Source organism: Pararge aegeria, chromosome 13 (assembly GCF_905163445.1).
Source record: "Pararge aegeria chromosome 13, ilParAegt1.1, whole genome shotgun sequence".
Taxonomy (NCBI): Eukaryota; Metazoa; Arthropoda; class Insecta; order Lepidoptera; family Nymphalidae; genus Pararge; species Pararge aegeria.
Genome location: NC_053192.1, coordinates 2,059,723 through 2,339,825, shown reverse-complemented (window position 1 = coordinate 2,339,825; position 280,103 = coordinate 2,059,723). Strand labels below are relative to the sequence as shown.

The following is a 280,103-nucleotide window of genomic DNA, read 5'->3' as shown; positions in this document are numbered from 1 at the left end:
TGCGAGATTGTTTACTAGGCCTTGTAGAAGGCCAGGGATATAAAGGTATTTTTCCTTTACCTTCCGGTACTTTTGTCAGGACTTGTGTCACTTCCGGTACCATTGACGAAACGGGGTTTTTCATCACCCACAGTAAGATCCCAGAGTTGGCTGGCGCGTGGCGTGCTGCTAATTCAACAAGAGGTGGGTTCGGTGGAGCTCCGTGGTTCTGAAAGAAAGCATTCCTGTGGCTTCACCCTCAGGTGCAGTCAAAGTAAGACTCTGGCATAGAGAATGGGTAAGTATGCAGTGCCAAAAAGTATCGATATATTGACATATGTATCTTTAGAAAATACCTATATTAAAGTCGATAGAAAAAAGCCAAGAAATATCGGTGAAGTTTTCTAAAACATATAATTATTCTTTTTACTTGGCTCTTAATTCCAAAGTGTTAGCCGGATTATAATATCATATTTTATATGTTTTCGATACCTCTGACATATTGAAATCCAAAACTATCGATTTACTGATGTACCTATTTTTTAACCAGCGCGGTACGTCTTGGTAGCCATTATGAATTAAAAACAAATATTTTTATAGAAACTCCAGTAAAAATGACTCACGGACGGATGTAGGTACTAATTATATATATTCGTAGATACTAATGACACATTAAGGTACGTTAAGTAATTCAGCAAACTTCAATTATTAATAAATCTCGTTAAGAACAGGTTTGAGCGACGCAAGTTCTACAATGACAAATAACAAGTTCCCTAACCGCCAAAATTATGAACGTAGACTCAAACAAAGATTTAAATCTTTAGATTGATGCGTTGGTATTTTAGATATGTTATTCTTGATTTGGGAGACCAGAGTTAGTTTTGGGAGAACAGGTAGGCCTACGAATATATAATTTAATTTACTATGTAATTAATTAATTATATATTACTTAATTTATTTATTCTAATTTGAATTTAAGATTTTAAATAATTATTGTTTTTTTTTTATTATTTATTTATTTTTGAAATCTGAGTGTCTTTTATATTTATTTTATGTTAATCTCTCAATTTTGTATAAGGTTTATACCTCCGACGTGAAATAAAATGATTTTATTCATTTATTTATTTAATTAGTGTAGTTTGTGTTAACCGTACTGATTGAATGAAAAATTAATAAATAAAATTAATAATGAGCAAGATGAAAACTATATCTAACGCTCATGTTCCGGCTCCACCCAGTAATCGTTGGCTACTCTACACACAAGATTATATACGAGTATATAATACGTAGGGATAAAATCCAGAAAGGTAGGTCCAAATTGGAGAAAGATGTGAACCGCCGAATCCGCCGGGCAACATTGGGAAAATCTTATCGTCCAACATCCCAGTCAAATGACCAGTCTGCGAAAAGTGCGTTTTTTTATTCCACTACAAGTTTGCCTTTGACTGCGATCTCACTCTGTGATAAGTGATGTTGCAATCTAAGATGATAGCGGGCTAAAGTGTTAGGGAATATGGCAGTTATATTAAGTCTGTAAACGCTAAATCGTTTAGCGGCACGTCGTTGTCGGTAGAGCGGTAACGAGCCAATGCCGAGGCCTCACACCAGACCAGATAAAAGAAAATTCAGAAATTATGAATTCCTAAATAGCCCCTGCTAAGGACCGAACCAGGGGCCTCTCACGGAAATTCGCAGTAATCACCGCTGCACAAGGGAGGACGTCAAAAACCGGCTTTGAAACGTGGTCACTTACTATGGTTACAGGCCTCAGTAGAAGACAATTAGCATGCAATGGATTGAGCGGTGCTAAGATTTACGTAGAAAAGCTAGAGTAACTGACAAAGCTCAATGAGTCGCTAAGCTTAAGTGGCCATAGAAGCGGCACATAGCTTGGAGAACCGATGGATGTTGTGGTCCCAAGGTAATGGACTGGCGCGGGCGTTCCCGCTCCGGTAAACGCAGTGTCGGTCGGCCCCCAACAAGGTGGATCTAGTCAATAAGCGAATCGCTAGGAGCCGCTGGAAACAAGCGGATCGTCGATTTTGGAACTCCTACCAAAAGACTGGCGTCCAGCACTGGACGTCCTTGATGATGATGATTCTGCCAGTCAGATCCAGCCCGAAATATGTTGAATATCGTGTTCAACCGATTTAGTAAAATTGTGTCTATAGAAAAAAATGATAAAGTAATAATTTTCTTAGTTATTCATTAAAATCTTGGGATAAAATAATACAATTAACTACTGAATAGTTACATAACTCTTACCAAGTCATGTCACAATCTTGAATCATGGATTTGAATAGTAATTTAAAAAGAATTCACATTTAGGAGTGGTCAAACATTAACTTGCTTATTCGGCATAAAAGATTAAAATTAGAGCAATATTTGAAATATATAAGTGCCAATCCAAACTCAGCATGGCAGTCATAGTTTTCTTTATATTCGTGTTATGATATTTCATCGGCATAGTAATTGTATATTATATTTGTACAAATGTAAGCAACATATTTACAAAATAGATATTTAGCCGATTTGGTATGTCAGTAGAAAACGAAAAGGGAAAAATCCATATTTATAATCTCATAAATATTTTCATTTGTTCTCAAAGGCGACTACGGCCTATACCCTTATGTGTGAGAGACCCGTGCCCTGCAGTGTGCCGGTAATAGGTTGATACGATGATATATGATGAAATATTTACAAAATTTAATAATAACAGCCTTTATTCTACATAAGCCTTAGATTTATTTAGGTCATTTGCTTATTATTAGCTTCAAGTTAAAGTCCGCCAAACGGAAATAGAGTAGTGTGGTTTTTTTAAAAATAATAATTGTCGGTCCAAGCCGGTAACTGGCAAACCATAGTCTGAACACTATATACCTAAACATTTTGTCCAAATAACATAAAGGGTAAAGTTTATTTTCATACAAAAATGTTTTAATATCAATTAATTTAATAAATAAATAATAAAATATTTTTTATTTTATGATTTATTTATTAAATTGCCTTTATTATTCCTTGATTGAAAATATAAACAAAAAAAAAACATAATAAATATAAAAAAATATAAGAATATAAGCTTTTGCAAATTTGTTACCTTAGATATAAAAAAAATTTTTTTTTGACAAATTCTGTTATGAAACCAAGGACCCCTTGTGGGTAAAGGCCTCCTCCATTTTCTACCACTCAGCTCTGTTTAGCGCTCTTTCAAGCCAGATCAATTAATTTACTTGATATTAACATTTTTGTTTGGATTAATATACTGTGTGTGATTGGAGCTCCCCATATATTTTTTAAATTATTTTCGTCATGTTATTGTTGCTTAGTTATATGAGATATATGTATAGCTCTATTGACTTCTGAATTTAATAAAGTGAATAAAATAAAGCCTATGTTACTAGCTTTCCAATGAATAAATTATGAAATAGTGAAAGGAATTAATGAAATAAGTTTATCGATTACAAACAAACCGACAAATCTTTCTTCTTTATAATGAATGAATGAATACACTTTTATTATACACCAAAGAAAAAAATTCTTACAGAGATATAAACAGAAGAGCAAGAGAGTACAATTTGGTAATATTAGTATGGATATAGATATTTCTACTGGAGAATTGTTATTCGCGTATTTATATAGTAAGTTTTAGGTTTGTGCGGAAGACTTTTCTTAACCATGTACCAAATAAAATTTTAAAAGGATGCAGGAAAAGTTGTAGATAGAAACCTGTCTTTTAATGTTACTCCAATACTGAGCAATACTTATATGAACCTAAATTCCTCAATCTGATAGGCGCGGCGAGCAGGTTAGAGTTGTTACGATTAAATTTGCGCCTTTTTTGCAACATCTAGTTTAGGTGACTGGTGGAAATCTAGAACGATCTATATCCAAGTTCTGATAAGGTTTAGAGTAAAAAAAATCGGCTTAGTTTATAGTGTGCTTCTTCTTAGACCGGAGCGCGTTTGGAATTCCCGTAGCTTTAGTTTTAAGTTTACGAATCAACTCTTTTTTTATTGTAATACGTGACGACCAAACTGATGGCCCACCTGACGGTTAGTGGTAAACCATCGCATATAAACAGAGCAACACTTCAATGTGTACATATATTTTCTTATATACCTATATACATAACTATAACCTAAAATAAAACCTATTTAAAAACTAAATAAAATCTAAAACGTCCTCGAAACCACCGCAGCGAGGCACAGTTCCTAAGATGCTGGCAGCATTTACATATATAAGAAAATATGAAATTACACTTATAAGCTTTTAATAGCTTCTTCATAATCATAAGGCAAAATAATGAGAAATAATGGAAGTTCTATAGTTATTTATTATGAAGCGTACGAAGTAATGTGAAGTAGAACAGACATCATTGCACAGATTCATACAAAAGATTTCAACGCGCACCAGTCCAAGGTTAATTTAGATGCGACTCTTCGTTAAAAATATAACTGTCTATATTATTACTCTGGTAGTAAGCATGATTACAGTAACAAGTAACAGTTAAAAATATTGTATTTATCCGAAGATATAAGATTGAGAAGAAGAAGATATAATTTTTTATGATTCGTGTATTATGAAAATCTTATTTATATTCATATAGAAAATAGATACCAATCTCACTTAGGAAGAGATTGGTATCTATTTTCAAGAAATAAAACTGCAAAATCTATCGATCCGGTGTAACACCTGAAACTCTGAATTCAAAATTATGACGTCACAACTTAAGAAAGTATAATGGTGCTAATTTAGTACAAAAATCTTAAAATGAAAGGATTTTGTATTTTTGGAAACGCAAAAATCAGTATGGAGCTAGTCAGATTATAAAACCTATATCCGTATTCGGTTTTTACGTAGCAACGTACTAAAGCACTACACAGCTTGGTTGGAGATTTGACAGGTGGTAACTGAGCCTAAAATGTGAAAAATGGACAAGGGTGTGGAAAAAATATTCTTAGAATGATCTCTGCTAAAATTACTCTATTTATAAGAATTTTTTACCTGCTTTGGTTTCGAAGCTTTTCAAAACCGTTGTCCTAAGGTCATTATTGAAGGGTCATTTATTCGAAAACAAAATAAAAAAATATATCTCGGAAACCAAAAAAAAACAATATTACATCGACAGGTTACGTAAATCTATGCTTAATTACGAGACACATAACGTAAGGTCGTAGAAAGTGAATCGGCTTGTGTGAACCGTCAAAAAAACCCGCCATCTTGCCAGTCTGTGGCGCGAAGTCTGACCGAAACGACGTTTCCCGCCAAACGAGTCAAACGTCAAAAATTGCCTGTCATACGCAACTTTTTTTATTCGCGAATCTAGTTGCCAGTGTCTTTTACTTATTTTTTTTAATTGGTGACACGATGTTGTGATAGTGAGTTTTGTGCCTAAAATAAACACTTTCGGATTTTTTATGCATGTTCATTTAAAAATGGGGAACTCCGATGGGAGAAAGTATACGCATCTAAAAATGGTAAGAATTTAATTATTTAATTATTTAAGACAAGTTTTGTAGGAAATTGTGATGCAGTCGGCGTTAAATAGAACTCCGTGAGAACCGATTAAATCAAACCTGATTTTATTGCAAGAGCAAATTACTAATCACTTGAAATAGCTAGTTACTATTTCTAATAGTAATTAGGTAAAGTATTTATAGATTAGGTGCTAAAAAAATTAAATAATATTCTTATGAATGCATTTAAAAAATATTATACAACAACGTAATATAAAATTAACATTTCAAAATACTTAATCACGTAACATATGATAATTTGGCACTTTTACTCCACCTCGTAGATGCTTATTAGCATCAAAGCCGAATCAGTTATTCATAGGTATTAGTCATAATTTAACTCTATCAAAGTTTCTCCCCATTAGATGTTGATTTTCCGCTCACTATATATTAAACTAAAACCAATTTAATTGGTAGCTCTCACTTCCAATGTTGCAACATTGAAAATTATCCTTTTCCATTCTATAATTGAACGTTCGAGGAAGAAGTGAATGGTTCCGTTCATGACAGCTATTAATTCCGGGTTTAATTTTAATAAAACCCCATATATCATTGTAGAATACAGATATTAATTATGCTATAAAAGCCGGACATTTATAACTTGTAGCCTTATAATGTTCCAATGGCTAACATGTGTGCCATTTTCTCCACGGGAAAAGGACAAAATGTGTTTATTCTCCCACAGTTTTATCCATTCCCAGAGCTAGGTGAAAATAATATCCAAATAATATGCGTGTAATATAAAATGGGGTCAAACTTCTATATTTTCCTGTTGCCTTGCTTTGACAGGTAAGCAAGTAAATTTAATCCCTTATAACGAAAATATCCATTCTATTAATGGATATTTTCGATGAATAAAATATTTTCTCCTGCCACTGGAATTTTATATCTACATATTATATATCATTCCAGTGTCTCGTTTGTACGGGATGAACTCTGAAACTACTGAACTGATTTCTAACTTAAAAGATACGATAGTTTATATCTACATTTATCTTGCAATATTATTGTATTGCAAATTATTTGTTAAGTATCTAATAGGTAGTTGAACGAAATAGAAGAAAACGTGGACACGTGGCCGGATCTGTAATAAAAGTCACGTCAACCCATTTGACGTGACTTTTATTAATAATACCTTAAAGTCACATCAAGAGCATTATGCAGTCACGTCAACTTTTAATAATAATTTGTTATTAGATGTTAACGTGATAATTTATACTTGACAAAACAGCCAATATAAACAAACTCAGAAATCAACCCGAAAGCCTAACTACTTATCACCTAAAATTGTTCACTGTAAAGTCAACATCACCTGAGAATGCTCCGGTGTCGAAGGGAAACCTGCGTGGAGGTTAAATTGCCGAAGATCTGTTTGGTTGAAGAAATTATAAATACGCGAGTGTATATGATTCGAGTGTATATGAAGTTACCGACATAGCTCAACGAGTCGCGAAGCTTAAGTGGCAATGGGCCGGGCACTTAGTTCGGAGAAAGGATGGACGTTGGGGTCCCAAGGTGCTGGAATGGCAGCCCCGTACTGGTAAGCGCAGCGTTGGTCGACCCCCAACGAGGTGGACAGACGACATTAAGCGCGTCGCAGGTAGCCGCTGGATCCAAGCGGCTCAGAATCGTGGAACTTGGAACTCCCTACAAAAGACCTATGTCCAGCAGTGGACGTCTATCGGTTGATGTGATGATGATGATGATGATGATGATATGATTCGCGTACATATACCATATAGATTCTCTTGCTTTTCATGGAGTATAGCAAATTAAGCTTAATTTTCATGAACCAAAAACCTCTTTATATAAGATAACGACGAAACATGAATTAACTAACAGTAAACGATAACCTGTATATTACCTATATCGAAGTGCTTACAGACTTTTTTTAAGTCAAATCACGCGACGCAACGTAGGCTCGCGTGTCGGTATGACTCTCGGCCATTAAAATCAATTAGGTGAAGGATAGATGTTTAGAAGTATGCTACTTACGCATGTAATGTGTTGATAGCTGAACATACACGGAAAAGAAATCTACTACCTGTCTCTTTCTTTAAATATATATATAATAGAAAAGTCATGAGTCACTCGCTGACTTTCATAAACGTTTTGCCCAAACCCTTCAATTTAAAAAGCTCCTGAATTAGAATATATACCTAAGTTTATGTTGCGCGCGTTTTTTTGCAGTTATATAATTATTACAGTTTTATACAAATCCCGTGGGAACCGTTTGTTGTTAAAATGTACCTATGCTATGCTATGTTAGTTTCCGTCCTTTCAACTAACTCTATGCCAAAAATAAAGTTAAATAAATAAATAAATATACTACGACAATAGACACAAGTTGATTGGTTGCAGTAAGGGCGAGAAGGAAGGACAAATAAACAAACAAACACACTTCTGCATTTATCATAGATATGATAAACAAAGCTGTTTCAGTTTCCTATAATCCCGCTGGAATCCTAATCCAGTGTGCAGGATGCGAACTATCTTTGTTCCAATTTTGTACGAAGCTGTTGAGCCAAACAAACAAATAAACAAAAAGGCATATCTTTATATTATTTCTATGTATATAGACCAGACCAGACCCGAAAATCTAGCGAATTAACACGAATAAGTCAGTAAAATAATATCTGGTACAGTTTTTGTAACTTTAATATTTATGTACATATTATTGTAGGTAAATAAAGGTATTTATTAAAAGGCAATTACACGGGCGATCAGACGCAATCGTGTAAATAAAAAGGTCAATTGTTAAAAAAGGATTGAAACCTTAAAGATAAATAAGAAAACTTTTTGGAATAAATGTAATTTACGCTATAGTTAAATTCATTATGACCTATCAAGGGTAAAGTAGCAACATAACATGTATGTACGTATATAATATGAGCATAAATAAAAATTCAATAATTATTTCTACAATAATTTTAAATCGGTGCCACTTAAAATGTAAAAAATACTAGGTACCTTCCTTGCTTCTATATGTTTAAGCATATCAACCCTTTGCTGCCCACTAAAGGGCACGGGTCTCCTCCTACAACAAGAAGTCCAATACGCTGGCCCAGTGCAGACTTGTGGACTTCACACGCCTTTGGAACTCTCAGGCATGCAAGTTTCCTCACGATGCTTTCCTTCATTGTTAAAGCAAGTTATATTTTAATGAATTCAAACGTAACTTAGAAAAGTTAGGTGCGTGCTGAGATTCGTGCTGGTTCCCCGAAAGTTAAGCCAAAATCCTAACCACTGGGCTATCATAGTTTTAATTATGTATAACAGCGAATGAAATCCGAGTAATTAATTTTTAAAATCGGTTAATAAACGACGGAATTTCGCGGTAAGAAACAAAAAAGAGTTTGCAAAATTTTGAGGAAATCCGAGTAATTTTGATAATAGAACAATAAATGTATAATTAGATACTAATTATTTACAAATTTTTCGTGATTTGTCCGTGATCTTTACGAATTTTGCATAAATTTTCATCAGACATTTTTATTAGTTCTGATCATAGTGATAAAACAGGTGCATTTAATGAATAATTCATTAATGAAGAAGAATATCTAAACATTCTTTTGTCTATAAATGGCACAATAGATTTTCCTCATTTTGACATTCTTTTGTAAGTACCTAATTAAGTTATTTTGACCAAATTAACATAAATAAATTGTAAGCTTTTGGTTTCTGCGTAACGCACTATTATTAATGTTGTATCTAGAATAAATTCGGGCGGTGATTTTCTATTCAAATTCAAATTCAAAATTTCTTTATTCATGTAGGCCTATCACAGGCACTTATGAAGCGTTCATACATAATTGTTTACATAATTGTAACGGGATGGTGATAACTTCGTTCGCCAACTTAAATCTAAAGCTACGAGGGTTCCAAACGCGCCCTGGTCTAAGAAGAGCCCACAACAAACTTAGCCGGGTAAATTTATTTTTTTGTTATCACCATCTTCCAGTAAATTTAAATTAAGCTGTGAAGCTAGAGCAATTCACACCCAAGCTTTTTTATCGTTTAAATAATCCTTAATGTTATAATAGGATTTTTCTGTAAGCTTACGTTTTATATAAACTTTGAACTTATTGAGAGACAACTCAAAGATTTCATTTGGTAATTTGTTATAAAATAAAATAAAATAAAATATATTACATTCCAATATTCACATAAACACGCCACAGAAAACCATGGTCCGAGGGCTTACAACTATAGCTTTTTTTATAGTTATAATTGACAGACAAGGCAGAAAGCGTACCCCATTAGGTACGCTTTCTGCCTTGTCTGTCAATTATATGAGAGGAAAACTATCGTCTATGTTTATAGGTGATAGATCTAGAGCATTACTTCACAGGGCATGCAAGGACGTCCTGCAACATCCCGCCCTGCGTCCATCAATATGAGGCGTAGGTGTTAAGTCTCATGTGCCTGTAATTACACCGGCAACCACGTCCTGCAGACCGGAACACAGCATTGCAACAATGCTGCTTAGCGGCAGTAATAAACGTGGCGATAGTACTTCCCCGGACGAGCTCTGTCACAAAAAGCTCTACTACGTTTAAAGCAGTTTTATCCTGGTGGTTACCAATGCTGGGGGATCTAGACAGCGGCGACACAATAGATCGTAGCCGGTCGACGTGACACCAGGGACCAGGCGAACATGAGCTGCAAGCAGATGAAGAAGAAGAAGCAGTTTTATATTATATACCTTTACGACTCTTAAATAAGGTTTGTGGCAAATTTCGTCAAGATGTGTTCAAGATCGGTGTAGTTCTCGAGTCAAACTTACTTACATAATAAAGAACAAGCCACACTTTCGCATTTATAATATTAGTATGGATGCGCAAGTATGTCTGTCTGTCTATTTTTTTGTAGAAGAACTCCACCGATCTAGACGAAATTTGGCATTATCCTTATTTTAGAAACGTCAAGACATAAGATAATCGTAGCAAACACAACCAATATTACAGACCTCAACCGTAAGATGATAAATGTAACAGTGTTTATATCCTTTATCCTAAATTGAGTGCAGAAACTAATGTAACCAAACATACAAACATGAGAACCACTTCCTTTTTGAAGTCGGTTAAAAAAACATCGAGTATTGGAGACGGTACGGAATGCGCCAGGGAATGTGCGCAGGCGCAGCGTACTCCAAGGCCGAACACTGCCTACAGCCGGTGATACTGGCTACAACTTATTTAAATAATATATGCTTGCCTCGTTGGCCTAGTGGTTACCGCGTTATGCTATTAAACTTTTCAAGCGTTCGATTCCTTAAGAAAAACCCATACATGAAATTACTGTGTTGTTATTCTTGACATCTGATGACCAAATAGCCGGCGCTTATTTAGCCCAAAGGCTAAGTAGCGGCTTAGTAGCAGTAGTATTCCATTGAATAACTACTGCTGCTACTGCTAAGCCGTTACTTAGCCGCCATTGCCCCTACTGCCATTGCAGTAGGGGCAATGGCATCAGCATTTTGAGTACCAACCACCATGCCCATAAGTAAACAGTTAGACGGTTATACTTTTGTAAATATGAACGCTTGTACAAGTACGCTTGTACGTCTTGTGCAAGTTTGTAATTATTTTTACTTTTGTCAAAATATTGTTTATAGAGTGGTATTATAATAAATTCATTATTGTTTCATTTTAAGACGAAACATATCGGCAAAGCTTCTTTTTTTAATTAAACGGCGGTGAAAAAGCGTGTCACAGCTAGTTCATCAATAAGAATAGGTCAAGATAAGGCGTATTTATAACAATGGAATCAGAACTATTGCAGGAAGCTGAGTAAATTGTTAATATCAATAACTGGTCTTTGCCGTCGATGAATCACTCAGTAGGCCTAGGGGAGTTATTAAAATACTTTAAACTATTTATAATCTATACAGTTCTTCACATTATATGGTGGGTAGGTTGTATATGTCATTCTTGATCATATTTCTGACATTTGGTCAGAAATACGGTTGCCCACTTTACATCGTTCAGTAAAATTTCCTCGATAGAACAAAATGTCAAAGTTACCTCTAGCAAATATTACGATAGTAAAGGACAATAGTTCGACTACTTTGCATCAACAATTACAAATAAAAAAGCGAATTAAAAAAAAGCAAGTGAATCAATTTCGAAGTAGTAGAGTTTTTGTTACAAAGTCAAAGTCAAAAATATCTTTATTCAAGTACCCACAGGTGGCACTTTTGATGCGTACATAAGAACCACACGGTAGTGAGATGATGGCGATAACCACATTCGTAAACTTAAAACTAAAGCTACGAGGGTTCCAAACGCGTCCTGGTCTAAGAAGAAGCCCACAACAAACTTAGCCGGGTGTTTTGTTTTTGTTATCACCATCTCACAATATCATTTTAAATTATTAGAAGAGCAACCTGGTTAGAGCAATAATTTACACCCAAGCTTTTTTATCGTTTACGTAGTCCTTTATACTATAATAGGACTTTTCTATAAGCTTACGTTTAATACAAACTTTGAACTTTTTAAGAGACATCTCCAAGATATCAATTGGTAGTTTATTGTAGAATTGTATGCAATTTCCTTTAAACGAATTATGAATTTTATGTAACCTAGTATATTGTAAACTAAAGTAAAGCTCGTCAGAACTAATATTTATAAAAAAATGTTTAAGACACACATTCAGTCTGTATGTCACACCGCGGAAATGCAGTCGACATTCTTATTACAATTTCAGGTGGCCATGATTAATATAATTGTCTGCTTAAAATAGTAGCCATAATTGAACTAATTTAGAAAGTCTGTACTTAAAGTCTTACTAGGTACAGGTAACATGTTAAATACCAAACAATACATATATATGTAGATTATTCATACACAGTCTATTTAACGTCCCACTGCAGGGCACAGGTCTCGTTTCTCAAAGGAGAGAAGGTTTTGGAGCATATACCCACCACGCTGCTCCAATGCGGGTTGGTGGGCTTTAACGACGATTATCACCATTTACGTGCTCTCCAAGGCACGAACACTGACACCACCAACTTCTTAATCCCGGGCTGGTACCGATAATAAAAAATACACACCACCTTACATCATTCTGCCTGACCCGGGATTCGAACTAAGAACCCCGTGATCCGTAGTTGCAATCGCTAACCACTAGACCAACGAGGCAGTTGTAGATTAATACTTATTAAAAGTATGATAATAAAAGCATAGAAACAATACGCTTCTCAAATGTAGTTTGGTGGGCTTACACGTATAGGTATTGTCACATTTTAGGGATGACAAACGAGACCGACTTTTCAGGGAGGGTTCTAAACGCGCCCTGGTCGAAGAAGAGCCCACAACAAACTTAGCCGTTTTTTTTTGTTATCACCATCTCGAAGTTTAGTTAATGTTTAGCTATGAAGTTAGAGCAATTCATACTCAAGTTTTTTATCATATATGTAATCCTTAATATTATAATAGGATTCTCCCGAAAGCTTATGTTGTATAATCAAATTCAAATTCAAATTCAAATTCATTTATTTCAAGTAGGCCTACTTTATAAGCACTTTTGAAACGTCAAGTATGTATGTTTGTGTGACTCTACCACCGGTTCGGAAAGCAGATTCTACCGAGAAGAGCCGGCAAGAAACTCATTAGTTGCTCTTTTCCAACATATATAAACTATACGGCATATTTTGACGGCCGATTGGCGTAGTGGGCAGCGACTTTGCTTTCTGAGACCAAGGCCGTGGGTACGATTCCCAAAACTGGACAGTGTTTATGTGATGAACATACATATGTTGTACGTATTTATGTAGGTAAACTATTCTTATAATTCAACAGTTATCTTAGTACCCATAATACAAGATACTTACTTTGTGACTAGATGGCGGTGGGTGTATTGTCGTAGTATATTTTTTTGTTTATTTATACGTTTTATATATTAAAATATTATATAATGCGAAAAAGCCCTTAGGTACCACATAAAGGAACTCAAAAGAAAGTAAAAAAAATATAATAGAAAAATTAACCGCTCGCAAATGCTTTCACTGACTAATTAACGGCCGCGTTTGTCTAACGTGTTCATTTCCCAAGGCATTTTGTAAAAAAATACTCGCGGCGATTAAAAACAATTTTAAATGAAAGCTTGTAACACAATAGTTGAAGTGAGAGTCGAACGAAATTGTTTGTTTATTTTTTGATTGTTCTGTGTTGCTTGAATATTGGCAATCGAAATACACTAAAATAATATATAGATACAATGGATTAAAGATTAATAAGTTTAATTTTGACTAGCACCATGTGGCGCAGTGGTGAGCATTGTGGTCTTATATGTAAGTGGCCCAGGTTCGATTCCCAGAAATTTATAATTTCAGAATTTTCTCTCGTCCGGTTTATAGGCTTCGGCCGTAGCTAGTTACCACGATACCGACAAAGACATACATGTCCGCTGGGGAACTACCAGAAGAACTACTGAATAATTTGCGTCCCTTTATCTGTAAAACGCAATATTTTGTAAAAGGTGATAAGCAGTTATCATTTGGCTACTATATAACTGAGATAGTTATAACAAACCTACAAACTAAAAAGCGTGAATAAAGAATACCAACATAAAAACGACTTCGAAAATAAATGTATGTTATATATTATACAAAATTCGTACTAACAACTTTTCTCTGTTCCCGAAGGAATAAAATAATTTATAAAAATGGACGATCCGAAATTATTGACGCAATCTACAATCACCTGAGGTAAGCTTATTATAATCATCTGGCTTTTCTTTTAAATGATACTTACGATTTTGAACAGAAAGATTCATTCGAAAGGTGTCATTATGATCGCTCTCAAGGGTGCGGTCAGTCTCAATGCCGACGAGTACGCTATTATCTTGAACGGAATTCACGCCACGAGGCAATCCGGACTGGCTTAATGAATTTTTAAATATCATTTGTCCTACATGCTGAGCCGTGTTGAAGCGTTTTTTGTAGCTTCAAGTCAATTTATCAACTATTTTAAACATTGAAGAAGGCAGGCGTAACTTTGCAGAAATTTTTGTACAATGAACACTATACTTAATTTTCAATAATCCGCCCAAAACCAGGCAAATTTGCACGGTACTATTTATATATTTTTTTAATCTTTACACTTTAAAAATCTAAGAAGATGTTTGCTTGAGCAAGAGTTGGATTGCTCGGATTATAAGAAATTGCCTCGATGAGCCGTCGGTCTCGGTTACTATCACTTAATTGTTGTAATACTTAGTCTTTAAAGCCCACCAATCCGCAATGGAGCAGCGTGTGGTCTCTGCTGCCCGCGTAGTGGGTCTATGCTCTAAAACAGTCTCTCCTTTAAGAGACTAGGGCCGTGCCCAGCAATAAGACGTTAATAGGTTGCGCATAACAAACTAAGCTTAATTTTGATTGATTTAACACCGGGATTCCAAAAGGAAGTTCATTCATCTATGGATTATACGAATTTGGCACTTATGTCAAAGCGCAGAACGGTGAAGAGAGAGAGAGCAGCCGTTTATCAATTCGATGTAATTTTTCATTTTTTTTGGCTTATCGTTTGCAAGAATTGCAAGTGTAATTTAGTCCTGCTCCGGAGTACGAGTGGAACGCATATATAGCAAAATTGACGTATCTATGCGGTGGGGCGTTAGTGCGTTTAAAGAATAAAGAAATATATATTACACCGTGCGGATTTGCCTGGTAGTCGCAGTTTATAGCAAATTAAATTTAATGTTTATTGTTTTTTTTTTATTTCAAGTAATCAATGATTATGTTTCTATATATTATGTTGATATATATCTCAGTGAGTTATAATTTCTGGCATTTCATTGATAACCTCTACATCGTCATTTAAGAAATCAGTGGTATTGCTTCCATATAATAATATAATTAATATATTATATTATATTATATGGGCACATTCCCGAGTATAATGTCTAGCCTTTAACTATCGGAAGATTCTGTATCAAGAATGCTAAGTTGTATGTCATGGCTATAAATCAGTACCGTTTCCATAAAAAGAGTAAATATGCCAGTATTGGCTCATCTGTTAACTCATACACAAACAACGCTTTCTATGCCGAGATCACGCAACTATTTGCTATTTGCACCATTACTTCTTGATGTATGGGGCAACTACCGGACTGGGTATCGGCATTCTTGGAAGTTTGGTAACATCAGTACACCGCATTCATAACGTCTATCCCATGGTGCCATGCAGTCCGCTTGGAGCAATGTTATTTTGAAACTACTGCTTTAAATCGAGTGAGAATTATTTTGTAGTTAACTTGTTGTTTTGTTTCCTAATAATTGATAAAATTAAATTATTCATTGTAATTTATTTATTTTTTTACATAATATCTTTCTAAATTTATCTATTTATTTGTTTTATAAATATAACCTAAAATAAACTATTCAAAACTAAATAAAATCAAAAATGTCCTCGAAACCACCGCAGCGAGGTTCCTAAGATGCTGGCAGCATTGCCCCTTTGGATGGCCAAACTAATTCGTTGGCCAAGGTAACTGCCCGCTCTAGGATCACCGGTATTGTAATTTAGATTAAAAAAAAATTATGTTTATATTTTTAAAGGTTTATGTATATCGCCGCAAAGTAAGCGTAGTTTGTGTTATGGGTACTAAGATGACTGTTGAATATTTTTATGAATAATAGATATATAAATACTTATAATATACAGATAAAAACAAAGTCACTGAAAAACATTCATGTTCATCACACCAACAGATAATTTCTAATATTAATTTTATATGTCATAGATGGTTCTCTTCAGATATATTTTAATTAATTTATAGAGTTTTCGTGACACTGAAGTCCTTGAAAACATCTTGATAATTAATTTCAAGCGTGGAATAAATATTCATTTGGTGGACAATGGACAAAGTAACCTGAAGAGTTTGGTAGGTAAATTAAGATACTTATCAGAAATGGAGAAGTGAAATAGCTTTTTAACAAGGTTGTTCGTCACCCGCAAAACGGAATAATAATTTTAAAACTGCTGATGTTTGAAAAGAGCAACTGCTGAGTTTTTTGCCGAAGTCTTCTCGTAAGAATCTGTCTTCAGAATCGGTGGTAGAGTCACTACAAACAGACAGACTTGACCGTTTAAATGTACTATGAATTACTAAAAATATTTTTTAATAATTCATTCATAAATCGAGATTAGCTCATTTAAGAATTAAAGCGACAGTCATTGACATTTTATGAATGAGTGTGTAGTACATAATAACTTTTCAGTTTTTGTTAAATCTATACCTACTTTATTAAATATGTATATTTAAAATATTTTAGTGTATTCATACCTTACTGTTTACCTTGTCTGCATAATAAGTTACTTATAATCCTTGGCCTTAAAATTATTGAGGTCGATAATAAGTTATGTATGTGGATCAAATTAAGAAAAAGATCAAAGCATTCTAAGAATATCGCCGAATAAAATGGTATTGAAATCGAATGAAGCATCGCATATTTTCAAGGATAGGATGTTGATAATTTTAATATATTTGTTAGATAATAGGATCACAAGATAAGAGATAAGGTTAAGGGCAAAAAGTTTTAACAACAAAGTAGAAGGCTAGTTGGAAATAGGGAAGGTACTAGGAGTCCATATAAATAAAGTATCACTGACGTGTAACGTTTATTTCTATTAAAAAACTAAACTTAAAAAAATAAATCATGTGCGTTTTTCAATTTTATCAAATACCTTAAGCCTGATCCCATAACTAATGACTGAATTAGACTTATATGTAAACACAGCTGATGTTATGACACTGCGTATTTTTTTCTGAAAACGTTGTACAGTGTGTAGTACCTACTCACCCAAGTAAAAAGTAGTAGATCTGAGGTTTTTCGTTATGTATGACCGCCCTAGTGCAGTGGTGTGTTGTGCATAGATTTAACCTGTAGGTTAACGGTGTAGCTGTCGTTTAAGTGGGAGGTACTAGGTTCGATCTATGGCGGGGGTAAATAAATAATAATTTCAAAATTTTCCTTGTCCCGTTCTAGTCTAGGCTTCGGCTACTATAAGCAATTGATTTTTCTCTAGTCAGGTATAGCTTTGCTTTCGCGGTAGTTAGTTACCATCTTACGCACGAAGCCGTGCGTGCCCAAGCCCCCAAGGGATTTAGCGTTCCGGTACGATGCAGCGTAAAAACCAATTAAGGATATAGAATATGGTTTTTATATAACTGCCATACCAATAACATGTCTACCACCATCTTAGACTGCATCATCACTTACCAGGAACACCAAAAGATTAACTTGTAGTAAAAAAAAAAAATTACTACACGCTTTTCGTATTTTCACTCTTCTCTTTTATCCATGGCTACAATCTTTTCTTATTTACACTTTTTTTTTAATAGCCTTGTATATTTTTTTAAGATAAATATTAGAAGATTTTTAGTAACATATCGTTTCATTGTTTGCTAATTGGTCATTGTTTTGGTATAGATACGTACGATAGGCCAGGCTTTCCGGTACAGCATGGGAAACACTAAGTTTATAATGATAGCTATTCTGTAGCAAGGGATATAAGTTACATTGAATTACGCCTGTGGATTTGGAGGTCGCCATGTTTGTTGATTATAAATGTTATATAATTTGTTAATTGATAAAGCATTTGAGTGTTTGTGTATTCTTTGGTTCTTGTTCATTTAATTGCCACTTCAGCTTTGCGACTCGTTGAGCTATGTCAGTAACACTAGTTCTCATCATCACGTAGATACTCCTAACATAGCTCTTTCCGTCGCCGGCTGAGTGACTTTGAGTCTTCTTATGAGGCCCATAGTTGAGGGGCGAAGTTAGTATTAAATAAATAGGTAAGAAAGTAAACTTTTCGGTAATATATTACTAGTTAAGTAATCCATTTCGTCAGCACTCGGCCGGTAATCACGGGAAAATTGCACCATAGGAACAACACAATTGTCATTACAGTAATTACCGTAGCGCTGAAATGTTTTCGTATTATGCCAAATTACGCCGTCGTGAAACATGTATTTTAAATAGATACGATTTGCAAATTGCATTTTAATTAATAAATAAATATTTTTCTAATTTGAGTTAATAGGTTATTTTTGTGGCGATTGCGTGTACAATTTTTTACCTAATTTTTTATTCTTAAGACTGGAACTTAACAATAATTTGACGGCCGATTGGCGCAGTGGGCAGCGACCCTGCTTTCTAAGGGTTTGGGTTCGATTCCCAAAACTGGAAAAGGTTTGTGTGATGAGCATGAATGTTTGTCAGTGTCTGGGTGTTTATCTGTATTTATGTATATCACTAATTAAAATATTCATCAGTCATCTTAGAACCCATAACACAAGCTTCACTTACTTTAGCTAGCCCCAAATGGTGGTGTGTGTATTGTCGTAGTATATTTATTTATTTTTATTTATTAAATATTCATCAGTCATCTTAGTACCCATAACACAAGCTTCGCTTACTTTGAAGCTAGATATCGATGTGTGTATTGTCTTAATATATTTATACAACAATAAAAATAAAACCAGCTCGTCCGGGGAACATGCTACTGCCATTTTAATTTTTTCCGCAAAGCATCATTGCTGTTGACAAGCAGCATCAAGCAGCAAGCAGCGTTTCGGTCTGAACGGCGCGGTTGCCGGTGTAATGAAAGGCAAACAAGATGTCGGACTGATGGGCACAGGGCGGCACTCTGCAGGAATACCTTGAATACCTTCACCCTCGAATACCATGCGCGGTGTTGCTCTGTTTATCATAGGCGATGGGTTTCCAGTCACCATCAGGTGGGACGTCTACTTGGTCCGACGATTATAACTATAAAAAAAGGCTTTTTTATATTTAAGTGTTTACTCATTGAATTCGGGACCAAGTGTTTAAAGTGTTGTCTGAGGTACAGGGATATTTACGCCCATAGTTTATAAGAAAAATAAGAGTTTGTTAAGTTATATTGGTTACTATACAATTGATGAATTTTTTAATGACAAGGTTGCTTGGAAGCATCCGGCTCCGCTTTCAGCTCTCACAAGATAGAAAAATGAATGTTAAAATGCAAAATGTAAATTGTTGATGTTGGAAAAGAGCAACTGCTGAGTTTCTTGCCGGCTTCTTCTCGGTAGAATCTGCCTTCCGAACCGGTGGTAGAATCACTACAAACAGACAGACTTGACGTTTCAAAAGTGCTTATATTAGGCCTACTTGAAATAAATGAATTTTGAATTTTGAATTTTTTGAATTTTTATAAGCTCCAAGATGGGTTATAATACTGTATGTGTATATATACATATATATCTGTGTTACCAACATATAAGAAGCCTGAAAGATGACGGAAAAGCCCATAACCATGGCAATACGTTTTAACATCATACCTACTGGTTTTATTTGCTAATTAAAAGAAAATCTTATCACATATTATCATCCTCATCATATCAACCCACTAGCGGACCCGCGCGACTTCGTCCGCGAATAAGTCTACTTAAAAAAAAACCACGTCAATTATGCCTATCCAAATAAAAATCTCAATCAATCGAAAACTCCGTTGCGCAGAATTTGAAAGACAAATGGGGAGAAAATGCTATCCTGTAGAAGCTGTTTGCTTTTCTGGGATAAAAAGAAGCCTGTGAGCTATGCCAGACTATATTGTAGCTATCTCTGCCAAATTTTAGCCAAATCGGTTCATTCGTTGTGGCGTTAAAGCGTAACAAACATCTATCTATACATACATCCATCCATCCATACATCTATTCTCACAAACTTTCGCATTTATAATATTAGTAGGATGGTACGCATGCATTCGATCGTTGTCCCATATGCCTTGCACCTTGCTGTTATCTGTAAAGAATTATGTCCTTGATCTCTGACAGTATTCATCAGATCTTCATTAAAATTAGACAATACATGTTTGGTAGTACACACTGTCAAATAAAAAAATAATGATTAAAATCGGTGCAAATTTAACGGAGACATGAAGTAAAATTGGTAAAACATTTATCCCATTTCCCGGAGGAAACTTTTTGTTTATGGGGATAAAAAGTAGCCTATATGCAGTGGCGTGCATAGAGGGTACGCACGGGGTATGCAGATGATATTAAATTTAGTTATATTAATAAGGTACGAGTTATAAAAACTTAAGATTTTGCGTTTTATTACTCTTACAATGCGTATTCTTAAGGTGTATATAACTCGTACTGGAGATTTTTATCATTTTATATAATCTGCCTGATAATAATACCCTGTGCATACCCTCTATGCACGCTACTGCATATAGGCTACTTTTTATCCCCATAAACAAAAAGTTTCCTCCAGGAAATGGGATGAATGATTTTACCAATTTTACTTCATGTCTCCGCACCGCTAAATTTGCACCGATTTTAATCATTCTTTTTTATTTGACAGTGTGTACTATGTTGACCCGGAATATTAGCTACCACTATACCAAATTGAATTTAAATCCGTTTAGTAGTTTTCACGTGATGCCCGGACAGACAGACAGACAGACAAAAATTAAATAAAAATCTGTTTTGGACTCTGTATCGATTATAAAGCATCCCTCGGTGAAAATTTTTAAAATATATTAAATGTACAGAAATCTTCCTGTTACAGTTTTATTATAAGTATAGATTATCGGTCCACTACAGGGCACGGTTTTCTCCCACAGTGAGAAGGGGTTAAGGCCGTAGTCCACCACGCTGGCCCAGTGCGCATTAGCGGACTTACCTTTGAGAACATCATGTAGAACTCTTAGGTTTCCTCTTAATGTTTTTCTTCACCGTGGAAGCAAGTGATATTTTAACTGCTTATAAAACACATTTACAAATGCCTATAAGTTATTAACTAAAATGTGGTGTCGTTCTAATCTGTTTAAAAGTATGAAGTAGATTTTGTTAATACCATCGCAAAAAAAACGATCAAGCAAAAAACGGTTTATTGACGAATCGATGATTACAAAAACTATGAGTAGGAAGAGGAAAAATATAGGTTATTAGATTTCACATGAGTCAAGCGGATATTATTTTAAACAAAATACAAAAAGTTTGCGCTTCTAGGTATCTTTAATTTTGTCTTGTTTCAATTTAATTTCTTGAAAGTTCGTGTGATGAACATGAATGTTTCTCAGTGTCTGGGTGTTTATCTGTGTATTATAAGTATTTATAGTTATATACATAAAAATATTAATTTATCTTAGTACCCATAAAACAGGCTACGCTTACTCTGGGGCTAGATGGCATTGTGTGTATTGTCGTAGTATATTTATTTATTTATTATACGACGTAATGCTGCAAAAGTAACTGAAATAGACTAGCCTAGAAGTATCTGTCTGTCATGTGGCGTATCGTCTTTACTGCATAGGAGGTAGAACTAAGTGTATTCGATAAATTTCACGTTGAGTGACCTTTCTATCTTATTTATAGGTACATATCTATTTTTATGTTGTATATTATTCATCATAAAATTATTTCGCTACTTTCCTTTAATACACAAATCGCAACTCATTGTAAGGTTATTTTAAAGGCGTTCAACTGTAGTATTGCAACAGACCGCGATAGCGTACCTGCAGGTCTCAACCGCATTATTACGAGATTGAAATTAGGTGACCGCTGTACCTTGATCGCTACTTGTCTACGAGGAAGTCTGTATGTTTCCCACAAGTACACCGTGTAAGCTTATACGGGTATCTAGCTCCTGCCCATACGTAATTCATTATTATCAAACTAAACGTTACGTTAATATTATACCTGTCATCTTGTATCTGTTCATTATCTTCCAAAAGTAAAAAAAAAAATGATGAATTATATTTTAATCCAATATGATAAAGACTATAAAATATACCCCCAACGTGTGATGTCTACACTAAAAAAAACAAAGAAATGTTGACAAGCATTTAAAACTCAGAGTTAGTATTTTTTGTTTAATTCTATTTTTTTTCCATTTTATGTGTAATTATTTAATTTTTAAAGCATTCTGAAGAAAGACAGAGCTTTCGCTATCCGGTTTGCCAAAAACCCTGTAGTTTTCTAAACTAGGTTAATGATTGTATAATATTAATTTTTCGGTGATAAATTGAAATACAGTCGTCAACAGAATAAATTACATAAATCAGCTGATGAGTATTGATTGACATTTTAATAGCAGAAATGTAGAAATATATGGCCATGTAGTTTTTGTTTCCATATTCATAGATTTAATTGACCCTAATTAAATACGACTTCAGTATAATGATGGGTTCAGAATGCTGTTGGGCTTACCACGTTGTTGTAGTGCATCAGAAATGTTCGTGAGGGCTCATACTGATGACTTTTTTGCCATCAGAAGAAAACGAATAGCATCCTTGATGAAAAGAACGTGGGTAAGCAGTAACAGCATTTTGAAAGCATTCATAAATCGATACGACTCTCCGATTTGCAAGCTGTATATTAAACTTCACGTAGGGCTGCCTGGACACAGAAATTCATGTAAGTTTTTTTTGATTTAGTTAAGTTTTTAATTATTCTGTTAAGTAATAGTGTAGATGGGTCATAGTTACCAAATGAAAATAAAAATAAATAAATTTAAATAGGCTTTTCTAGTTTTACTTCCATACTAATGCTATAAATGCGACGAAAATATCTTAACTAGGAACTAATTTTGGTCAACATAGTCCTAGGTATCGAATGCAATTTCTTGCAAATTGCTTTCGTGATAGTATAGATATCTTCAGCGATAACATACCTAGTGTAAGCTCGACTTAAGAAATAGTTAATTGCTTGGTAATTTTATTTCCACATTTTTTTTTCGTTTTTCTAGCTTAGTATTTTACATATTTTTGTAATTATTTTAAATTTCTTTTTTAGCTGTTTACAGCAGACTTATGTACCCAGCGGATTTGTCACATGCCAAGTGCTGTAGTTCGTTGACAGTTTTGTGAACAGAATAAAAAAAAATATAACTACATAAGATACTGTTTGTGTTTATCTCACAATAAAAATAAAAGGAATTGGACTTCAGAAGATAATTTCACACTCAGTATTATTTTTCTAGACGAAATTCGGCATACAAAATAGAACCGGATATGAGATGCTTTATTCAAATTAAAATTGAAAAGTTCTTTACTCATGTAGGGCTGTCATATGCACTTATAAAGCGTTCATTTGTTTACATAATTGTAAGGGGATGGTGATAACTTCGTTCGCCGACTTAAACCTAAAGCTACGGGTTCCTATCGTGTTATGATCTAAGAAGAGGCCAAAACAAACTAACACGGCAAAAATTTTTATTATCACCATCTCGCCGTACATTAATATTAAGCTATGAAGTTAGAGCAATTCATACTAAAGCTTTTTTATCGTTTAAGTAACCCTTAACAATATAATAGGAATTATCTGTAAGCTGACGGTTTATAAACTTTGAACTTATTGAGAGACATCTCAAAGATTTAACTCTGAACATCCGGTGTCCCCAAGAATCATTTCAAAGGCAGCCTGCGGAGGGCGAACGAAAGAAGTATGAAAGAATGAAAGAAAATATCTTTATTAATTAACTATGCCACCCGTTCCAATTATTAACGTTATGTGCCTTGGTACTAGATGCGACCCGGCGTTCTATTAATTGAAAACTTAATAATATATGTGTAATAATAAACGGGGATAAACTTATCCTATTCCATTAACGGCCGACTGGCGCAGTGGGCAGCGACCCTGCTTTCTGAGTCCAAGGCCGTGGGTTCGATTCCCACAACTGGAAAATATTTGTGTGATGAGCATTAAGTGTTTTTCAGTGTCTGGGTGTTTATATGTATTTTCTAAGTATTTATGTATATATAATTCATAAAAATATTCATCAGTCATCTTAGTACCCATAACACAAGCTACGCTTACTTTGGGGCTAGGTGGCGATGTGTGTATTGTCGTAGTATATTTATTTATTTATTATTTATTTATTTATTTATTAACGTGTCCACCTGCTAAAGCACGTTACGTTGCTTTAGCTGGTGGACACGTTAATTATATCCCCCTGTCAGGGGAATCAAAAATGATATCCCCCGATAATATTAATCGGGGGATATAATTTTAGTTTCCTGCCTGTGCTAGCCCTGCTGGTAAAGAAGAAAACAGCAGATTATTTTTGCTACCACTAAAGTAAAGTTAGAGCAAAAATTACTACTTTTTTTATACTACGATAATACACACCAATATACTATCTATCGCCAAAGTAAGCGTAGCTTGTGTTATGGGTACTAAGTTGACTGATAAATATTTTTATGAATAATATACAGAAATACTTTAATATACAGATAAACACCCTGACATTGAAAAACATTCATGTTCATCTCACAAACGTTTTCCAGTTGTGGAAATCAAACCCACGGCCTTGGACTCAGAAAGCAGGGTATCTGCCCACTGCGCCAATCGGCCGTCTTCAATTCAGTGTTTTTTAAGACATAACAAATGTTCACATCTACGTAAAAAAACGTAGCTCATTCATTTATAAAACACGTAAGTCATAAACCGTGGCGTATTATTACGGCCAACGCATTACCATCTGAAATGAGCCTCGGCGACTTTTGAGAGAAATTCGGGTTACGTAACCTCGTTACGGCCGTCAATTTACGATGATACGGATATTCTTCGTTAGGTAATCGATATTTGGCTTAGGATTCGAGATATATAATCAGATATAACTATTATTGGTATAGAATAACGCCTTTTGTAACACTCTCAGTGAAATTTTTTTTAAACTGACTCAGTCATTTGATATCTCTTCATTGTTCCCAGTACCTCTCTGACTTTCACCTGTAAAAGGTTTTAAGGACGGGTCAAGTTCCACAGATAATAATAATATTGATAATTTTAGTAGTAGAGATTTTTATAAAAGTGCTCGTCTGTGGTTCTTTTGCCATGTTTATTTCTGCCGCCAAGTAGCATTGCTGTGTTCCGCTCTGATCGTGGTTGCCGGTGTAATGACTGGCACATCAGGCAACACCTAAACCTCGGGTTGATGGACAGAGGGGTGGGAATGACATTTTATGATGTAGTGTAAAATTATTGAATCAAACAGCCAATTTATATTTAAAAAATTCCTAAGTATAGTTCAACGGGTACATACCACGATAATATTTTGGATTTGTCGATATTTCGACCCAGTTGCATGGATCGGGGTCACGACGGGACTGCGTAGGCACGAGATGTCAAGTTGGATGTCACGGGCATAATCTGACTACCCGCTTTCGTGTTCTTTTTGTCGGTATTTCACGAACATTTCGACACACTACACTGACAACGTCACTTTTAAATTGAGAAGCTGTACGATGCTTTCTTGGTTTGCATAATTCTACCACTGGGTTCCACACTCTTGCTAATTTAAAACCGTCCTCACGATTGAAATTTTTGTGCTTCCGAATTTCAATCGCTTCACGAATGTATCCGTTGAACTATACTTTAGAATTGTTAATTAACCATGAAAATCTTGTTTAAAATCTTTAATTATATTTAAAAATATTTAAATAAACCTATTCCTGTAAAGTTTTTGTTTTCCCGATTACACCATTTTGCCGGAAAAATCTCAATGTTACCAATGTGAACTTACCTCTCTGGCGATCGCGGATTGAGTGATTTGTCTTAGGAAGCCTTATAACGAAAGACAGATAAAAAGTAAACATGTATTACTTTTTATTACTGTATCTGTGGAATGTGGTCCGTGGATCAATTTTCAAAACATTTGGCGATTGCTGGAGAGGCTATTATCTTGCCAGTATCCAAGTTTATATATGCTATTTATATGACTAGTGGTCCCCCGCGTATGAGGCAACCTTAGATGATAGACGTGTCTTCTTTTAGAAAGTTTTAAGGGTAGTAATATTGTCATACCTAATTTTGCTGCAACTTTAACCGTCTTAGATGTAACAATCGGAAACTCTTAAGGAATATTTATTCGCTCCTATTAGTTGTAGCGCGATATTATATAGTCGTAACCGATAAATGAACTTTTCAATACAAAAGATTTTTCTAATTCGAACCAGTAGTTCTTGAGAACCAATCAAACACTCCAGCTTTAATATACTTAGCATAGATATTTCCTCTAAGATTTTCCTCTACCGATGTTGAAACAGCTAGGCTTGTTTATTTCGCATACTTTCACAGTATTATGTCCTGTGGGATCTTGCTGTGGGGAAAAGTTGCAGATATTGTAAGTATATTTATACTACAGAAAAGAGCCGTACGATCAATATATAAACTTGCATCACGCGAATCGCTTCGTGAACAATTTAAACAAATAGGTATTCTTACAGTAGCTTCGCAATATATTTATAATAATATAGTCTCTGGAGACAAAATATTACTCTTTATAAACAAAAAGCTGAAATGGACAATCGACCAGAAACTGACACAAATTAGTGATATCTGCATATCGTCTGCGAAAGGTGCAGAACTCCTTTGTGGGGTTGAGTAGACGCTTTTACAACATGATTCCTAAGGAAATTCTTGACCTACATATATTTAAAAAATATGTAAAAACACATCTAATACAGCGAGGTTACTGTACGTTTGATGAATTCCTTTATGACAAGGTAGATTGGAAGCAGCCAGCCACGCTCTCATCTCCCGCAAGACAGAAAAATGATTGTAAATGTTGATGTTGGAAAAGAGCAACTACTGAGTTTCTTGCCGGCTCTTCTCGGTAGAATCTGCTTTCCGAACCGGTGGTAGAGTGACTACAAACATATATACGTGACGTTTCAAAAGTGCTTATTAAGTAGGCCTACTTGAAATAAATGAATTTGAATTTGAATTTTAAGAGTAGGTAAAAACCAAAATATTACATTATAAAACACGTAAAAAAATATATGTTTACGAGTCAATAAGTCAGTACGTAGTAACCATTTGACATGTGACCTGAAAACCGTAGGTACGTGTGTCAGACAACCCTGACCCGCGCGCCCAGTGAGAAGCGTGAACACTTCTACTAAACAGCTTTCCATTCACGTCTGGCTATCGATAAGCAATTACTGTAATTATTTATGTATTACAAACTACGCCTGCTACTTCGTCCGAGTTGTCAATTTCTCTCGGGATTAAAATAAGTCTTAATCACTCTGCTATTAATTTATCTAGGCATATACAAAACACACCTTGATACGATGGTGCAAGAGATAAAGTTAAGAAAGCCTTTTACATTCTGTTTGGCTTTAAAAAAATGGACTTAAAAAGACACAAAGTAAAAATAAACATCGTGAGGAAACCTGCCGGAGAGTTCTCCATAATGTTCTTAATGGCGTTTGGAGTCCACCAATCCGCACTGGGCCAGCGTGGTGGACTACGGCCTAAACCCTTCTCATTCGGAGAGGAGACTATGTGCTCTGTATTTGGCCGCTAATGGATCAATATTATGATGATATCTGGTATAAAACTATCTAAAAAAACACACGTCATTGACAGTAAAAGACAGAAAGAAAAGCATTTAAAATCCTTTTGATTGGCTTGCAAATCTGTATGCGGAGAGGCGAGGAGAGGAGAGAAGAGCGGCTGGCGGGTAATGGTTGATGATTATAATGAAAATAGTCTGCTTTCACATTTCCAATTCCAATATAAAATAGCACTACAGGTCTATAAAGTTAAATCAGCTACTTTATATTTCATTGAAAGTAAATGATACATTCATGGAATTTGATAAGCTAGAAATCGCTGTGTTATTTTATAGTGTTGCGAAAATTCTTTTGCCGAAGTGAAAGAATCGATATCGTACGCCGACCACGTTGTACTTTCTCGGATATGCGTTAGTGATGAGCCTGTGATAAAGAATTGTATTAAACATCCGCGATCGGTATTCCGCTTGGGTGATAGTAAAAGTTTTTACAAGAGGTTTGATTTTCGTAAACTTTTGGGTAACAAAGTTGAGGATAGCTTAGTATTACTTTACTTCGATTCTCCTCCGATTTTTTACGACATTATTTACTCTTTTACCCTTTATTAATAAGCTATGCTATAACATAAATTTGAAAATAATTATGATTAATCAGTAATATAAAAAAAAAACAAGAATTTATATTGAAAATAATAAACAGACAGAAGAGATATTGAAAAATATGAAAAGGAAGCAAGTTGACTACAATGTAAAACAGATGCCGGAAATAAGTTTACGGATAGAAATATATATTATATATGTATATATATATTAATAAGTGTCTGTCCAGTCTGACGTCGTAAAATATTAAACGTTAACTGAATGAATGAATTAATATTAAGGAAACAAAACGACTAGTAAACCTAGCTTGAGAATCAATAAATTTGTAGAAATAGGATAAGTATATACAAAATGTACTAAATATCCTTACTAGTTTTACTGTATTTCTCAGTTTTATTTTATAACCTCGAGATTGTTTAAATTCTTCGTACACGCCCGTTCGTTCTTAAGTAACGAAACTGCTCTTGATGTATTTAAGAGTGATTTAAAGGATTTTAGAGATAAAGTTGAAAACTTCGGTCTGCCAGAAGGGGGGACCCAGTTCAATCCATATGGTAAGGTTATAAATAGAAAAAAACAAAAAATAAATATACTACGACAATACAAACATCGCCATCTAGCCCCAAAGTAAGCGTAACATAAATACTTATAATATACAGATAAACACCCAGACACTGAAAAACATCCATGTTCATCACACAAACATTTTCCAGTTGTGGGAATCGAACTCACGACCTTGGACTCAGAAAGCAGGGTCGCTGCCCACTGCGCCACTCGGCCGTCATATAGTCTACCAATCCGCACTTGGCCAGCGTAGTGGACTACGTTTTAACGATAATATGTCTATTACTTGAGTTGACTAAATAGCACTTTATAAATGCGAGTTTAATGCCCGTTTTCACTAATGATAGGAATCGCCTGAATAAAATGCATAATAATTTAGGCGATGTCTATAGAAATAAAACGTTTCACTAACTCTTAAGTGAGCGCTATTAATGAACGTTTGATGTATGCTTGAAGCGGTGATAGCCCAATGGTTAGGAGCTCGACATCATTTTCGGAGGCCGAGTTCGAATCCCAGCACGCACCTCTAACTTTTCAAAGTTATGTGCGTTTGAAAATAAAATATCACTTGCTTCAACGGTGAAGGAAAACATTGCGAGGAAACCTGCATGCCAATGAGTTCTACATCAAAGGTGTGTGAAGTCCATCAATCCGCACTGGGCCAGTGTGGTGGACTACGGCCTTAACCCCTTCTCATTGTGGAAGTGGGCCGGTAATGGGTTGATATGATGATGTCTGCCAAGGAATCTCCTTAAATTTGGCTTTACTTATTAAGGCATTGCCTAGTTTGTCGTTAGTGAAAATGGACATTACTACTTCTCTTAACAAAATGTCGGTGACGGTTAGGCCGACATAGACTTTGAAGTCCAGTGACGCCATGTTCAATTAATGCATGTTACAATTCTTTGTATAGGCTAACCTTCACATTTGGAATCAATTCAAAACCTAAACCATTTTGATCGTTCGCAGTTGAGTCAATTTTGTGTTCTCACGATATTTTACCTCAGAGCAACGGGTCCCTTTCACTGCAGATATTCTAGATGCCGCAAAATTCACGACATATTTTGTAAATAGCTGTTGTAGATAAATATGTCAGATATCGTGTCCAAGTCCACACTTAATATTATAGTTTGCCAAAGGAAAATTATGTATCTAGGAGTACGGTATGCTTTGTGATTTTGCTACAGATTGCATTTTGACATTGCAGTTTGTAGATAATCAAAGGAAAAGAACTAAAATTTTCCAGATTTAATGATAGGTGCGGCCGGTGCCGAGCAGGCCAAGAGGCGTAAATATAAATACCTTGATGGTAGTTTAATTTTTGTGCCTTTTGGATTAGAGAGCCCCCGCGGTACCATGGCTCCAAGCCATGGTACCGCGGGGGCTCGAGCTCTTCTTAAACAATGGTCAAAAAGGGCTAACGAGTCTACCAGTGATCCTAGAGCAAGCCAAAGAATTATTATTCGAAGGGGCAATGCTGCCAACATCTTAGGCACTATTTGTTGGGTCCTTACGATATTTTCGATTTTATTTTCGTAATATGTACCATTATTTTTATCCATTAGTACTATGTTATTTTAGGCTATTTTTGCTTATGATTTGTTTTTAGAATGTAAATTAGGTAAGATAGTTGAAGGTTGATTCTGGCAAAGTCACTCTTTTGGGAAACTACATGTGTTGATACCCTAGCTGCATCACACTTTCAGGCAACCTTATCAATGGTGGATTTGGGTGCTACCAGTGCAGAGCCGGCCGAGAGGCGCAAATATGCAAATTATGATAACAACTTATATTTTGTAACTTTAGGTGTGGAGACTTTGGGGCTTTGAAAACCGAGGCTCGAGTTATTTTATAGTTATTTTATGTTCTAGTCTACGAGTGATTCTAGAGCTGGTAGTTGCTTAAGCCAAAGAATTAGTTTAGCCATTCCAAGAGGCAATGCTGCCAGTGTCTTGAGCCTCGTTGCGGTGGTTTCGCAGACATTTCGTATTTTATTCATTTTTATTTTAGTTCACAGATTATTGATTATTTTTGATCGCAACTCGATTATGCTTTTTACATATATTTACTTTCCTTAATTTTGTTAGCATATTCAATAATTAGGTTAAATATTAAATCGCAACACTGATTTCAAATGTTTTCGTTCTTTAACCCTATTGAATAAATAAGAGATAGTTTTCGTGTAGTATCCAGGCATTCGTAGGTAGGAGTAGGATTCGTAATTCTGGAGAGAAAAACTATTCGCTTTAGTTACGGCTACGATGTCTCATAGAATCATCGAAAGCCAGGTGATAGCAAGATAACGTCATATACATTCGCAAGGATAGGGCGTGAGTGGAATGGGATGTGATCGCCATGAATGCCAAAGTCGTGCCTTGTCCTCTCACCCTTGCCATTACAGCCGGTTGCGCCCGCGCATTCCGTAGTCTATATTCGTCACCTACTCTGAGTCATTGAGGTTTTTTTGCTGAACGGCTATTAAATATTTTGCGCTTATTTTGCGATTACGTTTAGAGCCCACACAACTACTATAGACTGCATGATTAGACGATTGTTTCTACAATGACTATACAAGCACTAACGCGTTATTTGCGTTTTAAGTAATTAAAATATCACTTGCTTCAACGGTGAAGGAAAACATCGTTAGGAAACCTGCATGCCTGAGAGTTCTGCATAATGTTCTCAAGGTGTGTGTGTGAGTCCATCTATCAGCACGTGGCCAGCGTGGTGGACTGCACCCTTAACCCAATATAGATAGATACATAGATATATTTCGACAATACACATATCGCCATCTAGCCCCAAAGTAAGCGTAGCTTGTGTTTTGGGTACTAAGAAAACTGATGAATACTTTTATGAATGAAATACATAAATACTTATAAGATACAGATGAACACCCAGACACTGAAAAACATTCATGTTCATCACATAAACATTTTCCGGTTGTGGGAATCGAACCCACGGCCTTGGACTCAGAAAGCAGGGTCGCTGCCGACTGCGCCAGTTGGCCGTCAATATCATTGTAGTAGGATACCTGTGATATGTAGTGGCCCAGTAATGGGTTGATATGATGATTATGAAGAATTTATGAGTAGTATATAAAACAAATTGAACTGAATGACTCGTTTGACTTGTCTTTAACCATTAGTTATTAGAAGATTAACAATAATGTAGGTACAGCATTCTTATAAGTATAATTTGAAGCCAATCGCATTGGATGATTATCATAACTTGAACAAGTTTTTTGATCGCGACCACAATAGTAATTGCCAATGACATTTTTTATAGTCTGGCAAATAACAATTCGTGTTATTATTGGTCCGGTTCTCGTTGGTGACAAATATATTAAATATTTTGCCTTAGTTATAGCCAGACCTTTGTTAGTATATGCTCAAATAGTAAATTTCATGAGATGCCTTGGCTTTCCAATATTTATATACGGAGCGGAGACCTGGTCACTTAGACTACAGCCGAAAAAATTAAGTTTTAGAGTTGCACTAAAGTTTTCTTGGACTGCATTCCGCACCAGCAATAAAATTTTAAAAGAACTCAATATAAAGGAAAGAGTTTCGTCGACGGTGCCGTTACGAATTTTTAAACCTGCGTGCCTGAGAGTTATCTATAAAGTCCTCAACGGCATGTGAAGTCTATTAATGCGCACTTCGGACATCGTTGTGGAGTAAGCAGGGTACAAAGAGCTAAAAAGGTTTTTACACATCATCATACCGGAACGCTAAATCGCTTATCTGTCGGTATCTACGTCTTTGTCGGTAGGGTGCTACTATTCACGGCCGAAACCACCCACCAGACCAGACCAGAGAAAAAACTGAAGTATTAAATTCCCAAAACTCCCTTGCCAGAATCAAACCCGGAACCTCCAACTTAAAAGCGCTCAACGCTGCGCCATGGAGGTCGACGAATGTGAATGCTGAGAAGTTAAAATAGTTGAAATATTTGTGTGGGGTTAAGACACTGATTGTTTGACACCTTACCTCACAATAGGACATTGGTTAATCATTGCTAATAACACTTTGGCAGCCGTGCAATATTTAACTCATTACCAATACTTATATATAGAGTAAACACCGTGTGTACAAAATTCAATACTACCTGTATATTTATAAGGTTTTGTTTTAAATATTTTGCGATTATGCTAATAGAATGTGGCCTTTGACAAGGTTGTAGAGGGAATTGTAAACGTTAACTTTGACATTAAAAGAACAGGTTGACCGATTGCGGAATAGGATGAGCTGAGTAGAATACGAATGTACATTGCATGTTTAATTAATGATATAACATTAGTTTTTATTCGATGTTAGATAATTTGTTAGCTGCAAACCTATGTAGGATTCGTTTGTTCATATTTATGAAACCTATATTATACTCCAATAACATCAGAGCTTATCCAAAATCGCAGATCAGATCAACGTCTTGAAAATTTTTAATTCGGACACGTTTTACAAGATAATATATTACTAGGCACTTATCTGTATGCAATACAATTCTTAATTTTCGACATACCTAAAATGGAAAATTACAGTCACTTTTAGAACCACAAATAAGTCTGCGCGAGAAAATAATGCTTCTTAAAGCTTATGTTTTAGCATCACTACGTTTTAAAACTCATTAACAGTTGTTCTTATTATTCTATCTTAAGTGCAGATTGCAAACATGCGTCACGACTTTTAAGAAAATGTATCATTTTTCATAGTTATACAGCCTATTTTTTTTTAAATTCTTTATTTAAAGAGCTTTGTCGTTGAAGCCACTAAATTATATTATAACTTACAGCTCCATTATAAAAATCAATACTTATTTTTAATGATTTGGATCATATGTTCCTTAAAACTTTATTTATAACGCCAGTAGATTGGTATATACAATTTGTATTTAAAATGAAACTTCTCATGGACTCATTCCGAACACATTCCATCAAAATATAGAATACCTTAATATCATTTCTGTGGAGTTGGATGTCAGCCTTTGTTTGCCTTGCCATTGGTCTCCAAACTACGGGTCATCCTGTATCGCGAAGACCATCTGTAACCAACGTTACTGACCCAACAGGAATATAAACCGGAATCACTTACTTTTGAGGTTACAATGTCAATTTTGTCAGAAAAATGTTCAAAAACCCGATAAAACTGGACTGGACTGTAGTCGGATATACTAAACACTGGATTAACGATGCAGTAATTATTCATTACATTCGAAGATTGTTCATTGTTCAGCCGAGGTATTTTCTCGGCATTTGAACACAATTAATCATATCTGATACACCTGATTGACCACTTGTTTCCATACAAATTGACGCTATAGAAACTTCATAATAGTCGATAATTGATGATCTTAAATTAAAATAGAGCTTTGTATTTTATTTAGATAGCTAAATTGTTAGGACTTTTGAACCTCTTTATTTTCGGAGTTACGTTTGAAGCAATTGTATATCTTTAAAGGTGAAGGAAGGAATCGTGAGGGAACCTGCATGCCCCAGAGTTCTCCATCCCAAAGTGCTAATTAGATGACTTTACACGTGTAAAGTCATCTAATTAGCACAAGGCTCATTCTGAGAGGAGACCCCGCCCTGTAGTGATTGTATTATCAATATTTTTTTCTGACTGTAAGTAAATATGCAACCTATTTCCTCTGAAAGCACATTGCTACGAGTAACAGGCATTTTGGGATTGAAGTACAATCCCAAGTTAGATACTAGCAATTTCCTATCAGAGCGATTGGTGAGTTCAATTTATGGTCCATATTAAGGTTAGTTGGGATAGCGAAATCTAAGCCGAGACACTTTTCACCATTTACTGCTAACATAATTGGATTACTCGGCTCATTTCCTGCGGTGGTTTACGGTTGGCTACCCCGGTTCAGGGCAACCGATATAAAATCATTTTGTTTTTATAAGATACGAGTTAAATCTGTATGCGAACTCGGAAGTTCTATGGAAGTTTGGATCTTTAGGTACTGGATTTGCGGCTACGATGACAGACGACATTAAGAGGATCACTGGACATGCATATATTCAACGACACTAGACCGTGAAGTGTCGAAATCCATACAAAAGACACTGATCAAACCCCGATGATGATGGTTCATTGTTCAGTAGTAGATTTCTTTTGGTTGAGCTGAACATAAAACTAAAAGACAAAAAATAACTTCCCTTATTTTATGTTGAAGAAAACAAAGTTCTGCAATGCCAATCGGCGACTTATAAACAATCGAAACAAATTCAAAGAGCCTGAAGCAGATTTTCTAAATATTGATGACATTTGTTTGAGAATTACAGTCCTTACTTTAGGGTTGTCAAGATATGTCATTTATAACTGTTTCTAGCAGACTGTTCTTGTTGCCACATTAGGTCAAGGTCATTTTATGAATACCAAGCTCAAAGCCAGCACTATATTGTCAGAGAGCTTAAAATACAATACCGACGAAGTTTCGCTTTTCCGCGAATTTATTCATATATTAAATTAACCAGGGCTCTCTGGAGGAATCCGACGAAAAAAGTCCATCGTGTAAAATTGAAATTTTCAAACTTTCGGAAAGTCAAACTTGTTAAGCTATTGTGACCTCACTTTCCTCCATTGCCTTTGAGAGCAAAATGACCAAAAGGCCTCGTTCTTAATTACTAACCTAACACCTATATATTATGACAGTGACAGCGACAATGTATTAATTGTAATGCTTACAGATGAACTGACACTATTCCACTTTAGGCTACAAGAAGCAATTTGAGCGAGAATTCCTTTAATTCATTAAATAACAACAATCATTGTATATTAGTTTTGCAATCAACTCGCTGATGTCAGAGAGTAAAAACTACTGAGTAAAAACTTTTGTCAACCCTACCAGAACAACAGCAGAGAGCAATAAAAATTACGTAGTTATTAAGTATCTAGCCAAAAATTTCCCAATAAATTGTTTACCTCAATTACACCCAGCAAATGCCTTAGAAATGTTTACCTAACTGAATTTGGTCATAATTATTTAGTTTTTGTTACCAAACAGCTGTTGTATTGTATTCGTAATAAGAAAGTTTATCGTAGTATCGAGTTTTGTGGGTAGCTCAAATCAATGGATAAGCGGTTTGAACTTCGAGTTCAGGTCTCCAACTCAATTAGGTATTATTGGATAGAAGCAGGCTTTACTAATACATAATACATAATCGGTGGAAATCCATAATATATTATGAAAATTAAGCTTAATTTGCTATACATACATTGCATACAGATTCTCCTACTGTTCGCGGACAGCAGCAGAATCTGTATGGTGTAATTTATCATTTCTTCAATCCTTATACTCCATACCAAACAGATCTCCTGAGCATGCTCCGGTTTCGGAGCGAAACGTTCGTGGATGGTACATTGCCGAAGTTCTGTTTGGTGTGGAGTATAAAGATTGAAGAAATTATAAATAACACCACACAGATTCTCCTGCTGTTCGCGGAGTATAGCAAATTAAGCTTAATTATCATAACACTTAAGTATTGCTTACATCCCATATCGGTCTGAAAGGTAAAGAGGAGGCGGATAGACTGGCAAACTTGGCGCACACAAACGGAAAAGATTTGAATATTAAACCTCACTATACCGAAATGTTGCCCAAATACAAGAGTATTTGTTTTGAACATTGGAATGAATATTTTAATGAGAGATCGCTCGATAAAGGTATATGGTACAGGACCATTCAATCTGAGCCTCCTCATATACCCTGGTTTATGAATAGTAATATTAGTAGGAATAATTTAATTCTAGCATTTAGACTTAGATCTGGGCACATGCCTTTAGGCAAGTTCAAATACCTAATGAGGAAAGTTGATTCTCCCAATTGTGATTTATGTGGTGAGGTAGATGATGTTTTACACCTACTAATGGCGTGTGTTTGGAATCACAGCTTGAGAGAAACACTAACCTACGAACTGAATATTAATTTTATGAACATTGGCATTTTTAATTCTATTATTAGCGAACCGTTGAGCACTTCGGCAATGAAACTTTATAGATTCGTTGGTGATTCTCTCAAATTGTTGTAGTTTAAGATTTATGTTTATTTAGAATTCATATTGTGTGTAACGATGGGGCTAACATATAGGTAACCTATAAAAGTCTCTTAAAAAAATAGATTAAAAAACAAAAAAAAAAAAGTATTGCTTATTCAAGTTATTATCGCACTTTCCACCCTTATAGTATACTTGAGTGGGAGTAGACCTGGTTTTTTAATAATTCACGGAAAACACAGATGACTACCTTGGAAACCAAACGTCCATCCTGCAAGCACCGCCCACTGCCACTAAAGCTTCGCAATTCGCTAAGCTATTCTCATATAAATCATAACGCAAGACAGTCATAAATTGGGTATTTGCCATTTTATTACTAAATTCCCACGTCAAAAGCCCGAAACATGTGTACATACGTGCGTGTGTTGTAAACGGATGCGCTTTCTCAGCCGGAGCTCGGAGGTCGTGCGAGGCATCTTAATATTGAGAAAAACCTGCAACGAAAGTGTAGATCGCACTTGGGTCGTTGATCCCACCTTACGATTAACAGATACTTAGTCCTGATGGGTGGCAGCGACATACAATTACCACAAAGTATCTATATAAAGTGGTGCATGCATGAGGGAGAGGGATCACGATCTTTGCAAAGTTGTTACATTCCTACTAATCAGTTTAACGCATATTTCACTTTAGCGGCAGCTTGTTATAACCTACCCACTGCACTGTGAAGAAATCTGTGTTCCTACCTACTTACGCGGGATTAAAGAGATAGCTGATGGACAGGGGGCGTACATTAATAAATTGAGGTTAGATTCGTATTGGCGCCAAATTTAAATACATAAAATACACTACACTAAACATCGCTATCTAGACCCAAAATAAGCGTAGCGTGTGTTATGGGTACTAAGATAACTGATGAATATTTTGATGAATATTATAGATAATTTATAGATAAACACCCGGACACTGAAACACATTTATGTTAGTGCACGCCACTGGTAGTAGCACAGAAGACGCTGTTGCCCGTTTTTCGTAACATTCCCTAAGTAGCCTCCTACAAAACCCGACGGGAAGAGTTCTGTGTGAAAAACTGTATTCTGATTACTGAGTATATTTTACTTCTACTAATAATTAAACAAATGTATGAAACAGCAGGTGTGCAGAAATTATTAATTAGCAGATAATTAACGCTTAATTAGCAGTCCGGTCTCAATGGCACCTGCCGCCATCTTCGGTCAATAGTCACAGTTAACTGTGCAGCCTACTATATGTAATCCGTCAAGCGAAACTAAAGTCTATTGTTTAAGGTATAGGCTGTAAAATTGTTTACATGTTAAAAGATATATTCCTAATATCAATCTGGAATATCTTTTTTTTTTTTCTATATAATAGTTGAAGGACAGAGCAAGAAGAGAAGAGAAGAGAAGCACATTACTTAGCACATGGTCCACCCTTGTCTATAAAAAGAGCAACTAAAGATTATAAACTAAGATTTTGGTGTTTAATAAACTTTTCTTAAATATACGGCGTCGGCGTGGTGGACTACGGCTTTAACACTTTGTTGTAGGAGATCCGTGCCCTGTAGTGGACCGGTAATGGGATGACATTATGATGATGGTATATTTAGCATTTATCACATAATAATATTACCCACGATCGACAAATCCTAGTATCCGTGGATGGTCGTGATTGGCCTAAACCAACGAAGCAATTATCTGTAAAGCGTATGGTTGCGCGTGCGCAGGTGTGGATCCGCCTTGAAGGTTTTTGGTCCTAACTGGTAATCAAACCCAGAAATTCGTGATCCATAGTCAAAAGAACTAACCACTAGATCATCGAAGCAATATATATGATAATATTGACTCATTTTAATATATTTTATTGGTATGAGTAAAATATTACGTATCGCGAAATAATCTCTGCAGCTTACATAACTGCTGTCTATTTTGCAACTAAGACAGCTGCGTTTTATCCAAAGGGAAATAGACTTTGTTTGTATCTAGATAAAATTGAATTCACGTTATCGATTACACGTGTCGCAAACTTAGCTACCGATCCTTATAGGAATGTTACTATATGTGTAAAGTTTCCGTAGATGGAAAGGAATTTGTGGTAAAAAAAGTATTAATTACTGCGGAACCATTTCTTCTGGCCTTATTTGCATGGATCTTGTAATAGTAACTCTCCCGTTGGAACAGTGATTCGCAAGTCCAACTATGGAACGCGGGGTCGTAGGTTCAATGCCCAGGTCGGATCCAAAAAATCGCAGTAAACTCTAGACTGCTAGAGTCAGGAAATTCACATCCCGTGCTTTGGAGAGCATGCTATGCATTCGATTCCGATTAATCTAGTACACAGGTTCCCTCTCTCATCATCAACCCATACCGGCCCACTCCAGGGCACGGGTCTTCTCCCACAATGAGAAGGAGTTAAGGCCGTAGTCCACCACGCTGACCCAGTGCGGATTGGTGGACTCACCACATCTTTGAGAAAATTATGGAGACTCTCAGGCATGCAGGTTTCCTCACGATGTTTTCCTTCACCTTTGAAGCAAGTGATATTTTAATTACTTAAACGCTATGTGCGTTACTTTGAAAAGTTAGAGGTGCGTGTTGGGATTCGAACTCGGCCCCACGAAAGTAAAGTCGACCTCCTTCCCACTGGGCTATTACCACTTTAACTAGAACCCTCTCGCATAATAGACCGGAATTATATTTTAAACCCACAATTGAGCTTCAATGCGGGTTTTGCTTTCACGATGATTATCACAACTCAGTGTTATATCGACCCAGTAACTAAAAATCTGTAGTGGTGTCAAATTTTATTAATTTTAGCACATAAATGTTTGTTTCTTTTAATTAATTAAAATTAATTAAATTAATTTTTTGTTACAGGTATGTTGATACAGCTCAATGATGTCGACGACATTTTTTTGTCTTAACAAGGTAGACAACAATCAGATATAATCTAAAGGAGTGCAGAACGAGGGTTTCAAATTACGATCAAAAATACTTTTTCGACAAATATTGTAGGAGCCAAACATTTAAAGAACTCTTATTTTTGGAAAACTAGCTTTTCGTGAAGTCACTTTGACTGCGTAAATTTATCATCCCCTGATGTGAATTAGTCTATGCCAGTATTTGGCTCTTCAACCAGCTCTACAACACAAAATTGCCCATACTATGGTGACATATACATATACGATGTTCATATGTTGATGGAGTGTGATCGGAACAGCTGCCTCGCCTTCTTAAACATTATTTCAGTGTACCCACACTATTGCACAATGTGCAATAGTTAATTACATAGTCTGACAAAGGAGGCGAGATCGCTCACCAAAGTATGCTTATTCCTATTAAGTGTATGGAATATTTATTCTGATGATACGGGGGTGATATTGTCAATATTATGACCAAACTCCCAGGTTAACTAAATACACATTCCGCTTTTAAAATACCTATTGACTATAGCGAGCTTAAGAACACAATTTATGTTATTGTGTAAGTAGGTACGTTAAACATCACGCTGGCATACATCGATCCAGCGATTGGAAATAGCTGGCGTGTCATATCGTTGTTGAAAACTGTTGTTTTTTTTTATAATAATTGCATTATAATTTGGCAGCATTAAGTAAAAAATCCATTGTTAATATCATAGTACCAGCATAGAAAAGTATAATACCAACTTACTCAACTAAAATAATTGAATTGTTAACCAAAAATCATGTACCCATTGAATCATTTGTTGCGGTTCACTGAAACAGTTTTAGAGGTGTCAAATTTTTTCTTGCAATCTAGGTCTTCATTATCCATAGCCACGAATATACTTTTTAAACAAATATATTCTTTATTCTAATGGGGGGAAGGTGTGCAATTGGTTGTATTGTGCTTATTCTATTTCAAAAGTGCGTGCGAAGTTTGTTGAGAAATACTATGTTGTAATTTATTGTTTTACAATTGTGTATTCATGACGTGTGATTATACTTCTGTTTTGATATACAAGCGAATTTATTATCACTTGTCTATGGTCGTTGGCCTAGCAAATTCAATTTTCTTATATTCGCGTAGGCTTATAACAGGCAACTATTTATTTATTTTTATCAGAACTACCAACGGAACTTCATGTCATCTTCACCATGATATAGACCTATAAACGGCCCAATACGGCACGGCTCTCCTCCCACAGTGAGAAGGGGTTAAGGCCGTAGTCCACCAAGCTGGCCTAGTAGGATTGATGAATGTTAAAATGTAAAATTTTAATTGTTGATGTTGGAAAAGAGCAACTGCTGAGTTTCTTGACGGCTTCTTCGCGGTAGAAACTGCCTTCGGAACCGGTGGTAGAGTCACTTCAAATAGACAGACTTGACGTTTCAAAAACCGATTATATTAGGCCTACTTGAAATAAATGAATTTTGAATTTTTGAATTTGTGGACTCCACATACCTTTGATAAAATTATGTTCACAACTCTCAGGCATGCAAGTTTCCTCACGATGTTTTCCTTCACCGTTAAAAAAGTGATTTTTTAATCAAAACGCCAATTACTTAAAAAAAGTTAGACGATGTTTTCCGTCACAGTCGAAGCAAGTGATATATTTAATTACTTAATAACTTAGAAAAGTTGCGTGCTTGAATTCGAACTCGGCCCTCCGAAAGTAAAGTCGGGCTCCTACCCCCTGCGCTATCACCGCTTCGAACTTAATGTAATATGGATTAAAGGAAATAAAATATCTACGGTTGCTAAAAAACATCATTCCACAGCACGCGTATTGCTTAAAATAATTATAGAAATTAAATGCTAATTTACACTCTTTCGTGGAAATATGGTTTCGTTGTTCCTTAATTATCTCTGGTTAAAAAACGCTTGCTAGCTTATTTTACGTACAAGCAACATACTGAACCATAGAGCCAGAGACAACAAATAGACTCGAATTTTCAGAAGGGTTGCTGGTGTAATTAGAGGAACACTACGCTTTAAGTTAATAAACATAGGACGGAACTTTGTAGGGCGGGCGAGGCGTGGCCAGTTTTTATCCGTAAAATATTCACTCGCAACGCTGACTGATTGAGCAGTAAATGGTAGTAGAAGCGCAGATGTGGCCCTTTATCCTTTATATTCTCCAGTCGTCCAGATCATCAACCCGGAACATATAAAAGAAAAAGAAAGTATAAACTTATTTACAATATCCTTAAAACATTGCTTGCTGGAGAAAGTTTATTATAGAATAAATGACTTCCTAAATGAGAATATTTAATATTTATTATTATTTTTTTTGAAAAATATAATAATTATCTATATGACATTGTAATGGACTTGTAATTGAATAAATAAATAAATAAATCATATCAACCCATTACTGGACACGGAACTCCTCCTACATCGAATTCTCCTGTACTAAATCCACGGGAAGAGATGAAGTTGCTACTGTTTTCTGATCTGCTGTCACACACGGCATAATATATGTGCTATAAACGAAAGAAGTAAATATAAACCCTTGAAATGATCATCTGGCTACGACCTTGATAGGAACTAGGCTAGAGCCACCGACTTGAATGTTACCAACTTACGTGACACCTGCGACCTTGGGGCTGGCCAATTTGGACATGATTCGCATACGACTATTCATTGAATTCCTTAATACATGTAATCAAGGTTATTTACACCGTTAATGTAAAGGATCCGCTGGACAGCAAACGCAAATGTCGCTGCCAATATATGTCCAAAGTATTTTTTTTTTTTAATATTTGATAGACTTGCGCTTGTCAACTATAATGCCTGATGTAAAGCAATGATGCGGTCTAAGTTCGGGCACGCTTGCATAGACAATGCCTATTTATACTTGCCTTGAAGGCATTCAAGTTGTATGAATCAGGAAACACCGAAGCCGGAAGAGCGTTCCAAACTTTAGCAGTCCGTATCAGAAACGTAGATGAAAAGCGCTTCGTGCGTTTTACCTGTATGTCACCACATAAGAATGCCACCGTTCACGGCGTCTCGCTGTTCTGTGGAAAAATGGTGCCGGAGAAACAAAATTATGAAGTTCCTGAACAAAATCGCCAATGTATATCCTGTAAAATCCGCCAGGCAGGCAACATTACGTCGGTGCTGTAAGCTGTGTAGTTCCGCTTGAGAAAGGGATTCGTTGCCGATGGTTCTTCTGGTGCGACGATCCACCGAGTCTAAGGCTTCAGTCTGGTACTTGTCAGAGCCATCCCACAGGTGACTACAGTATGCCATGCTATTTCGGATTCGAGCCTGGTAAAGTGTAAGAAGTTATCCAGGCGTCAAATACCGTTTAACCTTGTTAAGGATACCAAGTTTTAGCAGCAGTTGGATTAATGTGTTAGATTGTTTGAAATTAGAAGCTAAGTTTGGCAGTGAATGGTCTATGCTAATAAAAGTAAAAATCTGAGTCCAGTCAAGTTCTTGCACGCAAGGTTTTTAACACGTCTTGGGTTAGATACTCGTAGCTTGTACGCAACCACCGACGTAGAATATACGTATCGTTAGGCTTGACTGAATATGACCAAAAAGCGGACTAGTTAGAAATAGAATACCTTTAATAAATAAATAAATATATAAATATACTAGGACGATACACACATCGCCATCTAGCCCCAAAGTAAGCGTAGCTTGTGGGGACACTGACGCCATACATTTTGTTTCTTGGTAACAAAAAGGTGGAGTCACTAAAATACATTTCATCATCCGCAGCCTATTAATGTCCCACTGCTGAGCACAGGCCTCGTATTTCTTAGCAGAGGCGGTTTTAGAGCATATACCCACCCCGCTGCTCCTATGTGGGTTGGTGGGCTATTAATAATAGACATTTATATGACCAAACTATCAGGCTATAAGACTGGTTAAGCAAACAGTATGTTTCGTATCTACTCTCGAAGGACACCATCTGACGTCATAAACTAAATATTATCGGTTATAAAAAGGTGGAGACACCTGAGGCTATGTAATCATTTCACTATACACATAACACTTCGGTCATCGCGAACTAAGGAAAGTGAGAGTGCAGCCGGAACCACAGGTGCGGGACCGGTTTAACGAAATCGAGGTTGTACGAAAATACCTAGTTACTTATTATGTACGACTGTGGAGCGGAAGGATTATAGTAGATCGTTAAACGTTAAGGAAATAATGTATTGCATTTTCTTACGTTACGGTCGCCGGGATATATCCCATGCGTAAACGCGGGACTCAAGAGTAACTTTCGAGCGTAGCGAGGGTGTTGCATCTAACCTAACCTAAAACCTGGGTGGTTTTCTGATGCTAGCTATAAGTATTTTTTTTTTGTAAACTTTAAGTAAATAAATAAATAAAATAAATAAATAAAAATCCTGAGTGTAGCGAGGCTTAGGGGCCAAAGATGAAGGCAATATTTACTCTACTTTTCATTCACATAATGCGAGGGAAAAAATCTAGCCTAGTGTAGTAGTATAGTACCAAATCGTTTAACATACTTTGGCATTTTTTTTAATTGTTCATTTCAGGACAGTTGTGGTCGTCACTCGATATTTTAATTCTTTTTGATTTGTAAATAAGTTTTTTTTGTATAAAGTCATGTGCGTCTTAAGCAATTAAAATATCACTTGCTTCGAGGGCGAAGGAAATCATCGTGAGGAAACTTACATGCCTGAGGGATCTAAATAATGTTCTCAAAGATATGCGAAGTCCACCACACCAAACTGGGCCAGCGTGGTGGACTACAGCCTTAACCCCTTCTCATGTTGTGGGAGGAGACCCGTGCCCTGTTGTAGGCCGGTAATGGGTCGATACGATGATAGGACAGTATCGTAAGCGGTAGATATTTTCCCATAGATATTTTAAGTAGGTAAAGTTTTCCATAGGAAAGTAGATAAACTGGCAACTTCTGTAAACGTTGTACCAAACTAAATGATTTATCATACGTTTTGCATATTATTCCATCCCATATTTGGCACTTTACCGAGATTCATATGTTCAGTTCTCATCTGACCCGCTTAACCTAGTCAGTTCTCTCAAAGCCTATAGCAGGCATGGGAATTTCTATTGCAGGTTTAGAATTACCATAAGAAATCTGATGTATGTGATGTTAGCCATAGTATTGACGGCTGAAAGTGATTTCTAGAATACTGAGAGAAAGCAATTTAAACTACTAAAGAAGACGTAGGCGGTTATCTACAGGACCTAGAACACATCTGGATTCAGTTTCGAACATATATTTTCTTTTAATAGAACACGGTTGTGATTAGTACACCTCTTGCCGCAGGTATCATAGGACTAAGGGAGTCAAAGTCAACGTCAAAGTCAAGGTCAAAAATTTCCTTATTCCAATAGATAGATGGCACTTTTGATGCGTGCATTACATTTCAAATATGTACATAGGAGTGAGTAGTGATGGCGATTACTACATTCGTAAACTTAAGTAATAAGTTACAGATTTTAGGGCTGTATCTGATTTCTGACAGAAAATTCAGTGGTCTACTCAAAAACTATTAGGTTTTCGGTTTCACAAATAAGTCTCAGAGACATTAAATAATGTAACTGTAAGCCTGTGAAGTATTATTTCTGTTTTCATTTACACATTGTATGGCACGGTTTAAATCTAACCTGGTCTATGAAGAGCCTAAAACAAACTTAGCCGGGTTAGAAATAAACTTTATTATAGTCTGGTTTCTTTCTATAAATCTAGAGCCAGGTCAACAAGGCCGTGCTGACACGATCTACTTCACAACGCTTTACTGACAGTGATACGCAATCATTACATTGGGCTAGCGTTCCGATTGACTCGAATGTGTTATAACAATATTATAAACACTCGATACGCACGAATGCGTCCGGAATGACGCCAAATTGCAAGTGCGACAATAACATTTTAAATGCTCTTTATCAATAACTTATTAAAAGGCACTGACTTACTAACAGTCAAGCTACCTAATCATTCTAAACTTGATAGAAAGTTTGAATGAGAGTTTATAATTTTTTAAGTTATATCATCATTGAGTGTATTTCGCCTTTGGTTAAATCCATACTAATATTACAAATACAAAAGTGTGTTCGTTTATTATCGTTTCAAATAAAAGGGATTTACTATTAGAATAATGTACAGAGTCGTAGATTTTTTTTAAATTTTTTTTATTATGAAACTAAAACATGAATACACATAATATAATATTTTATAATTTTATTTAATTTGTAGAGATAGCCCCTGGAATCTAGAGATGATTTTTTGAACATTAATATACAATATTATACGTGAAACATTAAACATCGTACCAGTGTTCTTAAAATAGTAACATATTAAATCAATGCATCGCACACTATCAAGAAATAACATGAATCTCTGCCTGTGTGCAAAGAATTTTATTACGTCAAATTCGAAACTTTGACCTTTAGAGTAACCTTTTTCTGAGCTAGACATTGCGAATTGCACTTGCGTAAAATTTGTTTTGATATCTTATTGTGAACAATGATGGAACATAGAAATAGACCACATCAAGATAGCATAATTTCTAACATTAGCCCAACAGAACCTTGCGATACCGTTGATGTCGTCAGTCCAACTGTACGTAATAATAATACCCTGTTTTAAAAACAAAAAAAAAGAATTTTTCTAAAATGTTATAAACAAAATAACTCAAAATCTGCTGAGCAATGGCATTCACAATTTAAAATATTAGATAGAAGCAAGGCGTTATCATCATCATATCAACCCATTACAGGGGCCCACTACAGAGCACGGGTCTCGTCCCACAATGAGAAGGGGTTAAGGCCGTAGTTCACCACGCAGGCCAAGTGCGGATTGGTGGACTCGACACACCTTTGAGAACATAGAACTCTCAGGCATGCAGGTTTCCTCACGATGTTTTCGTTCAAGCAAGTGATATTTTAATTACTTAAAACGCACATAACTTACATAGAAACTGCTAGGCTAGTCTATTTTAGTTACTTTCACAGCATTATGTCATATGGAATTTTACTATGGGGTAATGCTGCTGATATTGGCACTATTTTCGTGCTGCAGAAGAAGGCTGTTCGTGCGATCTATAAAATGGGTCCGAGAGAGTCATTGAAAGATAAATTTAAAGATGTTAAAATAATGACACTCTATAGCCAATACATATTTGAAAATTTAATGTATGTTCACAAAAATATATCAAAATTTAAAGAAAATGTGACTGCAATAATTTGGACGTTAGAAGCAAAAATAAACTTGCTGTGCAGTACACTAGACTATACAAAATAAGCAATTCATTTAAAGGAAATTGTATACAATTTTACAATAAATTACCGGTTGATATCTTGGGGATGTCACTAAAGAAGTTCAAAGTTTGTATTAAGCGAAAGCTTATAGAAAAGTCCTATTATAGTATAAAAGATTACGTAAACGATAAAAAAGCTTGGGTGTAAACAATTGCTCTAACCAGGTTGCTTCTTAAATATTTTCTAATGACAATGTGAGATGGTGATAACAAAAAGAACACCCGGCTAAGTTTGTTGTGGGCTTCTTCTTAGACCAGGGTGCGATTGGAACCCTCGTAGCTTTAGTTTTAAGTTTACGATTGTAGTTATCGCCATCACTACTCACTGCTACGTACACATTTTGTATATAATAACGCATCAAAAGTGCCATCTGGCATGCCAATGCCATGTGCCTATTTGAATAAAGGAATATTTGACTTTGACTTTGACTTAAAAAAGTTAGAGGTGCATGCTGGGATTCGAACTCGGCTCCCCAAAAGTAAAGTCGAGCTCCTACCCAATGAGCTATAACCGCTCGGCAAGGCGTTATTTTAGGGAATTTCATGATATACTCGTACATAATATGAAAATTAAGCTTAATTTCAACAAAACACTTCAACCGGCATTTATAAAAGCCGCTGTTTCCCGCGGCTTCGTCGGGGTTTTTTTTTTCCACAGACCCCGTGGGAATAAATACAAATATATTACGACAATACACACACCGCCATCTAGCCCCAAAGTAAGCGTAGCATGTGTTATGGGTACTAAGATGACTGATGAATAATTTTATAAATAATATACATAAATACTTATAAGATACAGATAAACACCCAGACACTGAAAAACATTCATGTTCATCACATAAACATTTTCCAGTTGGGAACACATTACACATACATTTTTCCGGTAAAAAATGTATTTGTTGTATGTGTATTTGTCCAGGGAAAAATCTATCTCCATTCCAAGTTTCAGTCGAATTGCTTCGGTAGTATTAGCGTGGAAGTGCCAACAATCCATCCATACAAACTTCCGCGTTTATTTTAGTAGGATAGAAGAAGCATGTATTGATAATCCGGCATGTATACACATAAGACGTACTAACACCGGTAGTAAGCTGAGGAATTTCTCGGCGTTAGAAACAGTATGCCCAAGAGCAGAATAAGTAGAGCGCGGTGTCGACACATGATTTGCACATCCGTTGCGCCCGCGCGTGTTGCGTGCACTCGCCCATACATCCCCAGCCGCGGCCGTTGATCTCTGCTAGATCTTTATGATAAATCCTAAACGGGTCGGCCGGTTAAGTTAAGCTACGTAGATTGAGATCCATAAAGTGTATCATCATCACCCTATTTCTGGCGAAGTGCAGGACATGAATTTCCTCTCAGAAGTAGATTCCCTTACGATGTTTTCCTGCACCGTTAAAGCAAGTGATATTTTAATTGCTTGAATTAAAAATGCACATAACTCCAAAAAGTTAAATTGCGTGCCGGGAATCGAACTGTAGAGTGTAAAGTAGTCTCTTGAATAGAACTTCATGTATTCCAGTAAGGCTTCTTATGTTATGTTTAACGTACGAAATTTCTTTCATTATCCTTCACAATATACCCTTACCAACCTCGTCGCTTCCCCCGCCTGCGCCTTATTTGAATGGCTCCTAATCCTATCAAATGAAAAAGTATTTTCCAAATGAGACTGGTAGTTCTCTCTCTCTAGCGATTAGCGCGTTCGAATGTAAAAACAAACTTCGGCTTTGTTATTACTGTAGACATTTTAGACATAAGAACTGGAATCGTAGAGGCAATGCCAATTTTTTAACTCCGGATTAGTAGGTACTCAAAATTCCCATCCCTAACAATTATTCACTCGACCTGAGTATTAAACCCTGAACGTCGTGATATGTAATCAACACGCTAACCACTAGACCAATGAGGCAGTTAAATTACAAGTATCTATAAATGGATTTACTCGTATTTTTCCGGTAGAACTAAGAAGTGGGAAGGAAGCAATTACGTGAGAGAAATTGCTCGACTCGGATGACAATATGTTAATATTAAACAGACAGACAGACATAACTGTCGTACGTAATTACACGTAACTAAGTTTTCTGGTGTAGTGATTTGGTATGCGTAAACTTTCCAGTGCTTTGTGGTTATAACATAATTACAAGTAATGTTAATTACAGGCTTGAATACCAAGCTAGTAGTAGCACTGTATATGAAGCGGTGATAGCCCAGTGGACAGAATTTCGGCTTTACTTCAGGGAGCTGAGTTCGAATCTCAGTACGCACCTCTATCTTTTCAAAGTATTTGCATTTTAAGTAATTATAATGTCTTGCTTCAACGGTGAAGGAAAACATAGTGAGGAAACTTTTTTTTTGTTTTTTTGCGTGGTGGAAAACCTTTATTGCTATCTCCGACCCTTGGGCAGGACGGAGTTTATGTGGGACTCCCCCCTCTAAAGGAGTATACCCAAACTAAAAACCACCACGGCATGCCCCTCTTGTTGGCTTTGTTAGACGCCCGGGGAACCCGTTGTATACCTCCCTGACGTCTACCAACCACCCCAACCGATTGTTGGGGCTCCCGTGCTAACGAGGAGGGGATCAGGACAGCTTGAACCCCCCTGAGATTTCTACATAATGTTCTCAAAGGCGTTTGAAGTCCGCCAATCCGCACTGGGCCAGCGAGGTGGACTACGGCCTGAACCCTATTCATTGTGGGAGGAGACCCGTGCCCTGTAGTGGGCCGGTAATGGGTCGATATGATGATGATTCGAGTTTGAAATGAAATGAAATGAAAATTATATTTGCCCACAAAATCGCTTACAATTGTAATACAAAAATATATGTAACAAAAAGAACGTTGACAAATAGGGTTCCGCTTCAGCTCATACTGCAGTATGAGTGCAAAGTGAGCTGCGGCGCTGGTTTTCAGGGGGATCCTGCGTGCTCACAGACGTGTTTGCGACTGCTTCATCCATGCCAAAACCTTAAGTCTATACATAATAAAAATAGTAGAGTTTTTCTTTAAATAGCCGAATAGTTTGTATATCACGTATGGGTGGTGGCAAGTCATTCTAACACTTAGTAGCAGTGAATTTGAAACTGCCGCGAAAGGCAGCAGTTTTATGTCGTGGCATCGTTTCCCCAGAAATAATCATGTAGAAGATGTTCTCAGTTAGCACACTTTAAAAGATGTTTTCCTTCACCATAACTCGAATAACAAAGTGGATTTTGTATGACCATTCGAGAGCAATGAAATCTCACTTGATGAGTTGGCCGAGCGTTTTTCCGATGAACATAACAAATGCGTTCGCGCGTACGCCACGGAAAGTGAAAACAGCTTTCGTAGTAAGAATGCAACAAACACCATATCCAGGAATCGAACCAGTACAGCTGTTTATGTTACGTAACCACTGGCCTGCGAACCGGTTGGAATCTCGGTTGGCAAATTGTTTAGGAACGGCGAATGTGCTGGATGCCGCGATTACTTTAACTCGTTATTTACCTCAATAGTAAATAAGGTATCATGTTTTTTTATGCAATGCAGTTCTTTCCTTGATTGAATTATCTTTACTACAGTTTACGAACGGTAGAACTTAGTTAGTAAACGCAGCATTGGTAGACCCCACGATGAGGTGGTCAGATGACATCAAAAATTTCGGCCCAATCGGCACAAGTCCGTGGTATTTGGAACTCGATACAAAATACCCATATCCAGCATTGGACGTCCATTGGTTGAAATGATTAATGTAAATTTTGAATTTGATGTGTACCTTTTTTAGTCTAAACTCCGTAAACTGTTTTCGAATCTTAAAAGTGAAGATTTTTTTTGCCGCATTGAACGATATATGGTCGGGGAAGAACAGACAAGTTTGCGTCACCGATGACCTCGACACGTTCGTGACGTATTGCCTTATTGTATTAGACTACCGACGCATAGTATAGCACACTGCGTACATGTATACGCATATATATTTGGATGAGTAAAATCTTGTGATTTTGGGTTGATTTTTTTCGGTTTGTTATCTCAGATCTCCGTAATTTATAAACTGACTAGCTACTGCCCGCGGTTTTTAATATATCCTGTCCGTACCTATACTCTCCGTCCTTTCAAGTAACTCTATGCAAAAAATCAGTTTTATTGGTTGCTGAGTTAGGGCGAAAAGGTAGGGCAAATAAAAACACTTTCGCATTTCGCATTTATAATATTAGTAAGGATTTGAAAAAAATACTTTTATTTTTATTTAAAAGGATATACTTTCAGATAACTGCCATAGAAATGTTATAAAATTCAGTGATTTTCCTTTAAATCGCCTTTTAATGATATACCAATTAAATCCTATTATAATATGTATTTCATTTTACTTTTTGCACGTTTCTACATGTGACAGCAGCGCTAACCGTATCGCACGCGGGCACGAATAGCGGTAGTGGAATAACAGGCGTGACAGCTTGCATTGAGAAATACGTGTGGTGTAATACCGTGGTACCAGTCGCAACGATCGCCAACCGGGTATACGCACTGGCCTCTTTTATTAACACTTATTATATCCCCCAATATCCCCTCACAACGGATGAAATTAACGTTTCCACATGCCAAAGCACGGCAACAGGGAAAAGACTGTTTACCCCTGTCTATTACTGTACGTATATTATTTTGATATTATTTCCACTTGTGCACCCAAAAGTAGTGGGAGAGTATTAAATTTTATCTGGGGCACGAAAAATGTCTCCTGTCTATACTGGCCAAGCTTGAAAGGCTGCTGTCACGTTTGTCTCCAATTGATTGACATTTTTCATTTCATTTTTCGGAAGGATCGTAGCTTATGTTAACTTATCCCTACTAATATTATAAATGTCAATGTAAGTTTGTTTGTTACGCTTTCACGCAAAAACTTCTTAACCGATCCTCAAGAAACTTTGTACACATATTGTTGTAAGTGTTAGAAGTAATATAGGATACTTTTTATCCCGACATTAAGCTCGGTTCCTTTGGGAGAGGGATGAAATTGTTTGACGATTTTACACCGTAACTCCGCCAAATTTGGTCAAACTGAGTAAATCTGATGAATGTAGTTGGAGATAGAGGACAGAACTCCTCAGCGGACAAACCCCTCATTCAAGGCTAACCCCTGATTTAAATTTTTTAAGAACTACAACTAAATTGAATACCACATGAAAAAACAAAATCGAACGCAGACGAAGTCGCGGGAAACAGCTAGTCTTAAATAAAGTAAGTTGACATAATCATTTAAAAGACATAAATCTATTGGTAAATTGGTAATTGATGATCTATACTGTTTAAATATACAGTAATACATAGTGCCGTCATTAACAGGGTATCATAAATAAATTGCACGCAATGGTCTAGAGGTTAGCATATTCGACTGCAGATCACAAGGTCTTGTGTTTGTTCCCCGGGTCGGTCTAAAGATTAGAATTGGGTTGGGGAGATGTCTCTTACGTAAGATTACCGAAAAGTCCTATTATAGATTACGTGACCGATAAAAAAGCTTGGGCGTGAATTATTACTCTAACCAGGTTGCTCGTCTAATAATTTTAAACGTTAATGTGAGATGGTGATAGCAAAAATTAATACCCGGCCTGGTCAGTTTCTTTTTAGAACCGCGTTAGTCTTAGCGTTTGGAACCTTCCGAGCTTTGGTTTTAGGTTTACGCATATGATTATCACTTAGCGCCATCAATAAAGATATTTTTGACTTCTCTATTAAGAAATTCTAAGTAGCAGCCCGGAGTTTGGAAATTGCAGGTAATTGACCCCCGTGCCTCGGAGAGCACGTTAAGCTGACCTTCGGACCTGGAATTCCAATATTCGCAGAGTACCTGCAGTACTCTATAAAAATATCACGTCTTGTACAATGTTTAATATCATCTTTCGCTCATTTATGTTGTAGTTATCAATAAATAAATTCCTACTAATATTATAAATGTAAATGTAAGTTTGTTAGTAACGCTTTCACGCAAAAACTACTTAACCGATCCGCATGAAACTTTGTACACATATTGGAAGTGTTAGAAGTAATATAGGATACTTTTTATCTCGACATTAAGCTCCGTTCCTTTGGGAGAGGGGATGAGTGTTTGACGATTTTACACCATAACTCCGACAAATTATAACCGATTTAAATAACTATTTTTGTACTATAGAGGTTATAATAAATATATATTGGTTATGAAGAAATTAGAAAAGAAAGAATAAATATATACTGGTTATGAAGAAATTAGAAAAGCTCAGACAGAGAATTTAATGAGAGCAAATAAGGAAATACTTACATTTTGCATGTGGCGATAAATTGCACGGCCGAGCTAAATCTCGCGTCATCGATAGTGTTACGAAAGGGAATAGGGACGTATTAATTTCTTCATTTGCGTCCCGCCAATCAGGTCTCGTATGTACATGATACTAACATAAAAAAGTACATAATCAACTTTTTTATCTGAGTATATTTATCACTAACTAGTGCTTTGTTAATTGGATGTTGTATTATAATTAAGGTCATTAAAAAAGCGTTGCTTTGCCATCTTATTCAATGACAAAAATGTAATTTCTTTGCCTTTCTAATAAAAAAAATAAGATAAATTAAGATCTTATACACACCCCTTATGAATAAACGTTCGAATAATTACGAAGTACTTTGTCACGTTCTGACATTTGTGCTTTCAGTTGTAATGTGACAAAACACTGAATACATATTTGTGCGTTACGCCGCATTTGTTAATAAGAGGAATAAATCTTTGTACAATGATATGTTTTGCATATGCTTTAAATATGCTTTGTATAATGAGTTCCAGAAATAAAATAAAGAAAAACAAGAAGAAAACTAACAATTTTCTTTCTTCCATTTATGAATGTTAGATGGAAGGAAAAGTGGAAACTTTCTGTTTTCTGTAGGGATTTTTTGTGGTTATTTTTGTAATGATAGATAAATCATGATAGCACTCGTAGACGCTAGTATGTAACCTATTTATGCATAGATTAATAGCAATTCAAATCAGTTTATTTAAACTCCGCGATAACATGAAAGAAAAAATAAATCGTCCCGATTTTCCGCCATCACTATTTCAATAATAATATATGTAATAGCGGCATTATCTAAGAAGTTATGGAAGCTTGCACCCGTCACGGACGCTTGTGCCGTTAACTTACGTAAAATCGTGGCTCCATTTATGTACGTATTGTAAACAAGAGGTTGGCTTCCATCTAGACTATACAGACTGACCATCAGGTTTGTTACTATTTGAATAAAGAAATTAAAAAAATTAAAATTAAGGCACCGGTTGGCTTAACGTGCCTTATTTTTATTTTTGGAACCCAGGTGCTTTCTACTTTTCGTGGTTAGTTGTGGCACTATCGGAAAAACGTAGTGCTGAATGATTAAGCGTTCCGGTATATTCTGTGTAGAAATCATAAAGAGTTTGGACTTTTAATGCCATACGCCTAAAAGGTAAAACCGCTTGCGTTTTCTTTTCATATTGCATCGTCACTTGCTTGGTTAGATTGCAGTTAAGAGATAACTTGGAATGATAAACAAAATTTAAAGCTAAAGGCCAGCCAATGCAACTCGTAAAAAGTTAAAGGTTTCCCATAGTCGAGCTTATTCGAAGCTAAAATCCCGTAGCAACTCCACAATTCCATAATAAGAAGTAGGTAGGTATGTCGGAAGTGCCCAAAAGGCATAGAGCATTGGCTCCTTTCAAGAGCGTTCCACATTTGATTGTAATTGTAATAAGTCATACATATTCATCGCACGATATGGAGCGGTCAGTTCACCGTCGCCAACTAACTGTAGATACGTTTTAGGACAACGGGCTCTTTTGTGTCGAGCATAGACTATAGAGCCAACGGGATGCGAATTGGGCCTTTAAAACGGGATTTTTTTTAGAAGTAAGATTTAGAAAAGAAAATAACCGAGGTATTTGGTTTTACACAAATCTCCAAACTTCTACAACCCACTTCAGAGCACGAGTTCCGTTTCGAAATAACAAGGCCGTTGTCCACCAAGCTCGCTAAGTGCGGATTGGTTGACTTCCACGCCTTTGAGAACATTATGGAGAACTCACAGGCATAAAGGTTTCCTCACGACGTTTTCCTTTACCCTTAAAGCAAGTGATATTTACTTGCCTAAAACTTACATAACTTAGAAAAGTCAAAGTCAAAAAGCCGGGGTTCGGACTGACTGCTATCTTTTTATCGATATTCTCTGAATAGATTTTCATGTATGGTTATCATTTAAATCTTGAAACATCTCGAGAGACAGTTTATTTATATAATTCAGTTTTGTTTAATTTATGGCGTCATTTTAAAAGTGAAATATATACAAAGGTTGTATGTGAAAAATTACTCTAGTGCAGGGTTTAAAGTATCTGCACACACGCATATATCACACGTACCTTTGGTTCGAGTCCGCTAACGGCTTTGTTCTTAATTACATTACGTGAACGATAGTATAAATGCGCATTAAAATACGTAATGGGACCCCAAAACCTCGTTCTGTTTCGTCATAGCGCCTGTTGTTTATAAGGGGTCATAACGTTTGCTAAATTTGACCCGCTTTGATGAATTTCCTGTCATTCTTAATTTTTTTATGATAATAATAATAATTTTATTACGAGAATCTTATAGGCTAAATTTGTTAGTATTACAACTGACTTCCTATTTTATTATTAAGCTGCTCCACTCCATTCGAAATGGCTCAACAATGACCCATGTACCTGCAGTCTAACCTACTCGTAATCATTTTCAGAATGCTGTTAGTGCTGCTCCGTAAACTTCGCACCCTGTGGGTCCCTACCACTCCTTTTGCGCATAGTGGCGTGAAAGCATTCGATATGCGCTGTCGCAAACATTCCTACAAATTCAAAATTCAATATTTAAAATTCATTTATTTGAAGTAGGCCTAATATAAGCACTTTTGAAACGTCAAGTCTGTCTGTTTGTAGTGACTCTACCACCGGTCCGATAGGCAGATTCTACTGAGAAGGTGCCGGCAAGAAACTCAGCAGGTGCTCTTTTCCAACATCAATAATTAACATTTTTCTTTTCCATCTTGTGAGAGATGAAAGCTGATGCTGCCAAACAACCTTGTCATTAAGAAATTTATAACCTATAATTTGTAACCTCGCTGGAATAAATGTGCTTTAACATATTCTTTAAACTTATGCATTGGAAGGTCCAAAATTACATAAACGACTTGAACTAGTAAAACTTGGGTATTATTTCCTCGTTGAGTCGCCTGTCGCCCGCGTTCTTCGATCGTGTTTATTACGGTTTATTACAAATCCCGTGGGAAACGCTTGTTTTCTTGGGATAAAGAATAACCTATGTTACTCTGCGTACTTTCAAACTAACTCAATGCCAAAAATCAAGTTAATTGATTTCTTGGTTAGGGTGTGAAAGGAAGGAAGGTATTAGTAAAGACGTCAGTTGAATTTTCTTACTCAGTACCATTCGAAGATTATGCTACCTCCCCTAAGCTAAGAGCTACCCCCTTGTCTCCAAATGTACGATTCCGGTTTATAATGATATCATTTTATAGATTGTTAAACTATAAAATAATATTGGAAAAGAGCAAGCTACTGAATTTCTTGCCGGCTCTTTTCGGTAGAATCTGCCTTCCATGGTAGAGTCACTACAAACAGACTGGCTTGACGTTTCATAAACTAATTTAGAATTTTGATAATCCTTATAGCATGGTGGAGAGGTGGAAGATTTTTACTCTATATCCTCCATTGAGGCATCATTTGACGATTCCACTGTCACAGTGGTGAGCGCTGTAGTTATAAGTGGAAGGTCCAGGGTTCGATCGACAGGGACATTTTGGGAATTTATTATATCAGAATTTTCTCTGGTAAGGTCTGGTCTGGGAGTCTTTGGTCGTGGCTAGTTACAACCCTACCGACAAAGACGAGCCGCTAAGTGATTAAAAGTTCCGGGACGATGTCGCGTAGAAACCGATTAGGCTAACCAGTTAGCCCGCTACCAGCAGATGAGCAGGTGAGATGGTAGTCAAGGGCTAACTTGTAGTGCAATAAAAAATATTAGGAAGTATAGAACACCAAATTGTATACGTTGTTTTGTTATACTTTTCTTTTTGTTCTATGTACTTTTTGTGGTGTGCAATAAAAAAATATTCATTCATTCATTCATTCATTCATTCATTCAATAACAATTTTTTTTTTTGTTTACAGGAACATATGACATGGCTGTCGTTAATAGTAGCCCTCGTCACACTGGTCACACCTAGTAAGTTCACACCTAGTCTTTTAATCATTAAAAAATTATAATAACAATCAATATTTAGTATATAATATAAAGGTCAATCAAATTTTTGATGGCCTGAATGTTATTTTATACATTGCCTACACTGGATAAACTCTTGTCTTGTATGTGTAGTTGTAATCTAGTTTAACAATATTTGTTTAAATGCGGTGTTTACCTATAAGCAGCTGAACATTTTGTCTTCATACTGTATAGGTAAGCTAGTTAAATTGTTTTTTTTAATGTTATGCTGTTGGTGAACCAAATAAAAAAGAAGAGTATAAGAGTTCTCAGGTAATTTTCTGCGATACAAACTATTCTATGTCCGTCCGTCTGCATGATGCAAGGTTTATAAATACCAAATGTAATCCAGATAGGTGTACTGGTTTAGTTTAAAATAAACTCTTCCTTCCTAGAGATGGACTAGAGTACATTTTATCCCCAAAAAACCAACGGTTCCCATGTAATTTTAAAACAACTGAAGCAAATGTTGTAAAAGTCGCGGGCGATAGCTTATCTTATAAGGATTCTGCTTTCCAAATGGGAGTTCGAAGCCCTAAACATACTATTAACCTACTTATCTATAGGTTCATCATCACCATGATCATTTCAAGATTTACTTCCACTGCTAGTCATAGGTGTTCTGTAGGGCGTCCCAAAATTCCTGATCCTGGGTCGCTTGCTTCCCAGCGACTCGTTTGATGGTGTCTGTCCACCTCGTTGGGGGTCGACCAACACTGAGTTTACCGTTCCGGGGTCGTTTTTTAAAGATTTTGGTGCCTCTCCAACTTGTGGAGGTTGGCCGTCAGTTTTTTATACTTCGCCTTTTCTCTCGCGAGGCTAAACAGCTGGAGTGCACTCGCAATCCCAATTCACTATCTGATGTTACCAACGCAACCAAGACTTCCTCTTGCGAACTCGCCTCCTAGGCCTCTTCCACTTCGCCCATCATAATCAGTTGCAACTTTTTAGCAACTTTTTTATTTTCGACGGTCTTCCAAAGTTTGTGTCGACAACCAACTCAACGCAAGACTTCCTCATTAGTACCTTTTGAGTCCAGTTGCTTTTTAGCGTGCAAATTCAAATTCAAATTCAAATTCATTTATTTCAAGTAGGCCTACTTTATAAGCACTTTTAAAACGTCAAGTATGTATGTCTGTGTGACTACCACCGGTTCGGAAAGCAGATTCTACCGAGAAGAGCCGGCAAGAAACTCAGTAGTTGCTCTTTTCGTCTCAGTAGTGCGTCGATAGGCCCACATTCATTGATTAGCAGCAACTTATTTATAGATGGAAAAGGTAGGAGCTTACTTTACTAAGCTGGTTTGCCGTTATTAAAGAGAATCTTTAATCTACAACAAAATAGTGCGTTTGTATAGACAGCTATATTATTTCATAACACGCATACAAAAAAGAGATGTTGTTGCAAACTATCAATTGATTTTAAACGCATTGTCTCTGTGAGAGAACTTTGCTCTATTGTTCCAAACAGACACAAAGGGGCAAAATAACGCGGCTGTTCGTGAATCACCATTTACGGAATCTGTTCACGAATGCAGGGAATTGAAGTTGATGTACTGAGCTATATGTAGATACTACCTACTTAACAGTTCAGTGTCGTACGATGGCACACGATGTTTTATTTGATTTTGTACAGAGCATGCTTAGTGTAGAGGCTGAATTTTGAAGCTTTTGTAGGGCCAACGCTCCAAAGATATCACGGAGTTGTATCTCAGAGATGGTAAGAGAAGAAGAAAGACGACCTAAGAGCTACAGCAGGAGTAGGTATGATGCAGAATGAAAAATAATGATGACGAAGCATAGCTGAACTAGATAGGATAGGATAGGATATCCCAGGCCTTTGCTTGAAAGCAAATGAAACTAGCGAAACCAGTGTCTTGATCCTCACATCAACATTTTACCGGCCCACTACAGAGCACGAGTCTCCTCCCACAGTGAGAAGGGACAGAAGGGACAGTGTTAAGGCCCTAGTCCACCACGCTGGTCCAGTACGAATTGGTGGACTCCACACTTTTGAGAACATTATGTAGAGGTCTCAGGCATACAAGTTTCCTCACGATGTTTTCCTTCACCGTTGAAGCAAGTAATATGTTAAATACTTAAAATGGACATAACTTACAATAGTTGCAGGTGCGAACTCCCCCCCCGAAAGTGAAGTCGAGCTTCCACGCAATGCGCTATCCCCGCTTCAGTGTCTTAGTATTTAAATGTTAATATCATTGATTGTTTTAACGGCCATCAATAAGAATTTGAAATTATGTTTTTACAGATATTCGTCCCTACGAATCCTTGATCATTTTAAATGTTGAAGGTTACCACCGTACAAAGGGGATGGCTAGCTAGAGCATATTTATCATTCAACTTCATTACCATCATTTACCATCATTACCATCATTAGGACAAGGCAAATAAAGTCTCAATTATAGCTTAATGGGGTTGACTGGAAACCGAAGATTTCTGAGTTTGAATTTCACCCGATAGAGTTCTGTCTTCGTTTAGTTTATTTATCTTCTTCTATGTAACATGTCTATTATTTCTAATATCAACACAAATTATTTTTTTGTTTGTTTTAAACTACCCACGTTTTTATCTTTATTTCTTGTTATAGAAGAGCGGTGTCTTCTGACACAGGGATAGTAATAATACCCTTAAAAGAAAGAAAGGCTCCAGCCATTAGCGTTTACAGTAATTTTATTTACCCAATTACTTTATTTTTTATACTTCTTATTTCAAGTACACAAATAACTTGCAATATAAGTATTTATTTATTGATGGTTAGGAACTAAATTTTTAGGATTTAGTCTATACTTATAATAATAAAAGTAATAATTAAAGTAGTTGAACAAGAGTTATTGAAACGTGAAATATTATTAAGATTATGTCATATTATTGATATTACTATAATCACAAAGTAGTAGAATTGACTACATCACCATCTTATGACCTCACTAAAGTTAAGAATATCTTACATAATATCCATAATTACTTCTTCTTTAACTTCAGTACTAAGCTCTTATCGGTGTAGCCCTCTCCAACCATCTATATCCATGACCCTCTCTTTCAGCTCTTTAAAAGTCTCCAGCCTTCGTTTTATTTGTCCAACATAATCTAGTCTCTGTCGTCTTCTGCCCCTCTTTCCTCTACTTTTCTCTTGTCTTAGGCGAGTAAACATTTTCCCTCTTCTGATTTCCGTAAATTTAATCATATTTCTCGATTCACCTACTTTTGTTGCTACAACTTTAATTCATTCCTCATAATTTAATTCCTAACCATCAAAAAATAAGCAGTTAAATAGCAAGTTATTTATGTACTTGAATTGAGTAGTATGTTTATAATAAAATTGATAGTATTGTTTTATAGTTGTTTTGTAGTAGATTGATACAATTGTCACCTGACCTCTGTCCCCGTCGAGGTCGACACATAACTTGTGAGCAACTGGCTACTCTATGATACAAGTTATCTGCGCACAATCAAAGGCCAACGATCCAGTGGGCGCTCACAACTTACAATGCCCCATTGTAAGATTCACTTGTACAAAACATAGAGCCTTCGTCTTTGCTAAAATTAGTCATATAAATGAAAGTTAATAAGTATCCGGTTTTTTTCAAAGATATTTTGAACCTATTTGTATCTATATTATTGTACTATCTAGTGGTACTGTTACTCTCTATCTTCGTCAAAACCAAAACTGATATTTTTGAAGTGAAAACTTCTTTAGGCGTACTGAGGACATGTAGGTGGAATAAAAAAATAATGGAACTCGCGTCATCGACACCGAAAGCTTTCATCTAATGAGCTTTAACTATACTGAGTATATAATATATATGTATATCGATTAAGGATTCACTTCTATTGACGGGGCAGTCCACAAGGGCTGCCCCGCATGTTTTTTTTATGATAATATTCCAATAAATCTTATACCTAAACTAATTGATGATAAGGATGCCCGCGTGGAATGGTGCCAAGAATGCTGGCTGCATTTCCTTGCTCAACAGTCAGGCTGATTCTGAAAAATGGGCCAGCCATTCTGTCACCAGACTTGGCAATTTTAATTTTTCACTCTTTTTTGCACACCAAACAAAAATATGGTTTACAGCGGACTTAATGCTAAACATTTCCTATCAGCCAAAATTCGGACATGCGAGTTAAAACGAATGTGAGGTGTGGCAAAAACAAAACTTATGATATTATAAAGTAATACATGAAATATATAGAGACATTGTTAGAAGATAAATAATACAAATTTGCAAATAATCTTAGTCATGTCCATGGCATTTTTTTAATTAGGGAGACCTTGTATCCCGAAGACAAATATAGGATTATTCATAACCTGGAAAGTAAATGGTTAAAATGGTTGAACCAATTCATGTCATAATAAAAATGATTATTGAAATAATGGCAGATTTGTATTTTATTCAGAAAGAATACAGTTACTACTTTGAAATGAAATATTTGATTTGATTTGATTTGAATAGGTTTTTGTGATGTTCGGATCGGATGTTTTGCAGCTTTATATTAAGAGTTAAATACTTAGTAATATTTATAAAACTTTTTAAATCTAACATAATCTGAATGTCACTTTGACGAATTATTGGTTTTTCCTTATGTATAGGTACCTATTGATGGGTGAAACCAGTGAAGCTCGGCGGATGGGATAAAAACTAGTCACAAAAAAGCTAACTCTGATAGTGTGCATTCTTTTTCATTTTTATTTTATTATCTTTGGTGAATTTCTGTGGTTTTTATCCCATTTTCATTGCGTGTTATTTTAAAGATTTCTTTTAAAATAACATTTTCTATGAAAATGCAGATGAAGCTTCAGTTTTTTTAGACGATAGGGCGATATTACTTTAAATCTAAAGCAAGCATGGAAAAAAAATAGATATCTCCCAAAACAATGGCAAATTGCGTAATGTGTTTTAAGCATACCTATAGTAGGTATGCTAGCGAACGGTATACTAAGTACTCAGTAACTTTTACGTCAATTTGTATAGATTTGCCTAATGAAAAAAAAACGTGTGTGTACACGCGTATGTACAGCCGTTGGAAGTTATAAATCTTTGGCGTAACAAGATCAAAAAAATATTTTACGCCTTATTCTACGTTTGTAGAGAAAACGACTCTAAACATTGAAAAAAGGTATTTAAAGCATTATAACGCAGTATCTAGTTATCTCATTATCGGACCACCTAGTTTCACTGAACATTAAAATATGAGAATTTTGTACAATTGAATTAATTAAATCACCGGAATTAGCCCCAGACTTTGACAATGGAAAGTGTACACTGTCAAACCTTATAGCCTCAGGTTAACTGCCGGTTTTTTACGCGACGGTGTACGCGCGCATCTTAAAAAGTGAGCACGATGTATTCCCCTCTCACTCGGTTTCGCAACTACCTTCATCCTGTTAAAATCTTACAACGATGTGCGCAAACAATGTGCGCAAACATTGTGCGCGCGCATGTCGTTACATCGTATAATTTCACTCCCAAGATTTTTTCCTAAAGCCGCTAAAGAATTATAACTTGAAAAAGTGGCATATTTTATATATATTTTTCTTTTTTCCAGCCTTATCGAGTTCTCCGCGCGTCGTGTGCTATTACACGAACTGGTCGGTGTACCGGCCGGGCACAGCGAAGTTCAACCCACAGAATATAAACCCCTACCTCTGCACCCATCTCGTGTACGCCTTCGGAGGTTTCACTAAGGACAACACGCTCAAGCCCTTCGATAAATATCAGGATATAGAAAAAGGTGAGGTCTTACAGATTTAGTTTAAAATTTATCCCCCGATTATACCCACTGCCATGGAGTTAAAAATTACGTTTCCAAAAGGACCACTACAAGTTAGCCCTTGACTGCAATCTCAGACAAGGGCTAACGTGTAGTGCAAATCTCTCGACCATCTTAGACTACATAATCTCTGGTTAGTGATGATGTAGTCTACGATGGTCGCGGGCTAACCTGTTAGGGAGTTCACCATACCCCCTAATAGGTTTCTACGCGCTATCGCACCGGAACACTAAATCGGTTAGCGGCACGTCTTTGTCGATAGGGTAGCAACTAGCCACGGCCAAAGCCTCACACCGGAGCAGTCCAGAGAAAATTCAGAAATTATTAATTCCCAAATTGCCTCTACAAGGAATCGAACATGGGGCCTCCTACTTAAATTCACTGCGCTCACCGTTGCCCCACGTAGGTCGTCAAATCTTTGTCCCCATTTAATATTACACAGCTGGCGCAGTTTTGAGCGCTGTGATCTCAGAGAGGTCTCAGGTCAGAGGTTCGATGCCCGACAGGGGAAATTTGAGAATTTGTGATTTCCCTTATCTGGTCTGGTTGGAGGCCGTGGCTTATTGCCACTCTAGCGACGAAGACCATAAATCCATGTGATAGTTCCGGTACGACACCGCGTAGAATTCGATAAGGGTTTAATACATCTGACATATCCCTTACATTTTAGCCCGTTGCCATTATGTATACAGCATCACGTACCACCACACCGCACCGCACCATGTTGCACTGGAACGCTGAATCGCTAAACGGTATCGCTTAAGTTTAGCAATCCAACCAGAAAATGACCTAAGACCGTTTGATAACGATGCCTCTTCGGAACATAGCGCTAGTTTTTAGATTATTACATAGAAAACTCCACCTTTATAGGTATGATTAGTATTCTTCCAGTAATAACAATTAATGTAAGATGATTAGAACGCAATTAAAATTATCTAATTAATCGATTATCGGTACGATATATCTTTAATCTATCGGAAGCCGAAGGTAGAAACATCCTGTATAAATATTAATTTGTAGTTAACTAATATACTTTAATTTAGGGAAATCGGAAATTTATATTTAAAATTGTTCATCAATCGACCAAACAGCAAAACTTATAAAAAAACATTCTAAAATACAACAAAGTAAAAATAACAAATTCTTCAATTAGTCCTCATTATCTCAATTGATATCTTTTTTAATCGTTACAATTAGAAACCACGTAGTGAGGAATATCCTGTAAATACCTTAGTTCTTATAAACAAAGCTAATTATTCGATAATAAGATTACATTGTAGAGAAATCGTTTTGTAGATTTAAATCAATGGTGAAATTTTTGCGTTGCGTTTTACATAAGGTTTGTATGATTTGTTTCAATGGTCATAAGTTAGTGACATCTGCATATCGTCTGCGAAAGGTACAGAAGTCATTTGTGGGATTGAGTATACGCTTTTATAATATGATTCCTAAGGTTATTTTGGACCTACCAATAATTTCTTAATGACAAAGTTGCTTGGAAGCATCCGGTTCCGCTCCGCTTTCATCTCTCACAAGATAGGAAAATGAATGTTAAAATGTAAAATGTAAATTGTTGAAGTTGGAAGAGAGCAACTGCTGAGTTTCTTGCGTGCTTCTTGTCGGTAGAATCTGCCTTCCGAACCGGACAACCAGAAAACCTTGACGTTTCAGTGCTTATATTAGTCCTACATGAAATAAATGAATTTTGAATTTTGAATGAAAGTGTTACGTTTTGCATTAATTTTCATCTCAGAAGAAGGAAGAGTCATCTATATACCTAACCTTTGTATATTAAACAGGTGGTTACGCAAAGTTCAACGGGCTGAAAACGTACAACAAGAATCTTAAGACAATCTTGGCTATCGGAGGCTGGAATGAAGGCTCTACGCGTTTCTCGCCGATGGTTGCTGCCAAGGACAGAAGGAGAGAGTTCGTCAGGAATGTTATTAAGGTAAAAAGAAAAACAATTTTAAATTTTTATTTTATTAAATACAACCGGTCCTGATTTTGAAACATTCTTGATTGTTGCTATTCTCCTATTGGTCGTCTTGATGATATATAGCCTAGAGCCTTCCTCGATATATGGGCTATCCACTGAAATAATTGATTGATCTATAACACTGAAATAATTTTTCAAATCGGGCGAAGTAGCTCCTGAGATGAACAAATAACAATCAAGTAAAAAAACAATAAACAAAATCTTCAGCTTTATATATTAGTATAAGATTTTACTTCTAAATTGAATTACGAATTTTTACAAATATATCTTGATGTCTTGCCAATCTTATAGCCAGTTTTATAGCGATTATGGTTCTTAAACTAAAAAACCAAACAACATTAAAAAAAGCAAAACGGAGATAAACTGAGAACTAACAGTCAGTGAAACAGGACTTCCTTTTAATTTGCTTTAAGGGTTCACTTTACAGTACCTCCGATTTCTCTTCTCACTGAGCAATACTGCTATATACTTTTGATAACATAATAATACAACATCATTCGTTGTTATTACGTTCTTTTCTTTATATATAAAGTTACTGTTAACTTAAGCTAAAATGTATTCATTTCTTTTTAACGTAATGCAATCATTTGCAAAGAGCCGTGATCTCGTTAGAAACGCTCTGACATATTTCATACTGGCTTTTAGTAATTTAGAAACTCTGCCACGAGGATTAAAACGTGGTGTTTTAACTATTTCAGACTAACCGCTTATATATGCGGTTAACATATGTTAATTTGGAGCATTTGACATACGTGAACGAGCCACGTATAGCTATGTTACCTACCCACCTATATGTTACCTACCTGTAAAATATCCATGGGAATTTTATGTGTTTTCAGAACCTAATGTCGCCTATGTTACTCAGTAGGTACTCTCCGTTCTTTCTATCAATTCTGGGCGTGAAAAAGGACAAACAAACTCACCTTCTTACTTGATATATCAGTATAGATTATGAATAGTAACGTCACAGTTATCTCACGTAAGATAACGTCGCAATTTGCTAAGGCCACTATGAAAGCTGGGCCGGCCACCTCAGTGCAGGCTGCTTGCACTTTCTCCATCATTAAAGTTATTAAAGTACAGGCGGATATCTGTACACGTATAAAATACTTGTTGTGAATGTTGCTGAGTTCACATTCCTCGAGAGATTAGACGCGATTTCAATTTGGCTTCTAGACCCATAGAAATGACAACGATTCACACCTTCGTTTCTATTTTAATTCGCACTTTCGTCTGGAGGGAGGCTTCGGCCTTGGCTATTGGCTTGGATATATAAAAACATGACGCGATTCAGTCCCCTTAGTGGGGCGCTCTCCACGCTACCCAATAAAAGGTATGGATTTAGTATAACTACCATACCCTTAAACCAAAGGCTAGCCCGCTACCATCTTAGACTGCATCAGCACTTATCAGGTGACTTTGCAGTCAAGATAAAAAGATCGTAACAGTGCATAATTTTATGCACGGGACTTGTAAAAAACAACAAGTCCCGTGGGAAGCATTAGTTTTCCTGGGATCATTCCTGGGATGGTCCAGGATACTAATAAATAAATAAATAAAAGGTAGCCGGTGGGAGCATATACTCTTCATCCTTTCTATTAATTCTTTGCTAAAAATCAAGCTAACTGGTTGCTTAGTTAGACCGTTAAGCAAGGACAAATAAACACAATATAGAATTTACAATGATAGTAAGGATCGTCAAATTTGACGTCCCAAATAGTAAAAAGTGTGTAAGGGAATGGCCGTACAGATGCAAATCATGACCAGAAATTATACGTCCACGTAATGCAAAAAATCGATGCAGTAGATTTCAGGATTGCCGTTAAAGTTATTTACTCTAAAAGCCCGTGTATTCTCCAGTTCCTCAGACAAAACCACTTCGACGGACTGGACCTGGACTGGGAGTACCCAGCATCCCGTGATGGAGGAAAGGCTAAAGACAGGGAGAATTACGCCAAGCTCGTGAAGGAGTTGCGAGAGGAGTTCGAGAAAGAGTCCGACAAGACTGGGAAATCTCGTCTCCTGCTGACCATGGCTGTACCCGCTGGAATCGAGTACATTGAAAAGGGATTCGACATAAAGACTTTGAGCAGGTAAGAACTAATGATATCTTTAACGTCCTTCGTCTATTTCCTCACCTCACCCCTGTCCTCAGCCCTGTATATATGATCATCGTCATCATCAACACCCAGGGCGCGTTTTGAACCCTGATACGAATATAGTAACTCGTATTGCCATCATCTCACTACACGTACACATTTTTTATGGACGCATCAAAGTGCCATAATTGGTACAGCCTAGCCGCCATATTGATTTTTATTCAAAATATATACAACCAATGTCATTCGGTATGATGTAAAGAAACTAATAAACGTACATACATATTTGAAATCTGGTAATATTAAATTTCTTAATTGGGTAGTCATTAGGATTCTGTCCAGCAATTGCGCCAAAAAATAACTTCGCGTGCGCTCGCGATATTTCCAAACCCTACGACCATAAATTGTCACCGAGACGCCAATTAGTATACACACCCATACAAGCTTCAAGATCACACAATATAGGTTGCCGCCAATGCCACCATGAGCACCGGTTGCGAAGACACCAAGCGTGAATAAATATCGGTAACCGGGTTGCGACACAGTTGCAGTGCCACGCGTGTGCTCACGTTACTTAATTTTCTAATTCAATGTCATGTTGCTTAACTATCAAATGTTTGGTGCATGCTATAAACTTAAAGCATAAACTTGACACGTAATGTACCACCGTCAATTCTACAATAATAAAGTTGCATATTTGCAAACGTGTCGTGTGGTGACGGTAGATCAACATACAGTTCTCACCACGTCTCCCGCGGTTGTCGGACGAGGCGACTACGTGAATTCGGAGAACTGGCAGCAGCGTCCTTTGTCTACTACAATCTACTGCGATCACCAATCGTCTTCGCGCGTCTGCCCAGCGTGGTGTTTATAGGCCATCCCATTGGGAGAGGCCGTTAGTCCAGCAGTGCTATTGGCTGTTGATGATGATTGCATAACATAAGGCACGCATGAAGCTGTTTTTTTCAATACCTGAAATGCTCGTTAATGTAATTCAGTATTAAAAATTTCAAATTAGTAAAGAACCAAGTGTTATCATTTTATATATCTATATAAAGTATAAAAAAATAGAGATAAATTACTGTTTCTAAATGAAACGACAAAAATATGATGTAAAAATGGTGTCCAATCATGTTCCTAGTACATAACAAATGAAGATTAAAGACCCAAAATGTCAATTTCTTTATAGCTTTACTGCTAAAAATTACGAATCAATAATCAAATAGCTAATATCCTTCCATAATTAAATTTAATTTTAAACAACAACATCTGCAACTTTCGCTTCAGGCTTTTCCTTGTACCAAGCGATATATCATAAAGATTCGTGCGTGTCGATTAGTTTCGCATTAAATCGATACAAGAATATTAATTCGATTAAGTTTTAATGCAAAATGCAGCGAACCACTTGCAATACTGTAGCGATTTAACGCCTTTGACTCAATGCATTGAAACCTAAGTTATGTTGCAATATTCATTATTGTATTAATTAGCGCAGACAACTTCTGGCTATACGCGACGGTAATAAGGAAATTCCAGATTATTTCCAACAATGCGGTGCGGAGATGTGAGCTGTATAGCAAGGCAAGGCTGCCTCCGAGTTAAGTTAAGCGAAAAGTTTAGCTTAATCGGTAAAGTCAGCTGTGCTCCACGCGCATTATCACCGCACATCGGTCACATCTCCGCTAAACTTCCCATCATGAAATCCCACTCTCAACTTGAACGGTATCCACCGAAGATAAGCGGAGAGGAGATGTGGAAATGCTGGTATCCGATTCATCAACATCATCATCACCTCAAACGAATGACCCACGGACTGGACATAGATCTCTCTAGTTCCCAGCGGCTTCCGTCATTTCTTTTGATCGTTTGTCCACCTCTTTGGGGTTGAACGCTGCTTGCCGAGGTCGCCATTCCAGCTTCTTGGAACCACAACGTCCGGAGAATCCATTCTCCGATCTATATGCCCCGCCCATTGCCACTTTAGTTATGCGACTTTTTGAGCTATATAGTTAGCTCTAGTTCTATAGATCTCCTCATTTATATTTGGCCCACAGTAAACGACCAAAGGCATCACTGACAAACACTCACGGTTCGTCGGATTTTGTTTTCGGCAAATAAATAAAAAAAAATAATGAGACCTTTCACAGACACTCATGAAGCCTTCGTACATATTTGTTACCATTATCGTGAAGTTATAGTGATAACATTCGCTAAAACTTATGCTACGTTCTCACAACAATGTTAGCCGGGTTTTTATGTTATCACCATCTCGAAGTCAAATCAATATTAGTAAAGTTAGAGCAATTTATACTCTAGCCCTATTATCATTCATTTAATCCTTATTATTACTATATCAGGATAATTCATTTTAAATTTCACGGAGAACAAAACATCCCTTCTCTCGGCTCCTCCGCTTTTGTGAGGCTCGTGTGGCTCGGTGCAAAAAGGTCGATTAACATACGTAGGTAGAGTGGTAAGCAAGTAAACTTTCGCAAGAATTAAAGTCCATCATCGTAATGATAACTGCAGGCTCACAGATTGCGGAATACTGATTTGAATGAAGACAATACAGTGAATACACAATGGCGAAGGTGCTAGTCACACTTTTTTATTGACCTTAAGAATTTAAGTTTTGGTCTACTACTAATTATTTTGAAAATAAAAGTTTACTATTTTATTCTGAAAGAATCTGAAATTACTGAGTTTATATCGTCGCAAGATTCAATGGGTATATAAAGTCATTCTTATTTATTTATTGACCCCAAAAATGGAAAGTTTGAGTAATTTTATTTGAAGTTTTCGTCCGTCCATCTAGTTGGGGATCTACCAATGTTGCGGTTTCTGGTTCAGGGTCGCTATTCCGATTTAGGACCCCAACATACATCTTTCTACCGAAATATTACCTCGCCTAACAATTTACAATATCGAATTAAAATTAGAATAAATTTATTAAAATTGCATGTCATAAATATTATTAAAAAATAAAAGGACAAAATGATACATTGATAATTATTAAATAAAAAAATATAATAATATTAATATATCAATAAATTAATTTGAGTTTTTCACACTTAACTTCTGACTAGCCATTATCATTACCAAGTGTTTTGAAGATAATCTCAGCTTAACAAATATGACGCAAAAATGATCCTGGAATATTTATTGAGTATGGTTATAATGGTCTGAAGCAATCGAGTTAATTCATCTCAAGTCCCACTACGCCGCTCTGTTTATTTTGCATTTCGGAACAATGCAATGATAGTGACATTAACTCCAGACAATAAACTAGTGTAACTTGTATAATCTTGGCAAATTTGTCATTATTTAGGTAAATTTTGCAACCATTTCTGCGATTGTTACATTTAATCTACATTTGGCTTATATTACTTGTCTTGTTTAAAGCTTGTTATATTTTTGATGCTCATTGAGAAGAGCCCATAACAAACTTAGCCCGGATTTTTTTATCACCATCACACAGTAATTAATATTTAGCTATGAAGTTAGAGCAATTCATACCCAAACTTTTTTATCGTCTAAGTAATACTGAATATTATTATAACATAGTAGTAGTACGAAAGTTAATGCGAATCGGAAATAGCAACTTGTTTGGTCATAATTTTCATCAAAACAAGATATTAATATCGATGGCGTCGTCGATTGGAATTTCTGAGACATCGACTATTTGTACCAAATTAATTAAAAAACGAAGAAATATATCCTCTTCAGTCACAAATATTTATCTTCAAAATCATGTAGGCGATATTTATTGAAGTTGTACTTCTTTTGGCGCGTTAGGGAAAATTGAGTAAATTTTTAAGACACCGTCACAAAAAAACACCCTGAAGGCTGAAGTCAGCTATAAGGTTTGACAGTGTACACTTTTAGTTGACAAAGTCTGCGGGCTCATTCCGGTGATTTAATTGATTCAATTGTACAAAGATCTCAAATTTTAATGTTGAGTGAAACTTGGTTGTCCGTTAATGAGTCTATTAGTATTCCAAATTTTATTATGTTTATTATAACCATTTCTTTAATTATGTAGAATTTTTTTTTGTGATATTTAAATAAACTTTATTTAACTGGATAATGAGTTGTAATAAAACTTTCAATGTATTAAATAACTTTTTTCTATTGTTAGTGTCGTTTTTTCTACAAACGTAGAATAAGTCTAAATATATATTTATATTTATTTATTTATTTATTTAGAATACTTTATTGCACAAACTTAGAAACAATACAAGAAACACACAAGAAAACAAAAAAATAAGTAAAATTAAAAACAATTAAAAAAAAATTATACTAAAAAAGTTAAATACAGCTGTGTGCAAAGGCAGCCTTATTGCAAAAGCAATCTCTTACAGACAACCCTTGGTGAAAGTAATATAGTTTTTTAAAAGTTTTTATCTTACGCCAAAGAAGGATATAACTTCTAATGCGTGTACACACTCGTTTTTTTGCCCTATAATCGTATAGATTTATTTTTACAGCGTATAAGACTTACTAAATAACAATAAAACCCTGCCAACATGAATAACGATATTTTGTGTATGTTTAGAATAGAATAAAAACTTATAATATAACAAATAAACACCCAGCCACTGAAAAACATTCATGTTCATCACACAAACATTTTCCACTTGTGGGTATCGAACCCACGGCCTTCCACGGAAAGCAGGGTCGCTGCCCACTGCGCCACTGGGCCTATTGGTTATGGAAAAACAAACGAACTAAAAAAAACACCTCCGCATTAATAATATTATTAAAAACCTTATTTGTTCATTATTGTCTTTCTAAATATTGATAAAACAGCTTTGTATCGAAAACCTGTGTATTCTAAAAGAATGCCTTTTGTATCTCACTAAGAACATCATAAATTCCACAGACGGCATTTTAATGTAAATTACTAGACTCATCAGAACAAGCCAAGAATACTGGCCGCTTACTGTTGTCCGTAGAAGGCGAGAATGTGGGCGGTTGTACAATTAATGTGGTACTCAACTTCCTTTGTAGCCTTGACCTTTGAAAAACTATACGACGACACTTAACATTGTAAAACATTTTTTTTTTGGATTACCAGTTTGAAGTGAGCTCTTAACTCGGATACCATCTGTGTTACCCCATATAAACGTAAAAGTATAAGCGTTAATCTGCCATTATCGTCTACACTTTTATACTTAATTTTATAAATTAAAAAGTTTGGATTGACGTTTGCGGATGGTTGAACTTATCTGGATGATACAGATTATATACTTGACAGCCAATGAACGCAGTGGACGCTGCTTTCTGAGTTCAAGGCCGTGGGTTCGATACCCACAACCGGAAAATGTTTGTGTGATGAACATGAATGTTTTTCAGTGTCTGGGTCTAGATCTGTATACAGGAAATAAATATATCGGCGTTGATGAATGTTATTTTGGGATATTTTACACGAATTAGAAATTGTTAATGGGCGTAGTCGAAGTTTTGTTTTGCGAGAGATTTCAGCCGTGGCTTTACCACCCTACCGACAAATACCGGTACGAAGTCGCGTAGAAACAGATTGGGGTATGTATTTCATATTACTGCCATACCCCTAACAGGACCTAACATAGCCTGTTACCATCTTAGAATGCATCATCACTAGAGATTGCAGTCAAGCGCTAACTTGTAAAGGTAGGAATAAAAAAAGTCGTGAGAAACCACTAGTCAGATAAAAAACATTTGTTTATTTATGTCCACTTGTTCCCATAAGTGTTATATAGCATGGTAGTGACCAGAAATGCGCGGTGAAACCATATTTGTATATAATGGTCACCATAAAATTTGCATGTTTTTTTCGTATCCCTATAAACTAATGACGTAGTTTTGCACACGCTACTCATATGTCGAAGAGCACCATAAAATACTATTATAATATACCTATTTAAATAAAACAAGCGTTTTAACACAGCAAAAATATTTTGTGGAAATCCAAAGGGCTCAATGACCCGAGTGTCCTCTTGGCCTTCTCAAACAACGTATGCCTGCCTTATTTTTTTTGAATAATCTCTTGTCGGTTGCTTATTTCCTGGTACTTGCTGTTGCACATAAAGCACTAAATTAACTCGTATCAAGTGCTAGGATCTAGTAGATAAGCAGATGGCCTACCTGATGTTGAGGGGCAGATATCCTCTTTAAATAGAGCATAACTTCAAAGGGCATGCAAGGAACTCGTCCTGCAATCATAGCAGCATAAGAACCGCGATTTAGCGCTCCGGTACGATGCCGCGTAAAAGTTGTAGGAGTATACGTTTAATATAACTGCCACATCTGTATCAGGTTAGGCCGTTACCATCATAACTTGCAATATCACTTACTATGAGGGGAGATTTCAATAAAGGGTTCACCAAATAAGGGTAAAAGAAGCAAGCGTTACTTCATGATGAACAATTGACTTTACAATACAAAATTAGTAATAATATTGTGCATTGTTAAGTAACATCTCCTGAGGATGCTATTAAAGCAAATTTGAGCTTTATGAATTACGAGTATTATTGTCTTTTTATGCCCGTTTTCATTTTAGACGAACAAAGCAATGCCAATGTCTAATTAATCACTACAGCTTTTGTTCTTTTTACACGCTTTATTAGCTTCACTTGTATGTATGTTTGTAACCGACTTCTTTGGGCGCGATTTTGACCCACTTTAAACGGTCAGATTTCTTTCAAACTTTGTAGACATATCGAGGACCGATGACAATACACTAATCTGAAAAGATTATTCCAGTTTTCACTATAAAAAATAAGATTTTTTTACTAATAACTACAGCGCCATCTAGACCCAAATGTAAAAAACCTATGGCGTTCGCGTACCTAACAAATTCCACAGAAAACATTAAGCTACTAGATGGTAGAGGGTGTTAGCTGTTACTTTTTAATGGCCTGTTTGAAATAATAATTAGAACTTGCATTTCGAGAGACGGGCACACTGAATAAAAAAAAAAATATTTTATCTCTTTAATGATGGATGGGTTACCGATTAATTTTGCTCTAATAACAATAATAGATCAAGAAAAACTAAAAAAAATCGCTATTATGAATAACTAAAAGAAAGAAATTAGTTTAGTTTTTTATACCAAGCGTGTTTTTTTAGTTTGTTTGAACTATTTAATTATTTTCTGTAACTGTAAATGGTGCCTAACGTCGTTAGTCATCTTTTAATATTTGGTGGTTTTTTTTTCTTTACGCATCATCCAAAGCATTAGCCAGCCGATTTGAGCGTTTCCTAAGTTTAGTGGAAACGGGCATTAGTTTGGCTCTTTGAGTATAATGACTATTGTCTGCAGATACCTCGACTGGATGAACCTGCTGACCTACGACTACCACTCTGCCTTCGAGCCAGCGGTCAACCACCACGCGCCACTCTACCCCATCGAGGAGCCCAACGAGTACAGTGTGGACAACGAGCTCAATATTGTAAGTCTATTAAAAGCACCAAGGTTATTAATAGCACAGTCAAATGGGTCAAAACATCCGCCAAGGATCTACGATTTATTCAAGCCATTTGTATGATATATTGTGGAATTAAGCTTAATTGGCTGTGATATTGTTCTAAACAATTATTAATTGTAAAGTCAACACCACCTGAGGATGCTCCGGTGTCGGAGCGAAACGTGCGCAGAGAGTACATTGCCGAAGATCTGTTTGGTGTGGAGTATAAAGATTGAAGCAATTATAAATAACACCATACAGATTCTCCTGCTTTTCGCGGAGTATAGCAAATAAAGCTTAATTTTCATAATATATCATGACATTCCGTAAAGTAAGTCCCGCTTCTATCGGGGATTTGTATGAATTGAAAAAGTTGAAAAAGATATAAACTGCTATGGGTTTATGAGACGGGGATTCCCCTTGCCGATATCCTCTTCGTTAAAGCACGGTCATACCGGGGTCCGACGATACCACAGTTACTATGGTTTACCTGTTGGTTTACCTGATTGTCTATCTTATTGACAATCTTATATCTTAACATAAAACTTTCCATACTGAAGTCTCATCATTATTATCGCCCCACTGCAGGGCGCAGTCTCCTCTGAGAATGAGTACGATTTATACCGTAGTTCACCACGCTATCCAAGTACGCATTGGTAGACTATATATACACATTTGAATGATGTTTTCCTTCATTGTTAAACCAAGTGATGTTTTATTTTCCTTAACTAAAACAAAGTCTATTCCAATGAAAGTAATCAAATATTTTGACCATCTTCCAGGACTACACCATAAAGTTCTACCTTGAAAATGGTGCTGACCCTGACAAGCTGGTACTCGGAATCCCCACTTACGGGCGGTCCTACACGCTGTTCAACGCCGACGCTGTAGAGATAGGCTCACCTGCCGACGGACCCGGGGAACAAGGAGACGCTACGAGAGAAAAAGGATATCTGGCGTATTACGAGGTAAGAACTTTTGAATAGTTAAGCCTACTAGAACTTTTGAATATAATCATCATCATCTTCATCGGACGCCATTTTCTTTAAATTTAAGTTTGGCGGTAAACAATCGAAAAGCCTATTAAGCGCCGCTTTCTTTAGATCCAGGTAACTAAGTCCAGTCCACCCCTTTATTTCGTCCGTCTCTGACGCCCTTGAGATTTCTCCCCAACAATTTTACCAATATACGTATAATAATAAATAGCCTATGACACTTTACAATAACGTAGCTTTCTATTGGTGAAATAATTTTGATAATCGGTACAGTAGATCGAGAGATTACCCCTTACAACGTCACGAACTCACAAACCTCTTTATAATATTAGTATAGATATAAAAAAGGGTCACCCTGTGGCCATCAACCACAGGCGTAGGTGTTAAGCCTCATGTGTCTGTAATAACACCGTCCACCAAACCCTTCAGACCCGCATTGCTAGAATGCTGCTTAGTGTTAGAAATAAGAATGGCAATAGTATTCCCAGAATAAGCTCTGTCGCAAAAAGCTAAAAAAATACCTTTATTAGGTGGTCAGATGTCATCAAGCGGTTCGCAGGGACTACTGGTTGGTGGCAACCTTCCATTTCTACTCGCGCAGCCTCGTTCTATCTCCTGGATAGAGAAGATCTTACATAAACAACTGTCAGAAGAGTAACATAATATGGAAGATGGGCAGGGTTGTTTAGGGCTAAAAAATATTACGTAAATAAGCACTTTTAGTTTTATACTAAAAGTGCTTTTAGTTTTATACTAAAAGTGCTTATTTTAGTATAAAAAAAAGTAATCTTATACTAATATATAAAGCAGAAGAGTTTGTTTGTTTGTTTACTTGAACGCGATAATCTCAGGAGCTATTGGTCCGATTTGAAAAATTCTTTTAGCGTTGGATAGCCCATTTATCGAGGCTGGCTATTTACTATATATCATCATGCTAAGACCAATAGAAGACCAATGAAGGATGTTTAAAAATCAAGGTTTTATCCTTTTGAGAGCTTCCGCTGCATAAACGGTAAATGTTTCGACAAAATCATCTATAACAAAGTTGTTCCCTTTAAGTTTTAAAAAACACTCCTCGACAGCATATGTCCATTTCTTAAGGTTGGCTTATGAGCGGACGAAGTCACGAGGGATCGGTAGTTTGTTGCAATAAGACAATGAACAAAATCATACATATTAATTAGATATGTATAGTAAATTAAGGAATTAAACTTATAATTGTGAACTGCTTTTCAGATTTGCGAAGCCCTTAAGCCAAAGAACAGAAAACGCGCGATAGCATCTGACGAATACTCCGAAGAAACTGAAGAATCCGAGGAAGAAGAAGAAGAAGAACAAGAGGATTGGACTATAATGTATCCGAACCGCAACGCCATGGGCCCCGTGGCGTACAGAGGGAATCAATGGGTTGGATATGATGATATCGAAATCGTGAGGAAGAAGGCCGAGTATGTTGCTCAAAATGGACTTGGAGGTAGGGAGCGTCGGACTTCTTTTTGTCTCTAAATAGATAACAGTATATAACGTCCTATCTGATACAATTATTTGCGATGTTATCTTATACAACGTGTAACTGAATTGCGAAATACTGTTGAAGTGTGCAACAGTATATTTCATTAGAAATCACCGTATAGCTTTATTAAATCATAAGAAGAAAATTCCACACTAACATTTACAATTCAAAAATTTTGAAATGTTCACTTATGACAACCCTATTGAAGATAAAAGATTGACACGCGCTTAGTACCGTACGCGACGCGTACCTTTACAATAGATTAAATAATTGACAAGAGTCACTTGATTTCAATTTTGCATGTGATGTTAGGGCTGTATCTGTTTTTTTCAGTAAAAACTATGGCAGTGGTGTACTCAAAAACTATGAGTGTTTCGGATTCACAAATAATGCCTTTAAAGCCTGCGAAGTAAAGCCTGTTTTGGTTTTCATTTACACGTTGTATAAACAAAAAAATTAAAAACTAAATAGGTACGTGTCTGTAATAAGGTATCGGTTAACATTTTCGGTTAGTATCCATTTTGGGGATTAAAACTCGGAATGAATGGTGGTTCTGTACCCTATAAAAAACAATATTTGCACCCTATAAAAATAATATTGTTTTTTGTTTTCAAATAATGTAGTCGTTTTTGGTCATTTTAAATGTTGTTAAAATTATTATTATTAAAAACTACTCCGTGCGCCTTTGTCTTATTTCGGTCCCCAGTATGAAAGCTATCGCTATATATAATTTTGCCAAAATCGGATTCGCTGTTATTTGTTAAAATGTATTTTTATAAATATATTTGGAATGTTTCTCGGGTACTTTTACAGGATAGCAAGTATTACACCATAAAAATAGGTTGATAGCTTGTATAGGTTTATCTCCTGGTTGCAAGCTAAATTGCAATATAATCGGCGCAGTAGTTAAGCCGCCCATAGGTTACAAATAAACAAACAAATCGCCAATCTTTTGCATTAATACTATTATTAAGGAAGCATGGATTTAGATTGGCTTCTTTTCAGATGTTTAAACACGAAAAATTGATAAGCTACATGTTAATACATGCCTAAGTAGTTTCAACTTACTGAAAAGTTACTTAACCTAGTCATGTATTAGCCAATATTCGATTAGCCATAGACCTAATTTTACTTAGAATTGCGTCATTCAATGTCAAGTTTTATAAAAATCTCAAGCATTTTGCTATATAGTTACGCATTAAATGAAACTAATGCGTAGGTACATATTTTACAACATTCCGAAATTCCGAAATAGTCTATTAATGCTTAATGTTTCCTGTAATAATGGAATATGTTGCAATCCCCAGGTATAATGTTCTGGTCGATCGACAACGACGATTTCCGTGGTACATGCCACGGCAAGCCATATCCGCTCATCGAAGCTGCCAAGGAAGCTTATATCACGAAGCTTGGGTAAGTTGACTTGAGTTCATTACTAGCCTAAAAAGGTCAAATGATGGTCCAAAGGCCTTTGCCAACTGGAGGGTTTACATATAAATTCCTTCAGGCGCCTCGTACAACACCCGCGGAAAGAGGAGAGGGGGTGGCATAATTTGTATTATGATCTGCCTTCACCATAAGGCCTAGTGTACTTTTACTTAAGGACCTAATTAGTAATAAAATATGTGCCTTAAATATAATAAATCGAATATTCAATACAAAAAACATTATACAATATAAGATATAACTAATTATTTAAAAGCAATTTATATAAACGATTAATATATAAATTGCTCTAAATGTGTAGCCTAATATTAATTAACTGTAAGATGGCTATATAACCGGCTAAGTTTGTTACGGGCTCTTCTTAGACCAGGGTGCGTTTGGAACTCTCGTAACTTTGGGTTTAAGTTGGCGGATGTAGTTATCACATACCTATCACAGCCACATTTGAACGGTTCATATGTGCCTGTGATAGGCCTAAATGAACAAAGATTTTTTAATTTGAATTTATTAACCCCATGCTCGTAAAGTTTCTACACGATATCGTGTCGGAACGTTTAATCGCTTAGTGGCACGTCTCTTGGTAGAGTGGTAATACCACAATCTAAAAGAAAAAAATCAGAGTCAAAAGAAAAAGTACAGAAATCCTTAGTGGGGATGGGTATATGCTTTAATAACATGATACCGAAGGTAATATTAGATCTACCTTTACCTAAGTTTAAACAATATATTAAAACACATTTAACAAATCGTGGTTACTACATGATGCCGGCCACTCCGCTCTCACCTCTCACAAAACAGAAAAATTCTAAAGATTGTTAAACTTTAAAATGATGTTGGAAAAGAGCAATCTGCTGAGTTTCTTGCCGGGTCTTCTCAGTGGAATCTGCCTTCCGAACCGGTGGTAGAGTCACTACAAACATACTGACTTGATGTTTCAAAAGTGCCTATTAATTAGGCCTACTTGAAATAAATGAATTTTGAATTTTGAAACCTTCCATCGGAAAAAACCTATGGATCAGTTGTAAAGCATTGTCACTTTTGTTCACAGATCGACTGATAGGACCTCAATAAAGGAAACACCGAAGGTATCCACAAAAACCTCTAATCGCAGGAGGAACCGTCCGAAAAGCAGCTCCAGCACTTCAACCACGTCAACTACTACTACCACGAAAAAACCAAAAATTAAGTAAGGATCTTTATCTTATAATTCCTTAATTTATATTAAAGTGTTTTGACCTGTAATTGAAAAAAAACGCAAAAATAAGGCCTAAGTGCTATGCCAATTCAGCCACGGTTCGCGTACAACGGTAACAAAAGAAGGTTTTCCTAATCCTGGGGTTGTCTGGAAGAGATCCTTTTGTATCCTCTTTTTAAGTTCTCTCTTCTCTCTTCTTATTAAGTTTATTCTCTTCCTGTCCATGTATATCTTTTTCTTTTATAAATAAATGAATAAATAAAAATTATATTGGCAGCAGTGGCATGAGAACCGTGGCTTAGTTGGCAAAGAACTCAGGCTGCGTTTGCTTAAGATAAGCGGTTCATATACTGCCGGTTCCATATTTAAAAAAAAAGGACTATACAGGATGTGATAAAGGTTACTTGTTGACCCGAACTTCCATCATGAATGAGTAGAATTGTTCTTTATAGGAATAGTGTTACATATATTTTTTTATTTAGAGACATTAAAAGTTATTTTATTATTATTTACTATTTTTTTTAATTTTTATTTGTTGTAAGTTACAGTAACAGTAACAGACGTGCTTCTCTTGTGAAACATTCACTATTGATTTATATTTGCTGCAAATATTCGCCTCCTCGATGGATCACAGAAGACTCATAATATGCTAGTAATGTGTGTATGATATTCTAGAAGTAACAAGCGAAAGAGTGGCACTACTGCGGTCAGCACGACTCCATCTTGGAACGTTATCACTCCCGAACCACCTACAACTCCAGACCCCGGATCAGGTATGTTGACACAAGCAAATCTAACATTTTGTATTTAAATATACCTTCTATAATCCTACAAATATTCTTCTCCTTGCCCTTATCCGCTGTTATATGGGTTGGCATAACATGTCTTCTTCAAAGTTGAAGACAGACTTGTTTTAGTTTTGTCTTATTTTTTACGACCGACCGCCTTTTTGAACCCTCCTTGGAAATGCTGTTGTTGGTGAATTAAAAGCCTCAGTTGCCAGCAATGGGTAATGATGTATAATTCAATGTTTGCGCAGTATTGGCCGTACAAATCATTATTATAATATACAGCTTAAACCCTATTCCCACGGGGTCCATTTAGCGCAGGTCAGGGTGAAAAGAAACAAAGGCTTTAAGAAAACAATGGTTATTACAAAGGATATTTAAGGCACTAAGAGAATACAAGATAAACTAACACTTCTTCTAAGTAATTTATTTATTTTATTTTATTTATACACTTTATTAGTACACCACAAGAAAAAAAATGGATACTACAATAGTAAAAGGTGGTCTTATCTGTTACAGGCAACCTTAAGATTAGGAAAACTAAGAGTAATATTGGTTTTGCGTGACGTACGTTGAATGCTATACGTAAACCTCTCTTTCCGTAACCTAGATGGAATACGAGGTTCGGCAAATAACTTTTTACCTCGTGCGTGCAATACAAAAACAAATAAAACAACAAATATAGTGGGACGGACATTTTTTACGTCAAAAATAGCAATTTTAGGAAAATATTTATGGCAAAATAGGCATAATAAGCTCTTTTAAGTTTTTGTTTTTTTTTTGGTATATTGGTTTTGGATTCTATCTTTTATGTAGGTTGTGAAAACTTCATTGGCTTATGTGATAAAATACGGCTTTACTCTTATGTGAAATAGTACTGTTTGTTTCACTTGAAAAGCTAATAAATAAATAATATGAGTTAACCTTTTCAGATTTCAAATGCAAGGACGAAGGCTTCTTCCCGCACCCTCGCGACTGTAAGAAGTATTTCTGGTGTCTCGACTCCGGGCCCTCCGACCTAGGCATTGTCGCGCATCACTTTACTTGTCCTTCAGGTGAGATTGAGAATTGAAAATTCTTGAATTCAAATTCAAAATTCATTTATTTCACTCTATAAGCACTTTTGTAACGTTATGTTTGTTTTTAGTAACTTTACTACCGGTTCGGAAGGGAAAATAACCGAGAAGACGACGGCAAGAAACTCAGCAGTTGCTCTTTTCTCACATGAACAATTAATATTTTATACTTTATTTTTCTATCTTATGAGAGATGAAAGCGGATCAATACCAACATCCCTATCTAGCCCCAAAGTAAGCTTGTTATGGATACTAAGATGAGTGCTGAATATTTTTATGAATAATATATTTAAAATTTCTTTATTTCAAGTAGGCTGAGTTTATAAGCACTTGTGAAACGTCAAGTCAGTTTGTTTGCAGTGAATCTACCACCGGTTCGGATGGCAGATGTAACCACAAGCTAATACTGAACTTGGTACTAGATGGCGATGTGTGTATTGTCGTAGTATATTAATTTATTATTTATTTATCTTCTTTATTATTACCATTCAGGGCTATATTTCAACAAAGCGGCTGACTCTTGCGACTTCGCTCGCAACGTCCTCTGCAAGACCAAACCAGCGGCAACAACAAAAGCGCCGGCCAAAGCCACAACAGCCAAAACAACAGTCTCGACAACTCAGACCACTACCACAACAACTACAAGACGACCAATCAGACTCACCTCCAGAAGTTCTTTGCTGTTCCGTACTTCCACGACAACAAGTACAACAACTCCGGCTCCTGAACCTGAAGTAATTTTTTAATTTTTATTTATAATAATTTATATAGAACTAGCGGACCCCAGCGCCCCAAACGCATACCAAAAAATTCATTCAAATCGGTCCAGCCCTTTTGTAGGAGTTCAGTGACATGCACACGCACACAAGAAATATATATTTATTTATTTCTTTATTTGGTATCTATGACCCTTCACTACGCACGACACTATAACATAAATAGAAGAATTAAAAACTAAAGTAAATAAAAAAAAATAATTAAAAAAAAAATATATATATAAAGATAATAATTTGACAAAAATATTAATAATTACATGCCTCAGAGTCCTCAGGGTGTGTGGTGTACGACCTTAATCCCTTCTCAAAATCACAGGCAATGGGTTGATATTATGAATGATGATTACAAACTATGTATACAAAATGTATAAGCTTTATAACTGTCCACTTATGAGCATGATACCCAAAATGCTATTGCCCCTTTGCTAGACTTAGCCGTTGGGCTAAATAAGCGTCAGCTCTCGGGTCACCAGACAGCGAGATCAATTATTGGGACACGACGTTAATAAAATTTTTCGTGTTCCAAGACCATGGGCCCAGAGTCTAGAACGCAAGAGCCGCAAAAACGTAGTCATTACAAATAACGAGTATTTACGGCGCTTAATAATAATAAGAATAATTATTATTATTTCTTTATTTCAGGCAAAGCCCATATTAATACATTTAAAACAACAACAACTATAACTTAATATACAATATCGAATTAAAAATTAAAATTACAGTATAAATTGATTCAAATGGCATGTCAAAAATATAAAATTAAAAGACAAAATAAAAAATAAAAATTACAGTTAATACCGATAATTACTAAATAAAAAAAATAAAAAAAAATAATTAAAATATGCTTAAGCATTCTGCAGTTTTAAAATTAAGATAAAAGTTGCAGCAAGTAGCTGCAACCGCTTTTATCTTAATTTTACAACTGCCTGTGACAGTGACAGTCTACTGCTGGACTAAAGGCCTCTCCCACCGAGAGCTTTCCATAACCACCACGCTGGGCAGACGGGTTGGTGATGTAGTAGTAGATAGTAGTAGCACAGAGGGCGCTGCTGCCCGTTTTCTGTTTTGTTCCTTGAATCTCTCGTACGACACCCCCTGGAAGAGGAGGGGTGGTGACAACTGTGTTCTGATCTGCAACCACACGGTTAACCTTGAAACATTGACTTTCAATGGTTACAAAACGAAGCAATGCAGCGGTTTCCCACATGTTTAATCAATTAATCAACGTCAAAGTCAAAGTCTAAAATATCTTTATTCAAGTAGGCACATAGGTGACACTTTTGATGCGTACATTAAATGATTAGTACACGATAGTGTGATGATGGCGATAAACATATTCGTAAACTTAAAACTAAAGCCACGAGGGTTCCAAACGCTGCGTGGACTAAGAAGAAGCCCACAACAAACTTAGCCACATTTTTTTTTGTTATCATTATCTCACATTGTTATTGTTAATTAAATACCAGACGTGTGTACCAGTGTTCGAAAGATCAGCATATTCGTATAGAGCATCTAACAAATCTTTCCTCACTAGAAACCTTAATAATAAGCGTCGGATAACTTTGGGAGTTCGGAAAAGTTATGCAGTGTTTTGTCACCCTTCAACTGACAGCACCTTTCGAATGCATAAATACTGCGACTTTACGCCACGTTTGAGCTTAATTATATTGTATGCTTTAGGTAAGTGAAGAAGAGTCAGTGGAAGAAGAGGAAGACGCATCGGATATAGAAGCAGAGGATCCAAAAGTGATCAAGGAGTTGATTGACCTTATAAAGAAAGTTGGTAAGTATTCCACAAATTTTAAACGTAGAATATTTATGATAATAGACAAGCTTTAAAGTTACAAGAAAATACAAACCTAACAAGGAATATACAATGAACGGACGGTCAGACTGACAATAAAGTCTCATTTGCAACGACCTTGTAGTCAGTAGACTTCAAAGTGTTGAACACCGTCGCATGGTTGCCTGTCTAGCTGTATTCTACAAGATACATTTCGGAGAGTGTGCTCAGGAGCTGTTCCATTTGGTTAAACCATCTCCTTTTTACCATCGAACTGCGAGGCACCGAAAGAACCTGCACCGTAAGGATGTTGAAATACCATTAACACGTACGAAGCGTTTTGCTACTACCTTTCTGATCCGCACCGCAAAGGACTGGAATGCCCTCCCATCTTTCGTCTTCCCCGATACCTATAATCTGGGTAAATCAAGAGTGAATAGGCATAAGGTGTGATTGTAGTCAAGCACTTGTCTATATATAAAAAAAAAGTGCTTATGTTAGAGGTTTTTTTCCACTATAAAGTATATTTTTCCCTATAAACAGCCGTAGTTTTTCCGCATAACTACTTAGTACCAATATTTAGATGTTATGTTTTATCTAAATTATTTTTCATTAGGTGGTGTGGAACAATTAGAGAAGCATCTCAAGTTTTCTGAGACTGCAGCTGGAACGACTGATGGCGTGGCCACCACCACGCCCTCGGCCTTCAACAAGAAACTGTACCAACGGGTACTTGAGAGAGCGAGAGGAAAGAATAAGTAAGACATCCTTTAAAATGTTTTGATTAGTTTGAAAAAATATTTCTTTAGTTGTGAATTATGACGTTATATGACGTAGTTTCATCCACGATGATCGAATTTTGGAGATAGCCAAATTGTGTTAGCTGTATACGTCATAGTAACATCATATTTGAAAAATTTTTTAAATCCACACTATCCTTGACAAGTTTCATAGGTCAGTAACTATGCAATACAGCATTTTTGAAAAGGCATGTATGTCTAGAAGAAGCCGAGAAGTTACTCGGCAGTTGCCCTTTTGCAACGTCGTCATTTACAATCCTTTTTCTATCTTGCTTGACTGAAGCTTACTCCTTCAAGGCTACCTTGTCATTTAAAAATGTATCCGTTATAAATGTGTTTTATTAATAAACCAGCTGTTGCCCGTGGCTTCGAACGCGGTTTTTTTGGTTTTTCATGAATCCTGCGGTAACCGTACATTTTTCCGTGCTAAAAAGCAGCATATGTGTTAATCCAGTATAATCTATCTCTATTCCAAATTTCAGTCAGATTGGTCCGGTAGTTTTTGCGTCAAAGAGTAACAAACATCCATCCATCCATTCATCCATCCATCCATCCATCCATACATCCATCCATCCATCCATCCATCCATCCATCCATCCATCCATCCTTACGCACATTCGCATTTATAATATTAGTAGATAACCTGGTAAGGTTGCACAGGAACATGCCAAGGCGAAGATAAATTAAATTTATATTATTATTAAAGGTTCGGCGGTAATAGTATCTCGGAAGGCGGTGTTCAAAACAGTCGACGTGGCCCGCAAAACGCTGGTATTGAACCTGCACCTGATAAGGACCGACTGCTCAAAAAAGAAAGACCACAGTGAGTGCATTCTATCAGAATACATATAATATTTTGACGCCCTCCCTGGCATGGCGCAACGATGAGCGCTGTGAATTTAAGTATGAGGTCCCGAATTTTATTATAAAAATTTAGCTTAACTTGCTATACTCCGAAAACAGCAGGAGAATCTGTATGGTGTAATTTATAATTTCACTTAACAATTATTCATTGTTAAGTCAACATCTCCTGAGGATGCTCCGGTTTCGGAGCGACACGTAAAGGGTACATTGCCGAGGATATGTTTGGTGTGGAGCAGTGGCGTGCACAGGGTTTACGACAGGGTATGCATAAAGCAGGTAGATGGCATCAAATGGAAAGAATTCCCTCCAATACGAATTATATAAAATATTTTGGGTATGCAGTGCTTTTGCACATGTACGAAGTGCACGCTACTGATAGTAAGTAAATATATGTGCCTACCTACTAATATTGAATTCAATAATAATGTTATAATATATTATATTACTATTAGGCAATCTATAGTCAAACAGATTTGTTTTACAATATTTTTAATACACGAACATAATATATCAGAGTTTGAAAACTCCATACCAATGTTATTGTATATTAGTTTTTTTTTTTTTTTTATTATATTATTTTATTTGCGTAATCTAGTTCAAGTATTCGTATGTATTTTTTTAATATGCACAACCTGCAGTCTGTTATCCGTTTGATTTCCTTATCCTAAGGTTGCCTGGAAGAGATTGCAACGAAGCGATTTTTTTTGTGTAGAGTATAAAGTATAAAGAAATTTGTGGAGTATAAAGAAATTATAAATTACACCATACAGATTCTCCTGCTGCTCTCGGAGTATAGCAAATTTAGCTTAATTTTCATAATACATTATGGATTTCCGCAAAGTAACGCCTGCTTCTATCCAATATGAGGTCCCGGTTAACTAGTCGCATACCGACAAAGATGTACCGCTAGGCGATTTAGTGTTCCGGTGCGATGTCGCGTAGTAACCGATTGGTATGACTACCATACACCCTAACAGTTTAGCCCGCTACAAAATTCGACTGCATCATCATTTACCACCAGGTGAGATTGCAGTCAAGGGCTAATTTGTAGTGGAATAAAAAAATTATACCCGTAGGAATAGGGGAAATTGTATATGTATGCATAAATAAATTTAACTTGTAAATATTTAATTTAAAACACGCAATCCATGCATCAATTTTATGTACTGTAAATGATCAACCTTAACAAAGAAATCTAAGTCTCCTAAAGTCTAGCGGTTATAGCTTAGTGCTACGGGCTCCGGTTTCACTTTCGGGGTTTCGATTCTCAGCACGCACCTCTTACTTTACTAAGTTATGTGCGTTTTAAGCAATTCGAATGTCACTTGCTTCAACGGTGAAGGAAAACACCTTGAGGAAACCTGCATGCCTCATAGTTCTTCATATTGTTCGCAAAGGCGTTTAGAGTCCACCAATCCACACTGGGTCAGCGTGGTGGACTGTGGCCTTCTCATTATGGGAGGAAACTCGGGCCCTGTAGAGTGCCGGTAATGGGTTGATATGATGATGAAGCTTTTAAAATCTATTTGCTTAAGAAAACATTACTCTGTAAATCCCCCGATTATATCCCCTGATATTATTATCGTGCCCACCTGCTTAAGCAAAGGAACTTGGAGTAGGAGAAGTTTACGTTTATTCTTACACATATATTATTTGGATATTATTTCCACTTTTGCACTAATGCTCTGAGAGTTGATAAAGCTGTGGGAGAAGATAAGTTTATACCTTTTCCCCGGGGAGATAATTGTCTCCTGTCCATGCTAGCCGTGCTATTGTTGGTTGTCTCATCTGATGACAGCAGGTTTGTCTCATTTTCTCCGCAAATGAGCCTTGCTATTCAGTGCGGAAGTGCAGACAGTTTTCTTGGCACTATTCGACGCGGGCCTCATGGTGCAGTAATTATGATTTATGGTAGTTATAAGTTTTATTTGGACATTACGAATAAATAACACATGATATACTACTTACATAAATTACTGATATTTTAATTTGATTACATAGGTACACAACAATAAACCGGTCGAGATCATCAACATCAACCACGGAAGAGCCGACGGAGAGTGAAGAAGCCGAAGAAGAATCAGAGGAAGTCCAGCAAATAACGAGATTGAGGGAGCAATCTGAAGTTTCTATTGGTTCTACGGCTAAGCCTCTTCAATATGTCAATATTAGACGGACAAGGCCAAGTACAGCGGCTACGACTGAAACCCCGGATGATTCTAGGTAAGATATTCCATAGTTCTAATAATGGTATAAATTGCACACTACAAGTTAGCCCTTGACTGCAATCTCACGTGGTAGTAACTGATGAGGCAGTCCAAGATGGTAGCGGGCTAACCTGTTAGGGAGTATGGTAGTCATACCAATAATCGGTTAGCAGCACGTCTTTGTCGGTAGAGTGGTTATTAGCCACGGCCAAAGCCTCCAGACCCAACGAGACCAGACCAAAAAAATCCTACTTAAATTCACAGCGCTCACCGTTGCGCCAGGGAAGTCATCGAAACTTCCTGAAACATAAAAATCCCACAACTATAAATTTGGTATGCATTATTCACGAAATGGGACGAAGATCATAAGGATTCTTTTATAGAGTTTTTACAAGTTACTGGAGTTCATTTAATTTTTTTTTTTCTCAGGAATGCACTTTTCGAACGTGTTCAGCCATACGTTGCTGTCGAGGAATCTCCTAATTCATTAGACATTGCAAGTGCTAGACGAGAAAATGTTCCTGAATATGTTACTATCAGAAGATCACGACCTACCACAGCCGAAACAACCACTGTCCAGTAAGTTACACAAAAACCGTACATTTTAGCGTAGATATTTAAATTTTAGCCAAAAAATGTAATATGATTAATTGAACACTCTAAGCGGTCTCCTTTTCAAAAATTCAATACACAATATAATATTTTATTGGAATTAAAAAGATTGTAAACTCCATTTACAGTTTGTCATTTAATTGCAGGTATCAAGTCTCGGAACAAGGAGAGGAATCACAAGAGACGGCTTTAGAAAGAGAAATAACTTCACAGTCTGCGCAACCTCTTTACACTTCTGTTCTCAGAACTCGGTCTACTACCCTTTCACCTCCCGAAGAACCAAACACCCCCGAGCCTACAACGATACTTTCAGTCCAAATATCTTCCCTGTTAAATCCCTCCAATACCGATGAAATCGAACGGCTTCAACTTGAACAAACACAAACAACGATTACACAAACCACTGAATTACCCGAGTCCGAGACAACAACTACTTCCACCACGACAGTTACTACGCCCGCCCCTACAACTGCAAGCACAATCTCAAGCACAACTCCAACTCCTTCTAGTACAGCTACAAGACGAACTCTCTTGCGCCGCCGAGGATCAACTACGCCTAGTACCACAACAGATGCACCAGTTTCCACGACCCAGGTGAGTTCTAGGAATTATTCATTTATACGCCGGCGACGACCTTTATCCCAACCCAACGAAATATCTGAATCTAATGAATCGGGTGAAAACTTACGTAAAATAAGATCCACTACTCCCGACAGTCGTGAAGTAGACGGTATTAAGCCTCTTGGTAATAGTGGGCAAATAAAAAGATTTAGGAGCAGATCTCAAATTTCTAGACCAGACGAACCAATTTCAGCTGCTGCGTCACAGGTATCTAGAGGTCAGTTTAGACCTCAACTGAACCGTAACGACTTGCTTTCTCTTACACCAATTGACATTGAAACTGCAGAAATTATTGAGAATGAGGAAATTCGGAAAGACAGTTTTAAAATCTCAAGTAGGGCCACCACAACGCTAGCTGATAAAGGAGAGGACAGCGATGTGTCTGCTGCAACTATAGATGAAAAGCGTTCAAACGCTTTACCAAGAAGTCGTGGTAGATTTTCTCTGGTTACAACTGAAGCCGTAACTAAATCAGTTGTGACTGAGTCCCCAATAAGTTTAAGAAGACCAACTTTTGCTAGATTTACACCACGTCCTTTTGGTAGAACAGTTTCTACAGTGGAGCTTGAAAATGATGAAATTGTATCGTCAAGTCCTAGAATACGTCCTCGATTAAACTTCAGTAGGCAAAGAACAACAACATCAACTTCTGCACCTTTATTACAAGGTAGAAAGCTACCGTTTGCATCCCGACAATTAACAACTCAGCAAATAACAACTCTCAAAATTGATGATGATGAAATAGACGACAAAAGTGATGATATTTCTCTCTCTGAAAGTGCTATAGAAGAAAAAGAACACGAAGATATTTCTAATGATGGTGAAGAAAAAAAGTTAAGTGCACCTGAAACTATTACTGAAAGTATTCCTATTTTGGATACCTCACAGGATAATAACGCAAAAAGAAAATTTAGGGTTATTCGAAGAAGACCTACAACGACAGCAAAAATACTGGAAATATCAGACGCTGATATTGTTGAAACGACTACAAGTGCTGTTCCGAGAGTCCGCAAAATTATAAGGAAAAAAATAAGACCAGCTAAGGAAGAACCTGAATTAAGGCCTGCAATACTAAGTTTCGTCAATGCTGGTTTTAAAGATGCACCAAAAAACATAATTAATTACGGAGAAAAAACTCGAGCCACAACTATTGCTGCCACCGATGAACCAAAAACGACCACAGAGCAGGCTGACCTAGATTTTGATTTAATATCTGAAATATTGAAAGAACCAGTGCTAAAACTTGATATGAAAGAAGAAAATAAAAATAAAAATGAAGATATTGCAGAAAAATCAAAGGTCACATTAGAATCAAGTAAATCTGAAGAAAAACCAGATATTATACTTGAAACTAATGAAAAAACACTAGAAATATCAGAAAATAGGGATATAGACGTGAAAACAATGGTTGAGGATCAAACAAATGAGAATAAAGTTACGAATCCTAACATTCAAGAAATAGCCACTGAAATACCACGTGAAGAAAATAAAGGTGATACTGCAGAAAACAAAGAAACTTCCACAATTGAAGCGCCTCCAAGTTTAGAAGGCATCAAAAACGATGACTTATCTGAAGAACTTTCAACAACTGAAATGACTCCCACGGAAACAGAAACAACAATTAAAACTACTTTAACCAGTACAACTCAATTAACATCACCAACACCAAGGTCTAGATCACCATACAGACCGCCAAAAAGGTTATTTACATCTACAACTGAATCTACACCTTCAAGCAGTAGAACATTTAGTCGAAAGTATAATCCAGGCGTATACACTAGTCCTTCCACCGTAGACAGACCTGGATTTATCAGTCGAATTACAACAAGAAATCCTTTACTGTCCAGAACATTTACAAGAAGAACATACCCTACTGCAAGAACTACGCCAAAATATATATATGAAGACGAAGAAGAATATTCTGATGAAGAACTTCTTGAAGAAGAACCTGAGAGTCCTTTCGCTTTTGTACCACAAAATAAGTTATTTACAAGGAAACCTGATTCTGAGGAGTATGAAGACAATGAAGAAGAAGACGTTGACTTAGAAGAAGCACCAGAAGATGAGACTTATGAGGATGAGCAACCACTCCAATTTAAACCTACTTCTAAAAAACCTCTCTTCAAACCTAAAATAATAAATTCAAATACTTTTAGAACATCTACATCTACTACAGAGATTCCAAGACTATCGTTTGGAAGTAACCCAAACAGGACTATAATTTACAATAGATTTGGTGGCAATAAGCCCTTAAATGATACAAAAAAACGCGTACAAAACGTTCCTCCTGGATATAGTACGCCAAATGTAGCACAGGATATTAATTTCAACGATTCTAGGTCACAGACTAATAAAACACAATCTGAAGACTTTTCTACTACAACTGTACTAAATGACAATGATCTTACGACAACAGAAAGTGATGATTATCTTTCATCAGATTTAAGCACATTAGCATCCCCAGACATTAGCAATATTTCATCAACATTTCAAATTGCATCCGTTACAGCTGAAATGGAAATAGATAACAGCACAGATGATTATTTAGAATATACAACTTATCCTAGTACACAAGATTTATTTACTAATATGCAAACAGAAACAGAAGCTGAAACTGAAACTGCTACTGATGCAATAACAACAAAGAAGGTAGAAATTTCTTTAGAAACTACAACTGAATTTGTGCCTGAAAATACATCAAACGTCCCTGAAATTTCACCTGTTTTTAAAACACAATTTGATAAACTTTTCTCTATTAGTAGAGTTGTAGAAGTATCTTCAAAATCAGAAAAGCATAGATTAAATAAGAATAATGAAACAACACTCATTGAAGAAGGTAAAGTTATGATAGAAAAGAAACCTACGGTTGATAAAATCGGAGAGGTCAGTCGATATAGTCTCATTAAGATAGTTGAAGATGAAATACCTATTTATTTAACTAAACTTGGTCATGTGTATCCCGTAGATAACCCTCCGGATAATCCAATACGTATAGATGAAGCTCGAAATGCCAGAGCATTAGTTGACTTTTCAGATATTCCGAAAGAAAACCTTGTAGCTTCTGAAAGTATGAACGAAGCTTACAGACATATTAACCAGGTTTCGAGCAGAGATAAACATAATGAAGCAGATCAAGTAGAACATATATTTGACGATGATTTCCTAAGCTATGTAAATGAGGAAAAAAAAGCGGAAAAATTGGAAAAAACCAAGCCACATGAGCACTGGCAATTCATTCCTGCAGCCTATGACAGTGAAAAAAATAAAGAGAACACTGAAGCAAAGAATTTTGAAATCGTCACACCCAGACTGATGCTTACCGATCCTTCAACTTTGCCATTGGAGGCGTTATTCAAAACGGAAACGCCGATGAAACCTAGGAAAATTAGTGATGCTGATAAAAATAGACCATTTGTCGTATATTCAGCTCCAGTGCCTACACAGGAAGAAGATGCTAATCTTGTAAAGTTAAAAATAATTAAACCTCAGTCCGGACGAAGTATAGTAACTTTTGCTAAAGGTAAAGAGTTTACAGGTGCACCAACAGTAGAAGACTCTACGATAACATATCCGTTCAGTATTTCTATTTTACAGCAAGAACTTGAACCAACACGAGTTAGTACAACTACCGCAATCACTGCTGAATTTTCAACGACAACTTCAACAACATTGGCACCATCATTAACATCTTCTTCAACAGAAAATGTTAAAACTAGTCCAATTGTAGAACTTCTAACGACAACTCAATCAACTACGTTTCAAACAGAAAGTATACAAACAACAGAATTTCCTTCACAAACAACTCCGCTGGCAACCGAAACCGTACAAGAAGAGACAACTACGATAAAAATTTCACCACTTGAAGCTAAGAGAGCAAAATTCGGATTCCCTAGGAAACCTGTTATACGACCTTTGAATTTAACGAGACTAAATACAATTCCACGATCGTCCAAGAAAATCAATGCAACCATTGCCCCTAATTTAGTTCAGAAAAACAACAAAACCTCAAGTTTCAGTCCGAGCAAAGTGCGTGTTTCAAATAATAAAAGAGTTCAAAATGTACCTGTTGATGTTAGAAAGAAGTTGAGCACCTCAAAATTTAACAAAACAAGAACTTTTACTACGGAATCACCTCGAACAACGACTGAAAGAAGAGTATTTATAAAACCTATTAGGCCCAACTTACGGCCAGCATTTGTGCCAAGGAGATTCACAACCGTTGCTACAACAGTCGTCGGGGACACGTAAAAGTAATAAGCAGGGTCTACACTAATAGAGCAGTCACGCAACTAAATGTTCTCGCAAAGATAATCCCGCGAGTAATATAATGGCTAATACTAAGTAAGATGGGGAGCGAAGTAGCGCATTGCATTGCAAAATTTACTTGTTATCGTTTAGTTTTTGTATGGATGCACACAACACAGGGGTTGCACCGTGCCGCAGCACAGAATATCATAAAAATGCAATAAAAAGAAAGCTCACTATGAAAGCTCACAATCATATTTATAGTTTACAAAAGATTGATAAAAATCTTTAAAATATTGTTTACATAATAAAACGTCGACGTATTTTGGTCGCTCGATTCACAGGTTAAAGTCCAGTGGCTTACACGAGGCTAGACGCTGTCCGCTGTGCGTAGCATGCTCGTGAATTTAGACCCGGCTTTAACAAATCTCTTTTGAGTGATTGGCCAAATTTTCCTTAAAACTTATAAGTCTGTATATTTAGTTGGGTTGGTTTAGACGGTTAAGGAATGAAATGTTTAGTTGACTGCGATTTTTAAGAACAAGATTTTTTTTCAAGACCTGTCATGTATAAATTTATGTTTCATTAAAGTTGCTTTTACGAAAATACAAAAGTAACTTTATTGTAAGAAAAGTCGTAGTTTCTTATTGCATTTCGTTTGTAACGTAGAATGTGCTTGTAAATATAGAAATATTCCACAGTTTCAATGTAGTCATGTTATAAAGATTTATAGCTTTAACTTAGATGTTTATATGAACAGAAAGTTTTTCATACCAAAAATGTATATTATTAATGTTAGTCCGTTTTGGTATAAAGGCTTTCGCACACAAATTGTCATAGGTTATTATTAGTTTAAACTTATTTAATTATTTTATTAATAATTTACTAATATTTTTTACGTTACCATTTGTATACAAACATCGGAACATAATTATTTTAAAATTATGTAAATGTAACTTACAAAATTTAATAAAAGTTTGTAATAAACTGTCAGTAACACGCAATTTGATTATTTTAAAATAACACCAGTGAAATCGTGGCAATCTGTCTCAAGCCACATTTTAATTAACAGTTGTTGAGGTGGAGCCATTAAGATTTTTTAGAACTCGCAATCCATTCTATAATAAATTGAACACGTAAAACATTATTTTTACATCATTTAGATCAAAATTGAAGCATATTACCATCATCTTGCCATAGAACAAATACGAGTACAAGGTAAGTCAATATGATAATTTACATAATTTGCTACACAGATCTATTACTACGACAAAACTTTTCAAAACTAGACGTTGTCCAGAGTTACGCCCAAACGATAATATACAGGTACAAATGTATACCCCACGTAAATGGTCGATTTATAAAACAGATGAATTAGGAAACTTATTAATTAAATACGTAGATACCTATTTTGATATTGAACTTTACTTGTATTTGATACTTAAAGTTTTTTAAGATATGTATACTAACTTCCGTTAATTAGTTTGCCACGAGCTTCAATAAAACTTGCGTTTTCAGTATACTTATTTTCTGACACTTGATGTTACCAACACTAACTAAAAAAATTGAACTCTACGATACAACCATGAAAATCGGGTAAACCTTACCATTGTCAACAATAAATTTTGTTGGACGTGAACCGGAGCATCCTCAGGAGATGTTGTCTTTGCAATGAATAATTGTTGAGATTATTTAATTCATTGTGAAGGCTTCTCGTTCACTTCGGTTTTCGAGCGAAACGTGTGTACCAAACAATTCCAAACCAAACCAAACAGACGCGGAGATCTGTTTGGTGTGGAGTATAAGGATTGAAGAAATTATAAATTACACCATACTGATTCTCCTGCTATTCGCGGAGTATATCTTAATTTCCATAATATGTTATGGATTTCCGCGAAATAACGCCTACTTCTATCCAATACTTATGTAGTTGATTATTACTCAATGCCACAATGTTATATCAAAGTTATGCAGCCTCGGGCTTTTCGCCAATTTCCTATCAAGTGTCATTGTTTAACTTCTTATGACCGCTAACAATGTGCCCATAAAACAATATTGTTGCTTTTTCCAGCTTCGAATAATGGACGCTTTGTTGTTGTTTTTGTATCGGTTTCTCTCAAATTGACCTTTGTATTCGTGACATTGTCGCGTTTTTGTGGGACTGAGATATCTGATACATGCGCAAATGAAGTGGGCATACACGCGACGCATCATATTTCATTATATGTACGACGGAAATTTTATAACACCGAAAAAAAAACTAATTTATTATAAGTGAGTTTTTTTTTAAAATTTAAAAAATCATTCCTTACTTTATATAGTTCTATATATAGTAAATTAGGTGACTTAAACTTAATACCGCCGCGTCGTTGGCACTCGATATAGGATGTGCTTTACATACCAAACAATTGAAATTTAAATTTTTTTATTACCAATAAACAGTAGACATAAGATAGATTACTTAACTGGGACGGTTGATTTAATATGTTACTGGCACTTTGTTTGACGAAGAAATAAAAGCCCTTAAATGACAAATGTCTATAACTATGAGAATGGACAAATGAAACATAACTCATGAGTTAAAAATTTACTTAGAAATTTACACTACATATTATGTCAAATACTAATTGAAAACATTCCTTTTTAACTTTATATTAGCCATGACCACAGATAATATATAGAAACAAAGTAGGTTAATTAGTATTTACTAGGCTATTTCGGCAAGCAATGGCCGATATGCCCTTACTTGGCGAATATCCAAAGTTGTAATTTAGCATTTGCCCTTCTCTTGAACGTAGCCGTAAATGTATTTCGAGCTCTATATAGTTTACTTATGTTTGCGTAATAGTTCTCAATGTTCTGTTTTTGACTTAGTTTCGGTTCGAGGAATAGGTATTTTTAAATTATAACCATTGAGTTATATTCATAAAGAAAACTAACAAATTATTATTGCATGAGATAGCTCTTGAGCGACGGTAAACTTGTGATTGTCCAAAAAAAGTTTCAATTCATTTATTACCCATGCCATGGTCGCTGCAAGTCACTCAACTAATAAAGGGAGAAATACATACCCCTGCGAGTTACTCGCCTCCCCCGCACGCCGTATGATTTATGTTTAAAATAGCGCTTCTATACATACATATAATACAATACATAGATATACAACAATGATTAAAATACATTTTAATTTCTTTTTAGATTCATGTTTATTCCTGTCAAATTTGTTTTTCAAATTTACAATATTATTACGTATTTATAGATTGAATATGAGATTTGTAGATTGAATTGATAAAGAACAATTTAATGACGGTGAAGGAAAACATCGTGAGGAAACCTGCATGCCTGAAAGTTCTCCGTAATGTTCTCAAAGGTGTGTGGTCAGTTATTTCAAGTAGGCCTAGTTTATAAGCACTTTCGAAACGTCAAGTCAGTCTGTTTTTAGTGCCTCTACCACCGGTTTGGAAGGCAGATTCCACCGAGAAGAGCCGGCAAGAAACTCAACATATCATAAGTAATAATCGGTTTAGTTAAAGATAATAATGATTGAAGAAATTGTAGCGGTGATAGCCTAGTGGTTAGAACTGCGACCTCCGTTTCGGGGTAAGCGATTTCGATCCCCGGCACGCACATCTAACTATGTGCGTTTTTTATTAAAGACATTTAAACATCACTTACTTTAACGTAGAAGGACAGCATAGTCAGAAATCCTGCATGCCTGAGAGTTATTCATAACGTTCTTAAAGGTGCGTGTGAAGTTCACCAATCCGCACTGGTCCAGCGTGGTTGACTAAGACCTTAACCCCTTCCCATTGTGGGAGGAGACACGTGCCCTGTAGTGGAACGGTAATGGGTTGATATTATGATGATGATGAATTTAAAGACAGATTCTCACCGCAGTTCCGTAGAAAAATAATCAGTATTTGTTAGACAAAACAGTACCTACGTAATACGTTTAGCTTATGATTTGGATGGTCGCAATCGTGCAGTCGTTTTCGAGTATCTACGAGTATACACTCTAACGCCACGGCAAATTGGACCTAATGATACTCGTCCCAAATCTGTTTGTTTGTGTTTCTGTTATCCTGTTTTTATATCGCCAACAGAGCTTCCTTTGGCAGTGTAGAGAGCATATACTTAAATGCCTTTTTACTCAGTACTTACAGAATATGGATAGTCAAGACATACTTTAGTTTAAGAACGTATAAATATAACACAAATGGTGCAGTTGTCGTTACAAACAAAAAATCGATAAAAACAATCAACTAGAAATTGAAATAAACTAGTTGCATAGTCAAGCAAGTCAAGAAATCCGTTTATTATAATATGGATTAGTATTTTATAACAGGATTCCGCAGTTTTAGTTAAGCCATTGTATTTTTTAAGAATGTTTTACACATTCTTAAAAAAAAACAACATTATTAAGATCTCTCTAAAGAAGATTATTAAGACTCTTTTTGCCCACCTGTCTTGCTTTTGCCTGCATACATGTCCCGCCCGGAATGCAAATAATATAAGTAAAAGGTTAAACTTTAAAAAGAACTGAAAAGCTTCCTACCACTTCTTTACAGTATAAATTGCATTCTGAACCGCTGGTAGATTCGTAACAAATAGACGCCACAGGCTTTTTACATATAATATATTTTTTTTATATACAATAAAGAATACTTGTATTAAAAAGACCATTTCTTTAACTAGTAATCGTTACGGTCACGCTGTGCACCATATTCGCTCGCTCGCTCGTTTCACATTTAGCAGTGTTCTCACATTTACAAGTAAAAATAATAAAATAAAATTACCCTATTATTTATATTTGTTATGTGGTTAAGAATCAATTATCCCGGTTTCGTTTCTCAGTCGAACGGATATGGTGAAGTGAGAGCAGATTCTCAATTCGTGACTGGCCCGTAGTCGATGAGGATTGTATTGCGTATATTACCCGTAGCTTGCGCAATAATAAAATAACACTGGCTTAATAGCGATATATGAGGAAAACATTTATGAATTTGTTTATACTTTACATCGGGTCCATTTAAATGTTTATTTGTGAAAATTCATGTTGTAACACTACTTTGACTTTGACTTTGACTTTGCCACATCTAAGGAGGCCAGAAAACTATATAATCATCATCATCGTCATCACGTCAATCCATTACTGGCCAACTTCACGGCACGAGTCTCCTCCCACAGTGAAAAGGGGTTAGTGAAAGGCCATAGTCCACCACGCTGGCTTAGTGCGGATTGGTGGACTTACACACACACCTTTAAGAATGTTATAAATAACTCTCAGGAATGCAGAATTTCTGACTATATTTTCCTTCTATGATACAGCAAGTGATGTTTTAAATGTCTTCAATAAAAAAGCACATAGTATAGTTAGAGGTGCGTGCAGGGGAAGGAACTCGGTTACCCCGAAACGGAAGCCGCAGTTCTAACCACTAGGCTATCGCCGCTAGACTGATTATTACTTACTAGCTGTTGCCCACGACTTTCTTTGCGTTTGATTTTGTTTTTTGATGTGGCATTTAACTTAGTTATATGTAGTTCTAAAAAAATTTAAAGTATTCAGTATCGCTAAGCCTTAAATGAGGAGCTCTGTCCTCTATCTCCAACCACATTCAGATCAATACTAATTTTGGGGAAAATTAAACACATATTATAACCTCTATAGTACAAAAATAAATATTTAAATTTGTTATAGTTTGTCGGAGTTATGGTGTAAAATCGTCAAACACTTTCGTCCCCTCTCCCAAAGGAACCGAGCTTAATGTCGCTATAAAAAGTCTATATTACTTCTAACACTTCCAAGAATATGTGTAACACTACAAAGTTTCATGAGGATCGGTTAAGTAGTTTTTGCGTAAAATCGTAACAAACAAACTTACATTGACATTTATAATATTAGTAGGGTAGGGATAGGGATGATATGCTGAGTTTCTTGCCGGCTCTTCTCAGTGGAATCTGCCTTCCGAACCTGCGGTAGAGGAACTACAAACAGACTGACTTACCGTTTCAAAAGTGCCTATAAACTAGGCCTACTTGAAGTAAATGAATTTTGAATTTGAATTATTAAATTTAATTACATTAGCAACTTTAAATTTAAATGAAAACCTTTCAACGTTAAAATCACATTAAAATTATTAATTAAGAAAAAAACACAAAAGAAACAATAATATAATTAGTAAAAACTATAATAGGTGTAGGATAATTAAATAATACGGTCTACAAGGTGAGATTGAGGTTTCGGTTTGGTCATTAGGTGTTATTTCTATTTCAAGAAATTTAAGAGCATAGATGCATTTTTGGATGAGTATCTTTTGCATCTCACTGTTAAAGCGTAAAGATAAAAAAAGAATTAGTTTATGCAATACGGCTATTGAATATAATGTTTATTTTTATTCTACAGTTTCATTTTAAGAAGTAACATATGCTTTCAGACCCGTTTTTAAATAATAAAACTTAATCGTTATACAGACTCGGAATGTCTTCCGCGGTCATTTCGGTTTTATGGTCCGTAAAATGCAATTATTTCCGAACCATTGAGGTTAAAAAAATTGTGTTAAGACTAGAAACAAAAATGTTGCTGTTAGATATTATGAGATAAGCTTTCACAGGTAACCTAGGATTCAAAACGTTGTACTGCATTTTTGTGAATGGGAATTGGGAAAAAAATTTGGAATTTCAAAATACAACGTTTGACTAAGTCAAAGTCAAAGTCAAAGTCTTTCTTTATTCAAATAGGCACATATATGGCACTTTTGATGCGTACATTACATGTAAAATATAACTTGGAAGTGAGTTGATGCCGATATTTTTTTTTTTTTAAGACTGACTGACTTGTCTAAGACACGCTAATGTTTCATTTAATATTGATTCCCGTTTCTGTAAGAATTAAGTAGAATATAAGAACCCGATCATCAAATTATATAAGTAATCATTTAGTGATATTAATAATTTAATAATAATTTTGAAGCACTGATAACCTAGTGGGTACAGCTTCGGATTTCCTTTAGTGGAGACCGAGTTCGAGCGCCGGCACGCACCACTGACTTTTCGGAGCTATGTGCGTTTTTAATTTAAGCTATTTAAATATCACTCGGTCTAAACGGTGGAAGAAAACATCGCGAGGAAACCTGCATGCCTGAGGATACTCCACAATGTACTCAACGACGTGTGAAGTCCACCAATCCGCAATTGGCTAGCGTGGTAGACTACGACTTAAACCCTTCTCGTTCTGAGAAGAGACTGGACAAACATATTAAATTTGAATTACAATATTATTATTTGGTTTAGGAAGGATTAAGTCAATAAGAAGGCGTTTATTAAGTACTAAAACATATTTTTATGGCGTATATTTTCAACTCAAATGACATGGTTTACACGATAAAATATACCTACATGACGTGTACAGTGACCTAACAAATACATAGTAACATTAAATCAATTGTTACTATATTATCAACTGCAAACTTAATCTGAGTATGCATATCAAACTCAAGGTAACACTCATTCAGTATAATAACATATTAAGGTGCTTAGGCAATAATTGTAATTATCATTAAAATAATGTGTCGAATTGTTTTAAGACTACGAATATTATAGGGTATAAGAATTCGCTCAAAATTTTGTTGCTCAATACAACGGAATTGTGACGGAGTAAACGGAGTTAATAATAAGTGAAGGTCAATTCAGTCAATGTTCTTCTCGCGAAAAGCTTTGACCAACATCTTAAGAAGCTCTCGCTTGGTTGTTCGGTCAAGGGTCGGATACAGAAGGCAGTAGTCCTTGAAACGGCGCGCATTGTGAGGAGGTTCCTCACTCTGGAGCCCTGACCGCCGGTTGCATGGGCATTCAAAAGCCCCGCAAGCGGAGGGTGGATGTTTTTTCTTATACATTTTTAATAGTGTTTTTTTTTTCAAGCACTATTATAAATTAAAAAAAAAATAAAATCAATTAGTGATAGTGAAGGAAATATCACAGTATCCGCCGCTTATTTCTGCCGCCCGGCAATATTATAATGCTGTGTTCTGGTTTTATTAACACCTACTCCTCAGGTTAGGAGGTTGTCTTGTAATTACCATTAGCTTGGTCTGTCAATTACAACTATATAAAAAAAAGTCGTTATCATTATACTCAACTTTTTAATACCCCAGGGTTGAAAGATTTTTTCGCTCATAAAAGAGCTTATACCAAGTACCGGATTAAGTATACTAGATTTCCAAATTAATGCACGTAGGCTCTTGTCCGCTAATATTTTTATTTAAATTATTTTTTACAGCGAGATTGATTACGTACTTTTATAAAAAGAGTCATTATCATTATACTCAACTTTTTAATACCCCAGGGTTGGGCAAAGATGTCCTCGCTCATAAAAGAGCATATACCAAGTACCGGATTAAGTCTACTCCATTCCCAAATGAATGCATGTAGGCTCATTATATTCAACGTTTTAATACGCCAGGGTTGGGCAAAGATTTCCACGCTTAAGTCTACTCGATTCCAAAATTAATGCTTGTATGCTCTTTTCCGCTAATATTTTTATGCCAATTTTTTTTTACACAGAGATAATAAATAATAAAAATACTACGACAATACACACATCGCCATCTAGCCCCAAAGTAAGCGTAGCTTGGTTTATGGGTACTTAGATTGCTGATTAATATAACACACAAATACTTATAATTTACAAATAAACACCCAGACACAGAAAATTAATCATGTATATCAGACAAACATTTTCCAGTTGATCGAACCCACTGCCTAGGACTAGGAAAGCAGGGTCGCTACCCACTGAGCCGCACCACAAAGGCCTGCCCTCCCATCTTCCGTCTTCCCCGATACCTATAATTTGGGTACCTTCAACTCAAGAGTGAATAGGCATCTTCTAGGCAAGCGCGCTTCATCTTAGACTGCATCATCACGTACCATCAGGTGTGATTGCAGTCAAGCACTTGTCTCTATATTTAAAAAATTAAAAACAAAAAAAAATATTAAATACAGTTAGCGGAGATAGGGCTTCGACATCCCTATCGGTAGGACAGAGTTCGATTCCACCTCTCACCTCTGCACCTCTAATTTATCGAAATTACGTGTATTTTTAATTCATGCAATTTAATATCACTTGCTTTAACGGTTAAGGGAAATATTGTGGGAAAACCTGCATGCCTGAGAGTTCTCCATAATGTTTTTAGGGGCTTTTAAAGTCTACCAATCCGCACATTGCCAGCGTCGTGGATCACAGCGTAAACCCTTGTCAATCTGTAAAGAAACCCGTGTCCGTGGCGCCGCTAATTGTTTATGAAACATAACCTTAAAAATAATTCCAAAGTTACGTTAACCCGCAAAAATGTTCCTAACAGTAGGTAGTAAAAGAAAATCCACCCTACCGTCACGGCGGGTAGTTGGCTGGCTTTTATATACATTATTTTTAAGGAAGATGGTGACGATGAATAAAAAGAACGTTATTTAAATTACAAGGCCTTTAGTCAGAAAATTTTAGTCTTTGCTAGTAATTACGGACGTAATGACGCCAATCAACTCCATTGAAGCCGTTTAAATACAACCTTCATGACTCAATCATTGAGCATTAAAGCGTGTGTGTTAACGGAACTTTATCATATATTTTACTACACACATACTTTTTGTCTGGTGGGAGGCTTCGGCTGTGGCTAGTTACCGACAAAAACGTGCTGCTAAGCGATTTAGTTTTCCGGTGCGATTTCGCGTAGAAACCGATATGACGACTATACTCCCGAACAGGTTAGCCCGCTGTCATCTTAGACTGCATAATCACTTACATTAGGTTAGCTTGTAGTCAATGGCTCGCTTGTAGTGGAATAAAATAAAAATACTTTACAGAGGTGCCAGGTTCGATTCATAGTTAAGTTATTTGTGGTTCATTCAGGGTGTTATTTGAGGTCAATTTAGGCTAGTAGAGTTTTATTTCATACTTTGCAAACGAGAATAGGCATGACAGGAACAGAGAATCGCAAAAATTTATTTATTTAAAGGTATATGATTATTGTATTATGAAAAACGTATTTTTATTTATATTCTAAGTGAGTTCGGTATTTATTTTCAATGAATAAAACTTCAAATTCTAGTGATCCGAAATAAAAGGTGAAACGTAGAATTCAAAGTTATGACGTCACTTCTATGTAAACATAATTTTCTATCGCTTGAACGTCGAAAATGTCTGCGTATAACAAGTATTTTGGGAATTCAAACGATAGGTGGCTAAGATCAAAAATCTTAAACTACAAGGTTACTAAAGCTCTAATTTGCCTATGAGGACGTCACGAGTACAGCCATGTCACCCGGCGAGCGTTATAGCGGGAAATAATTTCTTTAAATATAAATTGCAATTTTAACAAAACCTTTAATTTCTCCAAAAATAAGATCATTTTTGATACTTCTTGTAGATACTTCTTTTTCTAAAAATTAATCATTCTATGATCCGAAGCTTCCATCCTCATCCATAGTGGCATCCTCTTTTATAGGAGAGGCGGATTTAGAGCATATACCCAACAGGCTGCTCGAATGCGGATTGGTGGGCTTTAACGACTAGCTATTAACACTTGTTCGTGATAATAACTGAGACCGACGGTTTGTGGTCTCTAATGTACGGGATGCCACCTCCAATTACCTAACTCCACTACTGGTAATTCCAAAAACACAATAACTACCATTTTTGGCCTAACTTCACATATTTGTGTGTTTACACGTTTTCACGCAGGTTCCATTTTCGAATTCAATTTGGGTCAAATATGGATATTTGTTTATCTTTCTAGGACTCAGTAAATGAAAAACAAATTTCTTGGCTTGATTTTACATATGTTTCTGCTTCGGCTACATCCCAAACTACCAGCAATGCCTTACTGCTAATGTGTAGAAGTCCTGCAGTATTATACTCTTTACTTAACCATTTTATGTTCTTGCGTTCCATCAGCTATGCAGCATGTTAGAAAACTTTTTTCAGGAATAATAATTTTATATCTTATGAATAATCTAGTGACCACGTTCTAAATTCGATTCCTGGGTGAGGCCATAGAGTTATGGGATGTTTAAGTAAGGAAATTGCATTTGTCCACCCACCTGCCTCCAAGAACACGTAAAGCTGTCGTCGACACCGGTTATAATCTCTGTTATGCAACTATAATCGTTAAATCGCCATCCTGTAAGAAGTAGCGTGGTGGGATAAAACCCTCCCTCTTATGACTTAAGAGAGGTCTGTGACATTAATAATCTTAGGGTGATTAAATTATACCTTGGGATTAGGCAGTGGCGTGCACTTCATACATGCACAAAAGCACTGCATACCCTAAAATTTTTGTATGACTCATAAATGAGAAGGATTTTCCCATTTTATAGCACCTTCATTCTTTATACATACCCTGGTCAAAAACCCTGTGCACACCACTGGGATTAGGTTCACCGTTACTTAAGTTTAAACAATGTATTAAAAGCCATTTAATCAATCGTGGTTACTACACGATTGACGTATTCCTTTACGACAAGGCTGCTTTGAAGCAGGCCACTCCGCTCTCATCTCTCACAAAACAGATAAATTCTAAAGATTGTTTAACTATAAAATGATGTTGGAAAAGAGCAATCTGTTATCTGCTTTGTTTCTTGCCAGCTTCTCCTCGGTAGAATCTGCCTTCCGAACCGGTGGTAGAGTCACTACAAACAGACTGACTTGACGTTTCAAAAGTGCTTATAAACTAGGCCTAGGTATAAAGTAAAAGCCAATTGCAACTTTCTGGAAAAGCTACTGAATCTGATATCGAATCTAGAAAACATGACTTAAAAAATGTTAAGACTTTATTTAAAGTTGTGGGGAAAATAATTAAAACACAGGGGTAGATTTGTTTTATTTTACAATTCCAAACTAAAATTTGTACCTCTTATTTACAATTTTTAATTTCATAACGTTCTTCTTTCCTCTCCTCTCGTCATCTGAAACAACAAAAAATGAAAATTGTTAGAATATATTGTAAAAAATTTATATTATGTTTGTTTTGGCGTTAGTTTATTTGACTATGTATCAGAGAATTTGTTTATTTATTTTAACTCTTTATTTGTACACCACTACACAGTTAGGAAAATAAAGGACGAATAGAGAGAAACACAAAAACTGGAGTAGAATACAAAAGGCGGCCTTATCGCTTAAAAGCGATCTCTGCCAGGCAAACTTAGGATTAGCACAACAAGAGCGAGAACAAATAGGTGGTGTAACATTATTATAAACCTACATTCATATATATTATTATTTTTTTTTTTTTTTTTTTTTTATCTCTAAAATATAATTTTTATTAATACATAACTATAACCTAAAATAAACTATTTAAAAACTAAATAAAATCTAAAACGTCCTCGAAACCACCGCAGCGAGGCACAGTTCCTAAGATGATATATATACCTATATTTCCTATATATTATTTCCAAATATAAAAATAATAAACTTATATATATTATGGTAAGCTATATTAACGAATAGATGGAAAAAAATTAAAAACCAGTCGTCTTATTGCCCAAGATAATAAGCTTTAACTGCATTTGTTCCCGTGCGGAGTTTGGTAATTTATAGATAGGCACGTTTTACTGGACTGGACTAGTAAATCGGCACTGTTATCTGTTACTGTTATCTTATAATGATATAAGATAATATAAGATGCTAAATATTAATTATTAAAAAAAAGATGTTATATAATATTAATAAAGAAAGAGTGAACTAAGTATATGTTTATTCACTCGATTACATTATTTACATTTAAACAACAGATCAACACTTCTAAACGGTCCAAAGATTTCACACTGCATCTCGAGAGCGTAGAGAAAATGGCTTTCTCTCATCTCGGATCGTCTAACCCGACGCGGTCTGTTGTTACATAACAGTTCGTTAATTTTTTTGCACCGTTTTAGTACAAAAGGTCATTGCATAGCAACATCATAGCTAGTATTTTTTTCATTAATAAGCATATTTAAAAGAAACTACAATTTATATTAATGAGTGATTGTAAAATAAATATGGGGCTAGATGGCGATGTCTGTATTGTCATAGTATATTTATTATACATAAATAACTATGCATAAATAAATATACTATGACAATACAGACATCGCCATCTAGCCCCAAACTTACACTTATCTTATCTTCGTATCCATAACACGTAGCTTGTGTTATTGATACTAAGATAGCTGATGAATATTTTTATGAACATATACACATAAATACTCAATATACCGATACTGAAAAACCATCATATTCATCACACAAACATTTTCGAGTTGTGGGAATCGAAGCCACGGCCTTGGACTCAGAAAGCAAAGTCGCTGCCCACTGTGCCAGTCGGCCGTCAAAATAAAACGTAATTAAATAGAAAATAGATATTTTTTAAATTATATTATATTAGATTTCCGAATATAAAATATCGTTGTAAATATACGTTATAAAACAACCACAAATATAGCTTTGTACGTATATCTATTATTTATTTTATGAATGGCAGTAATTGCTCAACGCAATAAAAACGTTTTACTATATAGTACTTAAATAAAACATATACATCGTCGTGTATATTACCACCGCATTTTTTATACGTACATACGAAAGTATGTCTTATTATACAACACACATACAAAGTCAAAACCGAACTTGATGGAAACCACGTAAAAAGGACATTATCTCGTTGTTCCCTTGATTGTTTATTTATTTTAAAGTAACATTACACTAAAGTTAATGAATCAATTCATATCATAAAAAAACATATTCTTATAGTCAGCTCTGAAGACTTGTTCAATGCGTGAAAATATGACCCTCGGATAGGTTTTGTACCATTATTTTACCATACAAATGTACTCTCTTGCAAGAAGTCGCGTTCATATTTACGGCAGCTTTTACCCGCGGCTTCACTCGCGTGGTAATTTGAAAAACTTTGCCAGGAGGAATAGGATACCGATTATTTATACAGAACCGTGCACACAGCGCGCGTGAGCATTAGCGTAAGCTAATCTTCCCATAGGAGCTTTGCTTCTTTGGAATCAAAAGAAGCCTATACCACTCTACGGCTCATAAACTAACTCTATGCCAAAAATCACGTCAAGCCGTTGCTCTGTTTGCATAATTGAAGTACAAAACGTAAGCGTATATTCCCACAGAAAATGTCTTTTTCGGGAATAAAATTAACCTTTGTCACTCTCCGACCCATAAACTATCTGTATACAAAAATTAACATCAATCCGTTTCTCCGTTGCTGCGTTATTGATGAAAAAACAAACACACTTTCGCATATACAATATTAGTATGTCTGTAGGTACTTATGTACTAGACGTCAATAAGTCACTTTTTAGTTCAAAAAACCGAAAACGAAAAAAAGTATATAACCAAAAATGTGAAGTTTTTTTTAAAAATAACATTCCACTTATTTCACCACCTAATTTCAGAAGGGGAAACTCACAAACTGAAAATTTTGTTCAGTTGAAACCATGGGCATTTTAACCACAAATTATTCGTACCTTAGTACACGTAGTTTGTCGGTAGAGTACATAACCATAAGCTATGAATCACGCGGACAAGGCGTGGGCTGGAGACCGTTTTGCGCAACGCACACACACACACACACACACACACACTTGAAACCATGGTAATAACAATTATGGTGAAGTAGGAACTGAATTTTATTACGGCATGGAATTCCTTCTGAGAATGTCATAAGCCTAATTTATAAAGCTATCGCATTTAGAAGTCTTAGTAAAACTATGGTTAGCTTTGTTATTTCTCATTCTAACCATTTCAAGCTTTGTATGAAATTAGTCGTAATAAATAAAGCGGTGATAGCCTAGTGGTTATAGCTTGGGCTTCTCTTCCGGGGGTTACAAGTTTGATCCCCGGCACGCATCTCGTTTATTTACATTTTTTTTTTGTACACATCTTTAATATGTTATGTTTAATATGAACTATGTTTTATGTTTATTTTATGTTAATTTAGTTTAAAATCCTAATATTTCACTAATGTTTGTTGTACCACCTACTAATTTCGTATAGCATTTTCTTGTATGCCTTTGGTTGCCTGGAAGAGATCGCTATTTAGCGATAAGGCCGCCAAATTGTACGTTCTACCTTATTGTGCCTAATGCGGATTGGTGGACTCCACACACCTTTGAGGGCATTATGGTGAACTCTCAGGCATGCAGGTTTCCTCACGATGTTTTCCTCCATCCTTGAAGCAAGTGATATTATATTATAATTGCTAAAAACGGACGTAACTTAGAAAAGTTAGAGGTCCTTGCTGGGGGGATTCAAACTCGGTCCCCCGAAAATGAAGTCGAAGTCCTACCCACTGGGCTATCACCGCTTCTACTTAAGCAAATAAAATATCATCTTTTATTTAAGCAAATTAAATATCTTATAAGTGATCAAAATGATCCAAGGTATACACAGATACATAAATACATAGAGATATAAAGTTTTGTTTAGAACAGTTTAATTTCAATAAACTGAACTTATCAAAGTACAATTCCTAATAATTAGTATTCAGTAATGATAATTACAAGATATAACAACATTTATTTAATAATTCGTTAAGTCACAGTTAAATAGCATTTATTGATAACGAGCGTGACTAATCAACTATTGCTCGTGAATTGAGATTGCTCCTGGCTTGTAAAAGGTTACGAGAATTTAGAAAAAATCCTAACTAACTTTGACTAGAACTGGGAATCGAATCCAAAACTTCGTGCTAAATATTCTAACTAGATATGCTCAGCCTAGCTGGGGTTTTTCCTAAAAGTTAGCCTTTGCCTGCAACCTACCTAGTGGCAAGCAATGTGTCTAAGATGGTAAACCCCTAAACGAATATACGCGTGCTGAGCGCTGGGCGTAACGTCTATGGATGTCGCGATGTTTTCGTAAGATGGGAACTAGCCACGGCCGAAGCCTCCCATCAGACCAGTCTCGGGAAAATACATAATTTATTAATCGTCTATTGTCCTTGCTGGGAATCTAACATGAGACCTGAGACCATGAGAGGGATTTCGACAAACGTCTGTCGTTTCTAAAATTTTGTTTAGCAAAAATTACTCAATTGATATTTGCTCAGCAAAAATCATTTAAAGGAAACACTCGTTAGGGAGAAAGCTCGTTTAGTATATTCCGGAGATATTGCGAAACGGAGAGGTATGCGGATTATGCAAATATTCAAGATCAAAGCAAATAGATCACGTAACCCAACTGGTTCGACAGACAAACATGCAGTTTAAGTAGCGAAGAGGCAGCTGGTGAATATCATATGATCTATTGCCTTCTGTACACTGAAAAGGGCGTTATGACATAGTCATAACTTAAGCTAAAACTATATAGTTTTGCCTTGGTTAATATTTATTTACTTTTCAAATTTAGACATTGTTCGTAATAAGCGCTACAAATATTAAGTACATATTTAGGCATATAATATTAGCAAAAGTACACACATTCACACAACAAATACTTAAGTGTAACTTAGTAATATTTTGTAATATATAATCTTACTAGCTGTTGCCCGCGATTTCGTCTGCGTTTGATTTTGTTTTTAAAGTATTCAGTATCGCTAAGACTTAAATGACTATAGTAGTAAGTATATATATATAACACGTGACTGTCAATTCATTATAGACAAATAATTTGCAATAAAATAAAATTGCGACTATAATTAAAGATCTAAGGTAACCTATCTCTTAAGTTGGACCAGACTGCTCACGGTGTGCCAATTTAATTTAAAATCGGTTAAGTAGTTTAAGAGTCCATCGCGGACAAACATCGTGACAGGAGATTTATATATATTAAGATTTATCATTGACTACTATTATAGCCCAACTATTTTTGGCCTAAGGACAAAAAATTGAGAAAATGAGAAAGAGTTTGTGAGCTAGCAACGTGAAGTCAGACGTGCACGGGGCGTTTTCGCTGTTTTTGGACACAATACACTACACGCAGTAATGACTAATTGAGGGTTCTGTATGTTTTTTATTCTATGCCACTATAGTTTGCAACCAAAATACTTATTATTTTACAATTGGAGCCAAGGCTGAACACGTGTGTGTCGACATGTATTACGTGTCGTGCATTTGGCTTTAATCTGTATGCACACTTTGAACCACTAACCGTGATCGGAATCAGAAGGATTTTTTTGTTGTCCTCCTAACCGATGGATATCTTAACGGGGGCATAACTTAACCAATGGATCTTGAGGTATTTTGCTTGTGTCGCTTAAATGACGTCGAAATCAATTTAAAATAGATAACGATAGACCTGACAGAATGTATATAAATTATAGATAATACAGAGGTTAAACATTCAACTAATTTAACAGTGTGCAAATACTAAGATAGATAATAAAGGCATTTAAACATTACAAAATTTGTCGAAATAAACGAATCGGTGGTATGAATTCAATCTTTAGCGTTTCATAGAGCAAAAAGAGAATATTTCAATAAAAGAGCTTCCAAATTTCAAAGAGCAAAAATTCATGTTTTAATTTTGTGGTAAATTTCAATTATTTTCAAACTATTCAGAAACCCCCTGGAGTTTTTGTAGGTCAGATATATTACTTTCTATGCACGACAGTGAAAAAATTCACTGAGTCATTATTGTTATATGTTGCAGGGAAGGTTACCCTATGAGCTATTTATTCTCTCATCTGGTTGGGCTATATTCAAAACTCTGGTCTCCTATGGATCTCCTTGTTTCAGATAACAACATCGTTGATGTTGACATCACATAGATATCAACATCAACTGTACAGTGGTACATTTATAAGGTCACAACACATACCTCGACAATTAAAATAAGTAATGCAATTTTTAATTAGTTTAAACGTGATCATGGCCGGATCGTGATACTTCTTTTTTACTCAATTAGGTGTGTAGTTTTTTTTGTTTCAAATAAAAAACTAATTCGAACCCGTACGCAGTTCTTTCAGTTTCAGTTCAGTACGCCGTTCTCAGTGATCTTACTTTTATTTATAGGCATTATTCCTAATTATTTGAACCGTTTCTGTTTTTTTTTATTTGTCCAGTTCCGGACAGGCTAAGATCATTGACAATACAGCCTATTCAGTTGTATAATTATCTTGAAATGTTTCTTATGGCGAGTCGGCCTTGCAAACTAAGGGTTTATTTCAGATATTGCGTGTACAGAACCCTAAAAGTAAAAACCTCTACTAACTTTATGACTGTAGGGTTTATCTGCTATCTTCATAAAAAAAGATGTCAAGAGAACATAATGCAATGACCGTTTATAACTACTTAAGTATGTCGAGCTTTGTTTGACCTTTAACTGGTTTCTTGAAAGGAATTCTAATTAGGTACGCATCTGCCTTGTTCTAGAATAAGTTGTTTACTTACGTTTTGAAACGAGTTTAAATGCAGAAATATATGAACTCAACTTTTCATTTCTTTTTAAAGATTTCGAGGGTAGAGATAAATTGTTAAAGAGAAGACATAGATATACATATTTATTATCTGAATTTCCAGAAGGAATGCTCATGTTTTTAGGATATGTGCCTATATTTATTTATTTACCAACCCGATTTCCAGCAGCGCCAATTTGGGAATTTATAATTTACTTTTACTATCTTAGACTGCATCACCACCAGGTGAGATTGCAGTCAAGGGCTAACTTGTAATGGAATCATAATAATAATAGTACGACACCCGCGGTAAGAAAAGGGGTGGTACACCACGCGGCATATTTTATTTATTATTTATTTATTTTGTACACAAATAAATCGATAGTACCATGAATTTAAAGATATTTTGTATCACCCATATTGCTTGAATAATAGATTAGAAAATTGCGCCTCCTTTTTGCGAACGAGGTCACTGACTAAAATCTTTATACTATAAATTACCAAATTAACATATAAATCATAGTTTGCTATATCATATTATGATAGATAAGACAAAAAAGCTAGGTATCTAAAAAACAGGCTCACCTGTGGTCATTCCCACTCCCACAGCAATCAAAAGACTTCCTTACAAGTTCACATCGAAGAGCCTAGTTCACCTTGAGGCTACATTCCTACAAATTCGTATTATTATTCTCTGACTGCCAACCTACGCGCAGTTTGTATTAGCAACCGCAGTCCAACAATCATACAGTTTGGAAACTATCATAAGCACTCGGTGAGCTCAAAGCTTATACATAAAACGATAGTAAGGATTTTTTTATTCCACTCGAGTTACGAGTTAGCCCGTGACTGCAATCTTACCAGGTAGTTAGTGATAATTTAGTCTAAAATGGTAGCGGACTATCCTGTTAGGGAGTAGTGAGTGAGTAGTCATAACCCTAATCGGCTTCCACGCGACATCGCACCGGAACACTAAATCGCTTAGTGGCACGTATTTGTAGGGTAGGGTGGTAACTAGCCTCAACTACAGCCTTCCAGAGACAAGACCAGACCAGAGAAAATTCAGAAAATATAATTTAAACCGCCGGGATTTAGCCGGGGATCGAACTCTACTCCTACTTAAATTCACGTCTAAAAAAGGTCGTATTAGCTAGCATGCTATCTACATTGACAGTATTATAAGAAATGACACTTAAATAAAAAGATGACTTCATGATGTTAAAAATGATTCTGACAAGCAATAACAGTTTAAATGACGAAAGTTGTGCAAGTTTGCACACATTCGACTTAAATAAAAAGATGACTTCATGATGTTAAAAATGATTCTGACAAGCAATAACAGTTTAAATGACGAAAGTTGTGCAAGTTTGCACACATTCGACAACTGAACGAAACCTATCTAGGTAACTTGCTATTGTGTTATTAGATTTAGCGCGAAACTATGCTATAACAATTATGATAGTTATCAGTTCTAATAAGATAAGACTATGATATAATAAAATGGATCTCACGAATATTAAGTAATGATTTTAATGACATGATCTTGCAGACATTATTAAGGTATTAAACTCTGACGTGATATGACGCTTGCAGTGGCGTGCATAGAGGGTATGCATAGGGTATGCAGATGGTATAAAATGAAGAAAATCTCCAGTAAGAGTTATTAATACTTAAGGATAGGCTTTTTATACGTGATGTGATTTAAATAGATGAAAATGAAAAGGAACTGTTAGGTGTGCTTCAAAAGAATAAGTTAAAATCTGAATTATCAACTTTACATATAAGCTATATCGACATAGTTGAAGTTTCTTATAAGTCTTACTGGAGATTTTCTTCATTTTATATCATCTGCATACCCTGTGCATACCCTATATACACGCCACTGGACGCTTGCATATTTTATGCATGGCACTCACCGCGACTAATCTGGGCACTGAAATAACATTAAATAGTATATAATATAATAGTTGTGTGTAAAAGTCACTGTCTATTTAAAGTAATTGCGATAACCTCGCGTTTTTGGCACACTGTACCTATGAAAATAGTCCGCGTGCTCCTTACCCCACGAGGTTTTCGCTGTTGTTAGATGGCGCTACCATTAGCTTCTGAACTGTAGGGTTGATACGCTGTGGTATATGTTTGCCTGGTTAGATGTATAAGCCTTTGTTATTTATTAATGTTGGCCGTTACTACGTCCGTGTGATTAGTAATCAATCGTGAGAAATGTCTGCAACTATAATATAATTGTTGAGGCAATCGACATATCGATCGATGATTTTATTTGCGTAGAGCCAAATTAGTAATTTAATGTTTCATAAAAATCATCATCAATCTAATACTAATCTATTTAATGCTGGCAGACGTCACAAAGAGAATATGAAGCTTAACCCCAACAAACTGTTGTTATATTCTAAGGATGGTCGTGTTTATTTATTAAGGTATCTTTTCAAATACTTTAGAATCCCCCAATCTCGGTACTCTATAGTTCATTGACTAGTAGATGTTTTTTTCGCAAATATCCATTTTTACATTTGGAAGGTTTATATTTAAAAATGTGCTACGCAACGGAAGTTGTTTACACTTGTTTACTAAGGGACCTACGACTTTTTTCGACTGGTACGAAGGAAAATTTATAACATGATTCTTAGACCTGCGATTGCATATAAAAGAAGCTTCAAGCCATTTTTGTTTGTACCGCTGTTATATAATAATGCGACATTAATTTCACAACTTTATAAGTATAACAATTTGCATTGTATAGAAAACTGAGAGTAGGTTGTAGCTAAGTGGGAGATACAATAAAAAGCGACTTTGCTCTAACCAGCTCTTAAAAAGTTTTACCGCAATGACAATGTGAGATGGTGATAACAAAAACAACACCCGGCTAAGTTTGTTGTGGAATTCTTCTTAGACGTGTTTGAATGACGGCCGATTGGCGCAGTTTGCAGCGACCCTGCTTTCTGAGTCCAAGGCCGTGGGTTCGATTCCCACAACTGGAAAATGTTTGTGTGATGAGCATGAATGTTTTTCAGTGTCTGGGTGTTTATATGTATATTATAAGTATTTATGTATATTATTAATAAAAAATATTCATCAGTCATCTTAGTACCCATAACACAAGCTACGCTTAAATTGGGGCTAGATGGCGATGTGTGTATTGTCGTAGTATATTTATTTATTTTATTTTTAATGACTCGCAACTTAAATTTTAAGTGTATAACGAATGTAGCTAACGGCATCTCACTGTACCCACACATTTTTTTGTAATGTGCATAATTGAATAAAGAAATATTTGACTTTGATAAATTAATATGATCACTGGTTTTTATAAGCATAATGATGGCCAAGAAGTGGCCGAAATATGAGTAAGTGAATAAGATTACAAGAAAAAAATAAAATTATCATTTAGTACCTATACTTTATTAGAAATCCGTAAATAAGGTTTTTCCTTAATATTGAATTTTCAACTACGGTCATCTGCTTAAATAATATGAACATATCAGCACTTTTTTTTAATTCTAGAGATCGTAAACGATGTGAATGTTAAATAGTGAAATTATTATTCTCTAAATATGGAAAGTGAAAGCCAAAAAAGTGGCTGTGCGTTTTATATGACTGGCATCTTATTTAATTATATTTATATGTGATGATCTGAGTAGTAAATGCGTTGTCGGTCGGTTAGGAGGTACGATGGACTGAGGCTCCAGTTCAAAATTCAATTCAAGTTCTGCGTTAAATACAAAAAAAAAAAAAACGGGGTTTTCTGTGAAGAAAATTCTTAGTACTAGGCTCGAAATAAAAGTTGAAAAAAAAAAATTTGCTATCTAAACTTCATTACAAAACAATAGGCTAAGATCTCCATTTAAGTTTGGAAAAAAACCTGTATTTGGAGTCAAAATTTGTTGTATTTACGATTTATCGGAGACACACGCTAAGTCAGTCTCGGTTATTTTCACATTGGAGCAATGATGAAGGTATATGCTCTAAAACCATTTTTCCCATGAGATACCTCCCACCCAACGGATGGACGGACGGACGAATGAATGATGCATGGATGTTCACATAGAATTCCTATATGCAATTTTATTAGTGTAAAAAACACTATAATGTTTCGCTTGTTGTAGCATTAAATTTTATATTAATTGTCGAACATAACGCGAGATTACTGACGTAAAATTTACGTAACATTATTTAAAATCATCACATCTATGTGGGTATCGTATCAGATATGGGTAATTAACGTAAAAGTTGTTACATATATGACATAATAACCGGTGTTTCAGTTTTACTTTCATGTTAAAACCTCATTGAATATTTTGGTCACATGTTTGCGTTGCATACTAATATTATGAACGAGCTAGTTCTTCGAAAATCCCGTAGGATCCGTTAGTTTTCCAGGGATATAAATGTATTCCAGACGGACGGACTTAGAGTTTTCATGTATCTATTAGCAATTTTTTGTCGTGATTAGTATAACTGTGAGACTGTAAATAGATAACAAAGGTTATATTATAAAATTTCCCGGAAATGTTATCTAGGTGCTTATTCGGATTTAAAAAATCCTACATACAGGATGCAAGCAATGTATGTTTTTTTTCCACTACAAGTTAGCCCCTTTGACTGCAATCTTACTAGGTGCTAAGTGCTGATGCAGTCTAAGATGGTAGCGGGCTAACCTATTATCTGTTTGTACGCGACGTATCACCGGAACACTAAATCGCTTAGCGGCACGTCTTTGTCGGTAGGGTGGTAATTAGCCACGACCAAAGCCTCCTACCAGACAAGACCAGAGAAAATTCAGAAATTATAAATACTTAAATTCGGCCCCTGCCGGGGAACGAACCCGGTACCTCCTGCTTAAATTAAAGGTATGAAATCTATATTGTATTGTTTAAAGGCTATTACAATTTAAAATAAAGTTTCTTCATATTATTTACAGCCAATAATCTTATCCTTTTTGAAGCGGGTTAATAAACTTGTTAGTTTCACATCTCACGCTTAGTGTTTCTTAACATCTAACATATTTTGAAAAGAAAATGGCATAATATTCTTGGTATAAACAGAGATTTCCTAACACACTAACGACGAAACCGAACGATTACTTAACAAGTGTCTTTCATGGGTATTATGGAAATCGCCCGAACCGCAAACCGGTTATGATGAGATGGAATCATGTAGGCAAACACGAGTCTGTATAACGAAACCTACGCATCTGCCATAAGTGGTAGGTTCAATAATAATTATTGAAATATGGTTAAGCATCTTAAGAGGGGGTATAACGCAAACTACTACCTACTTTTAGATTAGATTTTTACAGTAGTCCATCAAGTTTGATTTACCCAAAAAAAAACATATAAAACTACATCATATTTTCAAGGGCCCTGATTGAGCGAAAACATAAAAACATGAAATTTTATCGATAGAAAAAACTTCGCTCACTCTAATTTTTAAGTATTATCAATTTGTTTTCAATCTGTTGCATGGTTCAGAGACAATAATTAATTACGTAGTTCCTATGAATACAATAAAAAACACTACAATAAAAATCAACCTAATTTTCTATGTTCTGCGAAAAGCAGGAGAATATGTGAGAGAATCGGGGGGCAGAGTTCGAATCCCAGCTCGCACTTCCAACTTTCAAGTTATGTGCTTTTTAAGTAATGAAAATATAACTTGCTCTAACGGTGAAGGAAAACATCGTCAGAAAACCTGCATGCCTGAGAGTTCTACATAATGTTCTCAAAGGTGTGTGGAGTCCACCAATCAGCACCAGGCAAGCGTGGTGGACTACGGCCTTAACCTCTTCTCGTTGTAGGAGTACACCCGTGCTCTGTAGTGGGCCTGTAATGGTTTGATGTGATGATTATGATAAATAAATTAATTTTGTTATATTAATCCGGTAAATTACGGTTATTAAATTTCGAAAATCGTATCAAAGTTGCGGAATTTTCATAAAAACAATGCTTCTTATCAGTAATGATCATATTACTCATAGCGTAGTCACCCACGAAAATGTTTGTCACTGTTATAAATATTCATATCTTAATATATATAAATCTCCTGTCACGATGTTTGTCCGCGATGGACTCCTAAACTACTTAACCGATTTTAAATTAAATTGGCACACCGTGAGCAGTCTGGTCCAACTTAAGAGATAGGATAACTTAGATCTTTAATTATAGTCGCAATTTTATTTTATTGCAAATTATTTGTCTGTAATTGATTGACAGTCACATGTTATATATATACTACTATACTCATTTAAGGCTTAGCGATACTGAATACTTTAAAAACAAAATCAAACGCAGACGAAGTCGGGGGCAACAGCTAGTAAGTTATATTAATGATCAGCTATTAATATCATTGATAACATTTTTATTGTAATATAATTGAATGTATCATAAATTATATAGGCATGAGAGCGTAAATAAAACAGAAATAGTTATTTACATAATATGATTTCTCTCTCAATTAAAGTCGATTAAACTATTGCAATTTCTAGTTACTTGCAAGGAGTTCCTTATAAAATACTAGATAATATATTACCACTTAAAGTATGTTAATTTAAATTTCTCATTAAGAGAAACTGCTTCTTTTGAGAATTATTTAAACCCGATTTAAAGATACAAGGTAAATAAATTGACCATAAGGAAAAACTTCATAAATTCTTATAACAAAAATTTACATATTACTTAATTCTTTTCATAATAGGTATATGTACGTGTCCAACAATAATTGACATTGACATTTGTAACAAGCAATAAATGTAAAGCAAGTGCCCCGTTACATGAATCATTGGGCAATCTCGCGTGAAAATCTAAAATGCAAATTTTATCTAGTAAATTATATCTGTGACCTCATAATATTATTTTCCAAGTTGTAACCGCAAGCTCAACCACAAGCCCTGGCGTATAGAACTTAGGTACTCGGTGCGATAATAATCTGTATTCACTTTCAATTGCACATAAACGTTTAGTAAATTTACACCGACTTCAAAAAAAGCAGATTTTAAATCGGTTGCATTTTTGTTTTATGTTTGCGACTTCATAACTCCGACATGTATTAGCCGATTTGAAACCCTTTTATTGAAAATAATATACTACATTCAAATTTGTTTCATAATAAATGCATCAGATTTTGTTATGTTTGGAATCAAAAAAGAAGAACATTTTTTAACAAAGTACAGGAATTGGCGTATTTATATTTGTACACATATAAAAAAATGATTGCACCTATTTATAACGAAGTCGGTTAAATATTTTTCAAAAACCCGCTGTTTACACATTTCACTATTCCTATATACATTCTATTTCCATTAAATGTATCTCTACCCTTAAAATGTATTTATTTTAATTTTAATGTTACTAAATGAAAGATTTAGGGTATGAAACTGTGGAGTCTTTATTAAATTGCCTAATAATAATGTGTGATGTTTATCTTATCATTTTTTGCTCTATAATTTGATCTACAGATTAAATGAAATGCAAAATAAGACTTTCCACGTGCAATTAATAGCATAAATATATATATATATATGGCATATATATATATAACAATCCATTATCTAAATTTAAAAATAAGATATATTGTTAATCTCGACCATTTTAGCCCGATTTTTACTATTATTGCTTAGAATTAATTGAAGACGATAAATAAGACGATAATTATCTTTTCATGGATTGAAAGTTGTAATAACAATAGGCTGCGTTATAAATTCTTAATATGTTTAGTTGGAATCAATGTTATTTTAATCATTAACAACACTGTGAATAAATGAATAAATAAAGATTTATTCCCTCGCGAGAAGAGTATACTCTTCCATTATATTCCTTATATTATTACAACGCTACGAACAACAGTTAATATGTATCAAACAACGAAGAGTTAGACTAAGTTACGAATATAAAAGCTCGTCTATAAATCGATGGTGTAATACAAAACAACTAACCCGATATTTCGCCAACAGGCTGCGAAGGAGCGGCGTCCGTTCCTGCGTCGCACCAAAGCCACCGCGCCACCCGACACCACCGATGCCGACGTCACCACTACCACCGTGGAAACCACCACAAACAGGTTCACAAGGCGAGGGAACAACAGGTTCAAGATACAAAAAACGGAAAAAGAGAAACCGCGGGAAAACGATGCAGAAAAGCCATCGTCGAATGGTGTCCCGGTTAAGAGTGATAGACCCCGCAACTTCATACGCCGGCGGCTTGGTGGGGCGAACGGTGAGTCTGGTTTTTGCATTCACTAAGCCTCTACAGACATGCCAACTTGTTGCGTGCAAACTTTTACAACACATATTAGAATATTTTATAATTCCCTTAATATTCGTTATTAAAAACTTCACTTACACGTTAAAATGCCGAGGCTACATTTATGTAATTATTTTTACGGAAAAAGTAATACATGTCAGTATTATATTATTATTCATGTACATCTGATCCTTTTGGATCCATTGTGTTGCCTACACTTAGCTTATGCATAAGTTGAAAAGGGTCGAGTTAACCACGTTTAATGTGTGCAAAATTTGATAGTTAATGTGTTGATCGAGGAGCACTTCGTTAGTAACGGTTTTTAATACGGACATGTGATAGGTAATAATTTTAATGCTTGAAATACTCTTTGAAGAAGTGTGAACAGTAACGTTAGGTTAATCAAGCTGTTAGGGAAATAATAGGCTTAGGATGATAATGTCAATAATATATAGCGCTTTCGTCTCTCTCTGGCACATATATGTCTTTATGCTGGCGGTCTTTTTTAAACTATCTCGACATTAGGTTAGGTTAGGTATAGGTAAGCGTTGACGACATAAAGATGCATACCTACAGACGTGCGAAAAGGTGGCTGCAGACCTAAGTTGTGGGTACAAGTTGGCATATCTGTCGGTGATATTTTTACATTCACTAATATTATCTGAACACAACACTGAAACAGCACACGCTAAAAACACCTTTCGAAACTTACATTTCCATATAATTACAATAATTATTCCTTGCTATGTTTGTGAAATACGTAGATACATGTGTTATGCTTTGTACCTATACAGATAGATTTCTGCATGCACTAACATTTGGTCACTACATTAAATGTTTTCGTACGATAACCACCTTTAACGGACCTACTATTTGTTATATAATAAAGGCCGTTATTGTTCGTTATATTTTCAATATATTTAGGTTTGAGAATACACAGTATAAGTCTACAGTTCTCATCATTGATTGCTATTGAAAGCTGAGTAAATGACTCTTCGCTTCTCAATGTATTGAATTTTTGTACTTATGCGTTTTGATTGTATTTTGCCTTGGAAAATAGACATGTCTGGGTGCCAATCAAACTGTTTGGCTACTGGTTTATGGTTTCGAAATTTGACTAACTGAGTTGTGTGGAGGCGTGGTTGTTTGTAGAGCCTTAAAATTAAAATCGACGAGTTCGATTCGAAACTAATTACGAATGTCACAACCTTTAATTATAACCCAAGCACGAGCTATTAATATTCTACTCTAAATTGGATAGAAGCAGGCGTTACTTTGCGGAAATCCATAATATATTATGAAAATTAAGCTTAATTTGCTATACTCCGCGAACGAAATGTGTGTGTTAACAATTATTCATTGTAAAGTCAACATCTCCTGAGGATGCTCCGGTTTTAAAGCGAAAAGTGCGTAGAGGGTACCATTGCCGAGGATCTGTTTGGTGTGGAGTATACGGATTAAAGAAATTATAAATTACACCATACAGATTCTCCTGCTGTTCGCGAAGTATAGCAATTTAAGCTTAATTTTCATAAATCTACTCTATGAAAAGATTTATTTGCTTGTTACTATTTGCGATTATCAAAACAAAAGCCAATGCGTTCGTTGGGAAACCAAAGTGGTAATTCCCGAACAATAACCAATTTCGATTTTTAAACACTGTTCGGGTAAATGAACCAAAAGCTTGGTTTTTATCTGGATATACCAATAAAGTGGAAACCTTTTGTTCGTTTATTCTTAAAATAACGGGCGTTTGCGAGACACACAAACATCAATAAATTTGTATATACTAGTATATATAGAGAATTTGCAATATGCGATTGCAAATTCTATATATATCATCATATCAACCGATAGACGTCCACCGCTGTACATAGGTCTTTTGTTATAGTTCCAAATATCACGGTTCTGTGCCGCTTGGATCCAGCGGCCACTTGCAAACACAAGCAGTCGTAATATACAATAATGTTTAAATTGAAAATTAAGCTTAATTGGCTATACTCCGCGAAAAGTAGGAAAATCAAAAAGAAAAAGATGTTAAAATTGTGAAAGATATCGCCATAGCTTAAAGTTAATCAAGATACGTACGTGTATTACACATACCGCGTACGGACGGCCGTGACAATGTTTGCTATACTCGACGTCCTTTCGTCTTCTTATTAAATATCATACCAACGCGAACATATACATTCCTACATAAGTACCCAGGCGATTATCGCCCCAACATCTCATAGTGTTACAGTTTATTGTTCCGTGAAATAATTATCCAATTGTCACTTGTATATATGAATCAGACCTTTACTAAGGTCGTCAGGTGCGGGTTTTCTTAATGAAATGGGTGGAACCAGTTATGACGTTTCCTATCTTCTCCATTTTCTTTATCAATAATAATTACGATTAATATCCTACTATATATAAATAAAATAAATAATATTACGAATGTGAAATTGTGGATATTTTTTACTCAATCACGCAAAAACGGCTGAACGGATTGGACGAAATTTGGCATGCATGTATACCGATTCCTTATATAGTTCTCGAGGGATAACTGAAAATTGTTTACAAGCTAAAACGCAGGCAGACAGCTTTGAAATTTGGTATACATGTCACCTATGCTTTCAAAAGTACATGTACTTTCTATACCGCTCTCAAATAGTTCCCGTGGTAAGATTGAAAATTGTTAACGAGCAAAGCTTTAGACAAAATTCTAAAATCCAGGCAGACGAAGTCGCGCGCAGAAGCTAATAAATAATAAGTTTTTAGCGCTACGTAACTGGTTCGTTATACAAATGGTTGGCGTGTTCAACGACGAATCACTAGATCCTGGATTCTATTCCTAGGGCGGTTCGGTTAGCTGTTTAGTTTTTCTGTCTCGAAATTTTCAGTATGAACTCAAAGTTTGGAAGTGTGGTCGACCCCCATGACTCAGAGAGCACAATAAGCCATCAGTTCCGGTAAGCATCACTAACTTGGGAGACTTCGGCCGTGGCTAGTTACCACCCTACCGATTTAAAATAACTTGAATAAAATTCTTTTATTTTCAATAATAGCACTACACTGAATAATATTTATAGTTCTTACGTAATCTTTAAGAATTCCTTCTATAACGATATTATTATGCATACCTAATTTAGAGCGCGTTGAACTCTTTAGAACGTAGAAAAAGCACATCTTATTTTAGCCGTACCTTTTGCGCTATATTTCAGCCACACCCAGTAAGGGGCCAGTTTGGATTAGAAATTAACATTGTAAAATGTCTATCCGGCTGATTTTTTTTTGTCTTAGAAATTGACAGTTCAAACAGATGGTCTAACTGACGGTAAGTGAAAAACCATCCCCTTTAACATAGTGTACATCACCTGATGCGAAGGTCATGCGGTAAAGGGTCCACCGGCAACAACAGCCTTTAGACCAGAGCACAGCAATGCTGCTTGGCGCCGCTTGGCGGCAGATATAAGCTTGGCTGCAGTAATTCTGTTGACGAGCTCTGTCATAAAGAGCTGTATTACTCGTACATTTATTAGCTGTTTTACTAGCTGTCCCTCCCCCCCCCCCCTTTCGCGACTTCGTCTGCGTTTGATTTAGTTTTTTGATGTGGCATTAAATTTAGTTGTAGTTCTAAAAAAATTTAAAGTACCTATTCAGTATCGCTAAATGAGGGGTTTGCTGCTGTCCGCTGAGGAGTTCTGTGATCTATCTCCAACCACAGTTTGGGCAAAATAAAACACCTATTATTACCTCTATAGTACAAAAATAGTTATTAAAAGGTTAGGTAGGTTATAATTTGTCGCAGTTATGGCGTAAAATCATCAAACACTCTCTTCCCCTCTCCCAAAGAAACCGAGGTTAATGTCGGGATAGAAAGTATCCTATATTACTTCTAACACTTCCAAGAATGTGTGTACAAAGTTTCATGAGGATCGGTTTAAGTAGTTTTTGCGTGAAAGCGTAACAAACAAACTTACATTGACATTTATAATATTAGTAGGGATAGGGATAGGGATAGGGATTAAATGGATTATAAAGCCTTTTTATATCTTCGCTTCATTGGGTGCTCTTGCAAAATATGTGCTTCTAGCCACGTACAACCTGAGTGAATTAGGTAATTTTTATTTTTTATTTTTAATTATTTTCATTATTATTTTATTATTATTATTTTTAATTTAATTTGTGCTTCATTTTATGTTATTTTTTAATTGTTAAGTGCACTGTATATGGGCTATGCCTTAAATAAAATTTTATTATAATAATAATAATAATAAAAATCATTTATTCACACGATTATTAAAGTGTGACAGAAATCATAGCTTAGTACTATGTTTGGGTGAATCACTGGTACCTAAACTGAGTAAAAACTCTTACTATAGATATCAGTGCTCTCCCCTATATAATTATTTTTGATACAACAACATAAGACTACGACAAGTATATTTTTTTTATATTATTATTATTATTTTATCAACCGCTCGACGACTAAACCTGATCATTACTTTCCATCAGGCCTGAAAGACTAAAAAAATTAGGTAAAAAGTTTAATACGCATCTGTTACGAGGCAAAAAACTCGTGCGTATCTTAGTCTCCAATATGTTACAAATACATAATGCAATATGACATTAATACAGACAACATTGCTAACATTCTCACGCGAATCGTTTAACGGCTAAATATCAAATGTTAGGCAAGTTTTTTTTTTAGTACGTAATATGTACGAAATCGGATTTCCTATTTCTTTTTTTTAACTGCGTAGCTGAGAGTTCTGCATATATTTATCAAATGCGTGTGAATTCTAGCAATCCGCACATGGCCAACGTGGCGCATATAGGCCTAAACTGTTCTTATTCCGATACCCGTGCCGTGTAGTGCAGTGCTGCTGAACCGATTTAAATAATTCTTTCACCATTAGAATGCAATATTATAAATAATATGAGGCTCTATTATACTATTCTATATTCATTATATTTATAATAAGATTACAGCCTGAAAAATTAAGCCAGAAGAAAAAAGATTACCCAATTATGTCATATTGTAATAATCATATAGATGATCAATACAATTAAAAGAGAAACGTAAAAATTCATCATTCGATTAACTCTTAAATAAAATAACTCAAGCTCATAATCTTACTCATACGAGTACTTTTCGTGGACGTCTCTAACAAAACTGTGACTATTTTGTTTACTTATACCATATCATTTCAACGTTTACTTGTTGCATTTAAATAAATAATAAATAAATATACTACAACAATACAAACATTGCCATCTAGCCCCAAAGTAAGCGTAGCTTGTGTTATGGGTACCAAGATAACTGATGAATATTTTTATGAATATGATACACATAAATACTTATAATATACAGATAAACACCCAGACACTGAAAAACAATCATGTTCATCACACAAGCATTTTCCAGTTGTGGGAATCGAACTTACGGCCTAGGACTCAGAAAGCAGGATCCCTGCCCACTGCGCCAGTCGGCCGTCATTTAAATAATAATTACATTTAAATAGTATATATATTATAAACCTTATTATGTGGAAGACGTGATGTCCCAGTGGGTAGGGCTTCGACTGCATTTTCGGGGGACCGAGTTCGAATCCCAGCGAGCACCTCGAACTTTTCTGAGTTTTGTGCTTTGTAATCAATTAAAATATCAATTTCTTCAACGGTGCAGGAAAACATCGTGAGAATACTTGCGTACCTGAGAGTCCTCCATAATGTTATTAAAGATATGTGGAGTCCACCAATCCGCACTGGGCCAGCATGGTGGGCTACGGCCTTAACCCCTTCTCACTATAGGAGGATACCCTGGTCCTTAAGTGGGCCGGTAATGGGTTGATATTATGATTACAAAGAGAAGATAGTTGAAAATTGCATGAAATAATAAACGTGTTATCAATTAATATTATCACTGCTTTTCGCAACGCTTCACGGTGCAGAGCCAAGTACCTTTTCTCCGAGATTACCGACCGACCGAGAGATATTAGATGAGATTTTGTTGTTTAATTAATGAGAAGAATAAAAGTAACCGTGTCAATGACATTCCTTTATAAATAGTACAGAATTATTTATAACCTGGAGATGAGTGCTACACGAAAATTAATTAATAGGTCTAATAATAGTGGTATCTTGTTTAATAACAAACAAAAACCCTGGCGTAGTCAGCGCTGTGGTCTTATAAGTACAGGTCCCTGGTTCGATCCCAGGTCTCCATGGAGACCTTCGCCGTGTCTAGTTCCTACGGCCAAACGATTTAGCTTTGCGGTACGATGTCGCGTATGACTTATCAGCCCTACCCCGAAAAGGTCAGCACGCTACCATCTTAGACTTCATCTCCATCTGGTAAGATAGGGCTTATAGTGGAATGATTAAAAAAAAATCCTGCAGGTCTAGAAGAGGCAGTTGAAAAAAATTATTATGTATATCCCGATTTATTTATTTATGTTATAATACCACTCTATGAATAATAATTGGACAAAAATAATAATAATTACAAAGTAACATTAATATTTACAAAAAAAATACTGTTCACTTATGGGCATGGTACCTACCCAAAATGCCGACGCTATTGCCGGCAACAGGAAATAAGACAAATTGACCCTTGTTTCATTTGCACTTTTATTATTCGGATGCTTTGAGAGTTGATAAAACTGTAGGACAGGATAGAATTTTGTATGTCCCCCGGGAAAAAAAAATCTTTTGTCGAAGCTAGCCAAGGTGGGTCTAACCTGTCTCGATGTTTGGGCATAGGGCCAAATATGGGCTCCTCTTTCATGGGAGATTCATGCATAAACAATGGCATGTAAGGCTGTCAATAAAATAAAACCTTTAGTAAGAAAACTGGTCAAGAGTATTGCAGAGTTATAAAATATATTGAAATCTTAGCTCATTAAAAGAATATTGAGTTATTTTAAAGTTTCCTTTTAACATTATATAACATGAAGATTAAATGTAGCAAAAAAAACTTTAATAGACTAATTTAAAATTAATTGCAGCCATTTGTCGAAACGCATAGATTGACGTTCAAGTGTTGAATAATTCCAGTATAAGGATTATAAAAATTTTAATGTCTTACGTAGAAATGTTAATTTTAAACACTACATAAGTCGAGTCGATTAATTTAATCTTAAGTCAGAATGTACTCTCGAATTATCGTCGACTGGTTTCGAAACGCAATGAAATGAACAAGTTTATTTAAACCGATTATCAGGGCTGTATAATTCTTTTTAATACTAAGAGTTAGGTGACATGATTTGAATAAAAGTTTAATTTTGTAGATTTCAAAACAGAAAAATGATTGTAAATGTTGACGTTGGGAAAGATAAACTACTGAGCTTTTTGACGGCTCTTCTCGGTGGAATCTGCTTTCCGAACCGGTGGTAGAGTCGCTACAAAAAGACATTTCAAGAACATTTTAAAGACGTTTAAAAAGACGAAGAGCTTATAAAGTATATTATTAAAAAAATATATAAAAAAAAATTTAAATTAATTTTGAGTATTGTATAATTACATTAATAATAATTATACGTATGCGAAGGAAAACTGAAAAGTTTACTTTCAACCAGACAGACTTTGATAATCCCCCAACCTGTAACAATTATATAAAAGAAAGAGATTTATCTAAATTAAAATATTGGCAAAAATAGCACCTGAACTTACCTCAATTATTATTTTCATCAAAAACTAATTTTTAATACATAGGTCCATAAAGTATTAAATGACTTATTTCTGGTATCATGGGTAAACATTTAATAATATTCAAAAGTAAGTTCATATTGATATATTATATTATATTATAGCCTCTTTAATTCCATAATACATTTTAATCAATTATTAATACATTATAATATGTGCATGCATAATAATGATGTCTATATATATATTAAATTCTTAGTAATAAGTAATAAAATCAAGTTTCGCTATGGACCCCTATACGGGTAAAGGCCTCCTCCATTTTTCCCCACGACTGTCTGTCTTTTGCTTTGATTAACCAATATTCACCTGCTTTTCTTATTATTTCGTCAACCCATCTTTCTTTCGGTCTACCTCTTTTCCTTTTTTTGTTGGACCTTGCCAGGTAGTTACTCTATTTGTCCATTTTTCCTTGTCCATACGTGCAATATATATATCAAAAACTAATTTTTAATACATAGGTTCATAAAGTATTAAATGACTTATTTCTGGTATCCACATGGGTAAACATTTAATAATATTCAAAAGTAAGTTCATATTGACAATATTCTATAATAAGCTAATATCCTGTGGTCATTTCGAAATTGTATTTCCGGAAGCTATTAATTAGTCAAACAAGGTAATGTCACTTGAATTTTAGGAACAGCAATAAGTAAATGTATCTGCCAGCGCTTCTTAGGGATTTAGCGTTTCTACATACCTTTTAAGGCAATATAAGGTGCCAAAAAAGGCAGTTTTTTTTTTAGTAAAATAGATTGGAACCCCAAACTAGGATATCCCGTGTCTTGGGGGTCAATGTCTTTTCATATGTGCATCGAAATTAGAGAAATAACAGAGAGAACACATACATACATATTAAGAGGTTAACATTATCAATATCTGCACAAACTTGAGCGTCTTCAAAATCTCGCTATTCGTTTCATATTTGGCTTACGCAAATATGATCATGTAAATAAATTTCGACTAAAGCTTAAGTGGCTCCCTATTCGCCATCGCTGGGATCTGCACGTTCTGTCGCTTCTGTACTGTGCGTGCTATTTAACCCAAAAACACCCGCTTACCTAAAGGAGAAATTTAATTTTCTTCAGTCAGATTTACGTTCTTGTCGTACGCCGACTTTGAGCATGCCGTTTCATAAAAGTTACTTTTATAAGCATTTGTTCATTGTTCAAGCTACTGAACTGTGGAATGCACTCCCAATAAGCATACGACTGCTGTTAAAGCCCATTATTTTGAGCAATAAATCAATAAAACGACAGTGAATAACTCTTACTCATATTTAAGTATTTATAGTATTTTATATTAGTTTTTTTTTTTTTATATTTATAATTATTAGTATTTTATGTATGTCTGGATAGGTATTAGTGTGTAATTGTTTGTAAGTATGTATATAATAATAATACACCCCACCAATCGGTTTCCCTTGCTTTTCTTATTCTACGGTTGCTTGGAAGAGATCGCTGCTAAGCGATAAGGCCGCCCTTTGTATCCTACTTTTTAAGTTTCTTCTTGTTGTGTCCATTGTTTTTTTTCTATTTGTGGCGTACAAATAAAGTGTATAAATTTAAAAAAAAACATTCATTAACTACAACAAGTGTTCTTTTTTCTGTAGTACAAAGACAAGAGAAAAAAGATGTAACACTATTAATTGCTAAGTAAATAAAGTGACTGCTTCAACATTAGTCGCGTACACGGATTCTGTATGTTCTTAACTCTGTGGCTGAAATTATGCTGAGAGTCTATTACCATTCGCATGTAACAGAGAATCAGCATCCGGATCAGTTCGCAGTCAATTAATTACTTTAAATCGAATAAAAACAAACTTCGACGTTAAAAAGATCAACTCGAGCGTGCAAGATAAATAAAAACTGGAATTAAAAGCTAGCTACCGTAAAAAGCGAGTGAAACCACGCTGGGGTACTAGTTACCGCTGGGATGCGGTGAAAGCAGCCGGTCAAGTGAATCGGCGCTTTCTATTACGCAATAGCATCATTAGATAATCGGTACTCATTATGGATATATGGGAACCTTGTAGACATGATTACTGATATGTTTATTCCATGATGTAAGCTTTATTGAATTCTTGTCAACTTATTGCCCGACTACGAAATATCAAAATAAGGGTAATGTAAAAATAAAATAAATATATAACACACATCGCACAGACGACCGATTGGCGCAGTGGGCAGCGACTCGCTTTCTGGGTCAAAGGCCGTGGGTTCGATTCCCACAACTGGAAAATGTTTGTGTGATGAACAGGAATGTTTTTCAGTGTCTGGATGTTTATATGAATTTTATAAGTATTTATCTATATTATTCATTTACAACAAAAATATTCATCAGTCATCTTAGCACCCATAACACAAGCTACGCTTACTATGGGGTTAGATGGCGGTGTGTGTATTGTCATAGTATATTTATTTATTTTTTTATTGCTATCTAGACCCAAAGTAAGTGTAGCTTGTGTTATGAGTACTTTTTTTATTATTCCACTGCAAGTTAGCCCTTGACTGCAATCTCACCTGGTGGTAAGTGATAATGCAGTCTAAGAGGGTAGTGGGCTAACCAATCAGGGAGTATGATAGTCGTACCCCTAGTCGGTTTCAACGCGACATCGCACCGGAACCGGTGCGATGTCGCGTAGCGACAGTAGCGAGTAAATCGCTTAGCAGCACGTCTTTGTCGGTAGGATAGTAACTAGCCACGGCTAAAGTCTCCCACCAGACCAGACCAGAGAAAATTCTTTCTATAATATACATAAATGCTTATAATATTCACACACATACACATTATACACACATAAACACCCCAGATACTGAAAAACATTGAAAAACATGTTCATCGCACAAACATTTCCCAATCATGGGAATCGAACCCACATCCTTGGACTCGGAAAGCAGGGTCGCTATCCACTGCACCATCGGCCGTTAGTCTTATTTTAAGAGGAGACCCGTAACATGTAGGTAGTAGGTTGATAATGACGATGATGAAGCCTCGTTGGTCTAGCGGTTATTTAATTATACTTGTCAACCCGGACACGGAGTTCACACTAAACCGTCGTTCCCGGTATCGCACATGTGATAGTTAATAATCGTTGGCACACCAAACCACTTTGTAGCCGCCTGGTGGAGTTAGCACACAAAAACTTAATTTATATCTCCTATGATGGACGACACAGAAAGCAGTGAATATACCTACAACCTATCTTGAATTATTTATTAACTTCAAGGTTCAAAAAAAAAAATATATATTACTAAAAATAATACTTACAAAAAATATATGCCGCTAGAATTAGCTGTTGGCTCTAAGCTAATAATATACAGAATGCGTTGCACAAAGAGCGATAAGGATTAATTTTTTATGTGTATACAAACGCATATACGCATAATCTAAAACGTCAGATTACATTGATTAGCTTAACAACGTAGATTAATGTAAGTTATACCGGTTCACCTTTAACTTGCAAACGTTAGGTATGATAACAATCGCTGCGTACACCTCTACTGATTGCCAGACACAGATCAATTATTCTAATCTGACAAGCGACTGGCGCAGTGGGCAGCGACCCTGCTTTCAGAGTCCATGGCCGTGGGTTCGATTCCCACAACTAGAAAAATGTTTGTGTGATGAACATGAATGTTTTTCAGTGTCTGGGTGTTTATCTGTATATTATGAGTATTCATCTATATTATTCATTCACAAAAAAAATATTCATAAGTCATCTTAGCACCCATAACACAAGCTACGCTTACTATGGGGCTAGATGGCGGTGTGTATTGTCATAGTATATTTATTTATTTTTTTATTGATTTTGTGTTATGGGTACTTTTTTTTATTATTCCACTGCAAGTTAGCCCTTGACTGCAAAAGAAAAGTTAGAGGTGCTGGGATTCGAACTCGGCCCCTGAAAGATGATAGCGCTTTGGTGAAGTCGAGCACCAAAGCGCTATCACCGCTTCGAAACTGAAACTGTACTTAAACAATTATGCAATAAATATACTTTATTAATGCATTTCTATTTAGTTCATATTATATATAGTATATCAAGAACTGTTAAGAAAAATGTATTAAAGATTATCAAAGTAAATTTAAAAAATAATGTATTTATTCAACAATAACCTATAATAGTCCATTACTGGCGTAAGGTATCTCCTAAGGGGACGGTGTTCCCTTAATCACAACAAATAACCACCAATCGTGAAAATATATAGTCTAGATATCTCGCTTATTAGCTTTGATCTTCTTCTTACATTAAGATATTATTATATTGCTTTTTATAGATAGTTTGTCGAGATATGTTTTTAGTAATAGTAGAGTTACTTACAGAGCTCGTCTGGGGACGCACTACCACCATGTTTATTTAAAAAAAAAAACCTAAGGTAGCTCGCAAATTAGAAGTTGTGCATAATAACATAACGGTTTTCCACTTATGATTATACTCACTTCTGATTAACAATGGTACTAATGTTTTGAAATTACATTGTGATAAACTAGTATCCCTATAGTACTAATATTATAAATGTGAATGTAAGTTTGTTTGTTACGCTCTCACTCGAAAACTACTAAACCGATCTTCATGAAACTTTTCATACATATTCTTGGGGGTATTAGAAATAATATACTATACTTTGCATTGAAAAAAAAATTACGTAAGATAAAATAATGTTTGTGAAAAAATCTCAAAATCTCATATATGACTATAGGTGTAGACTATGTAGCAGTACGCTGCCTCCCAAAATTAAGCGGGCGAAGCCGCAGGGCACATCTAGTACCTAATATATCAAATAGTTATTCTTTTACATTTTAAAATTATAGTACGACACGACACTTGTAATAATATAATATATCATATTATTCCAAACTAGTGTCGTGGGAATGTGCCCCATTTTGCAACTTCATCGTTTAGCCCCGTTGCCCGTGTCCCACGCTCTTATGACAGAGGCATTTTCCCCGCGAATTTTCCGTTGTGTAACGCAAGGCGCTAAAACGACGCTCGTTACACCATTAGAGACATAATGAATTATTGTTCAGCGTGTGTGTATGTGTGTCAAGTTGTAGGTGCAAAACAATGGCCAGGAACTGCCACAGTTCGAGTTTTTTGTTCTCGCTCCCAAATCAATGTACTGTACTTATTTTTATACGCCAAAGGTACGCCCGTCGCAGTGGCGTTAACTGGGTATGCAGATGGTATAAAATGAAGAAAATCTCTAGTATACGAGTTATAAAAAACTTAAGGATAGGCATTGCAAGAGTTATAAAAAGCCTACACTTAAGTATTGATAACTCGTACTGGATATTTTCTTCATTTTATATCATCTGCTTACCCTGTCACCTGTGCCTAACCTCTATGCACCTCACTGGCCCGTCGTATGTTATTAATAAGTCCCAAATAATTTACGTTGTTTTTACTTTGGTGGATATTTTATTGTATTTACTCCATAACACGGGTGTCAGATTTTTTTTCGCTGTGAAAGGACAACATTTTGCGGCTACTTTGTGTATAAGAACATTGATATCATCCTGGACTATCGATTTCCCAGTTCTGATCACAAGATTCTGATAGGAAAAAGGGTTTTAGATCAGATGAAGTCTGCAAACTGAAATAATTTGAAAGCGATACCCAAACAAATTGTATATACAGAACATCTTCGCTTACCAATGAATATTATCCAAGGTACCTTACTTAACAGATAAAATCGAATGTTTATTAAGATTTCTCTTACATAAACAACATAAGTAGGCCTATTATAAAAAAAAAATACATTTACAATATGAAACTTGCCTCTTTACGTTTCTCGCGAGCGAAAATAGCAATCTACAAACAAGTTTAATTTCCAGTGATTTCCACCGTTTTGAAAGTAATGATATACTTATGAGAGCGGCATTTTAGTTGCTACATATGGCCATTGTGAAATGTATCGAAAGAAATGGGAGCAATCAATGTAGGCACAATAACAACTACGATTACAACATCAATCTTGTCTATTAAAAGGTTTTATGGAGGCAATTAATTTGGGTTCTAACATAAGACAACTGACACGCACTTATATAAAACTTCTTGAAGAGAAATGCTAATGATATGAATAACTATGAAGTGGGAAGATTTTGTTTGTAATCGAGAAACTTTGAAACTAATGAATCGATTTTAATATCCTTTCACCATTAGAGTCTATTTTACACAGAAGGTTCAATTTAATTTTAGTAATATTAATATTTCAGTCTGAAATAGTAGTAGGGGAACCCGGCGTAGTAAGAATACATATCTGAAGGAGTAAAAACTGAGCCAAAGAAACATACAGAATCAGAACTAAACCCAAGAAAAAAATAACTCAAACTGGAGAAAGCTCGGAAGATAAAGGGAATTCCCGCTCGAATTTTCTTGATATATATACTCCCAAGGAGGTTTACAAAAAAGTTTAGATCACAAAAGCTGCTATTGCGACTTAACTATGATGGATTGATATATACAACAAAAGACCTATGTCCAGCAGTTAGTTTAGTATAGTTTTTTTTTTATTATAACCTATGTTACTTGGTGATAGTTTAGCTTTCTCTTGGTAAAGAAATGGTTAAAATCGGTCCAGTACTTTCAGAGCATTTTGGGTGCAAACAAATAAAAAAAAAACCTCTTTATAATATTAGTATAGTAGTAATCCTACCAATTTTGTTAAAGACTTATTAAACAAATTATAAAATAAGGTTTAAATTACGCTGTCGATGAAGGTACACATAATTGAACGCTGTGACGTAAAATAACTGTTACTTTTATGTGGGTCGGCTCCTATAATTAATCAATACAAAATAATGGTCCTGTCGTTTACGACTCAAACTATTTTGAATTATATTCATCGATTGCTAAGTCATCATCATCATCATCACATCAACCGATAGACGTCCACTGCTGGACATAGGTCTTTTGTAGGGAGTTCCAAGTTCCACGATTCTGAGCCGCTTGGATCCAGCGGCTACCTGCGACGCGCTTAGTGTCGTCTGTCCACCTCGTTGGGGGTCGACCAACGCTGCGCTTACCAGTAACACCCCTTGCCCCGCCGTTACCATAACCGCTGCCAGAGCCAGGAATAGCGGGGCCGCCGGGAACTAGGGGCTGTGGTTTTTTTCTCCTTCCCATTAAAGTTATGCCCGATAATGACCACGCTGGGCAGGCGGGTTGGTCATCGCAGGGCTAGACTGATCGCCCCGGCGTCGCTGCGGCCTGACACCGGTCTGTGCCATTTGTTCAGCCTAGCCAATTCGAAGTGGTTATACCACCACTTGTCGGTCGCCAGAACCTCGTCCGTTAAACGGCAGGGTGCACCACGTGCAGGTGAGGTTGGCAATTTGGGAGGCTGACTGGTACTAGCCAGGCCCACTTACACCCCTTTGCTAAGTATTACAAGCTATTTCTATAGAATGAGAATAGATTGATCGAATAATTTATTTTTAATCATTTAATTTATAGAAATTCAATTTGAAAATTACTTCTTCCTTCTTAATGCCTACATATAATGGAATATTATTAGTCAAGCTGAAGATAAATGTCTAATAATAGATAATTTAATAGATATCTGTTTTAGAAAATAATTGCGATATGCTGTTTCTCAACATCTTATTATTTTCTTGTACTCTAGAGACTTTCTTATGATAGTATATGATTATGAATATTTTTTATATTCGTGTCACAAATCTGTAATGCTTTATCTTTTCTGGAGCGATATTAATAAACCAACGAAAAATATATTTTTGTAGGGAAATAATAATTACAAACTAAAATTAATATTTACAATAAATATAAGGCGTCTAACTTACTCATGGGCATGGTACCCAAAATGTTTGAATAGCTAGACTTAGCCGTTGGGCTAAATAAGCGCCAGCTCTTGGGGCACCAGACGTAAGGACCAATTTTTGTGACATTATGTTAATAAAATTTTGTTAATTATGAATTAATAATCCTAAATCGCTTTTTAATGTCTGAAAAAGTACATGTGAAATTTTTGGAACGATATCTTTATATAAGTAATAGGTAATCTTCGATATGATTAACTCATCGCAGCATGAAAGTAAATGGAAATTTACTTTCATGCAAGGATAGGAACTGAGCCACGAGGCCACTGAGCTTACATATACATGTTGACTTTTCGCCTTACAGCAATGACTTATTTAAACTATCGAATTAAATCGAACTGTTCATTGGTAATAAACAATAAATAAAAAGAAAACTAAATAAAAAAAGTTTGGTTAAGAAGCATCCTATATCGATAGAGCAGGGCGTGCGGCAGCGGTATCTATTCGGGTCGTTTAAAGTAACAGAATAGGATACGTAATTTGATCAGTAGCATGCAGAAATTAATATTTATGTTTATTAAGATCGGTGTAGTAAACTTTAATGAGTTATATTATTTCGTTTTGAGTTACTATAAATTGAATATATTAAAGAGGTTGTATCGACAGCTTCTCAATGAAAGGGGAATGAAAGGGGTTTAGGCCGTACCTAGTCTACCATGCTGTTCCAGAGTGGCTTGGAGGTAGGAATCGTATATGGAATTTTATATAATGGAATAGGTAATATTTATTTATTTTTTTATTTTATTTATACACTTTATTATTTTTATTGTAATAGAAAAAAAAAACAATGCACACAAGAAAAATTAACTTAAAAAGTAGGATACAAAGGACGGCCTTATCGATTAGTAGCGTTCTCTACCAGGCAGCCTTAGGATTAGGTAGACATTCTATTAAATTTTTCACAAAAATTTTATCGAATCAATGTCGTGTCAATTCAGTAGATACCGTTTTCGCAGCAACGTGATACACCTATTGTGTTTTGGATTGTATTTAACCTCTTGTGGCGGTGTATTATGTATGTATTTGCGGGTTCGGAGAGTCACATCCGGTTATTTATCGGTCCGTAAGCACCGAACAATGCTTTGAATTAATAGGTTCTGTTCTTCATGTTATACAAGTCGCACTGAAGTAAACATTGCCAAACATTCGTAAATCTATATTTATCTCATCAATCATAATATTATAAAAGCGGAAGTGTGTTTGTTTGTCTTCACTTTACCTGATATTTGGAATAGAGTTACTTGAAAGGACGGAGAGCAGCATAGGCTAGGCTTATTATCACATGAAAACCACCGGTTCCCATGGTACTGTAGCGTCATCTAGTAGGAAACGTTGCAGTTTCGATCTACTTATTCAATAAGACTGATGTGAAAGGCATATACTAATTTCGGCATCGACGGTAGGAGAGCCGTAGCTTAATTGGCGAAAGCGCTCAGGCCGCTATTGCCCGAGAGTCGCAGGTTCAAATCCTGTCGGTTCCGAAAATTTTTATAGGTTTTTTCTTACTTCTTTGTCCTTTCGCATACATAATACGTTACCGTTCCGCATTAAGTAGATGCATGACCGAAGCATGCAAGTCTATTCTAGTCAATCTTTTCATATCTACAGATAATTGAATGTTTGGTTTGTTAAAACTAATAGCTAGTTTTGTTTTATCACGCAAAACCACTTCATAGTCTTATTTATGAATGATATAGATATCCGGGCTCTAATGCCGGATTTGTGTTTTGATCAAAACAGTCCAGCATTTTGTCAACCTTAAACTTATATACCACACGTACAATACCACACACATTATTATATTGTCCTAACTTGTATTTAATTAATATATATAGTTTTAGTATTATTTATTTTACAATATAGTATTTTATTTTATTTTATATATGTACTGTTTTTGTAATTTTTGTAATTATTCATATGTATGTATATTCTTAGAGTTTTGCGCACCGCTATAAGGATTCATATGTGAGCCAATTCCTCATAATGGTTGCCTGGAAGAAATCACTATAAGTGATAAGGCCGCCTTTGTTACACAAATTTAATTGTACCTTTGTTGTTTTTGTCTCTTTTATTTATTTTTTTCTTGTGTGCAATAAAGTATTTTTGATTTGATTTCATTTGATAAATACGTATACTACGTCATTATAATGTCGTAGTATAGCTGCAAGCAATTAAAATATCACTTGCTAACGGTGAAGGAAACATCGTGAAGAAACCTGCACGATTTTATCTTTAATGTTCTCAAAGGCGTGTGGAGTCCACCAACCTGCACTGGCCCTGAGTGCACAACGACCCCCCCCCCCCCTTCTTTGTGGGAGGAGAATGGTGCGCTGTAGTGTGCCGGCAAGGAATAAATATACAGACAGCCGGTTGGGCCAATGTGCAGATATCCTGCTTTCTGATTCCAAGTCCGTAGGTTCGATTCCCACAACTGAAAAGTGATTGTGTGATAAGCATGGATGTTTTTCAGTGTCTAGATAAACACCCAGACACTGAAAAACATACATGTTCATCACACAAACATTGTCCAGTTGTGGGAATCGAACCCACGACCTTGGGTCAGAAAGCAGGGTCGCTGCCCACTGCGCCAATCGGCCGTCAATACCTCAATACAATACAATAGCTTTTTTTTTGTCAACAGCGACCACAACGTCCACAGTGAAGCCCCCAGTGCTGACCCCCCTGCGCCGGGGACCGTTCCGAGTGGCAGCTCGCCGACGACCTTTCTTCAGCACCACCAGCACGACAACGAGTACCCCCAGGACGACCGCAGCGCTGCTGGAAAGCGAGGAATCGCTGCAGGATATCGGTGATATAGGTAGATAGATAGATAAAGGCTTTATTCCACAAATTAAAAGCGAAAACAAGAAATAACAAAACAATAAAAATATAATTATATATAAGATGCGCATAGGCGGTCTTATCGCTTTAAGCGATCTCCTTCAGACAACCCTTTATGGTAGAGAATTAGGTTAGGGAAAACGGGATAGTGCAACCAGTGAAACAATTAAGTATAGTAGTATAGGTATTAGTTTTGTTATTTTTTAGGCCATGTCAGCTATCATAAGGTGTCTGCTGCGACTAAATAAATAAATATACCTAGTATATTTACATCGCCATCTAGACCCAAAGTAAGCGTAGCTTGTGTTATGGGTACTAAGATGCCTGATAAATATTTTTATGAATTATATACATAAATACTTAGAAAATACACATAAACACCCAGACAGTGAAAAACATTCATGCTCATCGCACAAACAATATCCAGTAGTGGGAATCGAACCCACGGCCTTGGGCTCAGAAAGCAGGGTCGCTGCAAACTGCGCCAATCGGCCGTCAATTTCGTCATTCGTCAAATTCGCCAAATGTGTCACGCTTTCTTTTTTTATTCAATTACAAGTTAGCTCTTGACTGCAATCTCACATGGTAGCAATTCCAAGAAGGTAGCTGGCTAACCTACTAGGGATATGACATTTATAGGTAAGCCACAGATTACCTATAACTGTCATATAGTAGATAGATTTCTACGCGACATCGTTACGGAACGCTTAATCGCTTATCCCAATAATAATATTAATGGTAACTAGCTAATTAATAAGGGTTAATAAGGGTTAATAACCCTTATTAATAGTTAACTAGCTACTGCGTTTGATCCAGAGCAGACCAGAGAAAATTTAGAAATTTAGAATTTCAAAATTGCCTCTTGTAGGTCGTCAATTCAGACTGGCAGACACAGAGAGTTCAAAGTCAGTCGGAATATTAAGATAGAGGTATCTTTTCTGGATGATATTATTATCTAAGTAAATTTGTAAAGTGAAGTATTTAGTAATTCCTTCCGTGCCTCGCAGAGCACATTAAGTTGTTGGTCATGGTTATTATTACTTACTGTTGGTAATAGTCGTTAAAGTCCACCAACCCACAGTGGAGCAGTGTGGTGGGTCTTCACATATATATACAAGGTTAAATAAAGAATACCAGTAAGTTCTCGGCCTCTAGTTGTTTTCATTAAAACTAATAACTTTTGTTCTACGTACTACTTTTTGTAACTCGATAGTACGAGTATGACAAATGTTTATAAAGATATAGTTAAAATATATATATATATAATAATGTTTATAATACTCCCTTCAATGGGTACAACATTTAAAGCCTTTACTTCAGGTCTTTTAAAATCAAAATAATTTCTTCTTAAACATCATTTTCTTTATGTCACTTATCACTGTAAAAACATTGGTGACTTTCAGAAAAGGTTCGATATATGAACTCGAGAAAAGAGTTGTTTACATATATATATATATATATATATTCTTCTTGTTACTACTCTGTAATGTAACATCGGCAACAGCGCGCGAACCACGACTCGTTACCAATACTTAATGGGTGCTCGCAGTGGTTTGGCAAAGGGACATGTATTTGGTTTCACTGTGAAGATAACTAATGTCACTTTCAGAAGTAACATGTTTTTTTGTATTAACTGAATTTTGGAAAGTAGAACAAAAGTGGTTAGTTTTAATAATAGAAACTGCAAGGCCGACAGCTTTCTGGTATGTGATTTAACCCTGTATGGCTGCGGATTATGATAATGAAATTTCTGAACAAATCGTATTTGTTTTACACACAGACGCAATAGAAGATCCATCACTGCAACCCAGCACTACGCAACAGCCAACAACCAACGTCCAACGTCGTCGTCCGTTGGTCCAACTGAAAAGTGAGGACCAAAACCCAGCCGCTACAAATGAGGAGGAGAAAACGAGACAAAGCAAGAAATACAGCTCCAGCTTTAAGCAGAACCAGCTGGAAGAGATCCTAAGGATACGGTCGAGTGCTGAAGAGATTGATGTCACAACGGAAGGGAAGAGCACTTTAGAAGGTAAAATGCTGATGTATTATTAAGACTATGGTATCTACTAGATGAATTATACCTACATTTTTATCCTATAGGATTTACAAAAAGTACAGAAAAATGGCACATTATATTTGAGCCTATTTATTTATTGATGTGAAACATCTATAGGCGGTTAACCCTGCTTTTTAGTGTGGCAACACAGGCATAGCCGCACTATGTGATTGAATTTGTGTATTTCGTATGTAACAATAAAAATGAATATTAACTTTGTAATAAAAAAGACATTATTAACCGAGTTACAAAACGGAGTTATCCGGTTGGTCAGGAGGTTGTATTTTTTTTATTTGTGGAAAAAATTTGTAACGCTTTATCTTTTCATTATGCAGTATCTGCAATAACTTACAGAAAATTAATTCGATGTTTCACACCCGCCAGGCGTCCCGTGACGGCTCACACGTTTTTTTATTTATTTATTGGGTCTACCAGTGATTTCACAGCCTATCTGGTATTGTATATAAATATAATCGCTTCATTAGGCTGTATTCAGGGAGCTTTTTTTAATTCCACTACAAGTTAGCCCTTGGCTGCAGTCTCACCTGGTCGATGCAGACTAAGATGATACCTGGCTAACCTTTTAGGTAGTAGGTATAGCAGTTATCTTGTGCCATACCCCTAATCGGTTTCTACGCGACATCGTACCGGAATCGATTAGCGGTACTTCGTTATCTAGACTGGTAACTAGCCATGCCTCCCATTACACCAGACCAGAGAAAATTCAGATATTATAAATTTCCAAATTTGGAGGTCGTCAAAAGCCTACAGTGGTAGTAACTACTTGACTTCACATACTTGATATAACTTGACGTGGAAAGGTTTGCATTGTAATTCACAAACAAAATGTTAACAATAACAAACAATACTTATTTAAGCGATGGTATTAAGCCATCTGGTCTGTTATATATAAAATAAAAACAATGGACTGATTGAGTTGACACTGATAATTTTAAAGGATAAGGTAGGGAGTCAGATTTTTAAAATACTAGTCTTAAAACTTTAGACTAAGTTTGATTAAATCATGATTTAAATATTTAAAACATAATTGTTTATGGCATATCTTGCAATAAATGTGAACAAAAACTTATGCACAGACAACTAAATTTAATGATGCCAAGGTCAAATTCACAAATCCTTGCAGATATCAGCGCCGAAACTGCGGTAGCGTTGGCTGCACACCAACTCTTAGGAGCGCCGGTACCAATCATACCAGACTACGACGACGAACCTCTATCTACAAGACGACCTTCCCAAACGATAGTCGACTACAAATTCACAAGTCCAGAGTACACCGAAGACTACACTAAAACCCAATCATACCCTGAAGAGTACACTCGTACACAATCTTATACAACAAAGAACAACGCTGAAACAGGCGTCTATGCCTCACTCCAAACGGAAGACGTACCCTCCTCCACTCGATCCTCACTAGATACAGATACAAGACTTCCAGCTGTCACCACAACAGGAGCTTACACAAACAGATTCTCAAGACCTCCAGTCGACGCTACAAATACCATAAACCCGACTTTATCTGGCATAACTTTAAACTTTGGATCTGAAGGCTCAGGGGAATCTACAGCACGATACACAAACTTCCCAACGGAATCAAACCCTCCATCTTACACCACAAGTAGTTACGAATCAAGAGCTACAAGACCTGGATTTTCTACTGTGAATCCTACTACAGCTTCATTAAGCTTTAGAGAATCAACACCCAAATATACAAATACTGAAAGGGTCGTCCAAAATCCTACAACAGTGGGAACTTCTTCGAATATCAGAGAATCGACACCTAGATATACTAATACTGAACGGGATGTGTCTCCAACTTATCCGACAGGTTTTACAAGCAAAGTGTCGCGACCGGCAGGATTTTCCCCTAATTTAATAAACATAGACGAAGAGAACAAATCAACAGTGAGGTTCAGTGCAAATGAGGGTGCATCTACTGCTAGATACGATGCTTCTAGCGAGAAGATTCCGGCACCATTAGTCTTCGGGTACTCTACTGGTGGGCAGGGCTTGCAAGAGCCCTCGTATTTCACCAGAGAATACCTTCTGGAGTCGCCAGTGACTAAGTCTTATGACGGTACGTACTTACCTTGTTGTTTTTGTTTCATGTATTGCTTTCCTAAATTAACAGCTATCTTTCCTTCTTAGTCTTAAGTAAAACAATAGAAATATATTGAGATTAAACATTTATGTTATTAATTAAATTTAGCCGCCAAGAAAGTCCTACTATAACCAAATTTGTGAACATTTACAATATATTTTGGCTGATGGTCTTGTATTAGTTCCCTCCCCGCAAAATATTAGGTATACACTAATATAATTAATGTTGTTTTTCAGATGAATATCAATACCTATCACCAAAAGTCACATCACCACAACCTTCAAGCAGAAAACCAGTAAGAAGGAAGTTTGTCAACAGAAGAATTTCCACAACACAGTCGCCCACCTCAGCCCTACCTCAAACTACGCTGAAACCAAGAAGAACTACAAGGAAACCTTTTGAAAAGATACCAGTAAAAAAGACCCCGGTTCAGAAAGACAATGTTCCTAAGGAATCAGTGCAAACTGTTCAAAAGACACCGGGCACGGAGAGGAGGTTGATACAAAAGGTTTATAAAACTGTGGTTCAAAAAGTGACGGAGCCAAGTGGAGTGGTAAAACCCATTTCGGAATATGATTATTATGATGATGGACAGGAGAAAGTTGTGGAAAATTTCGAGGAGGCGAATAGAGTGATTTTACATGGAAAAGGTTAGTATTTTAATGTTTTTAAAGATTCTTAGACAAGGTTTATATTATTGCATATCGCGAACTCTAACGTAAATCTATTTTAAGATCTGGTTCCTAATTTATGTCCTTGGTTTCATAACCGATTAGGTTACTGGGATAAATTATATTTTCTTAGTTTGTTCCGGTCATTTATTTATTCTGGCATAATATTGTCTATGAAGTGTCTTGGTTCATGCTATCCAAAATATCAAGATCGATTTAGCTTTTAAACCTATAACAAAGTTATTTCTTGCGGAAAAGGTCCTCGTTTGCTTTTCCTATATAGAAATGTCCTATGTGCAATGTCTATATCTTTCGTCAAGATCGGTGTTATTATTGAGCCAAATATAACTAGCAAACTAACACTCAATTTTTTTTACAACAGGCAACATCGAATGTCTGGACATAGGTAATTTCCCCCATCCGACATCTTGCAAGAAGTTTATATCTTGCGCGCGAATGGAGAGCGGATCCGTCGTGGGCTGGGAGTACATCTGTCCGAAGGGTCTCTCCTTCGACCCCGTAGGAGGGATCTGCAACTGGTCCGCGGGACTGGGATGCAATGAGAAAGACGCGTGAAGAGAGGAAGGGGAGACATTGTGATAACCTAAGAGTGTTGTGTAAAAAGTTGTTTGTAGATCTGACTGCATAGAGGAGCTGTTGAATTGTAATTTATGCCAAAATTGTGCTTCCACACAAAGTACCTACAACGTGTTGCACCTACAACATGTAATCTCCTTTTACTTGAGTTCGATACAATTTTTTGTTGTTGTGTTGTTGTAAACACGATTCTTAAATATGTTTGCAACAATTCTGTTCTATATGGGAAGCAAAATCTTGAGAATTATTACGACTGTTATTTAGGAAATGGTTTTTCATAGGAGAAATTAAAATATTTGCGTGATGCGTTTATAGATCTAAGTACAACTACTTTATATAAAGTAAACTGAATGTCACTTTATGTAAAGTCTAAAGGAAATAAGCTCAAAATCTTACTATTATGCGGATGATGAATAATAATGTAAAAATATAACTTTTACGCAATTAATGAAATAGGACGCACAATATTTTTTTTACGATTAGATTGAAACATTATGTTAAGATTATTTTTTTCTATCTATGACAGCCCCTCTTTGGCCTGCCTCTCTACGCTTTTAGTCTGTGACCCTGTTAGTTTTATCTGCTCTTGCTTTTACAAAAACATATTTCGATTATTTTTTTAATATATGCTCCTGATCAATCGTTTTTGAAATTGATTCTAAGTCATTTCGACAAAAAAATCGTATATCTTCCTGTTATAAAATTATTATGTAATTATTAAGTATTTACTTCATCACATAAAATACTCAAAGTACCTGGTTGAATATAGGAATGTAATTTTGATAAACTATATATATTTTTATTGCTTTTATATTTATTGTTATTATGCAATTTTTTTTTTTCTAGAATTTTGTATTCATATATTCAACCAAAAAACACTGCCACTTTTATAAACTTTTTTTTTAAATATAAAACTTTATAAAAATCGAGTTAAATTCTATGTCAAAATTATAATAAAAGTTAGAAAATATATGTAGCTTGTGAATGTGCCTTAATTATTTTACAATTATAGTTTTAAGTAATATTACATATTATTATGTGATTAGAAAAATAAATAAATCAAAATATATATTTTTTTTTATTAAGTTAACTAGCGGAGCCCGCAGACATCGTGATGTAGCGCCACCTATTCGGATGCGGTCAAGATTTAAATTCCATCTAGAATCAGGATTCAATTTCGTTTTTAATATAGATTATATTATAAAGTGGTCTTGTGAGAAGCGATGTCAAAATTTATGTCACTATTTACGATGTTATATATTTATTTATTTTATATATTCAAACATTTAAATCTTATATTTAAAAAGTAGGTTCCAGATTTATAATTAAAACCACAGATAATAAACTGAAAATCATTTAATTTGAGAGAAAAGAGGAGACTTTGGGATCGTGGGGTCCGGAGGCAAGAGCCCTTTTCAAAGAATTATCGAAAAGGGTTATCGAGTCTACCGGTGATCCTAGAGCGGGCAGTTACCTTGGCCAACGAATTAGTTTGGCCATCCAAAGGGGCAATGGGCTGCCAGCATCTTAGGAACTGTGCCTTGCTGCGGTGGTTTCGAGGACGTTTTAGATTTTATTTAGTTTTAAATAGTTTATTTTAGGTTATATTTATATTTTAAAGAAACAATATGTAATTGTATCTTTAATAATAGTAATACACATAAATTTAATTTAACTAATGCGTCCTTTTACTAATATTAACATAACCTATGCCGACGCAAGTCATTTTTATTTTCTGTGCAGTTATTACTTTTTCTTCGTCGTCAGAACTGTCGTCATCGTCTTCTGTCCTCAAGACTTCCAATTTGAACATGACTCCAAAAAACTCTTTGAGATGTTGAAGGAATTTTATCGTGTAGTCTGACAGGGGGCCCACCTAAAAATAAAATTTATTACTTTTATCATATCAACCCATTACCGTCCCTCTACAGGGCACGAGTCTCCTCCCACACTGAGGAGGGGTTAAGGCCGTAGTCCACTACGCTGGCCCAGTGCGGATTTTTATTACTTTATTATTACCAAAAGTGAATTATGTGCTAATAAATAGCTCATGTATGTTTGGACAAACTAAAAAAACTAATAATATTTTTTTTTTAAATGAGTTTGTCGTTTCGCCATACAATACTGACACAAAAAAAATAAAAGAGCGTTTATGCACTGCATTGTGTCCAAAAACAGTGCAACTCCTCGCGCTCTTTTTACTTTACACCCGCGGAATGTTCACAAACTTTTCCCGTGTCTAACCGCCTGTTTGACAAACACTACTAAAGTGGAGTGGTTTTTTATGCTTCAATATTAATCGTGTACACAGTTTCCGTATGTTCCTTATTCTGAAGGCAGAAATAAGCATGGCGGTATTAATTCCCCGGACGATCTTTGTCACAAAAATATCTACTTACAACACACTCGCTGACGTCCTTCTGTCCCAAGGCCATCCAGAGCGCGAGAATCCACTGGAACGCAGAATCCACTGTGCCGGCTCGGTGTATTTCGTCCAACAACTTCATGGCACATTCGCGGCCTAAATCTTCTGGTAACGATATCTCACCCGTGCCAGCTTCCGCTGATTTCTGAACATATATAATATTTGTTAGTTAAATATTGACTTGGCATATTTATATTACATTATATTAAAATTACATTGTAACGTGACATCTTATGTGCTAGGCACATGATTGTCACGAGATAATTATCTGTTATTCGTATTTTTTTCTATAAAGAGATAGCTCTACACGAACGAGGTAGACATTTTGATGGCGGAATGGATTAGGGTTGGTGGATGTATGGATGGGTGGATGGATGGATGTATAGATGAGTGGATACATGGCGGGATACATGGATATATGGATAGATTGATGGTTGGGTGGGTGTGTTTAATGGATAGATAGATGGATTGATGGATATCATTTATTCAACGTGCACAAAACCGAAATATTACTTTACAGGCTATAGGGATGCATTATGTACTGTCTCTGAAAATTATCTGTGAAACCGAAAACCTAATAGTTTTTGAGTCACCCACACGTATAGATTTTACTGAAAGAAATCTGTCACTTTATTAGGTGCGCGTCGCGTTGCTTATGTACTATATGTGTGTCGATCTTTTATCTACAATAGGGTTGGCATAAGTACCCACTTAAAACTTTTGAATGTGTGATAAAATAAATATGCTTCTTTTGATTTCATATTTTTACAAGGTGATTCCTTTTGAAATATACTTACGCCTCCTTCAAGATTATTTCGGTATTCGTTTACATGTTGTATAATGTGTTTATAAAATATGACTTACCGCTTCCGCGCAATAGAATGTCTTCTCGTTGGTCTCAGCAATTAAACTAATGCCGAAACCCGGGCTCTTGCCAGCGTTGGGCCCTCGACACTGGTCCGTGTTAATGTACACATCCGGCAAGAATTTCAGCATAACCTGGTAACAAAACCTATATCGATCAGTTAATACACGATGAAAACATTGATGATGAATTTGGTGAAAACCAAAACCAAATAATATCAACCCTTTGAGAACGTTATGGAGAACTCTCAGGCATGCAGTTTTCCCCGCGATGTTTTCCTTCACTAGTTATATTGAATTATGTGGGTTCGAAACGTACATAACTCCGAAAGCTTACATGTGCGTGCCGGGGATCGATGGAAAACCATCGCCTATATACAGAGCAACACTACGCAGGGTATGCAAGGAATTAATCGTACGAATGTGTTAAGCGAAGCAGACACATATGGTCAGACATTACATGATCGCTAAATATGGGACATGATCGCTAAATATGGGACATGATCGCTAACTATGGGACATGGTCGCTAACTATGGGACATGGTCGCTAACTATCGGCCTCCTAAGAAGGCTCAGAGTCACTCAGCGATGAAGAGAGTTATGTTCGGAGTATACGTGATAAAATGTCGGAAATGTCGAGATCCGTAGAAGAACCAAAGTTACCGACATAGCTCAACGAGTCGCGAAGCTCAAGTGACAATCGGCGGGGCACATAGTTCGGAGGAGGGATAGACGTTGGGTTCCCAAGGTGCTGAAATGGCAGCCCCACACTGACAAACTCCGATCAATTTTCGTGCGTCGCAAGCAAACTGTTATGAGTTAGCCGCTTATTTAGGTAGACCGACTGAATTTTCAATTTACTATTGTTGTACGAAGAAAGTGGTTGTGTTTGGTCACGATGGATATTTTTGAAGTAATTGGTATCTTAGAGGCACTGAAAGAGGGCGTAGTGAGTCCGTTTGCCAGTTTGCGGCAAACGGACTCACTACGCCCCGCGAACAATCATATCGCCGCCGCCGACTGCAACCGGTTTTGCTGTAAGTCGGCACACGTAACGCCGCAAACTGCGTGAAGTAAGCGCAAAACTAGCTGACTATGGACACCCCATTTCAAATATATGGAAGGGTGTACTAAACCGATACGCCGCAAACTCAGATGGCCTTAGTAATAAGGTCCCGTAGTTGTACTCATTGGTTATGAAACCTTAAAATGCCTGTAGTATTAGTTTTGACACTCACTCCTTTAGCCGCTTCCACGACCCTATTCGCCATAGTAGGGGACACACGAAGAGCATACACAACGCCGCGGATTCTCTTCACCAATCCCCATGTTGCCCACTGCAGTGGACGCAGGTGTCGCCGCACAGGACATTTGAATACTATCTCACCGCCGCCCTGAGGAGGGGCGCCTGCAATAATAATAGGAATAAATATCTTGGGCCACTGTTATAAATGCAAATAATGTTTTTTTTTATTTCACTACAGCATAGCTTTTGACTGCAATCTCACCTGGTGCAATGTTCACTTAAATCTGAGAGCTAATAATGACAAGTTACAGGTGACCTGCTAGTCGTACATTGGTGTATGGCAATTCTTTTAGGGTAAAGGTGGTCCCTTGGAATGAGCTACCGAGAGAAATAAGACAGTCTAAATCTCTAAACATTTTATAATCGCGCGTAAAAGAACATTTCCAAATTCAAATTTCAAATTCTAAATTTCTTTATTCGTGTAGGCCTATCACAGGCACTTATGAAGCGTTCATACATATATGTTTACATAATTGTAAGGGGATGGTGATAACTTCGTTCGCCAACTTAAACCTAAAGCTACGAGGGTTCCAAACGCGCCCTGGTCTAAGAAAAGCCCACAACAAACTTAGCCGAATAATTATTTTTTTTGTTATCACCATCTCACAGTAAATTTATATTAAACTATGAAGCTAGAGCAATTCACACCCAAGCTTTTTTATCGTTTAAGTAATCCTAAATATTATAAAAGGATTTTTCTGTAAGCTTACGTTTTATATAAACTTTGAACTTATTGAGAGACATCTCAAAGATTTCATTTGGTAATTTGTTATAAAATCCCTACTAATATTAAAAACGTGAATGTAATGTTTGTTTGTTACGCTTTCACGCTAAAACTACTTAACCGATCCTCATGAAACTTTGTACACATATTCTTGGAAGTGTTAGAAGAAATACTTATAGGATACTTTTTATTCCGACATTAAGCTCGGTTTCTTTGGGAGAGGGGATGAGTGTTTGACGATTTTACACCATAACTCCGACAAATTATAACCGATTTAATTATTTATTTTTGTACTATACATATAATATGTGTTTAATTTTGCCCAAACTGTGGTTGGAGATAGAGGACAGAACTCCTCAGCGGACAGCAGCAAACCCCTCATTTAAGGCTTAGCGATACTACATACTTTATTTTTTTTTAGATCTACAACTCAATTTAATGCCACATCAAAAACAAAATCAAACGCAGACGAAGTCGCGGGCAACAGCTAGTAATATATAATTGCCCTTGAATGAATTTGCATTTTTGTGTAGCCTAGTAAACTGCTAGTTCCTATCCATCATGTAATAAAATAATAATGATTTATATATATATATATATATATATATACTCAGATATATGGTTTATCTATATATTATGTAGTATTAGTATGTAAAGTACATGTAATGTACAAAATCAATTATTTATTTTTAATTTGAACGTTGCACTATCCCGTTTTCCGTACTAAACATGCTTCATCAACCAAAGGTTGTCTGGAGGAGAACGCTTCAAGCGATAAGGCCGCCTTTGCGAATATATATTTATTTACCTTTTGTTTTGTTCAATTTTTTTTTCTGTATGTGCAATAAATACTTTCTATCTATCTAGTGCCGCAAGCTGGGCCAGCGTAGTGGACTACGGCCTCAACCCCTTCTTATTGTAGGAGGAGATCCTCGTAGTGGACCGGTGATGGGTTGGTATGATGATGATGCTGAGGGTTTTATTTGTTTCATAATGAGGATTTTTTTTTTGCGTCTATCTGCCTAACTAACAATTCCTATCTATTTAAATTAGACAGGATAGGGTGCGGGCACCATGACAAATTTTTCAACCTTTAAGTGCGCCTCTGGCTTAATAAGGTTGGAATTTTTCCAATTATATTAATGAGGGGACCTATATTATTGCAAAGTTTTATACAAATCCGTTCAGTAGATTTAATGTGAAAGATTTACAAATATACATACATCCACACATATACACACTTTCGCATTTATAATATTTGTAAGTCAGGAAGTAGGAAGTTAAGATAAGTAGAATAGAAAGTCCAGTTACCTCTTCTAACAACTTTTAGGTCTAGCCCGTCATCAACAAGTATGAACTTCAGCAGGATGGGCAATGCAGCTGTCTTCACCTTATCCACGGATACATCCAGGTCATGATGTGTGACACCTTGCAGTACTGCGTTGAGAGGTTCTTTGCAGAAAGGTCCTAGTGCTAGCAATACTTCTAAATAGTAACCTGTAAGTTTCATTTATATAAATTTTTTCCTCTCTAGTAATCGCAGCCTGAGCTCTTTACCACCATGCTACGGCTCTCATACCTCAACCTTGATGCTGAAATATATATATTGATAATGAACAAGACACAATGAGGTGTCTTTACACCGTCTAGACTCTAATACAAGACTGAAGTGCATCAAATATAATTTGAATTGTTTCTTGAAAACTGTTAATTAATAAAATAATAATTCAAAATTCATTTATTTCAAGTAGGCCTAATATAAGCTTGTCTGGGAAGGATACAACGGGTTCCCCGGACGTCCAATAAAGCCAACGAGAGGGACATGCCGTGGTGGTTTTTAGTTCGGGTAAACGAGTCCCACATAACTTCTGTCCTGCCCAAAAGAACAGAGGTAGCCATAAAGCTTTTCCACCACAACAAAAAAAAAAAAGGCCTAATATAAGCACTTTTGAAACGTCAAGTCTGTCTGTTTGTAGTGACTCTACCACCGGTTCGGAAGGCAGATTCTACCGAGAAGAAGCGGGCAAGAAACTCAGCAGTTGCTCTTTTCCAACATCAAAAATTTACATTTTACATTTTAACATTCATTTTTCTATCTTGTGAGAGATGAAAGCAGAGCCGGATGCTTCCAAGCAACCTTGTCATTAAGAAATTCATCAATTGTATAGTAACCTCGCTGTAATAAATGTGTTTTAACATATTCTTTAAATTTATGCATTGCTAGGTCCAAAATTACCTTAGGAATCTTATTAGTAAATATAATATTTGTAAATAAAATATCTGGCAAATATGAATTTATAGTTATTAAAAGTTCAATTATCTAACCCACTTTATAAAATTACTGTTACAATATGCTGTTTCTATAAGTCAAGTATCAAGTAAGTAAAGTGACTGTAGGGTCATCCTGTAGGCAACACTGCAGTTTCAATGTACTTCTCAAAGGTCCATATATAATTAGAATCTGTTGCGTATGTAACAACAACATGAATATGCTTTTTCCAACACAAAAGGTTTTTTTTTATGCCACCAAAAGTTAGCCTTGACTGCAATCTCACCTGGTGGTAAGTGATGTTAAAGATGGTAGTAAGCTAACTTGTCAGTGGTACACCAGTTACAGTTTAGATTAAACACTAACGCTAAAACACCTTGTGGCAAGTATTAGTCAGTAGGATGGCAACTAGCCTCAGCACGGCACAAGCAATAGTTGCAACAAGTACAAGCAGTGGTGTGCATAGAGGGTATGCACAGGGTATGCAGATGATATAAAATGAAGAAAATCTCCAGTAAGCGTTATAAAAAACTTATGGATAGGCATTGTAAGAGTTATGAAAAGCCTACCCTTAAGTATTTATAACTCGTACTGGGGTTTTTCTTCATTTTATATCATCTGCGTACCCTGTGCATATCCTCTATGCACGCCACTGAGTACAAGCAGCGGCTTTGAGACTTGTTGCAACTATTAAGTGCATTCATTGACACCTTTGTTTTATAATAGTCAAATAATTACAACATTAAAACTGACATTCATGTTATTACAAGATTACAATAGTTTTTTGTTATTCTGGATAAGGTAGGAAACGCATATTAGCTAAGCTGTAATATTAAAACTGTATGTTCTTTAGTATGTGATGTTGTAGTGGTCAAGTTATAATAGAAATAATATAATATAATATAATTCATAAAATTCTTATATTATTCAAAAACAGACCTTGACATCCTTAAAATAAAGATAATATTAGTCAATGGTAGCAAAGCTGCAGGATGCTATATTTTTTACATTTCTACTAATATTGTTGTAGCTAAATTATAAGTCTTTGAAAATACAAACATCTATCAGGTCTCACAAAAACTTATAAACTGTGAAACTTGAATTCGGTTCATTATGAAGATGGATAATTAAATACGCGCTGTGGCGTGTGGTGACGGCAGATCAGAATACAGCTGTCACCATCCCTCCTCTCCCGCGGGTGTCGTACGAGGCGACTAAGGGAATTTAATGGAGAACATTATCCTCTGGCAACTACTACCATGCAATGAGATCGTCACAGAGACGCAGTAGTTTGTTATAGGTTATTTAATAACTAAAACCAACCTATTCCTCTCTGAGTGCAACAACTGTGTGAAACTTGCCCGCCAATCAATATTCCCGGCTGATAATACATCGAGGTACCAGTTTCACTTAGCTCCACTCTTGAACCATTCGTAATTTTATCTAATAACCGTATTAAATTCACTTCATACTCTTTCAAACCAGGATCATCATGGGAACTTCGGATTTCTTCTATTTTTATTGCACGGCCGCTTAACGTAGAAAGCAATAGCCTTTGACGAAATAAATTACTGCCTTTATATATTAAAACATCGTTGTGTATTGTGGCCGGCATTTTTAATCACAATTTCGAAAATTTAAGAAATTGGGAAAGGTAAACAATACAACGTGTTTATGACAATACAACGTGACTTTGACAATCTATTTTTTTTTTTTTAATTTATTTTACGGCTATGGATTCAAGTCCTTTAAGGCCTGACAATCTCAGGACTTTGACAATAATAAACTGACCAAAGCTAAAGTACAAAAAGCTTTGCACAGCAGACCACAGCTTTTTTGTATATCATCATCATCACCATCATCAACAGACAACGTGCATCCACTTCTGAACATAGGCCTCTTTCATCGAACATTGACTATTTCAAAAAAAAAATGTGTGGACACAGACAAAGACAAGCCAGAGTTGAGGTATATTTCTAGTTGGGTTGGCATTATCTTGCCTTTGCACATGTCAATGTCATTTTGATCTTTTATTTTCAAACGTAGGTAAACAAAGAACAGCACATGTTTTTCAAAGTATAATTAAAAATTCAGCTGAAACATGAAAGTATCAATCGGCGACGTCGTCCTACCGGGCGATTATTTCGATGAAATTTCAACGGACAATGCGAAATCCCGTGTTGTAATTGGCCCGGGTCTACGAAAAGAGGAAGACCATGTTTATATTACGAAAGCAGGTGTTCTGAAGAAAAAGAATCCTCATACTTACTGGATAGACAGTTATCAGAAGAGGTATGTGCCGTCGAGAGGGGAAAATGTTATAGGCATTGTCTCACAAAAAGCTGGTGATATTTTTAGAGTTGATATCGGCGGAAGCACCACAGCAGCTTTATCCTATTTATCCTTTGAAGGAGCTACTAAAAAGAACAGGCCAGAAGTACAGGTTGGAGATATAATATACGCAAAACTGGTAATAGCGAGCAAAGATATGGAGCCTGAACTTGTATGTATAGATTCCTTTGGACATAAAGGTCGATTGGGTGTCTTAACTGACGGGTTTGTATTTAAATGTTCAATAAACCTTATAAGGAAGATTCTTAGCCCTCAGTGCCCTTTACTTGAGTCTCTGAAGAATGAATGGCCATTTGAACTGGCTGCAGGGATGAATGGCAGGATTTGGATTAAAGCAAATTCCATGAAAGAAACTATAGCATTGGGCAATGCCGTTTTAGGAGCAGAGTTTATGAGCCAGGAGGAAATAAAAAAGATGAGTAATAATATTTCTGCCACTTTAGCTGGGCATGTGTATTAATTTTAAATACTGGTCATCATAATTATATATGTATTTCCAAATCATGAAACTGACAGACTCCTAAGGCTTTAATAGCGTGTGCCAAAAGCTTTGGAAGTTTGTGGTGACTAGGTTATGATGTTACAAAATTGACAGCACTGAAAGTAAAGCTGTGATTTGTAAAAATACCTTAGAAGACCAATGGTTAGCAGTAGTGGTAGGAGATGGTTAAGAATATTATGTAATTTCTTTAAAAAACCAGTAACTATATGTATATAGTGGTTTTACTTATAGCTGTGTGTACACAGCTATAAGTAAAAGTTGTGTATATCTTTACTAAGTCAGCCTCTCAGACTTGTCTCATGATGTAAACAATATTTTATTTTATCTGCTTTTATTTACTCTATCACACTTCTATTTTTAAACACAAATTACATTCAAAAGTAATGTTATGAATACAAGCTTGTACTCATTGAGAGAAATTTTGCTAATGTCCACACAGGAGTTTGGTCCATATTGGAAGATAATACAAAGGTATGCTATTAGCAGCTTTAGCCTTATACTGTAGTGTAAATTGTGTTCTTGCTCAGTCTCAGCTGCTATCATCTAAATCAAAAACTGCATTCACTTGGAAGTTGCAGCGTTCATACACATATTAATTGTAAAGGGATGATGATAACTTCACTCGCCAATTTAAGCCTAAAGCTATGGGTTTTCTAAACGCTGGTCAACCCTGGTCTTAGAAGAATCCACAACAAACTTAGCCGGGTAATCTTTTTTTGTTATCACCAATATCACCATACCACCCAATGTGATTCATTAGAACCAAATGTGGCAAAATGTATTAATGGCCTTAACATATTCTATAGACTCACAAACTTAAGTGAAATAAAACATTGAAATCTGGGCTATGAGCAGGCACAAACATTTTATATACTCAGTCTTATTATTACATAAAGTTCTAATTCCAATGTTTTAATTTGTTCTAAGAGGAGAAACTATAATTTCCACCTTCACTCCAGGCTTGTGTTTCTAATTCTTAACTTATTTATAAACGGAAATAAACGTTACAATAAAACAAACAGCTTAAAGGAATGCTCTTTTTATTTACATCATTATGTCTAATAATTTAGTAACATAATGGTATCACCATTATTGACCACATTGAGTTATGTTCAAAGGTATGCAACTCCTGGCCGCACCAGTTGCAATGGATTTGAAGTTGCTTTCTATAAATTCATGGAGCTATACACCCTTGCCATGTTTTTATTAAAAATAAAAAATAGTATAGTGGTTTAACATCACACAGTAGTTAATCTCCATCAAAAAATGATATTCCGTAAAGGAGATTGATTGTTATATCATAAAAAGATAGTATAATCTCTTAGATATGGTAAGTGACTTCAGGCTATACCTTTTGGTCAGTGAGAACCGCTGGTGCGGGCTTGTCAAAACTTTGATACCTTTTGAATACACACCGTATACACAGTTACGGCCCTTTCCTCCTTCTCTGTTATTTTCCAGACAGTTGGTAACTGGTGGAGATGCGATGATCTGATCTGAAACGTCATCTCCATGGGATTTGGATTAGAGTATACAATTATATATACTACATAAATCTACTGATCCATAGACAAAATGTATAAATCAGGAAATTCAGCAGCCGATGGGTAACCAGAACATACGTCATATATATATTAACTTACAAATCGAAATGCAATTTGTGATATCAATGTGACAGTTCCTGTATGAAGATGTGTCACATTAAACGTCATAAAACACATTACGCTAAGTTTTTCAAGTTATAAATCAGGAAATCTGAGCCCAGATCTTTTTCTTTACTTTCCATCTAAGAGATGGAAAGTAAAGAAAAAATGTTAGCGTTTTTTCAGTCATGCTTGTGATAATATAATTTAAGTAACATACAAGCTTTTTTTCTGCGGTTTTGCCCACGTCTTATTTTGTGAGTATTGTTTTAATTAAGAGCGTTTTGAAGTTATGATAATTAAAGCACTAGACATAAAGGTAAGGAATACTAGATCATGTGTAATTTTTAATTACACATAGCCTATTCTGTATTCAGTAAGTAATTTAAAGATACTGTAAGTTGTAACTTTTCCCTCCCTCGTGTTTACCGCATTAAATTAATAGATATTCGCATTAAAAACATCAAATAATTTATTTACCTCGTCTACTCATCAAAATATTATATTGTACTCTAAAATACTTTAAAAGACTTTCGCTTTAGTTAGTTACGAGGTAAATAAATAGCAGGTTACGGTAACGCATAAAGGACTATGCACGGCGTTTGAGACTTTTTTTTACCGTAAACAAACTAAGACCAAGGTATATCAATCTCACGACTGTAAAACTGTTTACATTGAACCAGCTCAGCCTAGAAAACTACAGTAACTCCAGCATTATTCGACTCATCTTTCACCATTTACATTGGTAAACTAATTTGGTTCAGTAACGACTAACGTCTGGTAAGAACTAAGAGTACGCTGGTCCACACAGGAAATTATCATATGTAAATTTAAATGTAACAATACATTAGCGAGTCAAAATAAATGATAAGGCCGCCTTTGTTACACGAGTGTGTAATAAAGTATTTTTGATTCAACTCGCTCTCGGCCTAAGTCAACGGTTTAAACAGGGCGAGTAGGCAGACCGAGTCGAGTAAAATTTGTGGTGGGGAAAAAAATTGCCAGAGCTCCGCTCGAGACTACTCTGTCAAGTTTACTTGCCAATGCGCTAACTTGTTTTTAATCGCTTTTCGACATGGTCGCCTAATGTGAACTAGCCTCGGTTGTTGTAATGCGATACGAGTAATGAGTAGGTACTCATTGAGAAAACTTTGCCACCCGACACGAGTACGAGTGGAGAGGAGAGCGGGTTCCGTCCATGCCCAAGATGAGGCTCAGCTTTGCCTGCGTTCCGGTACTCTCAAAGAGTACTGTAATAAGAAAATGACGTTAGTATACTCATTACGAACTATGGTACTTAGTGCGATGTATTGACACACGTATTTTTATTGCAAAAATTAAATACATCTGTCAAAACACAATATATCCCGAGCTTATGCATAATTAATTCGATAACAAACTAAGCGAAACGGTCTTTGTGAGATACAAGTTAATGCTCAAAATAAAACAAAGCTAACTTCAATGAATACACTATGAATATCTCAGTAACATTCATAATAATTCGTACGCACGAATATCGTAAACTAAATTCATCATTAGCGTATAGTCCAAGGCTGGACTAATGGCCTTATCTCCAGAACGGCTGAACACATTTTTAATGTCATCAGGCAGCGCTTCACATGGAATCATTTCCGATAGTAGAAATTCTGCGCCGACCATGTTGCGATTTATTTATACTTCTAGTTTATTTATAATTTTACAAAGTTAAAGTCTCTGTTGAATTTAAGATATTAGTTAGATACAGTAGCCCAACTATTCATTATTTTATACACATGTATTCCTAAAGGTAAACGCACACGGTGACTTATCGCGGCGCGATACATTGCATTGCAAATAACATACTAGGTATATTATTTTTATGCTACAAACCCGGGTGCCCGCCTGACGTCATTCCATTATCCTCATTCCCCTTAGGCGTAATTAATAATTTTGAAAGACTGACACTTTCACATTTGTAATATTAGTAATTTTTAAAATTAAAAATGCAACCTCTTGTTGCACCCAACGTTAGTTTTTTTTTTATCCTAGATAGGCTTGACGACTATCATGCGCAATGGAAAGCAATGATGCGGTCTAACTTGCCTTGAAAGCATTCAGGATGTATGTGTCAGAAACGTGTATGAAAACGCTGCGCACGTGTTGACCGAATGTCAACCACATAAGAATGTCTCCCAGTTCTGTGGTAGAATGGTGCCGGAGGTACATTATTATGAATATGATGACGACAACGCAATCCCAACTCCGGGCTGCTACTGAAAATCTATAAATAATTTTGGCGCAAATTAGTCAGGTGCCATTTTGTTTGTTAAATGGCCCGGTCTATGCTCGGTAATATAAGGAGTCTATAGTTTATACTGAGTTGTCTATACAAAATGTACTAAAGTGATAACAGCTTGCAATGCTTGCAATGCAATGTCGCAGCGGCGTTCGTCGTCTGTGTTAGGGCTAACGCAAGCCCTAACACAACACATAAACAGCTCATTGGCTACGGGCAAATATTTCTTTAACATAAACACTCTTTTTTCTGTACCTATACAAAAACAGAAAAAAAAGAGCATCTTTTTTGTCAAATCTTAATAAAAACTTTTACTAAATAGGTAAAGAGCTGGTGGCAGACATTTTTAAATTAGTTATCATCGTCCCTGAAATATGAAATAGTGAAGTTCTTATTTAACTACTAATTGTGACTGCTGCTATACTATCCTGTTACCGCTTTATAATAAATAAAAAATTGCAAGTGGCACAAATGGTAGTTAACAAGACTTTAAAACAAATCGCCAAGACGCCGACAAATAAATTAATCCATCATCAATCCATTCCGTAACATATTAATTTAAGAAATCTCGTAAAATTTAGTCAGCGTTTGCAATGTAATCTCTCAAAAATATGTTTGTTACGACCTCGCATTACAAATCTTGCTTTTCTCTACTATATTATGAAAGTACATGTAAACCTTCTTCTTAAATCACTCTTGTATTGATGAAAATTGCTTACAACCGACGCAAGCGAATCGATTTTATACTATGTAAAGATTCATATACCGAATTTGCCACTAGCTCCTTAACTGAAAAGAGCCTTTGTAAATAATCTTCTTTACGAGTAGTTGTTAACCGTCAAATACAACGAACTGCGAACGCAGCAGATAACTACGAATAGTTCCAACTATGGTCTGAATTCGTCACTCAGCGGGCGGAAGAAAGAACTTTGCCCACAGTAAGTTTTTTTTTTAATTTTTATATTCTACAAGTACAAGTTAGCCCTTGACTGCAATATCATCTGGTGGTGCGTTGATGCAGATGTTAACGGACTAACCTGTTATAAGTTGGCAGTTATAAGCCAACCCGGAAATCGTCTTTGTCGGTATGGTGCTAGATCAGAGAAAATTCAAAAAAGGATGAATTCTTCATTTGCCCCTGCTGGGAATCGGACCCGGGTTCTCATTGCTGCGCTAGAGAGGTCATCAAAAATGTCATGTGAGTGGACGTCAGTCGTTCGAGATCACGATTATGTGCAATGGCTATTAATAGCCTAGTTAACCCGATTTAACGATTCAGTATAACTTTGCCATTTTGAATGGAAAATGGGTGAGAGCGAGGGCACCCGGTGCTTTCGTTGCGATCAGTCTGGTGCGGCGCGCAACGTTGTTTTGTCACAAATAAAATCGACCGAGCATATTGTGTTGGTGGTCCTTCCTGGTGGCTCATAAACTAAATTAAAATTAAATAAATATTTTGAATTTTGATTTTTTTAAATTTTATATGTAAGAAGACCCTCCCACCCGCTCTTAATGTTTGTAGGGTTTAAGCTGTACAAAACAATTTTATAATTAAAATCATTTCCGTTCAACCATTCCAGGCGTTTTGATTTTTATATACCTAACGCTCTATTTATGACATAAGACCGTAAATCATGCCTAGCAGTTAAGAAAACTATAAAGATACAGATTTCTGTCCCAACTCTGCTGGCGGTCACAAGTTTTACTTTTCTTTCTTTTCAGTTAAAGATAAATAAAATCCCATTTAGGTCTGCCAAAGTTATATTGAAAATCAATTATAAAGGTATATCCTAGTCAGGTTTATTCATATCAAATTGCATGAATCACTTTAGTGTGGATTACTGGTCTAAATTCAAAATGTCGACCGAATGCCGCCATTGCGTTACCTCCATTTTGAATAGAATTTGAAATTGCTCAATAGCTCGTTTTCTTTCGATGATTTATGCAATTTTAAAGCTAATTTTAACTTAACCGTCTGAGAGGGTTATTGTTAATATAATACAAAAATACTGACTCAATATTTAAGCGCGAAATAAATAAATGGTGATAACTTACAACAACTATTAAATTAATACAGTGCCTAGGCTACTAATACACTCTTTTTTTCAATTTATTTTACTTCGAAGAGTTAAAAATGTTCAGCGTATGAAACTTTGTCACCTGATGTAATTTCAAATTGTAAAGCTAATAATGTAAAAGTTCTGTAAAAATGGGGACCTGAGTAAAAACAAAACAGGCAAAAAGATCGAGAATTAGTGCAATATTCTTTTAATAAACTATTACAATAACGGCCTGTTGTCTATGGGTTAATTCGTAAATGGAATTTATTTCAAAGAAGTTTAACTCATTAAATCAAGTTCGATTTTTAAATTATAGTTTACGTGTAATGATCAATAAGTATTTTCTGTAAACACCATACGATTTTGTCTGTTTCTTATTCTCCCATCTGTATGATCCTCCAATAAGTGGTATAAAAAATGACAGTGTTTGTATAAGGGATGTCAATATTCACTTGCTGGGATGTTAAGATTTCGACGCCATAGACAACAAAGGCTAAGAAATTTACTTCGACAAAGTAACTTCCGCTCAGCATTCCGAACGGATAATATGTAGTTACAATAATTGAAAATTACTACTATTTACAAGACCACAAGAAATTCGCTCCGGATACGGTCATCACAGCAAAACCTTTAACACTATACAATATTTACAGGTTTTTTTTTTTAATCAACAACAGTCAACTTTCACATTTAAATACGAAAATATAATTTAATCTATCGTTAAATCAAGAGATCAAAGACAAAGGTTTGCGTCCATACTTAACCGTTTCTATTTGTTGACAGCGGAGCGTTTGACTGCGAACCACCTTGCTACCATCTTAGACTGTATCGTCACTTACCATCAGGTGAGATTGCAGTCAAGAGTTAACTTGTAGTAGGATGTAAAAAAAGGAAGAGCGTCAACAATTTTGAAATATTACTGCATTAAGCGATGGTAGTAAACCGACTGAAGCTTCTCGGAGACTGCCATTATGTTAAGGAATTCAATTGACTGTTCGGTTCAGATTTTAAAGTAATTTCTTACAGTGATCGTCGTGATCCTATGGAAGATATATCTGTATTTTTTTTACTTGACGTTTCAAAAGTGCTTAGGCCTACTTGAAATAAATGAATTATCGATGCACCTCAGTCCTACATGGACTCGAACGATGCAAAGATACCTCCCGGTGTCTTAGTTTTTTATCAGATGATTAAGATGATGACGCTGATGGGATTATCAATTACGAGAGAACCGTACAGAAAAACAAAGTATAATTTAATCGAACTAAGATCAAGTATGGACGCAGTACGCAATATTATTATAATTATTTTAGTGTGCATTGTTTATATTCCATTTCACTAAGTATTAATTTACCTGTTTACACTAATAAATATAGCGCGTTAATGACCCTTATGTACGTTAATGAATAATTCTTATGCCCGTTTTCACGAAATATAGGCAACGCCTAAATCGAATGTCTATAGAAAAAAAGGCTATCACCAATTCTTAGGTGATAACTATTGATGTATGTCTAGGAATCTCCTTAGATTAGGCGTTACCTTGTTGGGCGTTCGTGAAAACGGGCATTATTGTCAGAACTATTCAGTTAACTTTTACAATGTTGACCCTTAAATGAACCTCACTTAATTTATTATAATACAGGAAAGTTAGAGAAATCTGTACAGTATAATTTATAACTTTTAATTAATTCACCAGTATACGCTCTCAACTCACGTTTCATTGTTACCGGAGCTTCCACATAAATGTTGACCATACATTTTACGAATGCAAACTGACGCCAAACAAAGTTTCGGCGAACGTACGGAGTGCCTAGTGTCAGATTACCTACGTACGTTTACCGAAATTCGAAAATTAAATACGATTTGTATTGAATAAAAATAGCGCCAGTCTAGTGTCAATACTGTGCAACAGTATACGTTTACTTATTCGATCACGTTATAGTTTTCTACTGTTAATATGGAATAAAAGCGCGCCATCTAGTTTAAATAATGGGCAACATTATTGTCACTACATGGCACTCTTTAAGGTCCATAGCAATCGAAGTGTAAGCCAAGGTAAAAATTTAACACCAGGCACTTTGAAAATACAAACAATAAAAATATTTATGACGGCCGATTGGCGCAGCGGGCCGTGATCCTGCTTTCTGAGTCCAAGGCTGTGGGTTCGATTCCCACAACTGGAAAATGTTTGTGTGATGAACATGAATGTTTTTAAGTTGCTGGGTGTTTATCTATATACTATAAGTATTTAGTATATTGTTCATAATTATACATCCGTTAATATACCCATAACACAAGCTAGGCTTACTTTGGGGCTAGATGGCAAAAAAAAAAATTCGATGTGTGGTTCGACTGTAATGTGATATTCAAAAAATTCACAAAAAATGTGGAATGATTATATTGGGGATATTCGAAAAACCGCAGGTATAACGTAAGGCTGAATTTACGTTTTTATTATTTGTATTTATTTCCAATTTAATTTGTTGATATTCCGAAACTATACTTATAATATAGTCACAAATTCAAACTACATTAAAATAAAATCCCAAGCCGTCCTCTTCTTTAGAGAGAAGTGCGAAAGGAACAGCTTTATGTTCAGTACCAGTATATTTATTATATATTGTAGTATTTTCGATATTTTTTATAGGATCTAGGACTAAATCGCTTAACGACACGTCTGCCTCGGTAGTTATGTCGTTGAGGTAACTAGCAACGGCCGTAGCCGGAAAAAATCTCAAATAGCCCCAGCCGGGGATCGAACGCGGGGCCTTCCACTTAAAACCACAGCGCTCAACGCTGCGCCAGAGAGGTCGTGTGGACAAATTTGCGTTAACTCCATAAAATGTAATTATACTCGTGAGACGTCCCAATCTTTTACAACCCAGACATACAATAAACCCGTAGTATAAAATGTGAATGTTCCTGAAGCCGTTTTTGAAGTATCGAGATAACAATAAGATCATCGTAGTATGGTTTTAGGATCAAAAATCCTGTATTTACTATTGATTTTATTGTTACGAACATTACAACAAGACCTCGCTGTAACAGTGCGTAGAAATTTGAGCCACAGTACATGTTGCATAAGGTCTATTTTAGTATGAAGTGTAAGTGCTTCGATACACGAAAACGACTTGCGGTAAGGCGAGTGTGGTAATCTTTTAGAAAGGGTACACCAAACGCCAATCTCGGCTGTGTCTTCGCCAGCGAAGACAAGGCCCCCGATTCCTTACGTGCGTCCATAAAATTACCACTACACTAGTATCAGTAACCTAAGGACTATCTTCTAGTCCAACCACCCCAATTCTTTGCCCCCTTTGGTTTGACATCATGCCCAAATTGATTGGATCCGTAGGGTTCAACCACCGGTAAATAAAGCAATAAACTTGGTCAACATTAGTACGCGATCCGAAGAAAAAAAACGCTTTCTCTTGTTGTAAGGTGGGTCAAACTAAACGCCCGCGTAGTCATTGTTTGAACGACGTTTGCATCGGACTGGTTTCGAAGCACAGTAACAAGTTAAGGCCACACACAGCGCTCACTAGCCTCAGAACACCGAGTCGGCGGAGCGGGACAGGTGTACGGGGTGCGAGGGAGACCGCGCTAGTCTCTTTCTGGGAAGCTTCTCTAGCGTGGACAGTAGGTGGGGGAAGTCCGGCCGCTCGCTCGATCTGTACGACCAGCATAGCATTAGAATATCCTGCGGAAGAACAGACAATAATTAACGTCACTTTCCTCACCCATAGAAAACTTAAAAACAAGCCACTAGAAATGTTGCGGCCGCGAACAAGACTCAGAGCACTCGAATTTTAACAAAACAACTGTAACAGTTAGCGACTCTATTGTTATTTTCAAACAACATCTCTTCTTACGCTGTAAAACAACGTGGCAATAACAAAAGTGTACGCCATTGTGAAAAACAGAAATGTATGCTCGCAGCGCGTGCGTGTACGCATAGTACGGCCGCTGGGAGCGACTGCATAATATAGTAATTCGGCGACATATGATTTCTACAGTTAAAGTGCTAAAGAGCATATATCTGTCATCACTCTTTTAACATATTATGTGTTATGGATATATTATAGTGGCACAACTATACGGTACTCATTGGAAGTACCGGCGAGCAAGTATGGCATAGCCGGCCTATCGTTGTCGTCGCGGGCAGGCGGCCCTCCTACTCCGCACCGTACCCATCTGTTGCCATGACGATCGGCCTAGTAGACCCACTCTATACTTATTATTACATATATGCAGTGGCGTGCACTGAGTTTCTTACCAGGGTATGCATACAGCAGGGAAATTTCATTAAATGTCAAAAATCCTCCTCCTAGACGAGCTATATTTCAAATTTAGGGTAAGCAGTGCTTTTGTGCATGTATGAAGTGCACGCCACTGCATATATGTTACTACTGTCCTAAAGCTAGGCATCGCCTCATAAAAAGGGATTGGTAGTTGTCTCCCCACATAGTTCTAATGTGGATCGTAGGACGGTTTAGTTTTCCTATTGCACTATTCCTTCCACAAACTATCTATACAAAATAATCCCATCATTGCGTTACTCTGTTGCTGCGTGAAAGTTGGCTAAACAAAAAAACTAATAATTTCATATTGACATTATTTTAGATATAAAAATATGATGCTAAAATTAGGAGTAATTAGTTTTTATAGTTCAGAAATTCTGGCTCGTATTTTCTGCGATTTCTCTCGGGTTTATAATATTCGGACTAGTCCGAAAGCATAACCTGTCATATACAGTTGGTGTAAAAAGCTGTGTGTAAGGAATTCAAGTAAATCTTGTAAAGTTTTACCTTAATATCTCTAGATGCTTGCATGTTCGCAAGCGACTGTTTCACTCCTTTGCCAACTTGCCAAATGATGGCTTCCGGCGGTTGGCCCTTGAACGGGTACTCCCCGCACAGCAGCTCGTACCATACCGTCCTGTTGATGAGAGCCATTGATAAATCCAATGCACGGACAGTCCAAGAATTTGTATTTGCCATCCGTGAACCATCAAAGATTTTGACGGGTTCAAACCGTGATCAATCAAAAAATTAGACGAGTTCAATCCATGAACAACCGAATAATTAGACGAGCTCAATCCGTGAACAATCAAAGAATTTGACGCGTTCCATCCGTGAACAATTTAAGAACTAAGCAACTTCAATCCGAGAAGAATTTAAGAACTTGACGTGTTCAATCCGAGAAAGATTTAGAATTAGACGTATTTAACCCATGAACAATTAAAAAATTTGACGAGTTCAATCCGTGAACTTTTCTCTACCCTTATAATAGAGAAACGTAACTCACGCCCGATCGCATTTAGTCAAATGAACTGTTCTACGAGCCGCGCATAGGAATCCCACTTTGCCCCCGCATGAATATAAAACTCATGGAACTTTCCATAAAGCCATGATGATTTTTAAACAAAATTACCGAAAAACTGCGCCACTTGTAATTCAGAAGTGAAACGCAAAGGCATTGAGCTCAGACTGACTTTGTTTGACATTTATTTTGTGACTACCTACTTATATTTTTATACTGATACATTACACATAGAAAACCGGAACCGCGGGTTACCGTAATCTCTAACAGCCATACTTAGAAATTATTGGCTTGATCTGACAATGAACGCCGGATCTCGGAATCCGTAGAAGATAACAAACCAGAAGACTAGCGAAGCAATTATTGTAATACCAGCTGCGGCCCGCGTTGTTATACTCGTGATGAATAATTCGTTGGGTTGCTTCCTTAGGACGTAAAGGAAGAACGATATTCGGTGCAAGAAATGCGAATGTTCCTGTATACCACCCTTGGAATTTGATGTTTTTCCAGAACCAAAACTAGCCCTTTGTAACTCTCCGTTCTTTCAACTCTATGCCACAAAAAAGTCGATTGGGGCGTGAAGTAAGGACGAAAGCGCATTTTCGTAATTATAATATTAGTATGGGGAGTATTGATCATATGGATTCCTCTTACCCAAACGCATATACATCTGTGGCTTTGGAGAAAGGTAGGTGCAACGATGCGTGCGGCCTCAACGCCCGCACGACCTCTGGAGCCAAGTAACACAGCCAGCCGGGCGGGATGCCCAGACTGTCACCCCGGGCGCTGTGGAAATTAGAAATTATTTTTTCAAGAGAATATACTACGACAAAAAGCACTACGCCACCTAGCCCTAAAGTAAGCGTAGCTTGTGTTCTGGGTACTAAGATGACTGATGAATATGTTTATGAATAATTTATAAATACTTATAATATGCATATAAACACCCGGTTACTGAAAAACATTCATGCTCATCGCACAAACATTTTCCAGCAGTGGGAATCGAACCCACGGCCTTGGGCTCAGAAAGCAGGGTTGCTGCAAACTGCGCCAATCGGCCGTCACGATTACGACGCGGTAATATGGTATATTCATCTCTTTTCATCTAAAACATTACGGGTTTTACGATTGGAGGAGTGTTTTTTTCCCACTACGAATGAGTTAGCCCGTGACTGCAAACTCACCTTGTGGTAATTGGTGGTGCAGTGGTAGCTGGCTAACCTGTTAATCGTATGGCAGTCACCTTACCCTTAATCGATTTGTACGCGGTATTTATCGCTACACCCTACCGGCAGTCTTTTCCGGTAGGGTGTTAGAAGCGATAACTAGCAAAAACGTCCCACTTGATACTATAGACAACGAAATATAAATTCGGACAGTGTTAAACTAAAAGCCTTACTTGTTACCGAAGCACAGTTTGGTGACGCTAAAGAGTCCGAAGTCGGTGATCACCACCTTCCCGTTCTCCAGGAATATGTTCTTCGTCTTCAGATCTTTGTGGACAATGCCCCGCGCGTGCAGGTAACCCATACCCTGTACAGACAAACATATGGGAAATTAAACCTTGTCCACTGACAAGTATAGTCAACAACGAGCGTCTTGTCGTGCCATCCCCTTATTTTCTACTTATGGGACGTTGTACCGATGCTCGGTCTATATTCCTTATCCACCATCTTAGGCTACCCAGCTGTAATCAATCAACTAATTTTTATTTTGCTGGAACATGATACATGCAACATGTTTACATAGATCTGTTAATTATTTTTAATAAATGTCACATTCTGCCAAGATTGGCGTGCAAAAATTTGTACATCTGTTCCTATTCTGTGGTGGTATCCTCTTTAAAAAAGATATTTCGGACGGTCATAGACGTAACTGTGAGACAACAAACAAAAAAAAGGAAGTCCTCTAAGCAGAGCCTGCCAAGCTAGGGTAAGCTCAGCTGTCTCACCCAGCGTGGACACAACGGCTCTATGGCTGGATAACCAAGAACGGAGACCGACCCACGAAGAAGAAGAAGAAATACCTGTGAGATCTGCTGTGCGACTATAACGCTTTTGTTGTTCGTGAACTTGTCTTTGCGCAAGTGTATGTGCGTGAACAGCGTCATGCCTTTGCACAGTGACGTCACGATGGCCAGTCGCGGCGGCTTCATACACGCGCCCATGAACAGTACCAGGTTCTCGTGACGCGTCTTTCTGAATGTCGCAACCTGGAGACAAAAGTATAATCATTACAACAGACTCTCTAAAAGGCGAAACACTTCCGAGTCAATTCTTTTTTGAGACATGTAGAAAATTTTCGTTAATCTTTACTCTACACTCTAAAAAAAGAAAGCCAACTAAGAGAGATTTACTCTTAGTTGACGTTATATAAATTATAACAATTATGATAATAAACATAACAACAAAAGCTGATTAGTTATAGCAGCAAGTTCATTATAGATTGAACTAACAATGTAGGTATGTTCATTGATTCTAACAAATAAATACGTTGTTTCTAATGAAAATGTTTGTGTGATGAACATGATTGCTTTTCAGTGTCTGGGTATTTATCTGTATATTATATGTATTATATTCATAAAGATATTCAACAGCTATCTTAGTACCCATAACACAAGCTACGCTTACTTTGGGGCTAGATGGAGATGTGTGTATTGTCGTAGTATATTTATTTATTTATTATTATTTACTTCTTTGTATGATTAGATCATTTTTAATTATTTAGCTTAAACAAGTACGTAAATTGAATCAGTTAAGAATATGCCTTAGTTAAGTAACAATAATAGGAGCAATCCAGTTGCCCAGTCCATTGAATTATGATAAACAATCATTATCATCTTATTTGATGTATCTATGTTCTTGTTAGGCTCGTATGGAATCAAGATGCTTGATCACAACAATCACTATCTTGTTAGGAATAACCAATTTTTTTTATATGCGGTCATCAAAGTAAGATAGAAATATAAGAACATACTGTTTGAATGCGGAATGTTTCTTAATCCAAATCACATAGGGTTAACGTGTTAGATTATTAATCACAATCCTGTTGAGAAAGCTGATAAATGTACTGATGCACTACCAGTACATAAAAATGTTGAGTTACCTTAAAATTCCTCGTTACGGGATTATATCCGGTGCCCATTAAACAAGGCGCCGGATATAATACCGTAACGAGGAATAAACAAGATGCACACATGTATAAAGATTGTTCTTGTTGTGCACTTTAAATTTCGCATGCTCAACAGTAGAATATGAAGGAATGTTCTTCTTTTTTTTTTTGATGGCGTTGCGAATTGCGTGGATCGTCCACGATCCATGCATCTGGGTCGATATACCGACAAATCCAAAAATATTATCGTGTTATGTACCCGTTGAACTATATTTAAGAAATGAAATGTAATGAAATTTATTAGCTGAACATGTGCTTTCATAGGGTCTTAATTATTATTACATAAAAAAAACGTACCCGTTGAACTATATACAACTTACCTCGTGTTTAAAGGTGTCTAACGGCACGGAGTGATCGCTAAGCGCGTTCACATGCAACAGTTTCACGGCGACGGCGCCGTGCCAGCTGCCGCGGTATACTGTGCCGAAGCGGCCCGTGCCGATCACTTCGAACAGCTTCAGCTCATCATACGGGATGTCCCATTCTTTCATTGACAACTGGGAACAAACGATGCTACTGTTATTAATTAATAAACAATTTATCATTGTGTGGTGCGACAATCTTCTATGGACCACTGCAGAAAGGATTTAAATGCATTCCAAAGGTCTATAATTTACTCAAAAATAGCAGATATAATTCGTTTGTAACCGAAAATCAGGACCTATATAAATCAAATGTACTAATGTGTTTGAGCCATGTCTAAATGGCCGGTAATTTGCCCGAGTGCACAAAATAATCATTAAAATACGCACTTCCTCAAATATTCTCCGATGATGTGAGAATGCAGTCATCTTTTAAACTCGTGAACCACAACACCGAACCCACAAAACGAATAATAATAAAAGTTATCTACAAGTTCAATCAAAACAAAAAATCTACAGAAATACAAATAAAATCAGCATTCTATAATGAAAAACTGCACAGTTATTATATTTTTAACACTTTTAGTGAACCACACAAATTATTATAAACGCGTAACTGAGTTTGTTGTTATGTCTTTGTTTCGCGCAGCAACGGAGCAACTGATAGATTTATTTTTATTTTTTAAACCCAGAAACAGTATTTTATATTCTGGAAGAACAACTATTTAAAAATTAACAACACTAGTAAAAACAATATAAAATGCTTATTTAAAAAGAACGCACGCGCATACTATAATCACAGTCCGGCCAATGCTATCACTTCGGCGTGAGGGCAGCGGATGTGACGACTGCCGAGCGATAAGAAAGCTTCGCATTGACAACTGCCTACAAAATGTAACTTGACGCCTATAGGTTACTAATCCATTCGAGTATATAAATGCATCAGTGCGTTTGTTTGTCCTTACTTTCCGGCCAACCAATGGACTTGAACATTTTATTCGCCGGGGAAGACGAGGTGCCCTACTTCTGACGTCATCCGTACGTGGGCTCTCACCACGGCCTAGGGGGCGTGCGGATTAGTCACCGCCCGTAACCCTTACGTCCCCGATCCGACGACCCCTTTGCTATTTCGAGCCCTAAAGCTCTTCCTGGCTGAGCCACATACTGAGGATGGCTAACAAGCCCGTGTTACGCTGTTAGCTGCTAAATCATTAGGTTTAATCAATACTTGATAATTTGCATAGATATATTATGAAAATTATACTCCGCGAAAAGCAGGAGAATCTGTGTGGTGTAATTTATAATTTCTTCAATCCTTATACTCCACACCAAACAGTTCTTCGGCAAATTACCCTCTTCGAAATTACGTTTCGCTTCGAAACCGGAGCATCCTCAGGAGATGTTGACTTTACAATGAATAATTGTTAAGCCTATAATTGTCTATGCACATAGTGTAAAGCTCCGAAATCACCTGGGAACACACCGGTGTCTCCCTTGTGCAACACCCAAAGGCCTGGCTGCCAGGCTGGCAGGCACGGCAACATTTGCCACAATACGCCATCGTCCCGGGGGTCGACAGAGGTAAAAGAGGGTGAACGGCCGAATCCCCTATTCTGCCTGCTTTCATCAGCATATAAGCTAACTTTCATTCCAGAGTAATGTACCAACGGTTTCAGATCGACATCTTTATTTAAGTAGGCCCATAGTTGGCACTTTTGATGCGCACATTACATGTGAGTTACACGGTAGTGAGATGATGGCGATAACCATATTCGTAAACTTAAAACTAAAACTACGGGTTCCTAACGCGTCCTGGTCTAAGAAGAAGCCCATAACAAACTTAGCCGTTTATGTGCACCACACGCAAATAGTAAACACAGGCGCAGCCACGGGTAGAGCTAGTGCAATAAACGCAAGACGTTCAGAAATGGCAGTAACACTACACTTGTCACTTGACGAGAGCAGTATCGAGATAAACAAACGACATTGTATTGCTGACACATACTCGTACTTCTTGCGAGATGGAATTTTATATTATAACGTAATTTAAGAGATGCTATAATATTTGGTATTTTCAAGCGGAAGCGGGGATAGCCCAGTGGTAACGACTTGGATTTCGAATCCCACCACGTATCTGTAACTTTTCTAGGCTTTGTGTGTTTTAAGTAAATCAAATATCACTTAAAATTGAAAATAATTCCGGCCTAATTCCTTCCCATTGAGGCCGGTAAATGGGTTGATCTTTTTTTTATGTGGCCGAGTGGTGTTTCATCGTTCTGGGAATGGTTTTTTTCAAACATCGAGGCTATACGGCTGTTAGACACGCTCTTGAGAACAATGTAGAATCAGGCATGCCGGTTTACTCACGCTATTTTCCTTCACCCTTAAAAGCTTGTGATGTTTAATAGCTTAAATTAAAAACGCACATAAAAGAGTCAAGTACGAGCCGGAGATCGAACTAGGTGAAACCGAATGGAAAACCGAAACCTTATCCACAATACTATCACCGCTTAAAAACAAGACAATAAATAATAATTAAAGCATAAATCACAACACGTTAACAAGACACATTGTGTGTCGCCAGGACAGTCGTACCATAAATAAACATTTATCTTAAGTGCCCCTGATAATGAAAAGCTCACTGTCTAAGTTTGATCTTCAAGGGTGCGATTCCAACAGAGATTTGTAGCTGTTAATCTCTATATGAGAAATTACAATGGTCTGCAAAAAAAAATTTTTTTTTCCTTCTTGTTCTCATGCATGAATTCTTCATATTTTGTGCTCTATACACGGAATCTGAGATACAATTAAGTACCACACGTAGGTTTCCAATATAATATTTATTGAATTAACAAATAATATAATTAAAACATCAATTATTATAACGAAATGAATAAATATTACAGTCTAAGTTTTACATTGAAAAATCCTAAATTATAGTCACAAAATGAGCAAATATTTGTCACCTATCATCTCTCATTATATGGTGAGAAAATTTGTTATTTTGTAGTTTTTTTTTTCTTTTTCATTGTTTCTATTGGAGTTTCTCGGCGAATTGACCAACCGAAACCAGCAAGCTTTGCCATATATTTTATATTTATTGTTTCTGCTGATAAAAAAATACATAAACTACACATAAAATACTCAAAACCAATATAGGGAACATGAACTTTATGCAAAACTTACCAAAATATTTGATACAAAACGTAAACAATTAAGAGACAAGTTTTCACTCAACTGTTGTGGAGCCACAGCGAATACTGCGCATGCGCGTATGTACTACCATAAAAATCACCTTCGGTACTTCCCTTCTTTCTCTTACAACTCGCTAAAACTTATTTTGTACATACACTGTTTGTATATAAACTATTTGTAACATTAACGCGCAAAAAAATAAAAAAAAATCCAAATTTTTGAAATTTAAAAAAAAAATCATAGAAAAAAACCTAGAGTTGAAGGAAAAAATTGGCCAACTCAGAACATTTGAATCGTCATATTTATGTAAATTTTTTTTAAAGAAGGATTTCATTGCTGACCAGTGTTATTGTTAGCTTTGAGTAGCTCTATAAATATAGCTTTTAAGAGCGTATTTCATATAGCTTTCTATTTGTATGTGCAATTAAGACTTCTTTTTCTTCTTCTCATTGTAATAAGGACCTTTGAAAGGTAGATCGAAACTGCAATGTTTCCTAATAGATGGCGCTACGGTCGCTACAAGAATGGTAAACTGGACATAATGACGGCCGAGTGGCGCAGTGAGCAGCGACCCTGCTTTCTGAGTCCAAGGCCGTGGGTTCGATTCCCACAACTGGAGAGTGTTTGTGTGATGAACATGAATGTTTTTCAGTGTCTGGGTGTTTATCTGTATAAGTATTTATGTGTATTATATTCATTGAAAAAATTTTCATCACTTATCTCAGTACCCATAACACAAGCTATGCTTACTTTGGGGCTAGATGGCGATGTGTGTATTATCGTAGTATATTTATATATTTATTTATTTATTTATATTATAATTTCAGCACTGGTGGAATAAGAGCCGTAACTTAGTCGGTAAGCGATCGCCTGATAGTCGCATATCCTGTCGGTTCCAAAATTGTTATACGAATTTAAAAGTATATCACTTTCTTAGATCAATATAAACACTCACGCTATTTTGTCGCGGCCATCTCGAGTCGTCCGTAGAACCCGATCCGCTGAGCGACACGCGACCCGACCCTTCTGCGATGAAATACAATATCTTTAACAACATAAATAACTGTATAAATACAAAACATGCATACTAGTTAGAAAAAAACTCAATAGGTACTGACAGAATACCAGCGTTGTGGGTACATTAATATCCGGTACATTAAGCTGAGTCAGAACCTTTTTATTGGCACGACACATTATAGACATAAGCTATTAATAATGAAGTACAAAATTTTAAGTTACTCCGTATGTAAGTCTGTTTGTGTTGTTCTGGTAAATAAACAAATTCTATTCTATTCTAAAAATACTTACCAAATTCATACATACACAAATTACTTTCAAAACTAAATCACATCTAAACACACGAAATAGCATAAATTAAGATTACCTAGTACGATTACTAGAACTTAGTATGGCAGTAAAACTATACAGGTTGAGGGAGTACTACTATATAGTCTACCCAAAGAGATTTTTTGCGAGAAATCTTTTAAATCATTTAAAAACAAAGCTAAAAAAATCATTGTTTAAATTTTTTATAAACGCGCCACCTTTTGTATTTTTGTGTTTGTTTTGTTTTTTTTATCACACTAACTAGATAATATATTACCACTTCTTTATGTTCATTTTAATTTCTCATTAAGTGAAACTGTTTCTTTTGAGAATAAATGTCTTTAAATCTAAATAAACTTGCAGTGCACTAGACTACACAAAATAAGCAATTCATTTAAAGGAAATTGTATACAATTTTACAACAAATTACCGGTTGATAAATTGGGGACGTCTCTAAAAAAGTTCTGCACTAAGCGAAAGCTTATAGAAAAGTAAAGTATTACGTACGATAACGATAAAAAAGCTTGGGTGTTAACAATTGCTCTAACCAGATTCTTTCTTAAATATTTTCAAATGACAATGTGAGATGGTGATAACAAAAATTACACCCGGCCAAGTTTGCTGTGGGCTTCTTAGACGGGGGCGAGTTTGGAACCCTCGTAGCTTTAGTTTATGGTTTACGAATGTAGTTATCGCCGTCACTACTCACTGCTTTGTTTATGTACACATTCTGTATGTAATCAACGCATCAAAAGTGCCATCTATGTGCCTATTTGAATAAAGAAATATTTGACTTTGACTTTTGACTATCAGGTGTATAAAATAACAGTCTGACTGGGGACATAAACTAGCGTAATAATGTTACCGTCTGTCCTTTCAACTAACTCTAGGCCGTTGGAACTATTATTTCAAAAATATTTCTATATATCTAGACATAATTTTCTCGTGGCGCGCATGCTAGCCCTGCCCGACGTGTGTGTGTTGTATATCACAATACCACAAACCAACCATCCAAAATGTATGAACCTTACCACTTTTAATACTGGCGGTGAGATCTTCTTTTGTGTCTTGGTGGATGAGCGACCTCGCGGGCGACTGCACGGCTGACGTGTGGTTCGGACTGGACACCGGTGGTTTTACCTCTGACAACAAAAAAAAAACAATTTATTAATGTCGAGCATCGACAGCCTCTTTAATCTTTTTCTTTTTTTCTAATCATAATAGACCGACCAACGACGACCTCCGTGGCGCAACGGTGAGCGCTGTGAATTTAAGTAGGAGGTCCCGGATTCTGCAGAGGCAATTTGGGCATGCATTTATAATTTCTAAATTTTCTCAGGTCAGGTCTGGTGGGTGGCCTTACCGATAAAGTCGTGCCGCTAAGCGGTTTAGTGTTCCGGTGCGATGTCGCGTAGAAACCGATTATGGGTATGACTACCATACTCCCTAACAGGTTAGCCCGCTACCATCTCAGCCTGCATCATAACTTACTACCAGGGGAGATTGTAGTCAAGGGCTAACTTGAAGTGGAATAAAAAATACCGACCGACAGATAAAATATTGACCGACCCTGAATGCAGATGATATAAAATGGAGAAAATCTGCAGCGCCAGTTATAAGAAAAGAGAACAGATGTAGGTGGTGTATATAAATAAACATATATATTTGCATATATAGCTATATATATATACATAAATACTATGTATATATATATATATATATATACTAGCTGTTGCCCGCGACTTCGTCTGCGTTTGATTTTGTTTTTAAAGTATTCAGTATCGCTAAGCCTTAAATGATTATAGTAGTATATATATATATATATATATATAACATGTGACTGTCAATTAATTATAGACAAATAATTTGCAATAAAATAAAATTGCGACTATAATTAAAGATCTAAGCTATCCTATCTCTTAAGTTAGACCAGACTGCTCACGGTGTGCCAATTTAATTTAAAATCGGTCAAATAGTTTAGGAGTCCATCGCGGACAAACATCGTGACAGGAGATTTATATATATTAAGATAAATACTATGTATATATATATAATATTAAAAAAATACTATATAAATATATATATATATATATATATCTTTATATATATATTTCTTGTGTGCGTGTGTATGTCACTGAACTCCTTCTTTTTGAACTGAACTTATTTTTTTGGTATTTGTTTGGGTGGCACCCTGGATGGTTTAGATTGATAAATTAGCCCGACAGATGGCGCTGGGTCCGCTTGTATATATATATATATATATATATATATATATATATATATGTATAGTGCCCGGTCCATTGCCACTTCAGCTTCGCGACTCGTTGAGCTATGTCGGTAACTCTGGTTCTTCTACGAATCTCCACATTTCTGATTTGATCGCGTAGAGATACTCCGAGCATAGCTCTCTCCATCGCTCGCTGAGTGACTCTGAGCCTTCTTATGAGGCAATGGGCCGGGCACATAGTTCGGAGATAGGACGGACGTTGGGGTCCCAAGGTGCTGGAATGGCAGCCCCGAACTGGTAAGCGCAGCGTTGGTCGACCCCCAACGAGGTGGACAGACGACATTAAGCGCGTCGCAGGTAGCCGCTGGATCCAAGCGGCTCAGAACCGTGGAACTTTGAACTCCCTACAAAAGACTTCCTATATTTAAAAAAAAACTAAACCACTTCCTATCGCAATACTGTGGTACTGTTTAAACTTAGTTATTATTTTTTTCCTTTACTCTTTTTTGTGTTAGTTTAGCTAGTTTTGTTCTATAGTATATATTGTCAACATTTTAAATATTATTTTATATATAATTTAGGTATTTGTTTTTTTTAATTTATTCTAAATGTATGTTTTTGTTCGCGGTGCTAGATTCGTCAAGCTTATGTCACAGCCTGATGGATCTTATAGCTTATAAGTACTCTCATGTCTCTCTTAATCGTTTTTTCTCCTTCTAACTGACAATATAGTTTTTATTTGCAAGTTGTGGCAGTCTTTAAGTGGGTCTACAATATTACATTTATATGTTTTTTCATTTTTTCAATGAATGAATGAATACACTTTGATTGTACACCACAGAGAAAATTTACAGAGATACAAATACAACAGCACAATAAGGTAGAACGTACAATTTGGCGGCCTTATCGCTAAATAGCGATCTCTTCCAGGCAACCAAAGGCATACAAGAAAATGTTATAAGAAATAAGTAGGTGGTACAACAAACAAAATTAAATATTAGGACTTAAAACTAAATTAACATAAAAAAATAAATTAAAAAAAAAACATTAAACATAGTATATCCTAAACATAACATATTAAAGATATGTACAAAAATATAAAATATATTCCATACATATATACAAACATATAAACATACAAATACGCTACTATAAATAATTAATTAAAAAAAAAATTAAAAAAAATTAATAAAATAAAAGAACCCTCAAAAATATGTAGTTTTTGTTTAGTTTTTAAGAGTTGTTGTTGTAAACTGTTGATTGTCCCTTAAATAAATAAATAAAGACCTATGTCCAGCAGTGGACGTCTATCGGTTGATGTGTTGATGATGTGTATAGTAAATTTTATCTCGTGAGAGTTGAGAGCGGAGCCTATACTTCTCGGTTAATGGCCGTCGTACCTGGGAAGTGGAACTGCTGTTTGACGTTGTACTGCGGCTGGTGCGCGTGGTGCGGGAAATGCGCGTGGTGCGACTGCGGTGTTGCGGGCGCGGGCAGTGCGGGCGACGATGGTGTGGAACTATTGCACGACGATGTGTTCGACGACGAATCCGGACCACCCTGTATACCGAAAGACCATATCAGTAAGCTTACTGCTACAGTGGACACCAGGAGCTATCGAAAAATAGTTTCTTTTTTTTTTCCTTTACTCACAGTGTGATGGTGGGGGGCGGGAGGGGGGCGTCGTCGCAGGGGTGTCACGGATTGCATCAGCGTCCTCCCGACCGACGATGTGAGGTACAGGCCGCCTAAATAATATACTTTTTTTATTTTATAATTTTTATTAGTGTTTTTACCTACACTTGCAGGAGTTATCAATTTTTACAAATTTAAAATGTGTTCGAAAATTTTCGGAACCGGCTATTCAAAAATTCAAAAATTCAAAAATTCGACTCTCTGGCAATCGCGGCCTGAGCGCTTTCTCCAATTAAGCTACGGCTCTCCTACCGTCGGTGCCGAAATTAGTATCTGCCTTTCATATCAGTCTTATAACGGTTTTATTAGTTTCACAGTGGGGACGTTCGATGTTTTATTTGCGCCTATCTGTCTAACTAACAAGTCCTTAACTATTATAACCAGCTAGGTTAAGGCGCGGGCGCCGTGACAACTTTTTTAACTTATATCTGCACCGCTGGCTTAAAAGGTTGGGTACCCCTGATCTAGATTAAAACTTACCATCTTTATGAAATTTCTCCTTGAACGCAGTCACGAATTCCGGCGGTAGGCCACACGACGGCGGGACTTTACTCTCGCAATCCCTGCAACAACAGTAGACTGTACGGCAAAATTGTCAACCTATTACCGTACCACTACAGGGCGCGGGTCTCCTGTCAGAATGAGAAGGGTTTAGGGCCATAATCCACCACGCTGCCCGAGTGCGGATTGGTGGAATTCGCAAGCCAATGAGAAAAAAGTTAACGGGGTAGGGGACACCGTTAACTATTTTTTTACATAAATAAATAAATATAAATAAATATACTACGACAATACACACATCGCCATCTAACCCCAAAGTAAGCGTTGCTTGTGTTATGGGTACTAAGATAGCTGTTGAATATTTTTATGAATATAATACACATTATATACAGATAAACACCCAGACACTGAAAAACAATCATGTTCATCGCGCAAACATTTTCCAGTTCTGGGAATCGAACCCACGGCCTTGGACTCTGTAAGCAGGGTCGCTGCACATAAAAAACCAAACTTTATACCTTTCAGTGTAGTTCCAAGCCACAATAACAGCTTTAAATTGTGGCCGGAAAGTAACGCCGGAAAATAGCTAGTCTATATGTATATAAATGTTATGTCAGTTTGTGTACGCTTCAAAAACTCAAAAAGTTCTGCACCGATCGAGCTGAAATTTTAGCATGATATATAATCCGCATCAAGGATTGTTTTTATCTATTTTTTGCATCAGTCACATATCCGAGAGTCTTTATATCTACTCAGACAAGTATTGCAAAATTAAACTTATATGTAATGTATTCTTTGTTTTGTTTCTCATCACCACCATCACCACCATCACCATTTCATAAAAATGTGCCACAGTGAAGCGTGGCAGGGTACAACTAGTTTTATGTAAAATAAGTTATTAATTTAAAGAACTACAGAAATGTTCGTCTAAATGTGCGATGTCGTGTGCCATGCAACCGCTCACTTTGACTATTCCATTCACAGAATCACTCATACATCGACTCACTATGGAATCTTTTTTTTAATTAAACTACGAGTTAGCCCTTAACTGGCCCTGATCTCACCTGGTAAGTGATGATGCATTCTAAGATGGGAGCGGGCTAACCTGTTAAAGAGTATTTTAGTTAAAGCCCTAATGGGTTTCCAAGCGACATCGCACCGGAACGCTAAATCGCTTAGCGGCACTTCTTTATCGGTAGCGTGGTAACTAGCCACGGCCAAAGCCTTCCACTAGACCTAACAGAATTCAGAATTATTTTTTTTATTTTTTATTCCACTACAAGTGAGCCCTTAACAGGCCCTGATCTCACCTGGTGGTAAGCGATGATGCATTCTAAGATGGTAGCGGGCTAAACTGTTAGGGTGGGTGGTGGTATGGTGGTCATACCCCCAATTATTATTATTATTATTAAATTCTTTATTGCACATACAAAAACCAAAATACAAAGAACAACACAAAAGATAAAAATAAAAAAAAAATAAAAAAAAAGTTTAGGTGTGCAAAGGCGGTCTTATCGCTAAGGCGATCGCTCCCAGACAACCTTTCTACGCGACATCGCACCGGAACACTAAATCGCTTAGCGGCACTTCTTTGTCAGTAGGGTGGCAACTAGCCACGGCCAGACCAGAACAGAATTCAGAAATTACAAATTCCCAAATTGGTACCCTGCCGGGAGTCCGGGACCTCCTATTTAAATTCGCAGCGCTCACCGTTGGAGGCAGTGGCGTGCATAAAGGGTATGCACTGGGAATGCAGATGATATAAAATGAAGACAATCTCCAGCACGAGTTATAAAAAACTCAAGGCATTGTAAGAGTTATAAAAGGCCTACCTTGAGTTATTTATAACTCGTACTGAAGATTTTCTTCATTTTTAATCATCTGCATACCCTGTGCATACCCTCTATGCGAGCCACTGGTTGGAGGTCACCGCCAGGGAGGTCTTCAAAATCTAAGGCGGTGTGAAATTCACCTGTGGCATTTGAACTTGCACTCCTTGCACTTGAGCCCGGAGCCGAAGAGCATCTGCTTATCGCAGTAGTCGCACGTCGCGATCATGTTGAATGTCTTCGTGAAGCGATGCGCGATGTCGTGCGCCATACAACCGCTCACTGTGGGAGTTCTCGGGGACCGGGGGGCGGGGACGCTGGTAACCTAAGCGAAGAGAAGATCCCATTAAACAAAAGGATTTAAAATAAAATTTCATCATAAAGTTTTAAATTTCATCAAAGTCATAGATGGCACTTTTGATGCGTACATTTATTTATTTATTTATTTATGAATATCCTTAGTATACTTACAGGCTACAGCTAGCCAAAACGAATACTAAGTCAGTATTATATATGTATTTGTATCTTTACATTTTGGTATTTATGTATATCTATCAACACTTTTGGCACTATCCCGTTCTCTTGCTGTAAGTCCTATCTACAAAGGTTGCCTGTAAGAGATTGCTTGCAGCAATAAGGCCGCCTTTTCATGTCTACATTGTGTACTGTATACTCCTTACTGTTTCTTTTCCTGTATGTTATACGTGCAATAAAGTGTTTCTTCTTCTTCTTCTTCTTCAGTTGCAGATGTACATTACAAAAATATTAGTTCATTATATTTATTCAACATGTATAATATGATATAGGAGTGAGTTGATGCAGTCGCGTGCATAGAGGGCATGCACAGGGTATAAAATGAAAAAAAAACTCCAGTAGTTATTCAGTTTTATATCACGCCATTGAGTTGATGGCGATAACTAAATTCGTCAACTAGGTCTTTGAAATTCAAGGCAAAATTACGTGACTGGTTGGTTGATAAATGAGTTCTTGGATAATAAAATGTCGAAGCTCGCGTGCAATTCAAAAATTCACCTTCTATACAAGTCGTAGATGAAATAATATTTATTTATTAATGTAGGCGTGTCACAGGCACTTATGAAGCGTTCATACATATAGTTTTACATAATTGTAAGGGGATGGTGATAACTTCGTTCGACAACTTTAACCTAAAGCTACGAGGGTTCCAAACGCGCCCTGGTCTAAGAAGAGCCTACAACAAACTTAGCCGAGTATTTTTTTGTTATCACCATCTCACAGTAAACTTATATTTAGCTATGAAGCTAGAGCAATTCACACCCAAGCTTTTTTATCGTTTAAGTAATCCTTAATATTATAACAGGAGAATATAAAATTCCTTCATATTCTATTATGTTTAATAATATCATTACGTCATACATCATACGAAATTTAAAGTGCACAACAAGAACAATCATTATACATGTGTGCGAAATCTTGTTGAACAAGCATTGAAAATTAATTTATTAAATTATACAGATAATTTCAATGCTATCATAGTAATGGCAAATAATAATATTATATTTAATTCCAAGTCAGATACTCGGATATTGTTTAGAAACATTTTGTACAGAGCTAATGTGCCAGAATTTCCGTAAAGAATCGCGTAGGTTGATTTTTAAGACCTGCGTCTAATTTATGAAATGTTTTGGGTAGGCAGTGCATTTGTGCATCTATGATTGGCACGCCACTGACAAAACGCCCTTGGAAACATTTTGGGTGACTCATGAGTTCCCAAAAGATTTCGTCGCGTTGTTTTCCTTCAACGTTAAAGGAAGCGATATGTAATTCATCCATCATATCAACCCAATACATGGCACCGGTCTCCTCCCACAATGGGAAAAGCTTAGGCTGTTGTCCACCACGCTGGCCCAATGCGGATTGGTGGACTTCACACACCTGTGAGTACATTGTAGAGAACTCTCGGCTATGCAGGTTTCCTCACGATGTTTTCCTTCGACGGAGTATGTCATTAACCCCATCTTATAGGAGACCCGTGCCTTGTAGTTGGCCGGTTATGGGTTGATATGATGATGTAAACGGAATGAGCTTCTTTGTGGCGTCTACACTCACGATAGTGTTGTGATATCGGACGGGCGGTGGGTCGGGGTCGGGTTCTCGCGGCGACGACGGCGGACTGCCCTCAGTCGTCCCCACCGCTGATGATTGACTATTATCACTGGAACAACAGACATACAAATTTTTATTACTATAGATAAAAGTATGTTTTTTTTTATTTTGGTGTATACCCAAATACTTGAATTAAATGTAAAAATGAATTAATGAATGAATGAATGAATATTTATTGCACACCACAAAAAAGTATTTTAAAAAAAGAATTATAACAAAGTTGCTTCATTGCGATTTCTTCCGGGCAACCAATGGCGAAGAACACCAATACAGAAAATAGTTTTGGCACATATATATATATAAAAAACAATATTATAGTATAATATGTAGATAAACACCCAGACACTGAAAAAAAAATTGTGTTCATTAAACAAACATGTTCCAGTTGCGGGAATCGAACCCACGGCCTTGGGCTCAGAAAGCAGGGTCACTGCCCGCTGCGTCAATCGGCCGGCAAAAATAGAATATCTTTATTTACCAGAACAATACAAACAGACAGACATACATACAGATTAACTTATAAATTATATACTATTGTGTATCCGCAATGCTGGTACGAGATAAGGATAGAAATCTATTTTTCCCTATCGATCCTTCTCGCAGCTTTAAGATAAATAAACTGGTAATAACGCTCATGATACAGAAAAAATTCTTCAAGTGCTTATTAAGCAGGCGAATACTGAGTGAGCGAATATAATACTCAATGGGCGAATTTTATACCAGATGAGCGACTAAAATACGATGTGTTAAATACCTAAAGTGCTCCAAATAAGTGTTCTCTCTTTGTCCTAGTGCTACTACTAATATTAAAAGTTATGTTAGGTCAGAACAGAAATATTCACGTGGCACTTTGGGGAATTCATAGTGGCTTTGTCGAGATTTGTAGTCGCCACAACTAATTCACTCACTTAATTTTTAGTAAACAATATTTACTACAGTTAATACTGTAGTCCGTACACTTTTACGTTTATTTATTTTTTTCTAATCCACTACAAGTTAGCCCTTGACTGCAATCTCAACTGGTGGTAAGTGATGATGCAGTCTAAGTTGATAGCGGGCTAACCTGTTAGGGAGTATGGTAGACATACCTGTAATAGGTTTCTACGCGACATCGCGCCGGAACACAAAATCGCTTAGCGGCACGCTTTTGTCGGTAGGGTGGTAACTAGCCACGGCCAAAGCTTCCCACCGGAAAAATATACATTAATATTAGCTTTAAATACTATCCAAGAATAATTGCTATTACCTCAGATCGGATGCATCTGGTTTGATGGAGAGTTGCGACTCGTGCGACCTTGACTTAGTAAGGGCGGCGGGTGTTGGCAGGTGGACATTCTGCTTCCTTTTGTTTATAGGCGTTGTAGGCGACTTACCACCTGGTGACAATAAATAATCAAAGTCAAAGTCAAAGTCAAAAATATTTTTATTCAAGTAGGGGCCCATAGGTGGCACTTTTGATGCGTACATTACATGAAAAGTACACGTAAGTGAGATGATATACCTATATCTACGTACTAAGACAAACCGGCTAAGTTTTTATGTGCTCTTCTTAGACCAGGGCGCGTTTGGAACCCTCGTAGCTTTAGTTTTAAGTTTACGAATATGTTTATCACATATGGTTTGGACGGCCGATTGACGTAGTGGGCAGCGACCCTAGCGGTGCGGATCAGAAACGAAGATGCGAAGCGCTTCGTACGCGGCCGCGGTATATCGACCACGTATTAGGCAGATCCTAACGGTGCCTCGCGGTTCGATGGTAAAAAATTAGTTTCGTTGCCGATGAGCCGGTTGTACCTTTCTTGTGATTAGAGTTACGGTCCTCCCTCGCTCTCGGAGAGCCTCTGCCGTGCCGCTCCCACGAGTCCCAGTACAGAGGCAACTCCGCCGCGCCGTCGCCGCGGGCTAAGGCATCTGAAATGATTCAAACGAAAATTGACACTACATCATCATCTTCATCATGACAGGTGAGATTGCAAACAATGGCTACTTGTTATGTGGTATAATTTAATAGTACTTGCGAGTTTTTATTTTTTTGTCAAGAAATATAAAAAAAGTGAGTGTTTTGCCCCAATTCTTTAAAATATCCCATATAAATATATATATATATATACTAGCTGTTGCCCGCGACTTCGTCTGCGTTTGTTTTTGTTTTTCGAAAGACATGTGGCATTCGATTTAGGTGTAATTCTACACACTTTATGTATTTAGGATAGCTAAGCCTTAAATGACGGGTTCGCTGCCGTCCGCTGAGGAGTTCTGTCCTCTATCTCCAATCACATTCATCAGATCTACACGAAATTTGGGCAAAATTCAAAGATATTATAACCTCTAAAGTACAAAAGTTATTATTTAAATCGGTTATCATTTGACGGCGTTATGGTGTAAAATCGTCAAACACTTTCGGGATAAAAAGCATCCTATAGTGTATAAAGTTTCATGATGATCGGTTTAGTAAAAGCGTAACAAACAAATTTACATTCACATTTATAATATTAGTAGGGATATGTGGGACAATACACACATCGCCACCTAGCTCCAGAGTAAACGTAGCTTGTGTTATGGGTACTAAGATCGCTGACGAATATTTTTATGAATATAATACACATAAATACTTATAATATATAGATAAACGGCCAGACACTAAAAGACATATAATCAGTGGGCTGCGACCCTGCTTTCTGAGTCCAAGGCCGTGGGTTCGATTCCCAAAACTGAAAAATGTTTTGTGTGTTAAATAATCCCTACTAATATTATAAATGACAATGTAAGTTTGTTTGTTACGCTTTCACGCAAAAACTTCTCAATCGATCCTCATGAAAATTTGTACACATATTCTTGGAAGTATGAAAAGTAATATAGGATACTTTTTATCCCGACATTAAGCTCAGTTCTTTTGGGAGAGGGGATGAGTGTTTGACGATTTTACACCATAACTCCGACCAATTATAACCGATTTAAATAATTATTTTTGTATTACAGAGGTATATGTGTTTAATTTTATCCAAACTGTGGTTGGAGATAGAGGACAGAACTCTTCAGCAGACAGCAGCAAACCCCTCATTTAAGGCTTAGCGATACTGAATAATTTAATTTTTTTTAGAACTACAACTAAATTGAACGCCACATCAAAAAACAAAATCATACGGAGACGAAGTCGCGGGCAACAGCTAGTATATAATATATTCGTCACCTGTATAGGATTTTAGCCTCTGCATCGCCCGGATTAGTCGCAGCACCTCTTCGTCCCGGGCCCCTCGCAGCATGACCCGCATCTCGCAGTCCGAGCGCTCACGCAAAGCTTCCAGTGTTGATATTCGGGAGAGTACCACCTGGAAATTCGCATTATCTTAGCAGGCTTTACTTAACTCAATACAATTAGCATTAAGCTTAATTTGCTATACTCCGCGAAATGCAAGAGAATTTCTCCAATTATCTATATATATAAAAGGCAAAGGTTACTGACTGACTGACTGATCTATCAACATACAGCTCTAACCACTTGACGGATCGGGCTGAAATTTTGCACACAGATAGTTAATACAATGTAGGCATCCGCTAAGAAAGGATTTATGAAAATTCCAACCCTAAGTGGGTTAAATGGGGGGTAAAAGTAAATTCAATTTTCAAGTTAATTCCGTGAAAACTTTGAATTTAAGTTATCGATTAAAAATAAAGAAATACGTGTTTCGCATCTTTTAAAAATTCCAACTCCAAAGGCATCAAATAGGGGATTAAAATTTATATGAAAGTTTCTGACTTTTTAAGAAATTAACGTTCATATTTTTATATTAGACATATTTGCAGGCGACATATTTGTAGCAAATTACTACGCCAGTTACTTCAGTTTTCTGAAAGAATGTAACTGACTACCTACTTCGATTTTATTTAATGTTTTTTTTATTGTTGTTAAATATTTTTTTATACTCTAATTTAAAAAAAATACATATTGTTCGTGTAGTTCATAAGTATAATGAGAATAATAATGTAATTGTTAATAAGTGTAAGTGGATTTGTCCGTACTAATTAATTGATAATAAATAAATTAGCAGCTAGACATTTTTTTAAACCCTCTTAGTTAAAATTTACCAAAACAAAAATTTAAATAAATAATATAATAAATAGATACACTATGACAATACACACATCGTCATCTAGTTCCAAAGTAAGCTTGTGTTATGGATACTACAATAACGGATTATTTATTTTTTTTATGAATAATATATGTACGGGAGCTATCGTGATACGCTCGACCGTAACAGTAGGAAGATCTTCCTCCGAGCGGGTGATCGTGCTCGGGGACCGAATTGAATTTAACGTTAGCGAAGCCGCGGGCAAAAGCTAGTATAGTATAAAGTACTCCACGCAAAACAAATCTTCCGCAATCTTATAATTTTTTTTTTCTTTTAGTAATAATTGAAAGATCAAGCAAGTGGAAAACCTTAGCCTATAAACACAGCCATACTTCACAGGGCTTGCAAGAAGAACGTCCTGCAACATGCCGCCCAGTGTCCAACAATTTGAGGCATAGGTATTAGGCCTCATGTACCTGCTATGACCCCGGCAACCAAACCCTTCAGACCGGAACACAGCATTGCAACAATGCTGCTTTGCGGCAGAAATACGCATGGCGATAGAACTAACTCAGACGAGCTCTATCACACAAAGCTGTGAAGCTACTAAACATTCTACACATTACGCTTCGACACCGGAGCATCCTCAGGAAAGTCAACATCTCCTGCTAATTAAGCTTCATTTTCAGTGACTATCATTTATTTTAATGTGTGACATAACTAAGTGGACTGTATATAAAGCTGGTTATAATGAGAATAACAACGTTGTTAACAATTGTCTATAAAATCGTTGATCGCGTCGTCGGTGGTCCGTTTGCGAGTGCCTTTCGCCGCCGCGACCGTGCGATGTCCCCGTCGACTCGCCTGGCCCCCCGCGCGTCTCCTCCCGTGCGTTACAAACAAGTATATCGTTCCCGCACAGACATTAAAGCACTCTAAGATAAGAAATGAACACCCGGCTAAGTTTGTTTAGGATTACTTTTTAGATCACCATGAGCAACCCATACGCTGATTCCTACTAGCAGTCACCGATCTCCGAATGAGAAAGGGTTAGGCCTTTATTCACTACGTTGGCTAATTACGGATTGGTGTACTTCACCCGTCTATTTGAAAATTGTGAGAACTCTTATGATGTTTTGTACTAGCCCCATCTTAAAAATTTTGCACTCAATATCTAGTGGTTGGGTGATAGCTTAGTGGTTACGACTCCGGCCTCTCTTTCGGTCAGCCGAGTTCGAATCCCAGCATGCACCACTAACTTTTCTAAGTTATGTGCGTAAAGTATTACTAGCTTCAAAAATTAAGGAAAACATTGTGAGGAAACCAGTATGCCTGAGAGCAGTTGCGTGCATAGAGGGTATGCACAGGGAATGCAGATGATATAAAATTCATAAATTCAAAATTCATTAATTTCAAGTAGGCCTAATACAAGCACTTTTGAAACGTCAAGTCTGTCCATGTGTAGTGACTCTACCAGAAAATGAAGAATACCTCCAGTACGAGTTAAATGGATTGTAGGCGGGGTAATAAATTAGTATGGCCCATAGTAAACCTCACTTTATATAAAAGAAATGTTTATTGTATGGCAATAACAATTTATAACAAATTACCAAATACTTTAATTGACATACCTTTGCCTAAATTTAAGATTAAAATTATTGAATTGCTTATGCTTCATCAATTTTATTCAGTAGACGAATATCTAAAATCAAAGGCAAATCATTTTCTAGGTTTATATTTTGGTTTACTTTACATTATTTAATTTTAGGTTGACATTGTAATTTAATTTCACAATTTTTGATACCTTAATTTTCTGACATTTTGTATAAATTGGTAAAATAATTTTATAATTAAGGTGTTATTATAATTTGCATGCCGTAGAATGGCAGATTGTAGCATGTAACTTGTTATGTTATATAATAAGATCAAATTTGTTAACCTGCAATCACTCAAATAAAGATTTGAATTAAAAAAAAAACTCAAGGATAGGCAATGTAAGAGTTCTAAAAAGCCTTAAGTATTTATAACTCGTAATGGAGATTTTGTTAGTTTTATATCATCTGCATACCCTGTGCATACCCTCTATGAACGCCACTGCCTGAGAGTTCGCTATAATGTTTGCAAAGGGGTGTGGAGACCCCGCACCGCTTTGCAAACATTATAGCGAACCCGTAAATCCGCACTGGGCCAGTGTGATGGGCTGCAGCCTAAACCCTTCTCATATGTGGGAGACCTTGGGCACTGCATTAGGCCGGTAAAGGGTTGATACGATGATGAAATATCATGGAGGTAGCAAAACCTTAATAAAAGCTTTTTGGTTGTGAGGCACACTGCGTCACTTCACTTCTACAGCATCACCTCACCTCTATAGCGTCAATACTGAGCCCCACTACGAGCAGCCATTGCCGCAAGCTGGGCACGTGTCCGAGCTCGCGCTGTATATCCTCTTTGAATTGGGCCTTGATGACTAGTTGCCGCGAGAAGTGCTTTACCAGTTTGCTCTGTAAATAACAATTGGGATTTATTATAACCTGTGTACAAATTAAATATTTTATATCATTTATAAAAAATTTTTTTTTTTTGACGGCCGATTGGCACAGTGTGCAGCGACCCTGCTTTCAAAGCCGTGGGTTCGATTCCCACAACTGGAAAATTTTTGTGTGAAGAACATGAATGTTGTTCAGTGTCTGGGTGTTTATATGAATATTATAAGTATTTATGTATATTATTCATAAAAATATTCAACAGTTATCTTAGTACCCATAACACAAGCTACGTTTACTTTGGGACTAGATGGCGGTGAGTGTATTGTCGTAGTATATTTATTTATTTAATTATTAAATAAATTAAGATACTACGACAATACACACATTCAGTGGCGTTCACAGAGTTTTGGACCAGGGTATGCATAAAGCAGGTACATGGCATAAAATGAAAAAAAAAACTCTTCCAATATGAGTGATATAAAATAATTTGGGTATGCAGTGCTTTTGTGCATGTATGAAGTGCATGCCACTGCACACATCCCTATCTAGCCTCAAGGTAAGCGTAGTTTGTGTTATGGTTACTAAGATGAATGAAGAATATTTTTAAGAGTAATATACACAAATACTGAAGCGGTGATAGCCCAGTATGTAGGACTTTGCTATCGGAGGCCGAGTTCGAACACTAGCATGCACCTCTAGCTTTTCAAAGTTATGTGCGTTTTAAGTAATTAAAATATCACTTGCTCCATCGGTGAAGGAAAACATCGTGAGGAAACCTTCATGCCTGAGAATTCTCCATAATGTTCTCTAAGGTGTGTTGAGTCCACCAAACCACACTGGGCCAGCATGGAGGATTACGGCCTTAACCCCTTCTCATTGCGGGAAAAGACCCGTGACCTGTAGTGGACCAGTAATGGGTTTATAGGATGATGATGATGATGACTTATAAAATACAGATTAACGCCCAGACGCTGAAAAACATTCATGTTCATCACACAAACATTTTCCAGTTGTGGGAATGAAACCCACACCCTTGGATTCAGAAACCAGGATTGCTGCCAACTGCGCAAATCGGCCGTCATCTACTAGTTTCCGAATATAATTAAGCTGCTGACCACAATTTCTTCCCAATTTCTTCTGCTTATTCTATGCAAAATATCATCATGATTGGATTCTGCTAATATTAATTATTAAAAAGAACAATTTGGTATCTATCTTCATGCTAAATTTCATCAAGATCAATGCAGTCTTTGAGATAATCATGGGTTCTGTAATTAAATCTATATTGCAGTTAAATGTACTGTTAAATTTTATAATATTATGTTAAATTATCTTTTTAAAATATTTGAATAAAAATTCTCCTGTAGAATTTTCATTAAGTCAGCTGTAATGGCTCAAAATAACTTTAATCAAAATATGTTTGTGATAGTGACCTCTCCGAAGCTAAGATGAAACTTTAAGGCCAAAGAACCAATCCAGCACAATCATCTCACTTGTCACCTCCATATTTTATGATTACAAATATTTCATACATAAACATAAAACTGGAATGCTAATATGTTAATTGATTGGACACGGTTTATTTTAATGTTCATATTATCAATACACTTGATTTATTTGCAAACATTCATCATGTAACATATAAAAACAAATTTATTATTCTTGGACCCAGCAGTTAAATAACCATTTATGCCAGGTTTAGATCAACTTTTGAAAGGAGCATTAATTTTTTAAAACCACCTATCTTCTTTTCTTACCTGTTTTATAATGTTTGTATCACTTTCATTACTTTTTAATGTAAAGTTTTTTTTTTTTTTAATTTTATCTTTACTCATCCAAGTTGCATGTCTCTGATATAAGCCTATTATTCAAAGACCCAACCATGGGTCTTTGAAAGCATTATTGATATAGCTCTGTTATCCTCATGTTTTCAATAAAGCTAATGCTACAAAACACACATAACATATTTTTCTTTCACGCACTTCTATCAACCATCATCTCACTATTCACTCCTCTTTAACACCACCCATCTTTTAGTTGCCATTCCTTTACATCCTATCTATTTAATATTATAACAAGTGTTTAGTATTAATAACAAGGGTGTTTTTACATTTGTCCTTAAGGACAAGCTTAAGATACCTCTGCCCCTGGGGTATCTAGCAACAACTGGCAAGTTTAATGTACAACAAGCATAGTCCCTATGCTTGGTAATGAGCTAAGAAAAATAAATGTACCCTTGTCCGAACTTACTGAAACATAGCTGAGAATTATACATTTGTAAGAACAATTTCACTCTGTCACCTAAAACCTAGCATCTAGCTAAAGCAATTCCTACCTTAGCTTAAAGATATCTTACAGATATCTTTTCTTATTGTAAATTGTTTTAAAACCATATCAATACCATAACTGATATAATTTTTCAAGTAAACAATTACATACCAAACAATTTCTTTGGGTTCCTGCCTAAATAGATTCTGTATTTGGTTCAGACCACTATTGTTTATCCCTAAAAAGAACTCACCTCCCAATATGTAAATTTTTACTCATTGAATTGCAAAATAAGTATTGTGTTTATTATAATTGAAATCATGAAAGTAGGTGGATGAAACCACCTACTATATGCACTGCAGTGTATAAAAACGCTGCATAAATATGCGATTTTATTAAAACCTTACAACTATTTCCATTTAATATATAAATTATTCTTTTGTGTAAGTGAATAGTATATTAAAAAAAAAAAACAAATACTTTAAAGTATATTTTTGTTCATCATAACGGACTTAAACACGTAATAATAATGTATTTCGTAAACGAAACAGAAACATCTGAAAGCTGAAATCGTGTCATAGTAAAATCGTAGTACACTAGCGTAAAAACCTTCAAATACGTAAAATAGGGCAGTTTCAGCTCAAGGCTACTGGATGTGCGCGCGCTCACACTTTCTACAACGGCAATGAACTACTACAGAGATCCTTGAGCTCAGGGGCCTTGAAGTTCAGGCCTGGCAGGCCATTCCATAACACAGAACTTTAATTTATGACTACAGCCTTATTACCTCCAGGGTCCGGATCTCCTGCTGCGTCAGTTCGGCGCTCGTCGAGCATACTGTCCTCAAACCCTCGAGCCTTTTCGCCGAAACGTCTATCATTGACTGCAGTGTCTCTATAGTCTGAATTGCATCACGGATTCTCTTCTTTTCGTTCTCGCTCTCTGCATCCATTACAAATATCACAACACTATACACAATCCGCTAATCACTACTTATAATTTAAAAAACCTTTATTCATTATAAAAAATAAATATGAATATACAAAACATTGCAAGTATTGTATTGCCGATACAGCGGCCATGTCCGAGGAAAATCTATATCTCTTGTCTATGACAACTTTCTTGTCATATTTGTCTACCAATAGACAATCCCTTGACAGTTGACAGCTGATTTCATATTTCATTGGTACTTTTCAGAGTTCCAATATGGCAACATTAACAACTGCCAGAAATTGACAAAAAATCAACAAAAAAAGTTAGTCTATGATTCTTATCAATGGAGTGAGGACGTTTGTTGTGAGATTTGTTTCCTATTATTTATGCCTTCCGTCGCTTAAAACCTGTGTAATGTAATAAACTAGTTAGAAAGAAAATCTATTTTTACTCTACGTGTAGATAGTGACTGTGATTTTTTTCTTAGAGTTTAGATGTAGACACAGTAGTATGTTTCTTAAACGCATATTGGTGCCTCTGTTCTGCCTCGGAATAGAAGGTAAATAACATTGAAATAAATAATAAATAGGTATTGTATATACCTGACTTGCTCTTTTAGTATTTTTCACATACGTTTATTTTTTTTTATTCTTGTGTGCCAGTTCCACGAACCCTTGGGGAGGAGGTAGAAATTCGGCAAGTAGAAGCAGACAAGGGGACTAATGTTACGATCCCTTGCGGTGGTCTGCTGGTGCTTCCACCTCCTAACGTCCAATGGGTTCATAGAGGCAATCGGACGCACCACGAAGTGTTGGTAAGTTTTCTTTCAAAATATGATTTCTGATCACGTAATATTACCCGTTATTGTTTATCACTGTTTATCTGAATATTTTTTGTAAAAACGATTTAGTAATTCCATACTAATATAGTTATCATATATTATTGCTAAAATGTTCATTCCAATGAGGTAAAAAACATTAGTTACTTTGTTATACCTACAGGTAATTTTGTTAAAAGACCGAGTTGCATTAATATCACATACCTACCTACCGACTCTCCATAATTGTCCATTAAAACTTTATTGCTTACCTTTTATAATAAAAAACTGGTAATGTACCTATACATTTCAAATACTATTAATTATATATATACAATTAATTATAATACTTTTATTCTGAAACAAAAGAGTAGGAATCAAATTCTGTTTTAATTTGTTTAGAATAAGTAAACCTACCTACTTACGACATAATTGCACGTTGTAGTTACTAGTCGCACCGTTCCCCATATTTCCTAAACCCGAGGGGGCCTGTGCCTAAATATTCTGCTCCTAGATATTTGCTAGTCAGTCACAAACCATGTCGTAAATATACGTTTTTACCACCAACAATATTTAGGAAGGCCGGAAGCTAAGCTACTGGATAGTTACACCTTTATCTTTCTATATCATATTTTTTATTTTTTATACCTAGGCATAACGTTATCTGTGGAAATTTTGCCGTTAAGTTAGCCACATTTTTTTAATTGAATTTTATTATTCGATTATTATCAAAGGTAATCGTAAACGAAGACCATAAAGTAAGAGGCATAAATCTTAATAATTTATTTCAAAAACATCTCGTTAAAAGTTGTCTTATATTAAGCATCCTTTGCCGAAACTCAAGAACTAAGCGACAGTTGAATAAGATTTTACAATCCAAACGCAACTTGATTCTTTGCCAATAAATTGTCTCTGTATCGGAAATCGAAATACCGGAATAGTTATTTCCCTTCCCTATTAGGTATGTAACTCACTTCCATATTTATAATTGATCATTATTTACTATCATTTCAACCCAATACCGGGCACGGGTCTTCTCCCACACTGACAAGTGGTTAAGGCCATAGTCCAACACGCACACAACACGGATTGGTGGATCCGCACTGGGCCAGCGTATTGGGTCTCACCTTTGAGAACATTACGGAGAACTCTCAGTCATGCAGCTCACCGTTGAAGCAAGTGATATTTTAATTGCTAAAACGCACATAACAATTTAGAGGTAAACTCGGCCACCCAAAAGTGAGGTCGTAGTCCTACGCATTAGGTTATCACAATTTCTTATTATAATTGATGCTCTTGTACAATCGACAATCTTTTTTTGAAGACAAGGTGGCTGGGAATCAGTCAGAGCTTATCTCTTACGAAGTCAAATAATTATTGTTAAATTGTAAAATATTTATGTTGTAATTGAGCTATTGCTGAATTTCTTGACGGCTCTTTCTCTGGAAAATTTGCTTTCCGAACCTTTGACACTCGTAGAGTTACTTCAAATAGACTACAAGATTACAGACTTCACGTTTGATAAGTGCTTTTAAAGTACGCGAAATTGGAATTTATTAAATTTTTAATTCGATTTAGATATTTTCAAGATGTAAATTATCATATATATTATTTCAGGACCGAATCTTACTACCAAATTATATTTTTCACTATCCGTCCCATACAAGAAGATATCAAAACCAACACAATTTCGCATTTACATAATTAATAATAACGATAAGAACAGTAACGATAAGAATCTCGCAATTCCTCTGTATAACTAAACAATGGCTTATTTCTAAACCTGGAAAGGTTTAGTGTTCATAATACTTAAAATTCAAAGCTCTAACCATTGCCTTGGATAGTATTAGAGGTTTGCTCAACGAAAACTGTTACGCACATAATTTTTTTATATTTTAAGATATCGTCAAGTTACAATTAGATTATGTCATAGCCGACTTAAATTCCTAGAGTAGTTATGGAATTGAAATTCCGATTGATTCCGTAATGAAGTACGTCGATAACGTAAAAAAAAATGATCGCAATACAAAAGCCAATGGACGCTTGTAAATTGAATTGACGATGTCTTAATTCAAAGGAATAACTGACCTATTTATAGCAGCAGATGCGAAGAACTTGTGGACTCGCTAATTATGTTCGAAAGTTCTTATTTTTGACGTCGCAAATTTAACTTACAAAGATTTTAAAGATGGATTTGAACACTTCATTCTATAGCAAAAGTTGAATTCGTTTGTCGTAAATATCTTTCTCTTCTTTTCTTTTGTCCATCCATTCATCCATGTTCAATTTATGGTTAAAAAAGTGTCTTCTTTACTTCATTACGTTTTTAGCCCCAATTTAGGGGTGGAAATATTTCACTGGAAATATCCATATCAAACAAATAGATCAAATAAAAAAAAAATTATCGGGTCGTTTTCTCCCATTTTAGCCAAATATTTTTTGTGGCAATATTGTTTTAATAGGTTAATTGTGGCTTTTATCTAGTGAGTCGTCGTTTACGCTTCAGATTGATGTTGTTCTTTGCATGCCCTGCGAACTATTTCACGTAGGGTATCTGCTTTTTTCGTCAATAAGATACACCTATTGTGGGATTAAGTGTACGCTTTTATAATATGCTTCCTAAGGTAATTTTGGACCTACCAATGCATAAGTTTGAAGAATGTGTTAAAACACATTTATTACAGCGAGGTTATTATACAATTGATGAATTTCTTAATGAAAAGGTTGCTTGGAAGCATCCAGCTCCGCTTTCATCTCTCACAATATAGAAAAATGAATTTTAAAATGTACCTAAAATGTTAATTGTTGATATTGGAAAAGAGCATCTGCTGAGTTTCTTGCTGGCTTCTTCTCGGTAGAATCTACCTTCCGACGTTTCAAAATTGCTTAGTGTAAGCACCTCAAGGCCTACTTGAAATAAATGAATTTTGATTGTTTTTTAATTTTATTAAGACAAAAAAAAAATATGATGATAAGCAAATATTTTCCACCAGGAAGTTTTTGTGCTAGGGCAATGCATTTATGCCTTTATGGAATTCCACTTTATGTTTTCGTATCGAGATAAACTAAGAGTAATGATAGCAGACCAACTCCCGGACGCTCGTAAAGTGAATTGCTCGATGTCTTCATTCGGAATAGAGAGATCTATTTATAGAAGACAGATGACGGTCGCTTATTGCCTTTGCGAAGTTTGATTGTCTATGATTCTCTATAGGGTTACAATCTTTATCTTAGATTTCAATGGTTCCAATTATGTTTACACAGATCTCTAAATTTAGTTTAAACTCATACTATTTATTCATTAATTTTTAACTAGATGTGCCCTGAAGCTTCGCCCGCGTAATTTTGGGAGGCAGCGAACTGCTACATAGTCTACACCTATAGTCATATATGAGATTTTTAGTTTTTGTTTTACCCAAAAATTCTGTGTAACTCGTATAGGAGGATCAAACCTTTTTTTTTAAATGTTTATAGAAGAGCGCTTGACTGCAATCACACCTGATGGTAAGCGACGATGCAGCCTAAGGTGGAGCGCGCTTGCCTAGAAGATGCCTATTCATTCTTGATTTGATGGTACTCATATTGTAGGCACTGGGAAAAATGGAAGCTGGAAGGGCATTCCAGATCCTAGCGGTGCGGATCAGAAACGAAGATGCGAAGCGATTCGTACGCGGTATATCGATCACGTAGGGATGCAGATCCTTACGGTGCCTCGCGGTTCGATAGCAAAAAGGGCGAGGGGGAACTAGATCAAATAAAATTCTGCATTATGTCCCCCTTGACAGCAACCATGGACTAATGTTTTGTAAAAACCGTAATAACCGCGGAAAAAGAATGCAGGCAACAGCTAGTTAAGAAATACAATTTAAAAAACGTTTATTACTATTTGCAAGTTCTACAAAATTGCATGCCCACTCGCTCGGAAAATTTTATTAAACTACAAAGTTTTTAACTCGCATCCCTTTCGATATTCTTCCGTAAAGTAACAAAAGCTCGCCGCCAACTCATCCCTAAAGCGGACATCCGGCCGATGGAGTACCATTTGCATACGCTACGGCTCAAGGCACTTTTAACGCGGCCCATTGTTGATCCGGCCCCAATCCTGTCTTTTAAAGATTCAATTTTCTTTCTCTCCTTACATCTTGAGTTGGGTTAGATTGAAGAATGTTTCAATTTAATTTATTACTAGCGACCCGCCCCGGCTTCGTTTAGCTGGAATGTAGATATTAACTAATGTGGAGCAGTTTGGTTTGATTAATTTTTTTTTTTTTGATAGATAAATAAATAAATAAAAATACTACGACAATACACACATCGCCACCTAGCCCCAAAGTAAGCATAGCTTGTGTTATGGGTACTAAGATGACTGATGATTATTTTAATGAATAATATACATAAATACTTAAAATATACATATAAACACCCAGACACTGAAAAACATTCATGCTCATCACACAAACATTTTTCCAGTTGTGGGAATCGAACTCACGGCCTTGGACTCAGAAAGCAGGGTCGCTGCAAACTGCGCCAATCGGCCGTCATTATACTTAGTGGCACGTTTTTGTCGGTAGGGTGGTAAATAACCACGGCCGGAGCCTCCCACAAGACCAGACAAAATTCAATAATTAATAATTCCCTACTAGCTTCTGCCGGGGATCGAATTCGGGATCGGGAGGTCGACTAAAGACTGACCTACCTACTTGGTTGGTCTGTCTATGCATGTGTCTGGGCCCGGATTGAAATCGGTCTCTGGATAACCGATATTATATAGGTTAAACCGATTATTTGAGGTAATTTCGGTTCGAAAGTTGTTCAGGAGCTTTATATTGAACCGCTCTTTACCCGGTTTCTTGCATGATTCATTTTTCTGACATAAAGTACAAAGACTGCCGCCAGCAACTTGTCCCTCGCTCGGTGGATTACAATTTGCATATGCTGCAGCTCGAGGCACTTTTAAACGTGGCCCATTGTTGATCCCTCCCCAATCCTGGAGTTATTTCTTTAGATTGAAGAATGTTTAATTTATAACTTTGGAATTCTAAACTCTTAATTCAAAGACAGGTGTTGTAATCGATTGTCTATCTGATTGTGTGCAGAGCTTGTAACGAAACGTGCGTAAAGAGTACATTGCCGAGGATCTATTTGGTGTGGAGTATACGGATTGAAGAAATTATAAATTACACCATCCAGATTCAACTGCTGTTCGCGGAGTATAGCAAATTAAGCTTAATTTTCTTAATATATTATGGATTTCCGCAAAGTAACGCCCGCTTCTATCCAATGTGTAACTGTTTACAGAATACCGATGTGTATTTAGTTTGAAGCGGTTTTAGCCCAGTGGGTAGGACTTTGTCCATAAACCTGAGGCGTAGGCTATCACCGCTTGATGACACTGCTCAGCACACCCTCGAGGAGTGTCGCAGGTGGGATCCTCAGCGTCACACTCTGGTAGCGGAAATAGGCGGGGACCTCTCACTGCCCAGCGTTGTATTTGCCATGCTGAGCAGCGAGAGGTCGTGGAAAGCCGTGGTTGACTTCTGCGAAGAAGTTATCTCGCAGAAGCAGGCCGCGGAGCGCATGCGGGAAGAGGCTGTAAACGCACATCCGCTCCGGCGTAGACGGGGGGGAAGGAGACGGCGGGAATATGCCGCACGTCTACTTGTTCTGGGAGGCGACGGGTAGTTATTGGGCTAGCTACCCGGCCCTATATGAGTCTCCCTACTGTCTGTGGGGGGTTAAGCTTCCTGATCCCCTCCTCCTTAGCGTAGTAGCCCTGGCAATCGGTTGGGGCGGTTGGTAGACGTCTGGGAAGTGTACAACGGGTTCCCCGGACGTCCAATAAAGCCAACGAGAGGGACATGACGTGGTGGTTTTTAGTTCGGCTAAACGAATCCCACATAACCCCTGTCCTGCCCAAAAGGACGGAGGTAGTCATAAAGCTTTTCCACCACGACAAAAAAAAAAAAAAAAAAGGCTATCACCACTTCAATTATATTACCGCTCCGAATAGAAGGTTTTCCACTTACCATCAGGTGGACCATCTGCTTGATCCATCAATTATTCATATAAAAGCATTAGCTTAAGAACTGTCAACAGATTTAAGCTTTAAAGATTTGGGGATATTTTTTAGTCTACGCTTCGGTACTCGAAAATGACTACGATTCCTATCGTACTACGTCTCGCTAAGGGTACTGTTTACGGAAGTTGATCCGGAACTAATTAAACAAGCCAAGGTGAACTCTATTGATCCGTAAGTTATGAAAATCCAATCAAAGCTATTCCGTCATTTTGGCCGAATAATTTAACGGGAGAATATATCAAAATGCGGGTCTCCCGAACATGTCTCCGGAAATTGAAACTGCATATTAGTTGCACTCCGATCGAAATTCATTCCCGTGCTAATTGAAATATTAGCTTCAGAGGTTCGAGTCTGACGACCAGTTTTTACCCGCGACGCAAAAACGACGGGGTGACGTGTCTGTTTGTGTGTGTGTTTCTATCTGTGGCATCGTAGTTACCGAACGGATGATTTTTGTTTGTAAAGTTCTTGTTTGTTCTTGATGAAAACCTATCCAAGATGGCCGCCGCCACATAATGGCGGTTTACATTCATTTTTTTTGCTCACAAAACCCTCAATATAGGTTTGAAATTAAACAGCTTGAAGAAGAGAACAAGTGTCAGGGTTTTTTTTTAATTTTTAATTTAATTAGCTTGTTCTTAGGCACTGCTAATCGTTACGTACGTCGTACGTCGTACTCGGAATCACAAAATGTGATTCCGAGTCCACTGCAGGGCTTCTCCATAATCACCACGCTGATTGATGGTGTCAGTAGATGGGTAGTAGTAGCAGAGGACGGTGTGCTACTACTACCGTTACTACTACCGTACTCGTTCTCCGTTATATTTCCGTAGGCCACAGCTTTGGAAGCCTCGTTTTTTTGACAACCTTTAATCTGTTCAGACGTCACCCCACCACACTGCACATAAATAAATAATAATAATAATAAATATACTACGACAATACACACATCGCCACCTAGCCCCAAAGTAAGCGTAGCTTGTGTTATGGGTACTGAGATAGCTGTTGAATATTTTTATGAATATAATACATAAATACTTATTATATACATATAAACACCCAGACACTGAAAAACATTCATGCTCATCACACAAACATTTTCCAGTTGTGGGAATCGAACCCACGGCCTTGGACTCAGAAAGCAGTGTCGCTGACTGAAACTGCGCCAATCGCCCGTCCAAATGTGCCTTTGATGTTCTAATAAGTGAGATTATCTGAGATTATTCTTATGTTTATATATATACTAGCCGTTTCCAGCCCGCTTCGCTGGGCGAATTGAAAAAGGAAATAAATTACATTTTATGTTTCATTTTTATTTATTTTTTTCATATTTTTATTATTCTCCTTTTTTTTTATTTTTGTATGAACATAAATAGGCCCCGCGGATAGAACTGTAAGCATCGATATTGTTTAGACTTACTCAAATTCCAAATTCCATCGATTTAGCCTGTATCTTCCATCCAGGTGATTTTTCTCACTAATATTCATTGTAACTTTCATTGTGCAATCATTAACATTTCCGTGCCTTTCTTCCAAAAATTAATAATAATTGACATGAAGAAAAAAATTTGAAATGAGCATTGAAAGTTTAAGTTAAAGTCATTGCAAGTCTCATATGTGAGGTTGAAATCTGTCTAGGTTCAAGTGCGACGAATTTTCTGTTAACTCTTATAGAAAATTAATTGTGCATGTTTTTTATGAATTCTATTGGAATAAGTAACTAAATTTCTTTTCCACATCTCATGTGCTTGGAAAATGCATTCATTTTAATCTGTTACATTTTCGCGATCCCGCAATAAAAGAATTCGTCGGTTATGTAGTCTGCAAAAGTAAAATGAATGTAAAATTCTTAGTCCGTTGATTGGATAGCTACATGTAAAGTTAAGTTTTTGAAACCTCTCAATGACTTTTTCTCCGCTGCCAAAAAGACGATTGTTGTAAGGAAATACACGAATATCCCTACATACACGAAGATCCCCACCAAATTTGGAGTCTGTAGAAGTTACAGGTTAGAAATAAAAATTTTAGATTTTAACACCCACCCCCGCAATTCCTGTCGGAAGTAGACTTTATTGAAATCCATTTTGAGATGTTCTTTATGTGAATAATAAAAGATTCCTACCATATTTAGAATTTTTAGAAGCTTATATTTCGAAATTGAAATTTTTTATTGTTAACACCCACCCCCGCGAACCTTATTGGAGGTGATTCATTGTAAAATCCGCTCGAAGATCATTTTTATATTACATATAGAATACTCTCACTAAATTTGGAGTCTATAGGAGCTATCGCTTGGAAATTGAAAATTTTCATTGTTAACGCCCCCGCAATCTTCTTTGGGGTGAGCTATCGTAAAATTCGTTCATAGCCTATTTCTACACCTCTTACAGAAGATTCCTACCAAATTTGAAGTCTATAGGAGCTATAGATTAAAAACGGGAATTGTTCATTGTTAACGCCCCCGCAATCCCCTTTGGGGAATGAATTTCTTAAAATCTATTCATAGCTGACCTCTACATAGCAAAAGTAATATTCCTACCAAGTTTCACGTTTCTAAGTCTTATGGTTCCCGAGATTTCGTGGTGAGTGAGTGAATAGATGGGAATTCTTCGATTATCATCGAAATTTTTAACTTTTTATCGGGCTTTTTTAAAATTTTCTTACATACAAAACTTTCTCCTGACAATTCTGAAGAAAAAAATAAGCCCAATTGGTCCAGCCGTTCTCCACTACCGTGAGTAGATTCTTAGCTGAATGTAAAAAACCATAATCCGTTTAATACACTCTGTTGAAATCCATGAAAACAAAAGAATCAAGAGAAAACGTTTTTATTAGCGGGATAAATGTTCATAAAAGTAAAACAGCAATAAAAAAATGAAGGAACGTTAGAATTCGAAAAATAAATAGCCATAAACCATCTAGGAAAAATTTCGCATCGAATGGTGGTAGTTTCATGTCGATACGATCAGTGGTTTAAGCGTGATTGAGCCTCAAAGGAACACCATTTTCATTATATATATATAGATTTCTTGTGTGCGTGTGCGTGTGTATGTCACTGAACTCCACCAAAACCGCTGACCGATTTGAATGAATTTTTCGGTATGCGTTTGGGTGGCACTCTGGATGGTTTAGATTCACAAATCAGACCGACAGATGGCGCTGGGGTCTGCTAGTATTTATATTTTTTATTGTTAAATAACTTTTTTCCTATATATCCTCTAAGACTATGCGTTTGATTTTGAAGGGTCAATGTTAAGTGTTATCTCAGATTCATAAGAAGGTTACATGCTCGGACATATGCGATGATGCAAAGAGCAATTTTGATGTATGAGTTCAAGGGGGGGATAAATTAAATTATATATTTCAATTAAAGTCTTTTACAAAAAAATGTAGGAAATATCCAATATAAATAAACAGTCGATTAATGAGCGATCGCCGATATGCCGAGTATCTTTTAATTTGACTGTGAGTGGTAACAAAAAAAAACCGGCTAAGTTTGTTGTGAGCTCGTCTTAGAACAGGGCGCATTTGGAACCTTCCTGGTTAATGTAGCTATCAGAATTACCTAACATTGATGGTAACATATTATATGTATGAACGCTCCATAAGTGCCTGTGATAAGTCTAAATGAATAAAACATTTTTGATTTTCAATTTGAATTAGATTTTGCTGTAATTACTGGTTGCAGAGAGTTATAAAAACCTAATATCTTAATGTAAAAGTGTAACCTTCTTACCTCAACAATTGATTCTCTGAAAAACAATTTATACTGTCTTGCTCTAGCGGACCGCAACAAAGTAAATAGAATTAATGTATATTTTTAACGTCTATAGCCACTGGGCTATCCACTGGGGTAGGACTTCAACTTCGATTTCGAGGGCAGAGTTCGAATCCCAGCACGCTAGAGGTGCGTGCGTACTTTTCTAAGTTATGTACGTTATAGCAATTAAAATATCCTATGCTTCAGCGGTGAAGGAAAACATCGTGAGGAAATGTCTGATCTCTGCATGTCTGATCTCCATAATGTTTTAAAAGGTGTGTGGTGACCACAAACCCGCACGGGGCCAGTTTGGTGGGCTAAGGTCTTAAATCCTTGTAATTGTGAAAGGAGACCTTTGCCCGTAATAAGTTGATATGATGATGATTACTTACCTACTTGAAAACTAACAAGTGTTCGTTTGGTGGGAGGCTTCGGCCGTGGCTATTTACCAACCTACAGACAAAGACGCGCCGCTAAACAATTTAGCGTTCCGGTACGATGTCGCGCAGAAACCAATTTGGGGTGCGGGTTAAATTTGCCAACTGCCATACTCCCTAGTAACAGTTTAGCCCACTACCATCTTAGATTGCATCGTCACTTACTACCAGGTTAGATTTCAGACAAGGGCTAACTTGAAGTGTAATAAAGGCAAGGCAGGCAAGCGTTCTCCATTATTTAGAATGACACAATCATATAACGAGAACTTTAATAATATAGACATTTTTTCTACGCGAATAGGCGCCTTTAAGAAGTTGGTCATAGATCGTTTAAAATAGTCTTAAAATTAAATTTATATACTAGTATTCCGGGTGATAATCAATTACTGTTACAGACAAAGTTTTGCGATCACAAGATATTCATAAAAAATTGGTTGCCTGTAAAGTCGGTATACGGGCGAAAGTTTTACGTGACAACGACTTTGAGTGGTATAATAATTTTAATGTGAATATTCATTCGTATAGTAGGAAGAAGGATGAAATAATAGTAACAATTTAAAACATTTATTTATACAAAGAATTATATTTAAAACATTAATTTATACAAAGAATCTCGCACTGAATTTCATATTAACAAAATTTTATTTTTACCTTTACACATACATACGTATTTATATACAAATATACATACAATAACTTGCAATACATTTGCGTACAATGAAACAGCGTTTACTACAAAGGGACGCGTGCCTTTCACTTTTTATGTCTGTCTCTCTCGCTCTTAGGCGGGCTAACCATGCCCGAGTGGAAGGGACGCGTGCCTCTCACTCGCTCTCATTGTGAGCGCATAACGTGAGCGGAGCGTAACGCAGTTTCTTGAAGTGTCACCCGGCAAACCAATTTATAAGACGTTGTCACGTCAATAATTACAGATCTCCATCTTATATTTTTTTTGTTTGTATTTTTGTAGAAATTGTTGCAACAATAATGTTTTATTAGCTTTTGAATAAGCCCCATTAACAAATATTTCTTGTAATATGTGGTTTACGCAGTTGACGCCGCAGTGAGTAATTATTTGTACTATGGATACCATTGTGTAATGTGATACTGTGTTGTTGTTTGTGAACCCAAATAAATAAATAAATAAAATAAAAAGTCAAACGGAAATGTTGCCATTTTAAAGTCTGCATAAAATTTGATAATAATATATAGAGGCATATATAATTATTATAGTAATTATTTTATTATAATTTTCCATTTTCCATCTACATACGAAATAACGTAATAAAATAAATAAGATAAAAAATACAATTTTTAAATAGAATGAATTTGCAAATCTTCCTAACGACTTGACCTAATTCCTTTTAATGCGTGATGCGTTTTTGGCGCAGAAATGTTCTTACTTCATATACGTAATTTTTCGAAAAAAATCATATTTACACACATTTAACAGAAAATAATTAGTCCAAGACTATTAAACCCGAAGTCCGGAAATACTAACCCGTAAATAAAACTCAAAGAACGAACTTCTTTCGAAAATGTCGACGTTTTGGAACGCCAGTCTTTAGCACAACGGACTATTATTATATTTTTCTGCATGCAACATTAGAGTTTGTTTCTTTGTTTGAACGCGCTAATCTTGGGAACTAACAATTGGATTATAATAAACGTGTCCACGTCCTAAAGCATGGGAACAGGGAATAGGAGAAGTTTACCCCGTTTATTATTACACGTATAATATTGTGTGTATATTATTTCCACTCGTGCACCAGTGCTCAGAGAGTTGATACAGCAGCACGGTTAGCACAGGCATGAGACAAAAATTATTTCCACCGACACTGAAAAGGGATATAATTAAAGTGGCAACCTGCTTAAACACGGGAACTTGGAATAGGAGAAGCTTACCCCTGTCTCTTATTACACGTATATTATTTGTATATTATTTCCACTTGTGCGCCAGTTCTACGAGAGTTGAGAAAGCTGTGGGAGAAGATACATTTTTATCCTTTCCCCGGGGAAATAATTGTCTCCAGTTCAGCATGCCTAGCCAAGTAACTGCAACTCACAATACAAAGAAATATCACTCGCATAGATTATCTGAGTCCATAAAATTATTAACAGAAGCTACAATAAAATTCTATATGCCAATTTGAGCGGACCAGCTCAATAGAATAATTCCATTGGGCAATTTTCCCGAACCCTCTATTCTATAAAACACTTCGAACGGAGTGCAGTAACGACGGTCTTCCCTCTCTTTTTTTCTACTAATCTGCAAGAGGGACAGAGCAGCCTCCCTCTCTTTCCTACACGCCTCAAGCGACAGAGACAAAACACGAAATTGAGGACGTTGATTATCTCCAATTTAGCTAACCAGTTCGGTTCAGATTTGGCGAGCTCGTTAAATGGTCGCCGTACTTTATTGTTGGTTTTTTTACTCGTTAGTGTCCATTGATTAAGCTATAAAAGTAACTGCGTCTAATTAAGACGCAGTTTGTATTCGTTAGTCAAATTATCGTGATAGCCAAGTGGGTAAGGATTCGGCTTTCCTTTCGCGGAGACAGAGCTCGAGCCCCGGCACGCACCACTGACTTTTCGGAGTCATGTTCGTTTAAATTAATAATTTCTACATTAAAATAAAAATAGAAAGTAATAATTAAAAAAGCCTCGACTTTTGATAAAGTGTTCATTACTCAATTAGTTAAGCCCTCACATTTTTTACCCATACCAGTGTTTACCCGCGGCTTCGTACGCGGTTTTTTGGTTTAGCGGGAACCGCACATTTTCCCGGAAAGCAGCCTAGAAGAATCCAGGATATACTTCAATCTAGGCCAAAATTCAGTCAAATTGGTTCAGTAGTTTTTGCGTAAAAACACAACTAGATGATTCGGTATAATTCTAATTCTCCGAGTAGTCTTGACAGAGGCTTCTTTACCCACCGAGTTAAGAACATACAGACTCCTCATTCAGCCATAATTGTATGCAGCGCATTGTGTCCTAAAACAGTGAAAACGCCCCGCGCACGTCTCACTTTTCACCCGCGGAATGTTGCTAGCTCACAAAACTTTTTCCCATTTTATGGTAAACGTTTAGAACATTAGAGGTAAAATAATTACTGACAACTGCTAAATGGTATGAATTACTAAACGTTTGTTAGTTATTATTAATTATTAATTAGTTAGTTATTAGTAACATAACATATAACAATACGACGTAAGCGTGCTATTATGACTGATGAAATCTTTTTTATATTTACTATACATAAATAACGATGTAGTCATAATGGCAGAGACTCTGGGAGACCTAAATACGATGCTCGATGGCCTCAGCAGAGCTTCTCAACAGGTTGGCCTACGAATGAACATGAGCAAGACGAAGATTATGTCTAATGCTCATGTTCCGCTTCAACCAGTAATCGTTGAGAACACTGCACTCGAAATTGTTGACGAATACGTATACCTAGGACACACGATCCAGTTAGGTAGGTCCAATTTCGAGAAGGAGGTGAACCGCCGAATCCAACTCGGATGGGCAGCGTTCGGGAAACTCCGTGCCATCTTTTCGTCAGAAATCCCTCAGTGCCTGAAGACGAAAGTCTTCGAACAGTGCGTGTTGCCAGTGATGACCTATGGCTCTGAAACATGGTCGTTAACTATGGGCCTCATAAGAAGGCTTAGAGTCACTCAGCGGGCGATGGAGAGAGCTATGCTCGGAGTATCTCTACGCGATCGAATCAGAAATGTGGAGATTCGTAGAAGAACCAAAGTTACCGACATAGCTCAACGAGTCGCGAAGCTTAAGTGGCAATGGGCCGGGCACATAGTTCGGAGAAAGGATGGACGTTGGGGTCCCAAGGTGCTGGAATGGCAGCCCCGTACTGGTAAGCGCAGCGTTGGTCGACCCCCAACGAGGTGGACAGACGACATTAAGCGCGTCGCAGGTAGCCGTTGGATCCAAGCGGCTCAGAATCGTGGAACTTGGAACTCCCTACAAAAGACCTATGTCCAGCAGTGGACGTCTATCGGTTGATGTGATGATGATGATGATGACATAAATACTTATATAATACATATAAACCCCCAGATACTGAAATCAATTTATTATTATTTATTTATTAATTACACAAACATTTTCTAGCTGTGGGAATCGAACCCACGGCCATGGACTCAGAAAGGAGAGTCGCTGCCCACTGCGCCAATCGGCCGTCAAGTTTGTTCGAGTAACAATACTAAGGTGGAGTGGGTTTTGATGCTTTAATATTAGTCGTGTTCACGGTTTCTGTATGCACTTAAATTTTTCTGTGTTTTCCCGTGGTGCAGGGTGCGTTTGGAAGACGTTTTTTTTTTTAATTTGAATTTTTTTTACATTGACAACGTTTGTGTAAACATCTGCACATATTTCATTATGACCGCTCGCTACTAATTGCACACGGGCGCGACATGGGCTAGACGGTTCCGAGCCTTGTGACCCAACGAGTAGCATTGGTACGTGCTGCCATAGCTCTATCGATTGATGGTGCTACGAATGGTTACCTAATCGTACTATAATAAGAATAACAAGGTGTGGCAGTTTCGGTATATTGCTTTACTAATTCACCGCGTAACAGGGTAGGGTAACCGCGTCTCTGAAAGGGTAGGGTATGGAATCGCTGACAGGAGGTCAGAATACCCAGTAAAACCGATTGGGACCGTCTACGACATATAGAGACACCACAGGATTGCTTTCGCATGCTACTGTGGCACATGGGGGCTTAACACTTACAGCTTAACGAGATGGGCTATATATTTGGTCTGTCAATAATTATCGCTATAAAAAAAAAGCCTGAATATTCCGTCAAAATAGGTATTAAAATAGTTTTAGTTTCATCATAATCGGTTCAGTAAAAGATATGAACGTTAGCATGAACTCATAATAGCAAACGCCTGTAAAATTTTGCGTCACAATTCTACCACGGACTATATGATAACTTCTTTACTTTGTGATTCTACGCCAAACTTGTTAGTGATTTAGTCGGTTGATTTTCTTTACAAAACGTTCATCTTTGTATATCGTTATATTTATGTGATCATGACTAAGAAATTTCTGAACGCCCTTTGCCCTTTGTATGGGCCGCGCCGCGTTTCCCGTACAGTAGAGGAGTAAGTTAGTGCGTTTTAGTTGGTTGTAGGTAGTAATTGTAACTGACTCATGGTTAGGTAAGTTATAGATAGTTGAAAAAAAAAAGTCCGTTATTGCTGTACATACAATTACGCCCTGGGTTTCGTCGTACTAATATATAAATGCGCAAGCGGTGATAGCCTAGTGGGTAGGGGCTCGACTTCACTTTCGGGTGCAGAGTTCGAATCCCAGCACGCTTCTAACTTTTTAAAGTTATGTGCGTTTGAAATAATTAAAATATCACTTGCTTCAACGGTATACTGGGCCAGCGTGGTGGACTTGTGAACGTGGCCCTCACCCCTTCTCATTGTGGAAGGAGACTCGTGTCCTGTAGTGGGTCGGTAATAAATATACTACGACAATACGCACATGGCTATCTAGCCCCAAAGTAAGCGTAGCTTGTGTTATGGGTACTGAGATAGCTGCTGAATATTTTTTATGAATATAATATATAACACATAAATACTTATAATATACGGATAAACACCCAGACACTGAAAAACATTCATGTTCATCACACAAACATTTTCCAGTTGTGGGAATCGAACCCACGACCTTGGACTCAGAAAGCAGGGTCGCTGCCCACTGCGCCACTCAGCCGTCAATGATGGCCGTCGTTCCATCGTTTCGCTCGTCATTCAATAAATCGTTTGTGATATTTATTTATAGTAAATGTAGATGTATAAACTTACCAAAATGTGCGAGTGGCTCGTACAGTCTTAAAAATTAATCATTTTCCGTAATTACACTGCCCGCTTGCTATTAATTATTCTTTTGAATTCTCCGGTGGAGAAGTGATTAATAATTAAACAATGTTTCAGCAATGACGATTGTTTTGTTAATAAATAATCAGCACATCATTATATTACATTAGGTGTTGACTTATCATGTTGAGAGGAGAACCTTGCCTTATCGTGATAATGATCTGTGTCAGAAGATTAGGGGGGGGGGGGGGGGGGTTGGGATAGGGGTAGTAATACTACTCTTAAAAGAAGGCTTCAGCGATATATTGATGCCACTTTGTTTCTTACCGAAATAAACTATTTTTATTTTTATTTTATTTAATGATGACGACAATTATCGAGATGTGTCGTCAAAGTTAAAGTCAAAGTCTAAAAGTCAAAGTCGAAAATATCTTCATGTAATGAGGCCCATAGATGGCACTAATGATGCGTACATTGCATGACATAGTGATGAGATGATGGAGATAACAATATTCGTTAAGTTATAACTAAAGCTACGAGGGCTCCGAACGCGCCCTGAGAAGCCCACCACAAACTTACCCGGGTGTGCATTTTTGTTATTACCATCTCACATTGGAATTTTATTATTAAAAGAGCACCATGATGGGTTGGTCGGCGTAAACGGTTTGTTATATTCACATGTTCGTTTCTTGCTCTTCGAGACACGGCGAACCTGATTTCGATTGGATCAGGGTTCAATTTGCTTTTCAGAAACAAACCCGTTCAAACTCAATCCGTTATTCCGTGAAAGGTATGGAAACTACAATCAGTATAAAGTATTATTTTTAGGAAGCTGCGTCTAAAATAGCATTGAAGGTTGGCAACAACTTTAACTTTCTAGATAATATCTGAACCTTCGAGGTACAGATAACATCGCAAAGTGGTTGAGAGCATACAGCCTTCGATTCGTCAATTTAAAAAAGATGTCACAACAATGTCTCCATCCTCAAAGGCAAAGGTCAATTTAATTTGCTTATTATGAAAAAAAAAAAATCTATCCGCGCTTATCTCATAATCTTCTGCAGGGATTTACTGAAGGAGAGGATGTTTAAGGGCTACTTAAGTAATCGATAAAAAGCTTGGGTGGGAATTATTGCTCTAACCATGTGAGATGGTGATAACAAAAAGTAAAACCCGACTAAGTTTTTTTTTGGACTTAGACCTTAGACCAGGGCTCTTTTGAGACCCCCGTAGCTTTAGTTATAATTTAACGAATTTGGTTATCGCCATCGTCTCACTAACGTATAAACATTTGTCGTGTAATGTACGTTATGGGCTTTAATAAAGATATTATTGACTATGACTTTATTACAATATTCATAGAAAAACTCCTACAACTTTCTTCTGAGATAATTAGCACAATCTGGGTATTGCACTATCCCGTTTGATGTATATGTACATCCTACTACATAACAACCTACTGGTTGTCTGGAGTAATCTGTAGTAATCTGAAGGTTGTCTGGAGGAGATCGCTTCAAGCGATAAGTCCGCCTTTGTGCATATGTTTTGTATTATCGTTTTTTTTTTGTTAACCTGGCTTTCTATTTGTATGCGCAATAAAGACTTCTTCTTCTATGGCAACAGCAAACTGGATGGCTTTAAACCACAGAATTAAGAAGATACGGAATCCATTTACACGTCTAATATTGAATCATCAAAAACCACTCCACTTTAGTAGGGTTTCTCGGACAGGCGGGTAGTCACTTCATTCATTAAGCAGTTAACAGTAATTATTTTACGTTTAAACGTTTACCATAAAATGAGGAAAGTGGAAAAAGTTTGTGAGCTAGCAACATTCCGCGGGTGGGAAGTAAGACGTGTCCGGGACACCTTCTCTGTTTTTGGACACAATGCTGAGGACAAATGATTTAAATCGGTTATAATTTGTTGGAGCTATGGTGTTAAATCGTCCAACACTTTCATCCCCTCTCCCAAAGGAACCGAGCTAAATGTCGGGATAAAAAGTATTCTATATTACTAAGTAGTTTTTGCGTCAAAGCGTAACAAACAAACTTACATTGACATTTATAATATTACTAGCTGTTGCCCGCGACTTCGTCTGCGTTAGATTTTGTTTTTTGATGTGGCATTAAATTTAGTTGTAGTTCTAAAAATTTTAAAGTATTCAGTATCGCTAAGCCTTAAATGAGGCGTTTGCTGCTGTCCGCTGAGGAGTTCTGTCCTCTATCTCCAACCACAGTTTGGGCAAAATTAAACACTTATTATAAACTCTATAGTACAAAAATAATTAATTTAATCAGTTATAATTTTTCGGAGTTATGGTGTAAAATCGTCAAACACTTTCATCCCCTCTCCTAAAGGAACCGAGCTTAATGTCGGGATAAAAAGTATCCTATATTACTTCTAACACTTCCAATATGCGTACAAAGTTTCATCATGATCGGTTGAATAGTTTTTGCGCGAAAGCGTAACAAACAAACTTACATTGACATTTATAATATTATAAGTTACTCGTAAGTAGGGATATTCTATGTTATTGTGCTTTGTTATGATTATTTTGTTATTGTTTAGTCCCGAGGATTCGGCGACAACGAATATAAGAGGGCCGGCTCAAAACCAGTGCTGCGCTTTTTAGTATGCAGCTATACTGAGCCAGCTCCTTTGTCAGACATTTTTACTTTAACAAATTTATGACACATATGTGTGATAATAAAGACTTTCCTTCTTTCATCCGCAAACAGGTGGAGTTATGCGACATGAAATAATTACAATTGGGGATTGTCCTTTTATTTTTATGTTACTTATATTTATAACTATCTGTACCCTGCCACGCATCGCTGTGGCACATTGTGATTGAATGGTTGAGAAAAATAGATAAAAACAATCCTTGATGCGTATTATATATCATGCTAAAATTTCAGCTCGGTCTGTGCAGAACTTGAGTTTTTGAAGCGTATCCAAACCAACATAACATTTATATATATATATATATATAGACTTGAGGTAATTTTAATGATTTTTTAAAATTCATAATTCAAAATTCATTTATTTCAAGTAGGCCTAATATAAGCACTTTTGAGACGTCAAGTCTGTCTGTTTGTAGTGACTCTACCACCGGTTCGGAAGGCAGATTCTACCGAGAAGAAGCCGGCAAGAAACTCAGCAGTTGCTCTTTTCCAACATCAACACTTTACATTTTAGATTTTAACATTCATTTTTCTATCTAGTGAGAGCTGAAAGCGGAGCCGGATGTTTCCAAACCTTGTCATTAAGAAATTCATCAATTGTATAGTAACCTCGCTATAATAAATGTGTTTTAACAAATTCTTTAAACTTATGCTTAACTTATTAATAATACATGTTTAATTTTCATCGTAAACATCATTACGTGATTCTTGAGTCCCTTGATGGAAAGGCAGTTTCATTGTGGAATGCATTTGTATAGAATCCGCGCGCAATAACGTTGGAACTCGGATGTTCCTACAAATAATCATAGTGTAGTGAAGAGCGTCGTTTGCGACACGACGCAAGGTTAGATTGCACTATTGTTTGTCTTGATAACCTTGCTGGTTTTGTATCTGTCCCTATATACTAGTAGTCATATCAAAGACCAGCTTTTGCCCGCGGCTTCGCTCACGTAAAATTCAATTTTTGATTTGGTATTATATAATTTTTGATTGCATAATAATAGTAGTTTGTACCAGATATTATGCGATTTTGCGAGCTGTGGAACAAGAGTTACTGGCATAGCTCAACGGGTGAAGCTGAAGTGTATTCGATTGTTTGTCCTTCCTTAAAGCCCAAACTAAATAATTAATAAATAAATATACTACGCTAGTACACACATAGCCATCTAGCCCCAAAGTAAGCATAGCTTGTGTTATGGGTAGAAAGATGACTGATGAATATTTTACAGAATAATATATATAAATACTTAAAATTTTTCAAACATTTTTCAGTTGTGGGAATCGAACACACGGCCTACTCAGAAAATAGGGTAGCTGCCCACTGCGCCAGTCGGCCGTCGACTAAGCAACCAATTAACTTGATACTAGGCTATTCCATCACTGAAAAACAGACGCTTTCCACGCGATTTGTTAAAGACCGTAATAAAAGCGTGCGAAGAGGTTACGCGGGCTTGTAAAAAAATATATTTCAGCAAGAAGCACAAATTGCGGCGTTTGAAAATTAACAACTCGACGTAACTCTTCAGATTTCATTCCGCCCTAGTACTGTTGAGCTATTCAAGCTCCGAAGTGAGGTACCGGGTCAAAGCAACCGTCACTTCTATTTACCCCTGCCTTTGCAAACGTAAAGCGTCAACGGGTACAAGAATGCATTAATTTCGGGCAAAATTCCAAACTATCTCGATCTCGGTCGCCATGATATGCGGTTAGCTATCCAGTATTCGCTGTATGGAAGCAATGACCTGGTTTTATTAAACGGCGGTCGTCTAGATCAGAGTTCTTTATTTTTATTCCTGTACAAGTTAACCGCTCACTGCAATCTCAGCTGATGGTAAATGATGATCCAGTTTAAGATGATAGTAAGGTAACTGTTTGGGGTACCACAGTTTTAATAAACCCATACACATCGATGTTTACGCGGCAATCTACCGGAACGCTAAAGAGCTTGGCGGGACGTCTTTGTCAGTAGGGTGGTAGCCACGGCCGAAGCCGTTTCAGAAATATTAAATTCCATTTCAAATTGCCTCTGATGTATATGAAACGCGGGAATCCCACATATAAGACTTCGCTAACAAAAAATTAATTTTTCCAAAGTATTTAGGCTAATATTGTATGAAAATTTAATGAATACATTACGAAAACCTGATATTATAATTGTTTGACATGTAATTTATAATTAATTACATTGGTTACTAAATAATTTTGTATATTTTTCTAAATATATTACAACTATACGCACATCGCCATCTAGCCTCAAATTAAGCGTAGCCTGTGTTATGGGTACTAAGATTATGATGTATATTTAAGAATATACCTACACACCCAGACACTGAAAAAAATTAATGTTCATCACGAAAAAAATTCCCAGTTGTGGGAATCGAACCTACATTTTGCACTTTAAACAGCATTGGTAAAATGGTGGCGCAGTGGAAATATAGGTAACATCCCGATCTCACAATAATACCAATTTATTTCCCAAAACATGAATTACGGGACTCCGGAAGGAAACTCCCCACCTCAACGGGAGGTGGAGGGAACGGAAAAGGGATTTGAGTAATAGTGGAATGTCAATCACGCAATGGTGCAAACCAAAACGCCTTTTATTATTTACATTTGTAAAAAGGTGGCAGGGGAGAAATATCTAGGTTACTTCCCGATCGCGCCGTAATATCAAATTGATAGATGACTATTTCCGAACGGGGCTTTCGAAGTTTTATTGTACCGTGACTGAAGTGTGCCGACTGAACCCTATTACTACTCAGCCGCTTATCAGCTGTCCGTCTGTCCTTCTTTGTTAATTTATTGAAGTTGTGCTCCTTTTAGCGCGTTAGGGAAAAATGATATAAACTGAATGAGTAAATTTTTACACACCAACTCAAAAAACCGACACCTTGAAGTTAGGTATAAGGTTTGACAGTCTGCGGGCTCATTCCGGTTATTTAATCGATTCAATTGTACAAAAATCCATAACTATGTTAATTATGTCCATTTCTTTAATTTTTTTTGTGATATTTAAATAAACTTTATCTATATGCGTTATAGATAGATAAACTAACAATGTATTAAATAACTTTTTTCTATTGTTAGTGTCGTTTTTTCTACAAACGTGGAATAAAATAGAATGTTAGAAAATAATTTTACCTTGTTACGCCAAAGAGGAATAACTTCTTACGCGTTTCTCTTCCCGAAACCCGCGCGGCGCGGCGTGCCCGTCGTAGGCGGATGGATAATTATGATACTATATGATATTTGTAAGGTTGGTTGGTTTGTATACTTTATTTCACACACACATTTAATACAAAGTAAAGAGAAACTGTAGCGGTGATAGCCAAGTGGGTAGGACTAGACTATACTTTTGCGGGGCCGAGTTCGAATACCAGCACGTACCTCTAACTCTATTTTATTATATTTCAATTAAAATATAACTTGCTTCAACGATAAAGGAAAACATTGTTAGGAAACCTACATACCTGAGAGTTCTCCATAATGTTCACAAAGGTGTGTTGAGTCCACCAATCTGCACTGAGCCAGCGTGATGGACTACGGTCTTAACCGCTTCTCATCGTGGGAGGAGACCCGTGCCCCGTAGTGGGCGGGTAATGCCATAATGGGTTTATATGAGGATGATAAAAGACACACCAAAGCAACTTAATCTAGACATTGGGACAAGCAAAGGCGGTCTTATCGCTAAAGCGATCTCTTCCAGACAACCATTAGCGTAGGGAAAAACAATAAAAGTAATAACCAACTACTACTATGGTATAATATTTCTCAAAATATAGTTATATTTACGCTTAATTATACGAGTTTTTAACACGAGTAAAACACAGAACAACTTCCACGTTAATTCGGTCGGTACACGATCAATTAACATTACTTACTCCTTAATCTGTCCGATATGAACAATATCAACACTTAATCGTAGGAGCCGTCTTAAACCAATTAGTAACTTGTTACAATTAATGGCTAATATCGCATCTTTATTACAAGGTTTCAAAAAAGAGAGGCAGCTAACGTTTATTACTTGTCTGTTTTTAATTCGTCATCATCATCATAATGTCTGCCGATAGACGTCTACTTCATAGTTTTTTTTTTAACTAAGATGGCCGCCACCATAAAATGTCAAATTAGATTATTTTCACAACTCCTGTAATATGCGTATCAAAGAAAAGGGACTAGTCCAGGAATATACATTATATTGCAAGGTGATGAGGAATTAGGAATGTTTATGTCGGGGCTTTTTAAATTATTGTTTAATCTTTAGCTATGTAAGAATGTTATGTTATGTTATATAAAGTGCTAGCAATGAGATAAATTATAGTGTCCCTAACGTGTACATTTGTAAATCTTATACTAATATATACTAGCGGACCTGCGCAACTTCGTCCGCGAATGAGCCGACTTAAAAAAATAGTCTTATGTTGTCGCGGACTGTTTAATAGAGCTTAAAAGAAACAACAATTCCGATATTCTTACTCATTCCGACTCGCGCATCCGTCCCGTACGGATGTCTGTCTCGCAACCGATTGCTCGAGGTGAAAGTGTTAGTGGAAATCAGTGTCCGTTTCTGCGTTGTGGTAGGGCAGTGTAGTTCCAGGGTCTAGGATTCCTGTAAGTACACGTGTTATTATTAGCGTAGTTTAACACCCTCGTCACCTAAAGGCGAGGCCCCATAGGGCCACACCCTTTTTTTAGGCACACACCTCCCTGCATGGCAGGGAGGTCAACCGCTACCCCGGGGGCCGCCATGGCCCTCGCCGACTCCGACCTCAATCTGGAGGCCCTCTTAAAGGACCTCCAGGAGAATAACGCGGGTTACCTAAACCGCTTTAGGACTGTTAGGCCTAGAGTGTTCACGGACAGCCCGCAATCCCCGGCTCCCGCAGAGCCGATTACCGACGACCCGGTCGCTATCCCTGCGATAGCGATCGAAGAATCTACCTCCCCGGCATCATCCGAGACCGACGACGGCTTCACCGTCGTCGGTGCTAAAAAGCGGAAGCTTAAGGCTTCCAAATCCAAGGCGAACCCGCCAAAGAAAGTGGTAACGGACCGCCCAACTAAGACCCAGTCCCAAGCGCCCCGCGCAGCGCCTCGCGCAGCGTCCCAGGCTTCCCCTGCGGACGAAGACGAGCCCGAAGACTCCCCTATGGAGGAGCAACCCCAACCCAGGGATAGAATCCCACCTCTCTTCATCCGCGACAAGCTCGCATGGATGAAAATCATCCCGCTTCTTGAAGCGAACGGCATCGGCTTCACCGGTGCCCGATCCACCGCTATAGGCATTAGAGTACAGTGCCTATCCTCCGACGACCACCGTCGGCTAACTTCAATGCTCAGAGAGCATAATATAGGTTTTCATACCTACGCCCTAAGAGACGAACGCATTCTCCGCGTCGTCATTAAAGGATTACCGAAGGAGATTAGCTCCGAGGTAATAAAAGCCGACCTTTTGTCGCAAAATCTACCTGTCCTGGAGGTACATAGGATGTACAATACCAGGACGAAATATGTCTACGAGATGGTTCTCGTTTTATTAGAACTTTCCCCCGAAGGTAAAGAGATTTACAATCTCGAAAAAGTGTGCCACCTTTCAGGACTCACTATCGAGAAGCCCCATAACAGAGGCAAGGTCGGCCAGTGCCACCGATGCCAACTGTACGGCCATTCCGCAAGGAATTGTTTCGCCCGCCCTAGGTGCGTCAAGTGCCTGGGCGACCACGGCACCGCCGATTGCTCCCGACGGGACCCGACCGTCGACGAACCACCGAGCTGTGTACTCTGCTACACCCAAGGGCACCCCGCGAATTATCGCGGATGCCCAAAGGCGCCGCAGTTTACACGGCGCAGGGGTCCGCCGCCGGCTCGGAGACCCGCAGCACAGCCCGCCCAACGCTTCGTCCCAGCGCCGGTACCCGCTACCAGCGCATGGGCCAAGCCCCTTAACGGAGCGCCTAGCGCCTCCGCCCCCGCCCCCGCACCGGTGCCGGTAGCCCCTCAGGCCACCGCACCGGCAGCGGCCCACCCGGCCTCAGCGCCCTCGCCCATGCACCTATCTCCGGATATGGACCCCCTGGACTTCATCCAGTACCTCGTGTCTGCGGTTGACATGAACGAGGTAAAAGTATTCTTTGCTAAGGCAAAGGTCTCCCTCAACCAGGCTATGCGTGAGCACTCTAGCCTCCTAACAACCATCGGGACTATCCAAAAAGCAATCCGTTAATGGGTAGTACATATAAAGGTAGGGTAAAACCACACTCCCTGGCAGTCAGCTTCTTTAATGCAAACGGCATTATCGATCAAATGCATCAAATCCGTGAATTTATATGTGCACAACAAATCGATATCTTCCTAGTGCAAGAGACCTTCTTAAAACCTAGTAGAAGCGATCCCAAAGTTGGAAATTATAACTTAATTAGAAATGATCGGACCACCAACCGGTTGGGTGGTACCGCGATCTATTACAGAAGGGCTCTTCACTGCACTCCTCTCGATCCTCCACAGCTTACCAACATGGAAGCCTCCGTATGTCAGGTGGGTATGACCGGCCATCCGTCGATCATACTAGCATCCGTTTATCTCTCACCGAACAAAACCTTTTTAGAGAGTGACTTACTCGCTCTCCTCTCCTTAGGTGACTCTGTCATTTTGGCTGGCGACTTCAACGCTAAGCACACCGACTGGTCCCGCTCCACTAACGCGCACGGACGACAACTTAACATACTTGTCAGACGACCCGACCTCAACTTTATCGTAGTTGCCCCAGACTCGCCGACTCGCTTCCCGATGTCGGATAGTTCGATCGACCGAACGGACATACTCGACATAGCGCTCCTCAAGAATATCACCCTTCAGGTGAACTCTGTGGAAGTGCTATCCGAGCTATATTCGGATCACAGACCTGTCAAACTACAGCTAGGCCCCGTAGGCCCCGCGATCCTCCCGACCCGTAAAGTCATCGACTTCAAGAAGCTCTCCGGGCTACTCGAAGCGAAGGACTCTGTGCACCTCTCTAAAATTCCTGACGTCGTAGAGACATTAGAGCAAGCCCAGGCAGCCTCACTGCACCTGACCAACCACGTTTGTGACGCTACGAGCGAATGCTCCCGCGAGATGCCGTGCGGATTTTACCGCATGGTACTCACGGAGGACGCGCGAGAGCTAATCACAAACAAGAATAGGGCCCATAGGGAGCATGACAAATATCCGACACGACAGAATCGGTTAGAACTCTGGAGAGCCCAGAGGAAGGTAGTGTCTATCATTACCGCACTCCGACACGGACAATGGGACAGGTTCTTGGGGGAGCTCTCGCCATCGCGTAGTGCGTTCTACAAACTGGCGAAGGCTCTCAAAATGACCCGCGCTCCCGCCCTCCCCCCGTTAGCACGGCCCGACCTTCCGCCCGCCTTTGAAGATATCGATAAGGCTGAATGCATGGCTGACTGCCTCGAATCCCAATGCTCTCCGAGCACCGTATCCATTGATAGGCCCCACGTCTTGCGAGTCGAAAGCGAACTCGCAACAATCCTCTCGACCCCTCCCGATGGTGAACCTCTCGCCCCGACGACCTGCGATGAAGTTCATACTATTATCAAGGGTTTCCACTCTAAGAAAGCCCCAGGCCCCAACGGCATTACCAATAAAACCCTAAAGTTACTCCCAGGACAAATTATCAACCTACTTGTGGTAATTTTTAATGTATTCTTGGCAAACTGCTACTTCCCCAACCAGTGGAAGGAAGCAACAGTCATAGGTATCCACAAGTCGGGCAAACCCCGCGACCTTCCCTCCAGTTATCGCCCTATAAGCCTCCTCAACACCTTAGCAAAGGTGTATGAGAGGGTAATATTACACAGACTGAAGGCAGTCGTAGAGGAGAAAAACCTCCTTAACGACGAGCAATTCGGCTTTCGAGCCAAGCACTCTTGCGTCCACCAAGCGCACCGCCTCACGGAGCACATACTGGCAGGATTCAATCGATACAGACACATGAGCCCCACTGGGGCCGTGTTCTTAGACATTGCCAAGGCCTTCGACAGGGTCTGGCACGCCGGCTTGTTGTACAAGCTGCACCATCTGGGCGTGCCAGCTAGTCTCGTTCGTTTGCTGCGAGCGTATCTCACCGATCGCACATTTCGCTATCGTCTAGACGGTACGCTCTCTTCCCCTAGACCCATACGAGCGGGAGTCCCTCAGGGCTCCGCGCTCTCCCCACTTCTATACGCGCTCTTCACGAGCGACATTCCCCGCGACCTACCGGCGACGGTCAAACTGGCCCAATTCGCCGACGATACCGCTCTCTTTGCGACCGATCCCAAAAAGAGCAACATTGCAAGTCGACTCCAAAAGGCGCTCCACCTGCTGGGCAAGTGGTTCCGCCTCTGGAGGATCGAGGTTAACCCCGAGAAGAGCGCAGCGGTGCTCTTCACGGGCAAACCGAGAGGCCGCTTCACGGTAAACCCCGCAGAGGTCACCCTCTACGGGCGTCCCATACCCTGGCAAGACAAGGCCAAATACCTGGGAGTAACGTTCGATCATAGAATGAGCTTCACCGCACACATTCGCAAGGCCCGCAACAAGGCTGCGTATGTGATGGGTCGTCTCTATCCGATGATTTGCCGCAAAAGCAAATTATCCCTCCGTCACAAGGTAACCTTGTATAAAACGTGCATACGTCCCATTATGACATACGCCAGCGTCGTATTCGCCCATCGCCCTCACAGCTCCTACAGGAGCTTTCAAGTCCTGCAGAACAAATTTATGCGTATGACCACGGACAGTCCGTGGTACATGCGCAACGTAGATCTCCACCGAGACCTCGATCTTCCCACCATAGCCCAGTACATGAAAACATTATCAAAGACCTACTTTGAAAATGCAGTCCGACACCCCAACCCCCTAGTGGTCGAGGCGTCCACTTATACCCCCGTCCCCGACGTCGAACCAAAGCGGCGACGTCCGAAGCATGTCCTTGACGACCCTGACGACAAAATAACTACCGACAACGTGTCCCAACAACACACACACACGCAACATTCACAGCGTCTTCGCCGGCGAAGACGAGGGCCCCGATTTCTGACGTCATCCGGACGTGGATCCTTACCACGGTCACGGGGGCGTTCGGACTAAACAATGATTAGTCCAAAAGTCCACCAACAGTCAGATTAACGTCGAACCGAGCCGAGGTCCGAGTCCTCGCAGGAGGCACCCTCGGGTCGACGTCTCCCATACTCCCCCCGATGTCGTCGAGCCCTGGGGCTCTTCTCATGGCGAGCTTTCGCGCTCGCCCCACTCCCCCGGTGACGCCGTAGCAACCCCTTAGGAGGTTATCGGCAAGTGTCCTTCCGAAAAAGCAAAAGCGATATTCTTACTACATATTTCTGTCGTTTGGCGTAACGTTTACCGTTCACGCATCGCACGCATCGGAATCTCACAAAAAGGATATTTTTTGCAGTTTTTACAACATTTCTCATCAATGATAGTAGCCATTTGTCGTAGTGTGATGTTATTTAGCCATAATTGGTAATACCAAGTTGCGCGGATTTTGCAAAACAATTCCGCATTTTTACAAATGCGGAAAAAATAGCGATGCTATCCTGTAGAAGCTGTTTGCTTTTCCGGGATAAAAAGAAGCCTATGAGCTATTCCAGACTATATTGTAGGTATCTCTGCCAAATTTTAGCCAAATCGGTTCATTCATTGTAGCTTTAAAGCATAACAAACATCCATCCATCTATCCATCCATACATACACCCAACCATCCATACATCTATTCTAACAAACTTTCGTTTATAATATTAGTAGTATGGTACGCATGCATTCGATTGTTGTCCCATATGCCTGGTCGTCTGTGAAGAATTATGTCCTTGATCTCCGACAATATTCACCAGATGTTCATAAAAATATGCTTGGTAGTACACACTGTCAAATAAAAAAAGAATTATTAAAATCGGTGAAATTTTCACGGAGATATAAAGTAAAATTGATAAAAAATTTCATCCCATTTCTCGTAGGAAGCTTATTGTTTATCACTTTCATCCCCTCTCCCAAAGGAGCCGAGCTTAATGTTGGGATAAAAAGTATCCTATATTACTTCTAACACTTCCAAGAGTATATGTACAAAGTTTAATGAGCATCGGTTTAGTAGTTTTTGCGCGCGCGAAAGCGTAAAAAACAAATTTACATTGACATTTATAATATTAGTAGGGATAGGGATATTTATCGATAAAACACGAATAAAGTGACATTTTCTAAAAATGAATCTTACCTAGATCTGTATACTAAATTTCATGAAAATCGTTGGAGCTGATTCCGAGATACCAATTATATAATATATAGGTACTCGTTTATACAAGAAATGCTCGTTGAAAGATGTAAGATAAAGCTGAACAGTTTGTTTGTTGACGCGATGATCGCAGGCACAACTGGTCCAATTAAATATTATCAAAATTAAGCTTAATTTGCTATACTCCGCGAAAAGCAGGAGAATCTGTGTGGTGTAATGAATAAAGTCATTGTAAAGTCAACATCTCCTGATGATGCTCCGGTTTCGGAGGGAAACGTGCGTAGAGGGTGTATTGCCGAGGATCTGTTTGGTGTGGAGTATAAGGATTGAAGAAATTATAAATTACACCACACAGATTCTCCTGCTTTTCGCGGAGTATAGCAAATTAAGGTTAAATTTCATAATATATCATGGATTTCCGCAAAGTAACGCCAGCTTCTATACAATGGTCCAATTAAAAAAAAAAATTCAGTGTTGGATAGGAAGGCTACAGGCTGTATATCATCAAGCTAAGACCAATAGTAGCATATCACCAATGAATAATATTTCAAAATCTGGGTTTTTTTCTTTTCAGAGCATCCGCTGCGTAAACTGTTAAAGTTTCGATAACATCCTTTATAACAAAGCTGTTCTCTTTTAAAACTTCTAAAAAAAGTCCTCGACAGCATATGTCTATCTTTTAAGGTTGACTTATAAGCGAACGAAGTCGCGAGGTACTCTCAATTGCTGTCATTTTTTGAGAAGTTTCTTTGTCAGTCTCCGAAACTCTTCATCAGATCTATCATCTCCATATTGACCCATTACAGGATACGGGTCTCCTCCCACAATGAGAAGGGGTCAAGGCCGTAGTCCAACACGCTGGCCCAGTGCGGATTGGTGGACTCATGCCATGCAGGTTTCGTCACGATGTTTTCCTTCACCGTAGAAGGAAGTGATATTTTTTATTACTTAAAACGCACATAACTTAGAAAAGTTAGAGGTGCGTGTTAGGATTTGAACTCGGCCCCCCGAAAGTTAGGTCGGGCTCCTACCCACTGCGCTATCACCGCTTACCGCTATCACCGCTAAAAATTTATCAGATATATATGAAATTTAAATTGGACCCTTTCGGAATAACGAAAAGAATTGCCAAATCAGCCTATTTATTAATGACGAAATTATGCCCGTTGAAAGAAGTCGAGTCTAAATAAAATACATACACAATACTAAAGATAATATTGCGGGAGGAAAGACAGTGCTTTTTTAGTCTATGTTTAAAAGTATTAAACACAGATATCTCCGCTTCAATAACATCAGACTGTTGAAAGTGCATATAACCTTGACGACGGCTTTTTACTGTTCCTTATTTACCTCGCGAGACGACAAGTACCTACGCGTCACAAACGACTTTACCATTACTGGAGGTGTGTGAAGTGACGTGAGCAGGAAGCTGTGGCCTTGCGGGTGTCTTAATAATGAGAACTCTTTTGTTTTACACCTCGGGCTATTTTAATAACCGTGGCGTAACGTTGGAATTATTATGCATTGGTTTCCATGCTCTGACATTTGAAAGGTGCTAAAATCGGAGTGAGAAAAACATTGTGTAAGTGAGATTGTAGTCAAGAGCTAAGTTTTAGTTGAATTAATAAAACTCATTTCTGAATGACAAAAAGCCAGCTCTTGGGCCACTAAATTGATGGATATTTGTTTTTTTTTTTTTTTAAACTTACCTTATCGTTAAGCGACCACAGACATAAATTTTTGGTTATAGAACCTTAGGGCCCCAGGTCGAACAATAGTTTTGCTTCGAAGTTCTAAACACGTGCTATAACTTTAGCCGTAGCACAGACAAACTTTGTAAAGCTGGGCATCCAATAAGAGCGCAAATGTGATCCTTGGACGTGTTTAGTTAGCATGTTCGTAACCTGAAAAGATGGCATTACTCAAAGTTATAACGTAACAGTTATGGCTTGTGAGCAGCCCAATAATATTGCACATTCACTGATTTTATTTGATACAGCAGAGTTCTCATAGACGTAGGCCGAATAAAGCGCTGTTATGTATTTATTGCTAATTTAAATACAATATATTTTTAAGATGGTGTTATTTTTAAATACCATTTTTTTATGTTTGTTTTTTTAATATGTTAGCGTTCTCTTTGGACAAAAAATAAAGAATTCGCATGGTTTCAACTGAATAGATGAAATGTATATGATGTTTTTTTCTTATTATCATAGGTACCGCCCTATAATATATGCCTTATAATTTCCGCCGAAACGTAGTCAATTGCACACTTTTGAAAGCCTTTTTATTTCGAAAAATCAGCAAAAATTTTTAAATACCCTAAGTGTTGTTTACTTAAACTTCTTGCAAATTCAAATTCATTTATTTCAAGTAAGCATACATGAGCAGATTTAAACTTCATGTGTGTCTAAGTTCGGTTCGGAGTACAGATTCTGCAGAGAAAAGGCCAGACGTTTACACTCCAATAGTACGAATCCCTGTCTCTGCTCTGAATCAAAATCAAATCATCTAATTTCTCAACTGGATCGAAAGTGTGCGAAGCGTTACACGTTCACAAACACGGTGGATGCACAGTTTTAGAGTAAATCGCACATACTCGAGGAACATAAATTCGTTTAGATGAAACAGTTGAAGCAAAACGCAAAAGTTGCAGTTATATAAGTTATGGGCCAGACGAAAACTGTACTGGAGACTATAATCTTATAAAAGGGCAATATCGAGGAACGCATGCTAGTAGTGCGTAGAGAAGAAAGATATGTTCTTTCTAATATATTTATACGCAAGACTTGTTCGTCTGTACAACGATATTCTAAATTTCTGCAAGCACACGAATGGGAGACGTTAGAAATAACTAACGTCTGCAGTTGGGTTAATTTATACCTGATACTTTGGGTTGAGCCACTGGAGGTAAGCGGCCCAGTACCGTGGGCTGTGGAACTCCCTACAAAAGACCTGTGTCCAGCAGTGGACGTCAAATGGTTAACGATAAGGTAATTATTATCCCAAAAATTATTGGTTTTCTTCGGGAAAAGATATAAATATTATCGACAGATATAGTGGGCGCTAAGCTTTAGTGAAATTCGTGCATACTGTAGCAACATAAATTCGTTTAGATGAAACAGTTGAAGCAAAACGCAATAGTTGCACCGCCGCGTGCTGCTAATCTTGTACAGTTGTAAGTTATGGGCCAGACGAACGCTGTTCTGTAGACTCTTGGTCGTGTAAAGGGGTAGTATCGTAGAACTCGTATCGCGTAGAGACTAAAGATAATTCACTGGCGTGCATAGAAGGTTGGCAGATGATACAAAATGAAGAAAATCTTCAGTACGAGTTATAAAAACTTAAGGGCGAGTTTTTTTGTAAATCTTACAAAGCCTATCGTTTGGTTTTTTATAACTCGTACTGCAGATTTTTATCAGTTTATATTATCTACCCGCTTATTGCATACCCTGTATGCCACCGGCTATATCTATATCTCATTTCTATCTTTAATATCTATACACGAGACTTGCCTGTCTGTGGCTTAAAGATTTTTGTAAACGGATATTTGAGAGATGTAATACTTTATAGAAAGTAAAAAAATTAAAATATAAAAATTTCCTGTTAGTCTAAAATCTAATGTTTTGTTAGTACAATATATAAATATATAATATTTATGTATATAATATTCGACACCGACAGGATTTGAACCTGCAACTCTGGAGCTCGCGGACTACATGAGCTCACTCACATAAAGCTCTACCTACTACTTCAAATTATAAAATTGTACGTTTAATCTGAGAGCAACGGTTCTTCGGCTTCTTAAACAATGTAAGGCGGCATTATCTTATGAAGTTACTAGCTGTTGCCCGCGACTTCGTCTGCGTTTGATTTTGTTTTTTGATGAGGCATTCAATTCAGTTCAGTTCAGTTTATAAAAAAAATATAAAGTATTCAGTATCGCTAAGCCTTAAATGAGGGGTTTGTTGCTGTCCGCTGAGGAGTTCTGTCCTATATCTCCAACCACATTCAGATCTACACAGTTTGGGCAAAATTAAACACATATTATAACCTCTATAGTACAAAAGAAATTATTTAAATTGGTTATTATTTGTCGGAGTTATGGTGTAAAATCGCCAAACACTTTCATCCCCTCTCCCAATGGAACGGAGCTTAATGTCGGGATAAAAAGTATCCTATATTACTTCTAACACCTCCAAGAATATTTGTACAAAGTTTCATGAGGATCGGTTAAGTAGTTTTTGCGTGAAAGCGTAACAAACAAACTTACATTGACATTTTTAATATTAGTAGGGTAGGGAAGTAGGGATTTGTTTCCTGTTAGTAGTTATATCTTTCGGTAGGGAAGTGAAAAGAAATTGCACACTTAATCTTACTTCTGCAACGTACGAGAATTACGAGCTTCCTGCTAATTAAATTTTTACTAGTTCAAGTTATAACCCTTGGCGAGGTATACCTCAGTTCACACAGTTGCAGTTCGCAGTTTGAATTTATGGATTTTTTTGACTATTTCTTTGTAGCAAAGCTTTTGTGACAGAGGTCTTCGGGAGATGTACTAACGCCATTTTCTTAGTCTTCATATTTCTTCCGCCAAACAGCTTGTGAAGTGTGTACCATTACCATCGGACGGACTGTCATCTTAATCAACGTCAACTATTAGTATAAAATAATTGCTGCATCATCATCAGCGGTGGCATCCTTATGTGGTTGGTATTCCATCAACACGCACGAAAGGTTTTTCATTCGCGAGGATGTGAAACGCCCTCCTGGCAACTGTGTTACCTGCCACGAATAATTTGGGTACCTTCAAGGCAAGAGTGTATAGGCTTTTTCTGGGCAAGCGTGCTCCAACCTAATTCAAAATTCAAAAATCATTTATTTCAATTAGGCCTAATCTATAAGCACTTATGAAACGTCAAGTCAGTATGTTTGTAGTGACTCTACCACCGGTTCGGCAGGCAGATTCTACTGAGAAGAGCCGGCAAGAAACTCAGCAGATTTCTCTTTTCCAACATCATTTTATAGTTTAACAATCTTTAGAATTTTTCTGTTTTCTGAGAGATGAGAGCGGAGTGGCCTCCTTTCAAGCAGCCCTGTCGTTAAGGAATTCATGAATCGTGTAGTAAACACGATTTGTTAAATGTGTTTTTATATATTGTTTAAACTTAGGTAAAGGTAGATCTAATATTATCTTCAGTATCATGTTATAAAAGCATATACCCATCCCCACAAAGGATTTCTGTACTTTTCTCAGACGATATGCAGATATCACTAACTTATCACCGTGTCTAGTCGACTGTTTTTATCGACTTTTTGTTTGTAATTACTTATGTTTTGTTTAATAAAGATTATATTGTTGAAACTATATTGCGAGGCTGCATTAAGTATACCTATTTCTTTAAATTTTGCACGAAGGGATTCGCGTGATCCAAGTTTATATATCGATCGCACAGCTAATATAGTTTCTATATCAGCAGCTCTGTCCCATAACAAGATCCCATACGAGATTACACCATGGAAGTATGCAAAATAAACAAGCGCTAGCAGTTTCAACATCTGTTAACTGTCTAATTTTTCTGACAGCATAAGCAGCTGAGCTAAGCTTGCCCGCTAGTGTCTCGATATGGGCACCCCACTGTAGCTTACAATCCAAGGTAACTCCTAGAAAAACTGTGGCATTACTTTTTTAGACTAGACCTCATCATTGCTTTCTAACGTTTCTAACGTTAATAAAAAAAAAAAAAACACAACATCAGCTATCAATCAACGTAGTGGCTAATGGAGGCCATTGTTCGCCGCACTCCACTCTCCAGTATCCACTGGTGCATGAGTGCAATGCGTTTATGCCGGGCGTAAATTCGCCAATGTCATTCATTACTCGCATCCATTGATACACCTGAGTACATAATGGATCCGTTATCGAATGTTGAATCTGATTCAGGCTGAAATAATTAATCTGTATGAGATAAGTCTGCGTGGTGACGGATCAGACTCCTTTCTCTTCCCGCGAGTACGATTCGACTTTCGGATGGACACTTGCTGATAACTACCTGAGGGGTTTCTACGGCGTCACCGGGAGCGGGTTACGGTGCCTCCGGCGAGAGCTCGGACCTCGGCTCGGTTCGACGTTAATCTGAATGTTGATAGACTTTTGGACTAATCATTGTGTAGTACAAACGCCCCCGTGACCGTGGTAAGGATTCACGTCCGGATGACGTCAGAAATCGGGGCCCTCATCTTCGCCGGCGAAGACGCTGTGTACTGACGGCTGTATGTTTGTTGCTGTTGGGACACATTGCCGGTAGTTATTTGATCGCAGAGTCGTAAAGGACATCCATCGCCGCCTACGCTCGACGACGGGGGCGTGGGTATAAGTTGACGCCGCGACCACTCGGGGGTTGGGGTGTGCTTCCCGCGAGTACGAGACGACTAGGTGTATATAACGGAGAGCGAACAGCAGCGTCCTCTGTACTAATTCTACCATCTGCGATCACTAAAAAGTCGACCCAGCGTGGTGATTATGGGGAATCGATATCTTTATAGCCAACCGGTGGATCTGACGGCTGCCTAATTAGGTCTTAAAGAAAGAACTTAAATTTAAAAAAAAACATAGTAGATTATCACTAAAACTATTAAAAAATTATTCAATGTAGTTTCTAACAGCGAAATAGTTATATGTTGTTTTGACCACCTTTTTTACCTAAACGGCTGACATACACGTGGTTATTTTAATTTCCAAAACACAATTAAAACGCTTTAATTAAACTTTTGAGCGGTTCAATAAACAATAACAAACTGAGTCCATTGAGGGAAACGCATTAAAAGTATCGGAAAATTTTCCAACACGGCTGTCAGATAACTTGCGATTCAACGTTTTAAAAGCTTTCACGATTTATTGTTTTCAATTCGAATATAATAAGTTTTATCATTCGCTGGCAGTACAATTCGTCATCCAATATCCCCTCAGTACGCTGAAACTTATCCAACAGAATCCAGGCATAACGCAGCACCTCCCCGTTAGGGAGAAGATATAGATACGCAACCCTCTTTTCTCAGGAAAACTACCGGACCACAGGGCCGAAAAAAAAGTTGTCTTACAACCGTTTAAATAATTCGTTGGCAGTGGATTTCGTCATTCCCTCGCTGAAATGGATATAGAATCCAGACAGTTACGTAGGATTTACTGTCTATAGGCGTAAGATATACGCAACTCTATTTACTCTGCCAAGGTACCGAAGATGTACCGAAAAATGTGTTGACTTATAGCTTTTGAAATCATTCGTTGGCAGTGCAATTCGTAATCCAGTGTCGCCTCAGGATGCTTAAACAATTCCGAACTATCCTAGATAGGAAAGTAATGAATCTAGAAAGTAATGCGAACAATCCCCTAAGCATGAAAACATACGCAACCCTACCCTGTTGCGATGCTACAGAGCCAAATAAGATTTTTAGGCCTTACAAAACATAACAAGGCAGTTAGTTTTGTAATCCGGTACCCTTGAAACTAATCCAATAAAATTCTAAAGGTATAGATAGATCACAAGAGGGCTTTGCAATCGAGTTTCATATTCTTTTTATTATTTTATATATTTTTAAGAAAGTACTGAGCCCGGTTTGATAAGATTTTTTATAAACTCAAGAATCGGATCTTTTCCTAACTTTTTAAAATTCTAACTATATTATCACATTACCACAATGCAGGTTCTTTTTTATGTTCACAGGTGTAGTACGCCACCACCGCATTCAATTTCATTTGTGGGCTTTTCAAAGTTTTTTTTTGTAGGTACTTCGTTGATCTGTAAATCTGTAGTAATATGTCTTAATGGATTCCGTTATTATAACAGTGCTTAGTGAAATTACATTTTTGTCACAATAAGGTAATTGCCGTCATTTTTTGAGACTTATGTGAGGGAGAGCTATGTCAAATCCATTACGTGTTGCTCGATGAATATAATCGTGAGTCATTCTAACTTCCCCTCTTCGTTGCGTGAAGAAATGCGATACGAAGGATTAAGGCTGGATTTATTGCTTTCAACCGCCTCTGGTTCCGCATACATTTATTTAATTATTACTTTATTATGCATGCAGAGAATTTTTAATCATATTTTATTTAAATAAGACGCCGTGGTCGTCGGAAAGTTGGTGCTTTGTTTGTCCTAACTCTTTTTATTTTTTCTACTACACAATAGCCCCTGACTGCACCCTCACCTAGTAATGTTAGCGGCCTCAACTGTTAAGTATAGGTACAGCAGATATGTTAAAACCATTGAATTAAGAAAATACAGAACTCTTAATTCAGCCATTATTGCATTCAGTGCATTGTGCTCAAAAATAGTGAAAACGCCCCGCGCGCGTCACAACCTCGGAATGTTAACTCAAAAACTTATCCCATTTTCCCTCATTTTATGTGATGTAGCGGGCCTGCTGGCGTCAGCGGTTTCGCCGAAAGGCTTGTAGGAAAGTTAGTTACCGGCGTCAGTCAGTTGTCCCTCGCCCGCCGCTCACACTATTTCACCTTGTACATTACTTTAATTGTAAAGTTATTAAATATTTAAAGTCACTGTTGTAGCCTTACTTAATCTCCAGTAACATTGATAGGGAACACCGCGCTATACGTAGAAACGTGGGGGTTTATATAGACCAGGGAGACCCCCCCACAGTAAGCGTTAAGAACATTAGAGGTAAAATTATTACTGTCAACTGCTAACAGGAGTGCAGTGACACTCTCACCACTTGTTTTACCCGAGGTAAATTGTCAAAAGTCTATTGGATTTGGATAGTATGAACCCTCATCAACATAAACGTGCGACGACGCATAACGGTGCAATGTCGCGTAGAAACCGATTAGGGGTCATCTTAGACTGCATCAGCACTTGCCACAAGGTAGGGTTTACTTGTCTGGCAAAAAAAAAACATAAAAACCCCAACTCTCGCTTTTTATAGTAATTGTTACCTCACGTTTGGGGCTACAATTAACAGCCATGGGACATGTATTAACAATAGGGTAATGGTTAACATATGTTATGTTGACTGATATAAAGATAAATAAATATTTGTACCACATACTGTGGTATGTGGCGCGATCTATTTGACAAATTAAGACACGCACTTGAGTTGTTGTATGTATAGTTTTATAGAAATTTGCTTGTTAATACTTACGTCTGTTAATTGTAGCCCCGGCCTCCCCTAATTACACCGGCAACCGCGTTCTCCACACCGGAACCCAGCAATGCTGTTTGGCGGCAGAAATAAACATGACGATAGTTCTTCCCCGGACGGTTTACAAAAGGATCTCATCATCACCATAACTTCAACCGATTGACGTCAACTGCTGGACATAGGTCCTTTGTAGGCAGTGGCGTGCACTTCATAAATGCACAAAAGCACTGCATACCCTAAAATTGAAATATAGCCCATTTTAATGCAATTTTCCTGCTGTATGCATACCCTAGTAAGAAACCCAGTGCTCGCCACTGTTTTTAGGGAGTTCCACAAATCCACGGTACTAAGCGGCTAGTTTCCAGCGGCTCCCTCTTTAAACATAGCTCTTTCCATCGCCCGCTAAATATCTCTTGAGCCTTTTTATGAGGGCCGTAGTAAGCGACCATACATAAGTCATCACTGTCATCGCTAAAAGCTCTGCTAAAATCGTCTACGCTTTGTTTGTACGTTAATCTCTCGACATTACCGCTTTCCATCCTGAAATTGGAAAATCCAAACAATGCACCTAGGCTGACGTGTCTCATTATTTCCCTTCAAATCGGCAATCCTGACAAATAGACAGACAGCAGACGTAGGTACATTTTCCGAGAGGGTTCACAGCCCGCTACGCGAAAATCTCTAACTGTGATTAGTATTCCCCTACCCCACACCCCCCCTGTCGTAGGGGCAGTCTGTAAAATGCGTACAATGTGCGGTCGACACCTTTTCCGGTATGAGTCACGAACGTCCAGCGCTTTATTACCATGTTTAGGCTACTGGCAATTAAATATTTTAAGAGGTTATAAAATTAGGAATTTCTAAAATTCACGTAGTTTTGCAGCTCTGTCGAGTGTACTTATAGCCTTAAAACATTAATAAACCTGCTGAAGTTAACTTTATTCTGCGTAAATTATATACAAGTAGGTATATGATAAGATACGTCGGCACGGATACGGCAGAGTAAGATGTCGTGATAGTATAACTGTGACTTTATGAACTTCATATTTTTGTCATGTTCACAAAATAAAGTCTATATAATTCAATCAAGTACTGCATGATCCGCAGCTAACCACTGGTACAGCGAGGCATTTACTTGGACCTTTTTTCACCTTCGGTCCTAAAGTCGGCCATAAAACGCAGGACCTCCTTCTAAAGACCACAGCGTTCACAACTGTGCTACGAGGCAGTTCCCTCCAAAGTTGAACACCCATCCAATTTTCCTCGAAAGACTCATCTAATTATTATCTAAGCTATTTTTCGTTGATGCAACTAAACAACTGCACCCCTTATTATTACGGGTTCAATAAACTGAACCCATGAACACAGGCAGGTTAATGTTGGGCTGTCTATTTTAATGCCGGCAGTATATTATTCACGCTGCGACGCCTATGCGAGACTCGCCTTTTTGTTTTATCGTTCCGTAAATCCACGCCACCATGTAATATGTAGTCAGCCATCATGTTCGTACAGGCTGTGAAAACATCACCTTATCGCCCGCTACCATCGCATCAAATAGTATTATTTAAAAACTTAGCCAGCTTATGAATCAGTTTTCAAACATAGGCTATCGCGACTATTTTTAAAAGTTAACCATCGGAACTCTCAACTTAGAAAAAGGAATGATTTTCTCCTGTTTTTGCAATCATTCGTTGATGATCCGGTCTTATTGGTTATAAATGCATAACCCAACCCAAACTCCAATCGAACCAGTAGTTAACGATATAACACGTTCGACCAAACTGAAACAAAATCAAACAAACTCCTCAGTTTCATGATATTAGTAAATTTAGATTGTTGAAAAGTTCAATATCTGATAATTCTTCGTATAACCGACCCACCCTCATCACAAAACATGACAACGAATGGACGTCCACTGCTGGACATGGGCAGTGGCGTGCACACGAGTTTCTAACCAAGGTATGCTCACTTAAATTTTGCGTAAAATGGCAAAAGTTCTCTTATACGAGCTATATATCAATTTTAGGGTATGCAGTGCGTTTGTGCATGTATGAAGTGCACGCCACTGGACATGGGTATTTTGCGGGAGTTCCAAATACCACGGGCCTGTGCAGCTGGGGCCAGCTTCTCGTTGCAGCTCGTTTAATTTCATTAGCCACCCTCATCATCATCATCATATCAACCCATTTCTGGCCCACTACATGGCACTGGTATCCACTCCACACACAATGAGAAGGGATTAAGGGCTTAGTCCACCACGCTGGTCCAGTGCGGATTGGTGCAATTCACACCTTTTAGAACATTATGGAGAGCTTACAGGCATAAAGGTTTCCTCACGGTATTTTCCTTCATTGTTGAAGCAAGTGATATTTTAAATGCACATAACTTAGAAAAGAGGTGCGTGCCGGGTTTCGAACTCGTCCTTTTGATAGTGAAGTCAAATTCAAATTCTAAATTTCTTTATTCATGTAGGCCTATCACAGGCACTTATGAAGCGTTCATACATATTTGTTTACATAATTGTAAGGGGATGGTGATAACTTCGTTCGCCAACTTAAACCTAAAGCTAGGAGGGTTCCAAACGCGCCCTGGTCTAAGAAGAGCCCACAACAAACTTAGCCGGGTAAATTTTTTTTTGTTATCACCATCTTCCAGTAAATTTATATTAAGCTATTAAGCTATGAAGCTAGAGCAATTCACACCCAAGCTTTTTTATCGTTTAAGTAATCCTCAATATTATAATAGGATTTTTCGTTAAGCTTACGTTTTATATAAACTTTGAACTTATTGAGAGACATCTCAAAGATTTCATTTGGTAATTTGTTATAAAATAATATACATTTGCCCTTGAATGAATTTACAATTTTGTGTAGCCTAGTAAACTGCACAACGAGTTTATTTTTGCTTCTAATATTTATATTGTTACAGTGCATTTTCTTTTTAAATTTTGATATATTTTTATGGACATAAATTAATTTTTCATATATGTACTGACTATGCACCGTCATTATTTTAACTTCTTTAAATTTATCCCTTAATGACTCCCTTGGGGCCATTTTGTATATCGCACGAACAGCCCTTTTCTGCAGGACGAAAATAGAATCTAGAAGAAGTCGAAGTCCTACCCACTGGGTTATCGCCGCCTCCATATATTCCATACGTCATAGGTGTCAGAAGTGGGATGCCTCTATTTGCCCAATGACGCGAGAGACACTATTCGGAACGCAACAGGACAAAAGCCTCGAGGCCACTTCCGATGAGAGGGCTTACGGGCACTCGACGCGCCGCTGAAAATAAACCTTTATTTTTTGTGTCAACTTGCTAGTTTCTGATAAATCTGATTTCATTAGCTTCATGATAATTACCTATTACTCGCCTACTAAAAGTCACGGGTATACTCGCAGGATAAGAAGGGTTGTTAGCAGTCCACCAAGCTGGCGAAGTGCGGATTGGAAGGCTTCACAAGCCATCCAAAACTCTAAGCCGTGCAGGTTTCCTCTCTCAATGCTTTAATTCCATTTCTTAAAAAATACATAACTGTAAAGTAAGAGGGGCGTGCCCAAAAAATTAACCGATGTTATACTACGACTTATTTCACGCTATTCACCCCGCCAAAATCTATTAGCCATCGGTTCTTTTGTCATGCTTTGTAGTACGCCCCGCAACACAATACCGCAGTTCGCAAAATAGCACAACAAATACGGCAAGATAAAAGTGAATTGGAGGTGCGCTATTTATTTTATTCCACTAAAAATTCCGCTACATCGCTTCGCGGCACGTCTTTGTTGGTAGCTAGCCACTGCCGAAGATTCCCACCAGAAATTTGGATACCCTTAATTTTAATATTTTTAGCCTTTAGATAAAGTACTTATGCCCGTTTTCACTAACGACGACCATAGCACTGCCCAGTGGCGTGCATACAGGGTATGCAGATGATGTTAGTAGAGAAAGTCCACAGTACGAGTTATAAAAACTTAAGGGTAGGCCATTTATATCTCGTAACTGCCCAAGTAAGCAACGCCTAATCAAAGAAGATTCCTAAGCAAGCAATATTTTTACGTAATGTATGTAACAAATAAGTTATAATGTTGATTTTCAAATAAACTTTTCATTTTTTTTTTCATTTACCCACATAACCTAACTTGTCTATGATCCTTGCCACATCATCACATCGACCTATTACGGGCCCACTATAGGGCACGCGTGTTCCACAATGAGAAGGGGTTAAGGCTGTTGTACACCACCAGTCCACTGCAGATTGGTGGACTCCACAAACCATTTCAAAATTCAAAAAAATTCAAAAAAAATTCAAAATTCATTTATTTCAAGTAGGCTTAATATAAGCACTTTTGAAACGTCAAGTCTGTCTGTTTGTAGTGATTCTACCACCGGTTCGGAAGGCAGATTCTACCGAGAAGAAGCCGGCAAGAAACTCAGTAGTTGCTCTTTTCCAACATCAACAATTTACATTTTGCATTTTAACATTCATTTTTCTATCTTGTGAGAGCTGAAAGCGGAGCCGGATGCTTCCAAGCAACCTTGTCATTAAAAAATTCATCAATTGTATAGTAACATTGAGAACATTGAGAACATCAGAGTAACATTGAGAACATTATGGAGAACTATCAGGTATGCAGGTTTCCTCACGATGTTTTCCCTCACCGTTGAAGCAAGTGATATTTTAATTGATTAAAACGCACATGACTTGGAAAAGTTAGAGGTGGGATTCGAACTCATTTAATCTAAAATATTTTTCATTATTCGTATGGATTGATTTAGTCTAATACATTGAATTAGGTGCACGTATAGGTACGTACCGGCCTTGCGGTGCCGTCGCCTTGAACGGCGATCAATATGGGCCGCAGGGCGCTGGAACTACACCAAAATATTAAGAGGCTAGCACAGGGTATAACTCTTTTTCTTAGATTTGATAATAGTACTCCTGTGTAAGAATAAGAAACTAGGAAGCGGTTTATAAGCCTCACAGGCTAGTAGCGTGATATTCTTAAAAAAACGACGGTCAATTTGAAAATAAGAGGAAAGAGGCTCCCTGTCCTCCTAAAACAATGTCATTAACATCCCTTCTAATATTATAAATGTCAATGTAAGTTTGTTTGTTACGCTTTCACGCAAAAACTATCCTCATAAAACTTTGTACACACATTCTTGAAAGTGTTAGAAGTAATTTAGGATACTTTTTATCCCGACATTAAGCTCGGTTCTTTTGAGAGAAGGGATGAGTGTGCCCAAACTTTGTTTGGAGATAGAGGACAGAACTCCTCAGCGGACAGCAGCAAACCCCTCATTTAAGGCTTAGCGATACTGAATACTTAAATTTTTTATTGAACTAAAACTAAATTTAATGCCAATTCAAAATACAAACGCAGACGAAGTCGCGGGCAACAGCTAGTCATTATATAAACCACTACAGGGCACGGGTGTCCTCCCACAATAAGAAGGGGTTTATTTATTTATTTTATACTAGCTGTCCCGGTGAACTTCGTACCGCGGATCATTTTTTTTTTTTTATGATGAATGTTATATTTTAGTACTTATTTACAAGAGAAATCCAACAAATCAAATATCATAAAAAAATTGTCCAGCCGTTCTTGAGTTATAAATGGTGTAACTAACACAACCTTCTTTTATATATATATAGATTTATACACTTTATTTGTACACCACAAATCTAAAAAAAAAACAATGGACACAACAAGAAGAACTTAAAAAGTAGGATACAAAGGAGGGCCTTGCCTCTTGCCTGAAAGAGATCGCTTAGCAGCGATCTCTTTCAGGCAACCTTAGGATTAGAAAAACCAAGGGAAACAGATTAGTGGGGTTCCAGATGTTTTAGTCCACCAACTTGGCCCAGTCGTTTGTGGTTACATTCACACACCTTAAAGAACATTATGGAGAACACAGTGGCATGCAGGTTTCCTCACGATGTTTTCCTTCAACGTTGAAGCAAGTGATTTTTTAATTGCTTTAACAATGTCACTGAAATGTATTTCCCTCAGCTATTTTTTTTTAGAATATCTATTTTTTTTTTATCGATAATTGGCTAGGGAAGTAAGTCCAGGATAACCATTTATAAGTCAGCAGTCCGCTCGCCACTGCGCCGTCTCGTCATTTGCGACTCCATTATATCACTGGAAAATAACATGGTGTACTTGTTACAGCAAGATGGCAGCATAGAACTGACCCGCGTGGCAGTTGACGACGAAGGCCTGTACGAGTGTAGCGTGGAGAACGAGACAGCGTACATCGACAGGGTCAATCTCACAGTCAGAAGTGAGTAAATTATTACTTCTATTAAATCTTACATTATGTACCAAGTGTAAGACGGCATTCGAACGATGTATTTGTAACAACTACTTACTACTTTATTTAATACTAGCTTTTGCCCGCGGCTTCGCTCACGTTAAGTTTTATTTTTGATTTGTTACTACAAAGGGTTAAAAAAAGGTCTTGCTGCTTATAGAAAAATATGAACGGAAATTACTTAGAAAATCAGAAACTTTCATATAAATTTTGATCCCCTATGAAATACGTATTTCTTTATTATAAATCGAAAACCTAAAATCAAAGTTTAATTGATGTAGCTTGAAAAATAAATTGATAAATGAAGAATTTTTTACAAACTTTCATCCCATATTTAACCCTGATGGAATTTAAAAAAATCCTTTCCTAGCGGACGCCTACGTTGTAATAACTATCTGTGTGCAAAATTTCAGCCCAATCCGTCAAGTGGTTCGAGCTGTGTGTTGATAGATCAGTCAATCAGTCAGTCAGTCAGTGACCTTTTATATATTTTGATAATATACAAGTTATCAGCTGCTCAATAAATATTTTACGCAAAAAGGGTAGGTTAGGTATACTTTCGAAAATTTGTGCAGTTATGCTGATAATGCGTTTGGTGAAAATAATTGGTCATATACAATTACCAATCAAGTAATCGGTGAGTACTAAAGCAAAAATGATAACTTTTAGTTTTTTAATCGATGAAGTGCGTTTGAAATAAAAAAAATTATTTTCTAAGATTACGTTGACGAAACAGAGACAACTATTGCAATATCCTGTACAACCAATAGCTTGGACATGGTAATTATTAATGATATTATCACTCGCGTTTAGATGTAATTAATGTTTTAAAAGATAAATTTAATTAAAACAAAAAAATTAGGGATTTTTCATAAAATAAACTTCTTTCTAAAAATATAAGATAAAATTAAATTTATATTTAAAAAAAAATGAATTAAAATAAAACGATAATTGTAAATAAGAAATGTGAATAATAAATGATTAAATGTAGATTAAAATTGTAGCTATATTTAATTAAAAATCGATTAAAATAATTTCTCAGCTTGAAATGACAGCTTAATTTATGTTATTTTTATTTATAAATAATAAAGACAAAAACAGGTTATATTGATAAAAAAAAATCTATTTCAGTTTCATACTCTATATTTAATAGAAGTGTGAAGTTGTTTACTCAAAACCTATTATGTCATTATTACTTTATAAAACTATTTACACTGTAACTTATAATTAATCTTACTTAAATTTGTATTGTTTATCGAAATTATTACTTACGAATATGATGGTGATATTTAATAACATGGACATCATATTTACATTCTCCGTGGAAAAATACATGGTCATACCAATTTTTATGACAATCGGTTGAACGGGGCGGAAGTCGATACTTGACAGCGCCGCCTGGTGGGGAGTTACATCAATGGACATAGCATGTTCGTTTTCTCCGAGGAAAAATACATGGTCATACCAATTTTTATGACAATCGGTTGAACGGGGCGGAAGTCGATACTTGACAGCGCCGCCTGGTGGGGAGTTACATCAATGGACATAGCATGTTCGTTTTCTCCGTGGAAAAATACATGGTCATACCAATTTTTATGACAATCGGTTGAACGGGGCGGAAGTCGATACTTGACAGCGCCGCCTGGTGGGGAGTTACATCAATGGACATAGCATGTTCGTTTTCTCCGTGGAAAAATACATGGTCATACCAATTTTTATGACAATCGGTTGATCGGGGCGGAAGTCGATACTTGACAGCGCCGCCTGGTGGGGAGTTACATCAATGGGCATAGCATATAAACCTTCTCCGTGAAAAAATACATAAGCATACCAATTTTCATAATGACAAACATCCTCTTTTATATATATAGATTATTTCTTTATTTATTCATAAGACACAAGCAATAAATTGTAACTATGTACATTCATAAAAAAATTAAATTATGTGTTAGAATTACAAATTCTGTCTAATGCCATTATAATGATCAATTATAGGTTTACACAGCATTATTAAAGTAAGTATTAAACTAAAAACTATTAAAAATAATAATGTAAATAAGAATTTAAGTAATCCGATCATACTCGTATGTAGATCAATCTTCACCGGCATCGTAAGAACACTATGCATTTACTTACCCGTCAATTACCCGTAGATAAAATTGTTACACATAGTTTTCCACTCGCGAACATCTGTCGTTACATAAGCCCGTTCGTCACGTAAAATCAATTCACACACGAAACAATGCATCGTCAATTAGTTCAGTTCTGATCTGACACTAGTTAGGAGAGACGTTTCGCATCCGCCCCTATGGGACCTGATCGGGGGTTTCTTTTATTGGATAGAAGCAAATCATTACTTTAGGGTAGTCCACGATAAAAAATTAACCCTTTTAAATGCTTTTTATACTACTAGATGTTGCCCGCTTCCTTCGCCCGTGTTTATTGTGTTTTACAGAGAACCGTTTTTTTTCCAGGGATAAGATTATTTTTTTTAATATTTCTCTACAAGTTGGCCCTTGACTGCAATCTCAGCGGGTGGTAAGTCATGATGCAGTTTAAGATGGTAACGGGCTAACCTGTTAGGGAGTATGGTAGTCATACTCCTAATCGGTGCGACATCGCACCGCCACGGCCAAAACCTCCGTCCAGACCAGACCATCGAAAATTTAGAAATTATAAATTCCCAAATTTCCTACGTTACTTATCCGTCCTTTTCAACTAACTCTTTGACAAAAATCAAGTTGATTGGTTAATTAGGCAGTGAAGGAAGGATCCACAGACAAACATTTTTTTCAGATTTTATGTGCTCACAAAACTTCGCATTTCGCTACTTATGTAATGTCTCTGTAATGTCACATTGCGGGGATAGCCAAGTGGGTCCAGTCCTTCGACTTCACTTTCGGGGGCGTAAGTTCAAATGAAACCTCGTTACTTTTCTCAGTTATGTGCGGTTTAAGCAATTAAAAAAATCTGCATTGCTGAGAAGTTCTCTATAATGTTCTCAAAGGTACGTCAAGTCCACCAATCCGCACTGGGCCAGCGTGGTGGACTACGGCCTTAATCCCCTCTCATTGTAGGAGGAGACCAGTCCCCAGTAGTAGGCCGGTAATGGGTTGATATGATGTTATGCCTCGGGGAAAAAATTATCCAATGATTGTGTCTATCAGGATGCAATTTGGTAATGAAAGTTGATATTTTAATTGTAAACGCTAAAATTTAAAACAAACAAACAAAAAATGTTTCCGCTTTATAATATTACCTACTATGAGGAATATAAAATATATATACATTTAAAATTTAGAAATCCCCAAATATTCAATACCGTGTATATTATTCTACTAGTCAAGCTCTTTTATTTGATACCAATATAGAGAGAGTGTGATAAAAATATGGTATTTTGTCGCGGCGGATCATCGGCCCGATTTTTATCACACCTAATTCACACTCCAATTGACCTGTCAAACAAAATCAAAATTGGTCCATCCGTTCGGGAAACACAATGCCACCAATAGATACGCAGATACAGACTAGTGTTGCCCAAATGCAAGAACAAGACGTGACTTAGCCAGTCTTGGTCTTGGTCTTGCGCCAATACACCTGGTCTTGGTCTTGGTCTTGGTCTTGCGCTCCCAGTCTTGGTCTTGGTCTTGGTCTTGCAGCAAGAGTCTTGCAAGTCTTGCAATTACCTATTAGTCTATTACTATTTATTAAAGTTTACTTTAAATCTTAGAAAAACGTATTAGAATTGGAACATTGTGAGCTTGAATTAACATAGCCATAGTAAAGATCAAGCAGATTAATAAATAACTGAAGATTTGATAAGAAATTCGAAAAATCAACTGACCGTCGTTTTCCATGGAAGTAACTGTTTCTTAATAAACATTTATGATTTATAAGCTTACATTTGCTAAAACATGTAAAAAAACAAATTAATTACAATAACTTGACTGTATTTTAAAGAACAATACTTATCTGTCTAGAAAGAGATTGAACCCTCAACTTATAAGAAATTTAATAAAAGAGTTTTACGATTTATCATTTATTTGAATAAAAAATAAAATACAACACAAATCAACAGCTTTATCATTAGGTTATGATACTTTATATCAATTCTTTTGACCAAGAATTAATACAAAGTAACCATCTGGCTGACTCATCACTTAACCTATTTCTATGTTTTCTAATTACTAATGATGCTTTAGAAAATAACCTCTCAGCAGGTACTGAAGTTGCAGGTATTGAGAGAAAATCACGGGCCATTTTCGATAAAATCGGATACTCTGTCTCATGCGTCCTCCACCAATCTAAAATCACCAATCTGAAACTTATTTATTCTTTGGAACACCTGTAGGTACTCTTAAAATTCGAAATTATTTTGCATGAATAGTGTCAAATGTTATGATTTCGGCGCGGCGGCAACGATTGTTTTAGATTTCAAAAGAAGCCGCCGGCGCGTGTATCATAACCATGTACTTCCGAAAAGCGGCAAATTTCTTTGAGAAGTAAGTACAAAACCTTTGATGCCGCATTATCAAAGTGCCGATGGTTAAAACATAACTATGCATGCACTCAGTTTGATTTTAATAGATATTTTTTTATTCGCTATGTTTATGGTATTAGTCGTAATGCGCATAGGTCCAGTTTTTCATATTCTTTGATATAGTTTTTTGCGTCTCATAGAATTCCTAAGCGTACCTACCTACCTATACACCGAACTGTTACACCTAACTACTCCGTGAAATAGCGCTAAGTCCTAGCTGCAAGACGCAAGAGTCTTGCAGGCTATGTCTTGTTCTTGCTCAAGTCTTGCACGGTCAGTCTTGGTCTTGGTCTTGCTAAAAATACGCGGTCTTGTTCTTGGTCTTGGTCTTGCAAAAACGCAAGAACAAGACCAAGACTGCAAGACCAAGACTGAATTTGGGCAACACTAATACAGACACGTCAATTCACGTCACAGAAGGTTAATAACAACGAAAAAGGTAGAGGTGCATCATGCATGCCGGGAATCGAACTCGGTCACCCCGAAATGGAGGCCGAAGCTCTAACTATTAGTCTTTCTAACGATCAGTGAATTTTGCCATCCGGGGACACTATTATATGGTATTAGTATTTTTTTGCTTAGCCAGCGCAATATTTCGTAATGTACCATTAGTATCTAGCGGCAGAGACCTAGATGCGAGTGCAGCGAGCGGTCCGCAGTAATGACAGTCATTATGCGGCCTTCGCGGCGCTCGCCTGCTCGTCTTCGCGTACAATACGGCAAGTGGGGTGGCCATGACTCACTGAAAATCACAACACTCCTATAAATGATATTGACGGCCGAGTGGCGCAATGGGCAGCAACCCTGCTTTCTGAGTCCAAGATCGTGGGTTCGATTCCCACAACTGCAAAATGCTTACGTGATGTACATGAATGTTTTTCAGTGTCTGGGTGTTTATCTGTATATTATAAGTATTTATGTGTATTATATTCATAAAAAAATATTCATCAGCTATCTTAGTACTCATAACACAAGCTACTTGGGGCTAGATGGCGATGTGTGTATTGTCGTAGTATATTTATTTATAATGATAACCTGTTCGGTACAAACAAACATAAGAGGCGCCTATGTGATGACATTGTCTCCAATGTAGAAGGAAAAAGCAAAACCCAAGTTACAATTACCATTTTATATTTTATTTGTTTTATATATAGTTCTTTGGCCATTATAATAATAAAAAATAAATACACTCCGACACACATCCCCATCTAGCCCCAAAGTAAGCGTAGCTTGTGTTATGGGTACTAAGATGACTGATGAATATTTCTATAAATAAACACTCAGACACCGAAAAATATTCTTTAAATAATAGTTTTTGAGTAAACCACTGCCATAGTTTTTACTGGAAGAAATCGGATACATCCCTAACATCACATTTTAAATTAAAATTATGTGACTCCTGTCACTTTATTAGGTACGCGCCGCGTAGCGAAGGTACTATGCGTGTGTCGGTCTTTTAACTTCAATACGGTTGTCATAAGTAATAAACACTGAGAATGATTTGAATTCGTTCGTACGGAAAAATAAATATGCTTATTAAATGAAAAATAAATATATTTTGATTTAATATTTTTACAGGTTGATTCCTTATGAAATATACTTATGCATCCTTCAATATTTTTTCGTTATTCGGGTACACGTTGTATAAAAGAAATGTATTAAAGAAAAAAGAATGATAGTCCAAAGTATATTAACTTTTCATTATACATAGTTTCATTTAATAAATACCACGTTATAAAGAATCAGGGTGCGCCTACTGGGTATAATGACGGAGGCAATTGACTAGATCGTCCCCAGTGTCACGCTGGGATTACAATGTAGCTAAATGACAAAATTATTTACTATGAATTGATTTTATAATGCACTGCGTTTTAAACTCTTTTTAAGTTAGGTATTTATAGGCCATAATAAAAATTATATATGCGTAATATTTATTTGTTTCCTCCCTTATGAGAAACCAATCAACATGGTTTATGGCATAGAGTGAGCTGAAAGGACGTAGAGTAACTTAAGCTACTCTTTATTCCAGGAGAACAAAGGGTTCCTACGGGATTTGTAAAAAACTTATTGCAAATTTGTTGAAGAATGAAAAAAAAGGTGTGTGAACTTATTTACACGCGTTAGAAGTTATACTTCTTTGGCGTAACAAGATGCAAATCTTTTCAAAAAAAATATTTTACGCCTTTATAGATAAAACGACACTAACAATAGAAAAAAGGTATTTAGTACATTATAACGCATTATCTAGTTATCTTATTCTCAAACCACAAATATACACTGAACATTAAAATTTGAGATTTTTGTACAATTGAATCAATTAAATCACCGGAATAAGCCCGCAGACTATGAAAATTTCGTGTGAACACTGTCAAACTTAATACTTCAGGGTGGTTTTTTGGTAGAAAGTGAGCCGCCGGGCGATGTATTCCCTTACCACCTTCATCCTGTAATCGTGTTACCATGTACGCGAGCATTTTATTACATCGTATCACATCGTATTTCAAGCCCATGATTTTTTCCTAACGCCGCTAAAGAAGTATAACTTCAATATGGATGGGTTAATTGTTTAAAATACGGCTTCTACGGAAGCCGTACTCTTATGCCATCTCAGTTTATCATCAGCGCATTTTTTCTTACCTGTCTCAAATAATATAAAATAAATAGCTTAATAAACTTTATTACAGTCCATTTTAAACCCCGATGTTATAAGTTTAGCATCCCAAAGTTTTTTTAACTAATAGTTTATTTTATGATATCTTTATTATATGTATATATTACATATGTATATTTAGGTATATACGCAAATATATATGTTTTTTATATGCACCGATATATGTTTATTTATATACAGTCAAAACATATAATAGTGTATTTTATGATATGTTTATTATATTTATATATTATATATGTATATATAGGTATATATGCAAATAAATATGTTTATTTATATGCACCACTTAATTCTCTTCTTGAGCTGTGTTTAACGCCCTTGGTTGCCTATATGTATATGTGGTGTATAATAAAAGTGTATTCTTTCATTCATTGTTACATAAAGTAAATTGTAAGTCCGAAAATATGTAGAAGCATTAAAACTTGAAAACCAGAGGCGTCTGCCAAAAACTGTTTAAGACAAAGAGACAAACAGAGAGTATTCGAGAGCCCATTCTAGCGCCTCAAGTTTATCAACATACTTAAGAGTTAAAACAAAAGAGAAGACTTCATTTACTGTGTTTTAGACTTCAATGCTAATTTTTAACCATGATGACGACCGCCACGGTGAAGTGGTTAGCGCTGTGGTATTATAATTTAAGGCCCCGGGTTCGATCTCATTCTCGGATCTCGGATTTTGGGAATTTATAATTTCAAATTATTGTCTACACTGGTCAGGTGGGTTCCGTCCTACCGACAAAGACGTGACGCTAAGCGATTTTTCGTTTTTTTGAAGTTATGCTTCTTTTGGCGCGATGGAGAAAAATGATGAGAGTGAATTTTTACGATATGCGCGCACACTGACACCTGAATTCTACATCGTAAAGTTAGTTCTAGGTTCGTAACAGTACATACAGTGTGATTAAATAAATATTATTACGTGAATAAAACCTTTTTATTTAAATAAAATCTTTTTGATTAATTTTAATATTTATCGTTAATCACTATTGCATTTTAGTTATTTTTTTCCATATGCCAAAGAAGTATTACTCTTGATGGTAGCGAGCTAACCTGTCAGAGAGTAGTGCAGTTATATTTAACCAATAAACATCGTGCCAGTTAGATGATATGATGACGACCGTCCTGGCGCATCGGTGAGCGCTATGGTTTTAAGCTGGAGGTCCCGAGTTCCATTCCCGGCACGAACCATATTGGAATTTAACCGCGTACCATCTTAGACTGTATCATCACTTAACACCAGGTATGATCGCAGTCAATGGATAACTTGTGGAAAGAAAATAAACGGCAACTGTATTACGAAACAAAGCCAAAGTCTTAATTCGTTAGCGTTAGCTTATGTGTGATTGAGTATCCTCTTCTTCTCTAGGTTAAATTTTTTTACAATTTAATGGCTTTTTGTCATACTTGACTGACTGACGTCTTAATACCACTGGCCTCACCTCTTGTTACAGTCTTGGCCTACCGCCATATAACAACTAACATGGTCTGTAGCCTGTATTGGATAGAAGCAGGCGTTACTTTTGCTATTTATATTATGAAAATTAAGCTTAATTTGCGAAAAGCAGGAGAATCTGAATGGTGTAATTTATAATATCTTCAATCCTTATACTCTGACAATTACTCTAACAATTATTCATTGTAAAGTCAACATCTCTTGAGGAGTGAAACGTGCGTAGAGGGTACATTGCCGAAGATCTGTTTGGTTTGGATTATACCCATATAAAAAATGTTCACAAGTTTTGTTGAACTGAAACTTCTTTAGGCGCGAATAGGGAGCAACTCAGATTTTTTTCTGACAGAAGACTTGTGTGTAGTTTCCGCTAAGTAAAAATAAAAAAATTGGATTTGTCATAAACTCCACGTTTCTTGACTTATACGCCAGCTAGTGGCAAATATCCTTATCAATTAGGATTATTTATTTCCAATATTTTCAAACGGATCAATTGTGAATAGAAAAGTCAATAAAAATTTAATTTTTAATAAAAATATTTTAAATTGCAAAGTTTATTGTAAATCTCTAAATATACTTGTTTATTTATTTATTATATGTTTAAAATAAATTTTCTGTCGATTGCGACATTCTAAAATATTCAAGGACACGGTTATATCGACATGTGTTGATCTAACCTTCAATTTTCTACTCTCAATTATTTTATTTAACAATATATATAATGAATTTTATATAGAATATAAAATTAAATAGTGAATATTAAATGAAATGGTGGAGTCCCAGGAACATTTTACTCTTTCATCAATAAATAATATCCACTACATCGCGATCTTTGCTGTCCGCGCACTTAATCTCCGCCTTGCTGGGACCTAGAAGGAAAATAACGTAAATCCTTACTAAAATTATAAATGCGAAACAATTTTTTTGATTTCCTTCATCATCACCACATTTAAATAAAGGAGGTTATATATTGATATAAGTATTTATGTTATATATTTACATATTTATTTAAAAAAAAAAAAAGTAAAGGTTACACGCACACACTTTTTTTTGTTAAATAAACAGCTTTATTATTATTTTACATCGGTATTGAAAAAATTATGGGACAGCAGCATGCGTGAACAAGTTAATGTCGACCTCTCCACATGTATCAAATAAAACCCCGTGTCATGAACTCGTTTATCTTGCTTGCCAAGCGACGCGACGGGAACTTACCCCGGGGGTGAATCGCCATGATTGCCAAAGGGTTGACGATAAGACGGCTTTATTTACCCCGGTTCCGAGATGAATAGACTTTTTGCTCATTTATTTGGATTTAAACGGGTAATTTTGCTTTTTAGGATCGACCAATATGTAATATCTTCTTTCATTGTTAGATATTTCATTAATTTTAGTAAAAAGTTTACAAGAAATAAATACTTTCGTACTTTTTTGTGCGTTTGTGCCACAATGAAAAAATTATTATTATTATAAAATTATTATTATTATATTATATTATTATTAGTACACAAAACGCAAGTTACGGTTACTTTGGGGCTAGATGGCGATGTGTTACTGTCGTAGTATATTTATTACGTCCTGGAGACTTTCTTCATTTAATGTAATCTGCATACCCTTTACATACCCTCTATGCACGCCACTGAAACGGGGCTAACAAAGGCATAAGTGGACATATTAAGGTGTCCAAGACTACTTTGGTTTGAAAAAAACGCAGTGTTAGTAGACCCCCAACTACGAGGGGACGTTTCCGAAGTTCGCAAAATGGGGGGTAAGGACAGAAACTGCCAGCACGTCCTCCCTGGTACTCGTGTGACGTCACGAGTCCCAGGGAGGACTCAAGCGGCACAAGACCTTCGAACTTGGAACAAAAGTTATATGCCCACCTGTGGACATCCATTAATTGGTACCGCGATGATAAAGCAGAAACACGTGTCATCACTTCGTTTCAATTAAAATGTACCGCTATGAAAATCATACAAATATTTGGACAGGCGTTTAAACATTTGAACGCGCCACGCAGTGTAAATTAGTTCTTTCAATAACGCGAACGTTGGAAAGCGACACAATCCAAACCAATTACAAATGGATGTTAAAACTCCACGTTGGTCCAGTGGCTACTAAGGATCGAGACCTGAAATGGATTCCCGGGGCTCGGGGCGTGAAATTGGTGATACTGTCAAGATCCCTATCTCTAAGGCCTACCAGTGCAGGGTTAGGAAACTGGTATTTCCCACTCCAGCAGGAGACAAAAATTATATCCCCGGAGTACTGAGCCTGAGCCATTTCAATTATTTTGTGTATGAAAATTTTAAGACATTTTACGACTAGTTCTCTCACTTCCTTTCATGTATTTTTTTATCGTGAAGGGATAGAAGTGTTTACCCTTCTCATTCCGTGGCCTTGTGTTGACGATGATAATCATATAAAAAAAACATTTAAACATAATATGATAACCGACTAAGACACCGGTATGGACTCGAACGATGGAAAGATACCTCGTCTTTGCATCGTTCGAGTCCATGCAGGACTCGAGTGTATGGAAAATTCACCTGTATTTATATCAAAATACCCACCAACTTGATGTCATGAACATTGGTTGTTAATCAAATATAATTTTAATTGTTTCTTGGAAACTTATTATTAATTAAATAATAATTATAAGCGTATTTGTAAAAATCCTAATAAATTTAATAAAATATCTAATTATTATTTACCCACTTTATAAAATTACTGTAACACATATCACACTAAAGCTTATAGTGGACAAAATACTTGCACAGTCGTTTAAGTTAAATCGCAGAACTATTGTATTCATACAAATATTTGGCCGGCCATACAAATATTTTTCAATGAAGCGACACAATCCATACCAATTACCGACGGGCACGTATAAACACGTAGCAATCAAGGTAAGTGGCCGGACGGGATGAGCGCACCACCCCACACCCTCTTTTGTTACGTCACGTGTAAATATGGGTGTTTAGCAGACGGACTTATTGATTAGGCGGACGCATAACCGGACTACCTCGTTGGCACTGTCGGCGACTAGCTTTACCTTAAATTAGAATAATTAATATAAGCAGTAAAAGTAGTAGAAATAATGATTATAAGCTATCAGCATTTAAGATATTTTGGTAAGATAGATATTATTTAAATGTTAGAAAGAATGATTATTTAGTAATAAGATTAGATTGTGTAAGAATTGTTACTAAATAAAGAGACCCCGAAAGGTTTTATTGGCGGTTGGACACATTGACGCTCGATAGCTCACGACGAGTTCTCGACCGGGAATCGGATATAAATAGGCCACTCTGGCCGACCGCCAATCAGTCGTCCCGGAGCATTGAATCAAGAAACATCTCGTCTTTTATTGCGAAGAATACCCTGAAACCTCAAGAACGGTGTCGCTACCCCCACCACGGGCTACGACTACCTGGAACACGGTGGAACTCACGACCGGAGTGCGTAGCAGACGGGCGCCGACCAGCGCACGAGACAGAGCTCCAACTCTGTCTCAGAACATAAGGCAGGGTTCTTATACCTGCCTTATTTCGCGCCTCGTCACCCAGTGGGACACGTTCCCTTGGCGTTGGTTCGGCATAAAACGCCGACGCGCCGCAACAGGCACGTTTAGCTCCAGAACATGTCCTGGATTCGAATCTCGGACCAGACCAAAAATAATAAGGTAGTTAAAAGAGAAAAAAAAAATAGTCTTAATCGTAATTTTTCCGTTAGCTAATTTTCAGTACCAGGTCTGAGTTAGGAAACTGGCGATGTCAACTGCCGTGCCTCGGAGAGCAGGTTAAGCTTTTGGCCACGGCTATTATCACTAACTTGTGTTAATTAGGCGGACGCATAACCGGATTACACGTTTCGCACCGAAACCGGAGCATCCTCAGGGGATGTTGACTATACAATGAATAATTGTTGAGTGAAAATTTCGCCAAATGTGTCTCCTTATCCATCTAAGCCTCTATCCCTAATTTATTCTGCTTCTATCCAATGTTTAATGTGTGGTTATGGTTTATGGTTTAAGTGTGCAATGAAGTGTTTCTAAATATTAAGGTGAGAGAAAACACCTTCAGGAAACCTGGATGCCTGAGAGTTTTCCATAATATTTTAGTGCGTGATGTATAAGGGCCTAAATCATTGTGGGAGGAAAATCGTGCCCTGTAGCGGGTTGGTACCTAATGGGTTGATATAATGATTGTTTACCAACTGTTCAATCCTTAGATTGGAAACACCATAGGGCCCGATAGGAAGACAGACCAGAGACAGTTTAAGTAAATAACGTGACCTCAGCGAAAGTTGCTGATGAAAGTATTTTTTCATCTACTTCTATTTTTTATAATATTTATGACGATTAGTAATTCGACGGTTCATTGCCAACAGCGGAACCTCCTCCATTGATAAACGTGACGGTGCACGCGTCCACCATCCTGGCCATCATCCTGTGGAACGTGGCGGGCGACGGCGGCCACCACATCATGGACTTCACGGCGCAGTACCGGTCCGCCGCACCCATCAACGGCTCCCTGGAGCCCTGGAGGCCTATCAGCCCCAACCACATCAGCCCCAACTCGGTAATATAATTAAACGTTTTGCAAAATTATTTTTTTGTTCCAAAGAGGTTCATTCCGAAATGGTCACATTTCACATATCTGATCTGCGGGAGAGTTTTGGAGATAGACAACGGAACTCTTCAAAATATTACAGCAAATCAACCGCGATTGCAGCTGTCGAATAAAGGTGCATTGTATACCCAATTAAAAACATAACATCATGCCTGTACACTCAAAAGGGTTACGCAGATGAATTCAATATGACGCGGTAGATGTACACCCACTTTTTTTTTTATTCAAGGTACAGTAAAGTAGTTGCACATTTTGTCGCGACAGAAAGCTAGTCGTGCCACACATATTCAAGCTTTATTTATACGAAAAATCGTTTAATTTTCAGTTTACTTCCGAGGTCGGTTTTTTTGGTCAATAAAATATCTACCTTGCTTCGAAAGGATCGTAGCTGATAATCGCCTTAAGGGTTGCAACAGCGTCACCGAGGGATGAGAGCGCGGCAAGACATGGGGGTGAATAGGAGACGTTAGGGAAGAAAGAGGAAATGGAAGGAATAGTTCGGTGAAGGTGAGAAAGAAGAGGAGGGAACAGGGGAAATTTCAGAAAGAGATTAAGTAGGATAAAGCCGCACAATGAGCGAGGTGGAGCCGTGGCGGAAATGGGGAGACCTCATGTAGTAGTAGTGTCCGCCCCAGAAAGGGAAGAAGGAACATTAAGATATAAGGACGAAGATAAACAACTAGTAGGGCTTCAAGAAAGCCCAGGGTTGGTGGGGCCATAGGACGTGATAGGTTGTCCTTATAGTTAGGGCAAGGACCTCGGCTTAGGTCGACGTTTGGACGAGTGTGGCTTTTTCGACTAAAGTTACGTCCGAACGGGGCTGACCGTGGTATAGACCCACGTCCGGATGGCGACAGAAATGAATGATTTGCAGCATATGATGAGCTGGACACCCTTTTTGTCTGACGTTACAAATAGACATGGGTTTTGTCCGGTGGGAGGCTATGGCCATTGCTAGTTACCACCCTACCGATATAGGCGATTAAGCGTTCCGATACGATGTCACGAAGAAATCCATTAGGGGTTTGGGTTTAAAATACGTGCCAAACTCTTAGCCGGTTAGCTCGATAAAATCTTAAACTGCATCAGCACATTCCAGCAGGTGAGATTGCAGTAAAGTGTAGTGGACTTCTAATGGAATAAAAAAACCTATATGGATTTTAACAGCTTTAATCGCTTGCCGCGTCAGTAGGTTTGGCTGTTACCGTGGCTATGGCTGATGGTTAAATCCTCCCAGACCAGACCAGTGGTATATGCTTTTTGATCTTAAGATAATTGAATTCTTAACTCAACTGTTCCAGAGACAAATCGACGTGTACCACCTGGAGCCCAACGCGTCGTACTGGTTCCGCGTGTGGGCCAACAACGTGCTGGGGCCGGGCCCACCGGTGGAGGTGCTCGCCACCACGCTCTACAGTGACCAGGAAGCAGGTTGGTGGACTAACACCGCACGCACGGGTGTATTTACCTAAGGGCCAAACGGGGTCGATTCTCCAGCTTTTCGCGGAGTATAACAAATTAAGCTTAACTTAACTTAACTTAACTAATAATAATATAGAAGTTTAATTTTTGCTCGAGCTCCGGAAAAAAGAACTTTTTTCAAATCGAAGCTAGAAAGACACTGTAATGAATAGTGTTTGATACGGCGCGGTATCCGATCCCTTTATGTCCAAGTGGATTGCAAATCTGTAAGCGCATTACAGTTGGTAGGCTTCGGACGCCGACCCAATTGATCTCTATTGTGCCGTGAATGGGGGATCTTTTTCTATCTGAACTGTATTGTTCGATATCAGTACCCTCAGATGAGGTTTTTATATCGCAATTGTTGCTTCGTTTTCGAATATCGAAACATTATGTTATGTATTCAAACTTCTTCATTTTTATATTTACTGCAGTGCTATTAGTAGGAAATGAAATTTGAAATGAAATTTTATATTAGCCCACAAAATTGCTTACAATTGTATACAAAAATATATCTAACAAAAAAATAAAATTATCAGAAAGCATGTGGACAAATAGGGTTCCGCCTCAGCACGAAGCCGCAACGAGCTGCGGCGCTGGTTTTCAGACCCTGGACCCTGGGTGCTCACAGAGTAGTAGAGCATTTTGTGACAGAGCTCGTCCGGGGATGCCATGCTCATTTTTGCCACCTGCTTAGCGTTGCTGTGTTCCGGTCTGAGTTCCGGTCTGAAGGGTGTAACTGCCGGTGTTATTACAGACACATGTTTATTAGCACGTACGTCTCAGGTTGATGGACTTGTGTCTTGCAAGCAAGCAATGCGAAGTGTTGCTGCTCTAGTTGGTTATAGTTTTCCGCTTACCATAAGGTATGCAAAGTCAAAGTCAAAAATATCTTTATTCCCATAGGTGGCACTTTTGATGCGTACATTAAATGAGCACTGTCGTAGCAGAGCGTGCAGCAAATCACAAAAATAACTGAAATTTAAGTTTGTTAAACCGGTTAATCCTAATCAATTGAGTGAAATTAAATAAGAACCGATTTCTCGGTTTAACCGGTTAAAAAAACGAAACCGAAACCCTAACCGTAATTATTCCAATACCAGGTTTAATGACCGAAACCGGTTTGAAATTTTTTTCCAGTTTCCGAGCCCTGCTATAAATTATGCTATAATTGTCTTCTAATAAAGATATTCATCTCACCGGGGAAAGGATAAAAAACTATCTTCTCCCACAGCTTTATAAACTCTCAGAGCACTGGCGCACAAGAGGAAATACTATCCAAATAATATATGTGTAAACATTAAACCGCCGCGTCGCTGGATACAAGCGGCCCAGAATCGTGGAGTTTGGAACGAACTACAAAAGACCTATGTCCAGCAGTGGACGTCAATCGGTTGATTTCATGATGACGATGATGATAATCGTGAAATAATAAACGGGGGTAAACTTCTCGTATCCCACGTTCCCGTGCTTTAGCATGTGGACACGTGAATTATATCCCTTGTCACGGGATATAAATTTTGGCTCCCTGCCTGTGTCCAGCTGCCAAAAATAGGTCCACGAAGCGGAGAGAGGAGGAGGTTGAGTAAAAAAATGCTATGCTGTCCGCAGAGCTGATCAAGCACTTTCTGGCGGGCGCGGAGTCGTTCGACACGCGCACGTGGGTGGCGGCCGTGTGCGTGGTGATGGGCACACTGGCCGTGCTTGCGGCGGGCACGTGCGCCGTGCTGTGCCGCGAGTGGCGCCGCGCAGGTGAGCCCAGCCCCTAGCCCGCCCCGCGCGCCCCGCTGCCGCGCCTCTACTTCCTGTTCAACTGAGGCGGGCGCGGACGACGCCCCGTGGGCACGGGCACGCTCACCCGTGCATAGACATTAATGCCCGTTTTCACTATCGGCGGACATAACTGAAAAAGTAACAGGCATTTTTTTGAAGTTGTACTTCTTTTGGCGCGTTAGGGAGAAATTATGAGAGTAAATTTTGTCACAAAAAACCGACACCCTGAAGTTAGCTACAGACAACATATTAGTTTTTCAAAAAAAGGTTACATAGTACACTTTCAATTGTCAAAGTCTGCTGGCTTATTCCGGTGATTTATTTTATTCAATTGTACAAAAATCTCAGATTTAAATGCTGAGTGAAACTTGGTCGTCCGTCTTGAATAATAAAAATTTAAATGTATTAAATACCGTTAGTGTGTCGTTTTTTCTACAAACGTAGAACAAGGCGAAAGGTAAAATTTTTGATAAGATTTTTAACCTTGTTACGCCAAAGAAGTATAACTTGTAACGCGTGTACACCACAGTACATAAGTACACGTACGTTTTTTTTAACGCCGGGTTATGCTTTTATGCATCACTCCCGGAAACGAAAGATTTTTTATTATCTTTGTTCTTCCATTCGGTTTCATTGTTTGTCGCTTCCTTGTTTCTTCCTAAGTGTGTGGGACTCGCTGACAGGACGCCTGAATACGTTATATAGAGAAACAAGCATACATTTGCCTTTTACCAATATTTTTTTATTAGGCAACTCGTATGCTGTGATTGTCTATGACTTTTTGCCACAAGTGGTCTTATTTTGTGTTTGTCGATTAATATTGTTCTGACGTTTAACAGGCCATCTTGTATTTGCATATATATCGAGTTTTCAATTTATATTTTTTTCGCATCCGTCAAATGTCAGTTTATGAGTTCCTTAAACATTACGCAGCGGCGAATAGGTTTCGTAACTATAGATGGCGCCTAACGTCGCTAATCACCATCTAAGAGCTGGTAATACTTCTTTTCTACTAGACATCAGCTAGGTAGGTTTAGTGAAAACGGGCATAACCCCCTAACTCATAAACGTTATAAAGCGGTTGCATAGTTACGCAAAGTTTTGTCTCATTCCAAATTGTAATGACAGATAGAGAGAAAACATTGTAATACTAATCACTAGATATGCAACAATAGTAAGAGGCTGATAATCAAATACCGATTCTCAAATTACTATTTGTATACTCAATTTTTTTTACTTGTCTTATGTAAACAATCTTTTCATTAATTTTTAGTGTAGCGCGCATAAATAAAATCACTTTTTATTTTATCTGTTTTGATTAATTTAAGGCAACGTAGTTCAACTTCTAAAACATATTTGATAATAAAATTTTGCTTACATAAAATTACAAGTTATAAAAATAGAGTATACCTCCTGTTCCGCTGACGGGGGTGCACACATGAATTGACAAGTTTCTATGGGCTATTATCCATGGAGATAATGTGATGCTGGGACTTCCTTAGCCATAAGAATCCCCATGGAAGCGAATCGTAAAAGTATTGTTCGTTAACTAAATACCGCATAGATACGACTAAAATGCGGTTATAAACTACGCCTAAGTTGGCGTACTCGAATCAGTATTTTAATGAAGACCAATTATTAATGTAAGGTCGTGAAATATAAAGACAATGTTATAAGTGATATAACTCCTAATAACTTAGTATATATCATTTTCTTCGTCTAAAAACTTGGATTTAAAATACAAACTCGCTATAGGCTGTGGGCACAATTTAAAAAAAAATTAGAATAAATATAGGTATGCTACGGGTTCACGGAATAACAAAATCGTTCTTTACGAATCACTTTTAGTTTCCGTTCCGTCCGAACTGTTATCCTTCTATCGTTTATAATACATTAATACATTAATAGAGACAGAGTAGTACAAATAAACATAATAAAAAAAGACAAAGCTCTATTGAAAAGCGACTGTCAAACATGACGTGTGTTTATTAATGATGATTTTATCCATGCAAATTGACATTCCTTTTTATTATTTATTATAAAATTTAAATCATGAAATACGTCTTCCTAGATCACTATAATGATTCTTCTCTGTGATTTTAGGACAATTCTTTGAATTCATTGAATAAAACTCAATTCTTAGGTTAGATTCAAAATCTTAGGTTATTTTTAAAGCAGGTATTAAGGGCTAAGCAATAATAAAAGCAGCAATAATTAGAATTGTAAGTAGAGGTTGCATATTAAATAAAAAAATATTATTATTAAAATTATTAATCTATAAACTGTTAGTATTTCTACTGCATTTATAAAATACGCATAATTTAGCCATTTTTAAAAAAAATACGCACAACATTAATTATGATATTTCTATTTCTAACTTGCGTTCAAATTAATAAATTAAGTGCCAATTTTAGATTAATAAAATTACAAAAAAAAAAATAGATTGATAAAATTAAAACTTGTTCCAAATTCATTAGATAAAAGCTAGATTTGCGTATCGATATTAGCTATACACTTATTAATCAAGTTTTAGTTTTCTTTCAAATGAGAAAGTGTAGATTTTATAACAAAGTAAAGGAAAGTAAAAAAAAAAGTAGATTTGCTTTCGATTTTACAACTGAAGGTGCTACGCATTAAATAAACAAAAAATATAGTGGGAAATGGTAATTATCATAATTACCATAATACCAAAAAAGCAAAAATAAAATAATAATGAAATATCTAATTAAATTAATTTTTTTTTTAAATAAAATGTCTAAAAATGTGAAATAAATGGTCCCAATTTATTATTAATATCCAGGCACAGAATTTTAGGGGAATTTTACTTCTAAATTTTTTTTTTATTATTTTAACTTGTGCTAGATCTACCACTAGTAAATGTAATACACCTATATAGCTTTAGTAAAATTATGACTCTGTTACTAGGCTAACATAAATCGAAAAAGATTTTTTTCCTAACGGGAGTTAAAAAATTAGTGCAAAATCAATTATGTGATGTTCTCAAGTTCTCCTAAAATAATTCTACCTAGTGGTTAGGACTTCGCCTTCACTTGCGAGGGACTGAGTTCGAATCCCAGCACGCACCTCTAACTTTTATAACTTATGTGTGTTTTTAGCAATTAAAAACAAATTTAAAGTGCCCAGCAGTGGGAAAGTAATAGGCTGAAGATAATGAAATTAATGAAAGCTGTCAGCTGTATACAGCCGGACCAGTGTGATAATAGAATTGAATATCACGTTGGTAGCTCTGTTTTAAAAATGGCGGATGGGACGTCATCTGTAAACAATCCTCATCATTCGAGAGTAAACTTTACGGGATGTGTTAGACACTCAGATATCCATACCCAGGTATTCGAATGGTTGACGTTGTAATACTGTTTCTATTCATTATTTTTTCACTTGCTTCAACGGTGAAAGAAACCTGCATGCCTGAGGGTTCTCGTAATGTGAAGGCGTGTGAAGCCGACCAATCCGCATTGGGCAAGCGTGGTGGACTACGGCATAAACCTTCTCGTTATGGGAGGAGACCCGTGCCCTGTTGTGGGCCCGTAATGGATATGTATAAAGACCGTTCACATTCTTAGGCTTTTTTCAATAAACTATTTCTACGGACCAAAATCAAATAATAAAAGTCAATTACAGTGTTAAGATTTCACGTTCTATTTAAATAAATTAAGGTCTTTAGTTACCACATAGGGTATATTCCATTAGTTTGTAGTTTTAGAGTCTTATAAAGATTAGCGCTTTAAACGGTGATAGTATCTTTATAGGTTAGCTGCCGAATATTGAAACGCCATATTAAAACTTTAGCATCATTTTGGACATAAGATGTGTTTAAATTTTAAGAAGCGTTTCAATATACGTGGTCACGTAAAATAAGATTTTACAATAACTCGCTTATTTAATCACTTTAATGGACCTAAAGTTTTCCTTTAGTTAATAAAGTTTTATAATAAGTACATTTTTGCATTCAATGCAATAGTTTGGATTCAACAAGCTTTATTTTACTTAGATAAGTATGCGATAAAAATCTTGCCATATTTATATATATATTTGTTTTGAACCAAATTTACATCAATTGTTGTAATTTATTTTATATTCTCCTTGGTTATTAAACATAAATGTACATTTATTTGATTATTAAAATTGTATTATAGCCCAAAACCTAAAATTAGCGTTTTGCACGCGATTAAAGATAATGCCTTAGAATATATATATTCTTATGATCTTAGGACCACTTTGTATTTCTGGACCATTTTTAATCACTACACTAAGCTTTTTCTACTTTAGCACTATTAAATACAAATAGTGAATTTAATATCTACATACAACCAAAGATCTTATATTACCCCAATATTATTATAAAACTAAATTTTATATAAGATAAATTTCAAATAAGCGAAGTACCATGTTAAAATAAAGTTTTTTATTCGCTTCGATATCGAATTTTATCCTAGACTCTTAAGCTACACATAATGAGACAGAATAACGTACAACGGTATCTGTATTACAAAGATTATAACTTAGTACGAAATCGGATTGCCGAGATTACTTCTAAACGATAATGGCCCGCAATTTGGAACAGTGTAGTCGGCTTTAAATATAAGAAAAACATTTTTGCCTTAGCGTTTTAATTAATTTAATTTTCTTAAAATGCTTGGCGTAGTCGGAATAATAATATGAATTTCATACTTTTTAATCTACCAGCATAATACTTTAGAGTAGATACTAATTTTTTTTTAAATATTTCTCCCTGCATGAAATTCATGATATTATGCCATTTAAATAAACCGCCACAGACTCAATACAGTACAAGTGGCTTGTAGAAGTAATATTTTTTATCAAAGTGATATAACACATCATGAATAAATTAGAATTATAAATGCGCCCATTTAAAAGATTAATGAGACTCACTCAAACAACAGCATGCAGTTCCAAACTTACATTAAAACAAAAACAGTAAGTAATTCGTGCACGTGCCCTTTTTTAAAATGACACGAAGTAACGAGTGATTTTCATTATTTTTTTTTAATTTATTCGCATGTGCATATCATCCAGAAAGTGATGTTTATGCTACTTATTCATTTTTATTCATTCGAATTTTTTCTTCTTTCCCTTTCTATCGCACTCGCTTGGAACGCACGCTTGGACTGCGGGGCTGCACACTAACAAACAAAACACAATTACACACGGTAACGGTATGTATTAACCCTACTAATTATTGGCCACTTTTACCCCCGTATTGAACAATTTTACCCCCATTTGTCTTGTTCTACCTCGTTTTGTCATGTTTACGTTTACGTTCCGCGTAACGTAGATTACGCTGAAGATCAAGATGTCATTGAATTAGTGCCTAATATAATTTTGAACCCTGGGTTTATGGAGTCGGATCCCGGACGGTCCCGGGAAACGTACGCAGCGTCAATCATCAAGTCAACGGAGTGTCCGGGGCCGGGAAAGCCTAGGCGTGTTTGATTCTCGTCTATACTTAACCTTAGAATATTCTATCTTACCGATTCAGGATTTTTATCATGAGGCTAGGAAATTGGGGTAATCATCTAAGAAAATGAGGCGTTCAGGACTCGTAAAATTGTTTTAAACGTACTGCAGTCCGTTGACTAAGACGAAACTTTTATTCAATGGTTTATTTCAGTTTTTGGACATAATTTTATTTAGTGGAAAATATTCGAATTGAACTGCTTTGAAAGTTTTGAGATCATTTATAGTTTTGGGTAGCTTCAGCAGTGGCCTGCATAGTGTCTTCTGTCAGGGTGTTATATAAAATAATTTGGGTAGGCAGTGCTTTTGTGCATGTATGAAGTGCAAGCCACCGGTAGCTTATAGGAAGTTAATTAAAGCAATTCACGCTCTTTATATTTTGACTAGCAATTTCTGAAATAAATACGTGGATCTGGATATCTCTTTCCACATTTTCGATATCAAAACTAGCTAATTGCTGACAGTTTCGTTCTAGTTAGCCGTCTGCAGTATATTTGACAAAATATGAAAATGCTCAAACAGAACTAATATACGTATCACCGAATAGATTTTAGAAGCTTAAAATTCGACTATTTTGAAGGGATATTTTCCTATAGAACCTACTAAATGGTAGTAAATGCCAGTATAAAATTTACTCAATCACATTGAAAACTAGAGAAATTATCATATTTTGGTCGATTTATCGCATGTCCGTTGAATGAAACAAAATTTTGGCCTAGGGCTAAAGGGTAAAGGGTGGACATATCAAAACGCATCAGAAGATTATTTTGTATTACTGAATCGGTGCGATAGAATATTCTATAGTTTTTAGCGTTTAGCTATTGCGCGTGCCAATTGGCCGATTCGTGCTGGCAAATTATTCTCCCAAAATGTTCTGTAAATGTTGGAAGAAAGTAATTTGCTATGCCTATATAAATAGCTCTAAATACTGAGAGAGAACACTTTAGTATTAAGCGTTCCAAGTTAAAAAGTGATGGTGTTGCCATTGTTGAGAAAAAGTACCAAATTACCAATTTAGCAGTTTCTTGGTGGATTTCACATACACGGTTTTGTAAGAACTATCGCTTGCGTATACTTTTGATATAAAATTTACATCGCGACGGCGTATAAGGCTGAAACAGGCTTTATTTTTTTTCAAAAATGGCAACACAACTACTTAATGTAATTTTGAATAATATTGCTTACCGTTCAAAGTAAAATTGTTAACGTTGCTAGCTATAATAAAACGTAATTTTAATTATTTATTTTTGCAACATGTGTATGTGTATAATATTATGTATAATATTTTTGTAAAAGGATCTCCGAATAAAATTAAGGATGTTATTATGATGGCAAACACTTATTTTCGTTTTGAAATTGTGATTTTATACTGTGATTATTTTTCTTCCAAATATACGTACGACTAAGTTCATGCTTACAGCTCCCTAAGCTTAACTTTGACAGATTAAAAAGCAATGTTGTCTATTGCATAATGATACCAGTATTTATTTTCCCGCAATTTTATAATCTTTCGTTTTAGATTAGTTCCAAATGTGCCCGCGTCGCCGAAGTTAAGCTTGCGGCGCTGTATTTTTTTGTATAGCAATAGGAAGTATGCTTTAGAATTATTATTAATATAGATCTTATGGAGACTGTTTCCCAAATATCGTGTCATTAATAGGATTATATAAGTAGATAGAGTTTTATTAGTGTAAGCTACACACACTGGGTGAAATAGCCGCGCGTTAGCCGCCCAGTGTAGATTTAGCCTAAGCACGGCTTTTATTGAAATAAGGCTAAAGGGCTCCCTACACCTTCAGACTCTATACTATTGTAATCTTAGTATCGGTAGGTGTAGGAAGTCCATAATCGTAATCTGACACGCATTCGACTGGTTACAGTGCAGCTCAGGAGTTTTTTGTTACTACTACTTCTTAATAGTATTACCATATGACAAGCTCCCTGGCGCAACGGTGAGCGCTGCGAATTTAAGTAGGAGGTACCGGGTTCGATTCCCGGCAGGGTGATTTGGGAATTTATAATTTCTGAATTTTCTCTGGTCTGGTCTGGTGGATGGTCTTGGCCGTGGCTAGTTACCACCCTACCAACTTAGACGCGATTTAGTGTTCCGGTGCGATGTTACGTGGAAACCTATTATTGACTACCATACTCACCAACAGGATAGCCCGCTTCTTATACTACATCATCACTTACCACCAGGTGAGATTGCAGTCAAGGGCAAACTTGTAGTGGAATAAAAAAACCATTTCAGTTGTTAGTTTTCGATTTGACCGTAAAATATTTTTTTTGTCAATGCGCTTTGTTAAATGGTGCCAGGAGCGTCTAGCGCGGTCCTTAAATGTTCACTCGCGTCTTATGAGACGTTGGGTAAGGTATTAAGGTTGCATTTAATGCTCGCACTATAGTAGTCAAGGTAAACAAAGCGGCTGCAAGCAAATTTCAACCTACCACCGCGCTTGTTAGATTAACTTTTTGCTAATAGTTTGACGAAAAGAAGACTGATTAGACTGTTAAGTAATATTACTTACTATTATGCAGCTCAGTACTTCTTCTTCTAAATTCAGGGCCAATTTCAGCAGTCTCTTCTCAGCCTTACTTGTTAATACATTAAATACTTGTTAATCATACCAACCTGTGCCGGCCTGTGATAAGTTTTGTGCATGCGTGTCAGCATACGCTTTGCCTGAAGCTATCGCACTGTTATCAGATGACAATATTGGTAGGTAGTGAATAGAATTATGTCGCAATTAGATGAAGAATGATATGACACTCGAAGGCAATGATGCTAAAATTGTAAACGTACTTAGTATAAAGACAGACTGTATTGATGTGTAATTCAGTGGAGACTGGATTGTTGTTAATTTAACGATCAAAAAGGTAAGCTAAGATGAGTCATAACATACCAAATTTTCTGTAAATGTTGAAAAACGAAATGCCAGGAATTCCGGCAATTTATACAAATTTACATACATACATAGTATGGAAGTGACTTCATTAAGTTAAATTAAAAAAGCCACTTCCATAATATCATAGCTAGATCGCGTATCTCTGAACTTGCTTATCCTGTTAGACTTAAATTAATAGGAATCCAGTGTTGTTTGTTCCACTGAAAGACAAATCAATAAAGTAAAAAAAAACATAATATGGAATAGTATATATTTTTAAATAAAACAGATGGATTATAATGTTGTTATAGAGTTAAAGAGCGGTTTATTTTTGTACACGCCGTGTATGCATATCAGGTACGCCTTAGAGTTTTAAATTTTATAAATATGTGTATTCTTGGCCTTCCACTATTGAGAAAAACTTTTGCACCATTAAAATATTGATGAATGAATACACTTTTATTGTACACCAAAGAAACAAAATTACTTACATAAATATGAACACAATAGAGCAAGACAGAGGGTACTATTTCGCCGAATCGGGCACAAGAAAGAAATCGGGAATAGGGATTTTTTCGAGGCAACCAAAAGCATAAAATGAAACAACCTATGTCTTTAGTATTTTAGAGGTACACGTCACGCGCATAACCAATGAATACGCTGTGAAAAAACCCGGCCAAGAGAGAGTCGGAGTTGCATAAGAAAAGTTCTGCTCAAGATTCAATATACCATTATAGTATTAAGCAACAGAGTAAAAAAATACGTTTCTGAATTTGAATTTGAATTCTGACAACCTTAACTTTGAACAGAGTAGCTCTGAATAGTCACCTTGTATCTTGAATTTTTTTGAAAAAGGTCTTATATTTATTATTGGTTTTTATAGACGCAAAATAATACTCATTCTGATAATCCTCCTACATTAATGAGCCTTAATTAATGAGTCAAAAAAATTAAACGCCTCTTGTAACGAAATACGCCGAGTAGGTAGAAGATAAAATTCACTTTTCAGCTGAATGACTTATGGCAAACGTCACTAAGAGTTTTAGGAGTAGTTTTGTTTGTTGGAGGAGTTATAATTTTGTTAAATATTTATTTAAAGTATTAGATATTAATAAAATCAATCGAAAAATTGCTAGAAAGTATGTAATTGACAATACAAAAGCAGTGTTGCCAGTTTTCAGGATAAAAAAATTACCAATAATCTCTAGGCAGATTTCTCAAAATGTATCACAAACCCTTTAAATTGCGGTTTTCTTTTCGCCTTACGCATTATTTATTTATTTTTTATTTAAACTCTTTATTTGTATACCACAACATTTAAAATATAACAAAAACAGAAACATCGAAAGAAGTAGTAATACAAAAGGCGGCCTTATCGCTTAATAGCGATCTCTGCCAGGCAACCTTAGAATTAGGAAAAAAAAGAGGAGAATAGACTGCTGGTGGTACAAATATTAAAATACATACATGCAAATAACTACATGCTAATACATAAACTAGTGTGCACAAATAGATAAAAAGTAAATAATATAATAAATAAATAAATATAAAAATAAACTAATATATATAATAACAACACTTACATAATTAAATACTTTTAACATACAATAAATGAGTAAGTACATATATACATACTATTAAAAGTCGTTAACAATATAATGGGCCTTAACTGCTCTTTTACATTAGAAAACTTAAAATAATTTTATTGGTGCAAAAGTTTCTCCTATACTCTTCCTTTTCATATCTATTGCTCATTGCCTTTCTGTGTGATTCACTACCTTTCTGATCTATCTTTAACTGTTTTGTGGCTGATGTTCGAACTGAACCGATTTATTACTTTTACAAAACAACTACTTTAAGATGCGATACCCTTAGTACGGGAGTCTCACACCTCACAAGTGTCGAAGTCAAAGTCAAATATTTCTTTAATCAAATAGGCACATAGTAACACTTTTGAAGCGTTGATTATATACAAAATGTGTACATAGAAGTGAGTAGTGATGGCGATAACTACATTCGTAGACTTAAAACTAAAGCTACGAGGGTTCCACACGCGCCCTCTTAGCGCTCTCTTAGAAATTTCCGACATTCGAAATACATCGTTATCAAATTACGGTCCAAATTTGTTAAATCAAATAAGTAGTAAAGAAATGAAATCTCATTGGGAAAGTTATTAACATGACTTAAAATAATCTACATGCTTTATTTAAGGGCAGGAAAAGTATATTTGTGTTTTATAGTTCAGTAGAAGTTTCGGCACTTCTGGGAAATAGACTGTATATATGTCCATTCTGTCCTCTTGTAATATTAAAAGAACATATTACCCCAATTGCAAAATTGGATAGAATTAAAAATAATCATCATGAACGTCTTTGTGAGGAGATATGACGGTGGCTTATGCCCTTAATTTATGAATTATTGTGGTGTTAACATAATCACTGACATTTGAACATCTCCCACTGTCACTGGTAGAGCTCTCGTAAAGAAATATTATATTTCCTCGTACTAATCTTAACTTGTGTCCACTTTGTCACTTCTTTTCGGGATAAACAAAGAAATAATTTAAATCTTTCTTCTAAAATCATGAGTCCAGTCCGGGCATCAACCACAAATGTAACTCTTAATATTCCTAAATCGTGTTGTGCTTGCTCTCGAAGGATCGAATCGAGTTATCGAGTAGAGTGTAGACTTAAGACTCTGCAATTATCTGTAATCTGTCCGTCTTGCGAATGTTATATATCGTGCTATCGTGTCAATTAAGTCATAAGTGTCCTGTTTGTCTGTGTGTAATGAGTAATGACTTATGTGTGTGTGCACTGCTTTTTAGGCTGATCGCATATCTACCGCATTGAACGCTACGAATGGCTTTTTCGAGACGGGTGTTCACTAAAAATAACTCTATGTAGGCTATTCTTTATTTCTATTACATCTCAAAGAGTATCTGATCTAAAAGCGAGTAAGAAAAAAAAGTAATGAAGTTTAATAAAATAAGGTTAATGACCGGAGGCAGCATTTTAACACTATACAAATTTACTTTGATTAATTATTTTCGTCACTTTGCGACGCTGCACTCCGCTGCTTTCAGATCATATTTGTCGCATAATTAATGTGAAGTGCTTACACTACTGGACTGATGAAGTCCTAACGTATAAGAGTTTAGATTGTTCTAGAACGAAATGCGATACCGTCTTCATACGTACATCTGCAGCCAGAGCTACTAGCGATAGCTTTGTGAAACGTGTCAAGTGCTGAAAGGTATGCGATCAGCTCCTAATTTCATTTTGGTATTTCTGTGTAGTATTATTTAATCTGTGCTTTTGGTAGGTTTATGCAGCCACACTATTAGAACATACGAGGCTCCCAGAAAAATACTCGTCATACATGCGTATTAATTTACCGACATAGAACAGGTTCTGCAGTATATTTACATCTATGCTTGATATACTGCCTAACTTTACTTTAGTAAGATTAGTACGCTTGAAAGTTTAGAGTCGACTTTCAGAATCGAAACACAAGCGTTCAAGTTTAATTTACCGAATGTTCTCGTTAGTCGCACCGTACTAGTGTTCGTTCGTCATATGTTTTATTGAATCCGTTAAAAGCGAAGAACCGATGGGCGTTGGGGTCTTAAGGTGCTGGAATGGCGACCCCGCACCGGTTAATGCAGCGTAGGTCGGCCCCCCAACGAGGTGGACAGATGACATAAGACGAGTCGCTCGGAGCCGCTGGAGGCTAGTGGCCTGGGACCGTATATTGTGGAACTCCCTACAAAAGACCTATGTCCAGCAGTGGACATCGATTGGTTGGAATGATGATGATGATGTTGATGTTTTTACGCTGACGTTCCTGCTATACTCGAAACTAGAAAACCACTCTTTGATATTAGGTGTGAAAATTGCATATTTGGGTATCATTCGGTGTGAGATTGAAAATTTCATACTGAGGGTACCATTAAGTGTACTAAGGTATATGATTTACGCGATGAATGAATGAATGAATACACTTTTATCGTACCACATAAACATATAGAAAAATTATAAATAACAAATTAGCAAAAAGTATACAATTTGGCGGCCTTATCGCTACATAGCGATCTCTTCCTGGCAACCAAAGACTTTAAACACAGCTCAAGAAGAGAGGTAGGTAGCCAATGGGTAGGCCAATTCCTTATAATGGTTGCCTGGAAGAAATCACTATAAGTGATAAGGCCGCCTTTGTTACACAAATTTAATTGTACCTTTGTTGTTTTTGTCTCTTTTATTATTTTTTTATATTTTCTTGTGTGCAATAAAGTATTTTTGATAGATTGATTGATTGAACATATATATTTGCATATATACATATATAATACGTATAATTCAATCGCAATCTAATTCAAGGGAATTGAATACGAGTATTTTCCGGGAGTTCTTAAAAGCTATTCCATAAAATCTATCAGTCAGGAGAACTGTCATTCCATGATGTGTGTGTTTCACGTTTGAGAAGTTGGCTCGACCTAAGGTATTGTTAAGTAAGGTTATAGTGATAGGAAGGTTGTATATTAGATAGGCAACATACAGGTCGCGACACGTAAAAAGAGAGCTGTACCGATCAACCTGCGCAGTGGACTTTTAAAAAGAAAATGCACTGCCACCATTTTTCTTGCGTATAACGCGTTTTATGAAATAATTGCTTGTTATGACCCACGAGTATAGAAGAATGAATTGATAGGTAATTACATAATATATTGGCGGGTTTAGAGTTAGCAAAGTACTGCCAAGCGATATGATGTCGCATATAAACCGATTAGGGCACATATATTGTACATTATTTCTCACCGCGTACGATATGTTACTACTTGTAACGTTACGTTACGTTTTATATATTATTATAGCATTCGATTAAATTATTACATATTTAAAAAGTTTTGAAATCACCAACTGCGTAGTTCGACCATAAGAGCTCTTTTTACATGACGCTACCAATAGCGGTAGAGGAGGCACTTAGACTAAACGAGCGAGAATCAAGACTGGGATAAAATGGTTTCTGATATTAGTTGATAGCCCCTTACTGCATATCTGACATTATTAAATAAGTTCTGGGGTCTTACTACCATCGCATAAAGCAGTATTATTTTAACATTGTTAAAACACTGGCTCAGAATTATTTAAATCCCTATTTCGAGTATGACAAGGTCACATATAACACATACAATGATAGTATATGTTACGAACTGAGTGCCTAGTGTGAGATTTTTCTACATACGTTTACTTATTCGATTGCGTAAAAGTTAACTACGATTATATGTATCGAAATGGCGCCATCTAGTGTAAGGACTTTTAGTCCTAGTATTATAACTAGATGGCGCTGTATATTGGAAGTCTTATACCAGGCACTCAGATCCAGAAACAATATCGTGTAAGTGGTTTTGTGAAATAACTACGAGGATTATTGCTTATAATAAGTACCTGGTATGAATTGAAGGGGAAACAAACACCGGTACAAAACTTGGTTGTTAAATTAGCAAAACTGTATTCACGCGGATTTCAACAATCAACGAGGTAATTCGGAAATGATTTTCTCGGGTGGACGGTTCTACTTTTGATGACCATTGCGATAGGTGTGAAATAGATATGAGCGACTGAAAAAACTATCGCAGCGAAGCACCTTGCGTAAAACCTCGCAATTTGCTTTATTTCACATGTGCTATAACTATGCTTTGTTGATGCAATGAGCTTAGCTTCGCAATAATTTAGAAGCACTCTGTCGCACATTCTCAGACTGTGTAGCCTAAGGACTCTGACCTTTCGATCAATTGAGCGAAGCTCGGTGCTCACAAGAAAAAAATCGTAATATTTGTTGTGTATTATCAACGCTACCGCTTTTACAACGTGCATGCTTCGCTTTTATTATTATTTCCACTGTATGAAATGCACTAATTAGGTCACGATACGAATTTATGCAGTCACAAACTAAATTTTACATCTGAAATACGTTTTTATCCGGTGCGTTTACACTGAAGGGAAGAAGAGCGAAGGAAAGCGAAGGCTTTCAAAATAAACCCATCAGACAAAAGAAAGATCACGTGGTTTGTTTGACTGGTCCATTCCAGCTTGAGCTCTCAGGGATTTTGGCTTACTAAGTAAATCTCTTTTTGAATGTTGAGAGAAAAGAGCTTTGGATAGACCCTGGGCTTGGCTTGATCGAAATGCACCCTAGGTTTCTAAGTATCACTTATTTAACGATCCGAAACTGCGCAAAAACTGCGCTCTTGTGACGTGTCTGTTATACGTTGTCCTGTCTCATTTTCTTGTCTTAAATGTTCCCTGTGTTGCCATTAGTGCATGCAAACAAAGATTAAAAATGTGATAAATAGTAATTATTTATCTGTACAATTGGTTGTTTATTTTTGTGTTATTTTATTGTCGTTGTATCTCTTTGTATTATTATTTAGCCGTGTCATGTTTTAATATACAACGTTATTTAAAATTTACGTTTTCTTCTACTTGTTTGGTAAAATGATCTATGCTTTCTAGCCATGTTTAACGATGATAGCTGTATTTGGTCTAAAGAGCAGCTAGTTTCTCACCAAAAGCATATTAAATAATAAAGTATAAAGGCGGAAACATATTTTTGAAATGCGAAGTGCTACAAAGAACGTCAGGTGAGCATTTATGTTTATGGTATGCTCTTGATCGTAAAAAGAATATATTAAAAAAACATCGATGTTAAATTTCAATAGTTTCTTTTCGATTCTCGCATTTGATTAGTACAAACATATCGTTTTATTATCTATGTACAATATACAACGATATCGACGATATATAAGTCCCTAGATACCTATAACGTTACATGCTTTAAAAAAATTAGAGGTCTCGGGGAAAGTATTTTTTCATATCGTTTCTCATTTCAAATGTTTCCGCCATAAATCGTTTACTTTATATTAAAGTAATTTTTAATATTAAGGTCGCCTTTTACGAGCACGTCCATGTTATAGGGCAGCGAAATGGTTATGACGTTATTTTGCCATTGTATCTCTAATTAAGTTCTCTAGTTAAGCGTATGTTACCAAAATATTTTATTGATTGGCAATATTTTTCTATCGTATAGGTTATTTTAAGATTAGTGTAAAGTATTTGAACTATAACGAGTCTTATTCGTAATTAAGGAATGATTCGACTTTACTCATACATGTTTTGCTCAGAGTATTTATAACAGACTAAACACAGGCAAACGAATAGAGAAAGGTAATCTATGTAAAGGCTCGTAATTTGCGTGCTTGAGAAAAATACGCAGAAACTAACTGTCCTTTTATCTCTAAAATAAATAATGTTTACATTAATTAATTTTTTCGTTGGGCCTTTGATTAGTTTCTAGTTGAGAACTCGTCAGCTCTTTGGGTGACATGACCATCTTTCATAATGCCCCGACACGTCCCGACCAAAACACGAATGAGTAATGCCAAGTTATTTCTTAATCTGTGCAAAACCTCAAATCTGAAGGCAAAGGCAGAATATATTTTTGGTATGGTATCAATGGAGGATACAAATACTACGTTTAAAAAATGAAACTCAGTGTTTGTATCTTCTTTGTTTAAAGCTGTTTAATAAACTGTGTAAAAAACTCTGTACTCTGCATTTTTTTAGTATCGTGACAACAGCTTGAAAGTTGTATAATAGTCGCTATCATGGCTTGAGTTTCTAAGACGATTAAGGCCTAAAACGAAGAGACAGAAAGTAAGTTAAAAAAAAGAGTTGTATAGAGATGACAGATATTGCAACTGACTGGTAACTGCCACGAAAATCTAAAGAATACGAATAAGAAATTGATGAATTTGGATAAATAAAATAAACATGATTTTATACAAAAGTTTTGTGTATAGAACCTACAGGTTTTTTTTTAACTATTTTAAGCAATGGCCTTAGAACATTTCTGCCTTTTGTCTTCCGATCTTCCTATGAATAAGCTAAACATAATAATACCGTAACCGACGTCAGTATGCAGCTACATTGTAGTTTAAAACAAAACGCTTTACGTGTTAAAATAAGAAACATAGATAATGTTCACTGTTCCATTTTTGAAATCAGTACACGATGTTTCGTAGTTCATTGCAATTTATTTTAATATTCGTTATTATTATTTAGTCGATTTTTTTAATGAATACATATTTGGTTGGTTGTAAATTTATCACTTGTTGTTTGACTTGTTTTGTTCGTATTATTCTAAAGCTTTAAAGTAAATATTTATTGTATTAATGAGTTATTGTATTAAAACTCACATTACATTGATGCTAATTTTGTAACATAAACTAAACTAAATTAACAGCCTCTAAACATAGTGTCATCCTATTCAACAGCGAACAAAGATGGATACATTAACCTGACATTTAAGTTTAAGAGTTGTGTTAAACCTAATTAGCATCAACGGCAGTGCAGTGTTTTTTTATATGTTCTATTTTTAAACTATTGCAAAGTTGAATTGTATGTCGGAATAAAGTCTGTTAAATTTTTTTTTTAAATACTAAAAATCACAGGTGGATATAATTATTATATCGTGCCCTAATTCAATAATATATATATACATTTTTTTTCTAGTTGACATTTCCAATGAATATCATTCTGGATATTGTAACTCAATGACTTCTAATTTAAATTCTTAGTTGACATTCTATTCGACATTTGGAAAACTATACAGGCAGATTAAAGAGTGTATAAACGAAGAATTTCTCACCTTAACCGTTTTCTGTGGATTATCGAATGCGGAGAAAAATCCTACTATTTTGGTAGGATTATTAGAAGTTTTCATATGGCAACATTGAATTAACAATACAATACGCCACTAGTGCTGGTTCGTTACACACAAATTGTCGTCGAAACAATCATTTCTGAACTAAATTGATAAATCAATAGGTATATTTTTCGGAATGTTCTTTGTGGAAAATAATCTTAATTTTTAAACATTTTGTTCAATAAATTATGAATTTTTCATGAACTATTTGGGAAGTTTCGTTGATTATTTGATTAAAGGTATTTCAAAAATTGGTTATGGAAAAAGCTGTAAGTATCATGAATAAGTTCTAATTTTATTGTTTTTAAAAAGCATATTTATTACATACTATTAAATTAGACGAATGTTCAGTAAACACGAGTTCCAAGAGTAAAGAATTCATAGTTATATTCAGCGACATAAAAAACAGTTGTTTTAAAAAAATTACGAAGCTGGACTAAATCTGAAATAGAGTTGTTCGTTCATACGCTCTTGAATGAACTGGTGCGATCATCGCAATAATTGTAATTGGTTAAATTTATGTTTTATACTCTGCTGGAACAGTATTTCCACTAATAGTGAAACAGTGCGAGCCAATCAAAACGATTCCAATTATAGCCTTATAGAAATTTATCCAGCTGTTACTGAACTATCAATATTGCTTGATTACCTGATTTTCCTGGTAATGAAGCAATATCGATGGTAAGAAATATAACAGAATTAACAATAGCGCCGTATGGGGCAATACTATCGATAGCGTCATTTCAATTTGTCACTAAATACATCTATGTTCTATACTGTCAATAGTTAATATCGATGATACTTTACTGATACTATCGAAGTAGAGGTTGTGTAGTGTGAGAATTTCTACCAACACTTGCCATTCGATCGCGTGAAAGGAACTACAATATTTAATATAAAGAGCGCCATCTAGTTGAAATATAGGGAAACAGTTTATATCTGGTACAAAACTAGATGGAGCTCTCTGCACGATCGAATAGGTTAAACATTTCACGCTAGACACTTGGTTAGCTTTCGATACTTTTTTGTACTATCGATACTATCGATGATACTATCGATAGTAACCACCCAAAGCGCGATTCTTCGCGGTTCATCGATATACCTAGGCTTAGCACCAAATTTTTGATTACTACATTGCGATAATCGCATTAGTTTTTGATTTAATTAATTATTTTTAATTAATTTTATTTATGGTAAAGTGCAATGTGGCCAATAACGGAATAGTGCCAGCTAATCAGGACCCAATGGAACTATCACATTGCGCTGTCAAAGCTCTGTCCTTACGCGATAGCCAAACTCATACTTCAAACCTGTGTCCGAGGTGGCGTGCAAATTTCTAAAGGAGGCAAAGAACATTGTTTGCTTGAGGGAAGGCCGGGGAAAGCTAACAAAATGTACTTGTATTATTTTCATGAAAATCGTGGAATTTAATTAATGTAATTGAGTAAAAGCAAACAAGATTTCTGTAACCTGGTCAAAACTTAATTTGCTTACTTTTTGCCTTGGTCTATAGTCTGGGTAGAGTCTGTAAGCAAGACTTGCTCATGTGTCTTTTGAGCAACGGACCTCGGACGCAGGTTGGATGTATTAGTTAAGCAACCTATAGGACTGCTGATTTTTAGAGTTGCAATTCGTTGTTTAAAATAATATTGTGATGGTCGACGATAAAAACCATATACCTGTTGTTGTGATGTTGGAAATCATTCCCATTAAAATACATTTTACACAAATATACATTGTTTTATTGACACCATCCTTTGAAAGCTCCACATAACGCCGCTATTAAACAAAAGTTCCCGCCTTCACTTGACGTGAAATTAGTGATCGGACTAATAAACGTACCTTTAATTTCTGTTATCCTAGTACCTACTGTTAGGTAGAAGCGAAGCCTAAAGTTTTAGTATAATAAGTTTTAATCGTAGCCCGCATAGTTTATTTGTTTAAATCCTTCGGAGACATAGGATGGTCGCCAGGATACAAGCTGCCAAAATGCAAAATTTTGCCAGTATCGATGGAGTGATTGAGTCATTCTAGTTAACAACAAAATTTCACTTTTATAACATCACGATTTGATAAAAACTAAATAAATTAGATGTAGAAAGCTTATTACAAAATTAGCCTGCTCCAATTCTTCACGAAACGTTGCTATCCAAGTCACTGCTCTGAAAAGATGAAATCGATTACTTACTTAGAACGCAATCTTCCATACATTTGAGTTAATAAAAAATCGCATGACTTGAAAATAAATTATTTTGTGTTTATTTTTTATTACCCATAGGTATAGATAAAACTCTCCCGAAGTCTCCTGTGTTATTGAAAATAGCTGAAAACAAACTCTGGTAATTTGAATTTTTTATTTACGGGGGCAGAGCAAACCTTTATCTGAGTGTCCTGCAAAGCTTCTTCTAACGCAATCAGGCCAGGGTCATCGGGTGAAAACACTCGGCACTCCTCCTCGAAGAACCTTTCCATCTTCAGCTTCAATTCCTCGTTGTACCGATGTCGTTCCCTGCTCGACTCCTCCGTGCTTTCCGAGGAGCTTCCTTTGAAACTAGAATGGAATGGCTTGGGTCGACTTTATTTATATTTCTCTGCTATACTCCAACTGTATCTATCTATATTTGTAGCACCCTACTGCTGTCACGCACTATCACAGAGAGAGATTCAGAGTTTAGATAACCTAATGAGCTTGAAACATTCAACCTTGGAAATTAGGGCCCTGTTTCCAGATTGAAATAAATTGAATTTGCTGTTAAGTTAGCTTCAAATATCAGTAACTTTAATCAGGCTATCAGGGGTGCTGCGAAATTTTGTTAAACACAGCCGGGTTTAACAAAATGTGAAAATAGTTGTGAGCCAGTACCTACTCCTCCATTTGTCTCCACGGGAAAGGACAAAAAGTGTAACATTTATCCACTCCACTAGCATTGGCGCCCGACTGGAAATAATATCCAAATAATGGACGTGTTATCCGTGCAGGAAAGGTGCTTTTGGAACTCTCCTAGCTTTACTTTTTAACTAACGAATTTAGTCATCATCATAACCCCACAATAATGAAAACAAATCGGTAGTTATGAACTCTTCTGACGTGACAGGCCTACATGAATCTTGTTTTTGTTAGTGATACCTGTTCAACGAGTCGATATAGCCCGGTGGGAAAGCATCGATTGCAATCTTCATCTGGATCCAAGGATCGCTGAACCTCCTATTCTTGAGCTGTAACCGAAAGCGATAATGCAGAGTAATGTAAAGTAAGTATAACTATTATTGTAGATTAAAAAAAACAGTCATCATGCCATCATTAGCCTATAATCCAATCTTGGGCCCAGGCCGATCTTATAGTATTTTGTAAGTATATCGTGTAAAGCCCTCGTAATATAAACTTAAAGCATTGACCTACCACGGGCCTGAGGAATAAATTCAAATTTTTTATCATCATAAGTTCACTGAAAAAACTTCCACTGTTGGACATAGGTCTTTTAATTTTGTGAGGACTTCCACACTCCAGGGTCCTACGCCATTTATTTATAATCTTAACCACAGTTTGTCCATTGAGGAACGTAATTTTTTTGCGAAGTTTTCCACTCGCTTTTGTGCCGCTTATATACAACTGCTCGTTTTATGTCATCTATCCACCTTCCGGGGGTTTACCAATACTGCGTTTTCCAGTGCAGAGTCGCCACTCTAGCACCTGAGACGCTAACGTCCATCTCTTATCCAAGGTAGTTGTCACTTTGGTAACTTTTATCAGATATCAGTGATAATGAATGGGACCGAAGAATATCGCTTTTAGTGGCAGATTGAAAGGCAGACATTGGTGCCAATTCTAATGTGCACAAATCTCTGCACTACACTAATTTAATTTGTTTTTATTTAAGAATTTTAACTTTGTTCCTTACTTCTGTTCTTAAAACATAAGTACCTTAAGCTAAAACTAATGCATACCAGCTAGCTTTATAAACTTACCAATTTATACCGCTCGTAATCAATTTCCGAGTCGGTCATTGCTCTCGATAGCGCCAGGCTTGACTCCGAGCTGACAGTCCTCACATCAAATTCATCAATGGTGATAGACGGGATACTGTCAGTGTCAATAGAGTCGTCGGGTTCGCTCCAAATGTACGGCTGAACTGCCACATCCGGTATATCTAGCTCGTTGACCATCTGCGACCGCGTCTTAGGTACCGTCTCCAGAATTGATTGGAACATATTCATTTTAGGAGCGAAATTCAATTAACTACTGTTCTTATTTCCTGGCAGAAGACAAAATTTATCACTCTATTATATCTAATGACGAGGAAAAAATTAATGAATGAATACACTTTTATTGTAAACCACATAAACATACCTATAGAAAATATATAAATAAAAATTTTACTAAAAGTATACAATTTGCGGTCAGCGCTACATAGCGATCTCTTCCAAGCAACCAAATGCGTAAAACAGCTCAAGAAGAGAGGTAGGTGGTGCATATATATAAACATATATATTTGCATATATACATATAATAAACTTACATTATAATATATGTGTACTGATAATTAATATACACCTATAGTATGAATATCAATAAAACATAAATATATACAATACTGTCAAACCCCAAACAAAACAGAAGGGAATAGACAATAATGTTAAAGTTTCGAAGATTCAGACAAAAAATGATATTTAACCAGTTTTTTTAAAATAATTATGGTAATTTAATAAAATAAAATGGTAATAGACTGTGCCTCTCTGAAAAAATATACCAGTCCACCTGCCAAGGCACGGTAACAGGGGAAAGGCGAAGTTTACCCTGTTACCGTGCCGGAGTGGCCCGTGGAGAAAATGTCCCCAACCCATGTTAGCCGTGAGGAAGTTTTTATTTGAATAGGAATACTTATTAGGCGTTCTTACTTCCGACTCTACAATATAATCACTAGATACGAGTATAATGAAGATTTGTGTGGTGACGGCAGATCAGAAAACAGTTTTCACCAGCACCACTCTTCCCGCGAGTGTCGTAGGTACGGCAGCGACTCTGTGCTACTACTGCCGTGGACTGCAACAGAGGGTCCAACAGTGGACTGTTTTAGGCTAATATTAATCATTGCAGTGCAGTTTACTAGGCTACATAAAACTGCTAATTCATTCAAGGGCAATTGTATATTATTTTATAACAAATTACCGAATAAAATCTTTGAGCTGTCTCTCAATAAGTTCAAAGTTTATATAAAACGTAAGCTTACAGAAAAATCCTATTATAATGTTGAGGATTACTTAAACGATAAAAAAGCTTGGGTATGAATTGCTCTCACTTCATAGCTTAGTATTAATTTACTGTGAGATGGTGATTACAAAAAAAAATTACCCGGCTAAGTTTGTTGTGGGCTTTTCTTAGACCAGGCGCGTTAGGTACCCTCGTAGCTTTAGGCTTAAGTTGGCGAACGAAGTTATCACCAGCCCCTTACAATTATGTAAACATATATGTATAAACGCTTCATAAGTGCCTGTGCTAGGCCCACATGAATAAAGAAATTTTGAATTTTAATTTAATGTAGAGTCGGTTAGAAGACCAATTAGTAACTTCAACTTCCACTCAGCACATAATATACATACTTAAAACAACTTATTGTTGTTTGAAGATCACTTTAAAACACACACTAGCTTAGGTCACGTAGCCACTATAGTTCGACCGTAAACTATACAGAGAGCTTCTTAAAGTTTGGTCGATAGCTTGCCAAGCTTGCGTGACAACACGCAATGCTGCGGTAAAGTCTGTTTTGAGCAGTACGGTGAAATAGGCTTTCAGCACGTGAACAAAGAATAACTGCCTCGTTGGACAAATGGTTAGTGTGCTCAACTATGGGTTGCTAGTAACTGGGTTCGATTCCCAGATCTCATGAAAAAAAAAACACACCGGGTTATTTACACTAGCATGTGATGTTTCTCCTCATAATAGGAGAAAGTATTTTAGAGCATAGACCCACCAGGATGCTCTTTCGGGTTGGTACGCTAATCCTCACCTAATTTGTTGTGCGACTCACATGAGTACACAACGCTATTTTCCTAACTCCAAGTTTGTTTTGGGCTAATCAAGGAAACCAACTTAGAAAATGGCGAGCAGTCGTCGAAAGATGATGATGACGATGAAAATAATTAAACAAAGTGTTCTTGAAGTAAATAAACATTTAAATTATTAACAAAGACGACATTATGTCTATTGTGACTAACGGGAAATGGATACAAAGGCGTATTGTGTAAACTTCAATAATTCGCTGAACTATTTAGACCAGTAATTCCCAAAGTGCTATATATCGACCCCTAGGGGTCTATGACAACCTGAAAGGGGTCTACGTCAGCGAAAAAAAACTTGGTGGTCCATGAAATGAAGATGGGGTCCACGATAGTGGATTAAGGAGAGCACACAATTATAGACAACAATTTAAGGAGAGCACTGTCGCCTGTAATACAGGTTTTTACCTAAATCAGGGACAGTAGATTTTAAATTGCAACATTAAATACATTTATTAAATACACACCAATATAATTCGTGAGTTACGCATTTGTTTGTATAAATACTATAATAATTACTTTACATTATAAAAACTGTATGTATTCTTGTGAATAAACTATTTTTTATTATTATTATCTTTTTATTATTATCGCAACACATACACTGATAATACCTATTTACTTACATCATACTATCTTATAATATCAAAACATACATTACGTATATTTTACATAAAAGATACAAAATTTTATTTTGAGTAGTTTTAATTTAAATTCAATTAATAAATGTATAAATTAACATGGGTTTTCACTTTAAGTTTTTAACACTAAACTTCAGTACAGTTAGAAATTTACAGGTTATCAATAACAGGTAAGTAGGGGGTCTACCCAACACGAAAAAACATGGCAAGGAGTCGAAAACGACACAAAAAAGTTTGGGGAACTCTGACTTAGACATTTACCTACTAGCTTTTGTTCTCAGCTTCTCCCGAGTATTCATTATCACCATCATCATATCAACCCATTACCGGCCCACTACAGGGCACGGGTCTCCTCCCACAATGAGAAGGGGTTAAGGCCGTAGTCCACCACGCTGGCCCAGTGCCTTTGAGAACATTATGCAGATCTCTGAGGTACCTCAAGATGTATTCCTTCACCGTTGCAGCAAGTGATGTTTTAATTGCTTAAAACGCATATAACTTAGAGAAGTTAGAGGTGCGTGCTGGGATTCGAACTCGCTCCCCCGAAAGTGAAGTCGAAGACCTACCCACTGAGCTCACCGCTTCTGCGTATTATTGACTCCTATTTTTTCTTTTATAGTATACTAGTTGTGCCCTGCGGCTTCGCCCGCGTAATTTTGGGAGGCGTACTGCTACATAGTCTACACCTATAGTCATATATGAGTTTTTTTAAATATATTCACAAATATTTTTTTTCTTACGAATTTTTTTTTCAATTAAAAGTATACTCTGTTAATTCTAACTCCTCCAAGAATATGTATAAAAAGTTTCATGAAGATCGGTTCATCGTGAAAGCGTAACAAACGAACTTACATTCACATTTATAATATTAGTAGGGATATTTATTAATGGATGTACCTACCGAGCAATAAAACATAGCAAGACTTCGGAAGGTATGTAAGGAACACGTCCATAAACCTTAGGCGGAGTTGTTAAGCCTCATGTGCCCGTAATGACACCGGCTACCCTATTGGCCGAAACAGAATAATACGGCTTGGCGGTAAAAATTAACTTGATCGTAGTACTTCCCCGGGCGAGCTCAGTCACTAAAAGTTCTACTACTAAAGGAGAATGCCGGATGTAGTATGGGATTTGGTTTCTAATAGTACTTATAAGGTGCCTTCTTGGAATTAATCTCATTTTGAAGGGTTGCAATGCAAAAACATTAAAACTCTAGTTCGCCGGATTAAGGTTATTGACACATGCTATTATTGTACCTACCTATTGATGGTACTGTTCACAATATATTAGAACTACAAATCGATTTCATTAAAATATTTTTTACCGTCGAAGTTAAGGCTTGGGATTTGAGAGGTTTTTTTAAAAAATAAAAACTTAATTTTTGATACCAATTTAAATGAGGTGCCAAACAAAACCGTGTTCCGACATTCTCCTGTAACTTTCTTCATTCCATCATAAGTCCCCACCCTGACCTTTCGTTTCGTTTGTTGGAAATACATTCTCTGTCGTCCTCTTCCCATCTACTTTTCCCTCAATCATATCCGCGATAAATTTATCATGTCTTGATAATTGACCTATCATTTTCCCACTTCTGATTTTTATAGTTAACATAATTCTATATTAAAATTTTAATTTAGAATAAAAAATTATGTGTGCTGTTTAAATATGTATATTGATAAACGACTAAGACACCGGGAGGTATCTTTGCATCGTTAGCGTCCATGTAGGACTGAGGTGTATCGATAATGCAGTCGTATTTAAGTATATCAAAATACCCACCAACTCAATGTCATGAACATTGGTTGTTAATCAAATATAATTTTAATTGTGCATTAAGAACTATCTATTAACTATTTAATAAAATATCTGGCAAATATCAATTTATAGTTATCAAAAGTTTAATTATTTACCAACTTTATAAATTTACTGTAACAATATATTTTTTAAATTACAATAATAGAGGTAGGTACTCGTTTGGTCGGTATTTAATCTCTGAATTAGATAGTAGAAACTCTATTTCTTTTGAGAAAACATTGGCAACCCTAACTGAGGATATGAAATCTCTCAGCTTATGGTTGAACCTATCTCAATTTCACTGAATACACTCGTATGGGATATAAGTACCTCCGTTTCCATCAGATTGGTCAGGCATGCGACAGGAA

The 280,103-nt window shown here is 36.7% G+C and overlaps 6 protein-coding genes across 6 annotated transcripts; 3 read left to right on the top strand and 3 right to left on the bottom strand.

The window, feature by feature from the left end:
* The first annotated feature begins 57,408 nt into the window (after positions 1–57,408).
* LOC120628982 (flocculation protein FLO11) lies at positions 57,409–144,446 on the top strand. The gene is made up of 24 exons (XM_039897691.1): positions 57,409–57,458; positions 63,062–63,247; positions 65,086–65,237; positions 67,146–67,378; positions 74,688–74,817; positions 75,615–75,800; positions 77,064–77,301; positions 78,648–78,753; positions 79,835–79,972; positions 80,657–80,754; positions 81,702–81,824; positions 82,338–82,579; positions 84,317–84,404; positions 85,021–85,162; positions 85,911–86,027; positions 88,070–88,291; positions 88,705–88,854; positions 89,034–89,481; positions 120,103–120,364; positions 138,567–138,743; positions 140,547–140,798; positions 141,970–142,920; positions 143,181–143,594; positions 143,998–144,446. Exons 1-24 carry the CDS (start codon positions 57,410–57,412, stop codon positions 144,189–144,191), a joined length of 5,298 nt encoding a protein of 1,765 aa, XP_039753625.1. The 5' UTR covers position 57,409; the 3' UTR covers positions 144,192–144,446.
* Positions 144,447–145,766: 1,320 nt separating this feature from the next.
* Positions 145,767–153,469, bottom strand: LOC120629027 (probable RNA 3'-terminal phosphate cyclase-like protein). The gene is made up of 6 exons (XM_039897761.1): positions 153,124–153,469; positions 150,843–151,028; positions 148,740–148,909; positions 147,502–147,636; positions 146,612–146,782; positions 145,767–146,088 (listed from the first exon to the last, which is right to left on the bottom strand). The coding sequence occupies exons 1-6, from the start codon at positions 153,413–153,415 to the stop codon at positions 145,888–145,890; spliced, it is 1,155 nt and encodes a 384-aa protein (XP_039753695.1). The 5' UTR covers positions 153,416–153,469; the 3' UTR covers positions 145,767–145,887.
* Positions 153,470–153,813: 344 nt separating this feature from the next.
* On the top strand, positions 153,814–155,686 carry LOC120628613 (exosome complex component RRP40). Its single transcript, XM_039897075.1, has one exon. It carries the CDS (start codon positions 153,902–153,904, stop codon positions 154,610–154,612), a length of 711 nt encoding a protein of 236 aa, XP_039753009.1. The 5' UTR covers positions 153,814–153,901; the 3' UTR covers positions 154,613–155,686.
* A 7,171-nt stretch (positions 155,687–162,857) lies between these two features.
* LOC120628931 (kinase suppressor of Ras 2) lies at positions 162,858–192,300 on the bottom strand. The gene is made up of 18 exons (XM_039897616.1): positions 192,014–192,300; positions 188,836–188,973; positions 185,593–185,731; positions 184,197–184,313; positions 183,649–183,778; positions 182,346–182,451; positions 180,401–180,582; positions 178,408–178,490; positions 177,886–177,980; positions 177,633–177,792; positions 175,037–175,147; positions 173,635–173,705; positions 169,443–169,619; positions 167,978–168,163; positions 167,351–167,484; positions 166,606–166,737; positions 165,438–165,567; positions 162,858–164,329 (listed from the first exon to the last, which is right to left on the bottom strand). Exons 1-18 carry the CDS (start codon positions 192,176–192,178, stop codon positions 164,177–164,179), a joined length of 2,409 nt encoding a protein of 802 aa, XP_039753550.1. The 5' UTR covers positions 192,179–192,300; the 3' UTR covers positions 162,858–164,176.
* Positions 192,301–192,518: 218 nt separating this feature from the next.
* Positions 192,519–259,934, top strand: LOC120628983. Its single transcript, XM_039897692.1, has 7 exons — positions 192,519–192,718; positions 192,822–192,973; positions 237,427–237,538; positions 250,621–250,811; positions 252,164–252,293; positions 253,935–254,075; positions 259,414–259,934. Exons 1-7 carry the CDS (start codon positions 192,670–192,672, stop codon positions 259,569–259,571), a joined length of 933 nt encoding a protein of 310 aa, XP_039753626.1. The 5' UTR covers positions 192,519–192,669; the 3' UTR covers positions 259,572–259,934.
* A 13,421-nt stretch (positions 259,935–273,355) lies between these two features.
* Positions 273,356–275,487, bottom strand: LOC120628997. Its single transcript, XM_039897708.1, has 4 exons — positions 275,213–275,487; positions 274,374–274,462; positions 273,623–273,797; positions 273,356–273,408 (listed from the first exon to the last, which is right to left on the bottom strand). Exons 1-4 carry the CDS (start codon positions 275,459–275,461, stop codon positions 273,379–273,381), a joined length of 543 nt encoding a protein of 180 aa, XP_039753642.1. The 5' UTR covers positions 275,462–275,487; the 3' UTR covers positions 273,356–273,378.
* Positions 275,488–280,103: the final 4,616 nt, after the last annotated feature.

What these genes read in the sequence shown, in the direction of transcription:
- LOC120628983 (XM_039897692.1), top strand. Translation starts at nt 192,670, where the DNA reads ATGTTTCTTAAACGCATATTGGTGCCTCTGTTCTGCCTCGGAATAGAA. An exon ending in ACCACATCAGCCCCAACTCG is followed by an intron (nt 250,812 to 252,163) that starts GTAATATAATTA and finishes CAACTGTTCCAG; the next exon opens with AGACAAATCGACGTGTACCA. An exon ending in CTACAGTGACCAGGAAGCAG is followed by an intron (nt 252,294 to 253,934) that starts GTTGGTGGACTA and finishes TGCTGTCCGCAG; the next exon opens with AGCTGATCAAGCACTTTCTG.
- LOC120628982 (XM_039897691.1), top strand. Translation starts at nt 57,410, where the DNA reads ATGACATGGCTGTCGTTAATAGTAGCCCTCGTCACACTGGTCACACCT. An exon ending in GCTTATATCACGAAGCTTGG is followed by an intron (nt 78,754 to 79,834) that starts GTAAGTTGACTT and finishes TTTTGTTCACAG; the next exon opens with ATCGACTGATAGGACCTCAA. An exon ending in AGTGACTAAGTCTTATGACG is followed by an intron (nt 142,921 to 143,180) that starts GTACGTACTTAC and finishes GTTGTTTTTCAG; the next exon opens with ATGAATATCAATACCTATCA.
- LOC120628613 (XM_039897075.1), top strand. Translation starts at nt 153,902, where the DNA reads ATGAAAGTATCAATCGGCGACGTCGTCCTACCGGGCGATTATTTCGAT.
- LOC120628931 (XM_039897616.1), bottom strand. Translation starts at nt 192,178, where the DNA reads ATGGATGCAGAGAGCGAGAACGAAAAGAAGAGAATCCGTGATGCAATT. An exon ending in ACAGCAGTTCCACTTCCCAG is followed by an intron (nt 175,148 to 177,632) that starts GTACGACGGCCA and finishes TTTTGTTGTCAG; the next exon opens with AGGTAAAACCACCGGTGTCC. An exon ending in ACAGATGTATATGCGTTTGG is followed by an intron (nt 165,568 to 166,605) that starts GTAAGAGGAATC and finishes TCTCATCAACAG; the next exon opens with GACGGTATGGTACGAGCTGC.
- LOC120628997 (XM_039897708.1), bottom strand. Translation starts at nt 275,461, where the DNA reads ATGAATATGTTCCAATCAATTCTGGAGACGGTACCTAAGACGCGGTCG. An exon ending in ATTACGAGCGGTATAAATTG is followed by an intron (nt 274,463 to 275,212) that starts GTAAGTTTATAA and finishes TTTCGGTTACAG; the next exon opens with CTCAAGAATAGGAGGTTCAG. An exon ending in TATATCGACTCGTTGAACAG is followed by an intron (nt 273,798 to 274,373) that starts GTATCACTAACA and finishes ATTCCATTCTAG; the next exon opens with TTTCAAAGGAAGCTCCTCGG.
- LOC120629027 (XM_039897761.1), bottom strand. Translation starts at nt 153,415, where the DNA reads ATGCCGGCCACAATACACAACGATGTTTTAATATATAAAGGCAGTAAT. An exon ending in TTGCACTCAGAGAGGAATAG is followed by an intron (nt 151,029 to 153,123) that starts GTTGGTTTTAGT and finishes TGAAACTTACAG; the next exon opens with GTTACTATTTAGAAGTATTG. An exon ending in CATTCTATTGCGCGGAAGCG is followed by an intron (nt 146,783 to 147,501) that starts GTAAGTCATATT and finishes ATATATGTTCAG; the next exon opens with AAATCAGCGGAAGCTGGCAC.